Source organism: Lepisosteus platostomus, chromosome 14, assembly GCF_059453375.1.
Source record: "Lepisosteus platostomus isolate fLepPlt1 chromosome 14, fLepPlt1.hap1, whole genome shotgun sequence".
Lineage (NCBI taxonomy): Eukaryota > Metazoa > Chordata > Actinopteri > Semionotiformes > Lepisosteidae > Lepisosteus > Lepisosteus platostomus.
Window position 1 is genome coordinate 24,138,656 of NC_142624.1, and position 288,358 is coordinate 24,427,013.

General features: G+C 35.6%; 6 protein-coding genes across 10 annotated transcripts; 3 read left to right on the top strand and 3 right to left on the bottom strand.

Annotated features, from left to right (window-relative positions):
- Window positions 1-1,016: 1,016 nt before the first annotated feature.
- On the bottom strand, window positions 1,017-115,418 carry pde1a (phosphodiesterase 1A, calmodulin-dependent). 2 transcript variants are annotated; one of them, XM_088605170.1, is made up of 18 exons: window positions 114,340-115,418; window positions 85,085-85,232; window positions 70,334-70,444; window positions 67,296-67,322; window positions 15,948-16,061; window positions 14,073-14,255; window positions 12,369-12,435; window positions 11,779-11,895; window positions 11,159-11,299; window positions 10,271-10,371; window positions 8,441-8,566; window positions 6,578-6,679; window positions 6,372-6,492; window positions 4,608-4,689; window positions 3,273-3,393; window positions 2,862-3,037; window positions 1,879-2,178; window positions 1,017-1,156 (listed from the first exon to the last, which is right to left on the bottom strand). In XM_088605170.1, the coding sequence occupies exons 1-18, from the start codon at window positions 114,560-114,562 to the stop codon at window positions 1,110-1,112; spliced, it is 2,307 nt and encodes a 768-aa protein (XP_088461296.1). In that variant the 5' UTR covers window positions 114,563-115,418; the 3' UTR covers window positions 1,017-1,109. The 2 variants fall into 2 exon arrangements, with proteins under 2 accessions (XP_088461296.1, XP_088461297.1); XM_088605171.1 differs by lacking the exons at window positions 67,296-67,322; window positions 70,334-70,444; window positions 85,085-85,232; window positions 114,340-115,418 and adding an exon at window positions 38,643-39,099.
- A 3,022-nt stretch (window positions 115,419-118,440) lies between these two features.
- On the bottom strand, window positions 118,441-123,101 carry dusp19a (dual specificity phosphatase 19a). The gene is made up of 4 exons (XM_088605172.1): window positions 122,717-123,101; window positions 121,943-121,989; window positions 121,687-121,839; window positions 118,441-119,935 (listed from the first exon to the last, which is right to left on the bottom strand). The coding sequence occupies exons 1-4, from the start codon at window positions 122,937-122,939 to the stop codon at window positions 119,717-119,719; spliced, it is 642 nt and encodes a 213-aa protein (XP_088461298.1). The 5' UTR covers window positions 122,940-123,101; the 3' UTR covers window positions 118,441-119,716.
- A 1,870-nt stretch (window positions 123,102-124,971) lies between these two features.
- nckap1 (NCK-associated protein 1) lies at window positions 124,972-170,735 on the top strand. Of its 4 annotated transcripts, none has more exons than XM_088605173.1 (32): window positions 124,972-125,292; window positions 132,838-132,855; window positions 134,355-134,465; window positions 138,907-138,999; window positions 139,458-139,514; window positions 139,606-139,748; window positions 140,864-140,954; window positions 141,585-141,722; window positions 142,075-142,123; window positions 142,985-143,141; window positions 143,482-143,538; window positions 144,084-144,180; window positions 144,374-144,480; window positions 144,928-145,060; window positions 145,387-145,468; window positions 146,179-146,237; window positions 150,554-150,699; window positions 151,182-151,314; window positions 154,599-154,718; window positions 155,355-155,494; window positions 155,851-155,982; window positions 156,857-157,075; window positions 157,909-158,039; window positions 159,330-159,427; window positions 160,700-160,793; window positions 161,475-161,557; window positions 161,786-161,866; window positions 162,172-162,265; window positions 167,831-167,947; window positions 168,236-168,345; window positions 168,995-169,084; window positions 169,880-170,735. In XM_088605173.1, exons 1-32 carry the CDS (start codon window positions 125,185-125,187, stop codon window positions 169,994-169,996), a joined length of 3,405 nt encoding a protein of 1,134 aa, XP_088461299.1. In that variant the 5' UTR covers window positions 124,972-125,184; the 3' UTR covers window positions 169,997-170,735. The 4 variants fall into 4 exon arrangements, with proteins under 4 accessions (XP_088461299.1, XP_088461300.1, XP_088461301.1 ...); XM_088605174.1 differs by having other exon boundaries at window positions 138,913-138,999; XM_088605175.1 differs by lacking the exon at window positions 132,838-132,855.
- Window positions 170,736-178,468: 7,733 nt separating this feature from the next.
- On the top strand, window positions 178,469-184,105 carry frzb (frizzled related protein). The gene is made up of 7 exons (XM_088605178.1): window positions 178,469-179,449; window positions 179,593-179,631; window positions 179,967-180,026; window positions 180,657-180,722; window positions 181,246-181,450; window positions 181,558-181,621; window positions 182,771-184,105. Exons 1-7 carry the CDS (start codon window positions 178,999-179,001, stop codon window positions 182,822-182,824), a joined length of 939 nt encoding a protein of 312 aa, XP_088461304.1. The 5' UTR covers window positions 178,469-178,998; the 3' UTR covers window positions 182,825-184,105.
- Window positions 184,106-202,543: 18,438 nt separating this feature from the next.
- dnajc10 (DnaJ (Hsp40) homolog, subfamily C, member 10) lies at window positions 202,544-218,906 on the bottom strand. Its single transcript, XM_088605179.1, has 23 exons — window positions 218,361-218,906; window positions 216,900-217,240; window positions 216,624-216,789; window positions 216,130-216,180; window positions 215,920-216,002; window positions 215,052-215,183; window positions 213,778-213,871; window positions 212,539-212,616; window positions 211,806-211,849; window positions 211,252-211,383; window positions 210,720-210,809; window positions 210,523-210,633; window positions 210,129-210,243; window positions 209,894-210,021; window positions 208,175-208,291; window positions 207,573-207,674; window positions 207,010-207,165; window positions 206,785-206,918; window positions 206,619-206,672; window positions 205,911-206,058; window positions 205,271-205,393; window positions 204,853-204,972; window positions 202,544-204,042 (listed from the first exon to the last, which is right to left on the bottom strand). The coding sequence occupies exons 2-23, from the start codon at window positions 217,116-217,118 to the stop codon at window positions 204,031-204,033; spliced, it is 2,409 nt and encodes an 802-aa protein (XP_088461305.1). The 5' UTR covers window positions 217,119-217,240; window positions 218,361-218,906; the 3' UTR covers window positions 202,544-204,030.
- A 95-nt stretch (window positions 218,907-219,001) lies between these two features.
- On the top strand, window positions 219,002-229,182 carry nup35 (nucleoporin 35). The gene is made up of 9 exons (XM_088605180.1): window positions 219,002-219,188; window positions 219,717-219,887; window positions 220,363-220,490; window positions 220,577-220,637; window positions 221,081-221,216; window positions 227,156-227,225; window positions 227,584-227,712; window positions 227,913-228,074; window positions 228,194-229,182. The coding sequence occupies exons 1-9, from the start codon at window positions 219,176-219,178 to the stop codon at window positions 228,269-228,271; spliced, it is 948 nt and encodes a 315-aa protein (XP_088461306.1). The 5' UTR covers window positions 219,002-219,175; the 3' UTR covers window positions 228,272-229,182.
- Window positions 229,183-288,358: the final 59,176 nt, after the last annotated feature.

Sequence of the window (288,358 nt, forward strand, 5' to 3'; positions counted from 1 at the left end):
TCTATATATTATGTAAATTTCCACTGTTAACATCCATGGTGCTATTTGGGGGACAGTGGAGGAATAGGGCACTGTTGCTGACACAGTCATAGCTTTTTTACAAGTGTGTTTCATTGTAGCTGTTTGGCTGTATATCAGAGGACCTTAGTTCAGAATTTGGAGGAGAGTGCCCCTAAGGAGGATGGTTAAAGGATGTTAATACAGGGAGGGGAGTGATTTTCAATTTTGTTGTGTTTTGGGGAAAAATAAAAAAATGTTCACAAAAAAGGAATAGATGGTTAAAAAAACTTGTTTCAAATTAACTTATAACAAACCATTTAGCCACAATTGTTTTTAAATTAAACTATCTGAAGCATTTATTTATTTTTACTGGGAGTTCTACAAAGCAAAATTTAGGTTTAGTTCTGTGAGGAAACAGACCTGAGGAACAGGTCTATTTAAGAGCTCAGTTGTTAAGATGAAGTGTGTGTTGTTCCACTGCATTATTGTTAAACACGACTTTATTGATAAATTGTATAAACCTCATTCCATACCAAAGCCTTGATATGATACTGATAGATTAATTTTAAAATGTCTTCAATGATGAGCTGTATTTTTTTAAACCAATGATCACATAAAAACCAAACCCTTTGAATTTGTGAACTTGAGCTCTTTATGCTCTCCTGCTGAATATGTTCAACCAGGTATGAAACAGGAAAGACAGACGTTTAGTTACCAGGCTTCTACTGCTGTCATTTTTGACAACTGCACTGGGTGTTCCAGATCTGTGCACATTTTTACTCATGGACCAGAGACTTCTTACTTTTATTTTTATTAATTTTATAGTGTGTAGGCCTACTTCCAGCTATGATAAAGTGTTTGAGTGTTTAGTGTGCTGTACTTGCGTGTTACGACATGCAGTATCAGCATGTCATAACATACAAGGTATAGAGTAATACATTATTTGTACATGTATATCTTGATACTGTAAAAAATAAGTAAAAAAACTTATGAGGCAAACAAAAGTACAAAACTAATTTGTGGTGCAAAGGGGAGCGGAAACTCCATTTTTAATAAATAATACATTACAAGACTGGAAAAAAAGGGAAGCAAAGTTGCAACTGTCTGATTTAAGGATTTTGAGCTTCGTCCTCCACAGCTGCAGACTGTTTCTCTCCTGGAAGAAATAACACAATCATCACTTTACACACTGATGTTTGGAACACCAAACTGGAACATCATCAAAATAACATGAAATCAAAAGATGTGAAAAACAATCTTAATATTCTGATAAAATTAAGTATCTGATTTCTTAGTATTTTTAAGGAAGCAGCACGTGAAAAAGACCTTACTAGATGTATGATCTTAGTAGATGACTGTCAAACTTGAGTGAAGAGACGTCAATGCAAAGAGTAAGGCATTTTGTCACATACTGTATGGTATAAGCTTATTCAAATACAAAATGCAATTTCAATAATTAAATAGACTTCTCAAATACCATCCAGGCATACTGTGAGTGGACATAAAAACATGTTTGTTTTAAATAAGATGAGTAGTAGAGCCCGTCTTTATTAACCTGTTATTAAAATAATGCTTTAAATCATTTTGTAGTGCTCAGTGCTATTAACAAATAACTTTGAAGAATTCCATAATATGATTTGATTCATTCTGAATAATAAGAAGGAAAACAAAATAAGAATACATGTGAGCTCAGTGCACATATCCTGTTCATGTTTTTACTGTTTCTTTTAAGCAAATGAAATTGTGCCCATAGCCTCAGTGTTTTAAACTGTCAACACAAACTGTTAAACCTGTAATGGTGGAAAGAACTATTAAAATCTTCTTCTAAAGCAAGGAGCCCGTGCTGCCAGGTAAACCTGGTCATTAAAAGGGAATTACCATTCCATGGGAGCCTGTCAGTCTTATGATTCCAGCCGCCGGAACTGGGAACTGAAGAGCCAGCTTCCACTGGAGCTGGCTGAGATTCAGAGTCCTGATTTAAGGAGTTTTGGGAAGAGTTATTGGAGGAGTTTGTATTGTTCAGTTCATTGGAGGACTTCAGCTCAGACCCGGATTCACTTCCACTTTCAAAACTTGTCCGCGTTAATCTGACTTCTGTGATTTCTGTGACTTCGCTTCTTTTGTCCTTTTGCTTGTGGTCCTTGCAGGAATATTCCCCAGCTTTTCTTTCCCGTTCTTCTACAATTAAAAGGAAGGGGAGAGAATGTAAAATTATTTAATCAAACATACCCGTCATTTGCTAGCAAAGATAAAGCCCTTCAAAGTACTTGAGAGCGAAAAATAAGGGATTATTGTGCATTAAAGGGTGAGAGTGAAACCAGAATTCCTTTTGCCACATCTGAGCTAACCAATGTAAAACAATTACCAAAGGTGTGAGTGTTTCAAAGATTCAGCTCCTCCAATCCATGATATCTCTTCAATAATATGAATGTGAAGCATGGACCCTGACAAATGGGACCCTCTCATGTGAACTGAAGTCAGAAGACCACTGCTCTCGTCTTTTCATGGCACAGAACCTATATACTGTATATATATTTAACTGTCTACGCATACAAATCCTTAGTGAAAACAATTGAAAGAAAGGACTTATGTGACACAATTTTACAAAGTACCAATGAAGTCTTTTTGTTTTTCTTTGTGACTGTGACTGGTTGTGATTGTAAAGGATCAGCAACTTGAAACAAAGAATCTGCCATACAGATGAATAATTTGATGCACCTGTATCAGAACCTTGTGTAGAAAGATCCTTTTAAAGGTGTTACTCTGGCAACCCTAAAACTTTGACAGTCAAGGTACTGTACATGTGCTATAATCCCTAGTCATATACAACAGATATCCTTAAACAATCTTTTGTTGAATACCTTGTACTGCAAGCTCTTTCCATTTCTCCTTGTTCTGTTGAATTACATCTGCCAGATTGTGTCGGAAATGTTTTAAGTCAGTTTTGGCCAGGGAGTAGTCGGTGGAAGACCCTTGATCAGCTGCGCTGTGTCTCTGTACAGACTCCACGACTGTCCCTGATCCTCCACTGGTTAAACTGAAAGTAGATACATGAAAATATGTGGATATTACTACAGGCAGCTAGAGATCTTGAATAATAATGATAATATTTAACAATAAAAATGATTAATACTCTTTTTACTATACATATAGCATATGGAAATATGTAATACAAATTTATGGTTTGGTTATAATAGGTTTACAGAGAAATTGTTCACTGTCACTCAAAACTGTTTTTGCAAGTTATGATTAAAATATAATTTAGTACTTGCCTGGATCTTCTTACACCAGAACTCCCTGGCTTTAAAGCTTCCTCTATAAGAGGAGTTATAATCTTCTCTGTTGCATCAATTAAAACAGAGAATGTTGGTTCCACAATGTAATCAATGAACCCTGTGCAAAAGAACACAATTTGCACATTAGGAAGTACACTAGGAAAATACTCGGTATTTGCTGGTGAGTGCTGCAAGAAAAAAGAAAAATGCCTATTTTCTTTTTCTGCTGACCTTAAGATGCAATCACCTCATGAACAGCATGTACTCCCTACAAAATAGCTTCTCAGTGCTCTTTATCACTGTAAAACATTCTTATCTGTAAGTGTTTCGGCTCTACAGATAGACAAGGCAATACATACAGTAGCCTAACCCAGCCAGACACAGGATACAAGGTAGGACTACATCCTTCCTGGAATGAGACACCAGCCCATTGAAGGAACACACACAGGGACAGCCCCAGCTGCCAGCTGAATGCTCGAAGAGCTGTGAGGCAATGGCACTAACCTACATGCCTCCACACTGCTGAAAAGAGTACTAAGCCTTTCATATACGTAATTTGTTAAATAAATATTCACTTGGATATTAAAATTAATCACATTGGATCGGAACTCTTGGTCCTTAACTCTTAAAAATATTATAAGGGCATTCATATACCCAAAATGATTTTGTCTCATTAAGAACTATACTATATACAGTATGTAATGAGTGCGGAAGTATGAATTTAGTAACACTGTGAAGTTATTTTTTTTTATTGATGAAAGCCATCCATCCATTTGTTTTTGAACCTCTTTATCCAGTGTGGTGTCATGGGAGAAGTACCCTAACCTGGCAAGCAGTGGGCACAAGGCATGATGCACCTTGGAGGGGACACCAATCCATCTCGGGACACACACAAACACAATTTGTCACAGAGGCCACTTAACCAGTATGTATTTGGACTATGGGAAGAAACTGGAGCAGCAAGAAACCCAGACAAAAACAGGGAGAACATATGAACTCCATACAGATAGTCCTGGAACCCTAGGCCCCAGTGCTGTGAAGCAGCAATACTAACTACTGTGCCACCATGCCATCCTATTATTGAATTAATATAATTGAAACCATTCTGATAAACCATAGCACATGCTCCATCTCACTGGGCCAGATGAGGGCACAGCAGGAGTTTTTTTTTTTTGCTGTCTGAGCCTACCTCCTTGTGGGGAATTGGAAGTCGTATCTTTATTAGTAATTATTTTTTTGTTTTATTTCCAACAACACAACTAAATACAGGAAGGCTTAAAACAAGATCTAATGAAACAGTGACAATTTAATACAATATTAACTTGACACAACCTATCTGTGACTGAGCGATCATGGTGGCCTTCCGATCACACAGTGGGGAGAACGGCAGCCCAAGGTCAGCCTCTTTATCACCCTAAAAAAATATAACTCAGTTAATGAGGAAGAACCTGTAAGCTTGAGTATTCTGAGGAAAAGAACTTGTAATATGATATTTAAATGCTGCTGAATGCACATGGAGACTCACGTTTTATGGTAAAGACTAAGAAAGTTGTTCTTTTACCTTCAATTAACACAAATACATCTACAATATATTCATTTGACTCATTTTATGTTTATTTATATAGTATCATCAACTGCAGGTAATTACAGTACAGGGTGATTATAAGGCATGCTAGTCTGTTCAGAAATTGTGTGAACAACAGACCGAGATCTAAGAAAGATGGAATACAAAAAAAAGTAAAAATACAGAGAATATGTTCTCATGGGCAAACGCAGGGCACAATAGATTGCAGTGCATTGGCTATTGTCCAGGTGATTTAAGACATTGGAAATTCATTGCATGCCCATGGTGGAGAGCAAAGCATCATGGTAGTGCCTTCTGTGTGTATTCTGTCACAGTCCATGGGAATAGCACCAAATGTCAGTGCTCTACAGCCATCTGAACCAACCTAGTTTAAAAGCACCATGTATTTTGTAACATTAATGCATATATATTCTCAATGACAAACTGTTTAACTCAATGACAAAATATTGCATTTAGCCACTGCTGTAAATATTTTGATTAACAGAAATGTCCTGATTACAATTTTAGGTTAGTTTAGGTAAATTATATTCCACAGAGCAATTATGTCAGAGCCATACTGTAACAGTGGTGCTTCACAAGCCAGAATTCTGAAAAGTTATTCCTTTATTTTTTTTCTTGCAAAGGCCTATAACAAAGTTGTATTACAAATTTGAGCTACACATTGAGTACATTTTAGTAAGGTTTTCTAATCTTGATTAGAAAAAAAAGTAATTGCTTTTTTCCTTAGTTGTGCTAACATATTTGTGGTTTCCCTTAACATTCTGAGTTAGTAATAAGGTAGATAGAAGGTTAGTGTATGTCTTATTGTGTATATTTTCTATGTTAAAGATTAAAAAAATAAAAGATGTATACCCAGTAAGTATAACATCAAGATGAATTGCAACTGACGTTTCTGTTATCTGACAGCAGTGTTACCATGCTGTAGGCTGACTTCATCGGATTTCTGAAACTAGGCAAAACTGGAACAGGCAAGTAATAAGAATGAAGACCTCAGGGGAAAATCAAAATGCTGAAGTTATTGTTGTTGGTGGACCAGTAGATGGCACTATTTCACCTGGACCACAATTTAACGACACCAATAACCCAGTATGGTGATGGGACAGGGTGCTGTAGCAGCTGTTGTACTTGAATGAAATAGTGTAAAACAGATAATTAAAAATCCCTTTGTAAGAGTAGGGTGTTTTTAAGACGGCGGGGAATTTTTAAGAGTGTATACTCTTGTAACACTTTGAGTGGGAAATAATGTGTTCATTCATGGAACTGAAATAATCTATTTGCTTGACAAAGGCAGGTACCAGAATGTATGTTTATCAGGTGTTAATAACTTGACATCTTCAACCGAGTAATTTAAATGTTTTGATAGATCTGATAACTGGAACAGGATAAAAAAATCTTTGCAAGTGATATGGTTTACCCTAATGTAAAATATAGTAAAACACAAATTGTTATACAGTAAGTTAGTTCTATGATAAGTTGCTAATCGTTTGCACTTTTTAAAGCCGATACAGTACCTGTCTAAAAAATTCTTCCATCAGAGCCTTTGTCCATCGGTAATGGAGTTTCCAAGACTTCGCAGGGTGGCTGATATCTGCTGCATGCAGCATTAGGGACATGGCTTTAGCTTTGTCTATCCTATGACAATCCAAAGACAACACTGGGTTAGTAATGAACAGGAGCTTTCAGATTTTATGCAGATAAAAAGAACGGGTATACTCACCCCTCAGGTTGCTGAAGGACATTTTTCATGGTTTTAATCTGCTGGAAATGGCAAGACATGTCTGTACACAAAACCATTTCAATGACCAAGGTACGGAGCTCCCTGCATATTCAAACATGAAACAAAAAATTAAAAAAACAAAAACATTTTTGAATATTCTTAAAATCATCAAAAGGTGTTCAACACTGCTCCAACAGGGCACATTTTGCTGGTACGTGATGTAGAACAACAAAAATGTCTGCCAATTCCGACCCAGATATGGACACACGTATACAGTATGATTACGGTTCAGTTTTAGAGGATAATCACATGACAGCGGTCTAGGCTGCATTTGTACCATCTTACATTTTTACTGCAATCTTTGAATTCACACTATAATATCTAGTTTTGTGGGTGGTATGGTGGTTGTCATGCCCGACATCCCTCCCTAGAGGGCGCTCCACTGCTCCCATTATTGTTCGTGTGATTAAGCTCTCCAGGTGTACCCTTTTAGTGTTATTATTTAAAGACCAGCTCCTCCAGTCCTCGGGGCTCATCATTAGGGTAAGATGCCGCGAGGCCTGCCTAGCACCAGGAAACCCTACGTCCGTCCCCTGAGGGCATAGGCCTCATCCCCGACACCTCCCGCTTCCTGAGCCCGGGGTCTGGAGGATCTCGCCCTGTCATCCTTGGACCTCCATGTTTCGTTTGTCCATGTGCTCCCCCCTCCCGGGGATTTTAACTTTGTCGCGTCCCAGGATGGATTTCTAGTTGATGGACTCTCGGACTGTGCTTTGACCTGCCCTTGGACCCGTTTGGATTTGGATGCCGTTTTGTCTTCCCCGTACACTGTCTCACGGACTGTCACTATTATTTTGTGCACTATTAAACCCCTGTGTGTTCCCTTTTACCACGCCTCCTGTTTTCTCCAGCTCTTACCGCATCGCATAGGGTCTTCTACAAGATCTGACACGGATTTCAGTCTGTGTTCGTGACAGTGGTGTAGTGGTCAGCATTGCTGCCTTGCAGTGCTGGGGCCCTGTGCTCAATTCTGGACCTGGGGTGCTCTCTGAGTGAAGTTTTGCGTATTCTCCCTGTGTTTGCATGTTGTAGGTTGCTTGTAGGTTAACTGGATTATGGGAAAATTGGCCCTGGTGTGACTGTGCTCTGATGGATAGGTGTCCTCCCCCCAAGGTGTACACTGCCCTGTGACTGTTGTTTGCTGGATGGGATCTGGCTCTCCTGTGACCATGAATTGAATGAAGTGTTTAGGAAATGGATGGAATGTTTTGTTAAAACACTTTTTCTATGATCTCTGGAGTAGCAAAGAAGAAGTTAGCACTGTGTAAGAATGGGGCCGAATACTTCTGCAATTCAGAAACATCTATTTTTCTTTACAAATCAAATTTATTTAAACATTACCAGTTTATTTTTGAAGTGGAGTTGTAAAATGTCTAAATATGAAGTCCTATTTGCAGGTGCCATGACTGAAAGCTCAGACAGTACCAAAATGTGGAACATTTGTTGGGGGGAGGTGGGTTGAATACTTTTGCAAGACACTGTATAATACTGAACATAATACTGATAATACAACTTATTTCACTATACAAACACCTTAGGAGACTTGTTCTAACAGGTGACACTCTGTGGCATAATACAGTAAATAACAGTACATTAACCATTCTTTGGTCAAATGCAAGTCAGTGCACAAGAGAGTGAAGATCATACTCATTATTCATTATTCGGCTGTTTTTAGTAGCACCTGGTAATGTTAGCCATTGTTAAAATATTTTAAGTGAAAAATTAGACCAAATGGATTTGTATTCTGGTAGCATGACATTCTGAACTTTAACAAGTTGGATTCAAAAGCTGAGAACATCTTACCGCCAATCATCTTTTGACAGGTTTACCAGGATGTTCATTTCATCCTCTTGCATAAGTCTGTATGCTGCACTTACATGATGATTTTCAAGGACAGACCGGTCATTGTATAAAATAGCCACTTCTGACCTGCATAAACAAGAACATTTTAGAAAAAGCAGTACTTTAAAAATATAGTTATATAATGTTAATCATTTGGGTGTTTCCATTGTATATTCATTTTTAAAATGGCAACTACACAAAAAATGAAAAAGGACAGCTCTGTCACACAGTTTTCTATGTAGTCTCTCAATAAAACTCTCTTATCAGTTATGGAATCTGAAATCTAATAAAGGCTCTGTCTTTGATAAAACTGGCAATTGTAAATATGATCTCCTACAAATGTTTTAAATGCAATGTGATACATGAGGAATAAATAATGGTCAAAATGAACTGCCTCTTTGTTCATATTACATAAGAGTATATAATTATCATTTGTGCACAATGGTAAGAAATACTAGCACTTTTTAAGTCACAGCCTTACACCTATTTTCAAGCATAACTTGTAACTCCAACTGTAAAGCGATGTACTTTCTATACATGAATACATGAGATTTAATATTCCCTTGGTAAATAATTCTTTAGGGTGATGTTATAGCCATAACAGCACTTGTTTATTTCTTCATTACCACTGAATCCAAAACATTGTCATTATGACTTTCACCCAACATGTTTGGAATTTAACTTCTTTTTGTTGAATTCAGATGGATTCATTCATTAGTTTGTAATTTGCTGTCTGGTTCATAGTGCCAGGTGAACTTTAATATATCACCTTCAGTGTGAGATCTTATGTATCAATCAGTGCTCATCTTGAGACTGTTTGCTGATAGTCTTCATTATGCATTTGTGATACTCATTTGTTGTTATTCCTGTTTTGTACAGTTGACTAAAGATGCTGCAATGATTGAACTTTTGCAATTGCCTACAATGATGAAGCTGTGTTAAGGCAGCAATCTGCCTTTATGCAAAATAAATGGAATTTCATAAAGAAAGCTATAGAAATAATAAGATAAAAAGTATTTTGTTTTTAAATAAATGCTGCTTTATGCTATTTATGAAAAGGATCTGCAATATTGTAGCAAAGGCTCTGCTGTATTCACACGTCAGTGAAGCTTAAGACCTTATTCAAAAATGACTGTACAGACTTTGGTTATATTCTTTGTGTCAAACCAGAAACAAACAAACACTATATCCAACTGAACAACTGGCAGGAAGAAGTCTCTACAACGACAAAAATATATTTTTATTTTTATATGGAATTAACCTCATTTATGCTCCTTTTCGGGTTTCATACTGATGCAGCCCTCCAGTCTAACTTCTACGTACATAGATAAATACATACAGTATCATGTACGTGTACATTTGTAAGCACAACTATAGCACTGTTTTCTAATACTGAAAGAGGCAACTGCAGTCAAGGCCTCAGAGACTGCCAGACCTTAATGTGGAACTTGCTTCAAAAGAATGCAGAGCTTTATCATCAGAGAGAATTTCCCTGACTCCCTGTCTGCTAAAAACTGTCTGGCAAACCAAGATGAAGACTCTGAACTGGAACAGTTTTGCAGGCATTAGTTTTAAATGTGCATTTGTGTTATACAACTGAGGTAGAAAAATATTAGTCACCCTCTGGTGCAAAAATAATGTGCATTGATTTTTTACAAAGCCCTTCAGATGATCTTCTGGTATAATGCTTGATTACATGCTGTGTACTTGTAAGGAGATCTGAAACCTGCTTGTGAATACTCAGCAGCTTCAGTTAAACAGTGATATCAATAAAACAGGCAATTGATTTACCTGGTTTGAATATGGAAGTTGTTAGTGGTCCCAGTGTGTTCGAAATCATGAATGGCAGCAGCAAAAACCATGGCTAAAATTTCCAGTTCTGTGAGCCAGTGCTGTTGGAAGAGAAAATCAAGCAATTTCTGTCTTCAACCTTCAGCTGAAGTGTGCCATATGATTCTCTGTTCATTATCTACCAAAATAAGGCAATATAATTCAAGAAAGCTACCACAAATATTAACATAATAATGACAAAAAAAACTGCTTTGTGGTATAATTATCTATATATTAAAAAGGACACTTAAATACTCAGAGCTGGCATTAGACTGAGGATGCTAAAAGAATGCAATTGTACCCAGGGCCAGCTTTGATGGACACCCAGCAGCTGAAGTTAGAGCCAACCCCCATAAAAAAAAGTATGAAAACCTCCCACCTCAAAAAAAGGGGTTCTCACTAGCAAAAAAAAAAAATATAACCTGGGCTATGGTGTAAATTGTTTTACTTCTTTAAATTGCACATCAATTTGGAATAAAATAAGTAAGAGATGTTGCAGGAGTGAAAAGATAAAGCATTGACCACAGCTACATCTCTTTTAAACCAAGGTGACCCAATCTTACTACTTAACGGATATCATTTCTTAAATTGCCTATCTAAAATGGGAAACATTAAAACTTACAGCAATGTTTTTATTTCTGTAGGTTTTTTTATAATTACAAAGCTAATATTAACTCCTATTAGGGATCTATATCAGCTTTTCTGGCATATGTGTTGATAAGCAAGAGATCTTTCAAAGACAAAAACGAACCTGCATTTTTTAACTGGAGAATAATGAGTACGAATTTATTTGGTACATACTGCCATCTAGCGGTACATTCCTGAATTTTACCTGCTGAAAAGACTTACCATTAGGCCAGTGTGAAGCATTAAATAATGTGCTGTCTGGGTGACATCAGCTGCGTGAATTAGATTGTGGTAAGGGTTTTTGTATTTGCTGTAGCCAACTTCCAGCGCTTCAACAAAAGAAACAAGTGAAGAGACTGGTATCTAAAACAAAACAATAAATAATAAAAGTTCAACTAAGAGCACATCCCAGCTGCATTTCGTAAATTACCATTAAATGACTGACTGCATTATCAGAGTAATGGTAAAATTAGAAAAACACACAAAAGATCTGGAGTGCCTGTTAAGACGTTTTGCATGTTAATGAGCTTGCCACCCACATCAAATCATCTTCACAATAAATTCATATACTGTACATTCTGTAGTATTATTCTACAGTATGCTCAGATAGTAAAGACATGAGGACATATAAATGGCATTATGAGTCAAAATACTGAATTCAAAGCAATAGTAAGCTCCTGTTATTGGAACCTGCATTAAACTGTAGATTTTTATAAATATACAGTACAAGTGTACTATTTTTTTCTTAGGCATTATCATTTGAAGAACAATAGAACAACAATGACTTTATAAAAAGCCAGCATAGCAAGTTTAATATTGGTAAATAAAAGAATCCATCTGACCCTGAAGCGATTGATAAGGTCATATCTTGTGAGCAGTTCATACACCAGGAACTTTAAAGCATGTTCTCCACTGGCTTCATGGAGAGCAAAGACATCAAAGGACCATTTGTCAACATCCTGTGGTAAACCGAAGTTCATTAGTTATTCAAAGGAATTGCAAACTAATAGTCTACAGTACCTATGCTATACAAACATGGTACTAACACATTTACCAGTGCTTTCACCAACCCTAGCCTTGAACTGCCTAATCTTACATAGTCAGTCAAGAGGTTCATCTTGTGTGAAACCGGTTCCTAGTGTCTGCAAAACATTGCTAACTGCATTCCATAGTTTCCATAGTGAATTTATATATATTCAGATCATATTAAATTATAATTTGTGACTGAAGCTACCAATATATTTAAAGTAACATCAATTGTGAGACGTCTAACGTTTTAACAAAGAAACACTGTAAAAACACCTACAATACTAATATATTCTTTTTATCTTAGTTAATTAGTCCTTTATGTGATTTTTTATTATTTGTTTACTTTTACAAATATTATTAATATTAATATGTATATTAATATACAGTGTACATATAAATATACCTTCAGAGCACCAATTACAGCTGGAGGGTACGTTAGCCCAGCCATGTTAGAAGTCCTTCGATACATTCTGGAATTATAAAAATATATGCATATATATGGGTAAAATAATTCAGTAACCTTAGTTAATTAAAATGTGTGGTTGTTTATATTTAGTGTACTCATAACACAAACAAGAGAAAGTCCTACATCTCAGTTTTGGATCCAGTATAAACTTAATATTGTCAATAGGTATGTCACTCTGCTAAATCTGAATACATACTGTATAACTGAAGTATATGTGAAATTTGAATAGCTATGAAAGTGAATTGATTTGGAAATAGAATGGCATGTTGGGGCTGTGGTTAGCACTGCTGCCTCTCTGTGCGAGCAATTCCAGATCTGGGATGTTATGCATGTTTGTTCTCCTTGTGTTCACATGGGTTTTCCTATGGCTGCTCAAGCTTCCTCCCACAGTCCAAAGACATGTTGGAAGGTTAACTGGCTTCTGTGAGAGTTGGCCCTGGTGCTAGTGTTTGTGTCTGTGTGTGCCCTGCAACGGACAGGCAGGGTGTATGCGGTCTTGTGCCCATTGCTTGCCAGGATAGGTTTCGGCTCCCTTGTAACCCTTTTCTGGATAAACCGTTAAGAAAATGAATGGAAAGATGGACAAACCCACAGAGAAGCAGGTTATTTGGATTATGCAAGAACCAAAAGCTGTGATGATATTAAAGTGATAATATAGCATCCTTTTAATGTCTTTGGTAAATATAACAGCAAGACACAACTCATTTTACTTCTTTAAAATAGTCACATTTTAAATTTAAAAACTTTGTCTAAAGGGTTATAAGATAGCGTAGCTGTTTAACCTACTGTACACAAACTGGGCATTGCTTTTGACACATGTACAAGTCTTCAGTAAATATAAAAGCTTTCTTTATGGTACAGAACATCTAAGTAATCTAGAGATTACTGCTTTTACTCTGTATTATTTCTCATTTGAAGAGATGATTTCTAATCATATCATATTTCTAATTAAATGTTATGATGAAATACTTTTCATCTATATTTTTTCCTTTCAAATATTTATAAATGAATGCAAAATATTTAATACCTGCCTTAAAGCCTTGCATTTTCTATTTAGTTATGTGAAGCCCTATGTTTCTGAATTGGAGAACTTTCACAGCAGTAAATGATTGTGATGCAAGGCTATGGTTGCTATGGAGATAAGAGATGTCATAGATAAGCAGCTCTCATGTTAAGAGTAAAGCTACACTGGGAGATGTACATTATATTTCAGCTCTTCCATACAACACTTCACTTTGCAATAGCTCACATTTCAGATTTAATATGTATTATTTTCCAATATGCACTGTATGTTTTTGTGTATATTTCATGCGGACATTTTAAATGGCTTTAATATCATCATCAACAGCACCACATACGAGTTATAAAGTTCACAATAATAGATCGTTTTTACAAAAGATGACTGTAAGAAATATAAACAACTGAAACAGATATTGCTATGCTGTGCAAATATAAGGACTAGAAAGTTTAAGATTAATATTAGTCATTTTCCACTTCAGGATCAGAGTCTTGCATGTCACGTGTATTCAATAACAACTGTAAGATTTTGGCCCACCCCCTAAGCGTGCAAAGTTTGCTCACGTTAATTTATTGCCATGATCAGTATACTCTGTGTGTTGAGACACAGAAGCGGCTAGTTACCTTTCCACAAAAATGCCAGCTTGCACAGCATGGACTATACTGCGAAACCGAGGCTTCTCCTCTGGTCTCCTCCGCACCACTCCCATCTTCCTGGTGAAGGTGGAGGCCAGCCAGTCCCTGACCTCAGAAGGGACCGAGTCTGACTGGATGTCACTGAGCTCATCTTCGGTGTCCAACAACCGTCTGCACAAAAACATCCGCAATGTCACGTATTCACTAAGTAAATGCTTCTTTTAATTCTACATAGACTTTTAAGACATCCATAGAAGTATATGTGCTGTTTCGCAACAACAGTTAAACTTCTATAGCTCTATGAAACTCAATTTCCAAAACAAGATCAAAAAGGCTCATAATTAAATTCCTGGATAAACTTTAAAACTATTAACTTTTAACACAACGTTTAGGATTTATGTAATGTTAAAATAGTCATTTTAAGATTTTCAGCAAGTCTGTGGCAATATGGAGCCTCTGATTCCATATTATTCAGGTTGTTCTACTGGCTTTGTAACTGTTTTTTTATGAGCAAAAGTAAATTTAATTATGATGGGTGAACAGCAGTGTAAGTGAGATACATTGTAGTGTCACTTGTTTTGCTTTGGAGAAGTATGAGTCATCCAGCCCTCACACAATTAGGACAAAGGCAGCATTTTAAAACTCTTAGCTTTTGTACAGCCTTTACAAGACAGAAAAAAAGTCTTTAAAACGTATACGACATTTTGCGTGAGGCTGCACATACAACAATTCTGAACCGCCCTGAACTTATTTTTGAAACTCCATAAGTTGAAATAAAGTGCATTCTACAATTATTTAAAAATATGATAAGCAGTACACTTCTGATTAGATAATTCTGCTCTGGCCCCATTTTTTTCTGATGAATAGTACCTGTATTCAAGATAAGTTAATACCATTCTTTATTTGAGCATCTTTTTTTGAGATCCTAAAATGCATCTCATAATCTTGCATCTTAGATAAGTAGAGTATACAGAGAACCTTTGACTATATAAAACACATTTAATATGCTTGACTACCAGTAGTTAATTGCTCTGGACTATTTAATCCTTCATTCAATTACTTTAGTCTTTATTCCAGCTTCCTGCAGCACATAACACTGGTACAAACTATCCAAGCAGAACTGTCTGTGGTTATATCACATTTCTGGTGCAAGATTAGTTGTACACCTACTACAGAGGCAGACATTTCTGTTAATTAAAATGTGTGTTCACTAAATACTGCAGGATAGGTAAAATGTTAGCATACAAGCTTTCTGGTGTAATGCTAGCAAGGGAAAGCAGCTAAACACTAACAGCTGTTAACATGCTTTACATTAGGTCATTACAAAATACCTAAAATCTTCAACAAACACCTACGCATTATCACTGAGGAGTACATCAAACACATTTCATATTAACAAATGACAAACAAGTGCAGAGCACTCTGAATCTTAATGTAACTTTAAAAGAAACATCAGCTATCTCAGTAGAGACCTTGAAAGGTTTTCTCCGAAATACAAAAGATAAGCTAAAGAATAGTCCTTATTTTAAAAGATCAATTTAGAAAAAAATATTGCTTGAGTTTTACTTACAAATAACTAAAGCAAACATTGAAGCAAAACACCAAAATAAAGGACTGGAAGAAACTGAAAGATGATTTGGCACAACATGCATGCACACATGAATCAACTTCCATACAATGCATTTGCAATACACAAACAAGAATACATTATTGCTTTTGAACATGAATATTTAACATACGCTTGCCCTCATATTTACTAGTATCACAAGGAGTTCTTATTTTAAAAAAATCTTTACAGTATCCATTGACATAGAGTAGCACACAGAGTTATACTGTATGTCCATTAAACTCCCTTTAACTCACCTGGTTTCATCAATGTACACGGCTTCTAGAACTGATGCTGCATATTCAATATTTTTTTTTAGGTCCAAGACATTCACCTCACCCTTCTCCAGCTGCTTCACCAGGCATCTTAATCTACAAAAACAAAAGGGGCATATTAGGGTAATTAATACATATCGTCAATATCTTTTTCAGAAAATAACAAGAAAAATAGATAATTGTGTATGAAAAAACAGGTGGGTAGCTGCGTCAGCATGCCTAGGCTGCAAAGGAACAAGTAATAGTTCCAATAATATCCTCATGCTCACCTATAAGGCTCTGCATGGCTTGGCACCTCAGTACCTGTCTGAACTATTATCGCCCTACTCCCCACCTCGCAACCTTCGCTCTTCTAATTCTGCTCTCCTAACTGTCCCCCAAGCCCGTCAACATTGTATGGGTGACAGGGCCTTCTCCTGTTATGCCCCCAAGCTCTGGAACTCTCTCCCCAAGGATATCAGAGAGTCACCTTCTCTAAACTCCTTCAAATCCAGACTCAAAACCCTCTTCTTCAGAAAAGCCTTTACTTAACTGGTTCCAGTCTTCACCCGTTTGCTTTTCTTAGAACCACCATCCTCAGTCTCCTCTATATATTGTAATTGTGTTTTATCTATTATTTATTACTGTTGTCATCCTGTAAAGCTCTTTGAGAAGCCACCTTTAAAGTTGCTATATAAAACAAAGTTTATTATTATTATAATAGGTTTATTCCATGCTGAAAAAAAGAAGAAAGAAAACACAACGTTTTGGCCGTGGAGCCGCCTTCTTCACACCTGAAGGCTCCACGGCCGAAACGTTGTTTTCTTTCTTCTTTTTTTCAGCGTGGAATAAACCTATTACTTGTTCCTGAATAAAACACAGCCTTCTGTCTTTTTGATCTTAGCGTTTTAATATTTAAATTTCCCTGTAGGTGGCGCTTTGGCTATCTGTAAATTACTTGCAGTTGATGGAATCTGCCTTTAAAAAATTCTTAAACCCTTTTTTCTACCTTTGATAAAACACTAGTTAACTTTGTACATACAGTACATGTATGCAAGTATACATATACTGTGTGTGATTTTTTTATGTATAGTGGCAGACATTAAAAATACAATATGCTGTACGTTACTGGTTCCAATTCTCAAAGGATACTCTTGCTCAAATAAATAGCTACAGGACACTTAATTTTAGCAATCCCTGGTATGCCTTTAATTTCTTAGTCTCTGTCAGTACTTTCACTTACTCAAATGAGCCTAAAGGGTAAATTTGATCTCACACACAAATCACACAACTGTGTATGTTGGAGTAATAGGTCTCTGTATATTAATCCTGTTCTCCAAAACATCTGTTATGCCACACTGTCAATCTAAAAAAATCAATCATTTTATAAATGCAAAATATTGCTGCTTGCTGTATCGACCATTTTTTCCCTGTGTTGTCTACAGTCGAGAGCTTTCGTTGTTTCCTTGCAGAGGGCTGAAGTGTGTTCTCAGATGCTTCAATGGTATAAGGCACCAGAATATATAAGTACAAGTACCTCTCCTATTCATAGCTGAAGGCATCTTTTCTGACTCAGGAGGCTACACTGAAAGGAACAATTTGTGAGATTGAAAGTGTGGCATTGCAGAAATTACAGACATGTCACAAAAAATGTACTGTAATTGTATTTTCCTATTCATCAGCTGAGCTATTTCACTTATATTTTATTGACAGATAATCAATAACTGTGTTTATAATTTATTGATTAGCATTGCTGCCTTGCAGCCCTTGGACTCTAGGTTCAATTCCTGGTATGCTATCTGCATGGAGTTTGTATGATTTCCCTGTGTATGGGTGGGTTTCCCCTGGGTGGTCCAGTTTCCACCCACAGCACAGAGACATTCAGGTAGGTTAATTTGCTTCTGGGAAAACTGGCCCTGGTGTGTGTCTGAATCCGTGTGTGCCCCGTGATGGACTGATGTCCCATCCAGTGTGTACCCTGCCTTGCGCCCTGAGATAGGCTCCAGCTCCCCCGTGACTCTGTATTGAATAAAGCAGTAAAAAATTGATGGATATATTAGATAATAATAATAGATTATTATTTTATTGACCGATTTGTTTTTTGTGCACAAAATGATGTTTCTAAATTTATGTTGTATTTGCTCCAACTTTATTCAAGTTTAACAACAAAAATAGGATTTCTTAAACATATTGATTACAAACATAATGTGCAGATGATATGAGTTATACAGACTTTTGGTCTGATGTTGTTAGATATCAGAAACTGAGCAAGGCTGCACCGGGTCAGTACTAGGATGGAAGATCTCAGAGGAAAACCATACCAGCTGTAAATGGTGTTGTTGGATGAGTATGTGTCCATTCTTTCCAGATAAATACCTCAGTACAGTTACTGGGGATACATTGCTATAGGAAGTGCATTGATGTTAAACCAAAGTCCAGGTTATTTTGTTATTATAAGTCCCGTGGTTGTCTTGTAAGAAAAACAATGTTAACTGGTGTAACCAGGAGCATTTTCTCACTTCCAAAGCTGAGCTACTGTTAGTGCATAATGGATGTCATGTGTCAAATGTCTCATACTGTATGTGAGTGCCGCGCTTAAATGATGGATGAAGTGGTGACACTCATACAGTATATGGGATGCAAAGCACTTCTACAAGTGATATTCAAGCACATTAAGCATAAAAGGGGCTATTAAAAATGGGTAAGAGCTCTACATTCTCTGTGTAGAAACTACAAAAAAAACTTTTGAATTAAATTCTTCCTCCTTTACTCCCCTAATGTTTTCCACTACCATTGTTTTTTTTAAAGCATCAGAATGAAACAACATAAGAAAATTTGCAAATGTAAGGCAGTTGCTAGATTGATCAGTCTAGCGTGTTTGATTTTGAGTAATCAGAAGATATCATCCAGTTTGTTCATCCCTTGAAAGATTTGACAATACCAGCTTTGGCAATATGACTGTTTAACTTTTTCCCCTCCAAATCTCCATTTTAAATGTACACTACTTCCCTTTAATTTTCATTTGTGCCTCTACTTTGTGCTACACCGTTAATTAAAAAGAAGTTCATGGGGTTGAGTAGGTCAAAGCCTTTGAGGATTTAAAATTTGGAATCAGGTCCCCTTCTACTTGGGATCATCTGTAAAAATGACTAGTTTATTAACTATACAAGAATCTAGATCATTCATATAAATCAGGAAGAGCAGCGGTCCTTATACCGATCCCTATAGCATTCTACATGAGCCTAATTTGAGCATTAGTGTTACATTAGCCTAATTTGAGCATTCATCATTTATCTGTACTCATTGTTTTCTATCCATTAACTAGTTCGGAATCTATATACATAAATTTTTAATGCCTACCGCCATATAATTTGAGAATTAATATTTTATGCGTATCTAAAAAAGCTTTCTGAAAATCTAAATATATCATATCACATGCTCTGTTTGTATACATTACCAATGGTGTATGTTCAAATAATTCTAACAAATTAGTTAAGCAAGGCTACGTTTCTATGTTTACTATTTCATTGATTTTTTTTTTAGTCACAGAATATCCTCTAGTATAAGTATTGTTTCTATAATTGTACATTTATCAGACTTATATAATTAAGGCTTATTGATGTATGATGACATACCTACAACCATCTAAAAATAACAAAGACACTTGCATGCAGGTTAACAACTAAAGAAAAATCTTCATATTAGCCTTTGGACATCTAAGGATTACATTTTTAATAAGTGAAATACAGTATGTTATTCTTTTTACATAAGTGTTATGTTTGGGCAATAGTTCTAATAATTTGTTATATCCACATATCCCCATAGAGTAGCATAAAAACATGGTATAATAATTGAGTAAAGAACAAAAAAGTATTACATTTTATTAGCGCAAGTTGAGTGCAATAAAAGCATAATACTTATAGCACAATATTGGCTTCAAACAACATGGCTGGGCAGCTTGTTCCATTCTCTTGTTCCAGGAGGTAAATCGTGCCTCCTGTTGTCGGTTTTGAATGCTCATCCATGTAGTTTCCAATCGTGCCCTTTGGTTTGTGTTTCTCTCTTCACTCTGAAGAAATTTGCTGTGTTGACTTTCAGTCCTGTTAAGGATTTTCAATACTTGTGTAAGGTCCCCTAATAATTGTTTTTTGTAACAATGCAAAAGGCTCCTTCGGAGGATTCTACGGTCTAATGAAAATCACTGAAAATTTTACATTTCCCCTTTTTAGACCCAAGTTTAGGGTTCATAGACTTCTTGTGGGACTTTCCGTTCAGATATTAGTTTGAGAAAGGAAATTCAAATATAATTCATTACAGTTTTGATTCATTGCAAAGTATTACCGGGTTACAAACCACAAAGTAAAATCTTTTACAGTGTTTTACTGATGCTGCTTTAAATGCAAGTGAACCCAATTATATAATACTCAGCTAAGGAGAACAAAATTGAAAAAGCACTGCTAACTTCCAAGTTTTGCTTCCCCGCACGTACACAATCCATCCATCCAGCATAACAAGGTACAGCGTAATAACTATGGGTAATATGAGTAATTTCAATCAACACATTCTCTGTTAAACACATTTCTGAACTATGATTTGGAAGAGATTCAAGAATTGGGTAGTTTCTCTGCACATTTTCAACATTTTAAATAAGACTAATTAATGTATTTCACACATTCATGTTGGATTAATCACAGTAAAAGAACTTTAAACAAAATGATGTTATTATAGCTTCCTGTTATTTAGGTCACAGTAATCTGGTCAACATTCTGTTCTGATGTGCCTCATAATCCTACCAGCTCTAATCTATTTTGCTATTAGTTATTATTACAAATCACCTCTGAAAGTCGTTCCATAAAATTCATTAAAAAAATAAGGCATGTTGTCTCATAAAATCTAGAACATGTGTATGGCATTCAGGAGTTTTAATCATTATGCAAAAGGTCAGACAAGCACAAACAAAAAAGCACTTTTAATCTTAAGCATTAAAAAAAGACATTTTTAAAATATTTCTGCAAATAAATCTGAACTTGGGATAATTAACATTACACTGTAAATAGGAAAGGAGGCAGCTTCAGAATGTGAATCGTTTTTTATTGTGATAAAGCTTGCATAGCATAAAAACATAATACATCATTTGACTTTTGAAATCCTACTTTTAATTGTATAAGCTGCACAAAGCCTCCTTTATGTTGATCTTTCATTGTTAAAAACATGTTTATTCTATAAGCTACAGTATGTAGTGTTATAGCAAGACTGTCCTCTTTGAATCACTTTTTGAAGCAAGTTTGTAAAGTTTTTTTTCTAGATGGCTATAGTATTGTTCAGACATACCTGCTTGATGTATTTGGCTTTCAAGTGTTTTACGTTTTTTGGGTTCATCTACCTGCTTGTTTAGTACTTGAGCTCTTTAATAATTGTTTGCATAAACCTACATGTACAAAACTGTACTGTTTTGTCATAAAGTTCAGGATATTGCTGCTCTGCCAGAGTAAGTGGCTCTAAATCTTGTAATTTAACATGGCAAAATTATTTGAGAGTGACATCACAGAGGGAATATAAAACTCATGGCAATATTAATACCAAACAAAAGCTGCAGTGTTATTCAATTTTATAGTTTATGCAAAAATCTTGAAATCAATTCATAACAGGCTGGCCACTACAAACAGTTTTAGTAACTGTTATTTGAAAGGAACACTTTGGTGGGGGTGCTGACATTAAATATTGAAATACACAAACATGACATATTTGAGTCACAGCATCTCTACAGCATTGCCTCTACTGTAAGTCAGTCACGGAGGCCTTACATAGTCTGGAAAGAGTGAGACCTCCAAACAGCCACAAAGAGGAGTTCTCTGAAAAGTGTGTCACAGCACAGTACAAGAAACATTTCTAAAAAGTGATATTTTAAGTGGGAGGCTGTAATTTGCCTGATGCCATGACAACCTTGAGAACATCTTCGAACTGTATCAACAATATCAACCTGGTCATTTGAAGGTCACAGCCCATTAGTTTGACACATACAGGTTTAAAGTACAGTATTAGCTGCAGTATGATAGGGTACTGTATATAGGATTGCCAAAAAATAAGTGTTTTTTCCAGCAGAAAGCTTTACTTTATTTCAAATAATATATGCAAATATATCTCATACAAGCATGCTCTACTCATATTAGCAGACAATAGTCAACCTTAATGCCTTGTCTATTTTATTTGAAGCATTAGTATTTTCATTTTTGATTAAACTGTAGCAGTTTAATATGTTGTTTTGTGGTTAATATGGTTATATGTGTTAAATCCAACCAATACTTACAGTATTGCTTTTTTTAAATAGGGTTTAAATTTAAAGTGAAAAATGATTTGCATCCACTTGTCTAGCTGTTAGCAGTCATTCTCTTTGTTAACGTTGTATAAACTTTAAGTATCAACCTAACAGTGTCTATTTTTACCTGATGTCAGTTTGTGCTGGGTGTTGTTGATTGAAGCCATGCTGAATGAGCAGGCAACAACTGATAACACTCAAAACGGCACACAAAAAGGCTAGCAAACACGAAATGTAAGTGTGATTCTGTTATTGTTATAGTAGTCATGGTAACAATCAGAACCATGTACTGTATGATTATTATTTTCAATAACTTGCATATTTTTCTAAAAGGCTATTCATGACTGTGCACTACTGTCTGGTTCTGGACTTGCATCTCCATTTTACAGACTGAAGGACAATCAGAACTGAAAAGTGCTTGGATGTAATTATTCCGAAATACTAGGATAAACTGGTATTCCAAAGGCTTGGAATATGACCACTCAATACTCTCACTTCAGCATCACAAGAAGTCATTATTATACTATTATATATATAGTAGTATAATACTATTGTATTATATATTACTGTGTATTATTATTAATATTCTCTAAATAAAAAAAAATGAGAATAGCAGTTAAATATTTATTATCTTAATGATACAAAAATACATTTATGGTCCTCTTTTGGTGCTATTTTGAGATTGGATATCCTCTTTTGGATATCCAATGAAAACTGACTTCACAGCATCATTAAGGTTACCGTCTTGGAAAGAGAATCTAGAGATGCCTCAAGAATTCATACAGTATACATAATCATAACTTGCCATGCACTCCTAAAAATCAAATCAACAAAATATATCTCTAATGTTTAATGTTACTCTTTCAAATAACAATAACGCAAAGAACTTTGGTTTTGAAGGATTTAAAGATATTTTACAATACGATTACTTGTACTATTCATCTCCATTTCATTTTACTGTCAGTGATCATAAACATGACTAATTTTAATCTTAAACATATCAGTGCAATTACTAAAATAAGGCTGTACAGTACTGTATCTATCATTAATAATATCATTCATGTCCTCATCTAAATGCACAAAAAAAAGGCACAAAATTAAAATGTCTGAAAGCCTGACTGAGCCATTCGCTGCCTTTTTATGTATGGCAGGGTACTCTTTACAGCTACTGCAGAACTTCCAAAACGTGTACTCTTTTTTAATCAAAACACAGATGTAAATTACCATGGTCTTTTCCCAGGATTCTCTGATATGTCAAACCCCAGGATTTATCTGTTAAAAGTATTTATCCTCTGAAAGACAATGCTATTACAGAAATCCCTAATCACATTAAAGAGTGAATAGCAAGGAAAACATATTAAAGCAATTGAAGTTGCGTTTTAATAAAAGAAGAACTGATTATACATAGAAGGGTTACATCAGTACATAGCTTTTATATTACCATCGCCAAGAGCATTTACCAAATTTAGACAAGTGTACTATAAAAACAGTAAAATGTAAATGGTAAAATATACTGAAATACTTTAGAAATGTCACCCCAGATTCAAGAGAACAATTTATTTTATTTTGTGGAAACAACATTGTTGTTGAGGCGTTCTTTTTCTGAAGGAGGGGAAGATTAGAGATTTCTCATTCCTTTACTATTCAGGTCCAAGCTTTCTTAGCTTTTCAGATGTAAAGAAATCAAGCAATATGGTGAAAAGGCTGCTATCATGTGTCAAAATGCAACCAAGTTTGGTATAAGAGTCAGACTCCACCTAACCGTAAAAAACTGATTTTTTAGCAATAGTTAGATCTATAACTAAAGTATATCATGTCTAAACATACATATGAGATAATTGTCACTTGGAAGCTACAATCAAAGCATCTAAAGCATAGTCACACATATTCAAAAGCAAATACAGCCAAAAGTGCTTAATCTCAGGATAGTCCCAAAACATTTGTTGGTACTGTAGGTACATCTGTGACACACAGGACTGAGATTAATCTTCATCTGGAAACCCAAGTATGGTGTTCTATACATACTGTGTGCAAGTTTAACATGCATTAACTGGCTTGCCAAGTTTTAAAAGGAAGAGAAAGTGCTCTCCCAGTCCATATAATAAATAGAACTGCCATATGGCTTGTCTAGTTTTCTGTTCATTATAAAGGTAAGTGGAAGGGGACTGATTTTAGATGAGACACCTTGTAGTAACTGGTAAAATGATTAGATCAGCCACTAGGTAAGAGGGTAAAACTAAACCCCACAGTATCTTGTAGGAGCAAAGGGCAAAGTAGAGACAAATACATACTGTACAAAATCCAGAGAGCCAATAAGTCACTATGGTTCAAAAACATGTGCAGGCCACTGTCATCACTGATCTCATTCAGAGAGGAACAAATCTTGGTAGACCGGTAGACCAAGGTGGGTAGAGAAAGGGCTAAGAACCTGAGAGTAAGAGAGTGTAACCCCTGTAGATTTCATAATGCCACACATCACCGTTGCCTGTGCAACTCCATTGACATACTTTCCTTTACACATGTACTGTAATCCGCTCTGTCGATACATGCTTGTGATGCAATGAGGAGCATCAGAAAAGGACTCTTACATTTCTTCTAGAGGCATACCAGAATGTTTTATAATACCAGACTGAAATTGGTTAGTTTTTAGTATTGGATAATGAATAATTATGGGTGAAAACATAATGAGCTTCTAATGTGCTGCAAAATATTATTTTGGTGGAAGGAATAAAAGGTAAACAGAATATTTGGATCTAAACAGCAGTTAAAAGCTGAACTCTTAGGTTGAGGGTTTTTGTTACATCTTATATTAAAATATGTCTACTTTTGGTCACAGTGTTGCCAAAAAGATATTGCTGCTTTGGAATCGGTCCAAAAAAGAGTGACCACATTAATTTCTGGATTTAAATGAATGGTCATCAGCCTGATCACAGATGGTGAAGAGTCTGCGTACAGGGAGGAGGTTGAAACCCTGGCAGCATGGTGCCAGGAGAACAACCTCCCTCTGAACATTAGTAAGACTAAGGAGATGATTGTGGATTAAAGGAAACATCACTGGGACTGGGACTGCAGTGGAGAGGGTCAGCAGTTTTAAGTTCCTAGGAGTTAACATCACAGAGGACTTAACCTGGACCCACCACACCAACATCGTGGTCAAAATAGCACGGCAGCACAGCATGCCATCACATATCCAGACCAATTTCTACAGGTGCACTATTGAGAGCATCCTGACTGGCAGCTCATTACCAGCTGTGAGCTAACAAACATCCAGGATATCTACTCAGCTAGATGTCTTAAGACCAGGTCTATTCTCAAGGACCCCAGTCATCCAAGTCATAAACTGTTTTCTCTCCTACCGTCTGGTAAATGGTACCGGAGCATTCGGTCAAAGTCCAACAGATTATGGAACAGCTTCTACCTCCAGGCAATAATACTGCTAAATAGTCAAGATGCAGTCACCTTCAGCAACCACCCTAATGGTTCTTGTTAAACGTTCAGGTTACATGTACATACAGTTTTCCATTGAATTTGGCACACTGCATATTGCACTATTTGGACATAATGTAAGCAGTTGTATTTATATTGATTTTTTTAAAATTTATTTTTTATTGCACTGTTTTTATGTAAATGTATCCTGTAACTTTTAGTTTTGTGATTTTTATTTTTAACTCCCCCTGTTAAGCTCGCAGAAAAGACATTTCATTGCCAGCAATTACTGCTGCATGCTATGTTGTTGTGCATTTGATTAAATAAAACTTTGATTGATTGAATGTTCAATACTCACTGACTTGATGAACTGAACCTCTTTAGTCTTGAACAGGGGGAACCTGATTTGAGTATTCAAAACAGTTAATCCTACAGTATGTGCTGCTTAAGAATCAGCAGTGATACACAAACCATAGGATACAAGTGATACCTTTGTGGAATTTAAAACTGAGAACTGGAGACAGTTCTTTATGCAAAGGATTGCTGGACTATGGAAAATGCTACTCAGTCCTGTTTGGGGAAACTGAAATGTTGGCTTCTTTCAGAAAAATTCTAATTAGATACTACCAACCACCAAACAGACTAGATGGGCCAAACTGTCTCTTCTCATTTGTAACTGTTTACAAGTTTTTATATATAACTTCCTTCTTTCATTTCCAAGCTTTTCAGTATGTGTTAGGACACATTTATTTTCTTAGAAAAAAAGAGATGTCTGCATTATTTACAACTGTTTGTTGAAAAGGGAGGGCCCCATTTATATATTTTCAGGGAACTGTCAACATTAAAAAAGGTTTTTTTTTTGTGGCACTTCAAGTTCTTTCATAAATTTGTTTATAAGAATGACCTCATATAAGAATAACAAAGAGAAACAGTTGTATGGTTTTAGCTACATCCTGATACATGAGCCAAACCAAAAATAAACCCCCCACCATGCTATTCCTTAGGGAAAATCCCCCAAGTCAAGACTGTGTGGGTGGGTTTAAACTCCTAAAATAGATGTTTTAACCCAGTGGCATATTGAGTCTACGTATTAGGTTAACCATCTGTTTTGAGAATTAAAAAAAACCCTTAAATATGAACTGTGCTTGACAATAGAGTATGACACTGATATAAGCTGTACAGTAATGAATCTTATTATTACAGCGTATGCCAAGGGAACTTAGTTATAAGATCCAAGATTTGTTTTGTCCCATTCTCTTTTTTGTGTAAAAATACTTTTTGAGTAGTTATCAACATACAGTATTTAAAAGCAACTATGGATGGAAGCCTCAGACATAAGGCTTAAACAGATGAGAAGTGCCAAAGATGGTTTTTCAACAAAGCATGCTGTAATGAAGTGAGGTCAAGGATTTGTAACTTGGTTCGCAAAGAGCGGCAACAAAGCTCAAGCTAGTTATAGTGACAGATAAATGCCAGCTCACTTGACACAATTGTAACTCTTTCACATTTGCATGTGAAAAGAAAGTAAGTACTCAGAAATAAGATTACCATATTTTAAAAGAGAATAAGCAAAAATAAACGATATTTGTAATTAATTATCACTTAATGCTGTAATGTGCTGTAATGGCTCAGACATACAGTATTTGAATTAAAGCTATAAATGGTAAATATTTTTGCCGGTGAAAATTCTGGTATATACAGTAATCACCATAAACAAGAAAAAAGCAAGTTTGTTCCTGCTAGGAACACAGTTACTACCGCTTTAATTTAAGTCCATGATGTTTAAGTTATTACTTTCAAATCTATTGTGATTTCCAAAATCTGCTAAAACATTCACATCATGTTCTAATTTCCAGCATTTTTATTCAATAAATTAACAGAGGTTAATTTAATTCTAATTCCTATTTCTAGACAATTTCAGAAGCTCAAAAGAACTCACCCTGAAGCAGAGATAAACTAGAGCAATTTATACAGTTCAATGTTACTTTTGACAAAACAATAATAACTAGAAAGATACTAGATTTACTAGGATACCTTGTAACCATATTCAATATCGTATTATGATTCTGTCCAAAATCTGCAGGAGAAAATTCTTTTTTGTTACCTACTGTAGCTGATTTGGTAAAAGGAAAATCTGGAGTTTGGTCACTTCTTCCTTGGCATTTAAATTTGGTCATGAGAAGTTTATAGAAACACAATTGAAAGAGCAGATGACAGATCAGAACTGCAACAGCTCATTCAGAAATGGAGGAAGGTTAAATGGGGCATTTTCCCATGAGTTTCTGGTGCCCTTCATTGTGTAAACTTCCTCTTTGGAGAGAACATTAGCCATCACATCATTCTAGACAGGACCCTAGTGGGCACAGGGTGGGAAGCAGTATTGCCAGTCAGTGAAATGTTTATAAATTCCTGCTTCTTAAAGATGGTACTCTGGGGAATACTTAAAAATCATTAACAGTGTCACAGACTGATTCTTTTGGTAAGTTAATTGTTATAGAATGTGGTGTTGATAGATCATGTTTACAAATGAAGAATTCAATTGACCGCTTTATTTTTAAGAGAGACAAGAGTTCTCGGCAAAATGTGTATTTGTAAAACAAGTACGCATTATAAAAGCCCTTGCACATTCAGCTAGAAATGTCTCCTAAAATATTGGGAGCAAACCCCGGGTTGTGTTCTATGCAGTGTTTCAATATTTCCAATGAATGTTTTCTTTATTCTATAAGGAAATGATACATAGTTTAAATGTAAACATTCCTGTATCTAAATTGGGGAAAAAAGAGTGTAAAACTTCAGAGGTAGGAAGTGAATAGAAAATTCAAACATAATAAATGGAGAAAGGTTTGGAAAAAGGAAAGCTTGAATCTCTGAAACAGACATTCAAATGGATGCAATTTTCATTGCATTATTTTTGTAGAACCACACAAGTAGGATTTGACTATACCAAGGGAAGATAAGAACATTACCAATCTAATGCACAAAAGTGGACAGGCCACTTGTTTTCAATTACAGTATACATGTATAAAGTAAGACCAGGAAACCGAAAAGGACAGTGTCTCTGGACAGAATAACATCACTCGCTAGAATTATGGTGTGGTATGTGTCACCTTGAAAGTCTGACTTTGAATTAGCAATTTATATTTGTTATACACATAACAAGTCCTTAAAAAACAAAAACAAGACGTTAATAGTTCATATTAAAGAAAATGGAAATATGATGATATCATAAGTAGTCAAACCATTTGCTACAGTAAACCTAAACTAAATTAGATGCACAAAATTACCTTAATGAGCCACACAGTTCACTGGCCTTTGTCTTCATTAAGTCCTTCGGGCAGATAGTGAATTTCAAGCAAAGTTTGAATAATCAAGACTAAGAAGCTTTCAATAGACACAGAGGTGAAGATGTAGACGGGACAGACCAAGAGAAGGGTGTAATAAAATTTCAAAAACACTGAACATCCTTTGGACACAGTGAAGTCAATCATTAAACGGTAGAAGAACAGTCAGACTGTCACTCCAAACTGAGCAGCCAGGCAAGAAGGAAACTGGTTAGGGATGCCTCTGTGACACTTGCAACAGCAACAATGAAGGAGTTACAGAGTTCAGTGACAGAAGTCAAAGCTGGCCCGTATGGCAATATGGCAAGAAGGAAGCTGTTACCAACATCTTGAATCCGGCATAGAGTTTGCAATAAAATATTTACAGTATGTGAATCTGCAAATATGTGGCAAAATGTGTGTTGTGGTTGAACAAGACAAAATTGGAACATTTGGTCTAAATACAAAAAGTTATGTCTACTGTAGCAGCACACAGCACATCACTCAGTAAACGTCATCCTTCCTGTCAAGTAGGAAGGTATTGTGTTGTGTCATCAGAAGACACTGGAAATGGACAGAACAAAGCACAAGAAATTTAGAGGAAAACCTCATTCAGCCTGCTGAAGGCCTACAATGGGAACTTTCTGCAGGTGAATCAATCAAAGCACTGAGCAAAAGCTACACTAGAGTGGCTTAAGAATAAGAAAGTGAATGTGCTTGAGGGGTCTGTCAAAGTCCATGTTTGAATCCTATTGATAATCTGTGGAAAGACTTGAAAACTACTGTCCATAAGAAATCTCCAACCAACCAGAGAAGCTTGAGAAAATCTGCCTGGAACAATGGGCAAAAATTCCACCAACCTGGTGTGCAAAGGTGATAGAGACTTACTTAAGACTTTTGGCTGACAAAGATGCTTGCACAAAATATCGTCCATGGATCTAAATACTTCTAGTATACCACCAACATATTTCAGTATTTTCTCATTTAGTTTCGCTAATAGCTTAAGGTACATTTAGAAGTCTTCAGCTTGACCATTAAAGTTTTAAATAAAACTTGTCGGGTCCAGCAAAATCCATGGTTTGGCATGGTGTTAGTTAGCCATGTACAGTATCCACATATTGTCAAAGCGGCTGGTTTCTTGCAGCTAAGAAAAGATTTATAGCCACTAGTCCTGGCTTTCAGTGTTCTTTGGAGCAGTGAAGCTCGAATTTACCGGTAAATATCACAATAACCAAATTCAAGGCCATGGTGGCCGGAGGCCTATCCCAGCAAGGATTTGGCGGAAGATGGGATACAACCTGTCCATCGCCAAGCACACAGACACAAACACACACACTAGGGCCAATTTTACAAAAAATAGTTGACCAACCAGAGCGTCTTTGGACTGTGGGAGGAAACTGGAGCACATGAAGGAAATCCACACAAACACAGGGAGAACATGCGAACATCATGCAGATGGCAGTACAGGAATTTATCTCAGGGCCCCAGCATTGCATGGCAAACATACATTTTTACTTGTTTTTATTATTTTAAATTAGCGACAAGATACACAAAGTCAAGGAAGCAGTAGAATATTACAACAGCAAATTCCAACAGTGTTATCTTTTCCAAAACTGGAAATTGGCACATGTTTTGTTTTTGTTTCAGAATTTAGAATACGAGTTTAGGGTGATCTGTAATAAAAAGCAAAAGTATTACATCTGTATTTTTTCTGGAAGTGAAAACAAAAGGTATGAGTGCTCCTCATACGTTGAAGGAAGAAAAAAGCAGCCATTTAGATGAGCAGACAAATATTTCAAAGAGACCTGCTCACTGCAATACTGACAACCAGTGTTTCAGGTGCTGAGGATGTCTGACTACAGAGGTTCAACTTGTTTAAGATGCTTGCTTTCCTTTAACTGACATATTCAAAATACTAAGTGCCTCCAAAAAGAAAATCTTCTTGGCATAAAAAGCAAATATTGACATTAACAGCAAACTAAAATGCTGCTCAAACAAAGAACAAATCTGAACAGACTGTCTGAAGAACTGTACTCGTAGTGGAAATGGTGAATAACATACTGTAGTAGCGCAGGAAATGAGCAGAATATACAATAGGTACAGTAACTTCTATTTTCAGCCTGAAAGGGGCTGTCTTCTGATGGTTAAATTGAAGCCAAAGTGAAATAATGTGTTCAGTTTTTATACTGTGTACAGATTAGTGAGCTGCCCAATAGTAAAACTACAGTACAGATTTACTGGGTTGCATTTCCATAACAACAAAGAAAAAAAAAGTTCAATTTAATTACATACAAGATCTAAGATTTACTTGAATAGGCATAATGCAGACAACAGGACTATATTATACAAAAGACCAACGTGTTTAATAGTTCATATGCAGTAGAAGTAACTCCAAGCTCAGTTCACTATGCATACTGTACCTGTACATAAGAAAATGAAAGATTTCTACTGTATATTCAGACTAATATAATTCATTCAGTATAATAATAATGAATCCATGTACCAATTAACTCTAACCCCAGTAAAGGTAAGAAAGGGTAAGACATAGCTATACTTATGGCATGTTCTCTGTCATTTTTGTGATGATGCAGACTCATTAAAACTAATCATATCAAGAGTATTTGTAATTTTTGGTTGTCTTCAAAAGACACATTGTCTGTTGCATTCTCATTTTAGTAACTCATTTAATTACCTTGCCATTTAGTTTATAATCTGTATCTTAAATCAGGTGACACAGATCTGATCTACTTTCTCTCACTTTTTGTGAATTTAAACATATTTTTTCCAATTACTTTACTGTCTGGGACTTAAATGCATGCAATAAATTAGAAAATACTACAGACAGTGCAGTAGAACAAATGTCTCAGTATTCGATATTTGTATCTTTGGGAATAATAGACATCGTACTACTCCACAATCTCTAAAAGTAATGTGATTTGAATTCTCACTAACATCAAAGACTAAAACTTATATGAAAAAACCGCAACTTTGTGAACATCCAACAGATTAAACTTTATTGAAACTAAGTTATATATATCAGTTGTATTTTTTTATAACTTTAATAAGAAATAAAAAACAGATGAGCTCATGCATCCAATACAGCCTTTTTATGAATGTCATGTTATTACCTTTATCAAATTGCTGAGTGAATTGCTTCAGGCTTCCATAATCCTTTGAAGTAAATAGTGCCTCCTGTTCACAGTTTTGAATGTACTTTCTCTTCATTTGTGTCCTCTGGTTTGTGTTTCACTGTTGATTCTGAAGAAGTCAGAACTAGTTTGATTATATCAATGATAACTCTTAATACTTTAAGAAAACTCTTTTAGGCTCGGCAATGGATCTGGTTGCTTGCTTAGTTCTCTAACCTGATTCCACACTGCAACATCTTTATATAATTCAATCTTTGTACATATTGTACAGTTTTAACACAATATACTGTGTTTTAAACTCTATTGATCTCTATAATATAACTTTGTTCTAGCCTTTTGAAATGGCTCTTTCTTGCAGAGAAAGAAAATTGTTTGTCAAAATACAGTAAACAGCCTGCACATCTACAGTAGATTAAATGTCATTAAGTGTCATGTGTCTGCCCAGTTCTGAATTTTATGTTTTATATGACTTAAGTTTAAATTTCATTTGGAGCTTCTACAGTGTTTGCTAATATTCCTAACTTGGTATCACCTGCACATTCAGCTAGTTTACTAACCATACCAGACTCTAACTCTAAATAGGAAAAGCAGTTATCCTATTATACATCCCTGTAGTACTGCTCTAATTATATCACTCCAATCTGAGCCAACACCCCCTATCTACGTTCACTGTTTTCTACTAATTAACCAGGGCTTTTGTTTTAAATTGTCTTCATGCATCACGTTATTTTAAGTAATTTATGTAATTTTTGTAGTTGTGAATATTTTCTAGATCAAACCAAAAATATTTTAAGCAAATAAATTCCAGTTTCTTTCCAATGTTTCTTTTCTTTACAATGTCTGAAGTTCAATGCCCTGTAAGTAGACTTTATGAACACAGTCCCTTGTGTCTGCTCAGGGGTACCTCCTTAGTTTATACTACTCTTCGGTTTCACTTTAACTGGAACTGTAATTTCTCAAGTCAGTTAGTTTATAAGACATTAGATTTCTAGAGCCGAACCCTACCAGCACACGCCTCTGTTAGAAAAAAAACATCAGAGCTGACTGCAACAGTAAACAGACATTTGCCATACACTTAACTCTTAATGACATATATCTTGCCTGTTTTTGACAGACTTAGCCCCACCAGTAGTATAATAATCCAGCCTAAATAAACACACTTTTCTACAAAGATTATTTTTTTCTGTTTTTGCTTTCTGGGTAATGCCATAAATATTATGCTCATTTTATTTTATGATATAAACCTCCAAAGTTTCCAGTAACAATTATTCATCCTGGACACAGAATGTCAGGCTCTGCTGCTTTAGGAGAGAACAATACTTGAACAGTACTATCTGGATAAAATGCAGTACTCGCACAAACCTTGTGTTTTATATCTTCATTTAATCATCAGTATGCATCCTGTCTCTGAAGAGTTTAAGAGTCTAGAACTCATTACTTTTCACCCATAATTTCATCCTAAATATTTAGTTTTAATTTGTCTAGTGATTTGAGGTTCACAGGCATAGTAATGTGCTAGTATATCTAATACTGATGTACCTGTAGTAAAATAAAAACATTCAATGGCATGAAAGAACAGTGAAAATGCAAAGTATGTCATTATGAAAAAAACGAATTATTCTTCTTCTAAGTATTTTTTTTTACCTAATGGGGAAATTTAAAATCTGAGTTTTCCTCTGAGCTACAGTAGCACCTCGAGTTGTATTTGTATTTGTAGTTGTATTTATAACAAATACAGTATGTGGCAACATACACTACTGTATAGTTTGGAAACTTGAATGTTATGATGACCATAATTGTGAAAAAGTGAAACCAAAAATTAAAATGTGAAAAAACACTGATATACAGTATAGCATGACTTTCAGACTGACAGGTAATGCAGCAGACCAACCTGTGTGACTGACACCAGTACCATAATTAACCAGAAATGAAAAGGAACCAAGGTATAATTGTTCCTTTCTCTCATGTCTTCACCAACATTTCATTTCATGCCCATTTAAAGATACTGGAGAAAAGAGTCAGACAAGTTCAATTCCTCAGTGGGGTGCCTTCACTGTGTGGAATGTGCATACTCTCCATTTTCGTGTGAGATTTCTCTGAGTGCTTCAGTTTCTTCCCACGTTCCAAAGACATGCTGGGTGAATGGTGTCTGTATTGTCCCTGTGTGGCTATGTTCTCTGTAATGGACTTGTCAGGTGTTTCCTGACAGGGTCTAGTCCTGCCTTGTACCCTATGCTTCTGGGATAGACTCTTGGTTGCAGCAGCCATTTCCAAGGAAAAGCAGCTTTAAGACAAGTTGATTGGGAGAAAAAAAATAAAAAGGAAGCTGAATAAAAAAGGAAAGATTTTCAACTGTTTTTTAAACTATAAAGACAGCAGAGAATCTTTCTCTCACATACAGGTATAGTGCATCTCTGTGTACATCTTTTTGAGACAATTTTTAATTGCTTAATAATGATTTTTAAATTTACTTTTTAAAAGCAAAATAAGCTAAATAATCTCTTTAAATACTTTAAATCAAATACGAATCCACACAACCTTTACAATAAATCCAAAAATGACTACACATTAAAGTAGAAACACCTTCCAAGCATCTTTGTACAGGTATTTGTTTGAAACTATTTTTAATTACGTTTTAACACAAATGAATAAGGGGTATTATTTGGTGAAAAGACACTTCCTTCCCAAGAATATACCCATTATTTAAAGGTAGGGTTTTAATCTGAAAGGCAGGAATAACATCATTTTATCATTGCAACTTAAGGGTGACTCCAAAATCAAGAACTAAAATCATTTAAAAAAGGAAGCCATCTTGTTTATATTTCATAGTTCTATAACACTTTCACAAACACTCCCACAAGCTGCTTAAAACCTGTCACACATAATATAGAAAAGGATTAACTTATAAGATACCTGCCCAGTTCAGTGCATGGATTCTTATAGACAGACATAAATGCAAAATCAAACAAAATAGAACATTTGATTCTCTCAACAATACAAATAGCCGTTTTAACAAAAAGAGATGTTTAAGAACAATTTTCAGTTTTTCATACGTACAGCTTTTTTCCTAGCTTTTAGATTACTTAAATTGTCAGGACTGTGATATGGGCCCATACAGTATTTCCTCTATGCTCTGTTGATAAGGGAAACAATAATTACTCTGCTTTTGCTTTAAGCCTTCTTATGATACTACAGTACACTGATTAACTAAACAACTTCACCTAAGCGAATCATAATGTATAATGCGAAATACTTTGAGATCACACTTCAGAGGAACATATTCTGAATATAACAATTTTTAAAGCAATCAAAGTACATCCATCACAGACAAATAAAAAACCTACTGTAGCCATGAGATAAAACCAATGTAAAAATCAATGCATTGCTCTAGTAAACAAGAACCTCTCCAACTTTTGTATGTCTTTCAGCCCCACAGACCTCTATTTAAACAGATTTTGATTGAGAATGGCAACCAAAATGTGTGGTGCAGCTGTATTTCTCAGCAGCTGTCTTGATTTATTTAGCAACTTCAGATTGCAGACAATAATCCAAACAATGTAAGTCAGCATATTGTTTTTAGAGGGAAAGCTATTAAGTTCTACATAATTAGATGCACAGACTAAGAGGGTTATGTTTTGCACCCCTACCTCATACATTTACAGTCACACATGCACGAATGCACAAATGCACGATCTCTGACATTGGAAATACCTGCACTGCCAGCCCAAAACGTAAAGTATAAAAGTACATATAAACTACATATTATTGTCTGCAGTTTAAAAATGTACAATACACTGCATAACTGATTAAGTTCTTAAATTTATTTAATTAAGTGCTTAAAATAATTAAACCTCGATTTGAGATTGTGATGGATCGTTAAAAAACCTGTAATAAAATCTGCAATTAGGCAAGACTGAGCTGCCACTCAATATCCTTTGTAGTTGAAGCATTTTACTTCATTTACAACTCAAATCCAGAATGATACCATTTATGGGAATTTAAGCTAAGCGAAAAATGCAAAACTGGGATTTTAACCAAATCCAAAATATGCAGACCCTAGTAAAAATGTACCACTCATGGCAGTTTAGTTGCAAAAACGAATCTGAAACAAGTAAACTTAACCTACTTGGCAGACAGTTTCTTCTCCCCATTTCCCTAATGAACCATACTGAATGCTAAATAAGAACATGAATTTGAACTCTTACTGTATTTCATATTTGAACTCTCATTTAATTGTATTTCATAACAAGCAATGATCTTGGATGAGATTAATATTTTCTACAAGAAAACAGGACAAATGTGGAGATGTTTATGCTTGCAGTGCTTTTTACACACATGATAATATACATTTATACCTTGTATGCACTTTTAAAGATAGCAAAACAGGGAATCTACTGTAGAAATGTATTCAGAATCAATACTTATATTGAGATTGCTAATATTTATTATTAGCAATTATTTATATGCAAGAGTAATACTTCTACTTGGAAATTAAATGAGTTTGGGGGGCAAATTTTAAGATTTCTGTTTAAAAGGAACTGTAAACTGTCGTTATCTCATTTGTGTAAATATTTCTAAAAGGACAATGAATTTTCAAAATTGTTTGTTTCACATTATGAAAAGCGAAACAATCCCACATTTACGAACTTTATTTAACATGCACAACTGAAGTAATAACAAAGATGAACAGATTTTCCTTCTTTGTAAAATAATAAGGAATAACCTTATGTTAATCCATGTTTTATGTAAATATTAATAATTTATTTTAAACAGTTTGTTGTGTATTAGAAGAAAAGTTAATACAAAACCCACTACATAATTACCTACTGTTATTGTGCAGTGTAACACTATACCACACAAGTAAACAATGACTACTACAATAACCCATAATACAACTCTCATCTCCAATTGAGCCCCTGTGAAACAGCTGTTTTTTGTTACATTGTTGTAACAGCACAGAAAATATGCTTCGTATGAAAATGTTGCAACTCAGGGAACAAATGATTGTCTCCATTTAAGATTTCAATGTGTTTTTTACCTTACAGCAGGAAAATATTTGTTTTACACATGCCTTCCAACCAGAGCATAGTTTTTCATTTTTAAAATGCATTTACACAAAGACACAAAAAATAATTGATTAAATATTTTTGTATCTCCACCTTCTGATTTTTATATTTTAAGTAGTCTTCAAACTGTAGTAAAGTATTATTACAATTTTTAGGAGGCATTTTTATGCTACTGTATACAGTATGTCAGGATTTACAAAACATACACAGTATTTCAACCCTATGATTACTGCCCTTGGGCTACTATTGTACAAGATGTACTGTATACTAATTTGCATTAAATGGTGCATTCATCTATCTGTATTTGATGTTTTTCAAACATACCAACATGCTCCAAAACATAAAGCAAAAATAAATCTTCAATGGAAAAGTTAAATGTTAACCATGTTTTAATTAGGTCCTTTTGGATAGAAAGTTCTTGTTTAAAGGCAACGTTGTAAAATTCTTTCTAAGGCCTCACATCTAAAGCCAGTTTGTTTATCATATCAAACTCACAACCATGATACACTGCAGATGTCATCAAGTTTTGTCCAATGGGAATTTAAGTAGTGCTTGAGATGTCACTTGTTATAAACAACAGATAGCATGAGCACTATTTCCTTTTCCAACCACAGACTCTTCACTGCAAGTGCCAGAAAAATCCTATTCCCACACAGGCTTCCCAGCAGTCAGCTTTCACAGTCAATCTCAGGAGTCTGAGCGGAGCAAGATCTCTTCAGATGCACCAAGCCAGATCAAGGAAAACATCCCACATGAGGAAAGCTGGTTTCCTCATTTGGAAAATACTACAGCACTATCCATAAACAGTAACCAGTAGTAGTCCCCTTAAACAGAACATAGAAATTCCACAACCAAGCATTTACAAATCCTCTGACTTTTCTGTTTTGTATGAAGTACAAAGTACTGCTACTTTGTCAGGGAGTACTGAAGTCAAACGTGGTACATAAAATAAGGACGGGTAAATATTTATGCACCTTAGGCGTTAAAAATATAATGTTCGGGTTGTGCTGGACCTATTGGACAGCTGCTCCCTTTTAAAATTTCTACATGCTAAAAAGACATTAGAAACCTGCCTGAAATAATGGCCAGTTAAGTGAACTAGAAAACAATGTTCCACATCTAATGGCCTTTTAACCATAAAAGATTAGGACACTTATAGTCAGCAAGTGTTTACATTCTTGTACAAAGCTGAATAAATATCAATGAAAAAAATAAGTTATAATAGAAAGAAGCTCCCAATAATATAAATTCAGCAATGACACTAGTTGCGGCCTGATAAAGCAATACAAAGTGCAGCTCTGGGATTAATTATTACATTAAACAGCCTTAACGTGTTCATTTGTGCTACTGGACCATCAAGAGTGGAAAAAAATGGGAAAGGTATGCTTTCCCGATTCAGAAATGCTTTGCAGTTCGCTTACCTAAAGATGGGTCTGTGAAGAAGCTTCTTCTTGATAGTAACATTATCTTCCATTTAAAGTGAAAGTAGAAAAGAAGCACCCTTTCCCTGGATGCAACTCCAGAGCCTGAGATAAAACTTATGAAGTTGTCCTCAGCTACTGGCACACTTTTGTGAGCACAGAGGTTAGTCCTTTGGAGCTTGGAGAGCCTCCCTCTCTCTCTGACAGCTCAGTAAAAAAGGCCATAGAGGCCACATCACAGAGGCACTTGTAAGCAATGCCCAGCAGAACTGCCTGAGAGGAAAGCTGAAGCCAGAGCAAAAAACTGGCCCAGCGTAAACTGTTCATGAGATCTCTGACAAGTTTCCAAAGGATTGCTCAGGTAGAAATACTAAATTACTGTAGCCAAACTAGAGACACTGGTGTGTGCTGAAGTTCTAATTCCACGCACCACAACAGAGCAGAAAAATTGAGAGCAGAAAGCCTCTTATCTTCACTCCAGTAAAAGTTTCAGCATCTGTTTTAAGCTGTCCCATGTGAGCTTTTAAAGCGAGTTTTTAAACGCAAGTCTGTACATAAATTAATGAAGATGGATAGAACTGGTCTGAAGTGCTGGCCAAACATCAGGAAATTGTAATTATTACACAATCTGGCTTTTATTCACCCGTGGATGATGTGTAGATGAAGCTATGCAAAATGAAACAGTGCTCATCATTTTTGGCACCAGTTAACTTGCAAAAGAAGGTCTGCAATAAATTAACCAACGGTAGATTTTGGTTTTTGAATTATGTAGACAAGCATACTGCTGCTTGTACAGCTATAATATGCAAACAATAAACTTGTTTCATATTATAGAGTTCAGTCCTTGTATAAGAAAATTTAGTATGTTTGCCTGTTGTTATATATATAAACAAAAGTCAGCATGAGTACATATACAATTCTCAAATTGTTCTACTTAAACTACAGGACAAAGTAAAAACATGCAGAGAAAAAAAAACTTGCATGAAATCATCAAACGAATGTCTGTAGGGTTTGTAACAATTATGATTGTACTTCAAGTCTAGACATATTTTATTCTAACATTTCTGACATTATGGTGAGTAAATTAGCAAATAACAATAGGGCACTTTATATTTGCAAAGGATGACCTTGGAAATAATAAACATCCAGCCGTTTTTTTTTTTTTCATTTTGTTGCATGGCTAATTAACTTTAGACCAAAAGTATGGTCTTGTTGGTGAAGGCAGGAATTATCTGCCACAATGCCATGAGACAGCTGATGAATGGTTTGGGAATTTGGACCCAGAGTGAGGCAGACACAAATTTATGGTATGTAGTAGCAAAGACAGCTGTGTTCGCTAGACCAAAGCATCTGATTCAAAAGAAAGCTTAGCAGAAGAAAATCACAAATTATAGATCAATACAAGCCATAGCAGAAATGAAATTACTAACATTAACTAAAATGTGGAGAATTATTTCACATATTAAAACCAACAAAAACAGAACCAACAAGGTAAAAGCTGAGTTAATCAGCCTAGAGATAAAGGGTTTAAGATAGGATTGTGTTACATTGCCAACTACTGTATGACTTGGGTTCCCCAAACTGCAGCACTCTGTTATAAATTTAGTGTCTAATTCTACTGTAAGGAACAAAGGAACAACAATTACTGTTTGAGAAATGGCAAATAATTCTGATACATGGGCATGTTAAAGGAGTACAGTATGTCCACAAGTCACTTCATTATTGATTACCATTCATACCTATATTCAGCTCTTTTGGGATATCTGTTTAATGTATCTAAGAGAGAGCATGAATGAAAAATCAGTTGGTTCTTTTGAGCTACTGATATAAACTGACTTAAAGAACAAAACCTTGTGCATCTGCAAGTCTCTATGACTCTAATTCCAGTATTGACACTCAAACTATGTTTCACAAGAAACTCCATGTCTTGATAGCCCTGTTCATGTGGAAACCTTATTCTCAAACCTTTTGTCTTTGCCTTTGGCTGATAACCAAAGACAAATTCAGGCCACAGGATATCCCATCTCTGGCCTGTGGTCCACTTTAGCTGTGAGCTCCACCCATATCCCTCTTACAGTAGATCTTGAGAACTTCAAATCTCCCTCCAGCCTCCACACCATCAAGAGTTTTGTGGCTGTGATTTTATTCAACATTGGTGAGGTCTCATACACTCCGATCTCAACCAATGGCCCTTGTTCCAGTCTACATGAGCCTGGATGCTGTGGTGGTGAGGTCTCAAGGAATTCTGAAACTTGTTTCCATGTTGTGGTCATGACTGGTCCCCACCAACCCACTGGTCTCATGCTGACAGCATAGGAGTCTTTGTGAGCTTGAAATTCACCCTCTGTGACTTAAAACACATCTGCCCTGCTGCTATCTCCTTTGCTGGAAAGTGTAGCTACTGTACCTTATAGCTATGATGGTTTCAGAAGTTCCTCTAGCAGCTGCACCTTCCTTCACTTCTTTCAGCCACTGGACATAGTGAGAAGGTAAGTTAACCTCATGGAACATGCTATACAACATCGAGTACCTTAGACTGGGACAGGCTAACACATCCTGAAAGGTCATTTCTACCTGCCTTTTCTGCACCATTTCTTAGAGCACACTTACAGACCCCTGCACAGATTCCTGCTGCTTCAAGTCACCTATTTGCCACTAAGTGTGTGCATCAGGCCCTGGCTAGGAGGCAGAACCATTTGCATTTAGCCTTTTAGTTTATCCTGACATTGACTGAGTCAGACTTCATGAGCACCATCTCAGACCATCAATTTCCCTGTTGGTCCCTGACCGCAAGCCCAGCACCCTTTCTGGCCAGAACATCTTCCCTGGGTCATTGACCACAGACCATAGACTACAAATCTGTGGGACCTTAATATTATCTTGGAGTGCTATCATTTGTTGTCACACAGTGGGCTGCCTCTATCCTAAAATGTTTACTCCTGTAATCAGTTCTCCAAAAATTCTGTTTGTTGGTTTCCAAGAGGTTGCAACTTTTGGATCTTTGGTATTCTCCTATTCTGTATCTCAGATCAAGTCCTTTCTGATGATTACGTTTCTGCATGGTGTCCATGAATCACTTCCTCCAGTGTGTTCAGAATTAGACTGATTTGTGTACATCAACTCAGAGGATGCAAACTTCCACATCCCCTTTGCAAAGAACCACAGGTGATTTTTCTGCTTTGCCATGGAGTTTTGTTATTTTGTATCACATGCCATTAGGAAGGTCTCTGGTCAGCCAAATATGTTTTATTGTTATTACAGTATGTGCTTAGTAGATTTTCCAAATGAACAAATGCAATCCTACAATAGCTTTTTATTGCCTGATGGGCCTATGGGTCCTCAAATGTTTGGGTGACTTATTTCTCATCTGCTCGAGATCCTATTTGGCAGTGTATAGGCTGTCTATCCTCCATCACCTGAAGGACTTTGGTCTTGTGGTGAACTGGGAGAAAAGAGACTTTCACAGTTACAATGTCCATTCTCAACATTCATGAGAATATAACTCAACCACAAAGTTCTTGCACAAAAAAGAGTAAAATGAAACATACGAAAAATGTATCATCTGATTCTGAAAAACTTGAAAGTTAACCAGTTCTAAAAGTTTTTCATTTAAAGGACCAAGCAAAACACCACAAAGTAGTCTTCCTTTCAACACATCAAAAATGCATCATGTCAAAACACTATTTAAATAGTTGACTTAATTCCCTACTTTCCACATCAAAGAATGGAAAGTCTTGGCAATTTTACTTAATGACTTGAACAAGCTTTTAGCTTTAAGTAGTTTACAAAGCTTTGAAGGCTTCATGAAGGCAGTAGGTGGAACAAGCTGACATATCACTGAACATGTTCAAGTGTGTCAACTTTTGTAAGCATTTTCAAAGGGTATGAATACATTAATGTAATTTCTATAACAATTATATATACGTGTAAATCTGAATGAGATTTAGAAATTATTTCGTAATAAGCTGAAACTTCAGCTTTTTAGGCTGTTATAAAGCATTAGATTTGCTTACTACAGTGTGCAGTCTTTATAAAAGTTATATACAGTACAGTAACTGTGACAAATTCCGCTACATACCAGTAAAGTCTTTAGATGTGCAGGGGTTTAATGCACTACTGTCTTTAAAAACAACTTTGCCTGCAACAGAACCAAACAAAACTAATCCTGTTTCTTCTACATATTCACATGCAATTGTTGTGGGGTATACAGCCATTTTATTTTACTGTTACCTTAATTGGACTGTATGTGCAGATTGATGTAGGAATTGCTTTGCACAAAAAGGCACTATATGAACTTAGAAACAAAAGACACAAAACATCACACACACCTTGTAAAAGTGTCTACACTGTCAAATTGTACATTGTCAAATCATTGGTTAATTTTATTATTTAGTGAACTATAATTAAATGTGCTGTAACATACAGTAATAGTCATTTTAAAATAACGTTCAAAGACAATATAGGGAAATCATCTTTTCTTTTGGTTTAGACTTAATTCCATACATCATACATTATGATGTGCATGTATAATATTGATAGAATGAGCAATCACAATACTGTTATGGATCTCTACAGTTAATCCAGCAAACTCCAGATGGCTGGGAAATACAGCAAGTCATTTCTATGTTGTTGTTACTGTTGTTTTCCCCCAGAGCCTAATTGCTCAGTTCCATCTTAGCTTGAACCCAACAAGAATGGCAAGCAGTCTCTCATTGCTACTTCACAAACTGTAGCTTATAAAACATGAAAAAACAACCAAAGCGAATTCTAAAAGACTTTAGCTTTTTTTTGCCCTGGAGGCTGTAAACTTCACTTAAGCAAATGGCCTCAATAAACTAAATTTGCCATTTTCTTACAAACACAGTTGCTGAAAAGGCAACTACAGCATGGGGGCTTGAATAGTGTCATTCAGAATGGTTTATGTTAAATCACAATCCAGCATGCTTTGGGCCTGTGCCAATAGAATATTGGTATTGGCTGTGGTGTACGGAATCCAAGTCTATATTTGGATGCCATTATAATAGTTTTACCATGTATTTTTCCAGTGTTTTTATAAAGTACCAACATACAGTACCATTTATTGCTTATTTGACTGCAAGAACGACACAGCTTTAAAGATTGTTACAAGAAACTTTAGCAATTCATTGCGGAGTTCCATATCCAAACTAATCCAGTTCAGATTCCAGTATTATAAACTAAGGTTCTTAGTAGGAATAAAAAGTGCACCATTGTTATTCATTTATCGCCACGAGAACTGCTTTCATTAAATATAAATGGGTTGATAGCACTGACCTGATTATATTCTTTAATAATCTTGGCCTGATTAAAAAACTGTTTTTTCCTTTTCAAATTAGCAGAAAATGTCAAGGATGTTATGATTTCAGTCATTTTGTTTTTCTTTTCCTATTACATGCACTCCCTGTACGTAGGAAGGTTCCCATGACAAAAAATATTGTAGTTTTATTTCTAATCAAGTGAGTGATCAGGTTTGAAATAGCGTGCTGTGTGGTTAAAAATCCATAAAATTCAACAATAGCAACACTGCTATTCTTGCATGTTTTGCAACATTATTTGTCACCTGTTGATAATTAGCTTTTGCACATTATTGAGATGGAAAATTTCAAAGCACTTCTGAGCTCTGAGTCAACTCATGTCTCATTGCTGGGCTGAGTAAATGCACCATTACACCCACCAGACTGAATTCTCAAATTGCAGGAGCACCAGTCAGTAAGGGAGTAGTTGTACTTATACTGATACTGATATTGATTTGAGTCACAGTAAAGAAAACAACACAATGCTAAAAAGCAAATGAAATAGAAGTGCCAAAATGGAAATTGCAATGCAGTGATTTGTTTTTGAGGTTTAATGCATAGAAGTGCCAACGTATTTAACAAAGTTCCACAGAAAAGGACACATCTGGTTAAATACTTAATGTAAATTAGGCAAATAGCATTAAAAGAACATGAAACTCAATATCGTAAAAATAATGGACTGACTTTTAGACTTGCACTATCTAAAAGAAAGTTGTCAGCAGAAGCAAGACAAGGCGAGCATGTTTGGGACAGCTTTGATCTGCATTATCATTAAATGAAAAGACAGAATGTATGGCTATATGACAGGGAGAGGATACCCACTGACCAGGACAACTTACTGTATATAGCTTTGTACAAAATGATTTCACATAGTGCTTCTGCAATAACAACCCCAGTTCTTTTTCAGTCTTGAAAATTCTCAGTTCAGTTTTCCAGACCCTAATTGATGGACTAAATAATATGATTAAGCACATCTTAGAAGAAGTAATCTGCATGTCATTTCTTGCATTGCAGTTTTGTAATATTATATTACAATTATTGTTTAAATATTATAAAACAAAATGTTTGTTGGTGTTTTTTACTTATATACTGACACAAAATAATATGTGACTGAAATCATTTAAGTTCCATGAATGTTTAGATGAGCCATTCACTGCCTGTTTTAGTTTTTCAATATGATACAAAAAAGAAAACAGTCTACACAGTTGTGGATTGGCTGTGACAAAATGGATAATCATAAAAACTTGTACAGGATACAGATGCCTACTAATAGTTGAGAAACTTCAAACTACAACCCCGCAATCGCCTATGGTTTAGGATGTTACTGCTGAAAATAACAACCCAACTCACACAAATAGGTGTATGTTTCGTATCATATTGGGTAACTATGAAAATTAGGTGGATAAAGTCATGCCTGTTTAGCCCTGGGTATGTTGGGTAGTGCACTGCCATATTGGAAAATAGACTGTTGTGGATGACATTAAGAAGATCCTGAATAACATATTCTCAAATGAATCTCAGCAATAACTGTACCCCACACTATCACTCCTGCTCCACTAATCCAGGCCCTATTAATTTATTTGGCAGATGATTTTGTCCAAATCTTACTTACTTTTGTAGCCAGTTGTACAGCTAAGTATTTTAACCAGAGTAATTTAGTAATAAGTAACTTCCTCAAGACAGCAGTGTCTTAACTGGAATTTGAACCGACAAGTCCAAAACCTTACCAGCTAATTGCTAATTGCTCTCTTGTGTTGATAGGCATAGAGCTGGTCATCAACCACACTCAGATTAAACCTTGTTTTATCAGAGAAAATGTTTTTTGTTTTCATAGACCGAATGCATCAAGACCAGGAAGGTCAAATAATGTTTTGTATCTCCCCCAATATTTAAAAATAAAACTTTCATGAATATGCACTTTGAAAATACAGTTTTTTAAATTATAATATGAAACATTTTAAATAAATGCTTGATATCTTTTGTATAAAACAAAAGATTAAAAGATTTCTGAATTGTTGGGGAAAAAAATAACTCAAATCTCCAAACTGCTCAAGAGATATATTATTCATTTTGTTTCAAGCAAGTCAAAACTGTGCCTCAAAATGCATGGTCCTAAACGTGTATTCTCACTAAAAGGGTTTGGTTCTTAAAGAACATGAAAATGTGTAAAAATGCGTCTGAAATCTTAAGTAAATGTTCACACACCATTTTCTAAGCTCTACCACCAAGCTGTGGTAACTTTTTATTTGGCAATGTCAGATGAACTGTCACTGTCAGGTGAATTTTCAGTTTCAAATTATTTAGTGTGGTAGTGCATCTGTGGTTAAAAAATGAACCAACAGAAATCATATAAATAGTAGTTAAGTCTTAAACGTATTAAACAGATTTTTCATTGAACAATATTTGCACTCCTTATTCCAAGTCCTGATAAGTGCATTTGCTAAAGCTATAGCTGAATGAAACTTGTAGCAAAGGTGTTGTGTATGAATGTTTCTGTCCTGTCTTCTGATGACATGTACAATAGGGAACAAGAAGAAAGAAGAACGTTAAACACTACACCATGAGAAATGGTTACAGGGTGAATGTTAGGACAACATATAGCCAACAGCAAAATGCTGTGCAGCATTCATGGTCCCAGGTACTGTATCTCATTCCTATCTGCAATCGTTCATCTTGATGGAAAGGATGAGTAGGCTATATTCTCTTTATATATTTTTCCAATGGTTCTTGGTATTTGATTTTTACACTTCCATTTCTCTTAAAAGTCTTTCCATTTAAGCATATACCATATAGCCAACCAAAAGAAACATTCACAAATTCAGACAATGCACTGGCCTTTTTATGGCAGCATTAAGACATTTATAGATTAAAAGAAGATAAAAACTATATCAGCATTTAACCAACTAATGGAAAAACAAAATTGTATTTGTCAAAATATATCTGAAGATTCTGTATTTTTAATCACAGAAAAATTATCTTTAAAATACAGTAAAAATCCAAAATGCCAATTTACAAGCATGTTGTTACTTACAAGCTGCCTGTAGCTATGGAGCTCTGCTGAATATCAAAGGTCATGCAACAAAATCAATACAAAGTAAAATGTAATTACCTTAGACACAGAATGTATAACAGCATGGACGTCAATAGCAACATACAAGAAATGAGAAACATAATTGCACCTAAACATTTCAGACTTTACGCAATATTTAAAACATGAATAATGAGGATTTTTGATTCTGGAATACACACTATTCCATGGATAGCCATTCAACTACTCTACCATACAAAATGTGTTTATAATTTGGAATATATTTTTAAAATGTAGCGGCATTTTCAATTTGAAGACATACTAAATAGAGTATTAGAACAATGGCTGAATGCGATACAGTTTCAGGAATACACAGATGGGTGATGCACTTAAAAAAAGATCAATGCCACACATTGGGAAAGAACAAAAATCTTCTTGAATTTAGCAACAGTGATTTATTAGCTAGGTCCCAATACAATAAAGAGAATGCTATACAGATGTTCATCTATTTTAGAGTATTGCAAGCAGATACAATGCATTCTACGAACTTATAAGCGTTTTAAGGAAAAATCATAGTGGATAACACCTAAATAATATGAACAGCTTAGTGTAAAGGGAAAATTTTAAGTAAATGAAGCTGCAAAGTGGTGGTTGCTGGAGTTTATTCTCATGAGCACTGTAAGTGACAAATCCAGATGGGTCCGCAAGTCTATAACAATATGTTTGTTTTCTCCCTTTAGTCAAGGTAGAACCATCCAAAGAATAAACAAAATCCAAAATAGGCAGGTTAAGATCCAAAAGGTGCTGTGCATATTGATCATGTAAAGTATGGTCCATACAAAGGTAAACAGCTGCGAACGTAAAGTAAAATTAAAGAAGTAGAAAAACTGCTAAGCAAAGAGAGAGAAAAGAATGTTGCAATGAAGGCTAAATTAAATATTATTACCATAGATGAGGCAGACATCTTACAGGTACTAGAAGCACTTAATGTACATCTCCAAGCCCATACAGTATTCTATCAATTGTACTTAAGGAAACAAAACATGCTATTTACAGGCCACTAACAAAACCATTAAGTAACTCAAGATAGGATTAATACCCACTGACTTACAAACTAAATTTTTTGGTTTCTATTAAATGTAATTTAATGGAAATATTAAATAGCACTATTCTGGAGGATCAGATGCATGACAAGAGGTCCCTGGTCCACTAGTGCTTGGTTCCTGTGGGTTTTAGAGTCACCTTTCAAATAGTGCCTAATTAAAACCTGAAAAAAAGTTGTTTTGAATTCATCACCCACTTAATTGTCTCAATTAAGTCATTAGGATCTGAGATGGATGAGACCCACAAATAAATATGGCACTCTTGAGACAGGACTATGATATCACATAAGATATGATGTATTTTTATTGTAACATCTGATCTAAATTGAGTCAGTTGCCATATTCTGCACCATCTGCTTGAAGTTTGCTTACACATACAAATTTGAGGACTGTGGAGTTTCTGCAGCCTGCCTCTGGGATTCTTTACAATGGTCCTGTCCTTACATATCTCTGGGATACCCAGGTTCCCGTAATCACAGGGTATAACCTTGGGAAAGAACCTATGCTTGATGTTATCAGACATACAATCCTCATAGAGTTTCTGATGTTATTGTTTCTCCTCCTCATGGAAACTCTCAGCTAACCTGAAAAGGTTAGAAGTATGAGTAACTGTATAACGAACTAGTGAATGGTTTCTTTAACCAAACCTTATCTCACTCCCCTTGAGCTTCACACTCGATATAATTCTTTAATCCTTCGCTCACATATTTCCAGCCTTAGGTTTCATTCTCTTGCCTCACCACGGTGTATTATAGCTCTAACATTCTGAGCCTTTTTCCCTGTAATCTTGCTCTGGACTAACCTTAACCTCGTCCAAGGTTAGTCTGTTGACTTCTGGTTTCATTCTGAAAAATACTTGGCTACCTGCTGAGTAACCAGGGTTATTACACTTTCAGTAACCAACTGAGGGTAAGTTCCTTTGTGACTGCCTTTTGCTCTCAAAGGACTTACTACTTACTGCAGCATCCCTAACTCTTCACTTCACGGAATCAGAGCTCCGGGCGCTGACAGCCGCCTCCCACTTACAGCAGAACTTTGTAACTTCTTCAATCTACCTGATTAAACCCTGCCTTAATCTTCCTCCGGAGTTTGGGAACTCTGTTGTATTTAACATTCATCTCGCATGGAGCAGAGAAGGGTTGGTCTCATGTTGTAGTATTTAAACCTACTTGAGCTGCCAGATCCTAACTCCTAAAATATGGCACTAGGATGGTATCTTGCGAGAGCTGCTGCTCCTTTTACTTTGGCTAGACCAGAACTTCTAACCCTTGAAGCCAACTATTGGAGTGAGCTAACCTTTCTTTCTCCACTTTCTGATCCTTTTTCTCAAAGCCACTCAGCTAATCAGTCTGCCTTCCTGGATATTCCCTAATCCACTCCACCTCCATAACTGAGAACCTAGTTCTCATTCACTCTGAGCATATATTAATGACCTACTGAATAACAATTACTTCTCCCTTACTCAAAGCCTCTCTCGAGTTTTTAACATTCAGTAGAATCTAATATTCCCCTACTGGAGAACCTTGATCTCTTTGCTCCCTACCATCTGATGTTAACCAACTCCTTGTGGGGTATAAGGGAGAGAAAATGAACCCTGACATGTAGTAACAGGATACCCTCTCTGTTGATCCTGTTATTGCCAGTACCACTCCACCATCTTTACCTTACCAACTGTCTGACACTTCACCAACCGAGACTGCTACTACCTGTACTTAAATCTTTACACCTCCGTCTGCTAAGTAACCTTGCACCTAAACTGATGGCACTAGGACCTCTTAGGCTGGCCTCAGAGCCAACTATTCCTACCATCTGAAACCAATATTTAAACCAGTCTACTCTTATTATAGATGCAAGTGTCTTTCCCTTTAAGCTAGCCATATGGATGGTTAGTGGCTTCCTCTCCCTCTCTAAGGTTCTGTGATCTGCCTCTCTCCAGGATCTCTCTTAAGCTGTTTCTCAGTCCTTCTTATAACTGCATTTTAAATGAGCCTCAGCTGCAACCACATACTGCACTGTCTGCACGTGTAAATGTTAGATTTTGTTCTTACACATTTTCTCAGTCTTATTAATAACACTGTTACTTAAGTAATTTCTCAGTAACATTATTTTCATCTACTCCACTGCATTGTTCAGTTTTCCATATGAAATATGTTATCCACTCACACACATTTCCTGATCTTTCTACAATGCTATTTATTCCCTCACTTCTGCCATTACCCGGCTACACTATTTTCATGTGAACCATTGTTTATTTTAATTTGTACAGAAATCCAATGCAGAAAAGAGACATTTCTACACCCCACAAAGTCTCCACTTCAATACCACCCACCCATTGTGGTTCCCATTAAAAGACTCCAAAAGTGAAAGAACTGAAGTACATGAACTGAAGTACATGTAATAAAGACTCATTCGAAGCAATTCACCAGATATATCACCAGACCTGAAGTATTCATTTTTACTGCTAAGACAGACCTGGATCATCAATAGCAGCATCAGGTCTGGAATATTCTTGTCTAGAAGAGCCAAGAAGAGGAAATCTATCTTCAGATCCTACCTGCATCCAAACAACTTCAAGTTATGCACAAAAAAAAAATATATATATAGATTGTTGGGGGTACACATTCAATGTAATGTGTGTACCCATGGTTTTTATTATGAAAACTGGTTAAAGGATTGAAAACATAGTACAGATAAGCAGTGAATTCTAAAACTGAGGTGTTCAATTTAGTGGAAGACCACTGGCATCTGTATTAGGGCTGCTGATTTTAATTTATATGAACAGTCAACATTTTCATACAACAAGTAAACTAGTCAGATCCTCAGATATTACCAAAATAGGATTAGCAAACAATGGAGAAGCTCCAAAGAAAGTTCAATAACCTTCAAGTTCAAACTCCTGGCAGATGACATTTAACGTATCAAGGCTGGTAGTTAGTATATTACCTTCTGCAGGTAGAAGAAACATAAACTGTAAATACAAGATGGGAAATACTGTTCTTGAAGAAGGTAAATGTGGAAAAAAATGATTATTTGATACAATACATTTTGCAATAAATTAGCCAAACAAAATGTTAGGATATTTAGTTCTCAGTGTTGATAGAAAATAAAGAGATAATGTTTTAAAAATGTACTATATGCTAATAAGACCTTATTTAGAGTATTGTATACATTTACAGCCAATAGGATAGAAGCAGATATAGCTGCTCTGGAATCTCTCCAGAGAACAATGACCAGATACAGCCCTGAGTTTAAATGTATGTCCTACATTGACAAGTTTAAATAACTGAATATTTTAGTCTTGAATAAAAAAGAATAGAAGGGTACCTGATGCATCCTTTCAAAATCTTCAAGGGCACAGCATTTCTTCAGGATCAACAATGAAACATGAACCAGATGGCACAAGTGGAAGCTATGAGGAAATACATTTAAAACTGAGAACAGGAGTCACTTTTGTGTTAGACGTGTTAACGGAGACTAGAATAAGCTACCTAGTTAAAGGTAATACTCTACCTTCTTTTGAGAAACAGCTCTATAAGTTCCTTGGACCAATTAGCTACTAACTTAGCTTCTCGTTTGTAAGCCTTTATGTTCTCAAGAACTAATATGAACTACACAAAAATAAAGAAGCTGCAAATATATAAAATAGTACCTGTCTTTTATTGTATATAACAATGAATCAACAAACAACAAATCTAATGAACAACAAAACATGACTAAATGTGAAAAATTACTAATGGGTGAGGAAGGATACTGAACTTTACTTGTACTTAAACTTAGAATAAACATTTTTTTTTCCAGTTTAGAAAAAAATTGATTTTTCAGTCAGAATCAACAGTCTGCAAAACATAGTGCCTTTATTGAGAGCTTTCGTTTCAGATAATGCGTGAATTGGGGCTCCCAAATGCTCACTCTTTAAAACTCATTGCCCAGAGCATTGGATGATCCCTACAACCTCAACATCTCTGGTTAAAGTGCCAACTGTGCCAGCTGTGGTCAGACATCATAAATAAAACTATTATATTACTTGATGGAATTGCAGAAATATCTAAATATGCACTCTAAATGTTATTTATGCCTTTATTACCTTTTTCAGCCTAAAAAGAAACATACGTAAAATCTAATTGAAATATTTTAAAAGACCTTACAGGTCTGTAATTTCCAAACTCCTATACAACCACACAGTTCATCTAAATTTGAAAAGAAAAACATACCTGCAGTACTATTTTTTTCACTATCATAATGCCCATCAGGGTGGCACACTGGTGCCGTGGTTAACATTTCTGCCACGTGGTCCTAGGGCCCTGGGTTCAATTTCTAAGGTGCTACCTACTTGGAGTTTGTATGTTTCCTATGTGCTAGCATTGGTTTTTGCCAAATACTGTACCTCAGTTTTCAGTCCAAAGACATACTGGTAGGATAGATGGCTTCTGGGTAATTTTGTCATGGTACCCTGGTGTAAGTGTGTATGTCTGGTATTTGTCTGTGTGTACTCTGTGATGCACTGGAGACCCATCCAGGGTATATCCTTCCTTGTGCCTATTACTTGATGGGATAATATCTGGCTCCCCCATGACCCTAAATTTGAATAAGAAGTCAGAAAATAGATGGATGGATCATAATCAATAAACCTGCTTACTGTGGCTCCTGAGTGGCTCAGCCATTAAAGGTGGTTGATTTGAGTGCAGGTTCATGTATCTGATTGGTCAAATGTCTAGACCAGTAGTTTCTAAAATTCCTCAGGTGCCACTGAGAAATTAGGATTAGTCAGTCAGATTGGTTTTCTGGCAAAGTGCAACTTCATACAGGCACGTAGAAACACCTGTGATAGACATACCACTCTATCAATCAATGCCTTGGGCTTGCAGCATGTGTTGTTATCTTGTCTATCCATCCTCATTCTTCCTGTGCACAACAAAAGTCACTGCTGTTAGCCAGTATGTAAAGTGAAAATCGGCAACTCCAAACTACAAGGGCCTAAAATGAAAAACAACCAACATTCATGTTCCATGTCTCAGAACATAGGAATATTGCTTGACTGAAATGTGAAATGCTAGGATTTAATTTTTGAATACATTAATTCTTTTTTTTCTTTCATGTGTAGCTATAAAAGAAATATCACACCTTCCAAAATGAGACAAATGGGCTTGTTACAAGTTCACATTATAGCTAGCAACTGACTTACAAGGTGTTACCATTGGCACACTGTGCGTCATCCTTTGTAAGACATACAAATTGAGGATCTACTGAAAAGGGACTGCAGCAGCTTTTGTTAATTCACAGCTCACACTCTAATAACTGAAAGGAGCTTTTGACAAAAGCGTCTCCCATGGTAAATGAATAATTAGTACAAACATTAAGAATTAAAAAAGAAATCAACAGCAAATTGTGGAATGCTAAATGAGGTCATATACTCAATTGTGTTATACATACAGTAGAGTCTTGATTATGAAATAAATATAAATCTATCAGAGTAGTAGCTATGCTTTATATAAAACTCTGTACAGTAAGTGTTTACAGAACCAGTATTATTTTAAAGTTTCAACTACAGTATGAGTATAATCAAAACAACATATAAACTATACCTTATCACACTCACATAAGTTTTAGTAGATGCAAAGACACAATTATGTTATTCTACTTATTCAGTTAAATAAAAGTAATCTGTTAGTCAATACTATACTGTAATAAGTAAAAAATAAAAAATATTTTTTTTCACCATTAATTACTAAAACTGTAATGCTGACAAATTAATTTGTTTGAGTATGATAAGTTGCTGTACTATGTACTAAGTCCTTATGTTAGTTTTGCCCACTATCCCTTACCAGCCAACTATGCAATCATAAAAAGTGTGGCAGCATGTTTTTGGTAGAAAATGTGATCTTGAACTTGATATTTACATGTATAAAAGACACAGCTTTACCAATTTTAATCACACTGCATAGAAGCATTGGCCTAGAGAAGGAAACAACAGTTAGGATATGAAATTGCATGGTGTATCTTGTCACCATCCCTTCACTCCAGCAGTGGTGCTAACTGACAGGAAATACACATGAAAGACCCAAGCCTAATTAACCATTAGTCATGACGTAGAAGGGAATACTTCCAAACAGCAGCAGCTATAGCTTTTGACACTGTTAGGCATCACGTAAAACTGATAAATCAATTACAATTATCTTCAGACGATGAAAGAGCTGCTGTAAACTGTGAACTGAACAGCACAACTGCAGTTTGTTCAAATAGAGTATATGAAGCATTGTCCCAAAGTTACTGTATGCCAGTAAGTCTGTAAGCAAACTGATGTTATCTGAAGAATCTTACTTCTGTCACACTTGCAATGTAGAGTTGTAGAAAATGGGTAAACAAAAAAATGAAAAAGGTTTACATAAGTCTGTTTACGGGAATTGTATTGGTATGGAAGTGGGGCAGCAAAGTGGTGTGGTAGTTAACATGGCTGCCATGGAGCACTGGGTTCGATTCCAGACATGTGATGCTACCTACGTGGAGTTTGTATGTTTGTGTGTTCTCACCATGTTCATGTGGGTTTCCTCCAGGTGCTCTGGTTTCTTCCCACAGTCCAAAGACTGGTAGACTGGAAGGCTTCTGGGAGGATTGGCCCTGATGTGACTGTCTGTGCCCTGTGATGGACTGGTGTCCTGTCCAGGGTATATTCTACCCTGTATCTGTTGTTTTAGTCATTGATGTCAATGCTGTATCATGTAAAAAAAAAAATGTTGTAAAAATGGTGAGACCAATTCTCCACCAATAGTTATCATCACTGATTTGTTTATCATTAACACATTAACACTCAGTTTCACACAGAAAGGTAATAAACAAAGGAACAAGTAATAGGTTTATTCCATGCTGAAAAGAGAAGAGAGAAAACACAATGTTTCGGCTATGAAGCCTTTTTCAGGTATAAGGTGTGTGAACAGCACATCTGCAGTTTGTTCAAATATAGTAAACTGTATGAAGCATTGAAGGATTGGACCCTCACACCTGAAAAAGGCTTCACAGTCGAAACGTGTTTTCTCTCTTCCTTTTCAGCATGGAATAAACCTATTACTTGTTCCTTTGCAGACTATGCATGCTGACGCACCTACCCACCTGAAAGGTAATAAAGCTGTCTGCTTCAACTTGTGACCAATATCAAGCTTTAACTAGCCCATTGTAAAATATACTTTTGAGATTTACTTTTCACATTTATTTAAGAGCTATTGTCTCACCCACACCACAGTCAAAACGTGAATTGAAATCTTAAATCTGGGGCCACATTTCGGGAGTGTTGATCTACAGTTCAATTTTTAACATTCGAATTCTTTCTATAGAATTCAAAGGTCTGTTCTTCCTCTTTCTGACAGAAATGGCATGAAACAGTCCAAAGACTGTATTTAACTACAAATCTTTCAGATGATGTCATGGAAAAATGAAGATTAAAAAACTTCAGGGTTTGCTTTTTCTAGCTTGCACTTCAGTTATATTAGACACCCATACAGCCTTGTGTGCTTGTAGTACACAGTGAGTGGTTTGGGTTATGCTGTGTTGGGAGACTAGGTATTAGATTGTTTAGTCTCTTGCTTTAGCAGTTGCTTCAAATACACTGCCAGTTGGTACTGACTTGAATTCTTGTTGAACGATTCCAAGGTTCAAACCTCTTCTCTTTTTGGTCACAGGGGAATTGTTTTTTATTATTAATAATTTTATCTTGGCTATACAACCAGTTTTTTATCCTGCATATATGGTGCTGCAGGTTTCTATGACAACCACATAGAAATTACTGTTTTGAAACTCATTTTTTTTAATTGATGTTGATATTTAAATAATTATTTGTGAAGACCAACTGCAACAGAGTTAAATACTTTTTTTAATATACTTATTATTTGTATTATATTTACATTATGTTACAATATTATTACTACATTATTTAAAAATAGCATTGATGGAACCAAGAGGATCTATTTTTGCACAGCCATTCGAAACTGCGTGCTCCACCCACATACCAACAGTACTATCCACTGTACTATCACCTACATCTGAAATATTGCTTGTAATTAAAAGCACCTTGTTGAAATGCAGTTGAAAATACATAATGACATAATATATGTTTCATATGATCAGTTTCTCTTTCAAGGAGTTAGTATACAGCTGTTTAGGAAATCCAGTTCATTGTCATGCAGATAATGTATGATAAAACTCTTTGATCCTCTAGATTTCTTTGCCAGAAGAAAACATGAAAATATGTTAAACAACAAGATGAATAATTTGCAACCCAGGCTGGAGATTCTACATTAATCAGTTTTGAATTAAATTGTTCATTTGCCACATCAAATTATACCAAATACACACAAATTGCAAAATCCCATGACAAAGACTCCAGTCCGACATTCTTTTCAAGTTATCCAAGGAAAATGAGGCTGTATTTAAGCAGGAACTATCAGGGACCTGGGCACAAATCTATTACTTTGTTTTTGTTTACTGTAGCTAGCAAAAAAGCAACTACTTTAATTTTAGTTTTAACAGTAATAAAAGAATGTCATAATTTGAGGGTAATTATGATATGCCCCCAACATATTTGGGGATTCATTCAGATTTGTATAATTTTAGAAATGTTGGCTTTTTTAAATAAACCATACAGTAATTTCATTGAATGTTTTTGTGAGCATCTGATTTATAGGAAATAATTCAAATACAATGTATTATATATTAAATAGATAAGATATATTTTAAGTATCTGCAAAATTGCTAAAAGTACATGCCACTATGAGGAAAACAAATATTTCACTACATTAAAGTAAAATGAGTACAATAATGCTCCAACCAAGACAAATAATCCAAGTAGGTTTCTCACTGCAGTCAACCCCAGTAGTCATTACAAATTTTCCCTTTGCGAATTCTTAGAAAAGTATTATGAAATGCCAGATTGAGGTAAATTGCCTTTATTATTGTAGTTGGGTAAAAAATTACTTAAAAGGATCATTATTTTTTGTAGCCAAACTATTTAATTTTACCAAGTATCTAAGCCAATAACAAATTCAACAATGTAAATTGCATGGTAACACGTCAATATTATTATGAATATGAAATTGAAACATGAAATATGCTTCAGCCCAAGTGTAACAGCATGGAAATGCAACTAACTTTATTTTGCCTTATAGCTGAGAAATAGATGTGAAGTACACCCCCTAAAACTTTACTTCAGAAAATGAATCATCATCCACCCTATGCTATTGATCCATACTTATTAATTTAGATTTAGATTAATTTAAGTTTCAAAAGCTTTCAAAACATCAAGCACAGGACAAGGGAAATGTGTCACATCCAGGCCATCCTTTAGACTGTTAAAAAGGTCAAAGCCATCTCTGCATATATCCTGGCCCATGGGACCAATTACACTTGGCACTGGTTAGTCTGGGTCATGCTCCTCTCATCTGAAAAGCCCAGGTACAGTAAGATCTCAGACTCCTGGCACCTGTTCTTCAATCCTGTGCCAGTCAACATTTATCAGCAGCTCTAAACAGCTGTTTCTGTTTTTGTGTTGACTAATGGGATTACAGTTTGTCAACAGCAGGCACGACAAAACACAGGAACACAGTTAAAACAGCTCTGTCAACAAAACTATTTGAAATAAATTGCACTCGTGAAAGATGCATAAAACTGTCTTTTCACTTGCCGACAATCAAGTTAGTGTGTTTTTAAAAAAGTGGTCTGAAAATCACACACTAATTATAATAAACTAACTGATTATGGTAATCTCTGAGCAATCTTACCAATGTATGGGGAAAAAAACATTTGAAGATAATTTGCTTTTAATTTGCAAAATTATTGAAGCTGGCAATTAACTACTATCAGAACAAAGTTCTTTATGCAGGAGATAATAGTGTCCCACAGAATAACTGCAGGTAAACCTCAGACTTGAATGAACCTTCCAATCCCTAACACTGAAGTCTACATGTGAGTCAGCTTGTTATTTTAGATATTATTTCATTTTCATTAACCTATGGCAATTATTTTAAAAGCCAGAAGCCAGAATAATTGCTAAAAGAAACGCGATTTCGAATTCCCTTCCACAAAAGACCTTATCGCATCCAGTTGCCAGGAAACAGCACACAAAAGCAACACGTCTGCTTGTGATACAAGGGTCAGAGAAAGAAGCCAGTTCTTACAGACTGAAAGTGGACAAAATGTTGTAGGTTGAAGAGAAAAAATGCATGAAGGAGAAATCTGACTGTAAAAACATTAGACTTTACATCACTACTCTTCCCACACACTTCCTCTGTGGATATAAGGGATATACAGTAGCTTCCGATGAAAGTTCCTTTTTACTAATACACAGCCTTAAACAATTTCCTCATGATAAGTGGTAGAAAAAATAAGTATCTTTTAAATTTTTAGTATAGCCTCGATAATGTCTACTCTGGAACAAGTCTGGAACAAGCTATTCAGTCCTGTTGTTAAAGTCAACTTCTACCGTCACTTTTTTCAATAAATGGCTTGAAAGAGTCTTGGATTACTTGGCTACTAAAACCCAAATGAGCTAAAAGGGGCAAAATGGCCTCTCATTTGAAAACTTCCCTATGTTATTTGATGTGAATTATTAATTCTTCTTAAAAGGAATGGTTTTTTTTTACAAAGTACTTTATGTTAAATTACAATCTACAGTATACTATTTTTGCTAGTTAAATGGTTTTAAATTTCCCCAAGCCTGCTACAAATACTTTAATTACATGGGACACTGCAATTTTGTCAGTCTGACCTTCCCTAAACCATGTAATCATTACATATACTGTATACTGTATGCACCACTGGCTCTGTATACCAAGAATTATTTGTATTAACTCCTTTTGTTTTTAGATCTGTGACTGCCGTTATCTAGAGTCCACACAATATCTAAAATTACTCTAATCAGAACATGGTCTATTTCTGAGCTTCAGCCTCACATTCTGGCAGAGAAGGAGAAAACATTTAATGATTTTCCAAAATTCATACATTTTTGGCTTGTGTGTCATGATAGTTGTGAGACTAACAACGTAGATATCATCGTAGATAAATATATCCATGGTAATTCAAAATCTGACACCACAGATAAATGTATCCATGGTAATTCAAAAATAGGTAGTGTTTTTAATTTACCTCTGCTGCAAATACATATTCTTTATGGTAGAAATGGGGGAAAGTACTGTATGTAGAAGAATGTGCCAACGGTGTTTGCTCATTTCTTCTCTAGGAAACTTGTATCATGTGGAAAATGTCTGAGGAAAAAATACTGAATTCAGAACACATTGATACTTTGGAATTTTCAGTTCTGCTAGGTCTAATAGTAAATATCCCTGTACCACAAGGGGAGAATAAGGAACTCTCCTTCAACCTGCCCACCCATCAAGTCATTCATCTTTACACAAGCTTTGCAGTGACCTACAGGAGGATTAGTGCTGTAAGAAGCAGAATCTGCAGGATCCTAGGAAGCCATGGGACTGGATGTTTCGCCAGGAAATGAGAGAGTCATTGGCAATTAATCTCAGTATGCCACCGCAAGGGGAATCATGAGCACAGTCAGATAGTGACATGACCCATCCTTGAAAGAAAATCAATATTTTACTGAATCTCTTCACCACCAGGACCATTAATATAAACAAAAGATCACTGATGAATGCATTATTTAGGGAAGGACTGCACATCAATCTACAACATCAATTTGCTTAACTTACAAAACACTACCACATAGACCATGATTAAATCCATTCAGATCATACAGTACAGTACATGTCATGTATAGAAGTGGGTTAATTCTGCTAACATTGGTTCTAACAGAAATGTGACTTTGAGTGTGGCAGATTCCAGCTCTGTAAAACAAATAAATAAAAACATTCTGGCTCAATGGTATGGAAAAATCACTACACTCCAGGCTTCAAAATTATTCACGTCTGCTCTTTTTAAATGATTTGTAATATAGTAAATTAACATGTGCAGATCCAGACCAATGTGCTAGGTTTGTATTTCAAGCAACAAACCATGATTTGTAATTTATACAAAAAAGCATAATTTATTAAAATACGGTATTTTAATGCTTAATAAAAAAAAACATTTTTGTTTATTTTGCCATGTTCCTGACCAGATTAACAGCAGGACAAGTTCATTTAATTAGCCGTTTGTGACTGTGATTCCCCAGCTGATGATAAGCACTGCCCGAGCTGGTGTGGGATTGAATCGGTCAGGCTGTCCTTGACCCATACCAACAGTTACTGGAGATGACAAGATGACTATGAACTTCTGTCAGAGAGAGACATCATTCATCCAGTCAGTGTTAATTCTCCTGTAAGGCACTGTGGAGCTGTGTGTCAAATGACTAACAGCTATGATACTGTAGGTGGGTGTAGTTCAAGTTGTAGCAGGTCATCATTTTCTCTGTGTGTGACAAGTTGTAGCAGTAAGCTGGGTAAATTGAAAATGGTGATCAAACACAAACTTCATATTTTCTAGTATTTTTTATAATATATCATAAAAAGGACAAGAATGCTGATAAGCAATAACACTCTGAGAGGTTAATTGAATTATTATAGCACACTCAGTACTGGGCCAGAAGGAAAAGGGGGTTTTATTTCCAATCGTCCAGGAAATTCAGTTCTTCTAAAGATCTGTTTTCAATTAAGTGGAATCAGGGTGCCACAATCCATTTCTGTTTTGTGGCAAAGCAGACACTGTTTATTTATCATTTTACCTACCTGTATATTTCTAAAGATTTGATTATGTGCAGCAATTTAATTCACTAAAGCAGTGAATTTCTTTCAAATTTCTAGATTTATTTTCATCCCATACACCACCTGTGCGTTTTCTTCATTTCTAGTTGATGCTTCAGAATCTTAACTGGACTGCTTGAGCATCACATTAAAAACTAAAGAGGCAAATAAGAATCTACTCACTAGGTACAGTACCTCATATATTTCACAGCAGCCAGCAAGTGACTGTCGAAATGTCAGCAGAGCAAAGGAAGGGAAAGGGGGTTGTGTTACTTTTGCACTGTACAAGCACTTATATACTGTATGATTATATAAAGCTTTTCTAAAATGAAGTTTGAAATTCTTAAAAAAACCTCTTTATGCATACACATAAAAATCATATGGCATTATTTATTTGAAAACCAAAAGTTTGGAAAGCTCTAATGTAAAAATAAATTAATATGCACTTCTATTTCAGAGTCTCTACAGTATTTAAGCTTACAAAAATTCAATTTCAAAGTGGGAACCACTTCAGTATTGTGAAGTTGTATATACTGTAAGTGCTGTAATGTCTGGAACAACATTCCTAAGTTCCTACATTAAATATTTCTTTACTAAAAGTAAATATTAATCTTAAGAATGTGGAATATTTAGTTAATGACATATTTATTTTATCTTTTAATATTTTAACTAGATCTCTTTTTGATGTAAACTATTTTTTCCAAATAGGTGAAAAATGAAATAAAATGTACTGTAGGCTAGGTTTAACTTAATGTTTGAGAAACTATAGTAACCACAAAAAACATAATACTCAAAATATAGGAGCTGTAAAACTCAAAAATCACTTGTTCTATTGGAAAAAGACAAAGTGCATTAGATAGGATTTGGCAGAGTTTTAAGAAATAATCTGAGAATTTGGTTTCTGAAATAACTTCAAAGACGATGCATAGTATTGTATATTAAAATGTCACATCAATGTAGTTTACAGCACTTGATCCTTTTACCCTCAACTTTTCTATTTTAAAAGCAAATATCCAACAATTTATTTAATATACTTTCTTGTCATTCTACTAAATCTCACTTTATGAAAGCAATCATTCTTTTATCTCCTGGGACAAATGCACCCAACTGAAGGATTTATGGACTCTAGCAATCTTGAGAACATTTTACTTACACTTTTATGAAGTTCAAAGTGGGATATGTTTAGAACTTTGATCTACGTTTTGTATAAATAATAGCCTCACATATGTTATTTACTAGTTAATTTTTTTTCTGTTTATAATTCATGGTATTACCTTTTTAATGAAGAACTAATAATTATATTTATGGAAACCGTGACCTCTTAGAAATGTAGAAAAAGCAATCTCCTACTGTATAAAATCAACAAAATTTGAATGAATGAAGTACAGTATAAAGCCCATTTGACAAGTACTTTAGAATTGGATGCTACTGTAGCTTAAGTTTGCAAAAAGCATGTATAAAAATACAAATAGTCTAAACAAACTGATAAAGTAACTGCTAACTTTTTTAAAGTGGCATACAGCTGATACAACTTGAGCCAGTAATATTTATTAGTAACACGAGCACAGCTTGTCAAATGCTGAACAAGAAATGAACGACAGTGAAACATCCTGGAAATAACTGTAAACTTACTATGATATTCATTAAAAAGGGAAAGGCTACATTATTTTGTTTTCTAGAAAAGAGATCTTAATTTTCATCTATAAAAATATACAGTATGAAAATGTTCAAGCAGTCCTACTGTTTCACAAACCACCTCAACAAACATGTTGTACTGCAGTGGGACAGATACATGGGGGCCTCTAGTGGAAAAACTAATAACCTTCTTTTCACGGAACTGAAGCATTTCAAGATGGCTTTAGGAATTTGTAGATTTGACCTGAAATCACAAAAGATCATATACAAAGTTCAATTTAGCACATAACTACAGGACTCATAAAATAGCTGAGTAATACAGTAAAATCCTAAACATACTGTATGTACAGTAGCATCAGTATGCACCATGCTGAAATGCATTTTAGGGAATAAAAGTGATTGGAACACTGCATGCTGTGGCTGCCCTGCTTAACCACATTAAATCACTTGTTCAAGCACACACTCTGTTCAATACTCAACCTTTGTTTCCCATAGCCTCCAAATCTCCAAAATTTATTTTTCATCCTCATAGCTGCCTACTACAACGAAGAGAGGTTCACTCAGATTTTCTAAAAAAAGTTCAATAATTACGTCATTTGGAAGCCACTGAAAAGGCAAGCAAATAAGAGAATACAGCATCGGATCCACTAGTCCGTATAACTTTGAGAGTGTTCCTTCGTGGAAACTATTCTCTTTATTTAATCTGATTCCTTTTTAGTTTTGTGTATGGGCCTGAACTGAGAAATTTTTTGTTGAGGTTTCACCGTTCTCCGATTCTCCAACCTAATGTTATTATATTGATAATTGTGATTATGCAATCATATACAGTAATACATACGCCAAAGTTATTTTCTAGTATAAGTATCCTTTTTTCTGTAAAATCTAAATTTAATCCAGATCCTGACGTAACGTAATATCTATCACAAAAACTATCTGAAGTCAACAAAAGAAACAAATTCAACCCATATATTTTAACTAGTCAAACCTACCTTAAAGTAAAGATTTTTCCAACTGTATTGTCAAACACTATTTTCAAAATGTTCACTCTTTCATATGAAACAGAAGTAAGCTTAAGATCTCCTTATCTCTAAACCATTAAACCATTACCCTAAAAAACCCTAAACCTAACGGTAGTTCCATATTTAATTAAGAATCTAACACAAGATAAAAACATAGGCCATACTCTACCTTAACAGCAGCCACATCCAAAATGTATAATATCAAAAACACTGTATACTGTAGAATGAACTAACAGGTTTAAAATCCTGACTCTTTACTCTTGCTATTGAAAAATCAAACAATCATTTTTATATCTACTTTTAATTCAGGTTTGAAGGAACGCACACTCATTTTTACCTTTAAAAATAAAATAGGTCATTTGAGCAAAATATGATTAAAAAAGACATTGTTAGCAGCCAATACCTTAGCAACATACTTCAAAATGTAGAGTCTCTCCAACACTTAATTCCAACTGATAGGATACAATGAACTGTAGGGTGGCATGGCGGTGTAGTGGTTGGCATTGATGCCTTGTACAGCTGGGCCCCTGGTTTCAATTCTGGACCTGGGTGCTATACTGTATGTGCTGGGTTTGGAAAGTAATATACATTTTTAGAATAATGTTAAAATGACAGACCCCACTGAAAAAATATGCCAAATTATAAGGTCCTTTATTAAAAAATGAAGATATTAAGAAGGGGTATATGAAAGGTGAAAGTGTTTAAATGCAAGTGGATCACCGTACATGCCTTGTACAGCTGGGCCCCTGGTTTCAATTCTGGACCTGGGTGCTATACTGTATGTGCTGGGTTTGGATGCTGTGCCTGTGTTTGTGTTGGATTTTTCAAGGTGTTCAGGTTCCCTCACACTCCCTCCCTCCCTTTAATAGAAAATGTTCACTTTTAACTGACTGATTAATCCACCAGACTGTGGTGAATCTCGATTTTGAATTAGTAGGTCACTCAATCAATTGGCATTTATCAAAACATCAGATATTAAATCAATCAGCAATCAAAATACAAAACAAAACATTAGCTATTAAAGGGTTTGGGGATTTGTTTTTGCTTCGTATCTGTAGTTAGTGTTTTTGGTTCTCTACATTTTATAGTGTCACAAAAAAAAATACTTATCCCTCCTACCTGGCTGTTGTAATGCTGGTGATTCATTTTTTGAGCTATGACTTTCTATGTTCAATGATGAAATGTGAAAACTGTCTTTATCTATTGAGAAAAAAAGATGTTAATGTTTAACTGCAATGTTACATAAAGAAATGGTAAATGACTCATTGTTTTAATCCAGATTTTAATTGGTACTCGTTAATTTAAAAGTTTTAAGGATACTTCATTAAACTGAGAACAGGCTGTTTGACCGTTCTATATCAGAAATACTCTTATTACTTTTTGTCCTGGAATACAACACGCATTTCACTCCACCAATGAATCACACTCCTTCATGATTCAAGAACCTCTTGGCAAACTGTATGTAATGTCATAATACTTTACATTATTAATCAAAATCACCTATGATAACCTACATAATACTAACAAAGTGCTTTTGCCCATATGGCCCCTATAGATTTGCTTAAATTTGAACTGTGTTACTACAGTACAGCAAGCTGTAGTTTTTATCATAATAACTCCACTGAGATAATAATAACTCCACAATTACTCAGCTAGATGTCTGAAGAAGGCCAGGTCCATTCTCAAGGACCCCAGTCATCCCAGTCACAAACTGTTTTCCCTCCTACCGTCTGGTAGACGGTACCGAAGCATTCGGTCCAGGTCCAACAGACTACAGAACAGCTTCTACCTCCAGGCAATAAGACTGCTAAATAGCCAACCTGTAGCTCCTTAGCAAATCACCTGTAATGGCTACATGGACACACAATTCTCACTATATTCAGCATAACTGCACTACATGTATATATTGCATACACCATGGACATATAGCAGCTCTACTCACATAGAGTTTTATTCAATTTAAAAAATGTAACCTCAGTTTTGTGATTTTTGTGTTTTTGTGAATTTTTGTGATTTATGTGATTCTTGTAATTTTTGTGAGCTCGCAGAAAAAGACATTTCATTGCCAGCAACTACTGCTGCATGCCGTACTGTTGTGCATTTGATTAAATAAACTTTGATTATTTATAAGATTTGATTGATTGTGTCATATGGTTGCTGTATTGCACACAAGGTCTTATTTCTGCATTACCGTGAGAGTGGGATAACAAGCAAATTAAGAGCCATTGTTAAAAGGGTGATTTTAACAATTGTTGAATGTATGTAGGCCTCATAATTAACAGAATGTTTTAGACCAAAAGCTGGAGTGTGGGTGGCAAGAAAGGGGGCTACTTAACCATTTGCAAGCAGTGTCAATCGTGTGAAATTTAAAAAGTCAAAAATAATGAAAGAGAAGACAAATTATAGTATGTACTACAGATTAATCAAAATCACTACTACAGCTAAAATCTCAAAAGCGTGAATGCTACAGGCTGAAGACATAGTAAAGCAAAGTTACTTTTGATGTGATGTGTTACTTTTGATGTGTTAACTAATTTAATTCCGGATTTTCTTCAATTCTTATAACCCCTCTTGATGTGTAACCTCCCATGGGTCCATGGGGCAGCAGATGAAATGTAATTATAAATCATATATTGTCCTTGTCAAATAAGACACACCTTTACAAGAAAGAAGTAATACTATTTTTTACAGTAGGCTTATGCATTAAAAAGCTAATAAAATTAGAAGAATGGGATTTTAAAATATTTACAAAGAACTTGGAATCAGCTTTTAAATATTCTGTTTTTTTTTTCCCTATACAATATTTGTTTTGGGGATGCAATGCATAACGTACTTGAAGGGATATTGTAAAAGCCCATTTTACATATAAAACGGGGGCAGTGATAAGGTTGACAGGCTCATTAATACCCTCAGTTCTGAAACTACAGAACAGTAAACTGTTGTCACATCCCTGTCTGAATACCTAAGTGTGCGTGACAGAGTCTAATGTACTGTATTTGGTTGGGCTTTATTCATCACTGACTGTAATTGTGTTATTTGACTATGAATGCACAAACAGAATTGCAAGGCCAAAGCTGAATACAGATCAAGGACATGGTAAGGACAGACTTCACAAAAAAGGTGACTTTTGAATGAAAAGCATTCATTTTGAAACAACTGGAATTATTTAATTTTATACTTATGTTCATGTTAATAATAATTTTAACTGTTCTGCCATGCAGTAACAGCACAAAGCTATTTTATGTCCAGTACTATATCTCATATGCCAAGAATTTAGTTTCAATATTTGTAGGAAAATTCTACTTAATAATTTTCACTACATACTGCAGTTTATATAAATCATACAACCCCTACTAGTGCATATTTGTAGATATGTAGATAATATTTGATTTGAGTATGAGCTGATGAATAAATATGAAAAGATCTCTTTAAGAAGAAGAATCTTAACCACACCATGAAGAAAAAAAATTCTACATGTTAAAGTTTCAACTCTCCCACAAAAATGCCAAAAAATACCAGTATTCAGTCAATACTGAATTGACATTCAGCGGTGTCTGATCTCTACAATTTCTCTTGTTCTTTCTCTGATAAATGAAAGAGTGATTATTTTGAACGATAAAGGCAACTCAAAAGAAAATACTCACACATTGACTTCTTAAAATGAATTGTACACGGAAAATGTTACTGCCTTTATTTATGTGTCTTTCAGCATACAAAAGAAGTAATTTTAAAATGCAACTGCAATCTAGTGCAATTGTTTTCAATACTGCAAAGATGGCAAAGATTAATAAGCAGTTGCAAAGCTATCTGTAAGCTATGCCTTACCTTTGGGAGGTGTTTTTGTATTTCTGCCTGTAAGAGAAAAAGATAAAGCTGAATTAAATTAACATTATAAATAAATAATATGTTAAAATGCCATAATAATAGGTGAAAAAGTAATAATCATTATTGTGCTACTCGAAAGAAAATAATGGAAAGACTCTTCTTGTTATAAAACACTGGCATTTCATACTATACTATAAGAACAAAACCTATACTTGAAAATGATCTGGGGATCAGGTTAAAATAGGACAATAGTTGCATTGAAGCATTACTGAAGGGAAAAAGAAAGTAAAACAATTTTATTAAAAGCAAAAAGTGAACCATGAAGTGAAGACAAATTGCTGCAGTCTTGTAAAGTGACCAGGACATTTTATGTGGTGTGAAGTGGCAGAACTGAAAGTCCATTGCCTAACATTCAAGAGGAATTGTGAGTCTACTGTGAGGGAGCAGGCTGCAAACGAAACACTTGACAATAAATAGAGTAATTGTTATCCTGTCAATTAACATCCTAAATCAACTGAACCAGAAAAGAACTAGTTGATACACTGGTGGTTTGTAAAACTTCAATTCTATTTTTTGTGTTCTTGGACCTTAAATGGTGGTTGATGTGTTTCTGAAACAAAACAGAAAAAAATCCATCCTTGATTATTCAATATTAGTTTCATTGAGATGTCTCAGTAGTTTTGGGTGAGCATCAAACATTTAAAGCCATACTGTAGGTTTCTTTAAAACCGCTTGGTACCAGCTGCAAAAATGTTTATTGTTTTAATGATAAGATAAGTGCGAGTTTATCTAAATTATTTTTTGGGACCTACCGCACAAAACTGATATCACTGGAAAACTGGCCAAATGGGAAAAAGATGTATACAATAACGGCATCAAGGATTACTTTAGAGGATCGAGACTTACTTTATGAATTGATAGGCATGAGATTACTGCCAGTTTGCATCAAAATAGTAATGTTGCTCACTGATGTCAGAATAGTTCTTACAGAGCTCAGGTTTTGGAATCCTTGAATCAGTACCAGACAGTGAGTGACCCCTGCAGATCTGCTCATTCATGGTTACAGGCTAGGCTGGTTTCTCAGCAGCTTCACTTCTTAGTTACACTCAATGACTGCTTGCTAAGGGAAATTGAAGGGGATTATAATGAATTGAAACTTTCAGTTGAACTATGAGCTGTAAAAACAATATTAAATAGCTCCCCCACCCCACCACCACAGATGTTCTTTTGCTCTATCTTTTTGCCAAGTAAAAAAAAAATGGGAAACATTTTTAAAAGGTTGCATATGCCAGAAGAAAAGTATTCATTAAAACTGATTCTTGCAAAACACTTCAAACCCTTGGTTTCCACTTTTGTTTCACAAAAGTAACAAAAAATGTATGTGTTAAAAGTAACATAAACTGTATGTGTGTGGGCTCAGAAAAACAGAAAGTGTCTGAAATATGTTTCAGGCTAGAGTAACTGTTTTATATATGCAGTACATTTGTGTAAAAATAATTAAAATTCATTTTCAATTTGTTTTAGAAGTACTTTTATTATTCATCACGTCTTCATTGATTTATTCATTAATACATAACTATATGTAAATTAAAACTAAAAAATCTTAAACAAGTTTTGTAACCTTACATACTTAAGCTTAAGCAATACACTGCAAATATTTTGAAATGAGTGATGTAATGTTTGATTCTATTAAAGTGCCTGTTATGAACTGAGGCATTTAATGGAATAATGTATTTGGAAGTAATAACATCCATTGCCATACAAAATATCCACCTTGTTTTCTGTATTAATAACACATATGCATAATACTATAATCAGAGTGTATTACAACTAGTTAAGATTTACAATTCATTAATGTAAAAAGGATATAACTGACCAAAGTGTATAACTGAGTCAGCTCTTGTGTATGTCATTCATATCCCTAAATTTTATTGAGAAGTATAAGATAAGATTTAGTATAAAATAACATTTAATGCCTATTTTCAATTATTATTGGATGTTGAATTGCATTTTATTATCAAATTGACCATGATCTTCATTAGTATATTTTTGAGGAACTTCTGATCAGAATTAAAATGTAGTACTGTAAATCATTTTTGTTTGCAGAATAGATTTTCAACACCACAGTTTTAAGCTTTTTTTTGTTTTGTTTTGGCTTCTGGATCTACTTGTATCTTCTCTTGGATTTTACTATGACAGTGTTTATATTTAATGTGAAACTGTAGGTAAGGCTTTCTTTGGAGATGGATATGGTGCCTGGATGTTACTCTAACTTAAAAAATCAGGATTGTGAGACTTAATCCACAACATTTTAACCAATGAAGGGAAAACCCCAGAATGCTACGCATTTGCAGAGAAATGTTTGTAGAAAAGAAGCACCTACTGTACAGCATGACACAATATCATCTCCTTCATATTCATTTACCATTGCTAGAACTGAGATTTCAATGATGCAAGAAGGAAGATAATTGGTTTTGGATTGAGGTCATGCTTCTAGTCCAAGGCCTATTTGAAAAGCTAAATATGCTATATGCACTGCTTAAAAACATCATGTAATAATAGTGCACAGATGGTGAAGGCATTCTCTTTCAGGTGAAAACTGCTCAGTGTTGACAAAAGATGCATGAATAACAATGGAAGCTAAGTCAAATGTAGTTTCAATGTCTGTCTAAATTCCACCAAAACTAAAAAAGGTATTTTAATTAATAATATAAACTGTGCATTATAAAATATTCATAAAAAATTGAATAAAGGCTTCTGCTTTCTGATAACGCTCTTTCAAACCCACACCTACATCTTTTAGGGGTTAAATATTTTTGCAGCCTTAAAACAGTTGACTGTAATATGTAAACATTCAGAAAAGATATATTAAACAGTGTTTCTGTACCATGCACAAATAGTGTAAAATAAATGCCATCCAAATCCTGTTGCATTTTCTCTACTTCTTTGTCAAACTTAAAACATTCATTAAAAATACTAAACTCTGTAGCAAGAGTTAGGCATTATTACATACTGTACATTTCATTTATAAAACTTACATTCCTCTGAGTCGCATCCACATTTTCTCTGTTTGTTCAGATTTCACGTACTTTAAGGAGTTGTTTTCCAAATCATCTGTGTCGCTGACAGGAGAATCCATGGTAAATGTCCTAAGGTAAAACAGCAGCAGTCAGGCAATGCATCAGTAGTTTCAAACCTTCTTCTTCAGTGCAACATGAATCTGGTGAGATATATGCATTTCACAGCTCTGACTACCAAACCACATCTGCTTCTTAAAGCAACAAAACCCTTTCAAGCTGCACTGCTGCTCTGCCTGCAAGGTACTGTCCCTCCGCTGTCAAATGGTCAAATCAATCTCTTTCTGGTAATAGCTGCTGCTCAGCTCATAAGTACATTCACCACACAAGAAAACCTTAAGCACTACAGGCAGTGCCTGTCTACTCCAGCACTCCAGCTCTAACCACACTCAGGTGGCTTTTATAGTGATGTACACGGTGACACACACACACACACACACACACACGTGCGCGCGCGTTCTTCCACACATTCCGTGTTCATGGGCGCCCATTACAAAAGTGAAGGGCTCCGGCATTCATTGCAAGTCTGCTTTCAAATTAATCTGTTGAAGGCTGAGATCTCAGCGGGATAGCAGATGGCATCAGCCAGAACAGCACCTCCCACTATCAGAGCACATATTGATACTCAAATCCGTGTGCCAAAGGTAATGTTTTAAGGGAAAGAGGAAAATTTCTTCACATCTAATCCAGCCATTGACAGGGAAATGAAAAGAGAAGACTAACAGTTCTTTCAGAGCGGCATATCCAGTGTAATTTGTAGAGCTCCAGAGGCAGACATTTCTGAACATATAGATGCGACTGCAAATGTTGCTATCTTTCTTGAAAATTCAAATATGAAGCAATTGTTTAAGCAGTGAATACGTAGCTGTTGTAAAACCCTCAGCAAGTCCTCATCCCCTGGTGAGGAGTAAATCTGATAGGCATCTTTTAGCAAATGTGCTGTATCCTGCAAATCCCAGTCCTCAGATACAGCTTCCTGGCATATGCTGCTTCCAGAAGAAGACTGATGAAAATTTCATGATTATTTGCAAAGCAAATAAGTATACAGAATGATTAAAAGAACTCATTTTTCTTTAGCCCAACTTGGAAAAATCATATGAGTAGCTAGTACTGCAAGTAATGCCTGATGTTTGAATACAGCATGGGCTACTAGCATTCTAACACCCAATTAGTACATACAGTAAACGTTTTTGATCTTTCGAAAAATCATTCAAAAACTTTTCCAGGGTTTATAGCTATTTTAAAAGCAGCGTCAATAGTGTTCTCTTTATAAAAGCAGGGGATTAATGGGAATGTGTGATGATTCAGCAATGAATATTGTATGTCTAGAAATATTTTTTAAAAAATTAAGACAGTATCAAAATGTACAAACTCTTAACTATCAAAAACATGCTGAATTATAGAAAAGTACTTTAGATTTGCAACTTATAATGATAATAATCAAGCTGTTTAATATTTTTAGCTGCACTGAAATATACGAAGTGACAGAAAACAGGAGAAATAAGCACTATATCAAGAAATAAGGAGTTGTTGATGGATTTCCTTAAAGACAGGCATTTGGCATTATGCTTCCATGCCCTGATATTACTCTAAACAATTCTTCCATGGAGTTAATTCTAATTCTTTCCTAAAGGTCTGTTTTCTATTGAATTACACTGCATTACAGAAAGCAACTTAATCATTTTCAAATTAGTATAGAGCAACAAGGGAAGAGATTTCCTCTATCAAATTACTTTGGTAAATTGTTCAGCTTCATTAAAAAGAGAAAATAATTTATCTGTTTGGTTTCTGTCTTTTAGATTTTCTTTGAATTGCTTTGTTTTGCCATTCAAACAATACAACATTTTTGTCTAATGGCCTAAGACTGCATAAGATCATCCAACTGATCACACTAGATTTTAATTTTAACAAAACATTTGACTAACAATCAGAAAAGCATAAAAGCAAGACTGTTCCTCCGACAGCATATGATAATTTCTGTTAAATAATTAAACTTATACCTAATAAAATTAGTAAAATACTAACAGGTGCAAAAAATCCAAAGACAATTCACACTAAAATAATTTGTGTTCATGGTTGACATATATAACTGTATTATACAAATGTCCAATTGCAGCAGAAAAACAGTTCATTTCTGCCATTTGTTTTGTATAAAAAGTGATTTGAATAAACTATAAAACACACATCAATTAAGGCGCGTTAACAGTGAAATTTTAAATAAAACATCCATCTTTGCTTTCCCTTTTAAAATGGTTATTGATGAGAAGTGTTGCCATAGCAACACACATTTCCCTGTAACAAAAATGGCAGTACTTAGGAGCTATGATGCCCGTGTAGCTGCAAGAATGGAGATCTATTCTTTCTAGAAACACAATTTCAAAAATGAAATTGCAACTAAATTAAGCTCTTGTTAGCTCCACTACTCTAAACTCACTTCTGCCAATGCAATAATTGTTTTAATTGTTTGTATCTAAATAAAATTCCTTAAAACACAGCTATGGGGTGCAATTTCATATACAGCATCTGTCTGTCACTTTGCAGCAAGTATTGTTCGATGTGCTCATTAGATCCACCTGTTGCCGAGCAGAACTTCACAGAAATTCTGCTCTTTTTTGTCATCCTCGTCTTATCTGGTGCAACTATGAGCTCATCCAATTTGAATGGCACTTACACCTAGTTACGATATCTACAATCTATTAATGTTAGAACCTTTTCATGATTTACAGTACAAGAGAGTAGTGTGAAAAGCTTTTTCTTTTAATTTAATTGTTTTAGCATAATTTTCTCCTTCCAAGCAAGAAAATTAAGGTTAAACCTTGTAACATTGTGTTAACAAAAAGCCAAGATGCCCAGACACTTGAGGATATGTTCTCAGTTAGTGGGGGAGCCACTTGAGCAGTGCTTTCAAACTGCTTACATTAAGAGTACTGTATACTTAGACTAGCTCTTAGTATCTCCAATGATCCCATGCATATTCTGCATGAAGAATACCAATTGATGCCTCCAAACAGATGTTTTAGAGTCCCTCAATGCCAATAAGAAAATGAGGAATTCCTTCGTCAAACACTCAATGAAACTATTCAATCAATACACACGTTTACAATAAAGGAGTACTGTTTTATGTGCAAGTGCAATCAGCTTTTAATTGCAAAAAAGTGTTAAAGTGCAATTATAGAGGCTTACAGTAACTTGTGGAGGGAGTAAACCTAGAGGTTTTGGTGTAGTTGTGTAGTTTCCTGTAAGGAATGGTGTGTAATGACTATGTCTTTTATGTAATTTTAAATTTATTTATTTAGTTAATGTTTATATGTGTTTTGTCACTTTCACTGTTTGTGTAAAACATTCTGCTTGGGTGCAAAATAATTCTGAGAAATCAGACAATAAAATATTATTGTATTGTATCATATCATAAAATATAATATCATATGGTATTGTAACAGACACAAACCCTGTCATCAATATTATTTTTTAAATTTGATAACTTATAATGCATTGCAAATGACCTATTTTAATTCATTATACATCCCATTGAAGACTTTATCATACAGTACCTGAACAAATATGTTTATATACCACTTTCAGATGAAGCAGGCAAATATTGTATGAACAATTCTAGAATGTAATCCATAATCATGGAAAACATATTACATATCAGGTTTCTAACGAAGGAGAATCAAATTTGATCTTTCCGTGTGTTATCATTACACAAAATAAAGAGAAAACAGTGATACCAATTAGAATATTAGAAAAATGCATGGTAATGAAGTGCAAAATAATACAGCATAATTTGTGATACCACCGTCATTCAATTAATGTCTTAACCTATTTATCATTAGATTTTCAGATACTAGCATTTCTATTAAAAGAATGTCTAATTCAATCATTTTTTTCCATCTTCTATTTTTGCCACATAAACATAAAAATCAATCTAGGCTTTTCTCAGCAGAAATGTAAATTAAACACTTGAATGGTTAATCATTGACACCCACTTCTCTTGATATTATCTCAATTACATTCTCATTATCATCTAAATAACATTTTCTTGTAGGGTAAATGTGTTAAGCTTTTATAAGAATAGATAATTAATCATATATTATTTTACAACAAGATAGTACTCTGTTATCATAGAGCTTTAATTATTTTCATTATTAAAAATACCATGAAATACATAATCATTTTATTAAAAAATGCAATATTTATGTAACTTTTGGCAGTGTTTGTTATTTTAATGATTAGGTAATTACCTAATAAGGTCATTAAAAAACACTAAACCTTACCCATTCTAATTCTAGTCCCCAGAATACTCAGATATATCTAGTTAAGCTCTAAAACACAAATATATATTTAATTTATTTCCTATTATATAAAAAATACATATCAATTGCCATTTTATGTACAAGTGTACAAGTTTGAAATACTTCCTAGAAGTTTGTAGGGGTTGTCCTTTCTAAGCAGTGTATGCACTTAGTCCTGTCTCTAGAAGTGCAGTATTCACTAAGGAAATCACTGATTCACTGAGGAAATGACAGCTCTAGTCAGAGATCAGTTCTGTTACTTACACCAAGAAAAGACCAGTGCAGATTTTGAACACTGAGTTAAGACCAAGTATATTCGGCTGGTGTTTCACTGGAACTAAACAGAATGTGCATGTAAAGAACGAAAAACAAAACATGTGGTGGGCACCAGAAGATGCTGGACAACTAGAAGAGAAGCTTGAACAGAAACAGGATTAGAGCTACTGGAAGCAGGTACCCGTGCCAGCTAGTCTGAAATTGGAACTCTGTGGTAGGTAGTGGAAGATGCTGCACAACCTGAAGAGAGCTGTAGCCCAAAAGATTAGGCTGACACGGAACACAAAAAACAACTGCCACTTGCTGAATTTAGCTAGATGATAAGAATATATTTTGAGCCTCATCCCCAAAAAGAGAAAGAATGTCAGCTACATTTGCAGCTGGAAGCCTTAGGGGGGAAGAGTCGAAGGCAGACACTGACCAGTTGGACGCCAACCAAAAAAGCAAGGGAATGCTGTAGCTGTAGCTGCCTAGGCCCATGCTAAGGACAATGTGGTGATCAACATGCTGTATAAACCTGGATCACATGCAGACTGATGCTATGTGTTCGCACCCGCAGGGTGGAGCGGAGACCAGAAGCTCCTTCAGTGGACAAAGAAAATGACTGGGGAGAGGGGAGAGACAAAAACAACATATAAAGACTGGGGCCGTAGGTGTGATGGGTTGGACATTCGATCAGAAATGGAAAGAGCTGGGGGGAGGGAAGGAGAACGGAGTGGGAAAAAATAGGTAAAAAGCGGAAACAGGGACAAAACTGCCATGGAGACATAACTGCCATGGATATGAGCAAGCCTCCAGACAGTTTCTGGGAGCCTTGCTGATATCAGTAGACCTGAAAGAGAAAAACACAGGTGACATGGTGGGCATGGAGCCTATTGTTTTTAGTGGAGCATTGAGGCTGCAGAGACTCTGATTCTGGATGAATGCAATGAAGGTAAGGTCACAGCAATACCAAATGAAACACATCTATATGCAACGAAGCAAGACATAGAGTGCTAGAGAGGAAGCACATGGTATTGTGTTCAGCCAAGCAGCTTTGTGCAGGGAAACGAAAGTTCAGCATTAAAATTTGACCCAAACTTCCGTTCCATAACATCATATATAATTAATACACATACCGTACATACAAAATAAATATACATTAATTATGTAGAGTTAAAATTATTAACAGAAGTATATAAACTTGATGGATTCCATATTTCAATGGACCCGTGTGATAAACTGCTGGAATTTTTAATTGTTTTGTTTTTCTAGTCCTGATTATTATCTTTATCGTTTTTACAAATAAAGCTTAATATCTGCAAACCATTTTATTAGTATGAGAATTTTCTATTACCATTATTATTATTCTCTTCATACAGTGTACAGTGCCAAAATGTAAAATGTTTTAAAGATATTCCTAGAAAGGGTTCTACATAATTGTACATTACATTGCAAATACAACATAAAAGCATTGGGAATATCAGATCAAAGCCAATGCAATAACACTATCTATTCTATCCAAATCCTGTTGATACAATAGAATTTAGCTCCAGCAATTATTGGCATAAGTAAGTCTGACTGGCTTGATATACAGTGAGCAAAAAACTGCAATGGATTATAAATTTGGGTAAATCCCATATTTATCAATGGGGGGGGGTTATAGATTTGCATGTTAATATTCATGAAGGAGAAGAGAAATGACATAAACAATTCATGAGAGATTACATAAACCAGTCAATAAAATGTCAGAGTCAAAATATGCCACTGCATATCAATATTTATTGAAAAATGCTACAGTTAAGAATCACACTTTTAGAATACCAGACTATACTATCAGGATTTTTGTTATTAATCATTCACAATATTATAAATGCCACAATCAAACACAGAAATGTAAAAATAAATACAAAATTATCAGAAAGAAAGGAATAGTTTTAACAAAAGGCTTTTAACTCAGCACCATATCCTAAGTGAGAACAATACAAGACACAAAGAATATAGCAAATACATAAATGAATAATAGGATCCAAAGGCACAGTCAAGGAATTGTGCTATCCTAATGTAAGTAATATATAGTAGAAATTGGTTTGAAATCTGGCTAAAAGATGTGAAAAGCTAACACAAGTCCATTGTACCACTCCAGCTCTTACAAATGCTATATACGGCACTTTCAACCTTTCTACTGCCTTCAATGTTACTGAATATTTTAACTTAATTAAACGTGTACTAAATCAAACATTGACACTCTAGTCCATTAACATTAATGTACTTTAATACTGGTGAAGGATAGATTTTTTTTTCTTCAGACACATTACTTCACTTTGCTACAAGTTGATCTGAATGAAAAAATAGACCCACAGAAATAAATCTTCTTACAAAATAGGTACAGGAATGGACTTGCATCAGACGTATAATATTCCAATTACGATATGCTAATCTTGCATATCAGTTTTATGGCCATAAAAAGGGAATTAAATTTCAAAGTTAATTCTTCATATCCATTTTAAAGGGTTTACAATCAGTGTCATGTGTAAAAAGTAAAATATTTATTCCAAAACCAAAGTAAAGCTTTCAGTCTCAATTTGTCTCAATCCCATCTCAAGTCCCAATTACTCACAATATTGCCATCACAATAAATAGCAATGGCAATATAACTGTTTAATTAACTAGTAGGTTAGAACAATGATGAAGAAGAGATGTGTCATGTTACATTGAGACAAGATCCTGTTTAAGTCTCTTCTTTCATGAATATTATTTACATATGATGATAAATATTAGCATCAAAACAGTAATACAACAAAAGCAGATCACATTATGAAACCTGTCTTCATAAAGATTACTGTTTTTATACTGTACATACTGTATACATTCTACAATCTGGTTAATAAAAGGTGCTTCGACACTTAACTGAAATTGGGTGATACTTATCCTCTGAGTTACCAAAATAAGCACCTACTTCAAGGAAAAAGAAAATCTGTCCTAAAATAATTTACAAGGTCTATGTATTTGCACAATGCACAAAGCACTTTTTTTTGACAAACCTTAGGAAAGGGTAATTTAAGACTAGCTACACTAGTCTTAAAGACTATTCCACAAATTACTTTTTCCATTATCGAACACCAAAACTGTTGGATGCCTGTAACGATTGCTACTGTTAGAGGTTCACCTAAAATTGAAAAGATCTTCATACTGCTGTACTTGATTATTCAGCCACACTTTTCATAGGAGTATCTTCAAAAAGCTAAAACACTCTGATTAACACAGTGTGTCACAACAATTTGTACTGTATTTTCAGTATATGCATTGTTTCATGTGAGGCAGGCTTTAGGTTCATTGGATTTTACCACCAATCATTAGAATGATGGAGACATACCGCACTAGAACAATCCCTCTTTCTGTTTTAATTTCAGTAACCCTTAGGAACTATGTCATAGTCACTTCAAAAGATAAGTAAGCTATGGCTCTGAGATACCCTATTATTCTGACTTCCTTATACCTACAGTAAACCAGAAGAGTTTCCGTGGAAACATATCCAGACTGTGCAATAAATGAAAAGGAAATTGTAAACGTGTCACTTTGAAACCAGAAAATATGTCAAATTTAATCAGCAGAACTTAATGAAAATAAGTAACTAAATAATTATCAAAGTCAATTTTATACAGTCTTCTCTTGTAAATATATTTTATTAAAAGAGCTAATAGTTCAGACTCTGTTGCAAACCGATTGCAAATTACAGTAATTGCAAACTTTGAAAATACAAAATACAAAAAACTATATGACTGCTACTGTATGTTATCTAGAGTTGAACAATTAACAATAAACAACATTTTGCCAATATATTAACAAAAATAGACTTACAACTAACCATATTTTCAGAGGAATAATGTCATTCTGCAGAACAGGAAACAATTAACCTGCCAGTATATTTGTGTTACTGTTTGAAGACACCGGACCATGTTTAAGGAACCCATGCAAACATGGGGAGAACATACAAACTCCACACAGACTGTACCCCAGGTCCACAATTGAATCCAGTGCCCTAGTGCTGCAAGGCAGCAATGCAAAACACTGTGCCACCACGCACGCACACACGCACATAAAATCTAATGTAGACAAATATCATAAATGGGTATTCAAGCTGATATCACAACCTGGTTGTTTTTTAAAAGAGCTTAGAATATAAAAAACCCTCACACCATCAAAATGAAACACTACTTATTTTTCACTGCATAGAGAAACATCAATATTTGCATGGAATAACTCAGATGGTATCATTAATTTTACATTTTAGATAAACGTTCTCTGTACCTCAGAACTGCCATGTCTATACAATACTGAAATGTATTTATTGTATTTTATTATGCAATGCGCAGTTCTTCTGTCACATTATGGTCAATCAGGTCTTGACCGTTTTCAACAAAAACAGCCCAGATGTTTTTTTTTGGTCTCCATCAAGTTAATTAGAATGGTTGTAATGTAATTCTTTGAACAACACACAGAACTGACTTCCTACCCTGCAGGAACCAAATAGAAAGGCTTCTTTTGCTTACCCCACACTGAGATGTAGCTAGGACCCCTGCATTCTGCAAATGCTAACCTCAAACAGTTATGCTAAATAATGCTTTTCATTATCTATTATTAATAGTCATTGATCCTTTTCATTATACTAATGGCAGTTTAGTACATTTTAAGGATATTGATCACAATTTCCATACCCTTTCAGCTCCCACTCAGTAAATTAGAATAGGTTTGCATAACTGGTCCCTTCATGCTAATGTATAAAGAGCTGTTTTTAAATCATTAGCACCTGTACTTTAAAGTCATTTGCAAACTTTCTACAGGATTGTCAACTATTACACTGAGAATTTACTCTCTAGAGGTTTATATAACTTTTGGTTAGTATGAAAACCACACCGAATTTTCATACTGCACAGTGTGCAACATGAAATCAAGCTGCAATCTATTGATAGTAGTGGATTTTTTATTAAATGAAACATCAATTTATATGTTTTTTAAATCTGAGATTTCTACCCAAGGAGCCATATATAAACAATGGTATCACTGCCTTTACTCTGGGCCGAATTTTGGTGTTCGTAGACCCTAGGCACTTTCACTCCGAAAAAGAGGGGTAAACGCCAATTGAATTATGTCGATTGACATGATGCACTTTAAACTATTCTAATGGTAAACCACATGATTGATGGAGCGAGTCGAGCGACCATCACTTTGATACTTCCTGTTTCTAGAACAGCCACTAGATAGCGTATGATTATTGATTTGGAGCACCTAGAGTCGATTGCAAGCATGTTGTTTCAGCTCGTTTTTCGTTAGTCACTCGTCTTTCCCTCCTTCGTAGGCCCTAAAAATTTCATAGGCCCTAGGCACTGTGGGAAATCCGGCACTGCCTTTACTCATACTAGCATTGAGGAAACTGTAACGTGATGAAAAATATCGAATGTGGTGTTTAGATAAAAAAACATCTAATGTGGTCTAAGGTTTTAAAATATTACATTTTATCTTTTTATAAAGACAAAAGATTTTATGTCCACTCAAGTCTAGTATGCAAATTTGTCCACCCCTCTGTCAAGATTTATTCCTTTGATTTATCTGTTTAATATCTTACAAAAGTAAACCTGATTTCAATGTCAAATAGGTCACTGTGTTGCATACATTTTTAATTATGCTACCAGTAGTCAGGGACATTCATTCCCTGAGTATCTGAAGTTGTACCCCTTCAATAAATTCATATCACAGCATTAGGTCAGATTCAGTAACAACTGATGACTAATGCATGTTTTCCACAATTACATACTGCTGAGTTTGAATGAAATCCTTAGAGGAAACATCTGGGTGAGACTGGTTGCCGCATGTGTTCTTTATTCTGTGCTACTTCACACATTAATGGCCACTTATGAAAAGTCTCTGCTTTATGGAGAAAATAAATTAATGTCATTTTCACATATCACATTCTTAAGACACCCAAAACATTTAGAATTCATAAAACACAACATGGACAAAGTTTAACTTATATTATTCCTGGTGTTGTCTTGGTGGTCATGAAATCTACCTACAGTACTTTTAATAGTTTTGTATGTCACAAGTGCTGGTAATGTAGTGCTATTTAACTGTTGCCAAACTGATCATCTGTTCGGTCGAGCATCTCTCTTAGGTTTAAAATCCAAGAACTGAATGTGCAAACTTCTGAATTGGGTGATACTGATTTATAAGCTAGTAATCCGAAAAGTGCAAGTCCCCAAATACAGTGTCTTGCAAAAGAGTTCAGACCCTTGCACAGTTTTCCCATTTTGTTGCTTTGAAGTGTGAAATCATGAAACTTTGAATTTGCAATTAATACTTGTTATATACACTACCTACTCCACACATATAAAGCAAGTACATCATTAATGTTAAAGAAAACTAGAGAAGTCATGATTGCTTAAGTGTTTAAATTAATTTAGGTGCACACAGTTACCCTTTGCCTTGTCCAAGTAGCCCCTGTCTGTGTGCAATAATATTGGTTTACATAATTCCAGACTAAATACTGTACTGTAAACACCGCTGTAAGATCCCTCAGTTAGTTAGTGGATCTCAAGCAAACATTCAATCATGAAGATCAAGGATCTTTCAAAACAATTCGGGATAAAGCTCTTAAAAAGCAAAAATCAAGAGAAGGGTTTAAAAAAATCCAAATACTCTTGATATTTCATTGAGCATGGTGAACTTCAGCACCCAGACACAGCCTTGATCAGACTGTCACTCCAAACTGAGCAGCTAGGCAAGGAGGAAACTGGTTAGTGATGCCAACATGAGACCAATATGGACTTTTAAAGAGTTATAGAGTTCAGAAGTTAAAATGAGAGAAAATGTCTATGGGTCAGAAATATACCATTCTCTCCACAAAGGGGGCTTGTATAGAAGTGAAAAAAACATCTAAAATCTTGCATAACCATGTAACAAAAGGTTTCGTGGTCAGACAAGACAAAATGTGCACTTTCTGGTCTAAATGAAAAACATTAAATCTAACAGAATCCCAACACAGTGTCTAACTCGGTCAAAACTTTCCCTACTGTCAAGCATGGCTGTGGTGGCATTATATTTAAGTTCTGCTTCTTATCAGCTAGGACTGAGAAGCCAAGATTGATGGCAACATAGATGGAGAAAATACTGGCAAATCACAGAGGAAAATGGGCAAAACTACACCAAACTGATGTGTAAAGTTGATAAAGACTTACCCAAAAAAAACTTTGGCTGTAATTGCTGCCAAATATTGAGTTTATAGGCCTCAGTATTATGCAATAATATATTTATTGTTTTTCTCTTTAGTTTTTGCTAATATTTAAAGTAACTTATCTTGCCCATAGATGTTTGCAGTTTGAACATTCTCTAACCACTGCTTCAAGCCGCTATCCCATAAGCACAAAGTATATTTCAACTGTAGAATCAATGTATTTTCTCAAACCTCACGTCAATGAGTTTGATGAAGATATTTACATTTGAATATATGAAAATTATAAGAATACATTATCTATTATTGTTACATTATCTGTAAAAAAACTGTTATAGCAGTGCTGAATTGAGTGTCCACAATCTGGCCTTTCATCCCTGTAGTATACGTAGTCTTATACACAGCACCCCTTAGACTAGTCTACATTAGCAATAACAAAACACTGAAACAGCAGTCTCAGACTTAGTTTCTGGAGGGCCTAGTTTTATCTGGGTTTTTCCACCAGAGCTTTCAGTTACAAAGTTGGTCTAATTATGTAATTAACTGCATAATTATACTAGGCTCTGTGGTATAATGAACTGTAAAAGAAAAATCGTATATATGTCTAAGAAAATAATTAGATTAATTGTTTAATTGACTACTCAGTTTGGTCTCAGATCCCTGTACTGAAAGAAACTGGTAAACAACAGAGATAGGTCACAATCATTATCTTGTAAAGAGAAACAGGTTAATAGTATTTAAATGAAGAAAATGGTCAATAATGACCATCTTCCCCCTGTCTTCTTCCTTAGTGGTACTAGAATCTATGGTTAAAGCTGCAAGAACAAAAAAATGACATCAGCCAACACAAAATATGTAACCAACAAATACTACAGTTTCATGTGAAGAATCCTCATTTTTACTGAACTTGCAAACTGTATGATTAACATTCTAAGTAGATAAGGGACTGTGTCATTAATATAGGCCATAATTGAAGGAGACAGCCTTCTACATTGTGTCGAACCATCCAGTGACTCATATGATCTGATTCTCATTTAACCTTACTTTAAATTACTGTCTCTAATTGGAGCCATTTTTACTGCAGTAATGAAACAGATATGCATGTGGCTGTGGTGAGTAATGTTTTCAAAATTAGATTGCAAGGGAAATGCTCAGAGAGCTTCCAATGATTGAAGACTGTCATGCATTTCAAACAGTCAATGAAATAGCTATCGAATGACACAGCAACCAAACAATACAAAGCAAGAATAGTTACAATAAGAGTTATAATAGGGTGAAAGAACTATTAAGGAACAGGGTTTGATAGTAATGTAAAAGCCAACAGCTCTATTTCTGCTTTTATACCATAATCAAATCACGGAGTGGCCTTCCAATTTGTAAAGGGACAAAGGCAAAATGTTTTTTTTTAATTTTATTTTAAGCTATAAACCACTATCATCACTCTTTGTGACTCTGAAAAAATATTTAGAGTATTAAAATAAATGTTAAAATATTTATATTTTTGTTTTGAGAGGCTAAATGATGAAGTAGTGCAAGACTAACAGTACATGCCTTCCAAGCAGAGTATACAAGTGTGTTTTTTGAAGAATAATAGTACACAGAGAACAATGAAATTGTCACCAAAACCAAGACCTGATCCCTTGCCAAAGAAACTACCACTGATACGTTTACCACTAATATCAAACTACAAAACAAACTTAAGCATGTATGTTGATGCATCATTTACATTTTCTAGACAATGAAAAAGAATGTAAGATATACAATCAATTAATTTAAATTAAGGAATGTCATTGAAATTGCACAATGCACTAGTAAGATCTCATTTAAAATACTGTGATCAACTGTAATCACCAGTTTAGGTACATTTCTAGGCTCACAGGAATGTACTACACAGAAAGTCTAAAGGCCTGAAATGTACTTTATAGCTGAGACTTGATAGCAGTTAAATAACTGAAATATTTAAGTTAAGCAAAAAAAAAACAAGCTGTAATAGCTTACACCTCAATACAATCAATAATTGACCACAGCTGGAATATATATGTGCTGTATATAACTCCAGCTTTTGCTGTTGATTTTACTGTCCCATTAGTGGTCGTTTCTAACACCCTATTCCTCTGTTTCTCTAAACATACCTTTAGAAACAAAACAGATTGGCAAACCAGAAATATTTCAAGTGCTAGGAGAAAAATCTTTTTATTGGCGTGTGTGTGGCTTCAATAGGCATTGAGCACAATGAAGAGAAGCCAACCCGAATTATATGTGTATTCTTATCAGGTTATCATATTCATATAAATCCATAATTACCATTCACAGTGTCCGTGATTTCTATCACAGTAGACACTTACTGCACTAAATCCTCAAGTGCATGTATTGTACAGAGTAGGATGTTGCTATGGTTACCTATCAAGTTTCATGGTGAAAAAGGGAGGTTGAGCATAACGCATTCTATGATTTTTATTGATTACAATATCATTACAAAATGAAACAAGGTGCTGTCATTTTTATATATTTGAGCACACAAAAACAGCAGTATCTAAAGATTTTAAAGTCAAAACAGCAATTGTCTTAAATATATTAGTTGAGCCATTTGCAATGCATCAAAAGAAAGCAAGAAACAATAATTTTAATAAAGAGGGAAGACACGAAGAACATAAAAAAATCAAGTGATAGTAAATAGTCAGTAATGAACACTAATTCAACAGGCAAAGCAATAAAATGTGTAAAGTGAGTAGCAGGCATTAAATAGAATGTTTTAAGTCTTTAATGTTATTAACAGATCATTTGCTTGATATAAATGATTCACTATAGATATGAAGGCTTTCAGAAGACAAGGACATAGAACTCTAACACAACATGCAGTATCTGTAAAGGCAGTATTGCTTCTTAATTCCATGCATATCGCAGTGACCACAGAGCTTCATCAGCAACCCTTACCTGACATTTGAATCATTGAAACTGGCACTCTCCTTGAGACTCTGCAAAGGTATACGATTTCCCATCTTACAGCTCTTACTTCTTTGGGCATTTTTCTTCCTTTGTTTCACTGTGTGCTGCGTGGTAGATACCGAATGGACTGGCTCATCTGTATAGAGGAGAGATGGCAATGTTATTAGTATTATTATAATGATAATGTAACAGAAACTTTTGCACAGATAGTTCTAATATTGTATTATGCAAGTTCATTAGTGTGTAAAAGGAAAGAGGCAGGTAATAAAAGTATTCTATGCATGTGTAGCTTATTAAATAATGATAAAAACACATTTATTTAGTTGTTTCCAGTTAATTTTTGTACTCTTTTTTGGTAACTTCTTAGCAGTGCTAAGACATAATCTGGGATCATTATTTCAGTGTTCACTGAATGTCAAACAGATCATTTCACAAAGATTTTTTATGCTATAAAAATATTGCCAAAATACCTTTTAGATGTTCCCTTTCAAACATAAAAATTCACCCTTACAACATTCCCCTTATGAAGAAGAAGAAAATTCAGTTAATTGATTTTCACTCCTCAAAGGAACAAAAAATGTTTTATTTTTCTGGATGACAGGAAGTAAATGTCGAATTATGCAAAACTGATTCACTGAAATCTAAAAAAATGTCTTGATTCAAAGCTTTATTGTACTCAAGGTAAAATCCACACAAATATACTCTGTTAAAAACGTAATAAAACTAAGAAATATCAATTACACTAACAAAAGTGTCAAACTTTATATTTAATAACTCTATAAATGTGAGGCTTCAAATGTTAAAAATATACCCCAAAATGATCTTTTTCTGGAAGCAATCATTAAGAGTTCATCAGTTAAGATCTCTGTGAAATATTATGTGCTGACATGCTATTAGGGTAAAATGTATTATTGTCAGCAAGTTCCATAGTGAAATCTTTAATTATTTCCTGCCACTGGGTGTTTAAATTTTTAAAATCATTTATCTTTTTCTAAAACTGTTGAAAGTTAGTAAAACTAATCTGTAAGTACACTTGGAAAGGAATCTACATAATAAGTCCAGATAAAGATGTGCTGAACTGAAAAGTACTTTGATATCTCATGTATTACTGCCAGATAACTTATGAGGTAATGAACAGAAAGTAAAACCAATGCACACACAAGTCGGCAAAATTAGAATGGAGAATGAGGCATTGCTTAGCAACTTTTATTTAATTTTCCACTTTTAAATAATACAAATGAATACATTTATTTCAATCACAAACTATTCCAAATAGTGAAAATATAATAAGTTACAGAGTAGGTTTGAATGGGGATCAGCATCAGCATGCGAGCTGCAAGGGAACACGTACTGTAGGTAAACACACCAGCAGCCATATCACCCTGCAGCTCACAACTGGCAACCCACTGAAGCTACTGTAAGCAGGTGTGAGCCTGGTCAGTACCTGGATGGGAGACCTCCTGGGAAAGGTGGAAGAGGTGTTAGTGGGGCCAGCAGGGGGCGCTCACCCTGCAGCTCATGTGGATCCTAATGCCCCAGTGTAGTGACGGGGACACTATACTGTAAACAGGTGCCGTCCTTCGGATGAGACGTAAAACCGCGGTCCTGACTCTCTGTGGTCATTAAAAATCCCAGGGCGTTTCTCGAAAAGAGTAGGGGTGTACCCCGGTGTCCTGGCCAAATTTCCCATTGGCCTTTATCAATCATGGCCTCCTAACAATCCCCCTCTATAAATTGGCTTCATTACTCTGCTCTCCTCCCCACTGATTGCTGATGTGTGGTGAGCGTTCTGGCGCACTATGGCTGCCGTCGCATCATCCAGGTGGATGCTGCACATTGGTGGTGGTGGAGGGGAGTCCTCATTACCTGTAAAGCGCTTTGAGTGGACTTTCCAGAAAAGCGCTATATAAGTGTAAGCGATTATTATTATTAAATGTTAATTCCATGCTGAAAAGGAGAAAGAAGAAAAAGAAAACAGTGTTTTATCTGTGGAGCTCTGTTCAGAGAGGGAGCCAGAGAACACTGACAGATTGTACTTATTTCAGCTATGATCACACAAACTTTTTTGTAGTGCATGTGTACTTTCATTGGGATTCCAGGACACTTATGCTAGAAAGACATCAGATCGTTAAACAAGAACTTCACCTTCCAGATGCTGTCAATGATCAGTTAAATTCCTTTTAAAATTCCTACATTCATTAGCAGATGTCAGCTTTTCACGCTTCCCTTGGAATTCATATTCCAGATTTTCATTTTTATGGACACATTTTTCTGACCCCTTGCACCCATTCACACAAGCTGTTTCTTTTAACTTCCTTAATCTCTTTCTTTGATATTCCAGCTCCTTCTCTTTTTCTCAACATAAAGAATATGTAATTAAAAGTATGCATGTGGATGGATTTTTTTGCCTGTTCTTCTGAGATATATATAAAGATTTCAGGGGAAAATACCTGTGGTCAGTGACATATTGTATTCATATCCATCCTACCAGCCATTGTTTCTAACATAAGCAAAGTTACTAATGACAGGAGGCCATTTAGCCCAGCTAGCTTATTTTGTGGCTAGTAGCTAATGGCGCCAAGCATCTCATCCACCCTTTTGTTAAAAGAAACAAAGGTATCAGCATCGACAACATGGCTGTGTATTTTGTTCCGTATCCCTTAAACCTTTGTGTAAAAAAGTACCTCCTGTTGTCTGGTTTTAAATGCAGTTCCACATAGTTTTCAATTTTGTGTTTGTGTTTCACTGTTATTTCAGAAGACATCCGCTGGGATGGATCCTTTACTTGAATTACAGTAGGCCCATTTGAAATGCTATCTGTCCAAGACTACAAAGGTTCAGCTCAGAGTAGGATATTCCTTTTAGCCTGATAATATACCTACTTGCTATTCTCTGAACTGATTCCAAACAAGTTTTGTTTTGTAAGCTTTATGTGACCATAGCTGGACACAATATTCAGAAAATACAGTATCTTACTAGTAAAATTCGAACTAACTTAACTATCCTTACATTCTGTCTGCCTTATGTATTGCTTCTCCACATTTTCTAGAAAATTAAAACAATGTGTTAACACCTAAGTCTTTATCAAAGGAGGGTTCCTCACCATTTTACAATAAAGCATTTTACATTTACATTGCTCACAATCCTGTAGGCTTCTGCTTCCTAATTTGTCAGCCAACCAATTGTCTTCTTTTAATTGGTGAAGTGACAAATGGCAACAAGTCGTTCTTCACAGTCTTCTGGGGAATGTAGTTCAGACAAGAGTCAACTTATTTTCTGAACCTTCCATCCTTTCACAAACCTTAAAGTCAATTTGTTAAATACCAATGGACCCTGGAAATGTCTTTATCTTAAGTGCTCCTAGTACCTCAAACGCTTCTATCACTTACATGTTAATAGGATTTAATCTGAAACTTTTTGTTTCTCAGCCAGATACTGATTTATCCCTTGGTGTACAACTGAGTGAAATATTTATTTAGTACATCAGTCATTTCTTTTTTATCTAGAACTTGAAAATTAACTTAATATTGAATTACTGCAGAGATAATTTATTTAATTTTTAATTATGTTTTCTTTAGTTATAATACTGATTTAAAAATATATATATTTAGTATCCATTTTGATATATCTTTCTGTCTCTGCCTACTGTAGGTCCTACTGTTCTCTCTTTATACTTGTGTTTCCAGTTTATTACAGTATATCCCTTTTCTTTAACTGGATCCTGTTCTTTTTTTATCATTTTATAAAGTGGTTTCTTTCCCCTTTTGTTCTTCCTTATTGATCTGGACAAAGGTTTCTAGGCTTACTATTGAGATAAATCGATTCTGTGCTTCAAGCAGAACAGCATTAAACTGTTGCCATCTGTTCTCTACTGATACTATCATACCTAATAATATTTCTCTTAAATTCTATCCCATTCCTTCATATTCTGCTTTTCTGAAATTATAAGCCTTTATTTTGGACTGAAGTTGTACAAGTTCAAAATATGCTTCAAAGCATGCCATATTCTGATCACATAATATAGTTCTCCAATGGTTCCCTAACCTCTATTTTCCTCACTTTATCTTGATTGTTAGTATAGACAAGATCAATACCGGCATTCCCTCTAGCAAGAACTCTGACAAACTGAGTAAGGATCAGTCATTATCCATGTTCAGCATTTCATTCTTTTCACATGATACATTTGTTGTTTTTTTCCCCAATTCCAATCCCAACCTGAGTAAAACTGAAATCATACGTTACTTATGTTTCATATGTATACATGATTTTACCATAGAATGTGGAGTTATAATTAATATATGAATTTGGTATCTGAATCTAATACTCCTAACAGTATGACTTTTGAATTGACTGTAGATTGTCAGACCCTAGTTCAATTGAGGGTAATTACCTGTGTATGAATCCTCTTTTTCAGTATAGTCCTACACCCCACATCTTTCCTTTGTCTCTGGAGCAGTGTGCATTCACTAGTATTGTAATCTTCATGACTGCTGTTAGATGTGTCTCTGTGTTTCCTTGTTTCTTTCAAATGCAAGACTTTCAATGTATCTCACCACTCATTATTATCCTCATTATTATTTTTTTCTGCAGTTTATTAACACATTTATATTTTCAAACAGAGCAGAAAAGGTGGCAATGCATCCCATTGTTTCAGGATATAAATTTAATTCCAGTCTTGTTTCACATTTGCATTTTTAATGCCAACTGTACCCTCTACTAGCATAAAGGTCCAGAGGTTTCAGTAAATGTTTACTAAATGTCAAACTGTACCTTTAGCCTAATTGTAAAAATTAACAGCATCACAGTGCATTACATGTTCTGTTCCCTCTTAACTTTGAACTGACCCACAGGTAGTTAAAGCAGTATACACAGAATAGCTTTGCCAATGTCTTAAGAAACTGAGTCATGAGTGTGAAAACGTGTCCAGGGGACTACTGTGGAGAGATGCAGAGGCTATGGAGGTGGCAGGTGTGAAAGAGCTCTTTTCAATTAAAATTTCACTTTCCATTTTTTCACACAACTGTGTCAGTGCACATAATTACAACTCAGGTTGGTGCAGCAAAGCAATCTACTGAGGATCTGAGGGCAAATCCATTAATGGCATTGAACATTAAAATTTCATAAAATTATACATCAAAAGTTTTATCAGAATTATAAACATGACAAATGGGCAGACAGCACAAAATCCATTCTGATTTCACAGGTATCACAGTACTTGTGTGAAACAAGCCTCAAATTATTAAGAACCACAAAAAAATAGCTACATATAATAGCACCATATTACCATAACAAGCTTTGTACAATGTTTTTCATATAAAATTTCACATATGCCTCAGTGTTTCTGACATTTAAAAGCTTTCTCAATAGATTCTTCATAAACAAACTTTGGAAATGTATAGTCAAACGTTTATTTTCTTATAATTACCCATTCTTTTGAGATGGATACATATTGGCAGTAACCATAAGGACTTTATATGTATAATTAAATAAAGGTATCATTGACTTGAATATAGGCTAGACCTAATGAAGCATAATAGTCACAGAAAATGCCCATTGTTAAACAGCATTAAACAGTATACCTGCCAAAGCAAACATATCAACTAAATAGTACTTTATTAAACCTACATCTGTTTACTTTTTTCTATCTGTTTCTTCCTGTGTGCCAAATTAATTATATTATACTGTATTACCTCCAGGGCAGCACAAAGTGTAGCATTCCTGCCTTGCAGAGCTGGAGCCCTGGGTTGAATTTCTGAGGTTCCTATCTGCATCCAGTTTGTATGTTCTCCCCGTGTCCATGTGGGTTTCCTCTAGGTGTTCCAGTTTCCTCCCACAGTCCAAAGATACTGGTAGGTTAATTGGCTTCTGGGAAATTTGGCACTGGTATGAGTATGTGCATGTCTGAGTCTGTGTGTACCCTGCAATGGACTGGCATCCTATCTGGGATTTTTCCCACTTTGTGCCCACTGCTTACCTGGATTGACTCTGTCTTCCCCACAACCCTATATTGAATAAGTGGTTAGAAAATGGATGGATAGATTTTACCTCTAGTACCACAAACTAATATATGGTCTCAATCTTTTATGGTGTTTATGGTCATCCTACACAAAATAACCTTTCACTGTGATAAACGTCTTTAAATATGCCATGCAGTACACTGTATTTCAATACTGTATATATGTGTTATACAGTGCCTTCAGAAAGTATTCACCCCCCATTGATTATTTCTCATTCTGCTGTGTTGCAAAGTCAAATTAAAGCATATTAAAAGGGATTTTTTCCACTCCTGTAGAAGTAATTCTCAATAATGTTAAAATGAAATTAAGTATTTAGATGTCTTCAGAATTATATTAAAAATAAAAATCTGAAAATTATGTCATTGATAAGTATTCACCGCCTTTGTTTTAACAACCTAAATTGAGTGAGGTATTCAATTATTTTGAGAGGTATCACACTAAATACATTAACAAGGTACAGCTGGGTTAATTCATTCATTATTCATTATGAATCCACCTATGTTCAATTGCTTGATTGCACAATATCACTGACTCACTTTGTGAGGTCTCACAACTAAAACAGCAGATCAGATCAGTCCTGCTGTCATAAAGACCAAGGAGCTGCCCGTGGAACTTCAAGATGAAGCTGTTAGGAGGACAAAAGCTGAAGAAGGTTATAAAAAGATTGGCAAAGCTTTGAACCTTCCTAGGGGCACTGTGAAGTCCATTGTAACAAAATGGAAAAAACATGGCACAACCCAAACACTACTAAGATCATCGCCGTCCTACCAAACTGAGCGACTGGACAAGAAGGGTAATTGTCAGAGAAGTGACCAAGAGGCCAGCTACAACACTAACAGAGTTGCAGAGCTCTTTGGCTGAAATGGGAGAAACTGTCCAGACGTCAACAATCTCTTCAGCACTTCACAGATTTGGCCTCTTTGGGAGAGTGGCTAGAAGGAAGCCACTTCTGAGAAAGGCCAACATTAAGTCACGCCTGGAGTTTGCTAGAAGCCATGCGACAAAACCTGAAACATTTAGGAAGAAAATGTTGTGGTCTGAGGTAAAAGTTGAGCTCTTTGGCCTGAAAGCAAAGCGCTATGTTTGGCCAAATCCTTGAGGAGAACCTGTTTCAGTCAGAAAGAGAGATCTGCATTTCCAGCGACCCAAAGCACACAGCAAAAACTATCAAGGAATGACTTGAAAAAAGGAAGGTTAGTATTCTGGAATGGCCCAGCCAGAGCCCAGACTTGAATCCAATTGAAAACCTGTGGTATGACCTGAAAATTGCTGTCCACTGACGCTCTCCATCTAATTTTGCAGAGCTAGAGCAAAGTTGCATTGAAGAATAGGCAAACATTCCACAATCTAAATGTGCAAAGCTCATACAGACATACCCAAGAAGACTCACGGCTGTAATTGCTGCTAAAGGACTATGTACAAATAATTGAGTAGGGGGGGTGAAAACTTTTGTAAATGAGAAATGTAAGTCTTTCATTCTGGAGAAACAAATGTTCTTGAATAAAAAATATTTTTGATTCATAAATGTGTTGAATGTATTGTGTTATTGAAGGGAGAAAAAAATATTTCAATGTGTTAAAATTTTGAGGTATAACAGGAACAAAATGTGAAAATTTAAGGGTGTGAATACTTTCTGAAGGCACTGTATATATGATGTATTTATATATATGTTCCTGACTGTCTGCGGTCTGATAAATGTTACAATATACTTGGTACCAGCTGAAGAAAACCATGACAGTTGTTCTACAAAAATATAGATACAAAATGTATGTTCTTTCTTTTAAGTTTTAATTAAATTGCTTAAGTTAGAAAAAAAAATCTTTTAATTTGATAAGATCTAGCCAGACATCCTGCATAGCTATTTTTTTTAAAAAAGCAATTTTACATTTTGATGTTCTAACATGCTTTTTGTTTTCTGTTGTATTAATGAAACACCAGGCCACTTTTTTCCTCTTTATTGCTTTTTTACAAAAGATAGCAAACACTGCTTCTACTGCTTCTCTTGTAAAGTGTCAATGAATGAGATACAAAACGGTAAATAGATATTTCAAAAGGTGAATGAGAGTAAATGAGCATTATAATCCTACATTTTCAGTAGGATTACAGTGTTAGAAACTAACACAAAGAAACTAATAATCAGCTCAAGCTAATGGATCCATGTGGTTGTCTTACCCAATATTTTCAATTCCCTTGAGTCTCTCGAGTCCACCTACAATGATAAGTACAAACCTGATTTATGGCCAGCTGCCAGGAAAATACACTGAACAATTTGTTCGTAAAAAAAACTGAGTTTAACGGAACAGACATTCTATTTTTGAAATGGACAAGTGAGCAAATCAAAAACTGAGTTTATGGTGCACTGCTTTCCTTACATTATTTTCAGCACTGAGTTGATCTGCTAATCGAGCAACTGCTCTTCAGGGAAATAACTGTACCATACAAACACTTGCACAATGACACCCATTGCCTGGTTAATTTTATTGAATATTAACGGAGAGCTGTAGGTTGCTTCATTGGGTGGTGTTAAAAGGGAGACTGCACACATGACTTATATGCTAAACAAAATGGCAGAAGACAGGTGTGGTACACCATTATGGTTTTTCTCTATCGACTTGTCATCTTCTACTTATTCTTATACTGTAAATTAGATATGTGTAATATTCTTGAGTACTAAAATGACCAAACAATTCCAGCAGATTTTTTTTCAAATAACTGGATAGAAAATACTTTGTTCTGTTGAGGGATAAAATATATTTATTTGTAATCAAATAATTAAATTATTTTACAGATAAAGTACATTTGCCTTGCGATTCAGCCCATTTGCAGTAAATTGGATTTGATTATGGGTGAGCAAGGCTCGTGAAAACCAGCATGTTTCATTTCTCTTGTTGCTATGGTAAAAATCAGAAACACGTTGTTAAATCGTTTTAAAAGCAGGAACTAATATGGATCCTATAAGTGTAACCATTACCAAGGGGTTGAAATCAGGTTAATGGACTACCTATAGACAAGGTCTATGTCTGTTGATTTAGAAAGTGCCCTACAAAGAAGAACAGAGAGACACAGAAGAACAGAAACACAGACATACAGATGTACATAAAGAAACAGGCAAAGCATACGTAGTTACACATGCCTGGAAAAGAAGAAATCTATAATTCATTTTTTTCAGGTTTATAACAAGAAGAGAATGCTCTGCTTATGTGAGTTACAGTAAATGCTCACAAGCAATCTGTAATTCAAATGATGGTCAGAATGAATAAACAAGTGCCCACTGCACTTATTTATTTGAATCATATTTCACACATCAAATTTTTACTATAAAAAGCAGCAGTGTAGTTTCCTGTCACAAGGTGGAAGATTATTATGTATAGTATGGAGGTGCAATTTCTTTTCCTTCAAAGATTTCAGCCTACCAAGAAGAGTCAAATAAATCACCATTTTTTAAAATGATATTGCTTCATATGAGAATAAATTTATTTTTCAACGTGTGTTCAAAGCCCTAATGCATTCTCTAATATCACTATTATTTATCACTATTTTCACCTGAGGTCAAATTCAAAGAAACGTGCTCAAAGATATGGCTGAAACATGCTGTAACAAAAAGAAGCGAAAACATACACTTAACATCAAACAAGCCATTTGTATAGCAACAAATTCACAAAAGTATTACCAGCAAAATGACAGTTTTTCCACAGCTAATACACTTACCTTTAGTTGAAAATACATGACTTAGGTAAATTCATTATACTGATTAATATTTGTCAATCACTGGGCTGATCAACCGGGAGTCAACTACGAAAGCAACATCTGCATCCACTGTTGGAAGATATACAGTCTGTGTATCTGCAAAACATACTACAGTATGTACTAGGTTGAGTATTGGGATTTTGTCCCATCCTTCTTTTCGTACCTAAACAGGCATCTGTCTGTTCATTGGTCACTGAACCATGGATGTAAACTCATTCCACATGTGCTCAATGGGGTTCAAAACTAGCAGGTACTGTAGGGCATCCACTGCAAACTATCACATCTCTATCTCCCAAGAAAGTCACTGGTGCACAAGCAGCATGAGGATATGCAAGTGACCATCCCTTGACTAGTGGTTCTATTGATAAACGGAGCATTGTGGTTTTTATCTGTGCTTCTCTTTCTAACTTTTTACCATTCTTGACATTCAACAGGCTAAACCTCCTTATTACCCGTGCCTAGTGATTTTTTTTCCCCACTAGCAATGAGAAATAGTGTGATTGAGTGCTCATGTAGTGTTCAAAGTCATACGAGCATTTCACCATTAGTAATGATCCATTAATCAAAGTGACACCAAAAACATTTAATCAAAATCCAAATTCTGCAAAATGTATTTTCTGTAAACATACAGTGCATGCATAATAGAGTTACAAATGTGAAGCACTATCTGTCCAGGTATTGCACGCCTAAAGAGACTCTGCAAACGCTATTCCTAACATCCAAAAGGTACCTACCCAGTATATAGTGGTACCTACCCAGTTGATATAGTTAGATGATGTGGATGTTTTTTAAATAATGTTTAATCAAATAATCAATACATCCAATTAAAATGCACTGGGTGTGCCTGACCTTATGTCACGCCTCCCACGGCTTCAGCACACATTCCCACGTGTACGGAATCACACAGACAATTACATTGCACACACTCTCGTAAAAGAAAGCATTCACACGCGCACTGATTATCACAAACGCCCATGCCTGTCCTAATTATCCAACCCCGATTTTCCCTGGTAATGCACCTTTCCTATTTAAGTCCCTCTCACATTCACCTCATGCTCAATGAATGAGATACGTCTCTTAGAGCGCCCTCGTCTACTCGTGGTTTGCAATATCCCCCCCCCGACTTTTTGGATACTTGATCTACGATTGTTTACCGACCCTGATTCTCGACCTGACGATTTGGCTTGACAACCTTCGAAAAGCTCCGCATAGGATCCTACCTATTCTCCAGTAAGATGCCAAATATTTGGAGCTCTGACATTTCCTCCATAGTCCCTAGAGTGAATAAAGCCTTTTATTTTCCTGAGGAAACAAGGGTTGAACTAAAACAATGTGCTGCACAGGTTTATGCAAATATGAAGGAAGAACACATACAGTACAGTACACTGGTAAAGGTATAATATTTTTTCAAACAAATATTAATAAGCATTACTATGGTATTTCACCAATCAATTTGTAAACAACATTTTACTGCATACATTTAAGAACAGTGACATACTGTATTCAGTTATTTACTTCGGTAAAAAAAATGGTTTTGAGGCACTTCCGCAGAGCAAATTCCACTTTGTACTAATGTAGTACCTTACTTGTATATTCAGTAGCCTTCTATATCTGACACCATCCCAATCACTGGAGGTAAGCACCCCATTTTATCTTGAAAAACAAATTACATGAGCCATTTCACTGTGCTCTGCATTATAATTACATAGGCATGAACTGAAGGATATTTCTCTAAGTACCCTTAACTATGACATTAGCAGATCCTGTGAAGCACACAAAAAGTCCTACAGATGCTAATGCACTGAATCCTTTTTAGAAAGACATCATTAAGCTACATCATGAATACTAATTTAATTTCTTGCACATGAAAGAAAAATACGGCTGTTAAAATACCATTTTAAAGCACAGCTCACTGTTAGTTGGAACTTCACTAAGAAGCATATGCTTACTGTGCAGGCTAGGAAAACTGTCTTGATTAATACTGTATACAGTAGATTTAATATTTTTGTGTTCAAAACATAATACAGAAAACAAACCTGTAATGCAATAAACACAATAAAACGCTTAAAACAGACACTTTGAAAAATGTTTAACTTCATGGTACCAAGGACGATCTACAAAAATCACACCAAGTAGAGAAAATAACAGTTTTTAAAGCCAGACGGACACCTCGCATTAGACCAAGCCTAGAGGGATGCAGGCTCACAAGTGAACAGTTCTATCAATCAACTACAAAATATGCCCTATTTACCTTCTGTCACAGAGAAAAATAAAGGCCTTTGACATCAGTGCAAAAACAACCACATCTGACCTTTTTTCTTGTTCTTGTTCAATCATTACTTCTCCTGTTCGAAATGAAGTGAGGTTGCCAGTATAAGGTCAACCGAAAAAAAAAAGCCAAGCTTATCATACAGTAAACACAAACGATTTAAGACCTCCTGCTGACCTGAGCAGTAGTGCTTAGAAGCAGGGAATCTGATGTTCATTTAACCACCCAGAGACCATGCTCAAGTAATATTCCATATCTCTGACCACAGCCTCCTTCTTCCACCAAACTATCACAGGTTGTTTTTAATTGTAATCATCATAATAAAAAAGCAACATGGGGTACACTGTGGTCTCCTCATTCATAAATGTTCAGGGAATGAAGAATGGCCTATTACTGTTCTTTTCAAATAGATAGAATTAAAGTCAAAGTCACAAGGACAGTTTAGCAGACCCATGTCTGGAAGTAAAACAATAACATCATTCCAAAGTTAAATGCAGTGCCATAATGTTTACAAAAAAATAATGTGAATGAAAACAAACATAAAAAGGTAAGTGTACTATAACAACTATTTTTAGTGTTGTATTCTGTTAGCTGGAAAATAAACTGAGTGCTGGACATATCACATCTAAAAATCATGGCGGAAATTTCAAATAAACCCTCTTCACACTAAGTTACAGTATGTTCATGAATTACAATTTTAATATGTCAAATTATATTTTAATCTGCAAAAAAGTACTCAGCTGTACAGGTAATGTGATCCAACAGCAAAGCACAAGTTTGGTTAACTGTTAACTTCACTACAGTGAAATTAGTGACTACATGAATACAAGTCGTTTTATCATTTCTGTTTTGTCAACAGATACAAGAGCAAAGGAAAGGGAAAAGACACATTTTGAGTTCTTACATTGTAAGAAGATTAGGCTACTATATTTTCTTCAGTTTCAACAACAATTCTTCTGATCTAATACAAGTGAAGTTCTCAATACAACACTACATAAAACAGGAGCAGACCATGGCATCTCATCATACAATGCACACAAAAAGACCTGCTCAATCCTCAAGCCATTGTGGTACTTCTTGGAAATGTCTGTAGCTTATTTCCCCCCTTAAAGACCTTGCTGAAGAAATAATTAAGGTCTCTGTATGAGAATTACCTGTAGTCAGGGCATACTGAGAACAGTTGCTGTGGTCTACAGTAACCACCCCTGTAAAGGGACAGAGGGAAGTTATAGCACGTGGTAATCTTTGACAGCCCTCCAACACTTCTTCACATCTTAAGAGAATGTGCTAATGGATAGGCCTACTTAATTGATGTTTTAACGTCATAAAGTTCACACATGCTCATTTAACTAGAGTGCGCTTAGAGTACCTACAGCACCAGAATATTCACGTGCTTCCTTTGCTGGCCTGATTAAACGCCTTTGGGATGACATTGGAGTGCAGCCTTATCAACTCCCACAGGATCTTTGCTAGCTAGAAAATTGTCTAGAAGTGGAACAATGTACCCCAGGCATTTGTCCAAACTTTCACTTGAACAAAATGAGCTAAATGTGCCAAATTGCTTCCACTCATTTGTAGCCTTTATGTTCTTATGGTTATTGGAATTTTGGAATATAATCATTAATCTAATCTAGAGTCACTATGTACTTTACACAGGCATCTGTGGCTTATCAACACATAAATACTAGGATCAAGTACACTTTCATGAAGCAGAATTAATTTGCTTTGCAGTCAAGTTAAAAAAAAAAAGAAACAACCCACATTGCCCTAATGGCATGAACACTATACTGTAGTGGGTGCCATCTTTCCCTTGAGACGTTAAACTGAGGTTCTGACTCTCAGTGGTCATTCAACATCCCCAGCCATTTCTTGATAAGAGTAGGGAGTTATCCCAGTGTCCAGGCCGAATTTCCCTCCTCGGCCTTTACTGAAGCCTCCAAATTGTCCCCATGTATGATTGGCTTGCACTTGCCCTGCATTGCGCTCGTTGCTTGCTGGGTAGGCTCCGGCTTCCCGCGACACCATTCATATGGCATAAAGAGGTTTGGGAAATTACATGATATAAAATGACAACCCACATTGTTTTCTTAAGGTTAAAACATAACGTGAATTAAAGACCTATAGACTTATTACTAACAATATTGAGTTATAGCTAGGGATTTCAATCACATAAACCAGAATATGACACATTTTAATTGCGTGGCTGCATTTAAAACTTAGAGATTCCATAATGAAGATTTAACAAACATTCTCAACAGACATTACTGATCAAAACTATGAACATATCAAAGACAGGGGACTTTCAACATTTTCTATGAATACAAATTGCTGTCTTTTTCTCAATTGGAACAAGAAAAAATATGTAAGATGCTAGTTTAATTTATCGCTGATTTATATTCATTTATAGATAATGGCAGTAATCCCATCCAAACTGAGTTAGGCCTTCTTTTTGATTTTTAGTCTATTAAAATTTAAATAGGACAGCAAAAGATCCCTTAAAAAGTAAAAATAAATATATAGAGATTGACAGAAAAAATCCTAAATTAAAGTCTTCTGACTAGTTTCTTCTTAAAGGAAGATTTCCAAAAGATTAAGATTGCCATAATTAAATGAAAATCACATTGTAAACAAGGTGTAACAACATCTGATACTGTAGCAAAATATGATGCTAAAGCAATTACTCAAAACGACTATCTTCATTTCTTTTACTTTATCAACAAAGCAAGCTGTTGTTTATTGGCTCACTTTAATTTTATTATTGACATATCAAATGAACCAGTTCATGCATCATCTCTCTGGAATTCCTTTTATTACCCTGTCTGGATGTGTGCTCACCAAGCAATGGATTATCTCTCTGGCTGTGAATCGCCCATCAGCCAGTATCGGAAAAGCTGTTTCCCCTTCACTGAATTGGGCTAATGAATATTCAACTGACTTTCCCAAATTTAAAATGTAAAATCCCTAAGTACTTGTCTAAATGTCCTAACAAATTCAGGCACAAATAATCTAAGCAAACAAAGTCCTAGGGTCCTAGGAGTAGTTACAACTAGAAACTTGCTATTAAGGAAAATAATTTAAGATGACCACTTTGTCCTGAGATGAACAAAGCTTGCTTAATCTCTTATAAAGCAACTATTCTTTGTGCAAATATTTTTACTTTGATTTGATACATGTGCCTATCCCAGCAAACTAAGGGCGCAAGGCAGGATACTGTACACCCTGGATGGGATACCAATTGGTCGCAGAGCCCACAAAAAACGTGCACACATTAGTGCAGTATCACAAGAATCTGTGCTACACTGCTCTTATTCTAATTAATATAATTGATCTAAATTCCAGTATGGTTTTAAATGAGTCAAGTTACTAGCAAGGTACTAGAAAACACTATAGAAGCAGTCAAGGCAATGACATTTTAAAAACACTTACAAGCACTGGTCAAAAGCCTGGCAGATGATGTTTAATGTAGGCAAGTGGTTGTGCATGCAAAACATAAACTATAAATACAAAATGGGAAATGCTAACCTAGAAAACTATATTTATGAAAAAGACTTAGGTGTTTATGTAGACACATCATTCACATCTTCTAGCCAATATCAGGAAGAAATTAAGAAAAGCAAACAATATGCCAGGATATATCGTTAAAAGGTTTGAATAGAAATTAAGGTAAGTCATTTAGAAATTGTACTGTATAATGCAATAGTAAGGACTCATTTAGAATATTGTGAACAATTCTGGTTGCCATGTTATACATAAAAATATTGCTATTCTGAAATCAATCGAGAGAAGATTAACCGGAGACTTTCCAGGATTTAATGGAATGTCCAACACTGACAGGCTGAGGCAAAAGAACCTTTATAGTCTTGAGAAAAGAATATTATGAAGGGACCTGATTCAGGTTTACAAAATCCTCAAAAGCAATGTAAAGACATCCTTTATCATTTTCTTATAAATCAACACTATTACAATGGGACTCTGGATTTCGCTCATTAGGTGAAAGCTTCCTGTCAGAGAATCAAGCCAATGGCCGCTAGTTTGAAAAGTAGGTCAATCCACCAGCTCACTTTGATCAGGAGCTTGTGGGGGAAACTCACACCTGGCTGATTATGCCTGGAGTTGGGTGGATCAAAGAGGATAGGGAATCCTGGGCTGGTTGATTAGTTGAAGGCTTGTACTGCTATTACTGAGATTCGTGTGAGCCCTCTCACTGGCAGATCAGTTCTACTGTTCACAGCCAGAAGCCTGCAGTGCAAAAAGAAGCAGATGGCTTCACAATGAATGCTCTGGATGTTGTATATATGCTGTGTTGTTTCTGTTTCTGTTTCTCCTGGGCAGTTGCAAGTGCAATAGAAATAAGAGTAATTCTTAAAAGATATTAATATATACTGTATATTAATGTGCTTGCCAAAACAAGACATCTTATAAGCTTAATTTAGCAATAAGTATCACTAATTGGATACTTAAGAATCCAAATCCTTTCCCCTTGAAATCTTTGAAAATCTGGGTGAAACCATTAATTGACCCATTAACCCCAATATTGCCTAAATCTGCCAACATACGCCTTTAAAAATGTGTTCCATTCTAGCCATTTTGCATGAAAAATTGAAAGGATTTTTTTAAATCGCTAATTTGAATGCCACTCATATCCTCATAACAGTTGTACTAGATTGCTGATTTTGTGAGAGGCATATAATACCTGCCGTAGTATATTTTCTTCTTACAACAGTTTACTGTTTTATATATAATGGTTGCTAATTCTAGAAAGATACAAACAAATAATGAAAGGTTCATCTGTAAATCAGAAAATTTAATTTTAAAATCAAGAAGCATGTTTAAAATTATACATCAAAGTGGGCATATTTACAATAAAAGTTAGAAAAAGGAATAGTATGTTTCTGAAAGTTATGACGTCAGGTATGTTATTGGGTATTTTATAAACAGTTAGCCTTGAGAAACCATATGATTCACAATCCTTTGAAAATGACTTCTCACACAGTGGAGAAATTATGACTTTCTTTCAGATCGCTCTCCAGTTACGTTGGCACTGACCTTTTCAGCTATTGAAACAGAAATTCAGTTTTGTTCCTGCTGTGCTTTAAAATGTACAGTGTGTGACCATTCTACGAAATTTTAAAGAATAAAAGGGTAAAACGGCAGATGGATTAAATTGTCGTGCAAATAATTTATTTTTCCACTTGAATATTGTTATTACTGAATGAGTCGTTCTTCAGAGGATGGCATCCATTTTTTTTTCAATTGTGAGTACAATTCCTTTCAGGTTATGTTTTAATTAGGACAGAACTGCTTATACAGTACTTATCAATTTAATCATGTCTGCTATTTGCCCCAGTATCCTGTCTGCATGTGCTATCCATTGGACTGTTTCCTCAATAGTGGGAAAATGTATTTTGTTTGCTTTGGAGCCAACTTTCCTGAATGCTGAATTCCCAGAGTGCAGAAAGTATTTTTTTTATTTTAGCATAAGTCAGTGCCAAGTGCACTATGGGCATATTTAAAAGAGAATAATACATTATAATGCAAATATGAAGTCAGATTAGTGTGGTAGGATGGTAAGATACTGCATGTTGTCAGTCCAAATGAACAGCCTGAGTAGCATAATATATTGAATAAACAAGATATGAGAAAAACTAGAAAAGAATCCAAAAATAAGGGGGAAGAAATTTAATTTGCTCTGGTTTAAATGTTTTGTCCAAGTAAAGCACTCTCAGAAAAATTACCTATTTAAAACTTCATGCTGTCATAAAATTTAGAAGTTATACATTTAAACTTTTTTGAAGGAACTCCACTGAATAATTGCATTGTCAGTATCAACTTTATCAACTTTAATATAGGTCTTAAATTAAATATCAAAGACATTAAGAAATCATTTTTCAACCCCTTAGGAACAAAAATAGCTCCCTAATTGACTACAATACTCATTCATTGTTAATAAAATCACGGGTCTCATCTTTTCATGACAAATTCCTAAAACCAGAAGTGAATAAATCTAAAATTTCAATTACAAACATCATATCATTTTTAGTATTATTAAGCAATAGTTCATTCATTAAAAAATACATCCTAATATGTAAGAATAATAATAATTATTATAAGTAATAATAAAGGTATGTTATTTCTTAAATATTATAGAGAATAGAGAATAGCAATGACATTTCTCAATAAATACTTCTTAAAGATCTTATTATTTGATTTTTGATCAAATTTATACTCAAATAGTTTGGATGTTTGTTCTTCTTTTGTCATTGTTCCAAAATCAAATTAATACACACATTAGTATGAAACCAACAATCAACAGTAAGAATATATCTTAGGTCTAGTATCCTGATGTTTCATCCATAAGCAGCGAGTGCTAAAAATTTTTTTTTTAAAAATCAGTGGTCTCTACTAACCTTCTACAATTGTGTATATTCCAGAAAATACCTTATTGGGTTATGTGATTCTGAACAGAACTGACAAAAATGAATTATTTTCTTCCTTCTAAGTATGCCCCATTTAACCTTTGCCAAGCTAATTCACTGACATTTTTACAGTTAGTTCTGCATTTTCTCAACTCTGTCAACAAGTTTGTTAAAAAATAATTAAAAGGTAAATCCACTTATCTGGGTGCACAATGACTCTGAATCAACAAGTGCCAGGAGTTTAATTATTTGAGACATTTTGAATTGACTGGAAACCATCAAATGAACTCCATGTACTGTACTAGAATAAAGTGCTATTACTTCTAAATCAAATGTTACATAACGATTATATAACTGAATCCCACTCTTGAATATGTAATGTACGTTTATTCACCCTGAAGTATTGTTGTATCATACAACAGTAAAATAGTGGTAGGATTGCCAAAGTAATTATAAAGAAGCTTATATTTCTTTATATAAGCTTGAACCAAATTTCTCTGTAAAAAACAGCAGATCTAGCTCATCATCATTCATATACAGTACCCTCACAAACTAAAATCTATCATTCTTTAACAGGTATAAAATAAGGTGTGTTTTAAAGATTAATGACTGCAAGATGCAATATCATAAGTTCAGAAACCATGATTAAGATTCATCCTAGAGCAATGGTACAAACAGCTAAAGCAAATATGTAATCTATCATTTATATTTTTCTACAATAAAAACATGCACTGTACCTAAGAGTTATCTAGACAAATATTTTTAAGCTCTGAAACAAAAAGTTAGAATGAACTATTAAAATTTCACTTTGTAGTTTTCACACAGTATGTTCGCATACGAAGATTGTAATGATGTATATACTGTATATGCATTAGTGCTAAATCTAACGTAAATGCCACAACAGCAGGTCATCATTGCAGGTCTAGCCACAGAATTTCAGTTTTTTAATATAAACACAGATGGAACAGACACACATTCATAAAACTGGTAAGCCTCCATAAAAGATTCATTCAGAGTAACAAGCTTGTATCCTAATATGAGGCCATTATGGGAAAGGGACTAACAAGAAAATCACTTCTAAAGGAATAAATTAGAAAACTCCACCACACAATAGCATTGCAAACAGGTGAATAGAGCAGTGCACATGAATGGGAGTAATGTACACCTGACTTTAAAAAATGCGACCAAGCTGTATGTAACCGATCAAAATAATGGATATTAGAAGAATCATCTTATTTGTCCCCAAGACAAAGCAAATATGGAATGGAAATATTAATATTTTAAAAATTTAAGCTCCACTGACATCACTCTGCAATGTTGTTTTAGCTCTGTTAGCCTTTATGATTTTGCAGATAACAGTGTGGGAATATGGTATCTCATGTTTGGGCTCAGCAGTGGATTCATTTCTAATAGTTAAAGAGGGACCTCTAGTGGCTAATAGTGATCCATACCTAGAATAAACTACCTTCTCAAACAAGGAACAGAGCTGTTTCATTAGGACTCTTTAAGAAGCAGTTTGTTTAATGCATACATGATACAGTACTACTAGCAAATAAACAAGTAGGATGATTCAAATGCCCTAGGCTTGTATGTAACTTTTCCTAAGTTCAAAAAAAGCTTTTATCAGCATTGAACACACAACACAAAAGTCTAGTACTAGAGTTATATGAAAGAAAAAAAAACAGTTTGGTGGTCTATAAAAGGAACTGTACAGTTGGCTGACACAGCAAGAAGAAATAATATTTTGGCTATCTGCTGTATATCAGTATATACTCTACAGTATATCAACATGCCAGCACTCTTTTGTCCAAAAAGGCTTGTAATTTACTGAAAAATGTGCCTCGGTACATGATGCTTTGCACAGAGGGAAATACACTGAGTCTGAGAGACAACACTGAGTCTGCTATTCAAGGTCAAATCCCAAATGTGAACCACACCAAGGGCATTTAGGAATTACCCAACCAATCTCTGTTAAAGTAACCTAAAACTGTTGATCGTATTCACTGCACATAAGACAAAAGGCACTACCACAAAGAATCAAACTTAGATGAATTTTTCACAGCTGTTCAAGTGTTCAGAATAAACAGGCTTTCATTTTATTTTTCAGACTTGGTATCTGTGAGGTATTTGTATTAATTCTCCAGTCCAACTAAATCTACTAAGCCACTGAGTTAGCATACTGTACATTTCATTCATTCAGAATTTTTAATCCTGTGTGTGTGCAAACTCATAATGAGGAATACTAAACAAGAATGGGAAAAAATTAAAATCATATAGTGCTGAAACCAGGACCAACACCTAGTTAGATATTTCTGTACAACATGATGGGCCAAAGTAATTTTAATTGTTCTTAATATTCTGAAAAGGTCTTAATGTTCTGTAATGTATACAGTAATTAAGTTTTAAATATTAGGTTTTTTCTTTTCAACAAGTAGAGGAATAATAAAGCACAACTACAAACATTAAACTGTCTGGTTGCTTATTTCTCTGAAAAGTACAGTTTTATATTCCTTTGGAAATTATCTGAAATTGTCTACGTCTGTTCAGAAAATTAAGTGTGCCTATTCAGCATCTAGAACAGCTGTATTAACACCTCAGATAAGGTCAAAAGTTCTGTCTCATGAACAAAGCAAATTCCATTGTTTTTCTACGTTTTCTTACTACTGTAGCTCGAGGATTACACATTTTTAACTAAACGTTTGGTCAGATTGTCATTGTTTTCAGAACAGCTGCAAACCAAATGAATGGCATGCATTTGCCAAGAGCCTGAACACCAACTTGTAATGTTTGGAATCTAATCTTAAAAAGAGAAATGTGCTATGTTTGGAAAAACTGACATCAGTACCCGTCTTAATGATTAATTTAGTATTACACTTTTATACAAAGTGATTTACAGAGATATTAGTTACTTACTTTTACTTGCAAATTAGGGGTGTGCCTTTTTATTAAGTGGTCTTTACCCAATCTGGGTAAAGTTCTTTATTCAAATATATAGAGGCAGCACACCTGGTATCTGAACTAATTACCCTTTGGTCAGGTAATGGCACCTAACCACTAATCCACTCTGTCAAACCTTGTCCCTCAAACAATAATAACATTAAAATAAATATTTTGGTTATGAAATATTGTGAACATGCTTATTCAGTATGCAAAGATATTACACCTTTCTTTAAATTAATGAGTATGCAGGATGTGAAAATAATAGTATATGTGCAAAAATATCTAAGATGTTGTTGATATAAATTGCCAAAAATTCAGCTTTTTCACTTAGTAAGAGAGAGACATTGCAAAGCATTCACTATGTCGGGGATATATATTTCATATATAAAAATACAACACAACTGCTAGTCATCTGCATCTACTGGATACCTTTAAAGTGCAAAATAGTCTCAGCACACTATCCATTACTGGAATTGTACTGCAGTTGTTGTTGAATTGTCCCAAATCAGGTAATGCAACTAGAAGAGGAATTATGTAAATTAGACCTAATGGATCGCAATGAGTTGAGCACATCATACATAACACTAGGCATATGAACAGGTACCATTATAAGATTTTACAGTATCTCAACAACATGGATTTTCAAACATGAATTCTAATTTTTCACATGGAAAATGCGATGTGCATATAACTGTAGCCAACCCATGCTGGTTTGTCTCCTTTTTTCTACAATCCTTAAAATAAAAACCATAGTGAATAAATGTGAAACTGTACAAAACTTTCTGTAAGGGTTACATAACTAATAACAAGCAAGAAAGAGACTCTAAAGTAGTCATACACTTAAAGGTAAATTATACACTCAGAAAAACCTTTTGCGGTTTCAAAGGTCAATTCTTTTGCCAAATGGTAAAAAATTTAAATTGATCTTTAAGTATGTGACCCGAGGGTGATAATTATATTGTTCCTTTCAAGCAGTTTGCATTCTACTGTTTTCCCAAATTACACCCCACCTTACTAAACAGCTTGGATTTTCCGATAGATTAGGGTCTCCTTTTAGAACATATACAATATAAATTAATAAGCATCCCATATATCTTCCAAAGTTTTAATGTTTTTTTTCCAATGTACAGTGGGTGAAAAACTAACTTACAACACTTTAAAAAATGAAAGCTGTTCTACAAAGATAGAACTTTTTTTCCTTGACATGTGAATCCAGAAATACAAAAAAAAAAACTTCTGTTGGTGTCCCTTCAGGTAAGCTAATGCATTTAACTACATAAAATGTCTGAGCAGAGACTAATGAGGAATACAATTCCCTCCTTTATGGTGGGTGAATGTATTAATTATTACCTCAATATATGAATTTCATCATGAATATTATCTATGGAAGACTCAAATGCTGCAGCCAAATAACAAGCTTTTTAAACCTTTTTTTCTCCACATAAAAAAACTCTTGATCAACTAATTTTAAATGAAAAAAATAAGAAAGGTTTCTGCATTGCTGCTGTACTTGTCTGTGCTTTTGTGCAGTGCTATTGTGTAATTATAAAATTTCCAGTTATGGATTTAACCTTTTTTCCTGACATATTCCATCAATGGAATATCACCCAGTTCTGGCCATAGGTAGACTAAGCTGTAAAGCACCACCCTAAGGTGTCTTTGGGTAACAGAATAGCATGCAGTGCTCCTCTTCTGTAAAAATGACATGTTCTACAGTTTCCTCTTTCAAACTCATGTGGGCCTACCAAAATGAGCTTCATGGATGGAGGCCAATTTGGCCATTTCGTTTCAATTTGAAAAGTAGCCACTATCAATGGGAACTATGTATCCAAGATGTCATTTATCCAAGCTGTCCTAGTAGCAACAAGGAAGTCTAATGTGTCACCTTAAGCATCCAGGTTCATAAAGTGCAGTTCCAGGCATCTTTGAACACACAGACCATATAGATATATTCTATAATATTCTTATAATATTCTATAAGTGTGTCGGATACCCCAAAGGAAACCCAGGAGCAGAGCAGAAAATGTTGCCACAACCCTAGCCATTACCCCCTCCCACGTAAAGGCCGAATAACACTGTGTGCACAATTCAGTAGTATACGCACTGTTTGGCTGTTTCACTATTTGGTTATGTCAAACCCTTAAAGCTGCAACAGATTTAAAAAAAAACTAGTTTCTCTGGCACAATCGCTTTGTCCAGACCTGTATCACTATATACTTAAGTACAGAAGGTTTTGAAAAATTGTAGCACAACTGCTATGGGGACAGTAACTGGGATGTAGCCCTCTCGCAGATACCGCAATTAGAAAAATACCCCTCTTGAAGCAACAAAACAGTTTCTCACTTCTCCATCATGTCTGCTTTGTCGAGAAGCTAATGGTGCATAATGGCTGCTGCGTATCATCGAGATGGGAACTGCACTCCAGTGGTGGATAAAAGGGTCCCCTTCTATATTTGAGGCACTTTGTGATTCGTCAGAATGAAAAGTGTTATATAAATGCGAGGATTTTTTACAATTATTATTATTACGATTCCAAGGTAATATTTTCTGTCTCCACCATTACGTTTGTCCTGCTATATTACTATACCTACTCCTGGGCTGCTATTGGTTGCCACTTTCAAAATAAAAGGTAACCATTACTAATCACTCAGGTTATAAACTCACCCTTAATTTCCATTAAAAATATCCAAGGGTAAACTGAGGAACACATTTACTGTACTTTAAATGAAAGAAGCAGAGTAAATATAAAAAGTTACTGATAGTACACAAGACATCTCAGTGGATTTTTCTATGTTCAGAAAATAACTCTAGCTTTGCTTTATTATTCACAGACAATATCTACTAAGTGTAAAATGGCAGTATACAAATACTGTTTGAATTGCATTTAAATCAGTTTTCCACCAATGGAAATTGATCAACTTCAGGAAATTATTCTTAAGCATACTACTGCTATGAAGCAAAAATGCACATGATTCTTATCTTCTGGATTAAATGGACTATATTTTATTAACCTTGAATAGGCCTTTCAGATATAAAGTGGTGCCTTGGCATCTGAGGAAAGATACACAGTGTGGAGTTAGACCTTTAAAAACTATCACAAATTTGCCAGAAAGGCATCTAAGAGTCACACGAAGTAAACTAAACAAGGCATTTTCAAGAAGTTGAGGAATGGCAAAAACACGGTTAGCAGAGTAAGACAGAGAATGACCACATCACCCCAGATAACTCAGAAATACGGTATTTCAGTAAAACTGTTCATTGTACAGTGTACAGTATCAGGTTTTTTATGAAGATCAAATAAAGCAGATTTTGAGAAATATTATTGTCAAGGGCAGGTATGGTTAGCAGCCATATCACCCTGCAACTCACAACTGGCAACCCACTGAAGGTAAGCAGGTGTGAGCCTGGTCAGTACCTGGATGGGAGACCTCCTGGGAAAAACTAAGGTTGCTGCTGGAAGAGGTGTTAGTGGGGCCCGCGGGGGGCGCTCACCCTGCGGTCCATGTGGGTCCTAATGCCCCAGTTTAGTGACGGGGACACTATACTGTAAACAGGCGCCGTCCTTCGGATGAGACGTAAAACCGAGGTCCTGACTCTCTGTGGTCATTAAAAATCCCAGGGCGCTTCTCGAAAAGAGTAGGGGTGTTACCCCGGTGTCCTGGCCAAATTTCCAATTGGCCCTTACCAATCATGGCCTCCTAATAATCCTCCTCTATGAATTGGCTTCATTACGCTGCTCTCTTCCCCACTGATAACTGATGTGTGGTGAGCGTTCTGGCGCACTATGGCTGCTGTCACATCATCCAGGTGGATGCTGCACATTGGTGGTGGTGGAGGGGATCCCCATTACCTGTAAAGCGGTTTGAATGGAGTGTCCAGAAAAGCGCTATATAAGTGTGAACAATTATTAAATTATTATTATTATTAAGTGTATTGAATACTTCAACTATTTATTTTTAAAAATTATTATTTAATCAATCTTCCATATTGGAATTGGAATGTAAGCAGATTCTAGAAACTTTTGCTATTGTTGTTGTTGTTGTTGTTGTTGTTGTTGTTGTTGAAAAAGAACAAAAGAAATGAACCTAGACTAAGGAGTTAAAACATTTATAAAACAAGCTGTGTGTAGAGTTTGAGAAAATACTGATTTGCATAAGACTAAAATTATCCAGTCTATGGTTTGAAAGGGCACTCCTTAACATAACAAGGGAAGAAGTAGGTACTTCTTATTTATATTTTAATCTCTTACCTCATTCAGACTTTGCTTATTAAAATGAGGCCTAGCTGCCTGCTATTCACATTTTATGCCATAGAATGATATCATGAATTGTTTTTTTTTTCAGTTATCAAGGTTTTATAATTAATGTTATCCATTCTAACTATGGATGGAGGATTAATAACATATTATAATGATCACAACAAATGTGGATACTAATTTAGGTTTTTCTATAATATCTGAACAAATTCTTGTAGTGTATTGTCACTTTTCTTTCCAATTTCTACTGCTGTTTTATAATCTGAATGTTCATTAGGGACTTAAATTTTTGTTTTTGAAGGCAGAAAATATCTGTCTGAATTTCAGACAATGGCACACGACATTGATTTTAATATACAGTATCAGGTGCACCCTAATTAGGGAAAATTAATATTTTACACATTTTACATTTACAATCAACCAGATACATCAGTATAAGAAAAGAATAAAAAAACAAAGTTAATCAAATAGCCATGGTAATACTCATTCACTTGTTAGTGGCTTCTATACAGTATGTCTTTACACTGTCATGAGCATAACAGTAACAAAGTAGCCTAGGCTGTAAATAATTAAATACATTTTCTTTTACCAAAATTCTTCTAACGTCATATAATGCTTTATATGAAAGCTAAATATTGAAAACAAACAGCTGTATATAAGTGCACTGAATTTATAGATTAAATATACAAGCATAATTTTGTTTTACTGTACCTGTCTACTTAAAACAGGAAACCAGACTTCCAAATAAAGTGACAAAATGGATCTGCATTTTGTTAAAGCTAACTCAAATATTTTTTTAACTTTTAAGTAGGCCTTTGGATATAAGCAGGGTATGTTTACATTTCTACTTGCAACAAAACACAAGCATTACTACCGAGATCTCATCAAGGGGTTATCCTGGAAAAATACAGGGGCAACACACTGAAAACTGACCCCAGCACCACTTTTGTTAATTTAATGTCTAACAGCTCTTCACTTTGATTGTGAAATAAAAAAGGCTGAATTAAATCCTCTCAATTATACCTAATTTGGCTTTAAGACAAATCTTTAATTGCTTTCCTCGCAGCCATCCGAAAGGCTTTGGCAACAAAAAACATTAAAAAGCAAATTAGAGCTCAATCTGTTGTGCACAATCGATTGCCTAGAGAGGAGACCTAATGAATTCCATGGTTTTGTTCTCTTTCCTCTATGCACTGCATCCCGGGATGCTTGAAATAAAATATCGAGACTGGGTCATTATAATGCTTTCTCTGCAAAGCATGCATATTGCATAGCACAGTACTACAATTTTAATAAAATGACATAAGGTTGTCATGACAAAGGGATTTGAACATGCTGACCCCAAGACTAACTGTCAGTTGTTACTGGTGATGAAGCCAATGATGATGGGAATAAGAATAACAATTATTTCAAACAGCTGGACTGGTTATCCTATAAATTAAGCATGTTTTGTAAATAATGTTTTCATGTAGTTACAACTAGTAAACTAGCTAGAAGCATGTATTGTACTGTATGCACACATATTGTTAAGAACGGACTTGTACTGGGAACCTACCACTGTGTTAACAGACGTTATGCATCTGCTATGAGGAAATTTCCCATTAGTGGCATGTACACAGTAAAAGCCATGTAAAACCCAAGTACCATGGGTAATCCTTTTAATACTGCCTACAACTGAGATAGTTAAGGTGTTTTCAAAAACTGGAATTTGTCCATTGGATTCAGGAAAGAAACAATATAAGGTGGGAGAATTTGGGAACCTACTGCAAAGAATCAAAATGCTGCTTGTTTTTTTCTAATCATTCACCCACCAGAAGAAATGTTGTTCATAGCATACATGATACACTTCTGATAAGGTGGAAATTCTACTTTTAGTAGACGTGTAATCAATGTTCCTTAAGCATAGAATAGACCATGGGTCTGTATAGAAAGCAAGGTCTCTTTGCTTTAAGTTAATTTTTCAAATTTCATTTTAAACCTGTCATGCAGAAAGAAATCATATTAAGGACAGAACGTATCATACTGCAAAAAATGCAGGTAATACATAAGATGATATACATGGTTGGTAGAGTAATAACTTTACTTGTGTTTTTTTGTTCAGTACAATACCTTTGGGAAAACATACATGTTAACAAACATTGTCTTCGGATTCTAAACTTTACATTGTAAGGACCTTCCCCAGGCCCGTCTTCCCCAAGGAACGACAGCAAGGGAGCTCATTACAGTGTTTTGAGGGATTCCCTCTGTTCTTGATTTCACAAGTCCCTCTGTTTTGTTTCACAAGAAATAAAGGTCAAAAGGATAAAAGGGGACTAATAACGAGGCTTGCATCAGACAAAAGCAAATTAAAATGAATGGCAAAAACATTTATGTAGAAATATGTCGGCCTCTGAAGTTCTGGGACAATATGTTTCTCCTTCTTAAGAACTTCAAAAACAATCCAATTAAAGTTTTTAACTGTGTATGTTTGTACTCTTTGAAAGATAATGAAGTCTTATGAGAGAAGTGTTGTGTCAGGACTGTAGGTGTTGTGTTCTCTTCATCGGTTTTAAAAAGATGAGATAACAACTAAACACTTGAATCTGAAGAGAAACCTGTCTTTAAATGTAGCCCAAAACAAGTTTTTTTTTAACAGAGAAATAAATATTAATACAATTAATAAAAAGGGGACCTTACACAACACATGTGTAGATAGAAAGAAAGAGGCACTGTGAAATTAAAATGTAGCTCATATCTGCACCCATGAAATCACTGCTATACACTCACTCCTCAGTTTTTTCTAAAAACTACCAGAGCCACTCATCGGCTACTTCACAGACTGCCAACAGTAGAAGGAAGTGTGTAGCAGTGTTACAATGCAATGTCAGTTTTATACTGTACATCTTGATAATTCTGTAGCTGAAATTTGAGAAGTCCTTAGAAAAACAACAGTACTTTTTCATAAAATGCAGAATATAGATCCCCTGGGATCCTTTGTACAATTAGTCTCACATCCCAATTCCTTTTAAAACCCACACAATACCTCCTCTGCATAGACAAGCATATAGGTCTGAAACTAAGTGGCTACTTTGTATGCAAAGGCTCAATTTTCTGCTTTCAATTATTTTTTGTGCTGGTGTTTTGATAATGTCATTGATCACTAATAAATAAAAATAGTGTCCATACACATAGATTGCATACATTGTTTTGTTTATGAATCATATTATTGTTTAATTTAACTAAGTGGAGAACGTCAATGTCCTTAATAGAGATTACACACGTTGTTTTGTTTGCCCATTTTAGACCTCATAAAATACTGTAGTAAAATAAAAATGCATGTGACTATCTTTTTCAAGCACATGTTAGACAGATCATTTTATATAGCTTTTCATAGGGCATTTCAATAAATTAGTAGGCATAAAAAATCAAGCTTTTATAACGTATATATCATCATTAGGCCCAGTTATAACAAAGTCTAACGTTCAAATGCAATGTTGAAAAAAATATCTATTTAAAATTGAGCATTCTATATTATGGTAAATTTAGGTTAAAAATAAATGGCTGTGTTCTGCAAAACACTGGAGGGACTGTTCGACTTCAGTATAACTTTTTTTACTTGCCTTCCTCTCCGATGACAGCGGTCCTTTGGACTTCCTGGCTTACCCGTTGGCCTGAATTTTTAATGACAGCGTGTTGGCCATCGTTGACGGTTCTTGAGCTTGTTCTGCATGAAGGACTTCTTTTGGAATCTTTGACAAAAACTGTAGCAGTTTTCCTTCTGGCGAGCGTGGACGAGACGGTGCCCATGTGGATAGCAGAAATAACAAAAACCCCTGTCAACATGTAAACCGCAGCTGTTGCAGCGAGAAAGAAAAACAGCAAGCTAGCGCTCCGCTTTAGTGATTCATTCGTCTGCCTCCTTTTGTTAATGTAAAATAAAAACAACGAGCTAATGCAATGAAATCAATTCAGAACACTTAAATCCGTGAAATGCCACCGTTCTTACATATTGGAGTTCAATTGTGCTGTGCATTAATACTCAACACACTGATGTAGTTTTTATTTAACCAATAAATAGCATTCTGCAACGTGACTGAATCTTCTCTCTGCTAGGTGACACCCTACTGAGACCTCAGTATTTTTTTTATGTGACGGTCACTCCATACGTCTAACATTATTTCCCTTTATGCTTCGCATGAGCTTAAGTTCAGCAATCCGAGGTACAGTAAATGAATATTGAGTGCAAGAAGCACAGCTGTTGTTTGAAACACAATTCCAGAATAAAAACAATTTCTTCTGCTTAGGTTATCCTGTAAGTCCCATGTGGAAAGACACATGAGTTCACTTAGAATTCCCAGTGCACGAACACAAAAAACATTCGTAAACTCATGTGAACCAAAAAATGCAATGATGCAAGCTTGTCCCACGTTACCCCGGTGATAGCGATCAGCAACACATCAATAACAACGACGGTCTTAATAATTCTGAGAATGAGTTGGAAAGCCTCTGCACGCAATTCCTTCGGAATTAGGTATATAAAAAAGACAAAATAATCACATATGAAACCGAATCAAATCTGAACCAAAAACGATCAATAAATGCTGAGGACGTTTAATGAAAACTGATACCATTAAGTGTAATTGTTATTTTTAGTAAACAAATAGAAGGTGGTAAACATTGCTGCCTCACACCGCTGGGGTCCTGGGTTCAATTCCTGCGGTGCTACCTTAATGTTCTCTCCGTGTTTGCATAGGTTTCCTCTGGGTGCTTCTGTCACAGTTCAAAGACATAACGGTACAGTATGTTAATTGGCTTCTGGGAAAACTGGTCCTGGTTTGAGTGTGTGCCCAATGTGATGTGCTGACGTCCTGTCATTTATATTATTAATTTAGTTATCTTTGTCCTTACAATCACTGGAGCTGGTAACTGACATAGCATTGTGGTTGTTTAATATTTTGATTGTTTGATTGATCCCATTCTCTACACACATATAAGCATTTACCATAGATTTAATTACAGATAAATTATATAGATGTTAATCCACATTTACAGGACTGCCTTCAAAATTCAGCTTCACAAATCTGTTTTTTTTACACCATATTTTTCCTAGCAATTCGAGCACAAAAATAATCTAAATTTTGTGGAACTACATACTGTTACTGTATGTACTGTACTTAGTTTAACATCATGAACCATGACACCAGTTTCTGAAATTCCAGACTTTAGTAAGCTACTGTACACAAATGGTGAATAATGTTTTATTACAATATTATTACCTGATGGAATATCAATATGAATTTGAAGATTTCAATGCCTTATCATGTTCATTATTCATTATTTTATACTGTAGTATAGAGCTGGAGTTAATCAAAATGAAACACCCCTGGGACTTAATGCTTATAGGCAAAATTGCTCACCTAAAAAAAACTATTTACATTATTTAATCTTAATGCAGCATCATAATCTGTCGAATAGATAGTAGATGGTAGATTTCATACAGTAGCAAATAGTCTATTTTATGCAGATATATTTTACTACTGTAATATAGGTGGGGTAGGAAGTGGGGTACGAAAATTGAATCCGATTCTGCAGTTTCACAACCTAATTTGTAATCACCAAATGGCCTGGACATTTTGGCAATTTAGTAAGATGACCTGTAGTGTTGACCTGGATTTGTCAGTAGGACTGACCAGGCTCAGTCAGACCAAAAAACAAACAAACATTTAATTGATTAAATGAAGAAATCTAATTTTTATTTTTTTTCACCAAACAAAAAATACTCATATTTAATAGTTTAGGTGGGTAGCTGTGTCAGCATGCGTAGGCTGCAAAGGAACAAGTAATAGGTTTATTCCATGCTGAAAAAAAAGATGAAAGAAAACACAACGTTTCGGCCGTGGAGCCTTCTCAAACCTGAAGAAGGCTCCACGGCCGAAACGTTGTTTTCTTTCTTCTTTTTTTTCAGCTTGGAATAAACCTATTACTTGTTCATATATATTTAATGCCCACCCAGTTTTCTATCATTTCACTGTTCAGTGGTCTCACACTTTATTTTGATATCACTTATGATCTAATCACAAGGTCATAAAAATGATCAGATTGCTCCAGCTGGGTCCATCAGTGATCACCAACCCACTTGTTAGAGCCTGAACATGTACACGAAAGGGAATGGATGAAAATTGCGACATCCCAGGCTGGAATGACAGTAAAGATGTATCCAAAAAGATCTGTAGCTGTAAAAGCAGCAATTATGCATTCAACATTTTCTAGTTTTTAAGTTGTGTTGCAGTTTCTGTTGATATTTAACCCAAAAAAGTGTTCAGTTTGAGCATTCACATTTTGATAAAAAATATTAAATTCTGATTATGCAATTCAACAAAATCAGGCAAGGTACAGTGTTTTGTGTGGAATCTGGATCAAATGATGTTTTATTAAAATTGTGAAATGCAATTGAGAGACAGCGTTTGCTATATCGTGTGCAGTTTTAGTTTCCACTTTATATGAAGGATCAAACACTCCAGAGATCAGTGGCCAGATTCATTTTCACGGGTAACGTATTCTAGGTGGCTGGAGGGAGAGAAATGTTTTGGTGAATTACATAAGGTCCTGATTCAAGTATAGTATTCAAAATCCTGAAGGAAATTGACTAAATCTACCCATTACACTTCATCAGAATCAACAGCAAAACACAGACCAGAAGAATCAAAAGGAAACTAAGGGGCAGTGCATTTGTAATGGTATAGTTACTTTTTTGCATAAGAGTTGTAGGTGTTTGAACAAGCAATGCATTCATTTAGCTTGATTCTTGGATCAATGAGCTACTAGTAATCAAGAAAGCTAGATGGGATATAATTCTTCATTAGATATCCTCCATATGTTCTTTAAACTATTATTTTTTTGTCTTGATCTTGCATTCCGATAGTAGGCAAAGAATTTTGATAATAATAAAATAATAATAATAATTATTATTATTATTAATAATAATATATACTATTATATATATTATATTAATGTATATTAATAATAATATACACTTATATATTTGGACACTCCACTCAAAGCACTTTAGAGGTAATGGGGACTCCCTTCCAGCTGGATGATGCGATGGCAACCAGAATGCTCACCACACGTCAGCTATTAGTGGGGAAGAGAGCAGAGTAATGAAGCCAATTCATAGACGGGGATTATTAGGAGGCCATGATTGGTAAGGGCCAATGGGAAATTTGGCCAGGACACTGGGGTTACACCCCTACTCTTTTTGAGAAACGCCCTGGGATTTTTAATGACCACAAAGTCAGGACCTCGGTTTCTCATCTGAAGGACAGAGCCTGTTTACAGTATAGTGTCCCCATCACTATACTGGGGCATTAGGACCCACATGGACCGCAGGGTGAGCACCCCCTGCTGGCCCCACTAACACCTCTTCCAGCAGCAACCTTAGTTTTTCCAAGGAGGTCTCCCATCCAGGCACTGACCAGGCTCACACCTGCTTAGCTTCAGTGGGTTGCCAGTTGTGAGTTGCAGGGTGATATGGCTGCTGTATGTTGCTTATGCTTGGTTAAATGTAAAAGTAAAATTGAACTATAAATGGAAAAATATGTTTAAAAAGATGATTTTGTTAGATGCACAACTAAGTCAGGGCATTTCAGTGACAAAGGCAATACAAAAAAAAAAGAATTTCAAAGAACCCCCAGTTCGAAACAATGTCATGCAAGAATAAGTTAATAGAACTGAAGAGCTTTAATATTAAACAGAAGGGACTTGTGGAGGGGCTGTTGATTGAAGTATTCAAAATCCTCAAAGGCACTGATAAAGTCAAGCCAAAGCAATACAACAAGTATAAAAATAACACAGGAACCCAGAGGCACAAGAGGAAATTAAGAGGATACATTTAAAATTAGCAGACAACACTTACTTAAACAAAGTCCAGTCAATGTCTGGAACAAAGTACCTAATCGTGTTGAAACGGATCCTCTAAAAACATTTAAGAAACAGCTGAATGGTATTCTGAGAACAGATTAGATAACAGCAACCAAATCAGCAAGTAGGACCAAAGAATTCCTGTCATTTGTTAAGACTGGCAGATTGCATTTCTTACTGAGAGCATTTAAAACCTACAAGATACACAGTTATGACTATGGTTAAAAAAAAAAGAAAATCAATTGCTCCAAATAAAATATTTTAAAGAGCTACAGCATAAAAGTTCTGTACTCATGTTTTCAGGATTGGAATAATCCCAATCGCTCATATATTAATATATTTTATTTAATACTTTTTCAAACAATGTCATCAACCACAAATCCATGCTTTAACAAAACTTAAAAGAAATGAATGACTCAGACTTAATATGCATTATATAAATAAGGGATAAAAATTCAGAGATTCAGCAACATTCAAAAGAAAAAGATGGTACATCCATTTTTTGTGAAGAAAATGACACATAAATTAAACTTTTTTAAATTGATTAATATAGATACTACTGTATATACAGAAATAGATAAAACTTTTCAAAATGCCATATAAAATTAAAAACATGTTGTTGTCATTAAATAATTACAATTTCTATGGAAAAATGTAACTTCATAAATTTGGTATCTGTAACTGTTTAAAAATGTATCAAACCGTCAGTGGCAAACCAAAATGAAAAAAGGTATACTAACTTTGGTGTAAACCTTTAAACCAGCTTACTCCATTTAATCTGAAACACTACAGCTCTAAGAAATATCAGTCTTGCACAAAACAGATCCCTTGATAAAAAAAACACAAATACAGAAACCTGGACTTGTTAACTGTATTCTGTTTATAATTCACTAACATTTATCATGTCTTAAAAACGTATGAAGTAGTTTTGTAGCACTCTAAAAGCCTGAAGAGACTGTAAATTACAGAAGAATCCTCAAGCACTTTGAAAAAGTTTGGTCTCAAGTTTATTCTCATACAGTAATGTGGTATGCCCATTGCTACAGATATTGTGGGTTTTAGTAAATGGGGAACATTTTAAGTATTTGTAACGCCATTAAACTGAATTTCACTGCAGGGTTTATAGTTTCTTAACTGTTCCATAAAGCCTAGATTTGGACATATAGCTGGTCTCGCATTCTTCACCAATGCAAATGCATCATCAAAACGCAGACCTTCTATTGACATCAGGTATCCAATGACTATGGATGCAGAGCGGGACACCCCAGCATTGCAGTGAACAAGCACCACTCCGTTCTAAAGAGAGAAGGGAAAACAAAATCTTCACATAGTACTTAACACTGTCTTGCTTTTTTAACTTTGTGAAAAAAGCATTTAAGAAGAATTAGAAACAATACACAACCAGTGTCAAGATTAAAAGGTAGAACCTTCATGAGAGGCATGAAGTAAGATCCAGAACCATATACTTAACCAAATCGTGAAAATACCTTCATACTGCATACTACTGATATACAGTATGAGTACGTTTAGTAGATGTGTTGGTCAAAAACATGCATCCATCCATTTTTAACCCCTTTTTCCAATTCAGGATCACAGGAGAACCTATGCCTATGCCAGCAAGCATATTGTATTCCCTATTTACAGCAAAAAATGATACATAGCCATATTATTAAATAAAAATGAAGTTTCTCTCCCTGTCTTTGTTTGTTAGAGTTGGCAAATGTAAAGGAAATAATCACTGGTTATCTTCTCTTAATTTTCTTTAACCTCTTTAACGAAGTTGCATTTGTTTCCTCATAGACTTGGCACTTACTATACAGTATATGAAGAAAAGGTGTTTTCAACACATATGTTAGCTGAAAACACAATTTCATTGAAATAGATTATATTTTATTATACCTAAAAGGACTTGAAATGAAATTAGCCTTTAGTAAACCTCTACATTTGCAAGAGAACAATAAGATGACACACTAGTGGAGGGGAGCCCCCATTACCTGTAAAGCGCTTTGAGTGGAGTGTCCAGAAAAGCGCTATATAAGTGTAAGACATTATTATTAATTATTACTAGTATTCCATGTAATTATAATCAATAAAACATGATGTCAGAATTAATTGGATTGCAAACGAAAATGGTGACAGATCAATTTTAAGTGTAAAGTGGAAACTTATTTTTAATACATGATGTAATTATATACTGTACCTCCGTGAGTTCCTTTAATGCAATAGAGTAAGGCTGCTGATTACCATGACAGTGGTTTGGCAACAAGGCTGCATGAGATACAATGGCCTGTAGAGATATGATCGTTATCTACCTACTGAATAATGGATCATGAAAACTAGCACTGCCATGTTGATATCAGGTGCAAGGAATGTTCTGCACCAGCAGACTGCGGGGTATCAAATAGGCAGTCTCCTAAAACTGACCACTCAGGAAATTACTGCAAAGATTTAGTTAACGAGATTATCAGATTTCTTCATTAAATACATTAACAAGTGGCATGGTGGCACAGTGGTTAACACAGTTACTTCACTGCCCGGGACCCTGGTTCAATTCCGGACCTGGCATGCTGCTGTATCTGCGTGGGGTGTTCTTCCCGCATTCACATGCGTTTTCTCTGGGGGCTCCGGTTTCCTCCCACAGTCCAAAAACATACTGATAGGTCAATTGGTGTCTGGGACAATGGGCCTTACAGTAGGTGAGTGTGTGCGTGTCTGTGTCAGTCTGCCTTGTACCTGTTGCTTGCTGGGATAGGATCTGGCTCTCCTGCAACCCTGAGGCAATTAGAAAATGAATGGATGTATGGAAACACGTTGACAGGTCTCCTAGAATTTTTTAAATACATGATATACTCCTTACTTGCTTTTTAACTAATCTGAGGCAGTATGATTAGATGAACAAATTGTTACATACTTTCTTAAATTAAAATAAATGAAATATAACTTAAGTTTGTGAAAGGAAATTACAATCTAGAGATCTATCAAAGGGGACACCCTTTTGTTTCGTAAAGTAACATACTATTCTAATGCAACAAAAGTATAAGGCCTACCTGTGCCTTGACCTGCTCTATAAACTCTGAACATTCCTGGAAATATGAGGTAATGACAGTCTCTGGAAGATCCAGTATGGAAAGCTGCTTATAAACAAACTGATCTCGAAAAGTGTTTTCAACACCATATGCAACATTCAATATGTGTGTAACCTGAAAAAGATCAACAGTAAATGTTACTTAAAATACACTCATCGAAGGCCAATGTGTAAAGAAATTTAAATATCATACAGCAGACACTGAAAATAAATAATACCTTAAATTTCTTTAATGTATCAAAGTCCTGGGCAACATCTTGTGAGGCTAGAACAAAAAAGAACACTGACATCAATGTTTTAATTAATAATAGGTGTCATTTTCACACGAATACTGCAGTTATTATTCTAGTGTTTTAACACTAGAAGGGAAGATGGTTGGCTTATTACAGGAACCTGAGAGAGTGGACATGTATGCTACTTAGCGTAACTCATCCATCCATATTAAGTGCTTGAACAGAACTACAGTTTTCTTTAAATAATCTAAAATCAGAGCCCCGCCTCAAAAGACAAGCATTTTACAGAGCATGTTTTAAATGTTGCATCTCAAATGCAATTCACAAGCTTCTCTGATAAAGGGGACTGTATTAAAAACAAGTGTAGAAAGTACCATAAAAAACATTTTTAAACTATTCATTGATAAAGGACTCATTTAAAATTAATACTTTAAGCATATACCAAAGTTCATAACCAAAAACACAACACTGAAATTAAACATCAATGTATCTTAATATACAGTAACTGATTTGTGCTTCCAGAAGCGTTTCTTACTTGCAGTGCCTTGTTTGCTATCCCTGAAGTCAACAGCTGCTCTAACTTCTTAAAATAATAAGGCATTTCCCTTAAAGTAAAACTTCAGAACGCTTAAACTAAATGGAATTGAAAACTTAACACGTGGTTCAAAAATGAATTCTGACAGCTTTACTGCTAAGTGCAATTTTTTTTTCTTAAATCTGTGTGAATGACATTTGACAATGCAAAACTATTTGTCTCACCAAGCAGTAACCAAGGTTTGACGATACCGACTTGGAGATCCAAACTGAGATCCTGAACATATCCACAAGCACCTTCGGGTTGTACGGTTTCTTCAACCACCTGCACAGTGGAGTCTTTCCACGTTTCTATTATTCTTTTCCCAGTTAAAGTCGTTACCCTGGTACATTGCTTTTTCAATGCCGACTTTGAAAAAGCCCTTATTTCATGAGCAAGCGAATGCATTACATGTGTGTTACAGGAACAGTTCAAAGCAGAAAAAGTCTACAGTAACTCAGCTGTCCACTTGCCGCAATGGGATTCCAGTACGCTCTTGTACTTCACCGAAGATCTCGTCACTTGCTATCAACTGCCTGAAAACCGAGAAGAAACCATCTGTAACCTAGATATCTTTTTGGGAGCATGTAGTACTTTAAAACATCGCCATCTGTAGGTGCGGAAGTATATGGCAGCGTACACCCCGGTTATCAGCAATTGCTGCGTACTTCATTCACAGAAGAACCAGGCTAGTGTTCATTCCCAAGAACTGACTTCCTAGGCGTCACGTTTACTGAAAATGGATGGCTGGATAATTCCGAGCTTCCCCTTAAAGAGAAACGTGTTATTTTTTTAAGAAAACACAAAACACATTAAACGACCCCTCTATTAGAATCACGTTATCTTTCGTCATATTTTAAAATATTAAACATTATATTAGCACACAAATAATTCAAGTGTAATGTAAATACACCTAGACAGAATGGGTAAAACGTATTAATTTAGTGAATTTAAAATGAAAAAAAGTATCAAAATCAAGGACGTGATGAAAACAGTGACTTTTTGTATTAATATATCAATATTTTTTCATTTTAGTGGAGATAGCACAGATAAAAAACTTGAAATAAAGGATATCCCACATAGATGTTATAAATCTATTTATTCTATTCTATTGTTATAAACTTAAATATTATAAACTTCAAATATACTCATGAATATTGGATGACATATACCATATTTTATGTTTAAACTAGATATATTTCGCTGTTTTTTGTGATATACTACTGTTGTAATATACAACTGCATATTGTTTTTGTGAGACATATGAGGCATTGTAAAAGTATTCACACTCTTCTAATGATATAGATGTGAGAAAATAAAGCAGGAAGTAATGTACATTATTTTGATATGAATTTGATAATGTACATTATCACCTGATTGGAGATCATGGCGGGTACATAAAGTGTTATCCCTTGTAATGTCTGAAAAGGGTGCCCACCAGATGAGAGACCAGCATCATGAAAAATGCAGTAATTATTTTAAAATTTTATTTTATTTAAATAGGGTCAAATAATCCCTGTGTTTTTTGGAAAACTACGTGTTTATGATGCTTGAGTATTTGCATTAAATTAATTACTTTGTGCACCTTAATAAATTAGGTTTTCCATAACGGTGGTGGTGGTGGTGGTGGTGGGGGGGGGGGATATGTACTTAAAGTAATTTACTTCAATTTTAGATTCTTGTTTGCAGTTTTTAGTATTTATTATATTGATATATTCACAATTAAGTTTATTTATATACAATATTTAAATCCCTGGCCCCTGGGTTCAATTCTGGACCTGGGTTGCTATCTGTGTGGAGTTTGTATGTTCTGTTTATGTGTTTGCATGGTTTCCTGGTGTGAGTCTGTGCGTGCCCTGCAATGGACTAGCATCCTATCTTAGATGTGTTCTGCCTTATACCCATTGCTTGCTGGTATAGATTCCAGCTCACCCATAACTCTGTATAAACCCTGTATTGAATAAAGTGGTTAAAAAAAGCTTAAAAAGGTGTATGCACATCTTGTACTTCAATAATATTGGATGTAATTGGAGGGGGAGTGATTTTTCTTGCAAGGCCCTCTTATTTACAGACCCATGATAAAGAAATCAATTAAAATATGATAATGGTAAGTCTGTAAAGCAGTCTTCTACTGCCATTTAGGAAAATAAAGTGCCTCGGAGTTTCAGTAGCTGCTTTGCTCAGGATAAACGCGTATTGTGTTGGTGGAAAACGGAACATCTCACAGAGAAGAAGCCAATGTAACGGGCACAAGCACCACAGTCAGCGCCTTGTGTATATTTATAAATAATCCCTACTGAAATTAAGAAGTAGTGGGCCATTTTAAAATTCGAATCATTATCTGCGGTATGAAAACACTGTGCTAGTAACAGGCTGTCAATTTGGACCACAGAGGCGGAAATCAGTGCAATGGAAGTCACGTGACGTGCGTCGGTGTTGCAGGAAACGGCCTCGTTCTGAGAGTCAGGGCAACACCTAGAGAAAACAGGGAGACAGCGGAGGGCAGAGCGGGGGGAGTTTTGCGAAGCTGTTTAGCCATAATATGGGAAGAAAATAACACTAAGACGCTCGGGGTCATAATAGGTCCGAATCACACACTACACAGCGAAGGTTTTACGGCGTGCTCCGTTTTGTGAAACACTAAGCAAGTAGCATGTCGAGGGGTGTGCTGCAGCCAAGCCAGCAGAAGCTGGCGGAGAAACTGACCATCCTCAACGACAGGGGAATCGGGATGCTCACCCGCATTTATAACATCAAAAAGGTAAGGTAGCGTTATAAGGCACAGGGTGCTTGTTTTCGGGGGGTCGCAGTCCTTACGGTAAAGTGTTCTGTGAGCATCATTGTTTCCTAGACGTTTGGAAGCCATAGCTGGCATTGCAACATGACTCTGCAGAGCCTGGGAATGGGGATATGGACAGGAAGAATGCACCCAAGGCCTGGAATGGCATGTAACACAAGCAGTGTACTGAAAAGAGGAAATTACTTTGATTCTTGTTATTGGCGGCCAGTCTGTGAATTAAATCTGGCAGATCTTTGTTTTTGGTTTTTTTTTCACCTGCTGGCAGAGTGTTTTCATTCTCCGCGGTATGGTGTTTAAAACGCGAGCTTAAAAGCCCCTTCGCTGTTTTGTAGTACATAGCGAGCTGTGTAGCACGTCAGCATGTAGAAGAATGGTTGGCGTTTCCAGTTGTTGTGAAGCTTTGGAGCGATGGGCAGCGAGAGTGAAACAACTTGTTTGCACTGAGACCGCAGCGTGAGAAATCGCGACATAATTGTTTCTCGCTGCGTGGTTGTGTGATAGTTTTGATTGGTAAGATCCTCACGGCAATGTAGCATTAATGTGGGCTCCAAAAAAAAAAATGGACGGTAACATTTTAGCTTGTCAGTTTATTTGTATAAAAATTGACATTGCGCTTCATTGGTGATTTTAATGCCCTAAGCCGTATTGGTGGAGAGCTGACAGCGGAGGAACGCGTTAGACTGCGTCCTGTTTTTGTTTAATTTCATGGTTGGCAGTAGGTGACAGATTTTTTAAATCGCTCGAGTTATATATTAGTGCAAGAGGAATCAATGAATAAAATGTACACTTAACCGTATATTTTTTTAAAGCTGTAGTTTACCCATAGATTCCTAACAATGCACCTCAATATTTTGTATCAGTGTATTTTGGAAAGCTGCTGAATTATAAAATAAGAATTGATTTAACGCCTTATAGCATTTCTGGATTAAATCCCATTGGAAAAAATGCATGAAATACAGGAAATATTTTTAGAACTTTGTGGGCCGTTTCTATATTTAACATGAAAATTACTCAATACTTTTAATTGAAAAACTAAACAAAAAGCACTATAATCATATAAATGGGGTAGGGCTTAAAGGAAGAGAATTTACATTTGATACAAGAGGAAGAAAGACATACATTGCATCAGGTAATACTTCTATCCTGCTTAATGTAAGTGAATCAGCACATATGTAGGGTGTTGAGTTTTTTATGTCTGGAAACATGCAGAAAGTTCAGGAATACACCTGTATTGTATTGTAGTGTCCTACTTGTTTTTGTATTTCTTTTTTGGCCCATAAGTGTTTTTCCCTAATTTTTCCAGTTTTAGTGTCAAAACCTAATTTCTAACTTCTTTGCAGAACAAAGCCAGGAATTTTAGTTTTGACTGGTTTAAATCGTCAGAATAAAAGTATAAAATACATGAATGAGGTAAAAGCTAATGTTCCTCTACAGAACCTCTAGGGGGAAAATGTGTCCCTGTTAACTGCAATTTACAGAGTACATATCCTAGCAGGTTCTGTTGTGTGCATTTGTTTGTGGTCATGTGAAGTGGACCAAAATGTATTTTAAAAGGGTGTGATTGAAACAACCTGTCACAACCTATCTAAAGATAGCCTACATGTACAGAGATATTTTGTGTGTTTTCATTGTTAATGTTTTCATTATTTTTGGCACTTGTAGTCTATATGAATAATCAATGTGCTCTTTTTTCTATTGTTTGGTCAGAAGTTGTTTTTCTTAATATTATGTACTGTTTGTCAAAAAAGTAGGCACATATTTAATGTTCAGTGTAACAAAATAAAGCATAGTTCCAGATATTTACCAGTCATCTTTTGCAACATTGTTTTAGATATGAGGTTGATTTTTTTTAATAGTCACATTTAGTATAGTACTCCACATCTTACTCTTACTGGAATGCAAATGGTCAAAAGACTACATAAAGCAAAGTGAGATGTTTTGTGAGTTAAAGGCTTTTGCGTACATAGGCTACCTATATGCATAGAGGTAAAAAAAACGTCTTTGATCTTGCTGTTTGATTGATAAGTTAAAAAACTGAATGTCTGAAGCTTATGCCATGCCAAAAGAAACAGCACATTTCCTTGTTTTATTTACCTTAGTAATGTTATTGGTTGACATATTCTGCCATTTTGGGCACCATACTGTGTCAACTAGTAGACAGCTGCAGATTTGGATAATCCACAAGCATCACAGACACTGTATGCAAGCTTCATGCAGAAATCACATAATTGTAGCACATTTTCCAGCCAAAAGGGATCCAAGCTAATAGAACACATTAGGCAATCCATGTTATGCTTATTTTTCAGATTGTCAGTTTTGAATTTCTTGATATTGACTGTGAGAGCTTTCCTAATTTTTAAAATTTCCGGTTTATGCGTATTGAATAAAGTCTTGATTAAAAATTAGGAAAATTAAAAAAAAATACAATTTTTCAAATATGTAAGGACAAACACCAAAAACAGTACTTTTGTTTAATACCTTGCTCATAAAACTTTTTATATGTACAAATACGTTAAGTTCTTATAAAACATGACTATGAGCCTGAAAGTGACCTAAGTTTCTGACAAGCTAGAACTGTTTGTTGCTGTTCAGGTGGGTTAATAAAAATAGGTTGAGCATATTGTTACAAGTTGGGGGTTATGAAGAAGTGTTTACTCCAAGTGTCTCAAACATTATCTAAAATCTAAGAGACACTTCTCAGTCACCTAAAGCTGTAACAATATTAATTGTTTTTTTTTAATATCTGTATTCTGTATAAATTATACATTACATAAAAATATCATTTTTATTTAAAAAAAGATTATGCTGAGTGCCTGCTTTTTTAAATTAGTTTTGCCCCATTGAGGTCTAGTATCTAACAACTCAGTCTGCAAAAGGACTAGATCCAGTTGATCTTTCCACCCAAGTGTGGAAATGCCGTGGGTTATATTCATGCTGAGAGAGTGTGAGCTGAGCAGGCTGTCAGTGCAGAGTCTCTAGAAGCCTTAAGAGCCATGGAACACCTCAGTGAGTTAGCCTTTCACTGCCATGTGCTGACCTATACAGTGTGTGATTTTTTATTTATTTTAATCATAAGAAAAGAGTGATTTACACATTGTGTAATTAGATAATTTCATAACTTCATATTTGAATTTCATGGATGAAGTTTTGTTCAACTGTGTGTTGTTCCACATTGTTTCAGCAGTTCTCTCTTTCAGGACATTAAGAATGATTACAGTAGTAAGAAGTTACTTTTCCAGCATTAGGCTACTAGTATTCTGTGCACTACAGGGGTTTGAAGAGTAATTTCAGTAATTGAACCAATGATAAGTTTCTTCAAGAGATTTCCTTCCTTTTACACATTAAACTGTCATTTGCATATCTGTTTCATTTCCATATTTACATGTTGTCCTTTTTCTGCATGACGTGACATCTTTAAGATTTCAACAGGTCATGACTGCAGATTCAGATCCAATTTGTTTTCATATTTTGTTCTAGATATATTTTTGAAGTCTCAGCACATCATTTCTGATTAGTTGTTCTGGTGCCCCACAGCTGGCAGGCAGTCAGACACTTGACAGAACAAAACCAAAATTTACTGAAAAAGTTCTGCCTCAAGCTTGGTTTAACTATTAGAAAAGGTGCAGTTAGATTTTTTTTTCTGACATAATTTTCATCATGGGTGGCAAGGTAGTGCATATTTTAGAATTGCTGCTCACAGAGCTGGGTTCAGTTCCAAACCTGAGGTGCTGTCTGAGTGGAGTTTGTATGTTCCCCCTGTATTCATGTGAGTTCCCTCTGGGTGCTTTCCTCCCACAGTCCAAAGATAGGCTGGTAGGTTAATTGCTCTTTGGGAGGCATGAGTGTGTTGCGTGTCCGTGTCTGTTTGCCCTGTGATTGACTGGTTTCCCATCAAGGGTATAGCCAGCCCTCCATTTCAGTGCCCGTTTCTTGTCAGGATAGGCTCCAGATCCTCAAATCAGGTGCCAAGGAAAGGTTTGTGAACCCCCTAGGCCTGTCTCATGTCTAAAGTGATCCAACACTAAATATCCTTGTGTGAGTCCTTAGATTCAGTAGCTAGGGGCACTAGACATTTCCTGTAACACTTTTATCAACCTCTCGCATCGGCATTTAGGAATTTTGGCCCATCCTCTTCATAGAACTCCTTCAAGACTGTCGGAGTTGAGGGTTTCCTTGCATGGGCAGCTCGTTAACCATTTCAGTGGACGTTACGTACAGCCTTTTAGCTTGTGCAAGAATGCTTAGGGGTCTAGATTGAGAACTGGGCACTTGTGACTCAAATTCCAGGTGGTTCTCCACTGTTGCACCCTTGAGCAACAAGTTAAATCACTGAAATCTTTCCTGTGATTTACCCTGCTCAATGTCCAGTGGAGATACAACAATAATTCAGGGAATATGTATATCAATATAATCTTTTCAAATAAGCCAGCAGGAGGAAAACGGGTCAGGAAATCAGTGGTTCAGTATATCCTTTGAAATTTAAATTGCACCTGTACAGGTAGATTCCAAAGAACAAGCTATATATATCAGAAAAGCAGACTAAGAAAGAAAAACTCAGGTGTTTCCTGAGGACAAAATCAATGAGTTGGTAAGACTAAAGACAAAAAATTAACTATGAAATATATTTAATATTAAAATACATATATAATCTATGTGTGTTGTGCAAAGAGACCCTTGGGGGATAGTCAGCATGTATTTAGAAAAGTTATGTCTTGCTCTTTGAACACAAAAAAACACTGGGCATTTCAGGCAATAGGTGTGTTTGGGTAATGTACAAAGACTGCAGGCAAGATGACAAGATGTGAATGTTCAAATCGGGGTAATATTATTGGTAGAGTACTACAGAGACCATATTAAGACCACCATTTTTCCTTATTTATATCAAGAAAACTACATCCTAGTGTAGGGTAATTGTTGAACGGGCGAAGTCTGCAGATGATACTAAAATAGGAAAACTGACAAAAACTGTACAAGTTAGAAAGGCAAATCAAAAAGATTTAGACATACTAGATGACAAAGTAAGTCATGGATATGTGATGTGATTAGCAGGGAAATCAGTGGTCAAAAGTATAAGTGTACTTTTTATAATATAGAATCATCAGTGTACCATTCATGCATGCAAACCTGTTAAACTCACAACTACACATTTTTACCATGCTGTCATGCTTTTGGGGAATTTTCTACTCAGGACTAATATGTTGTTTTAGTTAAATTTTTCACTAGTCTTGAGATCTAGAAGTTATTGAAGACGAAGTTCTAGGTGGTGCATGGATTTGATGACTATTAAAAGGGACCACACAAAACATCTCTGTCACTTGTAGGTTTCCCTTCAGCTAAGCTGCTGAAGTAGCACACTCTTGGATTCTACGTTGGTACCCAAGCATTGATGCTATGATTGACTTTATTTATATTGCAGAAAGGTCAGACGGAAGAAGAGATTTGGGGTATATGAATTAAAATATCAGATTTGTTTATAAAGTATTAGTCCACTTGGCAAAATTATTGATTTTAGGAGCTGTACACTGTTTGCCTTTTAGTTAAATAATAGACTTTTTGCAGAATGCCCGACAATGTTGGTTTGTTTCATTTTCAGTCAGTCATCACATGTTGTATTGCTTTAATCTTTTAAAAAATTATACTCATACGTTAAGTAAGGAGATACCTTCATAAGGCCCTTAATATCTTCACTTGTTTGAAGAAGGCCTCATGTTTCATGAAAGTGCTGTCATCTCAATATCAGTTGATCATCTGATGGAGAAGTAATAATTATCATTTTATGTGATCTCAGGATGATATTTTATACAGGACCACACTTGATCTGCATTATTAAATGTTTTCTTGCCATTGGGGATTGTAAGTAATGCAGCACACTGTAGCATGCAAATTATAGCCTCTAGAAAAGCTTTCTCTGTTTTATGATTTTTCGGTAGCATAAGAATGTACCAAAGGGAGTGTTTTTTTTAAACTTTTGATCCAGAACTGAATTTCGTAACATTCAACCAGTAACACTTTGTAGTCTCATTGTGCCATTTACCAAAATAATTTTTTTTCATTGTTTTAACACAGTGGATTTTCTACACAAATCATTGGTGTGGGCATCTGTGAGCCTGAACATTAAGGTTTTTTCCTTTGTATTTAAATAAGACAAATGATTGTATTATCTAACTGTAATCAAATTACTGTTTAAAGAGAAGTTTAAGTCAGCAGGTTGGAACAATACTGCAAAAGGATTATACAATTGTAGATTTTAGAAAAAATACTTAATTTCACATCTGTAAAAATATTTGGAAATATTTTAAAAGATCTTGCTTATAAAACCTAATAAAAAGATGTTTTATAGATTAAACTTGCTCATTATTGTTTGTATTTGGGGATACGATATCTGGCTTTATATTTACTTTGGTGTGTTCATAACCTAAGGATGTAAATTCCTGTGTTTCCTTTAATAGTTTTGATATTAAGGAAGTCTACATACTGTAAATGATCGGTTGCAACAGATCCATAGGATATGTACACACCAAAGTAAAATAGAGCTAGATATTATAACCGAATGCACAACATCTTTTAAAATAACTTTATAAAACTTGAAAAAATAGTTACACAATACTGTAGCTGAATATAGAAAATGTAGACTACATTGCTGAGGAATATCATAGTCAAAATTCAAAATTGTGATTATTAAACACTCTAACGACAACACATTTTAAGCAGTTATCACATCTTACCATTGCTTCAAAGTCCCACAGCTACAAGCATTATTTACAGATCAGTGCTACTGCTTTAGATAAACTGGGATTCCAACATTTAACTTAGAAGGCAATTATCCTGCCATAGCTGAAATTTAGGGGTTTGGGGGAATGGTTTGGATTCTCACATATGTATCCTGACTTTTATCCAATTAAAAAAAAAGCACCATAATTTGCAATTAAAAGGGTGGTTACCAAATTGCAAAACAGTGCATCTATACATAGATGGCACTGAGCTATGCACCTTCAATAATTATCTACTGGTTGGGAGCATGAAGTGTTAGTCCTATGTGATGCTTCTGATTCATCTAAGCTAAACATGTTTCGTAAACATTTTTTCTTTATTTTTGTTTTTTTTCTTCCTTTTTTAGGTTTTTGTAATATGCATTGGCCTTGATTGAAACTACTGTATCAATCTCCTTTGTTTTACTTGCATGTGGTGTTCCTTTTACTAATCACACACTTCCTGATCCTCTGTGAAATGTGGATTGAATTTAGAAGTACACACTGTTCCAAGACTGCTAGATCTAGCATGGTGTGTATGTTAGCTGTGGGAACATGCAGTACATCAAATGCCTTAATTGAATTTTATAGGCACTGAACATTATTAAAGAATAAATCCTTGTTTTCTCTAGCATAATAATAACCTATAAAAGAGTCAGTTCCCAAAGCTAATCATTTGAATTAGATATGCATGTTAGATACTGGCAACCTGTGTTTATGTGTAATTTTCTCTCTTTCTGTTACAATGCTTCCCCAGCAAGGACAAGTTTGGAAGGTTTGCAAAGCTTTTCACCTTCCCTTAAATCTCAATCCCCCTTTCCCCTTCCTTCTGCTTTCTGATCAGCCTCATATTCCATGACTTTTCTCTTTATGTAACTCACAAATTTCCAGCTAGATTTAATGGCAAGGCCACTCCAATTAAACCAGGCACATTGTTTTTGATTTTCTGTCTGACTCATGAAAACTATATATAGATAAGACATTAACTGCTTTGCTAGAACTAACTCTAGGTTTAGCAGTTTTTGATGCACAATTTGGTAAATTGGTTTTATCACAATGTCAACTGACCTTCAGTTATATAATTTTTATACAGAATATATTTTTAATTAAAAAGTAATGAGTACAAAAGAGATCTTTTACTTCGTTGACATGAGAAAAACGTGACAATTAGTGCTGTATGGTGTATGGGGAAAATGTTACTGTCACAACTTCCTTATTAACTAAAAGCAAGCTTGTGGTAAGTGATCACTTGGTTACTTGGTTGGAATCACATGAACAATAATGCGATGTATGGTAGGGGATTTTGTAGTGGTAATAAAAAAAATATTTTTTTTCAAACGGGATTTCTCAGGTCCTTTCTCTCAATATGACAGGAGCTTTTTGATCATGTTCAGATTTGTTAATTTAAATAAATAGCACCAATTTTGCAGTAAATAAAATATTCTTGGTTTGTCAGCTATAAATTGTTCAGCACTATTCTGCAGATTGGAAGTTATTTCAGGGCAAAAATGTTAGCAATACCTGAAATCAGTATTTGCTGTAAGTAGACAAAATGTTTTTTTTTTTCTGGGCAATGTAGTCTTCACTGCTTTCTAATGCTGACATAATTTGGATGTTTTTAAAAAGATAGGTCTTCAGCTAAAAAGAGACTCTTATCTCTTATTAATATGTTTTAAGAATTAAACCTCATAATAGGTCAAAACTGTGAAAGCAGAAGTGTGGTTTGAATAAACTGTTTTTCTTTTTTTCTGCACTTTTTTCCCCCCAATGTACCTGTGTTCAGTATGCAGTCCAGTAGGTGTAGAAGTGGTATTTTATGTGGACACAGAGTGGTTCTATTTGCTTTTCTGTATACAGAGTGACATTTTGGATATTTCACAAAATAACACAAAATGCATGTGCAGTTTCATATGAACCATATACCGCCCTACCTCAGCTGCACGTTTGCTTATTTATTCACAGCTTTGTGATAGCACCCTAAAGAAAACTAAATGCGCACCTTTTCTTCCAGTAGGAGTGAGTCTTTCCACCCACCGCTGTGTTGCACTAACTGCTTTGAAACTTCCCATACAGTATCTTTCCGTAGCACAGCATCCTTGTATCCTTTCTCCCATTGCATATTCCAGCTGTGACAAATCCCTGCACTTTGCCGTTTTCATCTTGTCACCTATCCACTGAAAACCAAATACTCTTTTACCTTCTGCTTTGTATTAATTTACCACGTTGTTACAGCTCTGACAATTTTAGCTGTTTTTGTCCTGTTTTTCGTTTTAGGCATGTGGGGATCCCAAAGCAAAGCCTTCGTATCTAATAGACAAAAATCTTGAGTCTGCTGTCAAGTTTATTGTTAGAAAATTTCCAGCTGTGGAAACCCGCAACAACAATGTAAGTACTTCCATCAGAAAAAGAACCTTAACACTTTAGTTACATATTTTAGTTACCACTTTGTTTTTCATAGAACAGGCTTCAAAATCACATGGAAATTTAGGAAATGTTATTAAAATTATTGATTTTAAAATTGTAGCCTTCTGTGTGTGCCCAAATCAGTGGGAAGTTACCAAAGTTGTTTTGTTGATGTTCAGCTATATTCCTCTGGAATCTGAATAATTTACTCTAGTCCCTGTCACACACAGTAATATAGACCAGAGAAACTAGTCATGTATTCAGATATATACTAGTCATATTATAAAAATCAATCCTATATCCTGAGCAGAAATGCTTAGCCATTTTAAATAAGAGGAGTTGTTTTTATGTACAGAATGCTTTTTCTGGAAAATTGTTTTTTATACGTATGGGCTTGAAGCACTATGAAAAGTTTGTATTTGGTGTTGTTTCCATTGTTACTGATTTAGATACCAGACGATTATTCTTAACAGAAACATTTACACATTGCATATCAAATATTAAATAAGCAATTTAATTGTACAAGTGATAATACAGGAAATAGATCAAGAGTATGTAAGAAGCATACAGGGGAATCAGATTTTCTGCTTTGCAAATAGCATTTTATATATGTGGTTAAAGTAGCTTGTGAAAAACTGGTGAACATTTTAGGTACTGAATTTACTTTGAAGTTTTATTCATTGTGGTTCACTTTTGTTTAGGATCCAGCATAGGAAAGGATTAAGAACATTACACATGCTATATGTACTTAAATTAAACCAGCATCTCCCTTTGGTTACTTATTTTTTTAAGATTTTATCTTATGTAATGACCTGTATGCACCATTTCCAGTAAATTAATCACAATATATTTCTAAAACATTCAAAAATGGCGAACATGTATATGTTTACATAAATGTTATTAATATACAGGATATACTGTGTTTTGTACTGTGTATTTTTGCTTCCTGAAAGTAAAATGCTTTCTGTTGAAAAAGATGGAACATTTCTTAAATTACAGGAATAGTTATAATTCTAAGGAACACAACTATTCTTTTATTTTGGTTCTACTATTCTGCTTTGTTGTTGCAATGCAGCATTTTGACAGCAGATGTTTTCACATTTCTCCTAGGAAGCTAAGTCTACAGTAACTTACAGACACTAAAATAACTTGTTCTGCATATATTCATTGCTTTGCTGAAAGACATCAGGTGTATTCACAGAGTTTGAGTCTTCTCCCAGTGTGCTGTTGATATGAAAAAAGTATAGATTGCAAGATAAGTAGGTTATGTCCCACAGTAGATGAAGTAATTGTGTTTACTGTGGAGACTAAATCATACTAGGCCAGGAATGTGGGCGTTGTCTCTGGACACACCCCGTGTTGGCAAGAATTCCCAGTGCACATTGCTGTAAACGGCTGTTTTTTTAATACTATAATTTGAATAATAATTTGAAATATTCTTGCAGGATAAATTTTGTTTCTGATATGTGTAAATGGGTTTTTTTATTCAGTATATATATATGTATCTTTTCAACCAGTAGCATTGTGACAACAGAAGGGAAAAGAGAAGGCATTCTTTTATAACTTGCTTTCATTTCCAAATAAAATGAAATGTGGATTTCTTAATGAGTCATGAACCTAATGTGTAGTGTGCTGTTATAACTAGACAATACAAGAATATAACAAGATCTGTTGAGAATGGTCCAGAGATTAGGTCCAGTTCTTATTTTATTTTTTTCTTTAAGAACATCATTACACCAGACATTCATTGTTCTGTTTTTTTTTCTGTTCCCCAATACATTCTCATGTATTCAAATGTGAATTATTTCTATTTGTGTCAAGTTGTATTTCAGATTTCTCCAGTAATTCAGTTTGCCTTGCCCTGTCTTTGGAGTGTTTTATTTAAATGCTTTTTAACATGCACTTTTACACCATGCTGTGTTTGTGTTTAATGATGTTAACTGCTTGTTGGAATGTAAGATTGCTGCATCATGTTTAACTTTTGTCTGTGTATCTTATTGTATTGTTTTATGTTTTTCGTTCTACATTTTATTTTGCATGCTTTACTGGCTTTTTCTGGATTATTCTTTTGGTAAGTTTTGACTTTTTTGAGTCAGTTTCTTTTAGCTTCAATTTTTATTCTTAAAAAATAACTTATTTTATTTTCTTGCATACCTCTTGCCTTAAAAGACTGCATAAAGGAATCTGAAGAGTTTCCAAATTATGATAAAACTGTGACATCTGTTATTGGCTTTATGCTTTTTTTAATTTAAATCTTAAATTATCCTTTGATCTCAATGAAGAATGGCAGAATAAAGCTTTTGTGTGTTTTACACAATATTCTTGGATTCCTCAGTCTTTAGTTGCATGGTAACATCAGATCATTCACTCATTCTACTGATCCTTTCTTTTGTTTCAACCACTAATACAGTGAAACTGAATTTCAGTGAAAAATAGCATATGCAAGGAATTGTAACATGGAACTCCAATTTTAGGATAAAAAAAAGTGTTTGATATCCAAACCTGAATTTTCCAAAGAGATGAGTATATTTTATATAAATCTTCTTTAGTTTGTTGATGAAGGGTTTATAGTCACGGTAGCATATTACTAGTTTTTATCTGCCATGGTGAATTCCTCAGCTGCTATTTTTCTTTGAAAAATTAAATAAAACTGTTGCCACTTTTTTCCACTGAAAATATTTAATTTTATTTAAAGTTCTTGGGGAAATGTTATTTCAGAGCCATTGTATTTTGAAATTACGAGACATATTAACGTTCCCTTTTTCTCGGCACATTCTAAAGTCATCTTATTTGAAATGAAGAGTCTAAAGAAAGCCTGCGTTCTGGTAAAAACACATGCTGCAAATTTAAATTTTAGATTTTTTGGGAAGTCATCAAACACCTGAGAACAACTTAAGCATTGAAAATTAGAATGCAAGATCAAATTTGAAAGTGTTAAAAGGTTGGCTGTCTTTTTTGATTGCTTTTTGTGTACCTTTGGTCTGATGGCATATTTAATAGATATTCCTAACTGGAAATATTTACTAACTTTGCTCAAGTACAAACTTGCACTGTGGAAAAAAATGTGGAAGTATAAACCAAATGGACAATGTGGACTTAATTAAATCCTTTTTTGATTATAAACATTTTCACCAAATACTGTAAAATGTTTGTGCAGTGCAACTTCTTAGAAACCTTATTTTTTGTATTTGACAATATCAAAATTATAATGTCAGTGTTATACGTCGTTTAAAATTCTTTGTATTTCTTTTAAAGAATAGGTACCGTAACTTACTTTGGATATTTAGTTCCAAAATTCGTTTTGTTAAATCTCAAAATCATACTAGTGATTTAGGGTCATACTTCATATGACATTGTTAACTTGTCCTAGAGCCATTTACAATGGTGTTGCCTCTCTAGTTGCTTAATCTGCATACAATTATTGTATGCATATGAATGTTTGCATCTTAGTTTCCTTAAGGATATTTACTAACATTTTTAAAAACTCTTCAATAAATTATATACTGTTGCACTTAGTCTCTTAAAAAAAAAAAGAAAATCACTGATTTTCTTCCAGTGCACTTTTGTCCTGTAGTTGCTAAAGGGACTAAACAAAATATTGATTCTAATGCAAACTTAATGCAGGGTTCATTTTATATTGTATTTTCTATTTTTGTGTGTAAATTATTACAGCTGTTTAGTGCTTCACTGTGAGCAAGATTCTGTTGTAAAAAAGTGTACATGATGGAAATGTGAAATTGCTAAGTGTTTCTAAATTTATAATACAGAAAAGCTAAAACCCTTTGAAAATTATTTATTTATAGCTTCTTACAACTTGTATAATAAGGCAAAATGTTTCTCAAAAGCTTATTATAATACAGATATAAACCTGGCTTATATGGTTTATATTTAAATGACATTAGCTTAATGTGTTCCAACACTATATAAATGTCTTGATCAAATGACTTGAAAGCAAAGAGGTTTGGAGATCAGAAATCCACTTGCAAACATTCAATATCAAACCATTTAAACCTGGCCAAACCATTTTGCTCATCTCTGCATGGAGGTCTTCTTTGGCAGTGGTGATCTTAAGGGTGGAAGGGGTGATCTTGGGTTTTGATGTTGTCAGTCTAACCCAAACGGAACAGGCTACTGGTAAAGCCAGGCCAGGGGATAACATTTAATGTGCTCAAAGATGAGAATTGTAAAACGTCTTTTAGTGTTTTTATGTCCCTTTCTCAAGTGTTAAAACAAAAAAATAAATTAGGAGTTAACAAAATACATGCTCTGCACACCTCTTTGCCTCACCATTTATCAAATGAACAGCACTGTTAAGTTTCTAGTCCTAAAATGAACCTTGTTGACAGGTTTGACAGGTGTTTTGATTTATATTGGGCTTCATGTGATGGTATATCTAATCTGCGTTTGTATATTTTTCTTGCAGCAACAGCTTGCACAACTTCAAAAAGAAAAATCTGAAATACTAAAAAACCTAGCTTTATATTACTTCACGTTTGTCGATGTCATGGAGTTTAAGGTAAGGACATCTTTCTTCACTAGTTAAGTCTCATATTTCTGGTCCTTTACATTTAGCTAAATCTACAAAGACCTTGAATTAATTACTTTATCTGACCACATTTGTCATGAGTTTTTAAAATACAAAGTGTTGACCAAATAAAAAGAAAATTAAAATTTCTGATACATAAATTGAATTTGAAGCATCTGTGTAATTAATGGCAAAAAGGACAAAATGATCAATACTTCTAGTGAATTCATGTCATAAGAAAGATGTAGAAATCTTAGAATTTAGCGCTGAAGAGCACAGAGCTTCAGTATTTTATGGTCCAAGTTGCCGAAAAAAGCACACATTCACTTTTTTGACAAGGCTCTGGCTGTAAAGGAACAATAATAGTAATCATACATAATTGTATTTTTCTCACGCCTTGCGTTGTATGTTGTGCTTGGAAAAAAAACATATTCTCTTTCCTCTTTAAGGACCATGTGTGTGAACTGCTGAACACTATTGATGCTTGCCAAGTTTTCTTTGACATTGTAAGTTGCATATTTTAAAATTTGATCATTTAAAGTAACAAATGTTGTATTTTTAAAGTTTTTTTATGACTTGCTTGTTTTTGTTTTGTAGACAGTAAACTTTGATCTTACTAAGAACTACCTAGACCTTATTGTAACCTACACTACATTAATGATGCTGCTGTCTCGGATTGAAGAGCGAAAAGCAATCATAGGTCTCTACAACTATGCTCACGAAATGACACATGGTTCGAGGTGAGAACATGCATGCTGTTTCGTTTCACATTTTCATCTTGTCAACCCTGAAATAGTTTCTTCCAGCTTGAACGTTATACTAATTTACGTTATGTAAGCTTGAACACATTGAATGTAAGCAGAAAAGCTCAATTTTTTGAATGTAGAATAAAATAATCTTTCAGAGCTTCAAAGGACTAGTTTACTAAAAAATAGTGACAGGTAAACTTTTCAAGGGTTTTTAGAGGCAAACAGTTCTCCTTAGGTAGATATTAAGCACCAATGCAGTTGCAGTGCTGTCTGCCTTAGCCTGTGAAGACTTACCAGATTCTAACATTCCAGAGTGCGGTGCTGTAAAACAGGATTTTCTGAGGCAATTTAATTTCATTAATGGCCTTCAAGATATATTTTTGCATTGTCAAAGATATTCACCTTTTCTTTTAATGTCCAGTACATAGTATTAATGAATAATGTATTTTATGATGCTTTCATTTTGCAGCTTTTTAAAGAACTTGATTTTCATTCATGGGTATTAATAAGGAACTTGACTTTTACATTTTGTGAATGAGGCCTCATATGGTTTGCGTGGGTCTTAGTGAGAACACGACTGCATTTCAAAATATACCCTAATATTTAGTGAGCAGACCATGGCAGGGAGGCTATTTTGGGCAGTAATGATATTATCCCAGTGCATTTTCATATATTCACAGTAGGTGAAATATGTATTAGAACGTTTCTTTATTACCCAGTATATATATTGCCTGGCATGGTCTGCTCGCTGAATATCACGATATGTTCTGAAGCAAAATTGCTTTCTCTTTCAGAACCATTTAACATACAAAATGAGTAATGCCATAGATACTTTCATAGCACAGCAGCCCAGAAAGGCATGGTGTGTTGTGTATATATACACAACATATATATATATGAGACAAGTGTGCACATGAGACTTTCAAGAAATTGTTTTAGTATCTATTAAAATTACAATGGTATTCTTCCACAAGTTTCTCCTTAGGTCCATGTCAGGAAGATCAGAGGTCTCCTGTTGTTTTTTCATTGTTTAATAAGCTCTGAAGAATGTGTTTATTTAGTTTGAATTGTACAGATGTATATGTTTACCTTTTTGTAATTTTTAGTGACCGAGAATATCCTAGACTTGGTCAAATGATTGTAGACTATGAAAATCCACTGAAAAAGATGATGGAAGAATTTGTACCCCACAGCAAGGTAAAAAAATATTTGCGAAAATCCTTCTCTTGCTTATTTGTTTAAGCATACTAAGTATACTTTCTAAGTATACTAATGAGTGTTTTAATGATATTGGAAAACACACAGAAAATATTCCTTGATTAAGTAAATTAAGTAAGATGTTTAATCTTGTGTGTACTGAAAAGTTGTTTGTATTTTGTTTTTGATTAATCACATGCATCTCTATGGTTGTGTAGAACTGAAATAGTTAAGTTAGAAGTAAAAAACTATACTAGAGTTTTAACACTGAAAATAAAATTACCAAGGGTTTGCAAGAATGAGAGGCATTCATAAGCACCTCGTGTTTGTAAACATTTCTGTGATTATCTTTTATATGCCCATCTTCTTTGGGCTGAGAGAAGTCGTTTGCCAATCTTTCTTTTCCACAGTGAATATTAACTAGTTGTTACTATAGTAGTACCGAACTAACTTGTCCAAACAAAGAAATGTGAAAGTCATCATCTCTGTTTCCAGTGTTGGGATTTTGAATGAGGACACAAGACTTCATTTAAGTGTCATTTAAGCTAAACTTTGTTAGCTTATAAGTTAAAAAAACTGTTTCAAAGAAATCACTAACAGTGTTGAAACTGGTCTTTTTTCTTCTTTCAGTCCCTTTCCGATGCTCTGATTTCACTTCAGATGGTGTATCCTCGACGAAATCTATCTGCTGATCAGTGGCGAAATGCCCAGTTACTAAGTCTGATCAGTGCCCCAAGCACTATGCTTAATCCCGCTCAATCAGACACAGTAAGGAGTACAGTTTTTCAGTGTCCTAATAGTGGTTGGTATGATTTTTAGATAGAGCTCCTGTAAGTTTTTTTTTTCTGCTTATGTGTAGATCAGAACATAATTAGATGTAAATCTGCTTATTGTGAAAATGTGTGGGAAACATTGCCAGTAGCTGCTGACAAGTGCAGATTAAAATGTTAAGATCATGCCCCTTTCATGTTCTGTATTATTTGAAATCATTTTTTTTTACAATTTTACCGCGTTTCCCCTTGATTATCCCTGTTGATTATTCTCTTGTTAAATTTTATCAAGAGTCTGAATTGTACATGGATTGCCAGATTGCTAATCAGTTGTTTTTTGTATATTGTAGATGCCCTGTGAATATCTTTCTCTGGATGCCATGGAGAAATGGATTGTCTGTAAGTAAACACTTTGATATGCTATGCATAAGTATGGTTGAATAAGCAAATAAGAAAAAATAAAAGGGATGTGGAGTTGATTCCTCATGAGTCAATTTAGGCAAATAGTAGACCCTTCTGCTTTTAACACGTGCCAATTCATATAGATCCCAGTGGACCATGTGCAAAAATAGTGTCCTTTTTTTCCACAGGAATCCTCCATTTTCTGCTAATCTAATTTATTCTTAGTTATAAGACCCTTTGTATACCTGGGGACTAATGGAGTGCAAAATATAGTAAGGATAATCTGGTTAGATTTTTAGGATGTCTTTTTCCCCAAAACGTAATCTAGATATTTTAATGCCATTTAAATTTGAGAAACAGCAAATATTGGGAATTTCATATTGTAAAACTGTTGTACCTTGCAGATGTTTTTGTAGTACTCGTACCTATTGGAGTTGTTTTCTTTCAGGATTTAGCAGTTTTAATCAACTGAGTTTTAAAACAAGCTCATATGCTGTATATAGTGAATGTAAATACAAGGTACAGTATACTGAAATAAAAGCAGTTTAATTTTCTTTTTATGGAATGTCCTTATTTTTTTTACCAAACCCTGACCCAAGCTTAGCCATGTACTTTTCTTAAATATATTATTCAAAATATAAAAGGAAACATGACAAATAGTTTCTACAGTGTATGCTGTACTCTACATTGTAGTGACCCATTTCAATGATGACATTTGAGTCTAGATTTACATTCTTGGTATTTTTTAAAATCTTTGAAAGACTGACTAACAAAAAAGAATGTGTTTTAGGTATCTATTAGGATAACAAACCTTTATTATTTTTTTTGGAAAACATGAATGGATTTCTCTTTCTGTAGTTGGATTTATTCTGTGCCATGGTGTGCTGAGCAGTGATCCAGCTGCACTCAATCTGTGGAAGCTTGCCCTTCAGAGCAGTTCCTGCCTGTGCCTCTTCAGAGATGAAGTCTTCCACATTCACAAAGCTGTGGAAGACTTATTTGTGAACATTAGAGGGTGAAACATTTAATATCTTCTAAAAAAATAATGTCTGAAATATAGACATCGCAACTCTTTGTTTACACTACAAATGACACAAACATACAGTATTGTGAAGTAGTAAGTTTAAAACCTTTAAAACACAATTAGTATGCACTTATTTTCTATATATTTTAATTAAGAATTTGAACTTTCAGGATAATGAATGGTTACTTCTATAACAATTTTAACGTTTTTTCAGTGAAGGCCTTTTTTGTTTTAATGTTTGCTATTATTATTTTCATTCTTATTTATATGAACAAATTCTGTTACCCTTGTTTTCGCAGATTTAATGTAATTGTGTTTTTTGTTCTTGCAGCTACAACAAACGTATCAATGACGTCAGAGAATGCAAAGAGGCTGCCTTATCACATGCGTAAGTACACATCAATTAGTTTGAATTGTCTCGGTTGTAGAAAACTTGCGCTTTCTTAGCATAATAACAGAAGATGCTAAGATTAAAAAGTTAAATGCATAAAATGTATCAACGTATTGACAAAAAATGTTCTTGGAGTGTTTCTAATATTTTTAAGCTTATGCCTGAATATACTGTATGTTTCAATGTATAAGTTATAGTGTGAAATGCATTCGTAATTGAGAAGTAACTTGAGGAATGATTCATCAAGCCTAGATATGACATATTCCCGAACATGTGTGTTCCTAACTGAATCTAACCTATGTAGCATTTTCCTTTCAGAATTAGACTAAATCTAAGATGAATGTGTTTGCTTTTCCTGCACAACGTATGAAAAATAAGGAATATCCTGCAGAAAAATGCTTAATTATATACTTTATGAAGGGAAGTACAGAATCATAAACATTAAATTAACATTACATTAGTTAAAATTACATGTAGTATGTTAATATGATATGCATCCTTCTTACAAATTAATTTATGTTTAAAATGTAATTGTTTTTAAGGGGCTCCATGCACAGAGAGCGGCGCAAGTTCTTAAGGTCTGCCTTAAAAGAGCTTGCCACAGTTCTTGCTGACCAGCCTGGGTTATTGGGCCCAAAGGTACCCACAATTGTAATGTGATATTTAGCTTGTCCCTTCTTTTTACTTTTAACACAGTTTTACAAATTGTTAGAGTAATACAGTCTTCTGTGTTTCCTTTTATACTTTAGTTTAAAATTATAGTTAATATTGTCAGTGTATATTTTCCAGTGTAGCTGGAAAATTTACATATAAACTGTTTTTTGTTTCTCAGGCACTGTTTGTGTTTATGGCTCTATCCTTTGCCCGGGATGAAATCATCTGGCTTCTTCGGCATGCAGATAACATCCAGAAGAAAAGCACAGATGACTTCATAGATAAGTAAGCTGAAGTTTTGAAATGTTTACGAATTAAAATATGGTTGCAAATTTCAATGAGTAGATGGATTAGTTGCTGCATAAAGTGTTACTTTGACATGAATTACAACTAAATGCTGTGAACATATAATTTTAAGAATTAGATACAATTAAAAGATTGTTCTAATTACAAAAATGACTTTTTTAAAACATGAGTTTCACATAATAAAAAATATAATTGTATCTTAAAACATCCTACTAAATCATTGTGGAAATATAATCAATTATACTGTAGGTTGACTTGCTTGTTCAATGCTACATTTTACTACATTTTGAAAATGCAGTCTTTTTAAATCAGTTCCATGTTTTAAACTATGAATTTCTAAATGCATCTACAAATATTACTTGTTCATGAAACTCTTGACTTTATCCAGCTATACAGTATCATATTGTATTTACTTTGCTTTTTTAGGCATATTGCTGAATTAATATTTTACATGGAAGAGCTAAGAGCACATGTGCGAAAATATGGACCGGTGATGCAGCGATACTATGTACAGTATTTGTCTGGATTTGATGCTGTTGTACTGAATGAACTTGTTCAGGTGAAATTTTCATTTGTTATAATTATGTTTGCTTACTTTAAATGTATTTAATTATAAATGTATATATTGTTGGTTAAAATTATAATTTGAGAAGTAAACTGAAATGTATTTTTGTGCTGGAAAGTTTCAGTTAAAAACTTTTCAGTAAAATCAGCAATGCTTTGGGTGAAGATAATTTTTACCACTAGATGGCGGTCAAGTATTTCAGTACTGATTTTAAGTGTTACTATCATTGAAATATCTATAGTTTAAGAATTAAAAAAAATATCTTTGCTATATGCTTTACAACTGAATATAAATTTTCTAATGAATTGTTTTAAATTTAGAACCTGTCTGTCTGTCCTGAAGATGAATCAATAATAATGTCTTCCTTTGTGAACACTATGACTTCGCTCAGCGTGAAACAAGGTATATTTCTGTAGATCAAGGAAACAGACTGAAAGCTGATGTAATTCATTATTTTATTAAATAGGTCTAAGGTTTTAAAGAGTCCATTTTACTGTAATGTTTGCAATCAACTTTTTAGAAAATAAGCTCAGGAATTATGAAAAATAACCTTATGTGTTCCATGTTTTGCAAATAGGTTATGTATTATGCATTTCTGTTTTATTATCAGACTATCAAGACTTTTTTCCAGGATATGATACAAAGGATAAGAAAAGATAGCAATTGTTTTATAAAAGAGAATGTCACTATAATGATGAGAAGTATTTAATGTTTATTTTACCACTAGATTATGGCTTCCTTTCTGGATAATGAATGTAAAAATATGTCATATGTGTCCATTTTGGGCATCTTTTATCTTGAGGGTACCAGCTCCCTAAAAGCAGAGACGTATTTAAAGTTGCTTTTGTAAACTATAAGTATGATTTCTCAGTATGACCATCTGTCTATCTTAAGCTAAGTATACATTTAAGTGGAAAGATGTGTTTTTTGTCATTGCTTTAAATGAATGAATATTTCAAAGTTTGTAACTGCAAGCAATAGAAAGAGCTTGTCTGGGGGATTACGTTTCATTTGTTATACCATTTATGTAAAAATAATCATCTCATTCTTAATACAACTAATCTTATTAACATGATTCTGTATCCGATGCATTTTCTTTCTCTTTATTTCAGTTGAGGATGGAGAGGTGTTTGATTTTAGAGGTATGCGACTGGATTGGTTCAGGTTGCAGGTAAGTCATAAGTGGTGTCAAGCAAAGACAGTATATATCGGCAGTGGACATAAAATGGAAACCTCAATGTAAAGTCACTTAACAGGGCTTTGGGCCACCACCTGTGACCTGTTTGTGTCGGGGAGTAAAGTCTACCAGCATCTAGAATGCTCCTAAAGGGGTGCAGCACCATTCTTCCATGACATAGTCAGTGAGTTCATGCCTAGCTGATGGAGATGGAAAATGGCATTGTTCTAGAATACCCCATAAATGTTTATTTGGGTTCAGATCCAATGGCTGAGAAGACCATGACATAAGGATGACATTAGTGTCATGCTCATCAAACCGCTGGGCAACCATACATGCTCTGTGGAGGGGGGCACTGCCATTTTGGAAGAAACTCTTCCTGGAGGAATAAGTGGCATTGACTTTGCCTTCTAATAGAATGAGTGCACCATGCCAGGAAAATTTGTGTCATTGTGAAACCACCAGAGCCCCTCCCTGTTGGAACCGAACACTGAGGGCTATAGAGTTCTAGTAGTTCCATTAGTCAAGAACATAGTGAAGGATGATTAATCTGACCAGATCACTTTTCTCCCCTGTTCCATAATCCACTGAACCTTTAAAAGTACATTGCCAGGTGTGATGAAGGGTTTCAGTGCAGAAACCAAACTATGCTATCTGTATGCTACTCTGTAGACTTTTCAACAGACCAGTTTTTGAGGAAACCGAGTGCTTGAGATCCAGGTTGATATGTACAGTCAATTGATCTGCAGTTCCTTACCAGTTTTGCTTTGCACTTGAATTAATCCACAGATTCTGGACCTGGAGTATGCACTTCAGTTCACCATAAACTCCATTGATTGTGAAACATGAGGAAGTTAAGCTGTCTTGGTCACTAAAGCTCCTGCCCCAACAATCACCTCTCTTTTAAAGTCTCTGATGTCTCCTCTTACAGCCACGCTAGCCTTATTTATGAGAAAATCTCATAAACAATTGTTTTGGGATGTTATCTGCTTAATTAAATGATACACTACACCAGTGTGCAAGCCTTTGCTTCTTATCCACTTAGTGTACATCATTCACCAAGGTCTTTCCATGTTTTTGTCGACTACCCTTGGTTTACTTTGCAATTTATGCAAGTTTTGAATCGCTGTAAGAAAGACTGTAAGACTTTTTAACATTTTATGAAAAAAACAAAAAACTGCAGTTAATAATGAATTTTTAAGAAGGGGTTCTGTGTGTTCTACTTTATCTTCTAAATTATTGAAGCCTGAAACTTGGCATGTTAAAGTGAGTGTTGCAATATGAATTGTGAGAGTAGTGGTGTTTTTTTAAGTTTTACCTTTTAAATGTTGTCAAATTCTCTAAAAAACACTCTTTAAAGATGTGATTATCTTCCTTTTAATTGTACTCAATTAAATCAGAACACTCTCCCTAAGGAATAAAACAGCATTTTCATATTTGGCTCATTACACAATAGAGTTTGGCTTCTTGGTGCTGGGTTGAGCTATAGATTCCCAGCAGGGCTACAAAGACAGTTTATTTTCTGTGACCAATGTTTCTCAGACCGCTGTTAGTATAGGGTGACAGCATTCAGCTTTCATGTTTGCTTAGTACTTCCTAAAATGTATTTTTGCTTCCAGTGATATTTATTTGCTCTTAAGCACTAGAGAAAAAAACACAGTAGTGTTAGAAACTGTTCGATTGGAAGAGCTCCTATTTATTTTTTGGGATAGAAGAATCTAACATAAAGCAGGAGATCTGCTCACATTTGTATAAATCATTTTTTTAAATAATTATTTATGAACCACTGCAGCTTTTGCACTAACCTCTTTTCACAGGGTTATCTTAGCAAAGGTCAACAGATAACGGAAAGCAAGTATCTGAAACATTCTTTTATGTATTTGAAGAACCTTTTACTTGCTAGGGCACAGTGTGAATTTAAATAGCCTTTAATCATTGGAAACAGAATAACATGCAGTTCAAGCCAATTTAAGAACAGCTGTAATGCCTGTGTGAGAACAGCTTTATATACCATGAATTGATACATTTTTGGCTGCTGTACATATTAAAATCCATCAGTGCTGAAATAAATAGCACTTACCAAAGCTTTGAAGGAGGGGAATTCGCTGAACATATGTTTTTATTATTATTTCAATACGACAGAAATTTCTACCAGTGTTCTATTTGACAAATAAATACTTAACCACTTTTAATCTGTTAAGACCTTTTTAAGAGTTAGGCCTTCTTGTCATCCCCTAAAAGTTGAAGGCAACTTTTTCAAACACCTGAAAGCACTAACAAAAAAACAACTTTTGTTTTTTTATACGTAGCTTCATTGTTAAATTATTTACAAGCATCTAAAACTGAAATTAGTTTCACCAGTAAAGCCTGAGTTCTATCCTCCACAGACAATGTTTGATTGTTGTAATGTTTCAACCAGTTTCTCTTTGAACTAGCTTCTGGTTTCATAAGTACTACATAAATAAGTACTTCTGTCTACATAAGTACTTCTACAGTGCTGACAAAAGTGTCTGTGAAAGTGAAAAGTTGACGGTCGTAATGGATAATTCCAGTGTTTTACAGACCACTTAAGTATTTTCTTTTTGTTTTGGTTTTACTGGCTGGAGTGTAATTATATTTTAACAGATAGTGTTTTAACTACCAGAAAGCAGGAACAGCACCCACCTTTCCTCAAAAAGAATTAGTTGAATCACCAAAAACTCCCCATTTTTTCTTATTCTTTTTTTTTACCTTTTTCTGTGACACTATCTGCTGTGAAGTCAAGGACTTGTATAGTCTGTTAAGCTTTTTGTTTCCATGTCTTCAGTGTTGGTTTAGCTGCCCACAAAGGAGTATATGTAAGACTTTAAATGCATTACTTTGCAAAAATGCACTCTTCTCTCTAATTATTTAAAAAAAAACATAATTTTGGTTTAGCACCTGCTAAATATTTGTTGTTGTTTTTTTGTGGTATGTAGTATTGTTTTGGCTGTACATAATTCTTTAGTTGGCAGTGATTATGAAAAACTAACAGATCATGTTTGATCTGTGGTTTTTGGGATATTTTATTCCAATGTTATTTTTGCTTCTTCCAAAAGAATGTCTTATAAAGGATTTATGATTGTAAAGAGTTGATTTATACTACAGCCACCCTCCAAATTTATTCTCATGTCCAGTGAAACATTAGCCAAAACATCATATAACATATAGATAACGTGTAGATTAGACACTTGAATAATACAGGCTGAACCTGTATTGTTGTTGCACAGAGCAAAGTCATATTTGCAGTTAGATAACATAAGGTTCACATTTATTCCCATGTATTTTTTTAAATAAAATACCCAGAAAAAAATAATTATTATATTTTGAGGTTGTTTTACATCTATGGAGCCCTTGTTAAAATAGGGAGAATCATGAACTCCAACATGTGCCAGAACATTTTTTCCAAACACCTGGCTACCTCTGGAAGAAGTTCAAATATTGTCACACTGGAATGTTCATTTATGACCATGGTCCAAATCATACATCGAAATTAACAAAGAAATGGTTGACTGAGCACAAAATAATCTTAATCTCTAGTTCTCAGTCTGCCTGAAGGAATTGTAAAAAAACTCAGTGGTACCAGAAGCTCATAGCACACTACAGGAGGCATCTTGTCAGTGTAATCTATGCCAGGATTTGCAAAATACTACCTACATGGGGTATGAGTAAATGTGACTCTCATGTTTACGGGATTTAAATCATTTATGACAAGTTTGACTTTGCTCTGTGCAAAGCTGTTAAGATTACAGGATAACATTTTTAGAATATTTCAAGTAAGGCACATATCCAATTTTAAATTTGTCTGTTTTTTTGCCCTTTTCATCGGGATATAAATAGCTATGGAGGGCAGCTGATATAGAATTTCTCATTCTATAAAATCAAGTCATTTAACTGTTTTCTTTTATGTTGCCTTTACTTACTTTACTAAAGCTTTTTCTCGATGTGTTTTGAAGATTTGCTATTTTAATAAAACCATTTGGAAGCAAAAATAACTAGACTGCCTTGGACAGACTGTTCAAGTAGCCATGACATTTTTGCATATGGGGTAATGTGGACAGAAACCAATAAAAATGGATTTAGGGATATTTTTTTGTAGAGTATAAAAACGAAAAGTAATATTTTGTTGGCCTTTGTCTTAATGATTGTTGAAACCATTTTGGATATAATATCTATGATTCGGTTGAGGTAGTTCTTGGTCCATTCCCTAATTCAATTTTGTAGTTTATTCTGTAGTTTTTCTTCATTATTTTATTTATATCTGTTAAGTGTGTATTTATTCTTCTTAACAGGCCTACACAAGTGTGTCCAAGGCCTCCCTGGGTTTGGCAGACCACAGAGAACTTGGAAAGATGATGAACACTATTATTTTTCACACTAAAATGGTAGATTCACTTGTGGAAATGTTAGTGGAAACCTCGGATCTCTCTATATTCTGGTATGGATAAAGCACAATTTTTTTCAAATTCATATTAGCTGCACTAAAATCAAATTGTAAAGAACAATTTAGAAACTATTTGGGGTCTAATAGTCCAGGAATGTTGAGGGCATTCATGTACTTAAAATGTTTAATATTTATCACTTGGTGTTACTGTTTGTTTAATTAAACAATGTTTTTTTCTTCAAACAACTACATCAGGAAGGAAATTAGTAATAGAGTGCATCAGGAATGTTTCTGTTATTTAACGGGTGTCTTTTAAGATAATCTTTAAATACATGAGCATGTTTCAGATGCTTAATGATATGCAAGGATATGTGATTGGTATGTGATTAAAATTAAATGACTTAAGATTAGTAAATATAGAACATTCAGTAGCCTTATACTAGACCAAATCAGGGAAACAGTTTTAAAGGATTTACTATGATTTAAACAGATGGAGCTGTGAATTTGCCAACATCTATTTTTCTTTTTGTTGATAGCTTTTACAGTCGTGCATTTGAGAAAATGTTCCAGCAATGTTTGGAGCTGCCTTCACAATCTAGATACTCGATTTCTTTCCCACTGGTCTGCACCCATTTCATGAGCTGTACCCATGAACTGTGCCCAGAAGAGGTAGGACAGCCAAACTAGAGTTTATCTTAACTGTGCCTCTGTGTGATTGTTAGCTGTTTCATTATGGAACTCTATTCTAAAGTGTGGCACTTCTTCAAAAAACAGATCCAAAACACCACTCATGGTTGATTACAATGTAAAAATCACTTCCATCTTTCTTCTTTCACTCACCCAGGAGAAGGCATGCTATGTTTCAAAATAGAGAATATCAGACATGCAGTAGGTGGATCTGTGCCATAACTTCTATTAGGCTGATACGTTGCTTTCTTCTAGTCATCTAAGTCCATATTTTTTCTTCTACCATTTTGTTTATACGTCAGTTGATCTTTTTGCCTCTTTCACCCTTATGGTGTCTTAAAAATATATCTGTCTGTCAAATAACATTTTTAGTGTTGTAAATTGCATAATAGTCTTGTTTTGTCATCTAATTTATATTTGAAAAATCTGTGATTTTTTTTTTTATTTGTTTTTAAGAAGTGTTTGATTAGAGTTTAATCTTAGAAGTTAAGCAGACTTGTGCCTGGTTAGTGTTGGGATAGGCAACAGTGAAAAATCTTTCCCATAAAAATATCCTTCATGTTGAATATGAAGCTCACAACACGATATTCCCATGCTTTACTGGATGTGGGAGGTTGTGTGATGTTATCACCTTTGTTTTATACAAGTAAAATAAAAAAAATGGTTTGATAATCTTGGTGGTAGGGTTTTTGAGAATAAAAATGGAAAACGTGGGTAAAGTCCTGTACTGCTTATTCATTTCACAGTGGTAGAGTGACATTCCGGAGAGAGCAGGAAGATGCCATACTGAGAATACAGAAAGGAAATGCAGTATATGTAACTAGAACATCATATAAAAAAGTCAGATAGAGTTTCAAAGCTGTAATCAATGCAAAATCATCTTTTTAACAAAAGGCTGAAGATGATTTATTGAGTTACAATGTTAATTGTACACCACTGAAGATTGGGGATTTGAGTTCTACACAAAGGAGTTTTCATTCCTCAGTAGAAATATTCTTGTTGTTCATGGAACACTGAATAGTTCTCATTCCTGGAAAACATTTGAGTTCTTCCATAGCTGTGCAGTGCTCTATATGGAAAGATTGCTACTTCTAATTAGTTAACTGCCAGGACAAAAATAAATTGTGCAATGAGCATTTTCATGTGGCACAAAATAACTTGACAAAAAACTATCTGAAAGCACTTAAAAGAATAAAAGAGATTTATTGAGCCATGTAAAGCTTGGATTTCCCTTGTTCAAACATGAAACTCCCTTTCTCAGCATGCCTCTGAAATGTTCCTCTTCCTATGTCCACTCTACACAGCTTTAGACAGCTGCAAACTTTATTTATATTGGAAAAGCACTAAAAGTTTCCATGAATATTTCCACCCAGCACACAAAAAATCAGAGCAGTTTATAGTAACAGAAAAAAGATCAGGGAGTTGGTAACAAAGGTCATATTAAACCCAAAGTTAAGTCTATTTTTCCTTACCTATGCTGATGGTTTCTCTTTCTGCTAAGTACATAGCTCATTTTGTCATAATTATGTCAGTTTTGTCCTAAATGTATGATAAAATATGAAGGTGGTGTTGGAAACTACTGACTTATTTAATGAGAATGTACTCGGTAAATACAGTTCCATGGAGAAGTATTTGTTTTTTCTGAGATTTTGCATGTTTTTACCACTGAATGTCATCAGAGATTTATGTGGGACCTAGTTATGTGTGAAAGTTGTCTGAGAGAACACATAGCACCACAGTTTAGTGCTTGTTAGTAATCCAATGTCCAGTGTCTCTGTGCAAAAACATAATGCTCCTTTAGTTCAATTAATTCATTTAAAAGGATAACTTAGGATCGGTTATGTAAATACCTTATTAAACAATCAGCCCCCTCTATATCAAACACACAAACTTTGGCTCTTATCATAGTGAATTACCATATAGAATCAAGAGGCATGTCATGCCCCGCTCAAAAAATATTCCAGAAAAAAAGTAATTGATGCCTGTCACTCTGGAAAAGGTTGCAAAACTATTTCAAAAGATCTGGGCTCCATGTATCCTCAGTCAGAGAAATAAGTCTTGCAATGGAGAAGACAATGATCCCAAACATACAAGCGAGTCTACCAGAGAGTCTACCCGAGAGTGGATGAAGAAGAAGAAATTCAATGTTTTGGAATGGCCATGTCAAAGTCCAGAGCTAAACCCCATAGAAATGTGGCAAGACCTGAAACAAGCAGTTCATGCAGGAAAACCCCCAAGTGTTTTGAAACAGTTTGTCATGGAGGCATGGGCCCGAATTCCTACACAGTAATGCGAGAGAATGATCATCATCACAAGGAAGTGTTTGGTTGCAGTTATTGGTGGTGCAACCATTTACTGAATCTAAGGGTGTGTGAACTTTTTTCACACAGGGACACTGGATGTTGAATTACTTGAAATAACTGAAGCAAGCACCTATCTTTGGTGTTATTTGTTCAATCAGTCTTACTTTTTATATTAATAGCAACCTATTATGCTCTGATAACATTCAGTGCCAAAAATGCATCAAGAAAATTTAAAAGGGGGCAAATACTTTTTTCACAGAACTATATGGTGACTTAAAAAAAGTACAAAAGTATGTTTTAGTTCTATGATCAAATTAATGCATAGAATTACCCAAAAATAAAATCTTAATTTCATTATCACAAATATAAATTGTATGACTGTAAAGCAAAAATAATGGTTTTGACTGTGCTGTCCCAGTACATTTAAATGCAAGGTATCTGGATTTAGTTCAAGGAAGCACAAAAATAATAGTAAGAGCAATTCCTTAAGGAAAACAGTGGGAAATGTTTACAGATGAGTGCTAATTGGCAGCGCAGGTTTTGTTGATCTTGCGAAAAGTCAAAAGAAAGTGTTCAAATTTGTAACTTGCATCTGTCCTCATATTAAAGTAAATGGAAAAATATATCATTTTATTTTTCTGTATTTTTAAATTTATGCAAAACAGTAAAATTACATTCTTAATGTATTTTAAGTATTAAAAGGTATTTTGTGAAACTTGACTAAAAGTTTCAGATTCAATTTAGAAGCATTAAAATGGTAAATCTGTAAAATTAGCCATATGTTTGAAATTATTGGTGGTAAAGTGTACACAATTACTTGTCACATCAAATGAATGGAAAACATAATTGTTCAAGAGTGATTGTTCTTAGTCATCTCCTATTATTTACACTGTTTATTCCAATAAATTAGAAATGTATGGTGCTGGTACTCCCAAAATCTTGATTATTCTTTCTTTTGAATAGCGACATCATATTGGAGACCGGAGTCTGTCTTTGTGTAACATGTTTTTGGATGAAATGGCAAAGCAAGCCCGGAATCTCATTACAGACATTTGCACAGAACAGTGCACTCTTAGTGACCAGGTAAGAGGCTGAGGAATGCCATGTTTCCTTTAAGCTCTGTTTGGATGCAAGTACAAATAAAAGGTAGGTCAGACATGTGGTTATTCTTCTGGTTTGCTTTCTTTGCATATGTATGCACAGTCATGCAAACTATTAATTTCACTATTGAGTATGTAATGAGAGCACTGGTTTAAAATCATAAGTTGTTCACAAAATCTTTATGAACAACTATCTAAAAATAGTTGACAAGCTTCTATATTCTTCAAAGTACTACCTTCAGAAACGCTGTACCAGTTATTTCAATTATATCATTATATATTTTTTCCAGTACAAATGCTTGTGAGGTATTCAAGTTATTGTACTAAATGATGTACTTTCCACTGAAATACATTGTACTGTGATAGTGCAGTTCTTTCTAGTTTTAAATAACAAGCTCAATTCGTGTTCTGTACTTTTTAATCAGATAGCCTTCACCGTTTTCTGTTTTTAGGAGAGTCTGGTGTTGTTAAAGACATTATTTAATTTTCTTTTCATTAATGAATGTGCAGTTTGCTCATAATTTACCAGACTTATCCATCCAATGCCCAGAATCCAGTTAATCAGCGGGGTTCTTATAAAAGTTTTGATAAAGATCATCCTTTTCTTCTGCCATTTCAGTTACTGCCAAAACATTGTGCCAAAACCATCAGTCAAGCGGTGAACAAGAAGTCTAAAAAGCAGACTGGGAAGAAAGGAGAACCTGAACGAGAGAAGCCGGGAGTTGAAAGCATGAGAAAGAACAGGCTTCTTGTTACCAAGTAAGTGCTCATCTATCTTAAAGTGTACGTGTTTAATTTAATTGGTGAGAACATCTTTTTTAAAACAGTGAGTAGAGAAGCCTGGGTTTGGTTTTCTTTATGGCTTGGCAGTCATGTTACCCTGTGACCTGTGATCCTGCTGGTATTTTATCTAACTAATGACCCTGAACTGTGAAAAAGGCTAGCCTCGATCCCAGTCTTCATCTGTGTTAGAGAAGAGAGTTTTACAAAAGAGTGATTGAACTGAACATTTGAAGTTAAAAGATAGTTTGAAAGTTAATTTATTTTAATATCATTGATCTACAGTGTAATTCAAGGGAAATCTCTTCAATATGTGGCGATGTTTTATTTTTTAGCTTGGATAAGCTGCATACAGCACTGTCAGAACTGTGTTTCTCTATCAATTACGTACCAAATATGATCGTTTGGGAACACACCTTCACTCCAAGGGAATATTTGACGTCACATCTGGAAATCCGCTTTACCAAGTACGTATATCTGTGTCAGAAAAAGCAGTTACATTTTAAATATCAAAAGAGGAAAGCTACATTTTGCATCTGAAACATTACTGGGAATTTTGGAAACTGAAAGAGGGTTCTCCTGTTTACCAAGAAATAAGTACTGTATAACATGAATTAAAAACATGGTTTACAATCTTTGTTTGTCAAACTCACTCAGTGGCATAATCCCCCTGTTTTCTGTTCTTCAGTTTACCTTTTAATTAACTGTATTTATTGGAGAGTGAGATGCAGTTTTGATTAGTAAAGTGACTTTTGATTGCAGTCCAGCAAAGAACTTATCCAACCAAATAAACAAAGCTTGATGAATAACAGGTATTTTCCACTCTCAGCTTCAAGGCTGTGACGTGAGTTGCTTGGCTAGGTTTTCTTTTTTGAGCACTGGACCCCAAAGGTAATCCAGTTTTCCTGTCCTGTGTGGGCTTATTACACCTATTTACTGCTCCTTTGTCCTGCAGGTCAAGGAAGGAATTAAAATGTTATTATCCTTGGGGACCTTACTCAAACAAGCTTACTTGTTTGAAAACAAATATGCTACTTATTCAGAATTTGCTTCACTAATGATATTTAGGTTTTTTGTTACTTTTGTCATGCAATTGCAAGTACTTAATATACTCTTAATTTTTATCCTGATTTGCTGGAATGTTCTTTCTAAATTGTAGCAGGCTATGTCTAACATTGAGCCTGAAGGTACCCATAGTGTACACTATCTGGAAAATATTCTCATGTTTCAAAGCTCATTTGCCTTTAATCTTCAAATGGAGATAAATACATGTTAAAATGTACTTTCTCAAATATATGAACAGAAGGATTATATGTTTATTTTTTCTTCTCTGTATTCTAGATCCATTGTTGGGATGACTATGTACAATCAGGCAACACAAGAAATTGCAAAACCCTCAGAACTTTTGACCAGTGTAAGGGCCTACATGACAGTACTGCAGTCCATTGAAAACTATGTACAGATTGATATCACAAGAGTGTTTAACAATGTTCTCCTGCAGCAGACACAGCACTTAGATAGTCATGGAGAACCAACAATAACCAGTCTGTACACAAACTGGTAAGTATTTGGAGAAATCTGTTGTGTATGGAACCGACGCATCTTTCTAGCCTCTGTGATGTGAAAGAAAACTAAAAGACGCAGATGGCTGGAAATAGCTAAACAGTGCCTTGAAATAGTATTCAGACCATTTCTATGGCACCACATTTTCGGAAATTACAAAATGATGCATGCCCATTTTAAACATTAAACCTTAGATTTTATTTAAAACTTATGACTTGCATAAGTCAATGAATGATTAATGCATCAGTATTGATACCCATGAATCTGGTGAAAGCACCATTTGCACCAATTACAGTCCCAGATCTTTTTGAGTAAGTCGCTACCAACTTTTCATAATGTGTTGATGCAATTTTTGCATATTTATATTAGCAGATTATCTCACTAATTGCTTGGTGATCACATTTCAAGTCTTTACACTGATCTCAATAGAATCTAAGTCAGGATTTGGAATGGGCATCTCAAGGACATTCAGTTTACTGCTCTGAAACCACTCGTGTAACTTTGCCCTTGTGCTTTGGATCAATGTCCTGTCAAAAGGTGAAATTTTATCCCAGTTTTAGGTCAGCAGAAAATTATCCTCTAGGATTTGCCAGTACTTTGCACTATCTGTGTTCCCATCAGTTTTGAAAGGCTTTCCAGCAACAAAATATGAAATGTGCAAGGGTTTGAATACTTTTGAAAGGCACTATACCTATCAAGGTATCATTTCAGTCTTTATTTTAAAAGAAAAAAAATCTAGAATTAAATATTCCATAGTAGCAATTAAATGATCAATTCCAAAAGGGCTTTAGTGCTGCAAATAACTATATCTTATAAAATCTTTTTTATAGGTATTTGGAAACGTTACTGAGACAAGTAAGCAATGGACACATTGCATACTTTCCAGCCATGAAAGCATTTGTGAACTTGCCTACAGAGAATGAATTGACATTTAATGCAGAAGAATACTCAGACATATCGGGTAAGATTAATAGATACAGATGTGGCCAAAATGTTCCTCTTCATAATCTTCATGTTATAGCCTCATGGAACTCAGAAATATCATCTTGGAAGATATAATATACCATACATGTGATTATGTATATAAAAATATAGAATGTGATATTTTGTTATGTAGCCTACGATAAGCTTTTAGCTATAAACTAAAACCACTACAACTTCTAAATTGAACTAAATACAAAATATTTTTTTATGAAGTCAGTTAAATTCTACCCTATTTAGTGAATGAAATTCATAGCATTGGAGTAAAAGAATTGGGCCTGTTGGCTGACATTTTTCTCTTGTTGGTCAGGTAATTTGTTGAGTAAAGAGGCATCAATTTCCCTATGGGATTAATAAAGTCTTATTTTATTATTTATCTAATAGAAGAGCTGTGAATGTCCTATCAACTTTTCTCACTTTGACTTCAGTGTTTGGAGTCTGTTGTCAAATCTCAAAATGAAAACCAAAAACCTTACTGTTAAAGAAGCATAGGGAATTTTGAAGCTGAAAAGGAAAAAAATCAATAAGAACCTCAGAATAGAACTTGGGTGTGCCAAGATCAACTATTTGGAATATACCAAGGAAGAAAGAAACTGACGTTATTATTACTAATCAACAAAGGCAAAAAAAATGAAGTCAGCCAAAAATATGAAAAAAATCATCAGAGCTATTAAGGTAAAACTGAAAACAACTGTCAGTGTGAGCACTGACAATCTCTGGAGTGCTGGAGTAATGTTAGCAAAATCACAGTAGTCATGTACTTAATTTGCATGTGTCCCGATAGTTTTGGTCACTTGAAATCATTGTTAAACACAAGGAAAGTTTTGTTCCTATTATGATCAAATGAACGGATGTTATTATCTAAAAATAAAACGTGCGTTGTATTGATCATTACGACAATTAGAAATTAATTTATTTAGTTTTCAACTACCCAGATATTTTTGAGCGGCACTCTAAATTATTTTAGAAATAAAATAATGGGCATAAAAATTTAACCTTTGTATTTAAACACGTAGTAATCACTGCTTGATGGCTGCCAAAAACTAAAAGTTATTAAATGAAAGAGATAGTTAAAGCTAAATTAGATACGTAATTTCTGGGAGTGTCTAATGATGCTTGGTGAGAAACAGCAGTATATTTGTATTACTAATTAAATGGTTGAGAAAATTGCTATGTAGAATAAGAAAGCTAGCATCCTAGTGGTTGTAGTTGGTGACTAGGCTTCCATGCACTGACAAATAGTGTTGCATGTTTCATGTTTCTTCCACAGAAATGAGGGCTCTTTCTGAGTTGCTGGGACCATATGGAATGAAATTTCTCAGTGAAAGTCTCATGTGGCACATCTCATCGCAGGTGGCAGAACTCAAGGTAAAGTTATGGTTCCTATTCAGCAAGTGGCAGTAATTATCATCTTTTAAAAGGTAGTGGTGTGGCAGTATCACCATTGAAATGCATTGGCTTCCTAATTTCAAACTGAAACTCATATTGGAAATTAAACAAGAAAGCAGAGTCATCATCCTATTATGTCTTAATTCTGCTCTCTATTGTGGGTTGTCGTATCAGTAAATCTTATTAATACCAGCAGACCCTATTATATGAACATGTGTTAAGGTCTTAAGAGTTAAATGATAAATTCAAATCTAAAGTTTGCAGATTATGCAATGTAGCCAGAATGGTAATGCTGGGTAAATGCATGTTTTGCAGGTGGTTATGATGTAGAGTTTGAGTTTTGTCCTGGTGAACGAAAGGGTTGTCAGATGCAACTTTGGATTCCTGTTGCATGTTCAGATTATTTGGTCTTTTTAAGGTTGGTGGGTTCGGTGCTCGATAGTATTACACCTGCCAACTCTGTTGCTGGGTCTTCCAATGTTTATGATTGGTGCAGATGCCTTAAGAGGGGTATTTGGAGAGAAAGATCTCCCTGATCTCAATTTGAGTAATTGGACATATGTCCTAGTTTTGGAAATCTGGCTTTCTTAATCTATACTGGAATAACTGTATTTATTCCAGATTTATATGTATGATTTAAACATATAATGTATAGTAATGTCGATTAGTTTTATAGAACTCTTGTAAAATTCAACAAGTAATAGGTTTATCACACCTGAAGAAGGCTCCACTGCGGAAATGTTGTGTTTTCTGTCTTCTCTTTTCAGCATGGAATAAACCTATTACTTGTTCCTTTGCAGCCTGTGCATGCTGACGCAGCTACCCACCTGAACTCTTGTAAAATTCAGCTACTTTTAAGTTTTGGCATTTTGCTTTAAAAATCGTACTTTCTTCCCTGTTTATTTATAATGGGTACAGTTTGCTGTAGAAATAATAGACAGCCTTTTTTTCTCAGATTCATTTCCAGAGACTTTAAACAATATTCTGCTACTGTTGATTAGTGTGTGCAATTTCTGGTGTAATAGAAGAAGAAATGTATAGTGTCATTTTTTAAAACTGTCTGTTTTGAGCCAAGAGACCCATCATGAACAATTACATGGATCTAAATGTCTTTAAGAAAACAGAATAGCAGGCACATCTGGTACTCATAACTGCTGCTTCCTGTTTTCCAAATTGAAAAGTCCTCAGGATTCTTTTTGCCTTATTCCCTTATTGCCACGATGTCTGACATGAGGCCTTGTTTCTCTCTAGAAACTGGTGGTGGATAATGTTGAAGTGCTGACACAAATGAGGACCAGCTTTGACAAGCCAGACCAGATGGCAGCACTGTTCAAGAAGCTTACATGTGGGTATTAAGCAGCATCTGAACATTTCACTGGCAATAAAATGCTTTATTGATTAGAAACTGCCAAGCAGATAAGGAATAGAGAATGTGACACATACTGTATAGCTGTTATTAGTATCATCAAATCAAATTATGTATGTGTTAAGTTTTAAACACAAATCATCCTTTAGGTAACATTGTATTCCAGTACTGTTCAAAAAGCAATATATAAAAAGAGAACCTATATGTGGCGGAGCGGTGGCTCTGTGGCTAAGGATCTGCGCCTGTGGCTAGAAGGTTGCCGGTTCAAATCCCGCAGCTGGCAGAGGAATCCTACTCCGTTGGGCTCCTGAGCAAGGCCCTTAACCCCAACTGCTCCAGGGGTGCTGTACAATGGCAGACCCTGCCCTCTGACCCCAGGTTCTCTCCCTATCTGTGTGTCTGTATGTCTCATGGAGAGCAAGCTGGGGTATGCGAAAAGATAATTCCTAATGCAAGAAATTGTAAAGGGTTAATAAAGTGGTTATTATTATTTATTATATAATTGAATCTACTTTTGGTATATTAGTATTGTGCCATACTTCCTGTTGTTGCTATTAATGTTATGTATGTTGATGTCAATGCTATTGTACTTAATGCTTTATATTACCTAGTTAAGTTCAAAACCATGCAATTAAAGTCTTGCTTTTATTGGTATTGTAGCAGTTGACAGTGTCTTGAAGAGGATGACCATTATCGGTGTGATTCTTTCATTCCGCTCACTGGCGCAAGAAGCACTCAGAGATGTAGGTTTAAATTCTACACATATAATCTACTGCTCTGATTAGTTTAAATGCTATATCTAGTAGCTGTATTGTCCTGAAACTTTATAATTACATGTTTTTAAGTAGTAGATATGGTATGTGTTTATTGTTTTCTGATGTTCAATCCACACAAGGCTAACCAATTAACAAAAGCACACCATAAAATAGAATCGTTTCTCAATTTGTTCTAATTGGTTTGCCAAACTGCAGGTGTTGTCTTGCCACATTCCCTTTCTTGTAAGCTCAGTCGAAGACTTCAAGGATCACATTCCAAGAGAAACTGATATGAAGGTAAACGGATGTTCCGCCTTACTCCCCCCAAAAATATGAACACATAGATGACCAAATCAGAACATGCTATCATCTCCAAATCTGACGTTATAAATGTGTTTTTTTTGTAACTCTTTTTAACATCGTTTTCAGATTGTAGCCTTTGTTGTATGAAAAGAATTATATAGGTATACTTAGAGAATATTGTACTGTGAATCATTTTTAGATTTAATATAATAACTATAGTGTATAGTGTAACTTAAAGGCTTTTTATCTATTAGTTAATTTTAGACAGGAAATGTATCATTAACTCTTGAATTTAACAGGTGGCAATGAATGTGTATGAGCTTTCTTCAGCAGCAGGATTGCCCTGTGAGATTGATCCAGCCTTAGTTGTGGCTTTATCTTCTCAAAAGTCTGGTAAGTCAAAGGTTGAAAAATGATCTAAGATAAAACTTATCAAATATGCTTAAAATAATGACTTGTTGTGGTTAGGAAGTTTACTTTCACTGACTTATTTCCAATGAAAAAATAATTACTTCTTAAATGCTGTTCACAGTTTGTTTTTTTAATTGAATAATTTCAGTGAATCAAACAGATGAATTCCCAGTTTCCTAGATGATTTATTTATTGGGTTCACTAAGTCATTCAGTTCAGTGAGAGGACTTGAGCTTGGAGCCTAATGGGGGAACACAGAAAATGATTCAGATCCAAACTGAGAGCTCAGAGAGAAAAGGGAGGAACTTGGAAACTTGAGTTAAATGTGATATAATAAACATGATGAAATCAGAAATTGTTGAACTCCATAAAACACATAATCCCGTATTAATAATGTACTTGGATTCAATGTCTGTGTTAAGGATGTATTTTGCTGGTTATTTTTCAAAAATTACATCAGATTATGATAAGAGCATGCAAACACTGTATACACCAATTACAAGAAGAATACAGAATTTTGTCTTTAAAATGTTGGATAATGTATTAACGAAGTATTTTAAATACGTAAACTGAAATCTCAGTGATCCAAATCAGTCTTTCAATTCACTTCAGCTGTGTGTCCCATAGAAAATATGGTGTGATATTAGTTTTACTGTTAAATGCTGATTTTTAGTACACTGTTAAAAGTTTAGCTGATAACTGTTATTTGATTTAATTTGTTCAGAAATTACACTTCAATTGTCAAGTCACTGTTTAATGTTTCATTAGTTCTCCTTTAATAATTCCACCTTACCTTTCTTGAGATATTAATAAATAAAATCTCATTTTGATGTCAACATGTTATATTACCTAATCAACTACTAGAACAAAATAGTTTTGGTTTAATTTGGTATAATTAAATAAGTGTAGTTCATAGTCAGTAGTCTGTATTTTTAATTTTGCAGACAACTTTTTAACGCTGCAGACAACCATCTATAACAAATAAGCTACATTCTCAATACCTCATTTTTATATATGTGATATTTCATCTATGAGTCTTGTTTCTTAAAATAGTTTCATATGGAAGAAGGGATACTACCAAAACTATCTATTTTGCATTATATCTTAATTTTAGCATCATAATGAGGAAGCCTCTTTTCAGAAATTTTGGTTTTTGGTTTTTATTGGTGCCATTACGTTCTCTAGCTTAAATATGTTTGTGTTTGCTTAGATTTAATTCTCTGATTCAGTATCATCTAAATCATTTACCGACTCAGACTCAATTTTGTGATTCAGTAACAGTCTAATTCAGTGAATCAAACATATTTCAGCTAATGGCCCTTTTAGTCTGGGTAATGTTATTAAATTACTGTGAGCAAATTCTTTTAAAATAAGTAGGGCACAGTTGGTGGAACAGTGTATGTTCAAGTGCAATGGTCTAGTGGCGAGTATGAATTTGCTACACAGGTTGATGGCAACCTAACTACAAGGTGCAACAACACTTGAGTCTTGGAACCGCAGTTCATTAAGATAGTCTTTGGAATAGTGTCTGTTCTGTGATAATGTGGTCTCATTTTGACATAACGTTGTAGCCTCATGGTGCTCATATACTGTGCCAATGCCAGTTGTGTCTGAATCACCAAGTCTGGTGCTAACATTGAACATTTATGGTCTGAGATAGGACAGCATGAATTATGTAGGACTCAGAGACCAGTGAACAGGCACATGCTTATTCAGGCTTTACAAAACAAATATAACTGAATCATACACAACAGCATCTGCAGCCTAGTGAAGAGCATGCAATACTAACCTGTGACTTTAACAGTAGATCGACTGTTAATTACAAATGTTGATTAGCATAATGGAATTGCCAGTGTCATGTCTGTAAAATATTGGTGTGCTTGCTACAAAAAAGTTTGTAGAATTTCTGATTGTGGTGAATTTGTTGCAGTTACTGTATATATGTTTCCTCTAATTTTCTATATATTTTCGATCACCTTCATATGCAGAAAAAGCCACGAAGTACAGGCTAATGTAATCATTTCATATTTTGAGATATTGTCTGTTCTGTGATGGTACAGTGATTATAAAAAATAGTCATTAATGTGAAATTGATCATTTGGCTGTTGCTTTTAATCAAGGTGAATTACTGGAATAATGTACATTCATACAGCTCAGCATTTTACTGAAGAATTTGAGTTGAAGTACTTTTCTAAAAAGGGTAAAACAGGAGTCACCCAGTTAGGTTTTGAACCTTCCATTTAAGAGTCCAAAGCCCTTACCACTACTTCACATTACTTATCCCCAAAGTCTCTATATAAATTGAGGTAATTCGTATATGTGTTTAGGATTGTTAGCATATTGAAGTGTTAAATTTCTGAAGGAGGCAGAGACAGAATCACAACACGAATATGGAACAGTAAAGAACAACTAATGGCGTGGATCTCAATTTTAGAAATAATCTGAAGCAATATTACAAAACGTAGCCTATACCAGAACAGGCTCTGGTAATGGTTTTGTCTTGGTGAATAATCTTCTTAGGATTTCTTGAAATGCACATTGTTATGTTAAAATAAGATATTTTGTTTATGACTCTAAATACTTATCTTCAGCCCAGAACATATTTAATGATGTCCAACTTTGGTTAGGAAACTCCCACGAAAACACAAGTGTACTGTAGGTATCGTATTTTATTAATTAAAATGGTTTGATTAACTTCTAATAAATTAGAAGGCAGGGGAAAATAATGAAACTGATGGCTAATGCGAGTCCAAACAGTTTTTGACATTCTGTACAGCACAGTAATTTTCCACTTATATAGTCATATTTGTGTTTATATACATTGATGACAGGTTGTCACGTTATTTTCCAGCAATGGAAGGGTACTTTTGCTGTTGAGCAGAAAATACATCCACAGTAATATCTTCAGGTTGAGACTTCTGCTTTTGGCCTGTAAAGGAAATGTATAATAATAATAATAATAATAATAATAATAATAATAATAATAATAATAATAATAATACTAACTCTGCTAGAGCTTTTCGGAGCCTGTGGGATTTCAGTTCCGTCTCGGGTCTGTTGAGAAATTTTTGTCACATGCTCTTACTGTTTAACATAAACCCCCTAATGTTTAGTATCAAAATAGTCCCTGTTATTAAACCTTCATTGACCCAAAATTGCCTTATTTGAATTATTTCCAAATGTTGAACTGTTAATATAATTTACAGTTAATTACTGTGCAATAGTGTATATAGTTTGTCTTGGCCCTTGATACTTAAAAAAAACAAGAAAATGATCAGTGTTTTAAAAAGTAAATATATTGCATAAAAAGTGAATGTATCCCTATTTTGGCTTATATATAATTGCATTTGACAGCATCATCTGGGTTATTCTGAAACTTTAGTAAAAAATGGTTATCCAGAAGTCTCTGGTCTTCAGTGCATCAGTTACTCAGTGAGGAAAGGTAATCTTGTGTCAGGGTAGAAAGTGCAAGATTTGTATTTTCCTTTTATGGTCATTTTCCCTCATTTTTCTCTGTCTTTTTTTTATTTGGCGAATCCCTGCATGAAATGAGCTTTGGATGTTGTATTCACGCTTAATGAAATAGAAGAGGTTGTTCAGTCCATCTCCTTTGTTCAATTGGTGGTTGATTAGTGGAAGCTAAGTTAATATCATGAAACACTAGCAATTCAGTTTTGTGCAACAATTTAAGAAATCTCTTATATATATAAACTAAATTTATATCATTTCAAATTAGACTGGCTTGCCTCAGGTAGTTGAGCTCAATTATCAGTTGTAATAAAAAGGGAGTGTCAACTTTTGCTATTTTTTCTATTCAGCCTCGGCAAATATTTAAATTCACCCAATTTGGAATAGCCAGTTCTGTCTTTTCCATCTCCTGGTGCGTGGCTACAAATTCTCCAGTAAATTCTGTAGTGATGAAGTAAAGGCGTACTTCTCTGACCCACCCACCATCAAGCTACTTATGCGATAACACGATAATCAGAGGGAACACAGCCCCATGCAGGGGGTCGGCACAATTAAGAGCAGCGGGGTATCCCTAACTAACAAGCACCCTAGTGGCTGAAGATATCAGTGTTTTGCAGGTAGCCCAGATCCCTGTCAAGTAATATAATAAAAGCCCCTGCCACTTAGGGACTCCCGCACTAACAGTCAGTTAAGGACATGATCCGGGCTCCAACCCATGATGCCTGGATTAAACTGCACTCAAGTTAGCAACTGTGTTGCTTGAGCCACTCAGGAGTCCCATACTACTAATCTTTAAGTGATAAATGTGAGTGATTTCTTCATATCAAGTGAATACTAGACTCTTGCAAACCCAACACATAGCCATCCACATTTCATGGTGACAAATCCCAATGGGGTCTGAATAACAGATAAATCCACCATACGAAAGAGAAGATCATTCTTACAAAAATAAAAAGCCAAATTCCAGGCATACCTGCTGGCTTAGCTGAAGCTAAACCCTTCTTCCTGTATCAAATAAATGTAGCGAAATGCAAGTCAGGTTTCTTTTGACTCTATAAGAAGGCATGGAAGTAAATATTTTAAAAAATAAGAACATGGTACCTCTATTCATTTTAAACTTGGTCTCTCGGTTAGTGTGGAAGTTTCTTGAAAAAGTCTTTGAAAAAGGCCCAAAATGCTAGAAACCTGTCCTGTAAAGATGGCATCTACATAATCCTATTTCGTAATCAGGGATAGAGAAAAGTTGTAGAATGATGGCCTGATATGCTGTACTAATCTCTTAGACCAACTGCAGTTTCATTTTTATATTAGCATCTAATTTACTTACTGTAAGTCTCCAGCTATTTGTACTCCACTGTCTAAGAAGGGTTTGGATTTGGTATTTGCAGCCTTCTGTATTGCCACTTCTCTCTAGGCCTGCCTAAAAACTGATCTCTGATTGAACTGAGGGGTGGACAAGACTGTTCAGTGTCTGTATACTAATCCATATAGATATCCTCAATACTGCATAACAGTATTCTGCACAGGCTTTTAAAAAATGTTGCTGTTGCCTGACCAATGACTATAACAGGTGTTTTAGTTTTGTGATATAAATAAACTGTTTTTATAATAAAGCATAACATGCTGTAATGTGTATATAGTGAGTAAAACATAAGATGTGAATCTTTTGGTTTGTATAGGAAATTCTATTAATCCATTCCAGGACTAATGTACATGTACATTGATTGGTTGTGTGTGGGATTTTGGATCCTTAAGCATTTTTATTACAGCAGCTTTATTTTTTTTCTAGTGTGGTTAGTTAATATAAACGTTAAAAATTAGATTAGACTAATTACATGACCTTTCTACAAATTGTCAGAATGGTCCTTGGAAGTCTTTCAATTTCTGTCAAAAACATCCATGAACTAAATGTAAAGATGCAATGTGGTGTTTGTATCTGTTTCTTGCCATTGTAAAAAAGAAAGTGATGTTCAGTGACCTTAAAAATGATGTGGATATGGAGAGTAAAACATAGTGCTAGAAGAATCAGGAAATCCAATTATTTTAAGACTAAACCATCTAAAATGTGTTTTATTCCAGAAAATATCAGCCCAGAGGAGGAATATAAAATTGCTTGCCTTTTGATGGTTTTTGTGGCAGTTTCAATGCCAACTCTGGCAAGCAATGTCATGTCACAGTACAGTCCTGCAATTGAAGGTAATTTGAATTCTTCTAGAAGTAGCTAAAATGTTAGGTTGTGTATATGTTCTTAGCTTATGAGAAATGTCAGATATTGATGCTTATTTTTTGTATGTGATTTTGTTTTATTTTGTAATATACAATATATTATTCTATGTTGATTTACAATTATTGTGTGTTTTAAAGTTTTACCAAAATAGGTTTTATATACATGTATTACTAAAAAAATGAGTAATGCATTTTCTTATTGGGGGACTTTAACTCATTTATCAGTATATTTTGCTAACTTGTTATTATTCTTTCAAGGACACTGCAACAATATTCATTGTTTGGCAAAAGCTATAAACCAGATAGCTGCTGCCCTGTTTACCATTCATAAGGGGAGTATTGAGGACCGTCTGAAGGAGTTTTTGGCTGTAAGTGCAAAGTCTGATTATTTTGTCATTAAGGGTACTGCCACTCACATTGTTAATAGTTACACTTTTTGACTAGTGAATTGACACTGAAGTATCCAGTAAAGGTTTTATTCTCTGCTTTGATCAAGTCAGACTTCATTTGAGAATTCACCATTCTGTTTTACCCTTAGCAAGAGTATAAATGTGCTGTCATTAATGAGATTTATTACACTTAATGTTCCATAAAGGTTTGAGATTCCAAATAATTCTTAGTACCTTGAATTTATTTTCCTGGAATACGTGGAATTTTTATGCATCGTTTAAAGCATGTGCACCCTATTTTCCTTAGAATTATTTAACAATATGCCAGCAACTCTAGTTTACAGTTTAAATCTCTATTAAGACTCTAGAAAACAGTTTTAAAACTTTAATATTGCTTCATGTGGTAATTCACTAACAGCATTTTTTACGGTCTTGGAACAAAGCAATTGTTAAAAGATTCAGCATAATATATTGGTAAAGATGACTGTGCTTTTGTGTAACCTAAAAATGTAATTGAAATAGAGCTCTCAAAAAATGTGGCTTTGGCTTAAGTGGCTTTTGCAAATTAATTACTGAGAATAGGACTATGTGATTAATTGCATTAATACTCTTTTTATTGTTTTTTAAGCTTGCTTCTTCCAGCCTGCTGAAAATTGGACAGGAGACAGATAAAACAACTACACGAAACAGGGAATCTGTTTACTTGCTCCTTGATATGGTGAGTGGTTTGTTCAGTACAAGCTGTATTCATAACCTAGGGGATGGTACTACTGAAGAGTCAACAAAGGATTTTCCACAAACATCTCTGAGAGTCATAAGTCACTTCCCAGAGGAAACATAGCTTGGCATGAGCACAATAGTCACACTGAAGTCATCCTTTTGCTAATCAAGTACCTTGACAGTGAGCTCACCGAGATGTCTGGGAATACCAGAACAAGCTTTTTCTAAAATACTTAAGTTTTGTGTTGAATCAATTTTATATTTGAAGTTATAATTATATGAAACAGTACTGCATGCTTTGCTTGTTTACTTAATTCCTTTACAAATATCATGATCTCATTTGCAAGGATTTATCTCTGTGCCTTTAGAACAGTTACCTGCTAATATTTGCACTAGCTTTCTAACTAAAGGAACACTGCATTGCTTAGGCCTATATAATGTTGCATTGGTCTTTTTCACCCTTATCAAAAAGGCAATCTTAGTTTCATTCCATGGTTTGGCCTGATAACATAGATACCGTATGAGATAGATTATTTAGAATAAAAAAAAATGCATTTTTTCAGGTTAGCGTTGCCTAACCTGTTGCCTACCTACTAATATAGAGATGCTGTTTTTTTGTTTCAGCTGTTCCTTCTGTCAAAGACTGTTGATTATTTACCTCCACTATGAAGTGCTTTGAGATGTCTTGAAAGATGTTGTATAAAACATTAATAACCTTTTATAGATGGTTTATAAGTGTTATGTTGTATTCAGCAGGTATTTTTTATATAATCTTATTTTCATTTTGCAACAGATTGTGCAAGAGTCCCCATTCCTTACTATGGACTTGCTGGAGTCATGCTTCCCATATGTCCTGTTACGGAATGCGTACCATGCAGTCTACAAGCAGAGTGTTACATCTTCAGCATAAAAGTTAAAACCCTGAATCCAAGGTCTGAAGAGTGGATTCCTTTGGCCTTGGTAATACATAAAACTGTGTGGGTTGTTTTGCATTTTAGTCTTAAAACAAGATTTATGTGGGATCAGATCATGTTTCTTTTTTCATAAAAGGTGTATTAATGACAATTTGTTTCATATAACAGGTATAGTAATCTATAAGCTTGGTTGATGAGACTCAGTGACACTACTAAATCCATGTTTGACACCATTTGTGTTTAAAAAATATTTTTGGGGGGAGGGGGTTGATTTTAAGTATCTTCAATCATGCAAAATATGTTGCTTGTTTACTGAAATGCTTAAATGATAGTGGTTCTTTTTAGATGGTTGTTCTAGATTTCATCTGTGTGGGTTATAATGTGCTTTTTGTGGATTTACATTTTTACACTTTTTCTTTTGAAATATTTGCCAAATTATTGACACTAGCATCTCATTTTGTTTGGAGCTAAGCAGAACTGTTGTTAACAACACAGTATTACAAGGATCAGAAGGTGTTTGTACAAAGCATAGTATAATTTTTTAAACTAACTTTCATTAAGCCGTCTTGGCATTAACACCACCATTGTACTCTTCTGTATGGTATGATAAACATTCTTACATATTTATTGAATGTTTATAAATTGTTCTCCCTTAACCACTTTTTTATATGTTTTAAATTTTTTGAAATTCCAGTGTATCTTCCGTAACACAAAATAAACATTAGGGTATATCAACTCCTGTTCCCTGACTTTATTTATAAGGACTTTGTTTATGCTGAATTATTAGTTAAGAGATTACCATTATTGGTAGATCCTAAACAAAATATTTACTAATGATTGTACAGAGTATTCTTACTTTTCTACAGTTTAATATTGCACCCTACAGTACAATATGTGGGTCTGTAAAGTATCCATTATCAGAAAGCGCTTAGAGTCATGGAAGGGATACACTGTTCATTGCAAGAATACACAGACAGGCATTTTGAAAACAATAAACATCCTAGCTGAAGATGGAAGTAGCCTTAAGCTCCTGGCAAAAACCCATGCAAATATAGGGAGAACATGAGCTCCAGACAGAAACAGAAGGCACCCCAGGTTGTAATCAAACCAGATTTTTGGCCCATTGGGATGTTGATTGTTTGGTGGTTTAGTAGGCAAATTAATCATTTTCTTCCAATTAAGTCTCATGACTTAAATTCCTCACATGCACATACAGTCGTGGCCAAAAATATTGGTACCCTTGCAGTTTTTGCAAATAACTCACAATTTTCTCTAAGAATAAGTTGAAATTGACCGAAGTATTTGGTCTCCATAATTGTTTATTTCAGTGTTAATATTACAGAACCTTTGTTGTTGATTCAGAACATAATATATCCTTTTAAATCAGAAAATAATTTTGTCAATGCCATTTTTTTATTGACACCCCAGCCTCAATATTTGGTAGCACTGCCCTTTGGTCAAAATAACTGCAATCAAGCGCTTCCTATGGCCATCGATGAGCTTCCTGCACCTCTGTACTGGTGGTTTGGTCCACTCTTCTTGTGCTTTACCAAAAACCCCAACTGCAATTTGCTGAAACACACCTGAACATGCCAAAATCCTTCTAGGAGAATACCCTGTGGACAGATAAGACAAAATTAGAGCTTTTTGGTAAAGCACATCAACTCTGTTTACAGAAAACAAAATGAAGCCTTCAAAGAAAAGAGCACCTTCCCTACAGTGAAACATGAAGGAGGTTCAGTGGTGTTTTGGGGTTGCTTTGCTGCCACTGGCACTGGTGCCTTGATCTTGTGCACTCCAAAACCAAGGCATTTTGGAGTACAATGTCATACCCAGTGTCAGAAAGCTGGGTCTCTGTCGAAGGTCATGGGTCTTCCAGCACGACAATTACCCCAAACACACTTCAAAAAGCACCCAGGGATGGTTCAAGACAAAACACTGGACTGTTCTAAAGTGGCCAGCAATGAGTCCAGATCTAAATCCCATTGAAAACCTGTGGAGAGATGTGAAAACAGCAGTGGGGAGAAGACACCCTTCAAATCTGGGAGAACTGGAGCAGTTTGCACAAGAAAAGTGGGCCAAACCGCCAGTACAGAGGTGCAGGAAGCTCATCGATGGCCATAGGAGGTGCTTGATTGCAGTTATTTTGACCAAAGGCTGTGCCACCAAATATTGAGTCTGTGGTGTCAATAATTTTGTCAATGCCATTTCTTTTTATTTTCTGATTTAAAAGGATATACTGTATTAAATTCTGAATCAAAAACAAAGGTTCTGTAATATTAACAGTGAGATAAAGAATTGTTGGGACCAAATACTTTGGTTGATTTCAACTTATTTTTAGAGAAAATTGAGTTATTTGCTAAAGGTGCAAGGGTACCAATATTTTGGGCCATGACTGTCTAAGCATTGTGAAGTGTATACAATATATACGATAGGCTTTGATTGCTTTTTTAAATAATTTTTCATGTTGTCTTGATGAGAACACAAAAGAATCTACATAAATAGACAAATCTCTTTTATGCTCAGATTCCTATAGCTCATTTTTTTCAGTATACATAATGCATGTTCCTACTGCCTGAGTGGATCACTTTTGATTGTAAAAAGGTACTTTCCGACTGTTTCTGTATTTGACACTTCTCTTACTGATTCATCATCTGTAAATTTAACTATTTTGACAGCAATACCAGAGTCTAAATGCAAATGCAAGATACAGATCAGGAAGAACCTCAGTCCTGAAGTGGATCCCTGTGGTACACCCCTACTTAAATCTGCACAGTTAGAGGTTGTTCCTCTTAAAATGATGCAGTTCCTTGTTCATTATACTATGTGCATACTTTTATCTTGGATTCCCTTGGCATTTAATTTGTGAATCTTTTATAAGTGACCTTCAAACATGTGCTATATTTAGTTGCTATATTATCAACTTTTCCTGTTGCTTGTTCAAAGCGATCTAGTAACTTTACCAAGACCATCCCTTTTTAAGTTCATATTGCCAAGGAATTCTTCAAGTTTATATCGTTTTCATAATTTCACTGGCTACAGGAACAAGAGTGATTAATTTTTCAGTTTTATCTTCCTTTTTTATGAAGTGGTATTACATTTGCAGATCTCCAATTTGTGTGTGCAGTTCTCATCCTAGGTGAGAGTTGAAATCACTAGGCATTTGGCATTTGTGAATTCGAGTAAGTACTAATGGAACAATGCCATCTGGCTGTGGTGATTTATTAGTTTTAAGATGTCCTAGTCCTTTTACAACCTCAGTGTCAACTTTGCTTAAATGACCTTATACTGATTGTGCACCTTCTACAGTATAACACAGGACACTTAATGACATCTTCTTTTGTAAAGAAGCATAATATATGCACAAAATATTTTTAGCATGTTTAGTATTTTATTCTTCTATTATTAAGCTGCTATTAATTGATAAACTATTTACTTAATTTTTACAGTTATTTTACTATTGCAGTACTGATAATGTTATTTACATCTTTTTTGCCACCCCTGAAGCTCAGTATACTATTTTTATGTCTTCAAATCTTGGGCATTTATGTTTGGTGCACAGAGACACTTTCTTTTGTTTTCTTGTTGTGTTTTTTCTTTTATTTTTTACTTCAGTTTTTCCAATTCTCTCACTAAGGTTAAATTGTTATACATATACAGTGCTGTAATAAAAGTATGTGAAGCATTCATCTTTCATACGTTTTTGACAATCTTAAATCTTTTATCTGAACTCCAATATTTAATGAAGATAACCCAAATAACGGGCACACATACAAAAATTATAGTTTCATTATTTGTTAAATAAAACATGTTTATTTAACAGAAACTCAATGATCCCAGCATGCAAAAGTAAGGGAACCTTTTAATTCAATAAACATCCTTTGAGCAAAGATTTCCTCCTGGCTACCCTCCCATGAATTCCATTGCTATTCATCTTGCATCATATTGTTGATGTATGAACATCCTAAGATGTGGTGCTGGGGTTCTTCCCTGTGAGTGGATGTATTCCTAGGAGTTTTCCTGTTGCTCTGTTAAGCCTGAAGGACGTCCACATCTAGGTAGAGTCACCATGGTCCTATCTTATCTCCATTTGTACTGACAGTCTTACAGTAGACTGATGAATTCCAAAATGCTTCGCTCTGGATTTATAACCCTCTCCAGACTATTAAGCACTTAGAACATTCTTCCTGAGGCAATCTGAGGTCTTTTTAGATCGTGGCATGGTGTATGGGTAAAACCAAACTTTGTTTGAGATCAAACCTGGCTCTTTGACAGGTTAACTTAGTACCCAATTAATTTAGCTCCGGGTTATGCTTACTTTGCACATACTGTACACTAATTCTTCTTTACCTGTTTCTTTTTCTTTTTTATACATCAATTCCTCTAAACAATATGTAGAATTTGTGGATATAAACCTTTTTTTTTTTAGAAATGTAAGGACAAATTTTGATTTAACAAGGATTTTATGGTAAAAATATAACATTTAAAGAACTACATGGAACTACCATACTTTCAAGCAGCACTGTAGATTGATTTGTTTTGCACTTTAGTGTCTCTCCATCCTTCTTTATTGCCTGTTCCTAGTTACATGTAAGTGCTTGAAGCTTTTCCTCATTAATTAATAGTTTGCTTTTCTAGAATTATGGACCCTAATTTTAGACTTAAGCATTAGAGACTTAACGACAAAACTTAACATATCTTGGGCGAAATGCATTGGTATTGTTATACTGTATCTACCATTTTAAATTTAAATTCTGGTAGTTTAAAAAAAAAAGTCTACAAAAGAATTGTCCTTAGTATAGTAGGTGGTTTTAAAAACTAAGGTTAAAAAGCAACCTTAACCATTATTACCATGACGATTTAAACTTCTGTATTCCCCAGAAGAAAACATTTAAATCTCCCAATGTATTGCTTATCTGCTGCGCACACCTTTTTGATCTCATCATACTGTAAAATACATGTCTTTGTCTACATTAGAGCATCTCTAATATACACCTATTGTTTTGCAGTTTAACCCATTTAAATTCGGATGGTGTACTTTTCCCTAAATTCTCTAGCTTGCAGGTTATATTTAAATCCCATCCCACTACCCTTTCTGTTCTAAATATATTCATGAAAGTTATTTCAATGTTACTAAAATAATTTTATATTCATCCCCATAATCCATGTCCCCTGACTAGCTCTGTTAGTAGAGCATGAGACTCATAATCTCAGGGTCGTGGGCTTGTGTCCCACGTCGGGCGCAAGGTTCTCTATTAACCCATGCGGGGCAGCATCAGTATGGGGGGGGGGGCGGTGTTGCCGGTATCCACGCGGAAGAAAGGCCTGGAAATCTACTTCCGTATCTTGCCATAAAAACTCTATGGATAGTGATTGTGGAACTGTCCATAGGGTCGCCATGAGTCGACACCAACTCGACGGCACTCAACCACCACCACCACCCATAATCCACACCTAGGCATGTTCTGGATATTCTAATAATCTTGCATTTCTTCGTGCAGTAGCCTCGCGTTCCTTCATGTATTCCTTTTGGCATTGAGGTATAAGTATTCAAGATGTCTTGTAGTTTTTAGCATAACATAACATCACTTTATTGGCCCTATACAATTTCTTGCATTAGGAATTAGTCTTTTTGCATACCCCAGCTTGCTCTCCATGAGACACACAGATAGTGAGAGAGCCTGGGGTCAGATCACAGGGTCAGTCATTGTACAGCTCCTCTGGAGCAGTTGGGGTTAAGGGCCTTGCTCAGGGGCCCCAACAGAGTAGGATTTCTCTGCCAGCTGCAGGATTTGAACCAGCAACCTTACAGCCACAGGTGCAGAGCCTTAGCCACAGAGCCACCGCTCCCCCTTTTAGTGTTGCCATGTGCTCTCCTGATCCCATCAGAACCAGAATGTTCGGAGCGCTTTGACCCCCAGTTCCCTGTCTTAAATGCACCTCAGATATTCTGATTCAGGTGCATCCCATCCAATGTGTACAGGTCTCATTTGTTCCTGAAGGGCCAACTATGCCCTATAACAGACTCCCTCCTGCTTCTGTATACTAAACTGATTCATTTATTCAAGAACTGTCCCTCACAGCTGAGAATTATTGTCTTCCATGCACCTGAAGGTGAGTGTAAAAATCATTATGGGATCTGCACACTTTCTGACAGGTTGAGCAGTTGTTGTCTGATACTATGAGGTGTTGTACTGCGCAATCAGGTTATGATAAGCTGTCTTTGGGGTTTCGTGCTTTGGTTCCACATTGGGACAACTTTGAGTTAAAAAATGCTTCCCAAATATTCTCCCTCCATTTAGTTAATAAAATCCTAGGAGCTCATATTAATGTTGTAATAGTGTATATTGAAGTAGTTCAAGTAGGTAGCTGCGTCAGCATACGTAGGCTGCAAAGGAACAGGTCGCGGGGTTATTTCATGCTGAAAAGAAAGGAAACACAATGTTTCAGCTTTTGGAGCCTTCTGAAGAAGGCCCTCACACCTTCTTTTCTGCATAGTGTATATTGGTCATATGACCATGTCTGGTTTGAAAATTCTAATTCTGAAATGAATGATTTAAAAAACATTAAATTTTTAACTTCTTCAGCGGATTTCAGCTTAGGTGCTTAAGATACGTGTGTGCAGTTACTCTTCACATGGAAGTAGCCAGTCTCACCTCCGTAGACTGCTCAGGAAAAGCTGATTTTTACTGAGCAGGATAGTGGATATCTACTACATACAAGCCCTGTTTTTCAGTGCCTAGCTGCCTTCTGTTAGCAAGCTTTGGGTAGAGGTAAGCAAAGCACTCCACACCACACTGACAGATTACAGTGTAAAGGGTCAGGAAAGACAGGATTGCTGTCCTGTTGATTATATCCAGAAGCACCAGCCCCAGCAGCAATTTTGTCAACTTTTCGTTGTTGCTCCATCCATTTTCTATAGAGCTTGAAACAAGTGATCATTATTTAGCACCGAGAATACACACTTCTATGGTTATATCTAAAGCATAAATAAAAATTAAAATGCCTTTACTCCTGCTATAACAATGATAAAATAAAAAATATCAGGGGTGTGAAAGCACACACAACACCTACAGAACTGGTGTCTATGGATCTAACTAACCTACTGAGGTGGTATGTGCTGTGAGTCTGCACCCGAATGCAGGAAGGAGGAAGTTAGAGGCAGTGAAGGTGAGGGAGAATTTCTTGCTCTCCCCAATCTGGACTGGTCGATGCAGTGCATCCCCTCCATCTCCAAGTAGACTCTCAGGCTATCTTCCTTGGCTCACGGCTGTTCCTCCTGGCACTCAGGGAAGGACTCCATGGCATCAGTGCTGGTATGCTTGAAACCCTGGAGGCCCTTGCTAGTGTCTGGCTTATTCACTTATTCAAAAGCCAAGCTGATGAAGTTGGTAACTCTTTCCGTACAACAGCTACTCCTCCTCCCCAGGGTGATGCAATCTTTCGTTCCCTTTGAGATCCAGCTGCTTTACATCCTCTGTCCAGTGTGGGGTCTTTCTCTCCTTTCATCTATATCCCAATATAAGATACCTGTCAGCACAAAGATCCCACTATTAACACCAGTGGTGAAACATTGGGATCTCAAGATGTTTTAGGCACAAAAAGGATAAATGTTACTTTAACTGTAGACTCTCTGGAAGAAAAGACAAAAAAGTACTAACAAACATGCAATGATAACCAGACAGCCTGATAAGACTCCTAATCCAACAAAAGCACACACAGAGGTACTATTTACAGATCCCCCTGTAAGGGCAATCGAAAAAGATGACTGAAGTAGTTTCAAGATATCAAGCCAGATATCAAGTCTCCTGCCAACAAAGTGTGCTTCCACAAAGAAGAATTCTTAACACTGTGTTGTACAGATCACCTGATACAAATCAACTAATTGAATTCTCTGTTTAAGGGATTTCTATTGTTTCACAGTGTATAGTAAAATAAATACACATGGGTTCAATTTACTGTACAACGTCTTAAAGAAAAGCCTTGTTAATTTGCTAGTAATTAAGTGTAAACTAATTTAATCTTTCAGAGCGAATTTGTGCAGCTCACCCTCTGTAATTATTTGTCGTTGGAAGCAAACGCCCCGTTGATGGCACCTTTATCATATTTCTGGACACTCTTGACTGCACCATTTTGGTACCTCTTTAAAAAAGAACAATTACATCTGCTGTGGCACTTCAGTGCGGTGTGTTAAAATAGGTCCGATAAAGTAAGAGGTGGGTCTTATGCTAAAGTCGCTTAGTTTATTAGAACAGTAAGTGCATGTATTTTTCCTTACAGAAATCAGGGGTCATAAAAATTGAACTAGTCTGTCGTTTTTAGTTTAATAAGCCTTACTTCACACTTCAATAATGGAAAGTTTACATTTTCTAAGCGCGACCTCAGAATGAAGCCTTTTCATTTCGTAGGAGCTTAAGTAATGGAATGCATCCTTTCGTCAATGTTAGCATTTGAGCTCTGGGAACTCGGAGAGGAGGAGGGTCTCTCTTGGTACAGATCTGCTGACTAAAAAGGAGTTGGTTTGGAGGAGAAAAGCCATTCAACGAGTGCTCCTGCTGCTTGCAACAGCAACTACAGCTGCAAAGCCGAAGACATCAGTGTACCTCTGGAGATCGTCGAAACCATGGCAGAATATGAACCTCTGTGTTAGGTCTGGCATTGTCAACGTCAAGGACTGTTCTGAAACGCCCCCACTTTTTTGACCGGACTTCTGTGTTAACCCCGTCTTTTAGTTAAAATAAGCATACACGTTTTTTTATCATTGTCTTGAATACGTTTTGCTATGCAGAGTAGAGGTATTGCAGGCTACTCGTGAACAAGAGAACATAAAAGGACGTTATATAAACAGGATTGCAGGTTTGTATAACTCCTAGTTTCTTCAGTTTAGAAGTACTTGATACATGCATTACAAATCACAAACCTGTTCACTTTATCAGATGTTTTAACTTTTTGTAACTATTTCGGTGACGTTTTTTTAAAGTACCACTTACTTTTTAATATGCTTTCTTACAAAGTAATTTCTTTTCTGGCTATAACGTGCCTGATCGGGATACCCAGAGCCAGAGCGGCTGCATGTGAACCAATAAGGATTCCAATGTGCGGGTCGATGCCGTGGAACATGACTAAAATGCCAAACCATCTTCATCACAGCACCCAGGCTAACGCGATCCTGGCCATTGAGCAGTTTGAAGGCTTGTTGGGAACAAACTGCAGCCCGGACTTGCTTTTTTTTCTGTGTGCTATGTATGCCCCGATCTGTACAATAGATTTTCAGCACGATCCAATAAAGCCTTGCAAATCAGTCTGTGAGAGGGCAAAATGTGGTTGTGAACCTGTCATGAAGAAATACAATCACACATGGCCGGAGAGTCTGGCATGCGAAGACCTGCCAGTTTATGACCGGGGTGTTTGTATCTCTCCGGAGGCGATAGTCTCAGCAGAAGGCCCGGGTAAGCAATCATTATTTTCATGGTTATTATTTTCTTTGTTATAAGCGTATAATTGTAGCAGTTTAAAACTAGATCACAAGAAAAATTAAAACGTTTGATCTACCTTAATATGATTTACCGCTCCCATTTTTCTTCTTTTTAAGACAATCCGTATTATCAAGAGTTTAACAAATGCATACCAGGTAAGACTCTTAAGTCTTTCTTTCTGCAAAACACCTTTCACGGATATTAAGTCTGTATAAATGAAACACTCTGAAAATGCTAATTAATGTTAACTATGGCTTATAAACGTTATACTTAATATTATTTAAGCATATAACTACAGATCAAACACAGCGTTGGTATGTTTTAAGTGGGATTTTTCTTTCAGGACATAGTACAATATTTGAACAGAGGCCTAATAACGTCTATTAAAATTAAATTATTTTTAGTGTGAGCAAAAATCAGAAAATGTAACAATGTCTGTACATTGTTGGTTTTGGTGGTTTGTGCTAACTTTTTACTGTCTTTAACTCAGAGTCTATGCCAGATTTTCCAATGGATTCTCACAATGGGAACTGCAGGGGCACTAACAATGGTATTATTTTATTGTATGCTTTCATCAAATTTGATTTAAAAATGAGGTAGAAAATCTATATTATATACAGTATAAAGTAAAAGAAAGAGTGAAGAGCTGTGTCAGGCTGTGAGCTGCAAAGGAACAACTCCTGCAAAGGAGCTGCAAAGGAGTTTTAGGTCCACACAGAAAAGTACAAAGAAATAAGGTTTCAGCTGTGTTCACTTCTTCACATACTGTACCAGCAAAAGGCTCCACAGCTTAAATTTTTATTTTTATTTTTTTCTACGTTTTCAATGTGGAATTACACTCAGCTTCATGTATATTTCATGTATGGTAGATGCCACAATTCTATTATACATATAGTACATATTTGTATAAACATATAGTATATACATACATTTTTATACACTTCTTTTGTAAGGCGCTTTAATGTGCAGTTGGGTTTATTGCACTTTTCCCATATTTTTACCATTTGATAGTGATTTTACTAAAATCCAGTTTATTTGCAATTCAGACCTCAGTGACTACATCAGTTAAGTTTTTTTTTTAAATCCTAAGGAAATGAATACTACTATTATCAGTGAAACTTTAGATGTCACATATGGATGTCATCTTATTAACCAGTAATCTTACATTTTTATTTTATAGAACGCTGCAAGTGTGAGCAAATAAAACTTGTTGAAAAGACATATTTAAGGAAAAATTACAATTATGGTGAGTTTTTAGTTTACGTCTGAAATAATGAGTGCCCATAATATTTATGATGAAGTTCAATCATTTAATCTCTCTAAAAATGCCAGGTCAATGTCTGCTTTTTTCCCTAATTTTCGCTGCCTCTGAAGATTGTTAAGGGTACTAGACATACAGTATTAACAGTTTGAAATGTTAAATACTGTTAAGGTACTCCATTTTCTCAGTGTTTGAAAATGGCAAAATATACAATACTTAAACCAAAATTAAATGTTTTTGCTATCTTACCAGTTGGTAATCATGTTACTTAAGACATTGATGAATCTCATCAAGATATAGTACTTAAAATACCTAAATTGTGAGAGATTGTGGTTAGTATCATTTTAATTGATTGTAGAAAAATAGATACTTTCAACCAAGAGAGATGAAACAGATTTTCTTTAGGGTTTCTTTTTCAGCTGCTCTTTCTTCATTCTTAATTTTAATTGCTCTTCACTTTTTACATCACCTTTTACATCCGCGTTGATGTTTTCTGTGTTTGTTATAGTAATCCGAGCAAAGGTGAGAGAAATAAGAAGCCAGCGTCATGACGTGAGCGCAGTAGTCGAAGTCAAAGACGTCTTAAAGTCTTCCTTGGTCAGTATCCCTCGGGATATCGTAACCCTGCATTCTAACTCGGGCTGTTTATGCCCTCCCCTGAACGCCAACGAGGAGTACATAATTATGGGCTACGAGAATGAAGAACGTTCAAGGTACAGAAAAACTCATATTTTTGCGACTTGGATCACAGTCTGTATCCCTTGTTGAAGGGAGGTTTTGTTCGTTCATTGTTGATGGAGTGTTAACTGTGTCCATGCAGGTTACTCTTTATTGAGGGCTCCTTTGCTCAGAAGTGGAAAGACCGTCTTGGCGTGAAAGTGAAGGTAATCCTTACCAGGTCTACACTATCTGTATTCTGAGATTACGTGAAAAATAACATGTATGCTTAAGGCTAAGTTATTGCTGCCTCACCAGCTTCTTTGATTCATTTATCAAAGCTCGTAGAAGAACATGTGACAATAGAGGCAATTGAATAATACCCTATATATCTTTTGGGGTTTTTTTTGCCAGTGAATCTGAAATGGTTTTGGTTTCAGAGAAGATGAATTCTTAATGATTACGACTGGGTTAAGAAACTGAAAACTACTATGCATATTTGTTTGGTATTGCATTGGTTGCGATGACTTCAGAGCTAGTTTGGAACCTTCATAAACTAGATTTTTGTCAGTCTGCCAGAATCCACTCCCAATAAAGCACTATTCTACCCCAGTGAAGTAAATTAGACTATCTACAGGTGAAAGGTGAATTTTACATAGAGTGGTTGAACAAATTAAATATTTGCACTATACATATAGAAAACTTAAAATGGAAGACTTGATTACTTGATTGTTTTCTTTAGATTCTCAAGGGCAGCAGTAATGTCAAATTTGTTCAGACCAGAATGACAGGGACCAGACGTATCTGACAGTTGAGGAGAAACAGGCATAGTGCAGCACACAGAAGTTTCTTTTTACTTACAGATTGGAAGCAGTTTAAGGAAACTACTGTAGTCGTTTTAGAATTTCTGACCCACTGGGAATACTCAAGAACCACTTAGATTAGAACAAAGATCAGAACAATGTTTTTGTTTCTGTTAGGTACAAGCAACAAACTGAAAACTTAATCTTTGAAGGACCCTGCCTCGAACTCTGTGTCATACCTATAATTAAATTACTTTAATGGCATTATGAATTCTGCTTAATAAAGACAATGTATACTGTACTTCTGGAGAATTTAGTTTGAATTTAAAGACATGGTTCAAATGAAGTACAATATGTTGAAAAGTATTTCTGAAGCACATCATTGAGTGATTATTTATAATATTACCTGAGATAATATGTGTTTTATTATAGATGCTTTAAGCCAACATAATATTTAAGATAAGATAAGAACACTTTATTAGCCATATACAATTTCTTCCATTAGGAATTTGAACAACATTCATACAAAAAAAAAAACGAGATCACAGTATGTATTGTAATTATATTTTTCAGAGATGGGACCAAAAGCTACGAAAAAGAAACAATATGAAAAAAAAACGTCATTGAAGCCAAAATTATTTCTTTGAAAAGTGAAATGGACAAAATATTGAGACTAGTATTTTTGAAGCAACCAAGAAAAAATTGCACTATTGCACGTTTTTGTTTTCACATTGATGACTGAATTATAGTTGAATGTAGATTTTTTTTTTAATTTTCATTACTTCTTTTGCACGAATGTTGTGATTATTTGACATCACTGTTGATGAACTGTGGAATCCAGCAAAAGATGAAAGTTCTGTAAGAGGGAACTTAAAATCTGATGCCACATTGCCAGAAGAGGAAAGGCCTGGATATTTATTTAATGGCTAAATACCAACAGAAGTGGTTCTGAGGAGTTATTCTGGTACAGAAATGCTCAGAATGTCTTAAGTGTGAAAACAGCTTTATGGCTTATTATAAAGGAAAATGGATTTTGAGCTGCAGAGTTCTGGTTACAGCTGCAATTTACTTTATATACCCATAAGAGGATTAATCTCCCTTCAAAGGAGACACTATGAAAGAAAAATAGAAGTTTTGTTGGCAAGGAAATGAACAAGTGTCAGGATGACCTAAGACTCTGAATATTTGGTGTTAAGGACAAAAATCAATACATATGTTCAGTGTTATTGATGAATGCAATGTATTAATTCAAATTTATTCATGTTAACTGTAAAGACCTGTTATTTACTTAAAAATTCCTTGAGGGGGACTGCTGACTAGCTCAACCTGAAATAGCTAGGAGCCCTGTGATCCTAATGTCATGAGTTTGAGCCTGGGTAATGTCACTAATTGACTATTATCAGGATTTCTTGAGCATCATGGGGGTAAAGTTGAAATTAATGTAAGTGGCCAAGCTTTCTCAGCTCCTGGTGGACAAGAAACCCCTGTGATTTCCAAGTGTGTAAGGAGGAGGGTATCAGTGGCGAAGCATCTGTTGGAGATGAACCTTCTGTACAGTATGTTGCTCTCGAGCTTGTAGAATTATACAGTATACTCAATGAGTGCACAGCTCAGAAGAGTCTGTCTCTGTTTCCTAACTGCCTGGGTGGATGCAGGAGTCAACACTGTACTCCAGGGCAAAAGGACACAATTGGTAATTCCAAACAGAAATAGGTATATACAATATAAAATATTTGATGGGTCTAAATGCAAAAAGCCTTCTGTGTAAATCAAAGGTGCCTGTATTAAACTCTGTGACATTTTAATAAAAATTGTTAAAAAATAAACTCTCTAGAATTCACATATGCTGCTTTAATGCTGTCTTGCATACTTAAAACCATGTGTCATTAAAACGTTTTAACACTTCTACAGTTAATGTATTTTTTATCACATTAGCTTTAGGCTTCATATTTAAGATTTAAGATTAAAAAGATTTCAAATACAGCCATTTATTAGTGAGCACACTGGAGCAAATGTTAAATTTCCCCAACAATACATTGTTGTTATCAACAACACTAGTGAGTGCTGTATTTAGGCGATGTTTCTTCAAATCTACAGTAAGTAGAAAAAAACAAGTGATTCTATTAAGGTCAATCTTTGAAATCAAGAAAAAAGACTATTATTGAGATTTCAAGATTGTCATAGCTATTTCAAGATATTCCTGTTAGATATTCAAGCTATTCATGTTAGAATAGTTCATTTCCACAGGTCCTCTATTCAAGGTTAAGCTGAGGATATACTGTACTGTATATATAAGACTTGTGTGATAGGAAGTGTTAGTGCTAATGTTTCTTATCAGGACATTCTCATTTAATCATACAATTACTATAAAGTGCATTTATAGGCATCATATATATTATTTTTCTGTAGTTTCATTGCTTCAAAAATTAAATTTTGAACTGTAATGTAAATTAAAAGTCAGCATACAGACAACAGATTTGTTCATTTGTTTTCAGAAAACCATGATTAATAAAACCAAACATCATTGGTTCATCTATGTTTACACCTGCACTGCTCAGCATTTAAAAAATATCAAATTCTGCATTTCCATTTTACAGAAGAAGTCATTTATGAGTAAATCAAATTTATGAATGTGATATTCAAGGTAAAGCTTTTGATCATTTTAATATTTTAAAATGTCCTTATTTTGTCCACAATCCACCTTTGTGGTTTAAAGAGTAAATACTTAATAAGAAGTTAAGGACAAATGTGAAAAAACACTTTTTCACTCACCTGTCAAAGAAATTGGGACATGAAGTTGTGTCCCATTTTTTGTTAAATTTTGGTGTGTTTAAAAGACATTACACCTTCACATTAAAGATCACATTTTGGCATTTCACAGCATGGGATTTTGAGGTGTTGGGATTGGAGAGGAAATATTTTTCTATTAAGCATAAAAGGATTCTTAACATAAACATCTGAAGCTTTCAAGAAGACTTCAGGAAATTTTCAAAGATCACAAGCTCCAAATCTGTCACATCTCAGTAAACACTGCTGATATACTGTATTAAGAGTGTTGTGTAAGACAGACCTTAAGATATTGTTTATCTTTACATTTAGTCTGCTGCTTGGTTCTTGCATGTCTTAGTACCACTGCTGTCTGGACTAAGAATTCCATTGTGGAGTTTTTAGAGGTTAAAGCAATGTCCAAGTTGCCTTCGGTTGTATTCAGAAAAAATAGACTTGCTAAGCAAACAGATTTTGAAAATATTAATAATGAGCTTGTGATAATATACACCTTTTGCAAACCCTAAAGATTTGATTTTTAGAATTTTGCCCAATTTTAAAATTAATAAGTCTGCAAAAGTCTTTGTGCATAAAAAAAAGTTTATTTACTGTACATTTGTTAATATCAGACTACTTTCATTTTTAATGCAAATCATGCCATTATTTCGATATGAGTAGACAAGACAATTATGACACAGAGATGTTACAGAAGTGGCAAAGGTTGAAACTTCTATAATAATGTATTTTAAATAGTAAGAAATAATAATACTGGCAAGGGGAAAATACTGGCCATTGTTGCATGTCTGGAATAATTCCAGGTTTTCAAAGCCTTGGAATCTGAAGAAAAATATATGTTAAGGCTAGAATGTCAAATATTTTTGCATAGAACATTTACTATTCTCTGTATCCCATGAATATTCTTTTCATTTTTACAAGAAAACATTTTTTTATGAGAACTTTAACCTCTAGAGTTAAGAGATCAATGTATTAACTGTCAAAGGAAGAATGAACAGCATTATCAAAATAGTAGGTCAGAAATGTGCTTTTATACAGTATGTTGCAAAATAAGCTCATGAGAATTTACACAAACTAGGTTTTCATAGACTTGAAAACAACATCATAAATGGCCATGCCAATGAAACAATTTGGAAATGCACCTCAATATCACAAAATTAAACTTACTCCAGCTGAAATTGCTTTATGAGAACTTGAGTAGAATGAGGAACCTAAAGAAACACATTCGTCACATAAAACAATATATTTACAGTACAAACATACTGTATGTTCAAACAACACTTTAAAATTTGTTCTCTTAATTTTGTAAACTGTGTACATTTACAAAAAAATAAAGTTACTGTAAATAAGGAATTCCTTTCAGAGAAAAAAAAATATTACAAAGGATCAAGCAGAGGGAGAAAATCTTATGCAAGTTAAACCCTGACATTTATCATAATGATCATGTTCAGTGTGAGCACAACCTTGTTGACTGCCTGCATCACAATACAAATCATCAGGGTCTCTCCAAAGCCATTCAGCTGTGATAATACTCTGTAAGACCAGCTTTTCTCAGATCACAGATGCTGGGCTGCGTTATTGTACCCAGAGCTGTTAAAGGTGATGGTTTAGAATGGAGATGGATGACTGTGCCTCCAGCAATATACCCCCCTCCACACACACACTCCTACAAGTACTACAGAATAGAATAGTCATTGAATGTGTCATGTGCAATTCCCTGTTTCTTCACATCTCGCTAGATTTACTGTTTATTGTGTTTGCAGTGATTTTCTGTTTTCTGTTACTGTTTAGATTCCTTAGATTTTCAATCTGAAGAGTATATCAGATGGAAATTAATTTCTGAACTCCTTAAAGCTGATTGCTTAGTATTCCATAAAGTTATGATGCCTGTTTACTTACTTGCCTATTGGAAAGGCACTATAAATTAAAATATATGCAATTGTTTCCCACCTTAATCTTTAACTGAAGTCTGGTGAAGGGTTTTCAGAGTTTCCCATAATGTTATTATTTTTCAATATCAGAAACAGTAGGCTTTTGTTTTGTTCATAACTGATAATTCCTTTCCTTGAGTATATTAACATACTAAATCCAACAATAATTGCATGGTACTAACTTAAATCCATTTAAGAGACTTTTACTGTATACCTAGTTTAAATTCCAAGAAGCATTATATTGATACTTCATCCAACAGAATTATGCATAAGAAATTAAAACCGCTATTAGATTAAAAAAATACGGAATCAAACACATTGTCTCTTACTGCTAGTCTTTTGTTGGAATTGTATTGCCATACTGTATCTGAATTGTCCACACCTGCACCAGAGAATAACCTCAAGCAATTGTTTTTACCATTGGTATTAAAGCACAAAAATGTTTACAATTAGAACCCTGGAACACCGAGAGAGTTGTTAAAGTTGGTACGAGGTAGAATTAAGTGAATAAATAAGCACTTTAGTTCAGTTTACAATAAAAATGAAACACACTTGGCAGTCTCAGAAAATCAGACATCTCTTATTTTCTCTAAGCACTGTTTCATTTAACATTATATTTTATGTTTAAAAACACTATCTTAAAAAATGTCTTCCTTAGTCTGCTCTTAATCATTATGAACAGATAATGTTGGAAAAGAAGATTGGTACAGATTTTTCTTTAAAACACATGCCATGTGCCTTATAAAAAATGCTACCTCTATAATTTGATGTCACAAATTGTAATATTTTTTTTCAGTAGATACTGTAAATGTTACTCTGTATCTTCTTGTTTGATAAATGAGCACTGTGTGCTATCCAAAACACAGACTCTTTACAATGTAGTGTTCCTTTCTGTTACTTTTCCTTATTGCTCTGAGAATTAGTAAAAGAAGGCTCCCTCAGGAACCACCCCACCTTGCAATTTTCAGGAATTCATGGAGACTAAAGTAAATAAATGTGGCTGAAAGGTTACAAACATTTATTTCAAATCAATCAGAATAGAAAAACTGTTTACTATATGGGCCTGGTAAGTATGATGATTTTGTTAGTTGAAGAAAAATCAACAGTATAAAAGCCACTCTCAGTCTTAAACTATATTCTGTATTTGTTTTTCTATATTTTAAATATATATTCATCAGGAAGATATACGTACTCAAGATATTCCTCTGGTTTGAGATGGGCATGTTAAAGCAGATTTTAATAATACCACATTGTATTTATTTCCACTTTTTCAACTTACTTAACCTTGGAGAGTACAAGGTTTTCCTGTTTACTGATCCTAACCACGTTCCCATATAGAGCAATTGCGTGACCCATTTGTATAATTTATAGTAAGAGATGGGCTTCTAAATTGCTCCGAGTGAAATTTATGTGTGAAAGGTTAAACTCAATCATCAAGTGTGTGGGGTTTATGGGAAAATTAACACAAAATGTGTTATTTATTGTGACATAAATTAACTGTTGTCAGCGTTGACTGTGCCTAAGTTCAGCCATCTTGACCACTTCATGTCAGTGTTGTATATCATGATGCCCAGGCATGTGGTATAAAGTGGTTCTAAAATCACTCTGGCACTGAAAAGGGACTGTCCTGAATCACATACAGATTAACTTGCTTAAATTATGCACCATGTGGGAACCATCAAACACTCCACTAAAGATGTAAATCTTGTTTTTCTTTTTCTTTTATTTTTGGTGTGAGTTTAAGAAAGGAGCATTATTCTGCAAGATCAGCATCTGGCAGAGCTTGAGGTATAATGGCTGTTCTCTTAAAGATTGACTGTATAAAATATATATTTAATGACTTCCATAAGTACTTACATACTGCTGCCAGTCACTATATGGAGCAAACCTAGATCTGAACCAACTCGGTTTTAATTTCACTGTAAATGTTAATGTAGGAACTGCCACATTGGTAAAACATCAGCTAAGAATAATATACAAGTGTGAATGAAGTTTTGTATGACAGGACAGTTTTTTTCCATGCACTGCATTAAAGGCAAAGGATCAGTTTAAATTTTTGTGTTTACTACACCTGAAATATCACTTTTCAAATATTTTGTATGGAATGTTACCATTTCTATTGGCATTAATAAAATTGGTCTGTAATACATTTCTATCTAATATATTCTAGTAGGTCTATTTCTACTTCCCTTTGTACTTAATTAAAGTTCCTTGTTTATGGACAAGCAATAGCAATTTAAAAGGTTTTAAAATTCTATTTGGGCACTCAAGCAATGGCACATTGGTACTTATATAATACCAAACTTTTTTTACACATATGGATTATAAAATGTTAGTAAATACATTTTGTAAAAATGATTCATAGGCACGCTTAAGTCCTAAAAGCAAGTGACCAAACTTAAAGCACTGTGTAGGTTCACCTGTCCTTATGCCAGCTATAAATATTATGAAAGCCACAAATAATGTACACACAAAATGCAAAAATATTATCAAAAACTTTCCCTTGTTTGAGCAACAAATTTCTTAATATTTAACATTCCATGTACAGTAGGTTGTCAGAGTACAGCCCTCTTGAAACTTCACAAGAGCCCAACTGCATTGCTGTCCTGTCCATGGTACACTTTGAAACTGCTGACAAGGTTAACTGCCTTCAGAATTCGGCACTGATGAGCTGCCAACACTATAACTGTCCACAGCACTCAACAGTCAGGAACTGCCGGAAAGAATAATGGATCCCTTATATTATATTTTACATAATAAGAAACTGCTAACAAGAACAAAATGTCCTTGGAAGTCTCCCTTTCCTTTATTTCCTTTCCTTTATTTCACAAATATCAGGTGTTGTAAAAAGTGGAAGCTTTAAAACATACGATTTAAGGTACAGTATATAACTCACCCATTCTGAGATCTTGAGATAATGTGGAGAGCCTCACATATGAAGTAGTGTGTAAAGTCTTGTTATGATATTGTTAGCATTTATTTGATCAATTCTTTATTCTTCTTTAGAAATCCCTGAAGGTTGAGGCTGATTGTTTTCCATGATTGTCTTATCTAAGATGGCTGAGGAGGCAATATGGGATTGACAAACATTGCTGGAGGAAAGACAGGGATTTCTGACCAGAATAAGTGGCCCTTAGTTCTTGATTTCTTAAACCATGTCAAGCCTTTCTGCTGCACCCACTTTTTTTATCTCCTGCGGTTGTGGTTACACAGATTCAAAGAGCTAAGATTTTTGAAGGAGACTCTTCCTCTGTCTGGAATGTTTCTGCACAAAAATTGTGTCAGTATTGCATTTCTTTATGTTGGCCTCACACTCTTTCCTAAATTACTGAGCTGGGAGAATAAGACTTGCAGTGTCTGGAGCCAGACATCTGGACAACATGGCTCAACCATGCTGATGTTGCCCACGTAGACATTGGGTGATCACCACAGAAATTCTCATGGTTTTGTTTGAAAGATAACACCAATATTTGTACATCTGTCTTCATTTTTATTTTTTGTTATTCATGTAGCTGTCATTTTTCTGTATCCAAAAAGGATGTTTTGCTGGCTGGAGTGCAGGCATTTATATAGTACCTTGAGGTGCAACCTGTCCGTTGTCCATTTACTAGTGCCATGTCAAGGGGTTGGGAACACGATCATTAACAAGCCATCAATTTGTGTCTGATATCTCAAACTTTGAATACCCCTTTTCTCAGACTGATCTTGCCTTTAAAATTATGTTGGATTTCATTATTGATGACAGTCCTGTGTAAGAGTTGACTTCAATCTACAGGAAATTATCTGTGTTCTCTCAAATCTCATCATGAATCTGAATTCCCAGGGCTTGGAAAACCCTTGTCTTCTGTGTGTTAAGTATCAGTACCACTTTTTGTAGCCTTTGTGAAGATATCAGTAATGGCCTAAAGATCTCCTTCCATTTGATCACGTACTACAGTATCATCAGCGTGCAGGAGCTTGATGACAGAATCTGAAGTGGTCTTGGTTCTTTGTCGTGACTGTAAGGTTTAAAGTAATACAATGTGAAAACTGTGCAGAATCTGAATACCTTGAAAGGCACTATATCAAAGGAGCTTTATGTAGTAAAAAAAAGAAAACATTTTTGAAGGCAGCAGTAAAAGGATATATAGAAATGACATGTACTGTATATTCACAGGCCCAAAGTGTTGGAGTAAAAAGTAAAAAAACAAAGAAAACAGGATCCATTTTTTCTAATTATATGAGTACATTTCACTAGAAAAGTAGGATTCGTGTTGTTTTTGTAAATCTCAAAGCCTCAAGCATAAAATATAAAAAGTGCATGTTGATGACCAAAAGAAGAATGCCTACAGTATATTCACTTTACTTAGCTTACTGGACATTTTGCCTGTGAGAGTTGTGAATTCATTTCATTTAACTTTTAACTTCTCTTGGCATTCAGACAAAACCTTTTGGGTTCAGTTCCCCAGTACTTGGGTAATCTGGTGCTTCAGTGGTGCTGGTCTAAATAAATGCACAAATATTCCAAGAAATGCTAATTAAGGTTTGCACGCAAAGGGCTGTTCAAATTCAGCACTCGACCAAGCCAGCAGTCGCTTAAATGTAACCTCTGTTTAATGTTAACAGTTTAATTTTTGCTTTTGAGCTGAAAGAGCATATTCATACGTCAAGGTACTCTGTTTCTCAAAAATACAGCAAAAGTATTAGACAATACAAAATGCTGTAAATGGACACACCTTCAGTTAAGATAAAGCTGATCATGTGATGTGCCATGTGGTTTCTCCAGGGCAGAAAGATAGGCATTACTTCAGTCAGGTCTGTGTGGGATGTGAAACAAAGAGAACTCTGTTATTCTGAAAATAAAATCAGTACAAAACAAAGAAAATATTTTTTGTAAAAAACAACAATTTAGGTAGGAAATATACTGTATATGTAATACTTGCCTCTTTGTATTTTTTTAATTCCTTTATGTATTTATTTAGCTCTGTCTCTGTGTATCTGGGGTTTTTCTTCAATGTGTGATTCTTGCAGTGCTATGAATCTTTAGTGGCGCTATTTCAAACAGTCTATCTGAAAGACAATGCAGTCTGTGTTCATGCCCATGACAGTGGGCAAACATGGAGCAAATGCCAATACCATGGTAGGACAGGATCTCCCTGAAACATTACTCCTGTGATCCAACCTACAATTTCAAACGTTTTGCGTCATGGACAAATACTCTTCTACTTAACTGTAAGCCAATGTTAATATGTATTTAAGTTTTATATAAGATAAGGTTTTATGGTAAAACAACTGGGAACATGTCTTACTCTTTCATTTAAGCGCAGTTATCTTAAATTTCAGAACCATTTTATTGTAATGAATCGTTTATTTGATCATTATTTGACAACAATTTTCTTACTGTATACTCGACTTGCCTCAGACTCCTTGAGCAGAATGAGGACCTTCAGAAGTGGTCCTTTAACAAACAATAACCACCTGTTTTAACCAGTTATCTTTTAGAAATGTAAACGTCACTGGTTTTACGATTAGCACAAATTGGAGCCTGCAGAAGCCCAGCAAGTCACAAGGGTTGCTATTTCTCAAAAGGCTGAGAAGATCACAGCTAACTAAAGCTGACCCTGCTCCAGCAGTACTTGGTTAATTCTGCCCTGTGATGCAGTGAATCCTGTTCACGTGATCAAATCTTAGTCTGGTGATGTGCAGGTCATAAAGCTAAACCTGCTTTCCAAGTGAGGTCCTGTACTGGTTGTGCCAGTCTGGAGCCCTGTTATTTTGCATTTAAAACGTTTTTTAATGTCTATTTCTTCCCTTTGAAATTTGTATCTGCAAATACCTTATGGAATAGTATGATAAGATTGAGAGGAATGTGTATCCAGTGGTAGCTTTCATTTATATCTGTTCAAATTTGATTGCTTCATTTCTTGAGCTTCCTTTTTAAACAAAAACGTAGTTTTTCCCCCCGTCGCAATGTCACCCTGAAATAAATATGTTTAACATGCCTCGGGTTGACTAGCTGTAAATTAGCTGCTGTTTTAGATATTTTATTTCATTTTCTGCAGTAGCAGCAGAGTGCGCAAGGTGAGTTGTAAAGCTGTTTATTCAGAAAAGGGTGGCACATTAAAAAAAAACCTTATTAGACCACATAGTTCTTACTTTTTAATCTCTAGTTTAGTCTCTGGATAGATGTTTTTGGGTAACCTTCCTAGGAATTCTGAAGCTGAATTGTGAAATTGGACCTAAGAAACTTTTTTCAATAGCATCATGTGGAAAATAACATTTCTATTATTTTAATTATTTAATCATATCCAAGTTATAATTTGTTTTTTAGATTATATACTACACAAACAGTAATGCAAATGAATTAAACGAGAGGGCACAATTTGGCATTGATATTAAGTACCCTTAAATAACCATGTTTCAGAAAATGAACTATAAAGGGTGTGTTGAGGATCATATAATAACTTCAGTAACTGTGATACAATGGTTTTACTCAAACACATTGGGTTTTAGAGGTTTCAGCTTCAGGATTTTGCATCACCCAAATATCCTTCCTAGTCAAAGCTGGTAGATATTTATTTTGTAAAAAAAATTAAGAGCTTAATGTAGCTTAATGTATAAAAACTTTAATTTCTGTTTTTCATTTATTGCAAAAATCATTTTTGTATTGTGTATTATACCAAGTGCAGACTTTCAAGAAACAGTTAGGATACTGCTTTTTGAAAGAAGTGATCCTAAGGGATTCTGATTAGGTTAGGACAAAAGGGTTAAGTGTAGGTGAACCATGGAAAAGGTGATAGCTTGTCATTGAAATTATATTTTTAATTCCTTCCTGCAAGATTCACAACAGGATTCTTTTGTAGCCTTATGTGAAATGTTACAATAAAATATACTATATAATAAAACTATAAGACAGACTACTGCAGGTGAATTTTGCCTTAACAAGTCTTACAACTGAAATCAAAGAACACTGTACATTGTGTGCTGTATTAAAAACACAGCTGTACTTTCTTAAAGCAATGGTAAAACAGCTGGAAAATGTCTTAGTTTTCTTTTTAAACTTTATGCTGTCGAAACAAAGTGAGTGTTTAATGAGGTGAAAGGCAAGTGGAAGTTTCCTGAAAGACATATGTAGGGTATTCATTTAAATAGCATTTTAAGGGCCAAAGTGTTTGAATGCACTGACATTTACGTAACCAGGAAATTATTCGCACGCTTGGAAGGTTTCCTTTCCCTCACTGGTGTATATGTTACTGCTCTTTAAAGACAAATAAAAATGTGCAATGAAATTCTGTATCATAAATACAGAAGGAAAGTTGCAGGAGTGAGAACTGGCATCAATTACTTTGAAACAACCAGGTGTCCTGGCATTTAGTTCTCATCTAAAGGATTTACCATCATCCTCCATCTCCGTTTTTTCTCAATACAACAAAAAACCACAGAAAACCCGGCCCCTGCAGCTAGACAGGGATTTCAGAATGGTTCACATTATTTCCAGCTACAAGCCCTCTAGCTCTTGGCATTCGTTTCCCTCAGAACACCAGTTTCTGCATACTAATTGATTTGTCAATGAAAAACAAAAGACACCCTGCACTTTAACCTATGACTGCAAATTGCTCAAACCCTACTTAAAGCGACCCGCTGAGCCTTGCATGTACATTTGAAAAGTAATTAAGAAAAGTCCCGTATAATTCTATAGTTGCCTAAGCCCTAAGATTAACTGCAAGTCATAAACTGACAAAAGGCATATGCGGTCTCTAAATACCACGCAGATACTGTAACACTGTGTGGTCTGCAAGAAGCAGTATTTAACCAAAAGGTGATTTAAAAAGGTAAACCTTTTTGGGTCATTTTGTTCTGTTCTATAAACATCTTAGGTTTCAGGCGCTGGGAAAAGCAATTTATATCTCATCAGAATGGGAAGAAATGAGCAAAAAGCAATCAAGAAATGATCAAGAGATCCAAAGGCTCTGTAGTAGTAAGAAGTTTCTTTTCGTTGATGATATTTTATAGCTTTGAAAACTATGACGCATGTCCTAGTTCTTTTTTTGTCTGTTGCTTAAAAATGCAAGCTTGATGGATAATGACTGGCAACAAAAAGGATAAAAAGGTATTTTGTGTAAACTAAAGGATCTGACATTTAGAATGCTCAGAAATAAGACCTTCTCCCTTGATACCTGTACCATGCCAAATTGTCTTCTGCTGCTTCCTTATTCTTAAACAGTAAACGCTCATCTGTCAAGTTATACTGTGCTGTAGCTTACTGAATTAAAAAAAAAAGTTCTGATCTATTTGGTAAGCTTGTGGTGAAATGTTATTGGAACCTTAGTTTTGAAGATGTTTGATGTGTCCAAGAAGTTTTACAGTTTTGATGAAAGATGTTTGGGTTTGACTACATATTTAAAAGAAATTTAAAAATCCATTCCTTTTTTTCCCAAATGCTTATTTTTAATCAAACAAATCTGAATTTACAGTTTTTATTTCATGATGGTTAAATAAATTGTTAAATTTTAAGAACTTGTGTTAAGATGGATTTTTCTAATGTGTCACAAGACGTATATTTTTATTGCATATTCTGTGTTTTCTGTGACCTCCAGTATTTCCCTAATAAAACAATCCCATGGTTAAAAGGTGCTATAACACCCTGACGCCAGAACTAATTATGTGCTGCCAACTAAAAGTTGCTGCCAGCTCCCCAGGTTGGGATTTTCCAGCTTAAAGCAGAAAAAAAAAATACTAAGCAATCATTCAGAGTGGCCCTGTAGTCAAGCATTAGAACGAGAACAAAAGGTCAAAACATGAAGCTTTTTTGACATTGGCATGACTGGACAGAAATCGACGAGTTCTCTCTCTAGTTCAACAGTTGCGTTTTCATCTCAAAGATGTATGTAAACACATGTCCAGCAGGATATTACTGTTTTGGCACTGCACATCTACACTTGTGATACACTGGCTGAACAAGTGGAAAAGGTATTGCAGTATTTTTGGGTTGTGGTTTTAGCACAGGGCTTGTGACTTGGGAACAAAAGAGCACTGTTACCAAACCTTTCTGTGAGCAAACCAGGAAATAAAGGAGCAAGTGTCGGCGTTATAACCTACACTGTAAATTAGCTGCAGCCATGAAGAACTCTCACCAAGCCCTCAGACAACCAATTCGTGTCACTGCCCAATCCACCTTGACAAAGATGAGGATTATTCATTCTTACCCAAATTCCCATCAGCCTCTCCTGGCTCTCCACACTATCCATTCACCTACTGGCAAGCACAAGCTCATCACTGCTTATTCCAATTTCACCCACAATGTTCCAAATACATGCAGCATAGAAGTATGGGTCCCCTCCCTTGGAAATAATTTAACTGAGATTTTTTAAATAATTGTTGTCTTATTAAATTATATTTGTTTAACTGACATCTATTGCATTGCATGCATATTTATTGACTATCCCGTCAAATATTTGTTGCCTGTGAATGTAGAGCAGTTGGCAAATTTCCCCATACATTGTGGCCAACAGTTTCCTATGTACAGTCTTTTTCAGGAATTAGAGTGTTTTGTTGTTTTCCAAATAGATAATGTGATTTGTAAGATAAATACTGTACTGTATATATGAACTTTATATACATCTGTGCCAGTACCACAGATCATGTCCTCAGAAGCAGTGCAGCAACTGTTACACAGTAAGAGCCAGAACACACATTGTGCGCATTAAGAGAGTTCCTGAAGGAGAAACAGTTTGATGTCCTGCCATTGTGCTTGCATTCCTGGACATTTTGTCTTCCCAACATCTGTGGGATCTGCTGAGGAAGGCTTTGAAACAAAGTCCCAATTCCCCCGCCAAAACAGAGGAACTGAAACTGTACCCAGAGGGGGAGTTGGTAATGATACCTGAACACTGTACTGAAAGATTAAAAGAACAGAGTAAATCAAGATGGATAGTAGATTTGGAAGACTCCTACCTTTTGTATTCTTGAGTGGGGGCCTGAAAGAGTTGTCCAAACAGTACAAAAACAGTTTAAATGGCCTAAATGCTAAAAGCTTCATAAGCATTTTATATTGGCAACCGACTAGTATAATTGCATTCTTATATTCAGAGCATCAAACAGTTAGCCATGAAATACCTTTATAAAATCAGTCTAAACCTGTTAGGATTCATATGCTGTGTTATTCAGCTGTGGAGGTAAGCCAGTCTTCCAAAAGAAATTTATATTAATTTAATATCAAGAAGCACAGGGCTCTCTTAAGGATTTTTTATTTATTTTTGAAAGTACACTGTAAGAAAATATGTATGACATTTTAACACATACTAATTCATACAATGTAAAAATCAAATTCTGATGCCAAATTGTACTGTACACCATTTAGTTTCAATTGCTCTTGTTTCTGTTGTCAACTGCTGTAAATGCTACAGTTTGTGTGTTTGGGTGCTCTAGTTTCTTGCAGCCTTACAAAGAGATGATTCCTAGAACAATTGGTGTCTTTAAATTGTATATTTATGTGTGCCCTGTGATAGACTGGTGTGCTGTCCGGGGTGTAGTCTTGTTCTGTCACAGAGCTTTATGAATATATCGTTTTGGTGGTGGAGTTTAATGACCCCCTAATGCAAATCCATCTTCCTGTGATATTCCTGTGAGCAACATTCCCTAACGTGTTTCTTTTTATGTGGAATTGTGGAATTAATTAAGTGTAATTAAAATCTGTGAGCAAGTGTTAAATTTACATGTGCACACATCATAATTACACATGAGTTCACTAGCACACATTTCTTACTACCCCTGTTGTCACTGTTATCTAATCCTCATGAGGCATCTTTAGGCCTCATAATCTGTTCCCTAGCAATATCAGTGCTTTTTGCTGCCATCTAGTGAGAAGAAACAACATTAATACATCATACCTCTGACACAATTTTACTTAATCTAGTCTATTTTGAGTTACAGTCTGTGAAAAGTTTGAGTATATGAGCTTGTGGTGGGGAGGATATGGATAAAGGAAATACATAATTGTAATACTGGAATTTCATTAAAAAATATCAATTTAAACTGAATGTCCTGACTCTCCATGGTCATTAAAAATCCCAGGGAGTTTCTTGAAAAGGGTAGAGGCGTTAACCTGGTGTTCTGGCCAAGTTTCCCCTGCTTTTTACCCGTCATGGCCTCCAAATAATTTCCTATCTTTGAACTGGCATTTGAAATTGGCATTATTACTCCTCTGTTCTTCTCCCCGCTGAGAGCTGGTGTGTGGTGAGCACTTTGGCTGCTGTTGCATCATCCAGGTGGGGGCTACACACTGGTGGTGGTGGAGGGGAGTCCCCATTACCCAAAAAGGTTTGCTTTGAGTGGAGGGAAAATCTCTAAGTAAGAAAGTATTGTTATTTATTATTAAATATGAATGCAAAGCCCAATAGTACTGATCTTTTTTTTAAAATGTTTTAAGAATGATAAATGCAAGGGTGTGAGGAATTTTGAATTTAACTGGTATGTTTATTGTAAATGACAAAACCAGACTTTACTAAACTAATTTAAACATTTTGATGCATTTAAACATTTAATACTATATGTGTGAGTGTGTATATATTGTGTGAATGATCTTGAGAGAGAAATAAAAATATTAATATTTTTACACCCTAAATTCCTATTTACATTTATAAAATATTCCAATTTTGAAATATGTTTTGAAATATGAAGACTTGACTGATCTAAATAGATCCAATATTGTAACATATTGTAAGATTTTCTTAAACAGGCTTTCAAAGTCCTAACTTGTATGTTTCAAAATAAGTTAAAATTATTTTCACCATTAAGTTCTACGTTCCATATCATATCTGTAGTCTATCAAACAGAAATTACATCTGTATAAAATTAACTATTTCCCTTGGCTACTTTTTAAATATAATAATCACTCACATTTGACAGACATATCAGCTACAGTTTGTTTTAGTTTTTATTGGCAACAATAACATTCAAGGTCAAACTGTCTAATTACAGTGCATTATGATTGATTAGTTTAATGAGTCTAACCTCTGATTTTTCAAATGCTATGTTTATATTATAAATTTGATACTGCATATGGGCATTTTGTTGAAAGACAAAAATAATAAAATTGGTCTATGCACTGCAGTGTAAAAGTTTTAAATATAATCAGGACATGGAATGTATGCATTTTATGAACCTCAATAGTCACAATTAGTGCTTAAACCTCCAACATTTATTTCTGCTAATGTAACAATTTTCAAATGTTATTAAAACAGCTTATCTTGGTTGAGAGAAAACTAAGCTTGTAATTAAGAAATGTTAGTAATTGATGAGAATCTTCAAACAATTAATTACAAATGTGCCAGGTAAGCCATACATAAGATTCTCTCCATCATGCTGTGCAAAGCTGATAGAGACCTACCAGAAAAATACTGAAAGCAGTAATTTCTGACAAACGTGCTTCCAAAAAAAGATATTCAGCCTCTTTCATATTCATTGTTCAGAGTTTTAAACAAAAAGTTAATTTGAAGAAAATAATATACAGTGCTGTACATAGAATTCAACAAAATGTGATTTTATGGCAGTGGAAGTGTTCGTTTGAAAAGCACTGCGAGTGTACAGTAGATGTGAATGTCTTTTTTATATCTAAGACTGAATAACAAAGCAGATTTATTTCAGCTTCTCCTTTTGACGTATTATCATAATTATTCACATGCCGGCAAGTGATAACAATCAGTACATACTGACCATGTGTTGATAAACACAGCAGAGTGCACAGTTCAAAGCGTTATTTCAAGATGCAGGCCAGCATATCTTCAGACCAGCATATCAAATTTGCCTCATTTGAACCATAAATTAAGACTATTCCACAAAAACAGAAATCTTAAACAGTGAAATTGGAAAGTACATCATGGACAAAGGAGGTAGAACATTATCTTCTATTTCTTTACAGATGTTCCAGTGATTTGTTCAAATTGTTGTGTTGCAGTTCATGGCGCAGCTATGAAAAAGTAGAAACTATTTGCTCTCAGAAGGAGATTTTAAAAGACATTGAATTAGTGTTAGTCATTCTTATAAAGGGCCTAATTGATTCCTCAAGGACTCATTGTGTTGGATTCAAATGACGATTCTCAGTAAGCTGTTCCAAGTATTGACCATTGTAAACGTTTTTATTTGTGTCACTTGTGAGCTTGTGTGGGTTTTTCTTTCTGTCCCATGGCTGTTTAAGTAAACTGTATTAGGTTTAAAATAACTGTTGGAAGAAATCTTAATAATACTTCTTAAAGTTTTATTATTCAGCTAAACTCTTCTAAGGTAATAAAAGGTTTAGCAGCTTCTGTCCATCATCATAATCGCTGACCACTGTGCCTCCATGCTGCCCAAAATATTTCATTCTTATACCAAAGCTTTTAGTCTATAAAGCAGTATTTTGAGACAGCAGTTCATGTTTTTGCACAGATAAGTATGGATTTCTCAGACGTTACTACTAGACACCAAAGCTCAGACTAACATACATAAACTGCCTTTTCCAGATTGTAAAGAGTAAAGCAGCCTAAAAAATTTAATTTGAATCAAAACAAAAATTACAAAGGGTCTTATAAATGGTCAATGAAATATAGAACATTAATGGAAAAAAGTATTCTTTGTGGCTTTTTAAAGTATTTGCTTTTAAGGAATTATTTTACTTTTTCATTTACAGTACTGGTTTGAGAAGGATAAACTTAAAATTACTGTATGGAGTTAAATTCTCATAGCATACTACTAATTCTGCCCCTGGCAATCCATTATTTAATACTGATGAAAGCTTTATGTGTTTTGATTCGTCGAGAATAAAATTTGGACCAGATGTATTTTATGAAAAAAAAATTACATATATACATTGTTTTTTGAGGTTTCTTTTTTAAATATTTACTTGAGTGTGCTACTTTTAAAAAGACACATAATTGAAAATGACATCTACAGAATATTAAGGTGACCTTATTTCTTCAGACTATTAATTTTTAAAGAAATGTCTAAATTCTTAGAAATCAAGACAATTAATCCAGATCTCTACTTGTTACATCACAGATAATAATATCAGAGGGAATGCAAAGTCTTTTGAAGTGACTCTAAATGCTTGTCTTGCATTTGCAAACTTCGTGGTCATCAATCATATCTTGCATCTACACCTGGCCTGTAGAACATTAAATGTGAGATGGAGGCCAAAGACATCCTTCATCTGTGTCTCATATCCTTACAGTATGTACTCTCAGTGCCAAATACAGTAACACTCAGTATGAGGTCTAAACAAAATCAATCTAGGAAGAAATGGAAAGCATTTAACTTCAGTTAGATGGCATTTTCTTGCACTAAATAGATCATCTGAAATGGAGCTCTTATTGTATCCTCACACACAGCTTTAAAAATTGTATTGTGGATTACTAAAAAAACAGTTGTGTAACAAAGGTTTATAGGTACATCTTGCAATATCCTCACCTTTTAACCTCCTTATTTTTTGTTGGCCCTCTCTTTCTTTGAAATACAATAGCTATCAACAATTTGTGTAGCAGCTTCATCTCATGCTTAATACTTACCATTTTTGTTTAATCTGCAGTGTTCCATACAGGTAGTTTAACAAGAAGGTATTTAAAAACCCAAATCATTTGAAGTTAAAATCATCATTATTCTTTGTGTCAAAATATTATGAAAGCTAATTCATAATATGGGCATCCTTTTAGCAGGGGGATGGTAAAAGACAGGTTGGATCATTAATCTTTCATTTTAAGTAAATGCTTATCATGACCTGTGAGGTAAAGCAAAACATTTTCACACAAGTTTACATCTCGTCAGATTAATTACCATTGCAAAACTCAACCACATTTTTCCTAGATTAAATTCTCTTTCATGAGAATGAATTTCTAAACATCAGAAACGTAAAAAAAAAAAACGTTTGTACATATTTCTGTGCTGTACCAGCATTAGGATGCTAGGGCCATTCTACCATAAACAAATTTGGTTGTACACGTACAGTATGAGTCATAATCTGGGTTTTCAGTGTTACAATAATATACCTCTCTAAAAAGGCAATTAAAAATCTGTTTTCACTGGATACCAGTTTATCAAAACTTATTAATTGCCCTCTAGGTAAAAGATACTTTCACATTATTAACCATTTTAAAAAAAAATATTGCAGTTATGATTATACAGTACACTAGGTATTTCTCCATTCTGTTGAAATCAATATTGTCAGGGCCACTTCAATATCTGGTGAAAAAGCACAACACCATAGTCGTTGTTAAACTTCAGGGCGCAAATGTAAATGTAAATTAAGTGGGCTTTGGGATTAGTGATCAGCATGACATGTAAACGGTCTTTGAGAGGTTGTTGAGGCAAAATACACAGTTTTGAATTTTAAATTTGCCCATAAAAGCAACCTGTTTGAGCCTTCATGTTTTAAAATAATTCCTTTATAAAAATGTGTATATCTTATTTGTAATTCAACAAAATGGGAATTGTTGGAAAGGGGTGCATACGTTTGCAAGGTACTGTATGTATTGCATCACTTTGCTGCCACTTAGTGGTCAGGACAATAAGTATGAGCAATCTTTTTTTTTTTTTCATTTCACTCAGCACCAAAAAAGGCTTCTTGCATTCTGTAACATAATTCAGAAAATCTTTTTAAACACAGGCAAAGGAAAATTGAAAGGAAGACATAAAAAAACAGGACTTTATTAATTTACAGAAGATCATGGAAAAAAAGTGACAAGGAGAACAAAGATCTTTGGACATCTTAGCAACTATGCTAAGTATTATGTTTTGTACAAAGTAAAGTAACACCTCAAAGAAAAAACTAATCTCATGTTGTAATGCTTGATGACCTGAATAGGCAAGCAAGAAATGTGCAGAAAAATGTCAGTAAATCCCAGTTTAATAAAAGTAGTAAGTCAGAGGGATGTAGCAGCATTTCAGACATCTGTCTCATGGAGTAGGGTGTTCTACTTAAATATACAGTATGTAATGAACAAACATAAGGACAAAGTATTATATTGCAACACAAAGCCATAATGGAGTGTCAAAATGTATTTTAGTCCAGATATATTCCTACATACAGTGTAGGAAAAATACCCATTTTGCTTTCAACATGCTCAAAAACCTGATGTGAATGAGTAATTGGTGAACTGAAACATAGCGGGGAACTGATAAGATGGCCTTGTACGTTTTCATTAAAGGTGAACAGAATGAATGTATCTTCTCACCTCTTGAAGAAGTTTATTACTTATCCCTACTCTGATCTTCAATCCTGATCTACACACATACATTGTACATCCTCACCTACTGTACGCACTTTATGATTGCGATTATTTAAATACACACATCCAGGGGTCTCCAAATTTGTTTCATGATGGATTAATAATAGTTCTTTCTTTTAACTGCAAAAGTAACTGATTTGTACAAAAGGTATAAATCAACAATACTTGCCATTGTAGCAAATGGAAAAATACTTTGCTGAAAGAAGTTCAGTATGTACAAGAGTCCACAATTAATAATGAAGTCATGTCCAAAGAAGAATGCAGTTACAATGTCTAACAACTTCAATACTATTAAAACAAATTACATTAATCATAAATCACATTACTTAGAATTCATAGAAAAAGATGCCAACATACCCTAAACTATATAACGTGCATTCTTCCTAAATGTCCTAACAAAACTCACTGCAGCAGTATTTACCACAGGACATATCACAAAATGAAAGCATTTGAAATCTGTATTCTCAAACAATTTCAATCATAATTCCTTAATTTGTTTTCTGTTCAGTCCATGTCACTATTCTCAGTTGTGTCTATAAGTGAAGAGCAAACACAGTATTTTAAAAGGCCTTTTGAATAAATACATGTTGTTTACATGCTCACCAGCAGTGACATCTGTTTAACCCCAGGTTAAATGCCTGCAAAACCCCTTAATATTTTCTTACAACTACTATATTTTTGTCAAACCTGGTACAGCACATACAGTTTCATGTTATCATGCCTGCTCTGAAGTGCAAAGGTAGTAAACATCCCACAACCTCTCATACTCTATTCAAGAATCTTTTAATCAAGAATTTCCATCCGTTCTTCATTTTTACTCTCCTCTGTGTGGTCAGCATGCTTATTTTCCCCCTCTGGATCAAAATGCTCTCCGGCTTCTTCGAAATTAAAGTTCATCCTGTGAAACAAATGTAGGCAAAACAAGATAAAATAGAAGAAGAGCAGATGCAGAGTATTAATCATGAGAAGAGTTCATGATGGGACTGGAATAGAGCTAGTCTGTGAAGGACAGACCTGTCCACCTAATATCTACCCTATAACAGGAGCTAAAACCAACACAAAGGCTGCAAGGTCCTTGTGAGTCTAATAAAACCTTTACTGCAATTAAAAATATAAACCCAGCTTTTGGACATTTATCAGAATTCTTCTGTACTATTATCTTTATAATGTTCCTTTTTTCTCTAAATGCTTAAAACATGTTAGTGCACATTAGTGTTCAGCAGTGCAACTAGGTTTAACAAGTAACACTTGTTAAACCCGCCCCCAGTTCCTTGATAGTAATTTGACAATTATGTTGGCAAAGAATTGGGGGAAAAGTATAAAATGTAAGCATACTCCTTAAATTATTAAATAACTTTTCATCTTTTTAAAAATAATCTTAATATATTTAACCAATTGTATCATTCATTTGTTTGGCAGGAAACAAAATGTCAACTTAAAAAAATACATTGAGCATAAGTATTTCAACAATTTTAATTTAAGCACAGTAGCAAAGAGGATAAACGTGCAAAAATGCATAGGGTCTGCCAAATCTGTTTTGTATCAAGGTAATAAAAACACTCCTTGGTATAACTAATGCTTTTCATTTGCTTCTTGCCCTCATTACTGTGACAGCTTTGACTTAATGTCAGTTTTAATGCCTACTGGTTGGAACATTTTCTTCTAAAAGGTAAGATTTCAAACATATTAAACAATACATTACATTCACCTTTATCTTAGAGGAGGATTTGTCTTGTAACTGGGAAGATATCTGCTGCAATCGCTGGCTCACAAGGTCAGCTATGGCACCTGCATCTCTACTGTTTATGTATTCACCCTCTGCATTTCGCTGTTAAATGAAAACAAGACATTTTGTGCTTAACTTGTGGAGAAAAATGTTTTCACTATATTAAAAAGCTGAACTATTGAAATAATTTTCTATTAACATTTTTAAAAGAGCATAATGGAATTATTCACAGGATAGACATGATCAGATAACAGACTAGAGCTGGAAAGCATAATGAAAGCAGGAGAAATAATACTAGGGCCATTCCACCAGAACTACATGTTGAATTAAAAAAAAAGTTTTATAAGCAATTTAAAAAAAATTAAGAATGTCAGTTTTTCAAATTCATTATTTTTTTTACCTTTTTCTTTCCCAGAAAAGGGTAGAACTTCACAGTGGGATAGGCTCTGATTCCTGCACTCTGACATGTTTGACCATAAGCTTGACAATCCACTTTACCAGCTTTCACTTTTCCTTTGACAGTCTGGAGGAGGAAAAAAGTGAGATTAGACTATGCATAAATACACGTATGAGATTGGAAAGGATGCATTCATAAGGTTTTTTTTCTACTGCACAGCTCTGATAGTTGTTTTATTTATCCTAATGTTCCATAGTAGACTGACTGAGGCCCAGTAATAATAACATAACATCACTTTATTAACCCTTTACAAATCTTGCATTAGGAATTATTTTTTCGCATACCCCAGCTTGCTCTCCATGAGGCACACAGACACACAGATAGGGAGAGAACCTGGGGTCAGAGGGCAGGGTCTGCCATTGTACGGCGCCCCTGGAGCAGTTGGGGTTAAGGGCCTTGCTCAGGGGCCCAACGGAGTAGAATTCCTCTGCCAGCTGCAGGATTTGAACCGGCAACCTTCCAGCCACAGGTGCAGATCCTTAGCCACAGAGCCACCGCTAATGCAAATTAGTAGAGTATGCTAACTTTATGTAATATAAAATAAATTATGTAAAACAAAAGAAAAAAAACTATTTATTCTTACTCTGGCAAGAATCTCAAATTCAGGTGCAAAATTCTGGCAAGGACCACACCAAGGGGCATAGAAATCAATAACCCAGTGATCCTTCCCATTCAGAACTTTCTGTTTAAAATCTTCAGGACTTAGATCTACGGAGGCTCTAGGGAGAGATCTGGAAAAACAGTTGTAAAAGACAATAATAAACCCAAAGAGATACAGTTGTAAGAGATTGGCAAAGAAGGGATTTGGAAGAGAAACTGTTACACAAGTCCTGGGCAGACAGGTGAATACACAAATACTCTACATGCTTTTTAGAGTTTTTTTGAAGTGCCGCCAAAGGCTGTGAGATTGTGGTTACTACCACAATGAAAACCTACTCTTTTTTCCCCACAAATTTAAATCCCTTATTATTAAAAATTAAAGATCAGTTATATTTGAACTGTATATTTGATAAATTAGGTAGTAATTTAAGCACTCCCGTTTATTTTGTATAACAGTTAAGTACATTCTTTGCTGTATGAATGCTGTAATGCGTGCATTTACATATGTTATGCTTTGATTTGTTCTCTCGGGCAATTTTTGCACTCATGATAGCTTATCTTAATATTATTTTTCCTGAAGCAAACATAAAGAAGTAAAATATGTTCAACACAAAATTAACAATCCAGAAACTGCCTTTAACAGGTCTAATCTTAACTGCTGTTTTGAAAAATACAGTTACAAATAACTCACCCTAAAGCCCAGGCTCTGAGGGAATATGCATCTCTGTGCCAACCATTGTAGCTTCTGTGAAAAACAGACAAGATCACAATATTACTGAAGTCTAGGTCTGACAGTGCTGATACGCTTTAAATTCATGTTCAACTAAAATATCAATATTAGAGAAAAAAGGACTTACTGATATTGATCTCTCCGATTTGAGTTCTGAAGAAACAGACGGATTTCAGGATAAGCACGTACATTTTCCCCATGGCAGAATGAGTGGTACTTCTGGCAGTCTACACTGCCCACGCTGATCATGCCATTCAAAAGCTGAAACAGGACTGGACAAGGTCAAACTCTGTGCAGGCAAAGTCAGTGTAATGATAGCAAGGGAGACAAACACACTGCACTTTGCTCTTACCCTAGCCATTCTTCTCCACTCTGGTAACAGTGCCTGGCACGGACCACACCATGGAGCATAGAAATCTACCATCCATGTCTCACTCCTCTTCCTCTTTTTCACCAGCTCTTCAAAGCTTTCAGGAGACAGCGTGACCACTGAGGGATTGATAAGGTCCTGGAGAAAAATAAATGGTCATTTCAATAATCAACACCTAAACGTGCTGGAAGGCAATATTCTTGTTCAGTCCCACATCTTCTATTTGCTAAATTATTCAAAGGAGTCATTATAAAGGCTCAGGGGTTCCATTTAAAAATGTTGAAACCATGTTCAAAAGTGCTAAATAATCAAGGTAAAGCTTCAGATCAGCACAGGTTTTAGAGAAAATATGCTAATACACAAGACGTTTATCTTTCTTAACAGAAACAATATGCATAACTCATGAAATGTATGAGACAATAATTTTTTTTCCAATTTAAGATAATGAAGATAACCAAAATAAATTAAATTCTTTAATCTACCAACACCTGTAAGCTATACATGAAATCAAATGATTAAAGTTGAATTTCTAGGACAGTCAATACCTCAATAAATTCCAAAATTCCATCAGCAGAGTGGTGGCCTTCATATTCATGAATGTTTGATTGGTTGAATATTACGGTTGTTGGATAGGCTTGAATATTATACTAAAAAAAAACAGATTAAAAATGAATAGGTTAAGTAGAGTGATGTAAACAGTGTGTTTACTTTCAATCAGTTAAATACCTGGATGCCATTCCATCACAGAAACTGAGCAAATAATGACAGTTGATGTAAAGAACATTTCAATTAATTCCATGAAATTGTTGGCTTGCTTTTCTATTTTCACATCCCCTATAACAAATCATGTATACACAGATTCTTATGTACTGTATATACTGTACTTCTCTCCGAGAAAAAGATTGGTTTTCTTTGTCTCCCTTACCCGCCCCTTTTGCTCTCTTTTTTAATTCTACATTGTACTGACTTGGTGCACTACATGTTCAATGATATGCATCACAGCCACTCAATTTACATGACGCAAACCATGCATAAAAGAAAAAGCAACTGGTGAAAACAACAATTCTTTTGTATGACTACTTGACATCATGTTGGCTGTGAGCAAACCATTAGGCAGCCTAATCTTTAGCCTTCACATCATGCTCACCATACTGCAGATCCCATCATGAACTGTACAGTCGAGTGTTCCAAACTTCAGCTGTCCAAACAGCTGCTTAGACGCTTTCCTTAGCTCTGGCAGGAGAGCACGACAAGGGGGGCACCACTATAGAAAAGAAACTCTTTTGAGACTTTTGAAATAGTGACAACATTTTCAGTTCTGAAACAAAATCACATTGATGGTACAGTAAAGATAGTAATCCATACTAGTGCCCTACGTGACTTAGCATATTGCAGAAATTGCCGATCTCACACTCACACTTTATAGAAGTGTACATGGGCCATGCAACAAGCTGTGCCCTGCATCTTACAGAATCTCAGGACTTCACATTTAATTCACTGCATGCTCTGTTGGGAGGCTGGGATTCGCAGCAAAGCTGAGCTGTTTTTCTTGACTTCATTCCATAATGGGAGGAATAAAGTTTATGTCTGTAACTCCTGACTTCTGATATATTCAGGAATGCAACTGTGCCAGATTACACCAAATTTCAGATCTGGTACCTTTTTGGCTAATTACATAGTTAGGAGGTCATCCAACCCTTCATTAACAGAAAGCTGATTATTCCTGCTAAGGTTTGCAGCAACCCAGAGACTATTCCAGAAGCACAGGGCTCAAAGCACTATGCTAGTGCAACCCACACAGGATGCCAATTAAGCGCAGGGTACACAAAGACAAACTAAATATACTAGTTAACGTAGCCAGCATGTCTTTGGAATGTAGGAGGAAACTGGGGGACCCTAAAAACCCATGCAAATAATCATCTTTTATATACAGTATTCCTTATCAGTAAATGACTTTACATATTTTGCAACACACTGTGTGTTTTTTTAATTTTCATTAATAATTAAATAATTATCATTACCGATTTATTTGACTGATGTTTTTTTCCAAAGCACCATTTGTGCCCATTTATACAGCTGGATATTTTACAGGAGAAATTTGTGTGAAAAATTTGCTCAGGGGTGTCTCACCTAAAATTTAAACCCGCAAACATACAGTTACAAGTCTACAGACCTCATGATTGCTACACACTACTGCCACAACTTCCTGTGGCTTTCTTATGGTACCGAAGTCAATACAGACTGCTATGGTTTCCATAACTTGGATGCTATGGGGCATTTGATTGACATATCCTTGTTCGCCTCATTCCTGAAGCTCTCAGAAGATCAACTGTAACTGTTTGAGCTCTTTAACAAATGCTACCAGAGGGCTGAACCGAGCAAAAATTAATTTTGCTTTAGTGGAAAGTGCCATTTTGTCCAAAATGCTTGACCCTCCACTTAAATGTAAAAAAAAAGATCAGTTACACATAAAACACTGAGAGTTTTCCTGGGATTCAAGCCTTGAAGTACTGTAAATGAACCAATTGATCGTTTGTCTTTCTACAGCAAATGACTTTCCTTGGAAAGCACAATTTGGACTGCTTTTTTTCAACTTTATTTCTGTGCTTTTTTATTTCAATTTAGTTTCTTTGCTTTTTAATTCAACTTTCATGTGCACTTGCCTTTTGTGCCAAAGGCTGCCAATTCCTGATCTAAGATGTTGATGCGTCTTATACACATTGTTTACGTCTTTTTCATAAGTAACCTCTTCTATGTGAGAGTTTACCTCATTGAAAACTTATTTTTCCTGAGGTACTTCACTAACTACATCACCCCATCTTGAACATTCACTCCTTATCTGTACTCTTTTCTATTTATTACTTACTGGTGCAAAGAAGTCCACAAGCCACGGTTCTTTTTCATTATTTGGGAAATTCTCAGGTCTCAGGGTTGTGACGTATGCGTGAACACTATCTTTCGCAAAGGCGACAATGTTGTACAAAACATCCTTTCCTAAAAAACAAGTTTTATGTGGTGAACAGAATCCTACTACTTTGGAAAGAACTTCAATTTCACAATAAAATTCTAATCACCAATTTATTTTTTAAAAGGGTTCTTACCATGGTGGATCTCAAAATCATTTATCCCAAAGCCCTTAAAGACTGCTATACTTGGCTTATGAATATAAAAAGAATTGCAGAGGTCCAATTCCAAAAGACAGTCAACTTTTCCAACCTGAAAATAAATAAAAATAATTTCTACCTATGTTTAACACTTTCTAAAACACACTTCATGTTTGACAGAGATTGGAAATAAAACCAATAGATACAAGAACCGATATAATTTGCAAAAATAACAAACATTAATTCAAAACAACCATTTTAACACTATAGAGGCAGGACAAAAGTAAGAAATAATTACTACACCCTTCACATCTCATCAAAAATTTTAAATGCTGCAAAGTATGTATTCTTTTCACCTAAAACAAGATGCAACTATTAACTTAGGACTTACCTGTATATGGTCTTCTTTAAGAAGGGACTTTAGCTTTTTGTACTCATGTGAACCCAACTGGTTCTCACCAAAAGTGAAACTCACAAGCCAACGGTGATGGGCCAATTTATCCTAAGAAACAATCAATTAAGATTTTCTGACACTCAAGGCAATTCAAAATTAAACGGCTAATGTTTCCACTGTAATTTTAAAATTACCTTGATAGTTTCTTTGGTAAGCACCTCCAGATCTGGTAAATGCTGCATAACTTCATTGTAGATTTCCTTAGCATCAAGACTTTTAAGAAACTGAAAGAGATTAACAATGCAGGAACAACCACTACAGAAAACTCTTTAATATTGTGCATTTTCAAAGAGATTGCTTTGTGGCTCATATAGTAATTACTGGCTGCTAGCACAGAGCAAAAGCAATGTTTTCCAGTATTATTGCAACTCAGTTTCTGTCTACTCCCAGAATAAGTTAGCAATGAATTTCAAAGTCAAATTTACGATACACTTGTAAGACAATTTTACAACTTTATTAAACTCTTAATCTCTTTTATTACTTGATAGATAGTTTCACATACATAGTTTCTTAAAAAGGAACTTACAAAGACTTAGAAACTACATTGGAATTGTTAAAGACGGATTAAAGCAAACACATGGGCATAATTCCCATGGACAGAATTTATTTTACACTTTTAAAAACCTGGATGCCAAATATATCTTTGGATTTGCAAGCACCTCTTACCAGGACTCCCCCCTTGTCTCTTAAGGAACTTCCAGGTGGGAAATAAGTGGTTGTACTGGATTTGATATCAAAACTGTCACATAACTGGGCTTGTGTTGAGCAGTCCATCCACCCTAAATTGACCAAACCATCCTGAGAACAAAGGAGAAAAACACACTTTGGCCAATCTCTTCCAAGGTGAAAGGTTTTACTAACAGAAGCTCAGATGCATACCTTAACAAAATGGATGCAGGCGTTCTTAAAAGTACACAACACACAGTACTGAAACTCCTTTAACTCAGAAGGTGAATAACAAAAGCATATGCTTCTAAACCATGTGCTTATCTTTTAGAAGTAAAAGTAGAATTGACTTGAGCATCACAGCATAGATGCTAGCGAACCCATAATTTTGTGTTCATTTTCAACATTTATGTAGCTATAAAAAAACATCCTTCACATTGTATCATAAAGTCTACAAAATATTAAATGGCACTTCACTCATTTAAATTCTGTTATACTTAATCTACAGGAAAGAATTTTTAGACCAGTAATTTATGACATTTCACAATGCTTACCAACATCCCTGCTAACTTGTGTCGAGTTTCAGATGACAGACAATCTATTAAAAAAGAAAAAAAAAACATTTTTGTCACAACTTCCTAAAAGAATAAAGTCTTCTTTGTTTAAAATATTAGTAAATGGTTTAAATTACAATAACACGCAGCTTGCACTAGACAAACCAATCTCAGCATAACATGCTTAATATTTATACTACTGCTCCATTTCCAATAAGAGTAGACATTAATTCCACATTTCTATGATTAAACTGCAATGCTTTTTCATTTTCCCACGAACAGCAACATAGCACTTGTATACATATTGCTGTACAAGTACTTTAACCCAAAAGGCCTAATAAACCATGGCCTTCTTCAGTGTTTTACTTAATTTTTCCTTAAAAAAATTAAAAGAACTTTAATTTGTTTCAGTTAGACACAGTGTATCATTTTTTATTTAGAGGTGTCATTTACTTTAATCCAAGGTTGCTTTTGGGGGGAGGGGGTGCTGTGTTTTATCACTTTCATGAATTCTGAGCCATAGCAGAAGGCAGAGCCCCTGTGTACAGAACTGATCCCCATTATCTAATATCTGTGAAATGTCTGTCAATCTAAGAAACTACTCTGTACAGAAAAGCAGAAAGTACACCACACTATGCAAAAGTAATCCGGTTAGTTACTATGACAATGACAAAGCTCAGTTTTTCCAAACAAAAATTCTAAGTCATTTGAGTTCTGGCACATTAAGCATTACCTCCAGTTTCTGCACAAAATGTTATCAGCCATCCAATTCTTGAAGCAAATGCTGATTCAATAGCATTGAAGAAATTGCCTGAAAAAGATGCAGTGAAATAATAATTCTATGCATTTTACAGATAGAGTTCTCTCAAAAACTTAAGCCTTTTAATTGGGATAAATGATGCATTAAACACCTTCTGCAACATTTATGGTTTTCCTGTTCACGCAGATCTATATATAGCACGATACAAAAATAACTGACAAGATAAGTTTATAGGTTTGCCACAGGAAGTATCTGCACTGTAAATCAATCACACGTAACAACCAGCAACTGTATATCACAGGGATGGAAACGTTTAATTATGCTCACACATTCCTTTCATTGTACCTAAATTTCAAATATGAAAAGGTGCTCAACAGGAAAAGCACTTTGTTCATTTTAAAAAATGTTAGCTAGGGACGATATTACAAAAACAATCTTAAAACAATAAAAAAGGTTGATTTTCTATTGCAAATCTAAGCATTCAGTACAGAGTCAAAGCTACTGCAGAGTGCCATCTGTGATGGAATTCGCTTCTACTGCCGAGTAATCACCATAACAACTATGCTCAGCTGAGCAGAAAAAAATCAGAACATTTATTGCAAGTACAAAAAACTGTAATGGAAGATCTTCAGACAGTGGTAAGAAGTTCTGTGCTGATCATTTTTAGATACATCAGTCTTTAGTACTATTTACAGAATAATACATTGTTGTTGTTTTCTTTGGTCTTTTTCTAATAATAAATAACAAAAAAATGTTTTTTTTTGTATCTGAATTTACTTTGTATCCAGGCTATGGCTGAGTTAGTTTGTTATCAAATGAATGAAGAGCAAAATACAGAATTCTGTTTTACATTACCGCATATGGTACTTAGTCACAAACTGATCTGAGACTCACATACAGTTGTACTAAAAGAACCTGTGGAATTTACTTCAACATGGCTCAGTACCTTTTTCCAGGCTCCCACAACTCTTTGAGGAAAGCGCAGTGCCTCCTTTTCTCACATTTAATTATACTTTTCCTAGTTAGCTTCCCTTTCTCTACATGAACACAAAAAAAGGATTTGCATGTAACAGACAATTAAACCTTAAACGTTTTTACTGTAAAACAGTAAGACACTGAAGCTCATGAGAAGCCTGTAAGACACAAAGAAGCTAATGCCCTCATTGTCTAGTCTAGATAACAGAAATGTCAATAAATAAAAAGCACACTTACCTGACCACAGTTCCGTGACTTTGCTTTTCACAAACTGCATAGCAAAATTCTGTAAACTCTCCTTTGATCGGTCTCCATAGTATTTTTCCGAATTCTGTTGGGAAGGAAAAAAAATATTTTGTAGGGAATTAAAGAAATGTTTTGATATTTTTATTGTTTAACAAAAAATCATATTATTACATTTAATGCAAATAATATTGGGCAGGAACAGTGGTGCAGTGGTAAGGCATTTCTGCTTCACAGCGCTGGGGCTCTTGGTTCAATTCCTGGGGTGCCATCTGTGTGGAATATGCATGTTCTTTCCTCCAGGTGCTCTGGTTTCCTCTCACAGTCCAAAGACATGCTGGTAGTTTAACTGACTTCTGTAAGAAGTGTCCCTGGTGTGAGTGTGTGTGTGTGTGTGTGTGTGTGTTAGTGAGCCCAATGCTTCCCTTGTTAGGCTATGGGCCACTGTGGCCCCAAATTGAATAAGCGGTACGATATGATAATGCAAAAAATATTTGGCACACAAACTTTAAAGGTCCCAATTTCCCAGACTGGTTATTAAATCTCAGTATTAAAACAAATTCATTGACATTATAGAAAAAAAGTTTACAAATTTTGAAGTAAGCACAAAATCGAATCGTATTGTAAGTCGCCATTGTGTCGCGGAATTCGTGCACAATGCATTCGAGTTCCCAAGAGTTGAGACGTGATGCAGCCTCTTCCTGCTCATAGTCACTGTAATGACTAATGTAATATACTGTATGAGTGAATTAAATACACTTTGTGCAGCAGACATTTTACCGCCGAAATGTTCCAACATGATCTGAGTGCAGAATTAAGAAGTAAGTAGTATACTGTATGTCGGAAAAAAACAAAAATTGAAAGCAATTTTTCTCTTGGATTCAAAGAAATGTATCCACAAGCCTGTTTGCTAACAAGTAATAAGACTGCAACATGTCACCAGACATATACACGTTACTGTGTACATTTTACTTTCATTGTGGTTTGAAACGCACTCTTTCTAACCCTGAAATATAAGAATTGCGTTCATTCCCCTTTAACTGTCTGTGTAATATACTGAGAGGCATTAAAAAACAACATATGCTACTGGAACTAATACACTGCTACTAATACTTTATAAGCACAACCTTAATACCTTCTAAGTACTACAACAAAAAGGGGATTTCTTATTTTAAGTGTTGCATAAACATACCAAAACATACATGTTTACATTCAAACACAGATAATGAAAAGGCTTATTACCACTTTAGTTCTTATATTCTACATACCATTCCAGCTTTAAATATGTGCAGGCTTGGATAGCTGGTGATGCCTTTACTTCGACACAGCATCCTATTGTCACCGCAGTTCACTGCTCCAATTCTGATTACGCCATCCATTTCCTTTGCAAACTCTCTCCACTAAAGTAAGAGTAAAAAATATTATTTAGATTGGAAAAACACCTTTGTATAGCTATGAAAATCAAGCAGAACTAAAACAAGAGATGACAAGAAAGAAGAAAGAAATGACAATTAATTTATGGGCACATTTTAATTTCATATTTATTCAGCACTATGGGTAACAAAATTATTATCTTTGCTTATCAATTTAAAGAGAGAAATATGTTACCACATATTTCCATTTTAGATTCCGAATTCATCTACAGTACCTAAAAAGCACTGATCTCAGAGAATTAATGTCCCTTTATGACCACCTATAGTATACGATGTGTAGTTCTGATGCTGTATGTTTTTGTAGTTTTTAGAGATTGAAAGAGAAATAAGCAATAATAATCTCTTTAAGAAACAACTAAATATTTAGGGTTTTACAGTTATACTAGCATAATGTTTTTAAAACCCTTTCTGGACACCTTTAGCTATCAGCTACTCTACTTTGTAACAAAACTACAACAGGTGTAGCTCACCACACCAAGACATCCATAATACAGCAAAAACTAAAAAACAATTTCACGGATTACATTTTATTCACCAGAAAGGATCTACTTAAAATATATATCTTATTCTGTACCTATCTCATCATTCAAGGTTTACAAAGAGATCCAGGATTACTGACAGCTAGAAAGCAGGAATATAATTTTAAAAGATGTCTGTAAATATTCTAGAAAAACAAAAAGTGGTGCAAGAATAGTTTTCTCACCGTTGGTGCCAAGTCATGACAATGTGAGCAGCGTGGAAAGTAGAAATTCACAAACCACAGTTCTCCAGAGTTCACAGCCGCATCTAATGAATAACAAAATAAATACCCCTGTAAATCATCCTGTTAACAGCAAATGTTAGGCAGACAGCCAGATTTACTAGTATATTATTTGTTATTCCCATTAAAGACAATCTGATAAAAAATGCTTACCAAAGTCCCCTCTGTCCAATGTGATGATCTCAAGATCATCATCATATATACCTGTAAAAGTGAAAACAATATATCAAAAAACATTCCAATAGTCAGCTCTAAACTAAAATGACACATCATTATTAATTAATATTTTAATTCTCCAATTTCAATTAGGCTTTTCAGAAATCTCTACCTTGAAATTATCAAACACATGTAAGATGGATACATACTTTTAGCTCTGCCTTCCCAATGTTTAAGATTCTACACTTAAAATTGACGTATGAGTAGGAGATCTGAACTACCAAAATTTAAAACCCAGTGCACAGAAAGCACACAATCCTGAATTAAATAAGGTAAATCACTTTCCTCTGGGGAAAAGATTTCAGTTCTATGGAAATAAATACCTTGGGCAATTTTATCCTGGATTAGGCTTACTTTTCTGTACGCAGCATACAGTAGATGGCAAGCAACACAAAGCACACATAAAGTGAGATGTTGTTAGGCCGACATACCAAAGTCATATCGGTAATAGTTCCAGCTTTCATATCTTCCACCCTCCTGATTATCTTGTAGTCCTTTCTCTCCATATTTATCATATTTCTTCCGCAAATCTTCATCTTTCAAAACTTCATAGGCTCTGTTTATCTTCAGGAACTTGTCATGAGCATCCTGATCATTCTAAATAAAACATGGACAGTCAAAGTTTTGACACCTTGTTACAAATAACATTTCATATCTATGATTTCATGCAATGTACAATTTGTATATGCTTTGAGATATTTACTTACAGGGTTTTTATCAGGATGCATTGTTAGTGCAAGCTTCTTAAAGGCCTGTCGAATTTCTCTATTACTTGCTTCTCTGGACACTCCAAGTAGCTCATAATAATCATCATTGCAGGAAATAACAGCAGCCAAACATATTATAACAAAAAAGTACAAAAATGTTCTGCTTGACTGTCTCCTGTAAACACAACAGGTTTGTTCTGCAAGTAGTGCTGATTCCATTGTGTTCTGCTCCCCGCTGACTCAATCAACCTTCAAGACACAGTTGCTCTCAAGCCGAATTCGATATCTTCATCCTCAGCTATGTGCCAGTAACTGCTTGCTTCAAACAGTTTTAAAGATATCTATGGTGGAAAAAAAATGAGAAAACATTATGCAAACAATGATTGTGCAATATAGTGATCCTATAAATCCTGTCAAAGGACATTTATCTATACTTTAGATCAATTTTGGCAGTACTGCATAGCATTTTAAAAGTTAATGTTTTTGGATGCAGTCCATGGTGTGAAAACAATCTGAACAAAAAACTCAATTTTTAGGGAGAATTGTATGATTTATAGCCAGGAGGTGCCGGACATTTCATACCTTTTACAACATATAGTGAGTTAATTCTAAATGAAATAATGAAATCACAAGTTGTACCCGAAAATGAATGCCCTCAATTTAGATTTGATGAAGAATAAATTATTGCAGAAGAGGTGGTCAATGAGGAACTAATGGTCTTCGTAGACTGCAAAGTACTAAAGTAAACTGAAGTACAAATAAACAAACTTCACTTTTCCACTTAGAAAAAGACACATCGTAACTGCACCACAATGTTTCTATACAGGAAATAATCTACATTGTGTGATGAAAGCAGGAATGTTCATTTTTTTTCAATCCATCTATTACAGTAACAAGGTTTATGAACGAAAAGTAACCTTGGATGAAGATAATGAGGTATGATGGTTATCTTTGTAAGATCCAGGAAACTGTAATGGTTTACCCATGGGGAGGCATACATTCTAGCTAAAACTCATACCAGGATTGCTCCTGAACTCAGGTTTAAATGTACAGTAATAGTAAAACAAAGAACCAATAGCATTTTTATTCCCTGTATAGCAGGTAATTACATACATGAAAGAAATCAATTGTTTTGTGTTCACAAGCTGGAATTTCTAGTTGCAGTTGTTTATAATTCACATAAACAAGGAATGAAAGCAGTTCAATTAAACGTGTTTATCTTCTAGTAACAGATAGCATTCAAATATGCAACTATTAAAAAAATCTTGATGCTGTTATTATTAGGATTAGCTAGATCATGTACAAAATTTATTATTCGTTTTAATTAAAACTTGCTCTGAATCTGGGGTTATACAGTACTTATACCTATTCTTAAATCTGCATCACTTTTAACCTGATGTGATAATATGCTAACAAAAGTGCATCACTTTAGATATAAGGATGGGTAGACAGACAACTTACCGACTCCTGTTTCGTCGCACCAATGTCAGTCTAAAGCGTTTCCAAAATTTCAATGATTTTTTTTTCTGATAACATAAACATCTAAGCTTATACAGACTGCAGCTTACAAAGGAAAGCACATGGCAATTATAATAAGGCAAACATTACTTCTCCTCGCCTATCCGGGTAAAGATCCTGTTATTTCGGTACCGGTATATTTGCAGACACTAAGAGAAACTTTAGTGTACCACCGTGATGACGTTAAAACGTTGTGTGAGTGCCACGTTAACCACAGACCCTGTTACACTAACCAATGGGAAACTACCTCAAAAACCAGAGAAAGGAACGCGTCTTTTTAATCGTGGTTCTGCCAGTTTTAGGTTATGTATTATGCAGCGATTCTGGAATAAGGAATTTTCTTTTCGTAAATATGACTTAATTTTCTGCTTAGAATAATTAGTTAAAGTTAAATACATACTAGTTCAGTTAGTTCAAGTTAAATACATAGTAGGGTAATGCATCCAAGCGGAATCTTTTATGTGTTTAATGCAAACGAAAAATACATAAAAATGTGAAATCACTATAATGTTGTAATTTTTACACGTGCCCTTTAAATCCCACTCCTTTCCGACTTCACATGAAACAGGAGTCTGCCCGCAGCTTTTATATGACGTCACCCCCAGAATGCCTCGGTATTGCTGGAAAGCGCACGATTTCCGCCATTATTTGAAAATTTGAATCTATTTCAACCTAAAATTAGGCACATTTTGATTGGAAAAATCAGCTTGCTTTACTTTTTCAGCTGTCCTTATATACTGTTTTGTGGGTAGCTTGTAATGGAATTTCAAGGTGGGTACAGTCTTTTTCTAGTGTTGTACTTTTGGAGGTTAGGAATGCATATATTTTTAAATCTACCGCTCCATGTTATTCCCTTAATCTCATTCAGGCCTAAATTAATTAATAGTCATGTTAAGACTGCAATATTGATAAAATATCTAATTCTGATTTTATTTTTATAGTTTTTGAGACATTGTTCTATTTATGGCGTGTCCCAGTTGACAGTTATAACTGCAGTAACACTAGACTTATCGCTTTTTTTGAACATAGGGGATATAGCGTGAGGGGTATTAATACATTTTATAATCAATATGAATTTTTGCTAATACTAATTCGAGATTTGTGTGTTTGTTTATTGTCATCTATATATATATGAGCTATTATACTGTGTTAATAAATTGCCTTCAAAGCTACTCCAGAAAAAGTTTAGAGGTATTGGCTTGTTTTATTCCAAGGAAGAGTCTCCATGAAACGGTGTTTTGGGCAGCTCTAGGTGAGTCGGATAAAAGCAAATATACGGATTTATCTTAACTTTGTCAGGTACAGAACCAATGACCCTGGGGTCGCCAACCTCCCCAAAGCCCAGTTCGGGCGCACAGTTCCTGCCCGGGTTTCTGATGGGCGACCTGCCAGCGCCGGTGACACCCCAGCCTCGCACCTTCAGCAGCTCTGTCGGCAGTGGGATGGAAATGAGGTCTCCTCTTATGACGGGTGAGCTGTTTATGTATTCATCTTCATAATCCACGGTTTTACGGGACATGGCGTAACAGGTGTGAATTTATACCAGTCTGCTTCGTGCAGAAGGTCTGCTGGCTGTGACGGACGCAACAAATAATCCACTGACCAATTGTTTAGGGGGGGTTCTCCGTTCCAAAAAACATATCGAGGTACAGTACGTGCATGTAAAATCACAATAAAAGTGCTGAGAAAGGGCTGTAAAATTTAGAATGGATTTATGGAGACCATTTATTTTGGGGAAATGTCCATTTCTGAAGGAGTAAGAGCAACCTTTCTGTTAGTATTTGGCTGTGCTAGTCAAGATGTGAAGACACTGTGGTATACTAGAAGAAATGACCACAAGATAAGGTTACGGCACGATGAGGAATAGAGATTTGAATATAGTCACAGAGTAAAACTCAGTGTTGCACATGTGCAAGATGCCTCTCTCAATTTTTTTTCCCCTCAGGTGGTTCACCTCCTCAGCCAGTTGTCCCCACACCCAAAGACAAGAGTGGGGCACCCCCAGTTAGAAGTATATATGATGAATTAACATGTCCAGGGATTGGGGCATCATCACTGAGTTTGCAGAAGCAAGTAAGCAGTTAGAACTGTTGATTTATTTTCTTACCACATTATCTGATCATCTTCCTGTAATAAAATATCGACATTCCTGTCCACAGCCCTCTTTTTCAGTGCTACAGACCCCATTATCTGCCTTGGCTGCTGCCTCCCCAGGAACAGGTGAATTATGTGGTTGAAGTACTTTTGCAAGACATTTTTTTTTAACATCAGTTAATAACATATGAACATCTCATATGCAGTGCTTTAAATTGGGGAACAGTGCTTTTGATTTTAAGGCTTAATGGGCTGAGTGTTTTTTTTTAAATCTAAACAAAAAATCTGTGCCTCTAGCTATTTTGGCTTATTAAAATTATGTTGCAAATATGATATGATGGGGGTACAAAATAAATTGACCTAATCGCTAGTCCGCTTAAACCGTGGGTTGAATTTTCATTTCATCCTCTTGAGACATTTTGAGATTTCATTTGGTGGTAAAGGCAAAAAACGTATAGCTATTTTTATCTTGCCATCGGCAACTAATATGTCTTGTAATATCTGAAAAGGAAAAGTGCAACGCACAGTTCTAACAGAACTAAAACAGCTGCTTGTTTGAATTTTAACAGCATCAAGTGTATTTAGTCCTCTCGGCCAACAGAGAAGGGCAGCCATCTCTCCAGCCCAAGTTGATCCTTTCTATACCCAGGGGGATGCACTTTCTTCAGATGACCATTTAGATGACACTTGGGTCACAGTTTTTGGGTAAATATAAATACTATTTTTTAAGTTTGCATTGCACATACTGTACACTGCAAAAGTTCTAACTCCAGATAGATATCTGACAGGCTAAAGCTAGGTTTACTGTGGTATCATTTCACCTTTTGTAAACATGTTTCTGAGAAGAACATTTAAAATGCTTCATTTCACAGAGGTGCGAGATTAAATCCCTTTAGTTTAGTATTTTACTTAAAGAGGTGACACATACTGTAGGTTTCTTTTTTATTGTTTTCCCAGATAAGTCAAGTGAATAAATTTTATTTCACAATGATGTAATATAGTTGCTTATTTATAGAGCAGGGCATTAACTGGAGAAATTTGAATAAAGTTACTTGCTCAAGGGTACAACAGTTGAGTTCTAACCAATAATATAAAGGTATGTAATCACCAGGTCCACTAAAAAACGTGAATAGTTTTTTTTAAGTTCAGAAATCTTACCTAGTGTTTACCTAGTAATCTTACTTTCAGTTTTATTATTGCAGCTGATGCAGAACACCTTAACTGACTCGTGCCTCCCAAAGCATCACTAGTAGTGATTACTACACAGCAAACTTACTCCAAACCTGAAAATGTTACAACATTTTGGATCAACCGCAGTACGATAGTGACAGAATAGACGTTTTCTGCGGTTTATATACCTTTCTAAATTCCTGTAAAACCTGTCTTTCTTCAGGTACGTAAAGGTATGAGGCCTACAGTGCCTTGCGAAAGTTGTTTAACCCCCCTTGGGGTTACCTTTTCACATTTTATTTTAACCATGATGTACTTAACAGAATTTTCGCCAGTCATCAACACAAAGTACTCTATAAGATAAGATCTCTTTATTAGCCATATACAATTTCTTGGATTAGGAATTTCTTTTTCGTAATGTCAAGGTGAAAAAAAAATCTAGACATTTTACTACATTAATAGTAATAGGGTACAAAAGTTTGTTTGTACCCCTACACATAACAAAGGACACACCTTAGATCTAATTATTGCAAATGACTCCTTTGTCTCCCACTGCTCCCCCCTTGATCTAGGCCTCTCTGACCACTTAGCCATTCTCTTCAATCTGGAATTACCTGTTTCTAACACTTCCCCCTCACGCTCTGTAAATTTCCGCAACTGGCGATCAATTGATCACCCAAGGTTTGCAAATTCTGTTCTGTCCTCCTTATCCTGTTTCTCTTCCTCTGACCCTCTAGAGGACAAAATACAGTTACTTGACAATGCTCTTTTATCTACCCTCGACACCTTTGCTCCTTTAAAAACTCGAACCATTTCCTTCTCTCGCCCTGCCCCCTGGTACAATGACCATCTGCGTTTCATGAAGGCAGCCTCTCGCAAACTTGAGCGTAGGTGGCGTCTTTCCGGCCTAAATGTACATTATCAGGCCTGGAGAGATTACTTATCTGATTATAAGGTTACTATAGAGTCTGCTAGATCCACCTACTTCTCTCACATCATTGAAAATCACCAAAACAATCCCAGACATCTTTTCTCCACCATCAACAGACTGCTCAAGCCAAACTGCCCCACCACATTACCTGCCTCATCACAACTTTGCAACACATTCTTAGATTTCTTTAGTTCTAAGATTGACAACATCCGGCATCACATTCTCTCCACTACGGATATAATTTCCACACCTCCTCCCTCCTCATCCAACTTCTCTGGTTCCCGTCTCTCCAGCTTCTCTCTTCTTGACTCAGCATCCCTAAACAAACTAGTTACGCGCATGAAACCCACCACATCTATTTTAGATCCCATTCCCACCACTTTATTCCAGTCCTGTTTCTCTTCTCTCTGTCCCATTGTCCTCAATATAATACATGAATCCTTGAGCACCGGCATTGTACCAACGGTCCTCAAAACTGCTGCTATTACCCCAGTGCCAAAGAAGCCTAACATGGCTCTCGACAATCTTAACAACTTTCGCCCCATCTCCAACTTACCCTTTCTCTCTAAAATTCTAGAACGTGCTGTCACACTTCAGTTACATAACCACCTCATGACAAACAACCTTTTCGAACCCCTCCAATCTGGCTTCCGTCAACTTCACAGCACAGAAACCGCCCTAGTCAAAGTCACCAACGATCTCCTAATAGCTTCTGATTCTGGTTCTCTTTCCATACTCATCCTTCTTGATCTCAGTGCTGCCTTTGACACTGTTGACCATAACATCTTGCTTTCTCGTCTCGAGACTGTGTTTGGAGTCTCTGACACTGCCCTCAAATGGTTTAAGTCTTACCTCACTGATCGCTGTCACTTTGTCTCTCTCAATGGGTACAGGTCTGAAATTGGTCTTGTCAAGTCTGGTGTCCCTCAGGGCTCAATACTGGGCCCCTTGCTCTTCAGCATTTACATGTTCCCACTTGGTCAGCTTTTAAGATCACATGGCCTCAGCTTTCATTTTTACGCTGACGATACTCAAATATACATCCATACCAAACCCGACACTGATGTGGCTGTCTCTATTCTATCTAATTGCATCTCTGACATAAAAATTTGGATGACTCAAAACTTCCTTCATCTTAACTGTGACAAGACTGAAGTCATGCTTATTGGTACCCCCCATCAACTTCGCAAAGCCAGTCCTGTAACCCTGTCTGTAGATGGCTCTGTACTTGAGCTCCAATCAAAATTGAAAAACCTTGGGGTTATATTCGATTCTGGCTTAACATTCGACCCACATGTACAGCATACTGTCAAAACATCTTTTTTTCACCTTAGAAATATCGCAAGACTACGCCCTATGCTATCATTAACTGTGGCTGAAAAGCTGATCAACATATTTGTATTCTCTCGAATTGACTACTGCAATGCTCTGCTCCCTGGGGTATCTAAATCTACTCTGAACAAGCTGCAGTATGTCCAAAATTCAGCAGCCAGAATCCTGACCAGATCTAGTGCAAGTGTTCACATTACTCCTATCCTGGAGTCCTTGCACTGGCTTCCGGTCAAATTCCGCGTAGACTTTAAAATCCTCATGCTCACCTACAAGGCTTTACATGGCTTGGCACCTCAATACCTGTCTGAACTTTTATCGCCCTACTCCCCACCTCGCAACCTCCGCTCTTCAAATTCTGCCCTCCTTACTGTCCCCCAAGCCCGTCTACATTGTATGGGCGACAGGGCCTTCTCCTGCTATGCCCCCAAGCTCTGGAACTCCTTGCCCAAGGATATTAGAGAGTCACCTTCTCTAAACTCCTTCAAATCCAGACTCAAAACCCTCCTTTTCAGAAAAGCCTTTACTTAACTGGTTCCATTCTTCACCCCTCTGCTCTTCTTAATACCATCTTCCACGGTCTCCTCTATTGTTATTGTTGTATTGCTGTAATTATAATTGTGTCCTGTCTTGTGAAATTTTTCTTATTTATTGTTGTAGTCTTCTTATTTATTGTTATTGTCATCCTGTAAAGCGCTTTGAGAAGCCACCTTTAAAGGCGCTATATAAAATAAAGTTTATTATATTATTATTATTATTATTATTATTAATGAAAAATAAAAAACAGAAAATAATTTAATGCATAAGTATTCCTCCCCAATCCCAGAGTTAATACTTGGTAGGACCACCTTTGGCAGCAATTACAGCTGTGAGTTTCTTTCGGTAAGTCTCTATCAGCATTGCACATCTTGACACTGGAATTCTTACCCATTCTCCTTGGCAAAACTGCTGAAGCTCCATCAAGTTGGATGGGGACCATTTTTGATCACCAATTTTTAAGTCATTCCATAGATTCTCAACTGGATTGAGTTCTGGGCGTTGACTGGGCCACTCCAGGACATTAACCTTTTTAGTTTTAAGCCACTCCAGTGCGGGTTTTGCTGTATGTTTTGGATCATTGTCCTTTTGGAAGATGAATCGTCTTCCAAGTCCCAGTGCTCTTGCAGATTACAGCATCTTTTCTTCCAGGATGGTTCTGTACTTAGCTCCATCCATTTTTCCTTCTATCTTTATGAGTTTTCCGGTCCCTGCTGCAGAGAAGCATCCCCAAATGGTGGTATTCTCAGTGTGATGTGATGTGCTGTGTTAGGTTTGCGCCAGACAAAGTTCAATTTTGGTTTCATCAGACCATAGAATCTTCCTCCAAATTGTTGAGTCTCTCACATGCCATTGGGCAAACTCCAGCCGAGATGTGATATGAGTTTTTTTTCCAACAAAGGCTTTCTTCTTGCAACCCTTCCGTACAACCGAGATATATGAAGCGTGCGTGCTATTGTTGTCCAATACATAGTTTCTCCCATCTCTGTCATGGAGGACTGTAACTCCTTTAGAGTTGCCGTAGGCCTCTTGGTGGCCTCCCTTACTATGGCTCTTCTTGCCCGGACAATCAGTTTTGGAGGGCGGACAGTTCTGGGCAGATTCACAGTTGTTCCATATTTTCTCACCTTTGCAATGATGGACTTCGCTATGCTTCAAGGTATATTCAGTGCCTTGGAAATTTTCTTATATCCTTATATCCTAAATGGTCATTTTCAAGAACCTTGTCTCGGATCTGCTTGGAACGTTCCTTGGTCTTCATGATGTAGTGTTTCCCCGCATAGTGCATTTCAAAGGAAGCTCCCAGACACAGGTGTATTTATTCTGAAATCATGTGAAACACCTCAAATGCACACAGGTGGACTCCAGTCAAGTAATTATGTGACTTGGAGAAGAGAGTTGGTTACTTAATGGGTAATTTAGCTGCGTCAAAGCAAGGGGGTGAATACTTATGCTTTCAGTTATTTTCTGTTTTTTATTTTTAGTTTAGTAAAATGTCTGGATTTTTTTTCTCTTTGACATTATAGAGTACTGTGTGTTGATCAGTGGTTAAAAATCTCAGTTAAACACATCAGGTTTCCATGCTGTAACACAATAAAATGTGAAAAAGTCCAAGGGGGGTGAATACTTTTGCAAGGCATTGTATATCTGGTATTCTATCAGTTTCTCTAACCTGACCTCTGACTTTCTCTAGCCATGTTTTTGACACCCATGAAAGCTTCCTTCTGATAGCTATGTGGGTCAAGGAACCCCTTTTCTTATTCTGGCAAGTCATAGGTTAGCTCTGCTTCCTGCACCACCTCAAGTGGATAAATCATACAATGCGATATATACATTTTCAATATATGTAGACCCACCTATTGCAAGATAAGGTAGAACTGCAAAAAGTCACAAACCAACACCCTTTGCCTACATCTTAGTGCTGCTTGTCTTATATTGATATACTGCAGTTGTACAACCTATTGGCCTTAAATCATGATACCATCTTTGTAGAGGTGCTGCCCTTGATACCACCAGAACCTGTAGATAATATAAGTTGTGGTGAGGTTTCTGCTTCTACCTTTGGCAGCTGTAGTTATTTCTATGTTATTGTTATTTGTTATTGTTTCTGTTAGCAGCATTCCCTGTGTTTCTGAGTTGTGGTATTGCTCTAGGTTGATTGAAACCTGCAAACCTGTTTGGCTTTCACGTCTCCAAACACCTTGTTGCACATTTCATGTCTCATACTCAGGATGAAGGAATGAACAAAAGGACTAATACAGTACTATGGATGAGCATACCACAGCCTCTCATAAAAAAGTTGACTTGCACATAATTATTAGTGTAAAATATGCTAGGTAACAAAATATAAGCATTTTCAAATTATTTTTTTCAGCATTTTGTTCTATTGCTTGCTAAATCATTTGCATACAGTAAACATAAACATAGAAATGTTTTATATATTTTTTGTAAATTTCATCAAACTTGAGCACTACTCGATAGAATGAATATAGGATGAATCTCTGTTAAGTAAACTGAAAATGAATCTTTATAGTTCAATAAGTAATATTTTGTAATTCAGTAAGTGATATTCTGAAAGATTTGGTTAATAATATTGTTTTGTATGTAGGGTCAAGTTTTGTCTGAAACTGTAAAATATATCTGAAATACTAATTCTTAAGTTTATTCTTTTAAATAGGTTTCCTCCAGCATCAGCTTCATATATACTTTTGCAGTTTGCCCAATATGGAAACGTATTGAAACACGTGGTAAGGTTATGAGTTTCTTTCTTTGTATGAAAAGATAATTACTTTCTAAATGCATTAAGGAGAAGCTTGTACATATTTAAATATTTAAATATATTTCATATCAAAATATTAAAAATAAACAGTTTCAATACTTTCACCAGTCTGTACGGCTTTTTGTCAGAAGTCCTTTGATAACTAAAATGTGTTATGTGGGGGAAAATAAATCCCACCTCTTAATTTTCACATTTTTATCATGTAGATTTTCACATTTTATCAAGTCTTTTGTAATATATTTTTGTTCAGTTTTGCTATTTTATGGATCAACAATTTCCTTTAAGCAGTATATTGAAGGGTCGTGACCTTTCTTTACTGTCTGTAGATGTCTAATAATGGCAATTGGATGCATATTCAGTATCAGTCAAAACTCCAAGCTAGAAAAGCGCTCAGCAAAGATGGGAAAGTCTTTGGAGATGCCATCATGATTGGGGTTAAGCCTTGCATAGAAAAGGTGAGTGTGCTACCTGTTGATTTTCTTTCAGCTAAGCAGCATTAACTAATCATCATAATTGGGAATTATGAAGTGCCTGTTTAAAATTTGTCTCATAATCAAGTATAGGAAACCAAGGCTGATGTCTCTTGTCAGTCTCTTCATGCGGTTTTGCTTTGTGTAGCAGTGTGGAAAGTAACTGTATTGCATTTTTTTTTCAGAATGTAATGGAGAGCTCTGATAAAGGCTCTTCATCCTCCAGTTCTGTGTTTACCCCTCCAGTTAAAACAATAGGGACTCCAACACAGCTGCCAAACACACCTCGAGCCACATCTATGCGACCCCTCAGTGCTGCCTATAAGGCATCCAGCAGTGACTACCAGGTAAGGAAAAAAGTAAACATGTATAAAAGAAACTAGATGGTAGATCACTTAGGAGGTTAAGTTACTGAAGCTGTTGTCAAAACTCATATATTAATCCTTGAACAATTACTGTTTTGTAGGTGGTTTCTGACAAGCAGACCCCAAGGAAAGATGAGAGTTTTGTTTCCAAAGCAATGGAGTACATGTTTGGTTGGTAGCGATTTGAGCCTTGTTGCTGAAGAAAGATCAGTGGAAATAGAGTAAAACAACCAACAGCAATGCCTACAGATTTACTTTCAAAAACTGAAACTGCAGCTTGGTTAGTTGTATAACCATTTCTGTTAAACACGCCTTGCTGATACAGGCTACATTTCAATAATTTGCACTTTATAGTAGTAGTGGGCTGTGCAGGGTTTATGGACTATGCACTGTGCACTGTATATAAGTAAGCAGAGCATTATTTTGTGAGTCTGTAAAATGAGGTTTCAAAAGAGGAAAAAGAACAAGAAATCGAAAGCTGTGGCTCTGTATTTTTAAACAGGCCATAAGAGTTTTAGAAACAAGAGTTTAAGTTGTCTGTTGGTGAGTGGGAAATCCCGATATTCTTTGACAAATTAAGTTCTGGAAAATAACCAGTTTTGTACTGTTTTCAATCTTTTCATATCACTGAAAAGACTGAAAGTCATATCACTGTGCCTATTTTAATAAGGTTGATTCATAGTAGCTTCCAAAGAAAGGTTGAAAAAAGGTTGTTGTTTTTTTGTTGGGCAAGTAGAAGATTCCGTTTGTGGTATTGAATTCTTAACCTGAGTTTGGGCTATGGTTTTAAAATGAAATAAAATAACTTTCAGTTTAAGACCAGATTAAATCCAACTTTTTAAATTTGTCTATGTATACTGCCTTTATGTTCTCTTTGAGAACTTATTTTTAAAGATGCTCTACAGGCTGTGTATGTATTGATCCAATTAAGATTGTGTTTTTTTTCTATCCTTTGAAAGTGAAATGTATTCCTTTGTCTTTTCCTTGTTTGTCTTTTTAAAGCTGTGTATTTCCATAACTCTGAAAATACCTCTACTATCTGAAAATTACTGTTTTATGAAGTTTCTAATAAATAATGCATCATACTGTATGTCATGGTTCATTTTTGTATGGGCAAAAATGGTACGCTAAAATTTTGATTAGTGCTTGGTTTTGAAATGTGGAAAACCATGAAGCTACTTCTTACTCTACCTCTTTCCTTCCAAAGGCATCCTGGTTATGTTTGATTAGTTACTTTAAAAATGTCCCTTTCTGAGGGTTTCTGCCTTTTGTTGTGTTTTGCTGTAAGCATTAAGTGGTAGTGGTCAGGGGATTTCTTCCTTCAGTTAGAGTTGGGCGTCGTGGACTGGGATCAAGCACAATTAGAAATGGAGCTGTTTTGTTAATGTTTTATAACATTAGGTTTATTAATTGGCCTATGGTTTATGAATAAATACTTTTATGAATTGTTTTTAAATTAAGGTGATCTTGTATACAGAAATGATTTTGAATAGTAAACAACTGAAACAAAGTAACTTTGCCTCCTCCTAGTGGTATCATGTGGAAATGCACATATTTGATTTAATAACATTATATCAAGCATTTCTCTTCAATTCTGAGCATACTATGCTGTGAGTATTTGTAACAATGTAGTGAACAGTAAAAAGGTGTTCTCTGTGGTAATCAAACTCGAAACACTACACAAAAGCTTATGATTTTCAGAGAAAAGGTGTATATGGGCTCTGACCTTTTAATATTAAATTTGAAATACAGTTCACTGTTCTGGTAGAATTTATGCTTAACATTTTCATGGGTTTTCAAAGTGTTTTCCACTCAGTGGTTTATGAATTCAGCCTTATTTGTCTTACATGTCATGAAATTGTCAATGTCCCACCCAGACTTTTATTTGTTGTGTAATGGAAAAACCCAAAAGTTAACGAGAGATGTTAGGGGAGCATTATGTAAGACCTAAAATTAAGGATCATTAGATGCATTTCACAGTTTGTAATGTGAACATATAATTGTGCCACAGCTTGCCAATGTTAATTTAATTCAAATTATCAGTGACAAAAAGTATAATCTTTTTATAGTTGGCTTTTAAAGGAGGAACTCTTGCATCATAAAGTTTGCAAATCTCCCATTTATTGTACAAAAAATGATTGACATTTTGCACATTAAATACTGTTACTCTGTTATACCCATTAAACAAACATATTACTCATTAGGTCAGAATGGGGACCTGTGTCGGCATACAAGCTTCAAAGGAGCAAGTCCCATGCTTAAAGTAAAAGCAAAGCAAAAGTTTTTCTAATTTTTAAAAGTTTTAGCATGCCAGTACTTATTAAAGATGACATTTTCACATTATTTTAAACTGGCAATAATGACTTTAATCAGGAAATTAGCAATAAAACTATTAAAAAGAACAATAGACAGTAAATATAAATTATACATATTGTCGTTTGCAAGGATTTGTTCTTTACTTTCACTTTTTTTACTCCCGCACACCTAAAGAGAGTAAAAGTTTGTGGGTATTTTGACTTTGATTTAATAGGCTAATTCTACCATCTGTAACAAGGACTCATCTGGTATTGATACTCAATTTGAGTTCATAAGTCTCATTTGCTGGCACACTTTTTTAAACCAGGCAGTTATTAAAGTATTGTGAAACTTTCTATTTAACATTTTAATCCCTCTGGACAAGACTAAACTTGACACCTCCATGCCGTTAATACAGATCCAGATTGAAACAATGCTTCTGAATTATTTCATCATGAGTCAAATAATGGTGGGTTTGACTCCATTTGATCAAAGACTTGTGTGGACCTATGAAATGGATTGTACATTTTTTAACGTCCAAAACTATTTTGACTTCTGCTGCATCATCAGAACTCTGTATGTCTCTAGACATAATTAGAGCTCCAAACTATTATAAATGTACAGTATGTGCTTTTGCATCAATTCAAAATACCAAGTAAATGTCTCCATGAGCGAGCTCCCAGTACAAATGCTCCATTAATTTATTTTTTCAAAGAAATCCAGCATTGCCTGAAATTTCCCAGTGCAGCCTTTGCCTACCTGAAGAATGGGTTATTGGAGGATTGTGACATGAAAATTACAAAGTTAGCTCTACTTGTGTAGTCATAATTCCTACCTTGCTGTACATGGCTGAAACAGAAAACATATCAGGAGACCACTTAAAAAGACTGGAGCTAGTTGTAGTGCCAATGCTATTTGCAGACAATTGATCAAGAAGGAGGGCAGATATAGATGCTTTTTTCCATCAAAGCAGGCACCACAAACTATGAAGCTAAGATCATCTGCCTTGTTTTCTGTTGGGGTGGTCATATTGTCTGAGTGATAACCTCCAGGCTCCTAAAGAAGAGTCTCATCTTCCACTTTGACGTAGGAACTCATACCAGAGAAGGACAGAAAAGGGAATTTCAAACACACATGAATTACACTCCCAAGAAGATTATGACTCTTGCCCAGACCAGAAGGAAAGGGAGAATATCTGAAAAACATTTTTCAGATCTAAAGTTGTCAAAGCTGAAGCTCACCACAATTGGATCATTTTTCAAGGTCAGAGGAAAGCGATACATGATCAAGAGGTACAGCTAATGAGTGAATGATGATTTGAGTTGAGAGGAGCCAGTTCACTGGTATTCAAAATAATATGCAAGTCACTGAAAGTTTAGAAGGTTTGATGATGTGTATCACTGCTTTGTAAGCTATGTGGTGCTAGAATATATAATAAATAAAAATTGATTCTTAAGATAATTTAATAGTAAATATACACTGTATAATTGTGCAGAGGTCATTTGCTGGTTTACTGTTAAGAAAGAGGATCAGTCTATGAAAGAATGTGCACAGCAGTTCTTTCAGCATTGTAGGTGAAGTGTTTTGATATGAAAACTTCGATTTAAGATGAAAAGCCTTATAAAAAATTTAAAAGTGCTAACCAGCAGACTTCCACATATCAGTGCTTTGGTTTAATCAGAAATAGCCAAGGCTCTGAATTGCAGAGAAAATTGGATCCCTAGGGTTTTAACCAGTAGTGGTTGCTAGCTATTTTTAAAAAAATATTTACAGTTTCCATGGAAATTTCATGTTGCATTGAAACAATTGTTTTCTTTGTTGCATCAGTATTGCTGTAACATTAGGCCACTTTCAGATTATATTACATGTTTCAATTAGGAGCATCCCATATACATTTCTTCACATGTATGAATATCATATTTCATACATATGCTATAATTATTACATTTCTGTTTAACTCTCTGTTAACTAATTTATAATCTGACCAAAATCTAATTTTTTTGTTTCAGCCTATTCATGTCAAAGAGGACCTCTTAGGATTCACATATTTAAAAATGCGTTTAGTGTTTTATAATGACCTTGAGACATTTTAAAGCATTAAATCGTTTTACAGCAATGAACATATCGCTGTATAAATGAATCTGTGCTGGCAGTTTCAAAATCTCGGGTGACACTATTGAGCAGCTGTGACACTGCTCAGTAGGTTAGCCATGTCATGGATTTTGACCTGTGTCATCACAAATAAAAGTTATGAAGCGTAGGGATTTGAACAGGGTTAAAATGCACAGTTGGAACGTTTTTTATAGTCTGAATGTCTGAATCATTGGCCAAGTGTAATTATCCTAATGAGTAAACTGCCACATGAGAATGATGATATCTTTTTGGATCTCTGAGACAACCATCTATTTTATCCAGTACAGGGTCATGGGGGAGCTGAATCCTGTCCTGGCAAACAATGGACATGGTACACCCTGGACAGGACACCAGTCCTACACAGGGCAGACACAGACATGCACACATTCGCACCAGGGAGAATGTTACACAAGCTAATTAACCTATTTACAGTGCCTTGCGAAAGTATTCGGCCCCCTTGAACTTTTCAACCTTTTGCCACATTTCAGGCTTCAAACATAAAGATATAAATTTTTTATTTTATGTGAAGAATCACCAACAAGTGGGACACAATTGTGAAGTGGAACGAAATCTATTGGATTTTTGAAACTTTTTTAACTAATAAAAAAATGAAAAGTGGGGCGTGCAAAATTATTCGGCCCCTTTACTTTCAGTGCAGCAAACTCACTCCAGAAGTTCAGCGAGGATCTCTGAATGATCCAATGTTGTCCTAAATGACTGATGGTGATAAATAGAATCCACCTGTGTGTAATCAAGTCTCTGTATAAATGCACCTGCTCTGTGATAGTCTCAAGGTTCTGTTGAAAGCGCAGAGAGCATCATGAAGACCAAGGAACACACCAGGCAGGTCCGTAATACTGTTGTGGAGAAGTTTAAAGCCGGATTTGGATACAAAAAGATTTCCCAAGCTTCAAACATCCCAAGGAGCACTGTGCAAGCGATCATCTTGAAATGGAAGGAGTATCAGACCACTGCAAATCTACCAAGACCTGGCCGTCCCTCTAAACTTTCAGCTCAGACAAGGAGAAGACTGATCAGAGATGCAGCCAAGAGGCCCATGATCACTCTGGATGAACTGCAGAGAACTACAGCTGAGGTGGGAGAGTCTGTCCATAGGACAACAATCAGTCTTACACTGCACAAATCTGGCCTTTATGGAAGAGTGGCAAGAAGAAAGCCATTTCTCAAAGATATCCATAAAAAGTCTCGTCTAAAGTTTGCCACAAGCCACCTGGGAGACACCCCAAACATGTGGAAGAAGGTGCTCTGGTCAGATGAAACCAAAATCGAACTTTTTGGCCACAATGCAAAACGATATGTTTGGCGTAAAAGCAACACAGCTCATCACCCTCAACACACCATCCCCACTGTCAAACATGGTGGTGGCAGCATCATGGTTTGGGCCTGCTTTTCTTCAGCAGGGACAGGGAAGATGGTTAAAATTGAGGGGAAGATGGATGCAGCCAAATACAGGACCATTCTGGATGAAAACCTGTTGGAGTCTGCAAAAGACCTGAAACTGGGATAGAGATTTATCTTCCAACAAGACAATGATCCCAAACATACAGCAAAATCTACAAAGGAATGGTTCACAAATAAACGTATCCAGGTGTTTGAATGGCCAAGTCAAAGTCCAGACCTGAATCCAATCGAGAATCTGTGGAAAGAGCTGAAAACTGCTGTTCACAAACGCTCTCCATCCAACCTCACTGAGCTCGAGCTGTTTTGCAAGGAAGAATGGGCAAGAATTTCAGTCTCTCGATGTGCAAAACTGATAGAGACATACCCCAAGCGACTTGCAGCTGTAATCGCAGCAAAAGGTGGCTCTACAAAGTATTAACGCAAGGGGGCCGAATAATTTTGCACGCCCCACTTTTCATTTTTTTATTAGTTAAAAAAGTTTCAAAAATCCAATAGATTTCGTTCCACTTCACAATTGTGTCCCACTTGTTGGTGATTCTTCACATAAAATAAAAAAATTATATCTTTATGTTTGAAGCCTGAAATGTGGCAAAAGGTTGAAAAGTTCAAGGGGGCCGAATACTTTCGCAAGGCACTGTATGTGTGGATTGTTGGAGGAAAAACATGCAATCATTGGGAGAACATGCAGATAGCACCTCAGGAATTGAACCCGGGGCCCACTGCCACCTGTCTCTGGCACATCTTTAATTTTTTAATTAATTTAAGGTTTAAATACAGTTTTAGAATTATTATTATCCTTCATAACATCAGATGTGTTTCAGCAACAACAAAACGGATCTTGTATGTAGTTGTTCAGAATTTGAATCCCCCAAAACACTTTAGAGGACATTAATTTCTTTGATTTCCCAAAATCAGACACAAGTCTTGTTCGTGTTTAAACACAATAGGTCTTCAAGACAGTATAATCAAATGAATATTTTTTTAAAATTAAAAATGCAATGATAACATTTGCACTGGTTTACTAATTCTATGCATTACAGCATTCTGTGTAAACATAAAGATTGATTGAAATTGCTACAAATAATGTTTGGTAAGGGAACAAGATCACTTAATTGGCCATATACAATTTCTTTTATTAGGAATTTGTCTTTTTGCATACCCCAACTTGCTCTCCATGAGACGCACAGACAGGGAGAGAAGCTTGGGGTGAGAGCACAGGGTCAGCCATTTATAGGGCACCCCTGGAGCAGTTGGTGTTTATGGCCTAACTCAGGGGCCCAACGGAGTAGGATTCGGTGGAATACGAACCGGCAACCTTCCAGCCACAGGCACAGATCCTTAGCCACAGAGCCACCACACTGCCCCATATGGCTCTAAATGCATGTATTATATATCTGGAGATTACAGATACAATTAATGATAAGATTCTACTTTATAAAAGCAAGACTAAAAGGTGGCTTGATTTTTAAGCATTCCCTTTAGTGAAGAAGATTTTTTTTCAGAAAACAGAGCTAGAACCCTTGTAACCCAGTATGTATAGCTAAACTGAGAAATAACTGACCAAATCTAATTATTTAATTGTTTTTCAGAGTCATTATTGAGATTATTCTGAATGTCTCTATAATAAAAAAAAGAAGTGGTTTAGCAACGCATCTGCCCACTCCAAAGGCAAACTGCAATGTGTTCAGTTGTTCATCCTCCATTGATCATTTGTACAATTTCAGAGCAAACACATGGGCAAGAAAGATTGGTGATTGACCCCTCCATCCCAGGTTACCAACTGTTTCATAAACGTCCCTCAGAAAGATGCTACAGGTCTATTAAATCCAAGACCACACAGTATTTGGACAGCTTCTTTCTTGTTCAAACTGTCTTTTTGCTTAACCAGAATTCCTAGTTATATAGTATGTGCGTAGTCTTAATGATGCCCATTATTCTTGTTGTGTATAGTATCCTGTATCTAGAATGTTTTCCAGCACCAGTTTCAATTCCTAGTACATGAAATGTAATTGGCAGTGATAAAACCCCCAGTTTTACTGTTTCTAGTTCTATAAATTGTAAGGCTCTCTTGTCTCTTCCTTGAAATGCAATAGTTCATTTATCACCATTGGTGTTCCAAAAACATATGAAAGTCTAAATGTAAAATTAATATGAATCATCTTAAACAGAATTTAAATTGTATGTATTTGATGTAATGAAATGCCTGTAAATTACAGATTACAGATAAAATTAGAAGATTACAAAAATCCTATCGTTGGATTTGATTAACTCTGATAGATGGTGGGTTTTAATAATGATAGTATTTTTTTTTCTTCAAAGTGAATTGATTGAATTTTAATATTGGAGGTATTTTTTAATTCCCCGTTCATTCAAAATTGCAGCATGGACCACAATACAGAGGCTGCTGGCCCAGCACAATCTTTGACCTTTATTGCTTTTCTCAGCTTGCCTTTCTGGCGTTTGCTTTTTACTCAACATTTCATATACTTGACACATGAAAATAATTAAACGTTGCCACATGATGAATAGCACTGTTTACTATACATTTTATATTAATATGTTGCATACTCCATACTGGCATAGTCCAATACAGTTTTATCAGGTCAGAATCATCAGGCAAGTTCATTTTATGTGTAAGAAGATGAAGAATTTCCTTGTGCTAATTGTGTTCCTGAAGATCAGAACACATTGTTTTAATTAAGGTGCAGTCGTCCATAAAGGAGTTTCTGCTGATGTAAAGCTCAAGGTAATGTGCTCGTTAAGAAGTCCCAATCTGTGCAGATCTTTTGAGCATTTTGTCTTTTTGACATAAAAATCCATAATCATTTGTTATGCATTGCCCCTTTAAACAGACACAGAAATCTATACCCATTTTCTGTCTTACAGTAGTAGTTTTAATCCTACTATGCTGCTAGTCTGTTTTGCTTCAGGTACATTCTAGTTTTTAATTGCAATTGTTTTGAGATGTAGTGTATAATCACTTGTCTGTCAGACTATGCTTTCTTAACGATGCTGCATTTAACTCTTCCACTGATAAAAAGAATTGCTACAATTGTGTTTGCAGTTTTAGTGTTTGACCCTTTTTGTTTTTAAGATCTAGTCTGAATTTGTAGTTAAATTCAGTAAACCAGATTATAAAATTACATATACTGTATATTTAAATTTTAGGTCTTTTAGGTGCAGTATTAAATATATTATTTTGGTCAGATATTTCTGGTTGCTTATTTTAGAGTTACATAATAAACCTTTACATATTAGCACTAATCACTCCATTTTCAATTCAATTCAATTTATTTTTATATAGCGCCTTTCACAACAAGGTTGCCCCAAGACACTTAACAAATGAAGTGACCATACATATTGTGCATATAAAACAGAAAAGACTAGAAAACAATAGAGTAGAGGAACCAAAAACTCCTTAGTAAGGAGAAAAAAAAACTCTCAGGGTCCAAGGTCAACTGGCTGCCCAACCTATTTGGGCATGCTAACATTAAACAATTAAAAAAATGAATAAAGGTATTAATCCATCCATCATGTCTTCTGTATGTCAGTACTCCATGCAGATCTCTGTAGACCAGCAAAATCCTAAACGATAGCTATCTCTTTTGGATCCATGGCACTGATGCAGCATCCAGCCCAGGCGCCATCCGGACATGTGGGGAGGAGAATAGGATAGTTTGGTCAGAACAGATGTATCTACCTGGTGGGCCAACATACAGCAGAGACACACAATGGCATATACAGCAGCACCAGCAGCCATGGTTGCAGCAGGCTATAATGTAAGGTGTGAGTAGGCTAGGCTGAAGAAATAGGTTTTCAGTGTGGATTTGAATACTGAGATTGACTAGGCATCCCAAATATGGGGTGGGGCCCTGTAACTAAAGGTTTTACCGCCAACTGTTTTTTTAATTAATGCGTGGAATATGAAGAAGACCTACATTCTGGGATCTAAGCGGGAGACTTGGATTGTATACATTAATTACTTCCATTTGATAGACAGGTACCTGACCTCTGAGAGCCTTATAAGTAAGTAGAAGGATTTTGAAGTCCGCCCTGTATAGGGGTTATATGGTGGTACTTTCTGCTCCCAGTAACAATACTAGCTACTGCATTCTGATTTCACTGTAATGCGTCGAAGGCGCGATAGTGCTCCCTGATAGTAGGGCATTGCAGTAATCTAACCTGCTGTATACAATAGCATTAATTATAATATTACGTATTAATTTATGGATTAATTTCACTGTATCATGAGTGGAGAGAAACTGCCTTAGTTTTGCAATATTTCTTAACTGTAGGAAGCATGTTTTCGATACTGTTTTAACATGAGAGTTAAACAAGAGCCTTGTGTCTAATATGACGCCTAGGTTATGTGCTGAATCCTCTGAGTTAAGTGCTGAAGTTATAGTAGTCCTATCAGTATTGTTGCCTCCAAACAACAGAACCTCAGCTTTATCAGAGTTGAGTAACAAAAAGTTTTCACACATCCAAGTCTGTACTTCATTAATGCAACTAAAGTTGCATTAACTAAAGTGATAATAGATGAGTTGTCGTTAGGTGTAAACGAAATGTATATTTGAGTGTTATCAGCATATGAATGAAAGTTAATATTATGTTTTTGTATTATCCTACCTAGCGGCAGCATGTACAGAGAGAACAATATTGGTCCCATCACTGATCCCTGTGCTACCCCAAATTGAACTGGTGACATTGACAAAGCAGTACAATTATTAGATATTTGATTTGAACATAAGATAAGATTTCTTGCATTAGGAATTTGTCTTTTACCCCAACTTGCTCTCCATGAAACATATAGACTGTTACGTCCCAGTGTGTGTTCTGTGTGTGTTTTTTCTGTTATGTCCACACTGCTGACCCTTGATTGTTCTCCCTTCCCCATTGGCCCACCATTACACCACACTTTCAGTATGACATCATCATCAATTAGCTCTCAGCCAATCAGAACACATCTTATACAACATATAACATGGAAGTGTTCAGCAAGGAGAGGCCTTTCATTTGGCTTTGGTCCCGTTTGGTTTGGTTATTGCTTCGCTTCTGGTTATTGCTTCGGCTTCGTTTGTTGGTTTGTTTTGCTTTGTGTGTGTGTATTTTCGTATAGCTTCGGCTTTGTTGTTTTGTTGGTTTTTTGTTAGTTTCTTTGTACTTTCGTTTGTTTTCATCCTTGTTTTGCCATTATTTTGCCCCAGTGTTACATGTTCAACTTTTGTGTTCTTTTGTACCCTGCTCCTGTTGATTACTCTTGTTTTCCCTTATTTGTATTCCTGGTTCACTTGTGTTTTTGTGTGAACTTTTGTGTATAAGGTTAGTTTAGGTTGTTGGGTACACTTTACACACTTAGTTCATTTTGTATTAGTACACTAGTTTAGTACGGGTGAGTGCCATTTGTCTTGTATGGTTTTGGGTAGTCAGTGCAGGTTAGCTAGGGTGTTGAAGACGCCGAAGACCGTGTGTTTCTGGTTTTCTTTTGTAGTCAGATTAGCTTTCCCTCACTGTCCTAGCCAGCTCCATTTTGATTGTTATTTTCTTTCCTTTGGCACCAGTTCCTTACCCTTGTTATCACGCTTCCTAATCCCTCACCAAACCCCCCCCTGCTTCCAAAAGAATTATCCTAAATGTTACACCCCTTTACCCCTAGACACTTGGGGTCGTAACACAGACAGAGAAAAGCTTAAGGTCAGAGCGCAGTGTCAGCCATTGTACAGCGCCCCTGGAGCAGTCGGGGGCCCAACGGAGTAGGATTCCTCTGCTGGCTGCGGGATTTGTACTGGCAACCTTCTAGCCACAGAGCGACCGCGAAATGATTTGTTAAATATGTAGTAAACCACTTAAGGATGGTGCCACATAAGCCATCCTCAAACACAAGACTGTGTAACAAAACAGAGTGGTCAACCGTGTCAAAGGCAGCACTAAGATCTAGAAGCACAAGCACTGTTGCATTTCCTGTGTCAGTAGCTAACAGAATATCATTAAGCAGTTTCAGTGCTGTGGCCTGGGCGGAAACCAAACTGGAACTCCTCAAGTATATTATTTGAGTCCAGATACGATTGAAGTTGGGCCACAACTATTCTCTCAAGAATTTTAGATAGAAATGGGACGTTTGAGATAGGCCTGTAGTTGTTAAGAACTTGTGGATCCAAATTTGGCTTCTTAAGGAGCGGTCTAACAACCCATACCTTAAATTGGTCAGGTACAATGCCCGATGCAAGGGACATGTTCATCATACTAATTATAGGTCCTACCAGTACTTCAAGGGAATCTTTGACTAGCTGAGTGGGGATGGGATCTAGCGGACAGGTGGTTGACTTTGTCTTAATAATTAATTTCTTGAGTTCTTGTTCATTAACTAATTGAAAAACACTAAAGAGGTGCGCATATTGTTTCTGTACCAGACTTCTTTGCAGCTTATTTGATTGTGTTTGAAATCTGATGGTGGTAATGTTATTGTTAAAGAAGTTCATTAAATCATCACTACTAAAGAATTGGTCCTATGGAATTGGTCTTATTTGTAAGATTAGCTATCTTAAATAGGTAGCAAGGGTTATTTTTTTTTTGGGTTGCAATAAGTTCAGAGTAGTAGACCGAACAAGCTCTATATAGGGCTTTTTTATATTGTTGTAGGCTATCGGTCCATGCTGACTTGAATTCTTGTAGACCAGTAGACCTCCATTTGCGCTCTAGTTTGCGACACTCCTTTTTAAGGGATCATGTGTGATCATTATACCAAGGAGAGTGTCTAGTGGCTTTGACTACCTTAGTCTTTAACGGGGCAATTTCATCAAGGGCCTGTCTGACCACCATATTATAGTTATGTGTGATTTCGTCAACATTATTACTGGAGATGAAGATAGCATTTTAGTTTAAAAAGTACCCCTGTTGATGTGTTGTGTTGTAATAGTCTTCTCCTTGGCACCTATCAAGGGCAGTCGAAACCAAAAGTAATTAGAGAGTGGTCAGAAAAACAGTTATTGAAGGGATGAACTAGTACATGATGAATATCAGCTCTAATTAAGTCTAGTGTTTGATTGTATACGTGTCTTGGTCCTGTTATATGCTGACTAGAACCTACAGAATCAAGGAGAGACAAGAACGTTTTACTGAAGGTGTCTGTCTGTATGTCCATATGTATGTTAAAGTTGCATAATATTAGAACTTTGTCTAAATTAATAACTAAATTAGAGAGCAGTTCACCAAATTCGGCAAGAAACAATGCACATGGACCTGGGGGTCTGTACACTAAAAGAATTTATGTAGATGGTTTGGGTGCTATTTTAAGAAGCATTGCCTCAAATGTGTGAAAGTCATTAATAGTTTTTCATTCAATTCTCAGAGACTCACTGAAGATGGCTGCACACTAAACACACTAATTTCCTATACATTCAAGTCCCTAAAGAAAGAGGTGGGCAGAAAAAAAGGCAAGAACAGTATAAAAAAGGCCAACATCCCAGGAGATCTTAGTGGAAATTCTTTGTGATGCGTATGAAGCATTTTCAAGATTAAGATCACTTGGTACTCCTTGTTGGGGAAGTATCTGGATAAGCCCTCTCTAGACTTTTGACGTTCTTATTTTTTAAGCATTAAAACTTAGAATGTGATAAAGCAAAAAAAAAAGAAAACACTTAACATGAATGATATGTAATAGTTCCACTAGCCCTTTAAAGACGCAAGTTCTTAAAGAATAGTAATATTGTATGGATTTACCTACAATACAGTGACACAACGTTAAGTGAGGGTTGTTTCACATTGTAGTTGTGTTCATTAATAGTATGTACTTTGAGGTGAAGCCATAAAATTGCACTTTTGGTTTTTATTCTTCTGTATTGCACAAATCCCAATATTATGAAGTACTTGGAAGTGCAAGAAACTTCATATTAATATGACTTTTTCTCAAGTTCTGCCAATAGAATTTTTAAGAAGCAATGGGTTTGATAAGATCCTGGTGGTTAGACAGTACAGAATAGGAAACTAATTTAATTTGGAAGGAAGAAGAATTTCATGTTTTATTTCTATTATGCTTTTATATTCATTATATTACATTAACTTTTTGCTAAGTTCTGAATATTAGTCACCCAGCTGCCTAGGACCTCTAAAAATGTAAAACCTGTAACGTAAACCATTTAAAAGGTTAGTTATGCTGTACTAGTCCCACGTACAGTACCTAAAGAGATGGAAGAATGATTATCATGTATTGCTTATACTGAATATAACTAACGGAGATTCCAATTTATTTGCTGTAGAGATATTTCTCTACAAAAGCCAGACGCTCACTCTGTTCTGGGCTCTGCATTGGATCACCCGGCTCTGGACTTGCCCAGAGCCTGTACTGGATTTCTCTTCAGACTCCCTTTGGACTGTTTGCCTGGACCATGCCCCCCCGGACACCTTCGACACACCCCCCCTGTTCGTCCACCAGCCCAATTTCTCATCTCCTCCCTGTGTCTGTTCACTCACTTCCGTGTTGTGCTGTCTGCATAGGGTCCTGAAAAACGCTCCGTAACACTATCTTGTCGCATTTTACCTACACCAAATAAGAACAAGAAATCATCCAAGAAATACAACCAATTTGATGTAAATCCAGCCCATTTGTTTAGCTACTAATGAAAGCAGCCATTCTTGTAGCAGCAGTGTTTCTTTTGTTGACAAAATGATTGTCAACAAACTTTTTAATTTTAGTAAATGGCAAAATGCTGACAAAAATGATACGTGGCGATGCTGACAATGACACAATGTCTCAACCATTCAAAGAGTATTTCCTTCCATTTCAACCATTCAGAATTGACCATTTGGTTATGTAAATATGGGAGTGGGAGGAGCCACAGTGAACATCGGAAAAAGTCGACGCTCCTTTTGAGGGGTCAGAGGCACGGGTGTGAGGTTATTTCAAGTTATTAAAGCTGAAAAAACAAAAATGGGAAAGAAAAAAGCCCCCTCCAGACTGGATTAACCCCATGTAACGGGGTCCGGTCTTGGGGAAAAAGAAAGACTGCTTGAAACAGAGGTATCCAATCTGGACTATCCCTATTTAGGGGGGTCCAAACTGGAAGAAAAGGAGCAAGGCCAAAACAAAAGAAAACCCAACTCGCCCCGGTGAATCATCACAACGGGACAGGAGAAAAGAAAAAGAAAATAAAAAGTAGCTAAAATGCTGCCACAACACTCTTTTCACAATTTACTGTTACAAGTTACTGGAATGTTGTCTCCTTATGGGAATGATCAGGACTGGAGTCCTGCTCAGTGTGTTCTTAAAAGGCATCCACAGCTGCAACTTGTCCTTAAATTGGCCTGGTCAGCTGTGGTTGTTAAAGCAATGCGTCACCCTTTAAACAGGGCTCCACCTCCACACTGAACATGCCCCTGCTTTATGCCACAGTTAAAACTCTAACATAAATTAATTTGATCACTTTATGCTGCCCATTCTGTTAATAGTAGCCAATTCCAGACATGCAGATGACAAAGAGTACTGTACCGTGTGAGGTCAGAATTGGCTGAAACAACTTAAATCTACAGTGCAGATAAAAAATGGGTGTGGAAGGGAGAAGAGTATGGATGTGTTTATGAGAAAGGAAGAATTTTGACATCACATGATAATAGGCTATTAGGTAGGACTTTGTTTTTATTATCATAGACAACTATGTTCAAATTAATTAATGATAATAAAAAGGCTCAACATGGTTGCTCGACTAAATTTGTTGCTACTCTGATGGTTATTAGGCTCCTCAAATTATTGATGTTTATTTTTGTGAAAGAGGTCTGGAGTCCAGCATTACGAAAAGTGTTTTTAAAATATTAATGACAGGAAACAAAACAAAATCGGCTACAATATGAGCAAAAACACAAATAATTTGAAGTGACACCAGAGACATCAGCACCCAGACAGTTCTGCATTGGAAAGAGACTTTAAAGGGGTAAAGTAGTGGGAGAAACAAAATAACCTTGCTGTAGACATCTGGGCCACAGGCCCCAGGGACAATGGCAATCCTTTGTTGTAAAATGCCACTGCTGTACATTGTGGGTCTTTAGCAGACAAACCCTTTTACATTGCTGTCTAACTCAGCCTCACAAGTTAATGACATAACATCAGCTTAAACGTTTTATGCATCACAGGAAGATAGGTTGGTGTAATGTTTTACCCCGCAGCTACTTTGTGGGCACAGCTGGCAGAGTCACATCAGCCAGTTACGTCATTGCCTTCCAGTGTCCCCATGCCAGTTGCCATGGAAACGGAGCACCTGGAGTTGGCTTATGGCTACACCCTGGACAGGTGTGGTTTAGAATCAAGAAGTGGATCTGACAGAGCCCCGGGCTCCGCCATTGTGTGTTGGCACTGAGCCCCTTGACCTTGGTTTCTGTGTTCTGTGTTCTGTGTTTCTTTCTCGGATTTCCTACTATTTGGGATTCTCTCTCAGACTCCTTACATCTTGGTATTCTCTCTCTTGGATCCCCTACAACTTGGTATTCTCTCTCAGATTCTCTTCTCTTTGGTATGCTCTCACTTGGATTCTGTAACGAAGTTTTCTTTCCGGACCCTATGCAGACGACGCAATCCGGGGACGAGTGAGGAAAACACAGGGAAAAAAGCATGCAGGAGTCGGGAATATAAACAGGGGGGTGTCCATAGTGCGCAGGTGTTAAGGGGAGTGAGTCAGAGGCAAACAATCCAAGACAGAATCCAAAGGGAAATCCAAGACGAGGCAAAAGTCCAAAGCCAGGCGGTCCATCCGAGACGAAGACAAACAGGATAAAAAACCAGATCCGGTGGAGAGTCGGGAGGATAAAGGGGGAACGGTACCAGACGCTCAAATCCCGGACTCGCTTGGTACGGGAACCAATGCAGAGCCCGGAACAGAGTGGGCGTCTGGCTTTTAAGGAGCGCTGGAAGGAGGCTGGAACAGGGGGCAGGTGCACAAAATCAAGTCCGAAGTGAAAGAGCCGGAGCGCCCTTAAGGGGAAGGGATTACAATCGTGACAGATTCCCTACAAATTGGTAATCTGTGTCTACCTGGCTCTGAATTTAGATGGATCATTCCACCTCGACTCCTGGATTAAGTCTCTTGGTGCACTCCTAGCTTCCATGGTTCCCTGGCTACGTGTGGCACTGCGTCTGTCTGTGTGCATGGCTGCTCAGCACACCCCCTGTCTGGTGCCCTGCCACTCTCCCTTGAAGTGCACATTCTCTGTCCCACCCAGTCTCCAGGAATGCATAGCTCTAGAACCCGGCCCCTGCTAATGTCTGGGTGGTGGTGCTGCGCTTGGCTGGGAGCCCGACCCGGTTACATTTCACACAGCTATTGGGTTCTTTCTTGTGCCTGGATTGCGCTCTGAGTCCCACCTCAATAGTGCATAGTAATAATTACAGTTGAAGGTCAGCAGTGTAATCGAAGTTGAAACCATGATCTATACCACTGGCCACGTTTAAGTGCATGGAGGACCTAGAACAACTGTGTTAACACTTAAACCCAGGAGTGCACACCTTCAGGTTTGTGATTTTTTTTTCTACCTGAGCCCTTAATTACCTAAATGTATTTAATATTTTTTAGTTGGACAAGTTAAAGCATTTGATTATACTTAAGTTGAAGATTTATAGAGACCTATAAAACCTTAGTGACAGCAGTCCTTCAGAACTGGAATTGTGCACCTGTGACTTAAGCACCCGATGTATTAACCATTTCCAACTGACCATGTCCAAATCAAAAACAGATGACTAAAATAACCCAATGCTGTAAATAATTAGCTTATTTATTTTCCAAAAGTCAGACTCAGGCGACCCCAAGGCAACACCTTAAAATACTGGAATAGACATGTAAACATCAGCAAGAAACAGGTGATCGCCTCAGTACAGAAGGTGACACAATCCTGGTCACTGGAGGTGAAATAGATTATTTTGAAGCTGATAAGAAGTGCCAGATTACTAGGTGATCTGGCTCCTGAAATGTGATTCCTTGAGGGACTGTATCAATGTAATGCATCTTGATTAACTGGTTTATATACTCAGAGGCTGTATACTTTATTTTTATTTAAATGCGCTAAAATACATCTTATCCAGTCTTATATATGTACTCCCAACTGCTACATAGACCAGTTTAAAAAGGACTGGAAAAATACTGCACGTTTTTCTGTTAAAACAATTTGTAACTGTGGTTTAGTTTGTCATGTTTGTACTTATTTGAGATGTGGTAGATCAGAATATAACTCTGTTAATTTATTTCTGGCTTAATATCTATCCACTAATTTCTGAGATTTTTAAATATTTAAATTAATCTATATTAGGTGTTTGTTAGTATGTAGGTTACTACAATACATGGTCATGAAAATAAAGTTAATATTATATCATTAAATGAATAGAGTAGCACTCTTTGAGAGTTTGTGTTTTTCACTGGCAGAAGAATAGAAAACTAAGCAAAGAAATCATAAATTCCCAAGTTAATGGACAGTAACCTGCAGAAATAGTTTTTTTTACTTGATGAATGTCTGATTTATGTTTATATGGTTTTTTATTTTAACATTCTTGCTTTGTAATTTCTCTGCTCCATTATGGCTATTAAAAGTTGTTTTATACAATATGTGTAGCAAGGTTTAAAAGAGAGTGTTTAAGTACCATGGTTTACAATGTGTAAAAGACTGTTCTTTGTAATTGACAATTCCCTTGAATTTCACAATTCATGTTTGCTTTGACCACAAGGTGGCATGATTTACAATTTTTGTTTCTGAGTCTGGTAACTGTCTTAAACTATTTTATTTTATGTCCTGTTATACTTGGTTGGAAATTAAAACTTTCCATAAAAGTCATACCACCTGTTTATAGATATTCCAGTACAGTCCAAACCTTTTTGTAAATATGGAAAATTAATGACCAAGGCATATTTCATGGCACATATTTGAATCTGTATGGGGAGATTTAATAGAAACAGTAATTCTGCTCCTGCAATGCAGAGAAATAAAGAGCTACTACAGTATACCAGTACTGTATATTAACTTTACATAATTGCACAGAAGTGTAAATATTACTGATAGGTTTTTCTGTCTATATTGTTTTGAAATTCTGCCAGCAGCACAGAAAATCATCCAGACCCAAAAAATGGTCTTTAAAGTGGATTCTAAAGATATTTAATGCATTTGCTCTAGGCAGACAAATCAGTTAAAACTCAAAATATTAAGGCAGTAGCATTAGGATGAATACAGAGCTGTTTGCATTATCATAATTGAAGTGATGCAAGTCAGCTTTCTAGAAGTTGTCATGTAATCAAATCCTACTCATTAGTTTTGTTTCCTAATAATCTCAGCCATTTTGATAAATTTAACAACTTTAATTTTAGGTTATTTCTCAATCATTACATTTTTTGCAAGTTTTATTATCAACAGTCCAGTGACTAAGGGCATTAAGTTTAGATGCAGATAATTAGACTCATGAAGCATGTCTAAAACTGCAAATGTAATTGTGACAACATAAAGCATTAGAAAGATGAGCAATTAAACAAATCATATCCGTGATGCATATCAAAGAGTTTTGCTACATACAGGATAGGTTTTTGAAAACCACCCATATATTTGGTTTAATTTAAATTGTAAAAGGTCAGATTTAATTTGCATTAAAAGTTGATAAAGCGATAATTCAACATTTGCATCATTTTTGTTTTTAAAGGCACATTCCTTTTTATTCAAACTCTATTGGTATCTATGATTACTGTATATCTGTTGATTCAGATTTACAGTCTATACTTAACTAACTTACCTTATCTCAGTTCTCTAACAGTATGCAGGACATTGCTTTAAATGATACATTGGTATATTGTGATTTTCATTGTAAATGTTTTCCTTCAAGATGCAAGATAATGTCATAATATTTGAAAGTTAGATTTGCATTTAAAAAATGTTACAATTATAGTTACAAAATACTAAATTCTGCTTATAGTAAGATCACTAGACCTGGCAATACCAGACATGGAAATATAAATGATAATGCACAGTTGGAACTTGGAACAGGCATGACAACTTTAAACTGTTATCTAATAGTTGATGGAGCAGTAGCCGATGTTTAATATTACAGTGTTACCTAATCTCTTACACAGTTTTAAAGATGTGGAAATGAAAGATGTTTCTGGAAGGATTAAAGACATTTCATAAAGTAGTTTGAATATTTGGTGCACACTGTAAAATCTGTTTTCACACAGATATTTAAAATTAGTCTCAGCTGTCACTAATGCTCTATATGATAAATAAATTGACCCTTCAAACAGACTGATTTGCTTCTGAGTTTCACTTCCTCACCAATATTTGTATATTAGATGATAAAATAATGATTAAAATGTCTGGTACATAGTCTGGCACTGCTTTGACATATTAATAAAGAAAATCAACAATTTATTACAAAATGGTACTTGCTTGGAAGTCCTTGTTGAGCAATTAACATAATTCTGCACACATTTGTTTTTATCAAATATTAATGTTACCTGAAATATTTTTGTCAGTAAAACTTTACAGAATTCTCTACTAAATCAGCAAAAAGTTCATGTAAAATGTTCTTTTCTGAATAAAGGACTAATTTGTTTCTTGCTGCATTTTATTTTAGTTTTTCAATGTCTAGGAAAAGTATTCATACCCTAGCACATTTGATATATGTTGCATATACTGTACAACTTACTCCACACATCCAAAGCAAAAAATAAGTAAATATGTATAATGAAAGAAAATAGAAAAGTCATGATTGCTGTAAATATTCCAACCCTTTGCTATAGCAAATTAATTCAGGTGCACAAACTTATCTTAACAAGTCACACAATTAGTTGAGTAGTCTGAGTGACTGTGTGCAATAGTAGTGGTTCACATGTTTTCAGAGTAAAACTGCCTATATCTTTTACATCAATTTCCCTTCGGGGTCAATAAAGTCTTATCTATCTATCTTTTAGTTCCCTCAGTCAGGCGATGAATTTCAGGCAAGATTTTCATCAGAAGACTAAGGAGCTTTCAAAACAAATTGGTGATAAAGTTGAATTAAGGTAGAGGTCAGGGAAACAGAATAAAAACCTTTAATTTCATACATAATTAGTATGTCTTTGAGCATGGTGTAGTTGACCATTAAAAAATTGAAAGAGTTACAGAGTTCAGTGGCTGAGATAGGAGAAAATGTTCATGGGTCATCAACGTCCTTGGTTAGTCCATCTAGAATCCTGCAAAAGGTTTGCAAATTAAGCACTTAAATGATACTGCAAACATGTAGCAAAAGGTTTTATGGCCAAATTGAAACTTTTTGGTCTAAATGCAAAGCATTACATCTGACACAATTGTGCATCTTTCCATCAACTCCATCCCTACTGTCAAACACAGTGATGCCAGCATTCTGTTACAAATCTGCTTTCCATCAGCAGGGACTGGAAAACTTGTCAAGACTGATGGGAACATACAGTAGAAGTAGCAGTGTACTGGGAAATAAATTAGTGGGACACAACCCCAAAAAACAAGGCCAATACTACACTAAAGTGAATGTCCTTGAATGGAGCACTCAAAGTCCTGACTTGAATTCTACTGAGAAACTGTGGAATGACTTGAAAACTGCATTTAATAAGTGATCCCTAAGCAACATGAGAGAGTATGATCAAGACGAATCGGAAACCATACCACCAAGCCTGTGTACAAAGTTGGTAGAAACTTACTCAAAAAGATTTGCAGCTGTAATTGCTGCCAAAGGTGCTTCCAGTTATTATAGATTTTTGCAATCAATACGTTTTTTTATGTCATTTACTTTCACTTGTCTTACTCTTAGAAGTCTTAGGTTTGAGCATTCAGATCTTGAATAAAATGTTAAGTTTAAAAATGTGTATGCATCGTTTTGTTATTTCCCAAAATGGGACACCATAGGAAGGGTCTGAATAGTTTTTCAAGACACTGTATAGTGTAACGCTTACGGCCGACAGGCACTGTGTAAGAGCAGTACCAGAGCAGGTGATGTCACCGCCCTTCCCTGTGATAGCAGGACCACAGCTACTGGGCTGTAGAGAGATCTCTCTTTGGCTCACGGGGCTGGGTCGCTGCAGAGTGATGCGGGAGTCCCGGGTTCGAGCCCCCCACAGTGGGGGGCCGAAATAATGCGGCAAGGGCGCCCGCCAGAGCCCCTGTTGCGTTACAATATTAACAGAAATATGTTTATAGTTCCTGGCAAATAATTGCTATTAAATGGAGGAAATTGCAGCATGAGGTAATGCATATGTTAGGAAATGCTGAGAAAGCATTTGAGATGCAGACCTTGTGTTAATTTATGTATAACCTAATATTAAATAGATCAAGCCAGAATTAAAGGTTTGCTGTGTAATTGAATTTATCCAATACGGAATGAGTTTATTTTACAGATTTAATCATCCCAGAGGATGCTGCAAAGCAGAGCATAAACCTTTTATTTAATTATTCCAGCCCCGATGTGCACGTCAACAGAGCCAGATTTTCTAAAAGCCCAAACTGCTTGTTTTTAAACAACAGGGAAAAGTAAATTAAGTTCGGTATTAAAGACAGAGGGAAATGAAAAAAAAAATGGTAAGGGAGCATAGAATACAACAAAATAAGTCTGACCAAAAGTAATGTGTAGCCATTAAAATAAAATTAAAACAATTTTTCTAGAATCATTTTTGCTTGAAGTATACATCCTTTGGCACCAAAATCCAAATATAAAAATATAATTATTTGTTGTTTATTGAAATACTTGTTCCAAATTCAAGTTGCAGTAAAATTCAAACAATTTCAGCATATTGTTCTTAGTAAAAAAACATGTTATCTAAAGGAGCCTAGCACCTATTGAATATTTTGAAATTTTGAAAGTCCTCCGCACACTGGACAAAGTTGGACATTGATGATAACAAAATCCAGATTTTATTGTAGAAACCTACAGTAAAGGTGTTGAGGGAATTTAACACATTTCACTTGTAAGACTGTGAATTCCACCTCCAATATATCTTCCTGTCACAACTTGCTTAGACTTTAGTGAATAATGAAGGATGGCATTTTTTAGTCTAAATGGTCTGATTTGACTGTAAGTGCAAACAAAAGTAGGTTGAAGCTTGAAGTTCAATTCAGGTGTGTAAAGCCATGTTATGATGTAAATAAAATGTGAATGAACTTTCACTGGAAAACAGCAGTCATGTCATTTGTTGTTATATTCTCCAGCCATCACCAGCAGCAGGATAGAAGGTTATTTTATTGGTAAAGAAACAAGTGTTCACCTGGGGCTATTAAAAGTATTACTTCCAAGAACCCACTTCCCTTCTCTCGTCAGTGTCTTTCACACGTTGTCACACAGCCTTCTTCGTTGAGGGTATCACAGGCCAAAAGACACTGGAAAAAAAAATCAACCTGACTGCGGCAAGAATGCAGAACCACTTCAGTGCAAAAGTATTTATTTCAGAGGTTCCCTTCCAAAACTCCAAGAGCAGTAATCAACCAAACAAAAAAACTAACAATTAACTTGGTATCATCATCTTCCTTGTTGCTGTTGAAATCCTTTCTCTTTCTCCTCCAAACAATACACCCTTATATACTGTACTGCATATCTCAGGCTTCTCCCAGAGGAGCCAACCATTTAGATATCACAATAAGTAGTTATTTACAAAATGACCATTTTTAATATGTTAGTCTTTATGTAACATTTCAAACTTTTACAGTATACAACATTTTAGACAGTCTGGATTGCACATACAGTATAATTTACATTATACTGGATCTCTTCCAGTTTTGTAGAACCTTTAACTTATGGCCTGCTATTATGGTTACTGTTCTGGTTCTTTGGGGTCCTTCAGAAAGGAAGTGAGTGTTAATTTTATCTGATATTTTGTATAAGCGTTTGTGATAAATTGAAAGGATTTTCCAACCTGTTTTTTTACTTTGTGTCTCATAACACTAAAAAAGGTTGATTATATGTAAAACACATGGACATTGTGATGCTGCATAGGGATGTGCTTTGCAGGTTGTGACTTTCCTTTTGGTTTATGTCTGTTTTTTACGAAACTTCCCAAGATGGTGGTGCTCAGATCCTGGTGAGTTGACAGACTTAACAATCACTGGAACAGGATCAGTTGCACATCCTGCTCCAGACAGAATGAATAGAGAGCAACCAGGAAGAGGGGTGTGTTTACAATAGGCTGATTTCGACATGGAAAGCTATACAGATCACTCTACATTCACACTGCACAGACCAGACCTGTCTCTGTCTGGGAGGTTTTCTAAAAGGTTTTTCTTTCCCTGTATGGCGCTGATCGAAGAACAGCACCTCTGCTGTGTTTTTTAACCATGTGATCAAGTGAGGTTATATCCTCATTGTGGTTATGGCCGGTTTTTATTTTGATATCTTGGGAATGAGACAGAGTACGAACAAGGGCTGCTCAGTAAAAAAATTCTTCAAATTAGTGTAATTTAATATATGAGTTTTTTTTGCTAAGGTTTCTAAGGAAAAAGCTGTGCCTCAGCTGAACTGTATGGTTCTGGCTCACATACATACAGTACCTGCCAGTTTATGAGCATCAGCTGCAGGTGATATCCCTTTTGATTACGTTCTCACGTGGGAGGCAGAGAGCTTAAATTGAATGCTTCTCCTCTATCACCCTCTTCTGGTGACAAGCAGAGTCTTGCCTTGATTCATGGAATTTCTTCTCTTCTATATTACGAATCCTCACATTTTGAGTGGATGGCACTGGAAGGCAATTGTCACTGGATAAGGCATCAGCATGTGGAGCGACCTGCTTGGTGCTCCATTGTGAACCTATTGAGCCGAAGAGCAAGAAACCACAGAGTGATGCAAGAATTCTTGTCTTTGTTGGCATTCATCCAGGTCAGAGGGGCATGATCAGTAATTAAAGACATCGGAGAGTCTTCATGGCCCATTTTACGGCCAGGCATTCCTTTTCCTCCACCTCTTAGTTTCTCTCTCTGGGAAGGAGCTTGCAGCTAATGTATTGGAAGGGATGTTCAACACCTTCAATTACTTGAGACAATACAGTGCCAAGTCCCCTCTCGGATGCATCTGTTTGGAGAAAAAACAGCTTTTCCAAGTCTGGCACCATTTGGACAAGGTTTTCACATTGGGTCCCTGTAGGTGGGCGAAAGCTTATCCAGAGTCCAGCACACTACCTTCTGACCAGAATGTTTGCCCAATTCAGTAAGCAGATTTGACCAGTTTGTAAACTCTGGGATGAACCTCCAGTACTATCCTACTAATCCCAAAGAGGTCCGCACCTGAGTTTTCATCTTGAGTACTGGCCAATTCCAGATTGCCTTAACCTTGTCGATCTGGGGACAGATTTGCCCATTTTCTACAATGCAGCCCAGGTACCGAGCAGAAGAGAATCCTTTTTGTTGGATTAACTTGTAAGCTGGCCTCTGCTATAGGGGCGATCACAATCTTAGAGTGGAACAGGTGAGTGTCCTGGTTTCCACTGAATATCACAAAAGTGGTCAAGACTGAAGCACAGGAAAATTAGGTCTAAGTATGTCCTGGGAGGTGGATGGAGCTTTGTGAAGGTCAAAAGAAGCTTCTAATGATAGTGACCAGAATGGTTTGAAAAGGCAGTTGCTGGTTTGGTGACTGGTGATAGCGGAATTAGTGAACAGCCATTGGTCAAACCTAGTGCAGTAAGATATCTTGCCTTTTCCTAATCTATCCTAAATCCAAAAGCTTGTCTACCTCAGGCATGAGATATGCATTGAAAAACCTCAAATTGACATACCTCCAGCATTTTCTGTACCTCCTGGTGGACATTGTTACACTTGGCTTCAGGTACTGTATGCAGTATGGATGTACCCTCACAACAACTCCAGGGGTGTCCCAATATGATGCTGAATAAGGTGTATGTGCACTGGTACGTTGGAAAATACAGCAGAGTTGTGCTGTAAGAGGGTAATAGTTTTGTTGTTCTCGTTTGGTGACAGATTGGAAGAGAGATACAGATGTTTCTGCTACAGAGGATAGGAGCAGCAGCAGTGTGCAGAAGTCCCTTCCCCTGAGGAAATTTCTCACAATGGTTTTAATAAGTTGTTGTAGTTTATTTTCTCTTTTTGGTTATGGTCTGAATGATGTATTTTATACTGTAGGTCACAGGGCCCTTTTGTTTGAGGATTTAGTGAGAACCTTGCCATTGAGCATAAAGTTTGTAAAAGAGAGTGCAAAAAGAGAGCCGGTAAAAGGAGCATTACTCGGTCACCGAGGTGAAATGTCTAGGACTGAACTTGGTGGTTATAATAACAACACTGTCTCCCCTGCACTTTCTTAAAAATGCTCCTCAACAAGAGGTTTCAGGCAAGAAATGTGCTCCTAAATTTTGTTCACATAGTCTAGGATATTTCTTGATTTTTGCAGGAATCGCGAACCATATCAAGAATTCCCTGGGGTTGTCTCCCATAAAGTAACTCAAATGGAGAGAATCATTTGGTGTTCCCCAGTAGCAAACATTAAAAGTGGTAGCAGTTGATCCCAGTCTTTATGTTTGTTTTGGGCCACCTTCTTAAACATTTGCTTCAGGGCTTCATTGAACCATTCTACCAAGCTGTTGGTTTGTGGATGATATACCAACATCCTTACAAATTTCTACCACAGAAGGCTTGTCCTCAGTTGTGTTACACTGTTATAGAAATTTCTTGTGGAATTGAGGAAAATCTCTTCCGAAGCACACCTGAAGAAGGCTCCACAGTCGAAACATACAGTATTGTTTCTTTTCTTCTCTTTTTTCAGTATGGGATAAACCTTTTCTTGTTTCTTTGCAGAATTATTAACTGTGCCAAAATAGATTTTATTATTAAGAAAGATTCACTATGTCTCTATATAAGATTATTTATTATTAACCCTTTATTACACAATTATTTTTTGTATTAAGGAGATCAATACACTCTAAATTGTGCAACAAAGATTTCTGGTTTTTGACAGGATCTTATCAGATGTGTTCAATATTTTATTAGAAATAAATTGTATTATACTGTACCTTTATACATTTTATTATACAAATAAATTAAACTGCCTGACTTAAACGACTAAAATCAATTTTGTTTTAGTCAACTAAAACTAAGAGTAATTATAGTTAAACTTTAGTTGACTAGACTAAATTAAAAGTTACTATGACTTACAGATGCTCTAGTCAACTTGACTAAGATTAAGTCAATAAATTAATAGTCTCTACATTGTCTTGTGGAGTCATCTTTTGTAAGACGTGAGCAGGTTAAACTTTCACCTGAGTTGAGGCTGCTGTCTTCGAAGGTGTGGATACCACCACCAATGTACAGCCCCACCTGGATGATATGCTGGCAGCCATAGTGTGCATAGTACGGTCACCACACACCAGCTATTAGTGGGGAGGAGAACAGAGTGATGAAGTCATGATGAAGTGATGAAGGAGGCCATGATTGGTAAAGGCCAATGGGAAATTTGGTCAGGACTTCAAGGTAACACCTCTACTCTTTTTGAGAAACGCCTTGTGATTTTTAATGACCACAGTGAGTCAGGACCTCAGTTTTACATCTCACCCGAAGGACGGCTCCTATTTTACTGTATTGTGTCCTCGTCACTATACTGGGGCATTAGGACCACATTGACCACAGGGTGAGTGCCCCCTACAGGCCCCACTAACACCACTTCTAGCTGCCACCTTAGCTTTGCCCAAGAGGTCTCCTAACAAGGTGCTGTTACCAGGCTCACACCTACTTAGCTTCAGTGGGCTGCCAGTTGTAATATTCTCAATTGGGTGGCAGAGAGCTTGAATTGAATTTGATTTCTTCTCCTTGGATGCCCTCTTCTGGTGACCAGTGGAGTTTTGCCTTGATTAATGGGATTTCGTCTTCGCTGTGTCACAATGAGTACTGACGAAGAACAACCCTGTTACTGAATACTATGGTACTTTTCCCTGATGCTGATAAAAGAGCAGTGCTGTTCAGATATTTTTCAGCCCAGCTAAGAAGATTGGTTACCTGGTGTGGAATTTTCATTGGCACTTACTTATCACAGGACTAGGTTTATTTTCAATAACTTTAAATCTTGTCTTGTGGGTGTGTCCATGCTTAGGGCCAGTCTAAAATTTGACCCCCTATTGCAGGCCATCCCACGCGGCATTCTGGCATATGTATGCTGTTGCACTAAAATGTATAAAATGGCTATATATTTTGTTGAGTAGAACATCACATATTAATACATACTGTACCTCTTCTGATGCCCTGATAAGAATTTCCATGTTTTGGGTCTGTATGCTATATCTCTTTCCCTTCTGTTGTTCTATGTGTGGAAAATAGCTTTTATTTTGATGCAGTTATGCTCAGTTATTTCACCTTCTCTTTTTGGAATAGCAGGATGAAAAACAATCATGTATAAATGGCTGTGATGACCTTTCACCCAAGTAACTGCTCAAAACTTGGTAACTCCACATAACTATCCTGCTATTTGATAGGTATTCTATCCCTACTTTGAAGTCCTTATTTTAAACAATTGTAAACATTTACAGAGTCCATGGATGTGAAGAAAATGAAATGGGGTATAACATACAAAAAACTGGTTTTATCTTTTTTAACAATCATACAGTATCTTCCAGTATTCTTTTGCATTAGGATTTTCTCCCCTTGTCCATTTGAACATATGCTTTAGGTTGATCTTTTCTGGCCAGAAACTTTCAGCACTTTAAATATTTAAATCAAATCAAAATGAAGTCATGTTTGTTCTGTGTTCTAAGCACTCCATTATTTTCCTCTTTCTCATGTTGTGCCTGTTGATTCTTGGCATATTCTGTTTGCCTTTGTTTGGACTTACTTGATGTAATGATCAGAACTGCACAAGCTGTCTTGTAAATGCAGATACACAAGAGTATTTGTAAACATTCGTAGCTACTTGATGACATGATAAGAAGCTGTCTTGTATATGTAGACACACAAGAGCATGTGTAAAAATTCAAAATTATCCAGATTCATGTATTCTTGTTCATTAAATTGAAATGTAGTTTGTAAACGTACTGTGCACAAAGTTTGTACATTCTTGTACATTGGAAGGAAACTGAAAGCTTACAGGTCAAGAAGTGAAATCCAACGGACCTCTACAACGATTTTAACTTTTTAACTTACCATGTAACTGACTATTGTTTTTAACGATTCCCTCCAATTTCACTAAATTTATTAGATGTCTAGAAATTAATGGACCGCATTTGCAAGGAATCTACAGGAAATGAGCTGGTATTTGAATTGAAATAATCACCTCTAATGATTACCTCTAATTATTATTATTATTACAATAATTTTACCTCTCAATATAAAATATAGTTTGACACTTTGGAAGGAAACATTAACAAGAAATAAAACAGTACAAAACCTGTTTCCTAACAATTGATAATGGTTGGAGTAGTTCAAGTACTGAACCTATAATATTTGCTGCTCTGTTCTTGTCTTCCTGCATTTGATTTTCTCTTTGATTTAATTTTACCTAATTTATTTTCTTTTTTATTCAGTTACTTGTTGTTTCTTATGAACTTAGCTTTAACTATGTTCATGGAAATATTAGATTGCTATTTTTTGACAATTTTCCAATCATTTAGTCTCTCATGAACAATCCAATTGTTCAATTGGTCAATGCCCAATGTGTGTCTGTCAAATAACCTAGAGAAAACAACCTGTGCCTAATACATCGTGGCACTGCTGTATGTTTTTGATTGGTGGGCTTGAATCACATCATTTGAGGTACATAAATTCACCTACAGTATGTCTAAAGAAAGAGAAAGAAGATCAAAGTTTCAGCAGAAGACTAGACTACAGCCAGGGAGTCCTGTGGGCCTTTGGAGAGACTCCATGAACACCTCCCCTGCTCTGTGGGGAACAACAGTAATATTCCTTTCTGTAGGCAACCAGGTATTAAATGATATTATTTTTTAATTTAAAAAATGAAAGTTGAACTCATTCTGGCTTGGACCTCTGCTCTCTTTTTCAAATCTACAGTAATTAAAATAAATTAATCTTTAAAATGGTAGAATATTCTAAAGAGATCAATTTTAATTTAGCCCCCCAAATAAATTGATACAGCTTTTGTAATATAAAAACAGAATATCTAATTTTTAAGGTTTTATATTTGATGTTCTGTCTTGACTCGGATGACAGTGGAGGCTGCAGTATCTCTAAATTAAATACATTTATTGAGTAAATAATATGGTTTATTTTTAAATTAAACTGAAAACACTTGTGACATGTATTGCAATAAGAAAAGTATACAGAAAATTATTTTTACATTGTTGTAGTATGACCAGATACATAACATTCACTACTTCAGCAATGGTTTATATTTAAGAAAAAATGGTACATCTGCCAATTGAAACCAGTACTGTCTAGGTTTGCATTTTGCTATACACTTGTATACACTTGCTACCCTGTAGCTGTGATGTTTGCTGTATTTACATAAATACAAAAAACACCAAACGATGGAGAACCTCTTGTTTTGCTGCAGTGCCAACGCATTGCACACACTTCCAATGTCAGATGTAAAAAAATGCATAAAAGGTGCAGATTAGCCTTAATAACATAAAAACCATTACAAACATGAGGATGTCATTCAGCTGCTCTAGCCCATTTGGTACTGTAGTTAGTAGTTGATTGATACAAGGAGCCCTATTTCTCAGCAGCATCCTTCATCCCCATTTGACACACTTTACAATCTACAGTAGGATGCTGTTCCTTACATGCAGGACTGAAACTTTCATTAAATAGATCTGAAAGAGCTGCAGGAGACTTTTTTGAGAAGATTCACAATTTTGGAATGAGCAGACAGTGTTCAAACTTTACAACATTCTTCTCGGGGTCAGGAGGTGATAAAAGATTTATGATAAAGGTGCAAAATGTTAATGAAAATAAATGTATAACTGACCTATACTTGACCTGACTCCTCAAAACCCCATATATTGCTAGCGTGTCACCTTTTTTTACTTATAAGTGGTTTGTGTCTGTGTTTCCATGTTCCTAGCTCATTGGTCCCCTCTCACAGAAGCTTAGGCTGATTGCTCCTATCTCATGGTCTTCCCGAGTCTCTTCAGGCAACTTGTTACTCATTTCACATTCTGTTCTACACACTCACTAGATCTTCTCATTAACTCTTCACTCACTATCTTCATTAATTTTTAGGCTCTTGTTATACTGCATCTGGAGGTAAACGGTGCTGTAGCGTGATGATTGGTCAAGGCCCAAGTGCAGGTTTCAGTGTTCTGTTTAAGATATAGAAACAGCAATGTATCGCACCATCGGGAAATACAAGTGGGATTTGATACATGCAGGAGAAGTGGACAGTTCATGAGGAGCTATCTTAAAAAAATAGGCAAGGCTTGCCTCCCCAAAAAATAAAAAGGGGAGGTTATTGAAAGTTGAAAAAATGATCTCCAAAAACGTGGAAAAAAGGACAAGAAAAAATGAGAAGAAATGTACAAAGAAAAATTAAACAAATGGGAAAAAATGAGGTGAAGAAAGATGACAAAGACAAAAAAGAAAAAAAAGAACCGCTGTATCGCAGCGAAGGCAAGCAAAGAATTTAATGAAGAAGCTTTCATTCAGAGAGAAACATCCACTTTCATGGAGTTTGAGGCTCTAATGATGGAGCAACAATACAGCAGGTCCCAGTAACTAAATAAGGCTTCTAATTATCTAGATTGGGAACTAGATCGGGAGCCTGATTGAAAAAGGGTTGGCTTAACTGAACATCGGATCTAGCTTGAGTGAAAGGTTGGGAGCTCGTGAGAATCTTGCTGTTGCCAGGAGCAACATTAGCTGTTAGCTGTGAAGGGTCCTGTTACATCTATCACAATATCTAGTGATTAATATGCTGTCTTCCATCATAGTTGTGTTCCTTCCCTTCACACGTCTACTTTACTTGGCTACAGTTGACAAACAATATCACCATATGCAGCACTGATACACTCCTGTAGTAAATTAAGCACAGATGCTCTTGAACCTTGATTTCCTTGTGATTCAAAGAATGTGTACAACTGATGTTCACCAATGATACAATGACATTCATAATTTCTTTGAAATTTAAATACTTCCTAATGTACATAAGGTCTCCCGGAACCACACAATAGTTTGGTTTTAGTAATGCAGCCCAATCCCTGATAAACTTCTTTGAATGACCAATAAAGCTTAGTTCCAACCACCAGTTTATCCCACTGCAAGATTAAATCATTATCAGTGGCTTTACTTGTTCTTTTTCTATATTTGAGTAGGGAGCAGTTAAGTTAAGGTTGATTCCATTGAGGAGAAATGTTTCAGCTGTTGAGCTTTCTTCAGGTGTCTGCTGAAGAAGGCACAACAGCCGAAACATTGCATTTCTTTCTATTTTTCTGTGTGGAATTAACCTTTATATGTTCCTTTCTTTTTTATAATTCAGGTAGTGGCTCCACGGTCAAAAGGTTGTGTTTTCTTTCTTCTCTTTTCGGCATGGAATAAACCTATTACTTGTATTACTTTGTAAAACCACTAGGGGAGCTGTCCCACCACTGTCACCACATGTGGCTGGTTCCGCTAACTTGGCATCGTGTCATGGAGGACCTGCACACGTGCCCCCCTGTTATAAGGTACCTGTAATGGTGAAATGGGCTGAGACTGAGCCAGTCCTGGTGTAAAAACCTTCCCACCATGAAATGGTCTATAAACTGCTTTGCCTCACTGGATGCCCCTGTAAAAATCATTTTTAAATGAAGGGATGTCAGGTCTCCAGGCTAAAAACCTGCATCAAAAACCAACACAAACGGCTCATAGAAACAGTTACTCTGTTACAATACCAAAAAAAACAGTTACTGTAAATGGGTGCCATGACGAACCTTTTTGAAGAACAAAAATCGTAAACATACACGAAGTACAAAAGTATTGCATGAACTAGGTTTGGTTTTGGCATTGAAGAAGCTGTTACAAGAAACACATTTTCTAACTGTATTATGCTACACTGTGAATATCACGTTATCATCTCCCTGCTTGACCACCTGAATGGCAAATGGCACAAGCTCCAGGGAACTTGTTATCTTAGACCTGACCAAAAAACATGAGACTGCCAGAAATGTATCTCCAACTAATCAATCAGATGTGCACTCATCCTTGGTATTTGTAAGATGCAGTAGTGTTATCCATACACACAGAGAATACAGCCTTAGCTATATGAGAAATACCACTGGTCAATTAAAAAAGGAAAGACAGGAAAAACAGCTTCTTCAGGTGAAATATATTGTTCTGGACAAAGCTCTAAGTGTTCCAGTTAATTGACTGTACTGCATAGTCATATGCCAAGAAGCTAATTATGTTACACAGTAGATATAGAGAAGTCATTTCACAGTAACCATATCTATGTGAATACTGATCTCTTTTGCATATAAAGATTAAATAAAGGTTGAATTACTGTATGTTTCCTTCACCATTTTCAACTTCTCCTAACTCTCTGGATTTGCAGAATCGTAGCAATTATCAATAATGTAAAGCTTTTTAAAGATGCTATCCTTTTCCTTTGTTTCCAGACTTTATCTAAACCTCTTTGTTGGAGACAATATCACCCTACCCCCATAAAAGCCCCACAGCCTGCTGTAGGTTTTCTGTATGTAGTTTGCACTGATTTTCTAGAATCATCCATCTTCCACGCCTTTTCAGGTCTCTCAGTGGGAAAGTGCCTCTAGCCATTGCTTCCATTTTGCTGTTATGAATCTAAATAAACTCTCTACTTCTTTTTTTTTAAAAGCTCCTGTATTCCCCTGAAAAGAGTGAAGTACTTATTTTACATTATTAAAACACACTCAATGTGTGACAGCTGAGCAAACAAATATAAAAATATCAGGCAGAAACTCAGGGTTGCCTGGCTTTATTTCTGCACTTGCTCAATATGTTAAAGGTCATTTGTGACTGTTTTTCTGTGAGTTTGGCCAATCATGATAACAGAGGCCTTAGGGCTTTACTGTTTGCCTCTAGGTCACTTCTAGCACAGAAATGGCCTCTTGTGGCACTGTATTTTATAATAGATCCATAATACATTGTCACTGTAGGTAGAGTCAAATCAAAGTAGAATCACTTTAGGGAACCTCTTCTTCCACAATTGTAAGGAATCAATTGTTAAAATGTCCTGGATAACAATTTTTTTTAACATAACTGAAACTGTCTGCTTAGGTTGATCTTCCTATGATTTATTAATTATGTTTAGAGAAATATTCTTACATGCAGTCTGACAATTTTAATTTAAAAAAAGTTTCAGGGTAAAGAATTTGAACTTGAAAAAGAATTACAAGAGGTAAAATGCTAATCTACTCAATCTTAAAACATGAATGCCTCATTTATTTTGACAGATGTCCTGAAGACAGCTCTCAAAAGCATCTGCCATTTATCACTGTAAACAATATTAAGAGTAATATCATTCATACTCTAATATGTACCATTCTGAACACTATCTTAAGCTCAAAGTTAAAAGAAAACATTGCTTTTTTGTATCTTTGTTATGATCTGTGCTACTGTGTTAAATTACACACTAAAGTTTCTATAAACATTGTTTGACTCTAAAATACTTTGAAAACCTTAAAGAAAACCTATGGTTTTTTAAAAAAATATGTTTTCTTTTAATTCAGCATTATTAATTCAACATTTTTGCATGTAATCATCATACATCTTTCAAATATTTTACCATTTAAATTATATCATTCTGGCATTAATATCTTTCCTGCCACACTAAAAAGTTGCTTTGCAGGAAGAGATAAGACAAGTATGGCATGGTGCTTGCATGCAGATTGTGCCAAGTTGCAGCCATAATGCACACAGTATGCTCACCACACACCAGCTATCAGTGGGGTGGAGAATAGAGTGATGAAGCCAATTCATAGATGGGGATTATTAGGGGGCCATGATTGGTAAAGGCCAATGGGAAATTTGTCCAGGGCTTGCCACTGGGGAAACACCCCTACTCTTTGCAAGAAACACATTGGGATTTTTAATGACCACAGAGAGTCAGGACCTCATTTTTACATCTCATCCGAAAGGATGGTGCCTATTTTACAGTATAGTGTCCCTGTCACTATACTGGGGCATTAGGACCCACAGAGACTGCAGGGTGAGAGCTCCCTGCTGGCCCCAATAACACCACATCCAGCAGCAACCTTAGTTTTTCCCAGAAGATCTCCCATCCAGGCTCACACCTGCTTAGCTTTAGTGGGTTGTCAGTTGTGAACTGCAGAGTGATATGGCTGATATGGTGATATTTCATGGGTTGAAAATGGTCCAAGGCAGTATTAGCTCTGCTACTGCTAGCCTCAGGGTCATCAGGACCTCATAGGGGTTTTGTTCTGAAAAATAAACTAAATTCCTAATTTTACCATATCTTGGACACTAAATCAGCATTAATTACATTTAGGCTAATTCTTACAGAACGACAGCCTAACCCAGAGCAATGTTTAACAGCAAATTACTTTGTGAAATAAACAGCATTAATTAAACAACACCTGAATTCAGTGGCTGGTGAGGTACATAATTGTTTTATGTGAAGTATTTATATTTGAATTTTACAGAAATGTGACAATATTTGTCATTTTGAAAGTCATTTAATAGAAGACTATTATTAGCTTTACCCTAATAAGACAAACAAGCATTTAGGACAGAATAATGAACCTTCACTCCTTGCACTCTTTCCTGAAGATGCCTTTTGAAGTGATGCCATTTGAGGTTGCATTGGTTGAACCACAGTCACTTATTAACATCTCTTTGTAAGCCAGGTTCAGGTAAAGGATTTTACATCTCAATCAGGATTGTGTAATTAATACCTTCTGGTATTAAAAAAAATGTATTTTTTTAATTTAGCAATTAGAAATGGATAATTATAGACTACATTAAAATAGTAAAACAAAAAATGAACTGGCCACATGAAAGTCTCATTGATTTTTAAAAATCACATGTTTGAATCATGGTTTACAGCATTAAACAAAATACTGTACCCTTGGTATTATAATCAGTAGTGTTTGTAAGTAATGTAATAAATAAATGAGGCATTTGTGTTTTCAAAAGATCAGTTACATTGAATTTCTTAGGGTTAAATGCTATTTCTTTTCAATATAAATTCCAGTTCAAGAAATTAATTGGTATTTATCAGCAGTTTTCAGTTCAGTTCAAAATTGACCCCAACCCAGATCTATTGATTGTTTGCTATTCACTAAGATCCCAGTGAAATGATGCAGTGCATCTCATGAGATTTCACGGCAGGGAACACAATATTAATGAATTGTTTTGTGCTAGTGGAAACAGGGCCGTTGCCAGAACACAAAGCAAGGCAACGTACAGACAGAGTTACATATAATGTATCATATACAATATTTTACAAAATTATTTACACCTTCCAATGATTTCCCCTTTTTTTCTATAATTCACTAATCACTGCCTATGAACCCTCGAGACCAATGGTGTAGTAATTGGGGAACTATCATGATGTAAAAGTTATTTTTAGTTGCATCATCAAAATAGGCACAGACCAAGTTCGTTTTCTGAAGTACAAGGAGGCGGTACAAGGAGAATTAATCAGATGCTTGTATAAAAATATCAAATTTAGTTACGTTAAAAGAAAACTGTTTTTCAGATCCGATACTGTATTGCTTAAAAAATAAGAGACATCACAAATAGACAAATTGTACCATCCTTACATGTCATCTTAAAGTAACAAAATACAGATAAAATACTCTACATTAGAATGCATGCTCTTACAGCAATCCCATGATTGCAGACAAATTCGAAACTATTTTAACAATTATAAAGCAATTATAACAGCTAAACCAGTTTTCATCGTTTCATCTTTTGCATGTGTGGATTCCCCCACTTTTATACGTATCTGCTTTTTTTCATGACTAACTCATTAACTTTGTGTCAGTTTGGACTTGCTCTGTTTAAAGTGTTAGTTACATCATTAATATTTCAAAACACTTATTTTGGAACTATTCTCTTGCTGAAAATGTTAATCAACAATGTTCACTTGGAAGAGAAAGCTTTACACCATAATGACATTTTTATATGTTACTAATTTACAGCATTAATCCTAACTAAGCTGCAACATTCTTAAATACACATAAAAATAATTTATAGAGAATTAACAATACCAAATATAGATACGTTTGATGCAATTTGTGCATCAATTTAAAATGTCATATTCTTCAGCTTACTACATTTTTAAATAATTCAACTGCTGTAGCCTTGTATATGAAAAATCAGTGTCCTCAAAAATTTTTAAACAATAACACGACAATATCATTTTAAACAGTTAAACTTTAAATGTACAAAAAATGTAGTTTATTATACTGTAGTAAAACAGATTTTTACATCACCTTGTTAATCTGTCATTCTTTACCCATTTTTTAACCATCTTTTCTTGAATGTTTACTGAAAAGTACTATTTGTTCTATTTGAAATCCTGAATTCCAAAGCAATTGCTAGTATGAACCTACTATTACAAGAAATTATCAAACCGTGTCTGATTAGGATGTTTCAGTAACAGTTACAAAGCTCAGAGGCATAGTGAGTAAAAATACTTAACCTAGAAGACAACAGGTCCAAAAAATATTTTTATTTGATTAAAATAAGCTGCATACAAAACACACATTTCTATTCCTATGCTAGAAGTCATTACTACTAGCAGAAAAACAGGATTGTATATTTTGTTTATCATGGAATAAAGTATATTGATATTGTCATGCCCTCTGCAGCCAGAGGTTACTCCTTATCTGTCCTATCTCTCATTTCCGGTTCTCTGCTGTCCTTCCAGTGTTTCTCTCTCGTCGGGACTATATATTTCCGGGTCTTTCAGTCTTGCCTTTGCTCAGCATTGACGTTCGGATGTCCTGGGACCCGCCTAGCACCAGGTCTCCTCACGTCTGCTACCTGAGGGCATAGGTTTCTATACGGCAATTCCTGAACAGCTGAGCCCGGGCTAATCCCCGTCTCGCCGCTACGCATAGGGTCTTTACGCTCTCCTGCCATTCCATGGTTTGTCCCTTCCGACATCCGTGACAGATATGTCAACACTTAATTAACCTTAAGTGAAAAGTGGTTATGGAAGTTAAATACATTTGGCATTATATTAAAAAACTTACAAGTGCTCCCGCTACTAGCCTTGCAGCCTCACCCTGCAATAGTTCATATACTGTAGATGAGGTAACATTCCAAACTTGCCAAACAGTATTAGAGTGGTCCTGCTCCAATGACTATGAAAGAGTGTAACTCCAGATCGAAGCAGTCATTCTCTAGGCAGATATACACAGATATTCTCAAGGGACTAATACAAATAGTATGACAACACAAATAATTCAAACTAATGTGGCAGTCACTTGCTGTTGTTCATTGCTTTAATGCACTTAATGTAGTGATTCTAAAAACCCATAACAAGTCTAGGTATTCTGATAAAACCAATTTGTCAGCAACAAATTTGTCCTTTGGCTCTGAATGCTGTGTCAGCGGTCAGGAGTGAACAGGTCTGTCTGCTTTAAGTGGTCCAATGTGCTCAAGTTCCCTACTCCTAGTAGAGTAAAACAAAGTTCTACCTGCCATTTTGTATTGACAGGCTATCACAGTGGACCATCACCTACCATGACAGAGACTTAACTGACAGCATGGTAAACCATTTTGGACTGCAGCTTTACATGACAATCTCTTGTGGATGAAGCACACACAGCCTCACTCCCCAGGGACAAGGTCCCCGTCTCTAGAGCTCAGGGCATAATAGCAGCTAAGCAACTATTTCCTGTACGGAGCTATTGGATTATGTGTCATAGTAGTAAATGGGCAGAGAGAGATGTGTGTATACATGTATGTATTGCTGCATGACTAGGACTATTGTTTGTTACTAATATGTATTTATTTTATTTTGAGGGTTTTCTTTTGTAGCGTTATATGGAGATGCCAAACATTTCTTTCTCTGTATTGTTACACCGGGCCCGACAAGGTGTTGAGACGGGCTCGGTGAAAATTAGTCGATATGTGGCGATCAAGGTAACTTATTTGGTAGCAGCACTGAAGAGGATCAACAGAGCTGAAACTGAGAAAACAGCTTGAGCAGTAGCTGTACAGCTGAATCGGGCTAAGGGCTGATACTTTTGAGAAACTCAAGCAGAGTTAGCAACTCAATGTCTGAGCTCTGAGGAATGATTCCTTGGGGCTTAAATACTGTGTGAGGTTCCCTAATTGGCCTGATAGGCCCGGCCTGATCTCATTGAGGAAGGCCCCATTGAGTCTCCAGCATGTGCGGAATGCACATTGGCAATTGATGGAGCTAATGCAGCAGTGCTGGAGCTCGTTGGGGCATAACATGTATACTGTATAACGTATAACTTATAGCAGGTTATACTGTACTTTATCACTTAGTCCTTTCCCTAGCCAGAGTCTAATGCTCCTGGGCCACATAGGCAGCACTATCCAGGCACTTTCACATGGAATCCACAAATCTCTGGCCAGTTGGGGTTTGAAGTCCAGCAACTATCAAAACATTAAGTCTTCTGAGGTGCAGAGTTCTATCCCAAACAAAATACAACTTGCATTGTTCGCATTCCTGAGTCCTGCATATCACATTTACAGTATATGTGTGCTGCACCAGAGGCCTGTGCAAATGTTTACTTACTGTATAAAGTTAGGTCAGGTCCGGCAGATGTGTATGGGAGTGACAAGGGCGGTGTACAAAAAATAAGAGTTCTGTGCTGGTCATTTAAATGTTATCACCAACAGCTTCGTGCTACAGAACCTCTTACCACTAATGCATTACTGTGAGTTACAATCTCATTCCTACGTGTTTCAAGAAAATTAGGTCACTATTTTACTGTATGAGGTAATGGTACTAAATACTGGTATAAACATGATAATTGTAATTATGACCTGTCTTCCAATGAAATAAAAAATTGTGCATCCCACTTTTGCTCTAAAGAGACTCCCACTCACTCCCATCCATCCTGGGATCAAGTATAGAATTTCATTTACTCAGTTGTGACCCATTCTTTTGGCATATGCTGCTGTGTGTCAGCCTGATGTGCTTGATACCACTTTCATAAGAGTTATAAAGCGAGCGCCTCTTGTATTTTAGATATCCAACCCCCTCTGATACAAGAAATCAAAAGGTATCCTCAGATAGCTCGCACTGGACTTCAAAGCAGTTCCATTAGATCTGATTTGGTGTCCGTGGTAAGCTGGATATTTCATAGAATAATTGTTCTAGATATCAAGCAAGCAGTGGTGTTCTGCTGGTAAAACTGTATTGGTTTAGTGGTCTGCTGTCCACACTAGTCACAGTGGTTTATGTCCCAAGTACTGAGTGCGCATTATGGAAACTCTCCAGTGCTCACTTGCTTGAATTCAAACATCCCTTTTCATTAGTAGAATACTTTTGGTCTGTGTGGACAGTTATCCAAGTTAATAAACAACACAGCCCATTGCTTATTTAGTTTCTTTACTCTTCCAATGATATCATATGAATGGAATAGAAATACTAAATACATATTTAGTATTGTAACAGGAGTGTAACTCAAACTATCTGGTCTCTTTAACACATTCATGTTCAAATATGATAAACAGAATATTTATTCAGTTCAAGGAAAGCTTTTAACTTTAGAAGATATTAAGATAGCACTAAGAAAGAAAGAAATGTTTCTCAGGAAATAAATATTTTTTATTATTTTTGATAAGTAATCTGAGCCTTTTCATATTTATCATATTCCATCGGATGTAGTCTGAATAATTTGAAAGTCAAAACAATTGCAATATGCTATAACGCAGGAGGTGGAAACTCTATAAAACTGCAAATATAATCTACAGTACATTAAGATATGTGAAAGGGACTAAAAATTCAGCATGCAAGAGATATTCAAATGCAAAATTCAGTGTCCTTGAGTTATTTTCCAATATATCTTGCTCATTATTTTACTTCTGCAAATTCAAAATAACTTAATTCTTTTTTACATGTACTCCTTATTTAAACATCTGCTCACCTCTCATATGCACTAAACTGATTTTCTGGTCTCCAGTTCATACTGTAAGTCATAGTCTTTTCAGAAATACAACTTGAAAAAACAAGTATGTGTTACAAGCTGGGGAGTAAATTAATTAAATAAACTGGCTAAAATGTTGAGTTGTAAAATAGTTTCCCTTGCAGAGGAAATACAAAAGTTAATAATTACACTCCTATTGTAAGAATATACTAGGAGACATCACATGCAAAGACAATTTTGTTCCCGATACATTGAGGTACCAAAATAATTAAAAAACCACAAATAATAATGTAATGTTTATCACAGCAACATAAATATTTTACAGAATTACAAAAGTAGTGAGTCTGTCAAACCTGTCTAAAGCTGCTCTCACCTGAGGCTGAACAGGTGGACCAAACACACAGTATGGCCACTTATCACCCATTTAAGAAGGTAAGCCTGATCTCCATTCACTACACATGACTGTGTGCTCACTAACGTGTTCAAAACTGGGGTACTATAAATGCCGGATTTTGAGCATTGTTTCTCTGTATATCCACTAACACAGCAGAATTGCACTTTCACATGTACAATATGAAAAAATCTTCTAACCCTTACCTTAGCTGGGGTCTAAGATAGTTTTATTTTCACTGCTGCTTATTAAAAAATATAAAACATGAATTCCAAGCTTATCTTGACAGGTGAAAACAACTTTAAAGAAACAATTGAAGAATATTCTTGACACTTTTGAAATGGATGAGTTAACAGAGTTTTATCTATGAACTTAAGTTACACTTAGCATTTTACTGTACCTAGACATTTTTTCATGTTCATGTTTTTTTTAAGAATGGGAAACACAGAAAGAGGGATTTTTTGCTTCGTTTAGTATTATTTTGGCAGTATTAATGATATTTTATAGAGCTTTGTAATAGAATTCAAAGTGCGGTTCATTAAAATGCATGAAGCAAACCTAATCTACAGTAACTGCCGAACTCTCTTAATTTAGTCATTGAAAGGGCAACCTGTAGAAGAACTGATGTATATTATACTGTACAAGGTTATTCTCACACTAGACCTACAGCAGTTCAGAATGAAAATATGATTTCCAAAATTGACCAAAATGGACACAAACACATGAAATGAAAAAGTGACTTGATAGAAGAGAATGCAATTGAGAATGAACTTGTGTCATTTTTGTCCAATTTTAAATATTAAAATTAAATAATAATTAAAATAATTAAAATTAATTATTTATGCAGTTAATGGTTATATTTAAGAAGGGATTTAACTATAAGCAAGGGTTAAGATTAGCAGTTCACTGTACCTAGAAATTTTTTCATGTTGTGGCAGTATTTTTTACAAATGAAATAGCAATATCTTGCTGTATCATTTAATTAATATTATATAGCTATTGACACAATATAGAGCTTTGAAAAATAATTCAAAGTATGGTTGATTAAAAAGTATGAAGAAAACCTAATCTAACTGCTTAACCCTGGCACAGGATTAAGACAGTTCCACTTTCATTGCCGCATATGAACAACAAATATAACTGTCATGAACAGTTCTTTCTGGGCCCTATGCAGACGACAGGATCCGGTTGGTGAGGACACAGTAGGGAGAATATCATGCAGGAGAAGGGTATGGAGACAGGGGATCGTGTCCAAGGTGAGCAGGTGTCCGGGGGAAGTGAGTCTGGGGCGAACAATCAAAGACGAAATCCAAAACGGGGAATCCAAAACAGAAGAGTAGTCCAATGCCAGACGATCCATCCGAAGGAATTAAAAACCAGAAGCCGGGTCGGGACCGGCTGGGGGGAATCAGGAACGAAGGATTAAAACCATAATGGAGCCAGACGAAGCAGGACCCCGGGTTCTCATGAAACGGGAGTCGATGAGGAACCTTGGGTGACGTCTGTGTCTGGCTTTTAAGGGGGAACGGAAATCAGAAACAGGTGCAGGTAATGGGGCAGAACAAGGAAGGGCTGGAGGGCCCTTAAGAGGAGGAGTACAAATTGTGACAATAACAGGATTCCAAAATTGTGTAAAATGGAAATAAACAAGTTAAATAAACAATGACTTGACAGGTGAAAATGCCATTGAGTAGCAATATCAGTCTATATTGAAATTAATTGTTTAGACATTTAACAGGCATATAAAAATAGGTTTTTAACCCTGACCGAGGGTTAGATTTAGCTTTTGACTCTATCTAGACATTTTCTCATGTCATGTTGGTTTTTTTTCAAGAATGGGAAACAGGGAAAGAGTGATGTCTTGCTGTACTGTGTACTTTATATTTTGTTGGTATTAGCTATTGACACTGTACAAGGCTTTGGAATCCAATTCAAAATGTGGCTTATTAAAAAGCATGAAAAAAATCTAATTTAACTGTTCAACTCTCTTTATTTGGACATTGAAAGTGCAAACAGTAGTAGATTTGAGTATTAATATACAGTAAATTGTTCTTCCAACTCAACTCTAGCTCACGATTAAGACCACAAGGGATGATGTACCCTGCCTTGCAGGACAGGAACCCTGTGTTCAATTACTAGGTTGCTATCTGTGTGGAGTTTTTTATGTTCTCCCCTTGGTCATGTGGGTTTCCTCCAGGTGCTCTAGTTTCCTCCCACAGTCCAAACACATACTGTACTGGTAAGTTAATTGACTTCTGGAAAACTGGCTCTGGTGCGAGTGTGTGCATACTGTATCTGTATCTCTATATGGCCTATGATGGAATGGGTCCCCTCCAGGGTATATTCTGCCTTGCACTAATTTCTCAATGGGATAGGCTCCATCTCCCCCAGGCCCTTCAAAAGCAGTTAGAAAATGGATGGATGGATAGATGGATGGATATTATGTTAAACTTTTGTTATACATTAATAAGGTAATTTAGAATACTACATAGAATTGTAGTCACCATGTAATAGAAAATATATTGTTGCTGTGGGATCAGTCCATAGAAGAGCAAATGGTCTTAGGAGAAAATCCACTTACACTGAAGGAAATTATCCTACATTTTACACTAAAGGAACTGAACCTTTTTATCCCTGAGCAAGGAACATTACAAGGGATCCTGATAGAAGTATATAGGATACTCAATGGCATTGCTAAAATCAACAAAGCAGATTTCTACTAAATGAAGAGTGAAACACGAACCAGAGGGCACAAAATGTGGGGAAATGTGTGGAAGTGCTCTTAAAACTGAGAACAGGCGTCACCCTTTACCCAAAATGTAGTGGTGTATGGAACAAGCTACCCAGCCATGTCATACAGTACATGGGTCAATTAACAACTAATTACTAAACAAGCTACAGTAGGTGGGCCTTCTCTCATTTGTAACCTTTTTTATACTTGTATCTTGGTAGGTGAGCCTTCATCCATTTTTAATAATGGTTGAGCCCAATACAGGATTGTGGAGAGTTATTGCCTTACCTAGTTGACAGGATATGGCAGTCTATTACACATCACTCACGGATGGGAGACAATTTAGAGACAGCAGTTAGCCTAGAAAATGTATCTGGGAGGAACATACCTGTATAGCACCTGGCAAAAATCCAGCGTCATGGGAGAGAACATGCAAATACTAATAAAAAGCTTGTAAATTGTATAAAAAGGTAATTTCATAGAAGAACAGATGGTGTATTTTTTATTCTTTTTTAACATCAATCATGTTTTTCAGTAAAGTAACAGGTTTTGCAGGTTTGAGGTCTATTTAAGTTGTATTATTTTCACACATTTAATAAGATTCTTATAACCTAATGCACCGTTATTCCATGTTTCTGTTCATGCAGGATCAGAGAATCATCCATAAAATAAATCTGGATGTTGGCTGGATTGACCTGGTATCTTACTGTAAGTCTGAGGTATAAGGTGTGGGTGTTGCAGATTTTATCCTTCAGTGAATTAACTTCAGACTATACCAAGCAGGGCATAAAAATCTGCCTCTTTGAGCATGCTTCACTGTGCTGTCACTCAACATTTACTAACTGCAGATTTGCTTACATACAGTATATAGCCATGCATTTGTAATGCACACAAAGTGCTTTACTTTTAGTCTGGGTCTCTTGTGTGCTGCCTTTTTGTCTCATTTGAAATCACTACAGTTAGGCCATTTGTAACAAAGAATATTAGAAGCCCTAACACTTTTCCCTTTTGAAAATCACCCTTCAGCATAATTTTGTTTTTGTTTTCCATCTGTGCTTATGCAGATCATCCCTGTTGAAATTAATTGATTTTTTGTGTAACACCAAATAATAAGTACTGTAGTTTTAAGAAATATTTGGATCTTCACAGGCTGATGTCAATACCAGTATAGCAATTACTGTATATCGTAATATAAAATCTCTGTTTTCTCTGGCTAGGAAATATTTTCATCAAAGAGGCACACGGTACCCTTTAAATGTATTTTCCTGCCACTGCCTTGTTTAGTTTTAGCTATTTCCTAGCCATTTCCTACCTGCCAGTTAATCCTTAAATCAAATATCCTTACATCTTAGTTTGAATTTTTTAAGTTTCTTATTGTACCTGTTTTTTAAACATTTTTTTGTTAAAGGTTAAATCCATGTGAAGTAGTTTGGCTGCAATTCAGTTGTGCATATGGCTAGGATTCAAGGGGAGAAGCAGGGGTTAGCTCCCGGCCCGCACAGGGGAAAAAAGATGGCCAACTGGATTGGCTGACTCGGCAGCCTCCAGGGCCTCGTGCTTGAGAACTTCCCCAGAAAGGGTCAAGGTGGCTCTGCCATCCTGAGGTCAGGGAAGTGAGCATCACTTACCCCCCAAAGATGGACGCAGGATCAACACTTTCTCTCTGAACACCCGTGAGGACAAATGAAGTTTGTGCCAATGCATAATTATAACAAACAAGAGAAAAGAACAGGAGAGGAAGGTGAAGAGGCTATGTGTGAGCCTGGCTTTTAGAATCACCGGCAGTCAAACACATTGCATCCATAAGAGCATCCTCGAAGGGAAAAAAGCGGAGGATGTTGGAGGAGTTAGGCTTCCTGGAAGGAACTCTTACAGGTGCTGTCTCCAGATTCCATGAAGTGCAAAATGGAGTGCTGGAATAGAAAGCAGTGAGGACATTAAAGAGACTTAAGCGTGAGGCAGAACTGAATCAAAAGGTAAGATCCTGTTGCACTTCTCAACAGTGAGAAGAGCGAGGTTAAAATGGAAATAAAAGCGGCCGGTGGAATGGGGGAAAGGTAGAGCATGCAGTCCTGGCAGAAGAGTAGGCTGTATACGCATATGGGTGGAGATTTGATTGTAGATGATAAAAGGATGCAGAACTCAGAACCTGAAGGGGAAAAGAGCTGAGATGTGCATGAGGATGCAGGATTTGGGTAACTGTGAATGGTAAAAAACATTGGCTGTAGCATTGGAAAGGCCAGGGAGGTGATCCTCACTAGAGCTGAAGGAAATCCAGGTGAGATGCCGAAGGAAACTTGAAATTAGGGGAAGAGCATCTTCTTTTATCGGTAATGGAAGTAGTGGATTTGATATCAGAAATAAGATTGATTACTGGTCCTGAGGTGTCACAGACATGCATGGCAGCAACTATAGATTAGAGCTCTAAAGGGTTGACGGTTATGCAAGGAGTGAGAAAACCACTGAGCATTGAATATTACTGAAAGACTGAAAAAAGCATTAGAGAAAAGGGGAGGTCATGCAGAGTAGAACACCAATTCTTGTAGAAGAGAAGCAGTTCTGAAGACGGAGTTGTCACGATTATAGTCCCCCCTCCTTAAGGGTGCTCCAGCCCTTTCACTTTAGACTTAATTCTGTGCACCTGACCCCTTTTCCCAGTCCACCTTAAAAGCCAGGCGCTGACGTTCATCCTGGCTCTGCATCTGGTTTCCGCACCGTGCGAGTCCGGGACCTGGAAGCGCCTGGTCCCGTTAAGGTTTTAACCTCTGTTCCTGTTCCTGTTCCTAGTCCGCCGGTTCCGACCCGGCTCGTGTTTTTAATTCCTTGTTTGGATGGATCACCTGTCTATGGACTTATTCTTGTGTTTTTTGGATTCCCTCAATGGATTACTTTTGGATTGTTTGCCTCGGCCACACCTCCCCTGTGCACCAGCGCACTTTGGACACGCCCCCCTGTTTTCAGCCCCGTATTCCTGCATGACATTTTCCTAGTGTTTCCCCACTTCTTTGGATTGTGTCGTCCGCATAGGGTCCGGAAAGAACTGTTCGTTACAGAATGCAGAGCCAACACCTGGACCCTGCGGACGGCATCCTAGCAGCCTGGATTCCATCGTTTTTTTTTCTCCCCTTTTTTTTTCTTAGGGCTTCGGAGCCGCCCTGAAAAGGAGGGGCGTACTGTCACGATTATAGTCCCCCCTCCTTAAGGGTGCTCCAGCCCTTTCACTTTAGACTTAATTCTGTACACCTGACCCCTTTTCCCAGTCCACCTTAAAAGCCAGGCGATGACGTTCATCCTGGCTCTGCATCTGGTTTCTGCACCATGCAAGTCTGGGACCTGGAAGCGCCTGGCCCCGTTAAGGTTTTAACCTCTGTTCCTGTTCCTAGTCCGCCGGTTCCGACCAGGTTCGTGTTTTTAATTCCTTGTTTGAATGGATCACCTGTCTATGGACTTATTCTTGTGTTTTTTGGATTCCCTCAATGGATTACTTTTGGATTGTTTGCCTCGGCCACACCTCCCCTGTGCACCAGCGCACTTTGGACACGCCCCCCTGTTTTCAGCCCCGTATTCCTGCATGACGTTTTCCTAGTGTTTCCCCACTTCTTCGGATTGTGTCGTCGCATAGGGTCCGGAAAGAACTGTTCATTACAGGAGTAGAGATCCACAGTCTGATATCCTTCTGAACGTCAGCTGATTTAGTAATGTGGGCATTGAGAGACACGGTTGTAGAAAGCGAGAAGATAGGAGAAAGATGACGAAGAGAAGACTCTAGGAAAGAACCAACAAGAAAACCTTTCAGAGCTCAGCTGGAATCAAGGCAGCAATCTCAGGCGCAGGAGTAGAGGAAGGAAGACTGGGACAAGAATAAGGTGGAATTGAAAACGGGCCAGTAGAAACATTTTGAAGAACATCTAGAAGATAGTTAACAAGAAGGGAGGGAAGATCATAAAAGGGCGCATTCCAGGGTGGGAGTAGAAATGGGTGTATGAACTTAGAAGAAAGAAGAGAAACATTTTGGAACACCAGGAAGGATCAATCTAGAGAGGGAAAGGCTGCTAGGTTATGAATATTCAAATAGGGCAGTGCCTTAGAACAGGAAGAGTAGATCAATTACAAATTGATTCAAACTGAAAATTTAATTGGGAAAAATAATGACCTTTCACATTACATTGTAAAACTCCTGAACTCCTTAACAAACAAAGATAAACAATAGTAGTCCACTCCTGGCTTCACGGAGGGTGGAAAAAAAAGATGGCGTCCCTGAAAATAGAGAAATTCAGAATAAATTTGCAGAGAGTGAAACTTAAGAAGATGTGGATCTCCAAGAACTGGAGATCTCCAGATTTCATTACTCAGTAATTGCGATCAGAGCCATCTAATATGAAAGAAACGGAATTGACATCTGGCAGCGAAAATGAGGATGAGCATGAGGATTTAGTTGTACTGAGGGTGAAAAAAAAAAGACTGGAGATGGGCGGAGCTAAAGGAGGCGGAGCTGAATTATGGGAATTTTTAAGCTTGGGTAGACGGGAGTTAATATTAGCTACAGAGTGAGAAAGTGGTTCGAGAGTTTTGTCCGATTTGCAGAAGGCAGAGCTGCAGGAACTGCTGTAGAGAAAGTTGGAGGACTGGTTGAGCTGAAACTGAATTGCATAAAATTAGAAAAAAGGGGCTAAACAGGGGAATAAGAATCTCTCGAACGGTGATTTGAGGAACCTTGGAAGACACCCATCCTTGTAAAACAGATGATTCAGCGTATCAGAGGTGGTGCGGAGGCATGTTGAGTGGCTTAATGCGGGAGGCTGGATGAGAGAAGCAGAAGCATCAGCGATGGGGGAGAGGAGGATTAGGTGGAAAATTAGCAGGTCGAGATGGCGAAACAGCAAAAAACGAACGGCATGGAGAATCTTCAAGGTGCTCAAGGAGTAAAGGCGGTCTGGAGATGACGGAGAATTAGGCCTGTGAGCCATTATAGGTCTAGCGCTCAGAATTCAAGTAAGTTGAATTAAAAAAACTCTAGACGTGTGTGTTAGCAGGGTTAGGGTTTAAATAGGAAAGAGATAATTGAATGATAGAGGAAGGGGTGGAGTACCCCCACGCTTCTCCGCTAGAACTCCACCTATCGGTTTCCATTAAATACATTTTTTGCTATATTTTTCTCCCCATAAGCCCATAAAATGTACCACAACCCATTTCAAACAATTACATTTTTTATGCTTTAATGGGAAGATTTAATAATTCACTTATTATTACTCTTATGTTACATTATTTCATTATCCATGTACAGAACAAAATATTTAAAAGAATTGGGTTAAAATAGACTGCAGTATTTGTCATAGGTATCTGAAGTTACGTTGTCAGAAGTCTACACAATCCCCTTCACTAATGCAGGCTAACATGATACAACAACAATGTTATGTTATGTAAATATACAGTACAAACCTTTTGTACTAATGTTCACTCTCTACACATGTAAACACATGTATACATTACTTCCTCTATTTATTTAAGAAATAATCATTTAGGTTTTGGATGTCTATAATCTTCAAAACTCAAATCATAATTATGATTTGCAGTGTACTTTTGACACATTTCAAAATCTGTTTATAAGCCTTTCATGAAATTATTTTATAAAATAAATTCAGAAAATCACTTTCTTTTAAAATCTGTACTTATGTAGGCTTTATACTGCATGTATAATTTGTATTTTTCATATTTATTCCTAGGTCACACCATGTGTGATGGTCATTATTTATTGGAGGAAATATACTTTAATTTAAATTCCTATACTAAATTTTAATGCTTTTTAATACCACCTTTCCTATTCACCGTATTCCCTTTTTATTAAAAAATGTGGGCATTCTTCTTCAGAAAGTTAGATTACAGTGCATAATGAATTCAAAAGAAATTCATGTGGTGTTGCAAATTATAATGCCATGCAAAAAGGGAATTCAAAATGAGTCCTCTTTTATTCAGCATTGTGGATGTAAATATGGCTGTTTCTTCTTGTCTTACATTTTATTGTGTGTCACAAACATTGAGGTATCTTTTGAGAAATGAGAGAGAGAAAGAGAGAAACAAAAAGATATATCAAGTTGAATTAATTTTCTTTTCCTATGTATGAAATAAAGTGGCCGAGTAACGTCAAAGAAGATTTGGGGCTAAACATAAAATTTGTATTTGTTTTGCCACCTACATGGACCTTGAGGCAGGATTTTTGTTGGGAGACCTAGCAGTAGAAATGTCTGTTTGGCTCTCATTGATATTCCAGGGTTTTATTTAATAGTCATCAAGCCTAAGGTACAGTGCTTTGGGGTTGGTTGTGGGTTAAATTTTCCTGTGGCATCCTGACCTTGCACATTACGTTGTAAAACTCCTGAAGCAGTTGTTGTTCTACTTTTAACCTATGGCGCAGTCAAAAATGATGATTGGTGTGAAATTCTGCGAAACATAATAAAAAACAAATACTTTTACACACATGACTAAATTCTCATATGCATATGGTAAATATAACATCAATACACAACATATTGATTAAACATGGTCTCAGCTAACATTTATCAGCTTAGAAAACCCACACATGTAGTTTGTGCTGCCAGTGTCGTACATGCAGATGTCATGCATTTATTTTATTCACTCATGCTCATTCTCCCAGGCCATTGGCTCAGATTGTACTAGAGTTCTGTATGCATTAGTTCAGCCTGTTAAACCAAGCCTTAAAGGGAATTTTGATATATTGCTTTGATTATGAGTTAAAGTGTGGTTTTATGTTTAAAGTACATTTTTGGTTAGCACTACCAAAAAGTCAAAAGCAAATGTAGCCTGGCTTTTTCATACTATATTTTTTATTCATTGTCTATAGTGGCCAATTCCAATTGTGTATTTAAGGTTAATTCTTCCGCAGACACATATCTGAACCTGAACACATTTTTAGTTAAAACAATCAGTGCAGAATAATCTGTGGTAATAAAGATATGAATTCTAAACACACACGATTTTCCCTTTTAACTAGTTTCAACAGCTGTACAAAAGGGCAGATGATGAGGAGGCCAGAGCAGTACAGTGATCAACGTGTTCAATGATTATACAAATCCTCTAGCAAGGAAAACCAACTAGCGATTGTAATCTTACAATACTTCACCGTATTCCCTTTAATTGAAAAAAAACCTAAAACAACCAACCACATGTCATTCAAATAAATAGAGATTAGAAAGACATTGAAGGTTGGCATAGTGGTACAGTGGTTAGCATTGTTGCCTCCCAGAGCTGAGGTTTTGTGTTCAATTCCTGGAGTGCTACAGTATCTACATGGAGTTTCTGTGTTCTCCCTGTGCTTGTGTGGGTTTCCTCCCACAGTCCAAAGACATACTGGTAGGTTAATTGACTTCAGGGAAAACTGGCCCTGGCGTGAGTGTGTGCTTGGATCTGTGTCTTCCCCATGATGAACTGGTGTCCCATCCAAGGTGTATCCTGCCGTAAGCCCGTTGCCTGCCCTGACAGGCTCTTTGATAACCCTGTTTGGATAAAGCGGTTGGAAAATGGATGGAAGGATCGATAGATGGAGGGCTGGAAAGAAAAGGCTGTGGGCAATATAAATCTATTATTGATCAAAGGGGCATGAAAGGGAAGTGCCTAATCTGAAAACAAACATTCATTTGCATAAATATCTTCTTTGAAATGAACACAATGAAACATGACATTTGCTAAGATTAACTTAAAGAAGCAACAAACATACTTTGTTTCACAATAGTTTGTGGTCAGATGAATCTTCAAAGATTTTTGTTCCTGGATTTTTGCTTTTGATGTGTGGGAGAAAAAAAAGAGGGAATAGCATGGACTAAGGTTCTGATAGACTTACAGTACACATTACTAAGGCTTTGTTTTTCCAAATAAGTCCTAAGCATACTTACAGTAGGAGTACCAAATTGGTTTTACACTGATAGGATGGCAATAAAAATAATCTGATAAGAAACCCAGAAAAATGTTGTAGGTAGATTTAAAGACAACTGTTGCATCAAAGAGGCTAAATTCAGTAGAGAAGCATAAAGCAGAATGTGCTGAAAAACTGAAAAGACTCCACAGAAAAGATTTCATAAACCCATAAACTATACAATTATTAAATAGAAGAAAGTGTGACAACAGAAACCTAATGAGGGAAAACTAAATGTTATTTTATGCTATTCTAATACTTTATCTCAGTGAAGCAAAACTTTTGATAATGCAATGTAACTCAGGTCTACCTGTGTTTATATTTTGTGATTTACTGATAACTGTACAGTAGCAAGAGCTTAAATATTTTTCACAAATGAATTACTTTTCAACTTGTTGTTTTGAGAATTTTACTGACATATCTATTCTAAACTATCAGAACCTTTAATTTAAAACAATGTTACTAATATACTATTTTTATATTTAATAAATGATATGCATTTTTGGTGATATAATTTATATATGGATATATACTGTATAGTGTATTGAACACAGATTCTTCACAGTGAGAACTGCCAATTAAAAATATTTCAGGTCATTCAAATGAGTAAAGACAGGGAACAATCCTTTATGCAACTACATAAGAAAGCAAAGAGAAAAGGGATTTGTTCACTCTGCGTCATATTGAAAAAAAAGATTTATATAAGCTTACAGTTTAACGGTAAAAATGTCTAACACAAGGTTACAGGACATACTGTACCATATTTGCTGTTGTATGTCTAGAAATTAGGATAAGATGTGGCCTGATGATCCATTGTGTATGGCTCCATTGGAATTGCCTACCTATCTAATGAGTCCGTTGATGTGGCATTACTCACTGTAGATCTGCATGAGTCCATTTGGTTGTTAGTATCTAACTGAACCAAGAATGTTTTCCTAGATATTTCTTGAAGGAAGTCGGCTCTCAGATATGAAAGCATAAGAAGGTATCTTAATAGTTTCCATAAATTAACCATTGGTCCATTTATACAAAGAAGTCCCACCTACTGTATTCTCAGTTTCAAATTGGTTGGTTCCACTTGTGTTTTGGTGTTCATGTTTCAATATTCGTCCTCAAGAAACCAACAGGGTTGTTTTATTGTCTTTGAGGATTTTAACTACTTGAATTATATATCACCTAATAATCTTCTTTGTTAATAACTACATTGATGGACCTATCTCTTTGTCCTGTAGGATTAACAGTAATTTTGGCTATGTAAGCCTAGTCCTGCGTCTGAAAAAATCCAGAATCAAATGGCATATGTAACGCTCACCAACTGAAAAACACATCATTCTTATTAAAATAATTTTAGTCTGCAAAAATTTAAATAAATGATGGGTGTCATGTGGCAAGACAACTTAGTTTCCCTCTGGGATCTATGAGTTCATTTCATTCCTCTTCTGAAAATATAGATAATATTTTCTTGGTTAATGTTCCGCAAATCAAGCTGTTATTTGTCATTTTCCTCCTATTTACTGTTGTCATTAGCATGAGTGAAAAAAGCATCCAAAGCAGCTTAAAGGGAGTCAGATATGTAAATATTTTATAGCTTGTTGCTTGAAGAGTTTGTACAAATGAGATTATTTATCGAATGTGCCACTGAGGCTATTGACCTGGACAGAAACTGCAGCTGCTTTAGATAGGAAGGATTAATAACAACATGCCATTTCAGAATGAAAAACAAGTAACAAAAAGTAGTTTGAGCAATGATTTCACAATTTTAGAATTTCAGTCTTGGGTGCTGAAATGCTAAAAAAAAAGTATTTCAAAGAAAATTATAATTTGTTTTTCATTTCAGTTTTATTTTGTGGAAGTGAATAGGGTCTTTGGATTGGAGGATATTTATAATTTTGCAATGTTTCCATTACTGTACATTACATTATCCAGACCAAACTGTTGTGGTTTGCTATTTGCTTTCATATACAGTGTCTATCAAAATATTTTGCAATCAGTTATTTTTTGTTTTAATTAATTTAGGGGGATCTGTAGAATTTTTTTTTTCACTTTGACATTATAGAGGTTTGGAAAAAATAACAAGCACTGTAGTTGAATACAAATGTCATAATCCACACATTATTACATACACCTGGGTTTCTAAATGTTGTACTATATACTGTAACTCCAATAAAAACTGCCTATGATTCACATTAAGGTTTTCCTTTTCATTCATTAATAATCAAGGCCTCACATCTGTTTTACATTAAAAAAATAAAAAAAGTGATTTAAAAAAAGATGGATTGTTGCCAGATTTTGCTGACATTTTCTTTGTTTTCCAGCTTTGATTTTGTTTTCTTTGTCAGTACATACCACAGTGATAAAATGGAATTTTGCCATTGGTTATTGTTATTCCTTATCATAGTCCGCCATGTGCCATGAAGAGTGCATTATAAAATAAAGATTATTACTTTCACAATTTCCTCTCTGTCTTCCTTGTGTTGGAAAGATTCGATATGCCTGATGAATCATGTTACTAAGACACCTTTAACACTTTATATTTTATACACAAATTTTAGGTCAGCCCTGAGCCTCCCCTATGGAATAGGGTTCTTAGGCTGACCTCAATCTAGGCCTCCTTTTTGTACTGTAGCGTGTAAGATTCAGCAATTGCTGGACCAAGATGTACAATGCCCTGGCAGACTTTTGGTATCACATTACCATTGAGAGTATATTTGTAACGAGCCACTTCCAAACTCATCTAAGCAAAGGCTCTTGAAAGGCAAACTGAGTTTTATGTGTAATTTAATGTTGTCTTTACTTAAAAGTAATTAGCTTTTTAGTTGTGTTCTAATTTTCAATATGTTTATTTAGTCTTTTTTAATTTTGTTTAGTTTTTAACTGGAGTGACTTAGTTTATGATACTTGGGTGATCTGGTGGTGCAGTGGGTAGTATTACTGTCTTACAGTCCGAGGGCCTTGGGTTCAGTTCCTGTGACGCTATCTGCATGGAGACTGTACTGTATGTTCTCCCTCTGTTAATTTGGGTTTCCTCCACGTGTTCCGGTTTCTTCCCACAGTCCAAACACATACTGGTGGGTTAATTGGTTTCTGGTAAATTGATCCTGGTATGAATGTGTCTGTGTCTGGGTCTGTGTCTGTCTGCCCTGCGTTAGACTGGCATCTTGTCCAGGGTGAATTCTGCCTTGTGCCCATTGCTTTCTGGAATCTGGCTCCCCTGTCACAATGAATTGTATAAAGGGGTTAGAAAATACATGGATGATACCTGCATTACATTACTATTGGTCAAAAGAAATTCATTTTAAAGAAAATTTCACTTACAGATGGCACTGTTCTGAAAAGGTTACTATTGAATAGAAAGCTTTCCTGTTGACAAACACTGAAAGAATATTATCCTGTAAAATTATTAGTTGTGTGTTCCACCAACTATCCATGTACATTGGAAACCCAAGTTGTTCAAAGCCACCCACAACTTCCTGGATACGTTGTCCAAACAAACTGTTTGTAGATTGGCAGTAAAACCTTTGCAATTGCTTCATAGTTTTCCCATGTTAAGGAATGTGCAGTACCTGTGTCTGGTTGTTAACAAGATGCATCACTACGCATTTACAGTATCCCAAATTTGTCTGGTGATTGGGTCACATACACTACAGTATACAGGTACTTATCTTATCTTCATGTATATAGCAGTTGACTACAATTTATTGATTCAGCAGTGAGTAACACATATTGTCCCTTTAGCAATAGCAGAGTACCCAATAATGCTTTGAAAAATCCTGATGTTCATACATAGTATTGTTAGATGGTAGATCTACTGTATGTAAAAATGTAATATAAATCCTGTTTTAACATATTTTTAGTCCATCAAAATAACTTTATTCAGCGCTGCAGGAATGGCATGATTTTAATCAAATTGCCATAAGACTGCTGTTGGTGTTGGTTCTGAAACCTAAACTGAAAATAAAAAATGCTTTACCACAAAACATTAAAACTCATCTGACAATAAACAGATTTTAATAGATTTGTGTCTATTTTAACAGATAACTCTTGTCAAATGCTGAAAAGTAGGAAGTCAGAAATGAAATATCCACCTTGTTTACATTTCTATATACAGTATGTGGTCCTGCCTCTTCTGCCATTGTGTAATTTTGAAAAGAAAAACACTTTTTAATCACAACTATAAATGTGCTTGCCTGCCTTGTCTGCCTTCTCAAATCACAGTGTAAATGCAGAGTAAAAACAAAGAACTGACCTAAATTTGAGCAGCTATGGGCTGCCCCTGGGCTGGTCTAGTAAAAGTAAAAGGAGTTTAAGTAATCAACTGAACTTTATTGTACACCCTTAAGGAGAAGATAAAATACACAATGTAGGAAGAGCTGGCATTCTGGAAACCCTGGCTGTTAGCTTGAAAATGAAGTGCATTGCCTCATCGCCAAAAATCCCAGATTGCCTAACAAGATGCAAACACACTGCCTTCTACCACCTGTAGTGCACATAGACTTCTAGCATTTGGTGATCACACAGCAATAGTGTACCTTATCATTATTACCTTACCTACAGCTGTCTGCCAAAACAAACATGCACTACAATACTGTACACACCTTTGCAAGGTGAGTGTATCATATAAAATACCAGTTTAATGCTAGTAAAGCACTGCGTGAGGTCAGCTCACTGAAATCGGTCACATTTAGTTATAGATTCTATTACCTGAGACTCAAGAATGTTAAAAAACTTCACATTTAAAATCAAGTCTCACATTTAAAATCATTATTGTAATGTTATGCATGCTTGAACAGCATTAGTAATTTATGTTTCTCAAAATTTATTTTAAACACTGATGAGCTGTGTTAAACAGCAGCCATTAATGCCAGTATAACATATAAAATAATGCCTTTTCTAAGGATTTTCAAAAAGAAACATTAGAAACAGTCTTAATGCTGTAATCACCCATTGGGACTTTGTGCTAATGAAAGTAGTGTACTTTAGAGTGCAAAGGAAAACCTAACCAAACTAATGTGACCTTCGCAGTAGATTACAAGTGAGAAATTGCTTCACCAACCACATAAAAGGGAATTATAGGAAGGTTGGATAGTAGAAGCTCAGAGTGGAATGTAAGGAGAGTAAACAAGCTTACTGTTTTGAAAAGCACCCTTTAATTTTTAATTACCAAGGAGTCAAGACCTTCATTTGACTTATCATTTGAAGGCTGGCATCTCATACAGCAAAGTATTCACGTACTGGTCCACTTACACCACAGAGCAGTAACCTGGTTTTTCTTTGAAGTCTCACAACTCTGTACTGGCCAGCTCAACCTCAAGCTTTTAAGTTCTGATGAGATCAGGTTATCATGACAAAATAATGCTGCTGTCAATAACAGAAAATGTGGCAAATGAACGTCTGGTCATTTTTATTATTATTCATTTAGAAAAAGTTATGTCAGGGGCAAAGCATGTTTTATGCCATATAACAGTTAACTTTATTATATAGTTTAGTTACATTTTTTATTTTTTATTTATATCACATCTATAAACATAGTTCAGTTAGAATTGTTTAATAGCTGGTGGAAAAGTGGGTTTAAGGCTGCACTTTTGTGTCTCTTGTCAAACAAGGCCCAAAAACTGGTACAATAATCTTTACTCTTTTTCTCATTTTCATAAATATGTTGGGTGTACAAAGGTTTCATGGCAAGCTGTTTCCAAGTGTTAGTTACCGTAGCAACAAGAAGAAACAGAACAAAGATATTTGTTTTCATAGATTACATTCCAACAAGGTTTTTTTTATATGGAGTAATTCAGCTTTCAGCTTGAGTTATTTTAATATGTCATATTCCAGTATTGCTACCGATTACTGAGATGTTAATTTTTAAGTTTATAAAACAATTGTCAACTTGTCATAATTCCTTGTCTACAAGTTTTAGTTCCTTGAAATGAAATAGGCTGTAATTTTGTTTCTTACATTAACCACAAAAGCAGACATAAATTTGTATACACAAAATAAGAAGGAAATATTTAAAATCAAAATCACTCCAAAATGAATATCTTGCCAGTAGGTTTACATTAATTTAAAGGAAGAAACAATAATTAACATTTCCTTTCAGATATAATTTTTCCTTTTAAATTGTATGTTCTGTCAATAAATTGGCATTGGCCAGAGAAATATGACATTAATGCTATTTATTATTGTGTTTTTTTCTAATAATAAAACATAATTGGGCTAAAAAGACATGGAAATTAAATTAACCTTTCGTCCCCTTTATTGCAGAGTACTCCCACAGGAAATAATCATGGAACTCAGTGCAATATGGTGGTGTATAACATTGTGGTCTGTTTTTCTATCTTTCAAACACTTAGTCAGAATTCCTTTTATATTTGAATTTATACAAGTTACATCCATAAACAAATGTAATGTGAGATTTTTCTTAATTTTTACCTGACTTTAAAATATAAAATCTGCTTTGTTAAAATGTTCCTATGATAAATTTACATAAAAAACTGATTGTCACGACCACCAGCCAGCGGAGATCAACACGTAAGCGAGCCAATCAGCACCAGCAGCGGATTACTACTAACAAGCGCCGCCGCACGAGTTAACACACCTGCAATTGCTCTACCGTGCGGCACGCCGGGTTATTTATACCATTCGCACCTGATTCCCGTTGCTCGGTATTGGGTTCTCTTCTTGTTGCTCAGCCTAGCGTTCTCACCCCTCTTTTGCCTTCCTGGAATTCTGCCTGCACCTTTTGCCTTCGGACTTCGGATCTCGTCTCGCCCTTTGGATTGTTTGCTATCATTGCCTGTTTTGGATTTGACCCTGAAGCTCTCCTTTCGACTACGATTCTGTCTCACGTTTTGGATTGTTCGCCACCAGTGCCTTTACCGGATTTCGACTACCTTCGCCTTCGGACTACGGCTCAGCTCCTGGATTTGCTCGGTACGTTTACTTACCTCCCTGCGACTCCTGCATCTGCATCGGATCCTTTTCACCTCTACAGAGCATCGTTACACTGATAACCTACTGTATTTGATAACTGCAAGGAAGATGTAGTCACTACAGTACACATCACTTACTGTACTTCATATATAGTTCAACATATTCAAATATCATGGGAACACATCTCTCATTATGCTTTGCAAAAAAAAGGAAATCCATAATTAGTAAGAGTTATGCATATGCATTTAATTGCAATCAGAAGATAAAAGCAAAGAGCCTGTCAGAGCAATTAACTAGTGATTCATTGTGCTGCTTGTTGTATTTGCTGTAGTGAAAAGGTCTAACTGAAGTCAGTCTCTGTTGATTTGTCTAGATTTTGTTAGAAACTTTTAAAGCAAAGCAAATCTTTTTCAGACTAAATTTAAGACATTAAATTAAAAATTCCAGCAAACAAGGAACATCCTCCTGCCGGATAGTTAACAAAAACAAGTATGCGCTCCAAGATTTGAGCCCCATTGAATATAAGTTGAATAAGCTAAGACAGTATGTGGCATCTGGACTCATTGACTAATGAGCAGACACATGCTTGTCCAGGCTTGGTGAAAGGAAAGGAATAAAATCACACATGACTGCATCTGCAATATTATTGTAAAGCATCCATTGCAATTGTACAGTTTGTATTACTAATAATTATGGCGATGCACACTGACTTTTTATCGTAAATCTGTAATGAACAGTTCTTTCTGGACCCTATGCGGACAACACGATCCAGGGAAAAGTGAAGAAACACGGGAAAAAAGTCATGCAGGATACGGGGATGAAAACAGTCCTTGGTGCGCTAGTGTTCAGGGGAGGTGTGGCCGAGTCAAACAATCCAGGAGAAAATCCAAGGGCAAATCCAATCGAATGCAAAAGGCCTAAACCGGGCGGTCCATCCAAGACAAACAAGATATAAAAATGGAAACCGGAACCGGAACCTTCCAGGTCCCGGACTCGCCTGGTGCAGAAACCAGAGCAGAGCCCCAAATAAAGTGAGCGCCTGGCTTTTAAGGAGAACTGAAAGGGGTTGGAACAGGGAGCAGGTGCAGGTGATGAGTGGAAAACAAGGAAGGGCTGGAGCGTCCTTAAGAGGAGGGGTCTACGAACGTGACAAAATCCCCTGTTGATCGAATTCATTAATACCAAGTCTCAATCAACAGTAGTGATTATGCAACAGGCCTGTGCTATGTCTCTGCGCTTGCTTCAAAAAGGTGATCTTTTGCAGTCATACGTTTTTTTATGCTCAGTATATCTATTACATACAATATATTTCACAACACCCCAAACACACACGTTTGCCATAAATGGGGAAGTTACATGTCAGTGTAAATCTTGGGTATCAAATAATTGTAAGACTATTTGTATTATGTTCAAAGGATGGATTCAAAAGACAAATGTTATTTGATGTGGAAGTTCTATGTGAGCACAATGGACAGAACAGAATTGTTGAAA

Coding starts and splice junctions, on each gene's coding strand:
- dnajc10 (XM_088605179.1), bottom strand. CDS start 217,118: ATGGAATCAGCACTACTTGCAGAACAAACCTGTTGTGTTTACAGGAGA. Junction 213,872..215,051: donor ACATATTTAAAGCTGGAATG/GTATGTAGAATA, acceptor CCTTCCCAACAG/AATTCGGAAAAATACTATGG. Junction 211,850..212,538: donor ATTTTGTGCAGAAACTGGAG/GTAATGCTTAAT, acceptor CTTTTTTAATAG/ATTGTCTGTCATCTGAAACT.
- nup35 (XM_088605180.1), top strand. Junction 220,491..220,576: donor CACTGAGTTTGCAGAAGCAA/GTAAGCAGTTAG, acceptor TCCTGTCCACAG/CCCTCTTTTTCAGTGCTACA. Junction 228,075..228,193: donor CATCCAGCAGTGACTACCAG/GTAAGGAAAAAA, acceptor ACTGTTTTGTAG/GTGGTTTCTGACAAGCAGAC.
- nckap1 (XM_088605173.1), top strand. CDS start 125,185: ATGTCGAGGGGTGTGCTGCAGCCAAGCCAGCAGAAGCTGGCGGAGAAA. Junction 139,000..139,457: donor TCGATGTCATGGAGTTTAAG/GTAAGGACATCT, acceptor TTCCTCTTTAAG/GACCATGTGTGTGAACTGCT. Junction 142,124..142,984: donor CATGGAGAAATGGATTGTCT/GTAAGTAAACAC, acceptor CTCTTTCTGTAG/TTGGATTTATTCTGTGCCAT.
- pde1a (XM_088605170.1), bottom strand. CDS start 114,562: ATGTTGACAGGGGTTTTTGTTATTTCTGCTATCCACATGGGCACCGTC. Junction 14,256..15,947: donor GTGTACATTGATGAAACCAG/GTGAGTTAAAGG, acceptor GTTTTTGTGCAG/ACGGTTGTTGGACACCGAAG. Junction 3,394..4,607: donor GATCGCTCAGTCACAGATAG/GTTGTGTCAAGT, acceptor TCTTTTGCACAG/GGTTCATTGATTACATTGTG.
- frzb (XM_088605178.1), top strand. CDS start 178,999: ATGCTTTCTTACAAAGTAATTTCTTTTCTGGCTATAACGTGCCTGATC. Junction 180,027..180,656: donor CTGCAGGGGCACTAACAATG/GTATTATTTTAT, acceptor TTTATTTTATAG/AACGCTGCAAGTGTGAGCAA. Junction 180,723..181,245: donor AAGGAAAAATTACAATTATG/GTGAGTTTTTAG, acceptor TGTTTGTTATAG/TAATCCGAGCAAAGGTGAGA.
- dusp19a (XM_088605172.1), bottom strand. CDS start 122,939: ATGCATTCGCTTGCTCATGAAATAAGGGCTTTTTCAAAGTCGGCATTG. Junction 121,990..122,716: donor CAAACCTTGGTTACTGCTTG/GTGAGACAAATA, acceptor TTTTTGTTCTAG/CCTCACAAGATGTTGCCCAG. Junction 121,840..121,942: donor ATACATTAAAGAAATTTAAG/GTATTATTTATT, acceptor GATCTTTTTCAG/GTTACACACATATTGAATGT.